The following is a 276,168-nucleotide window of genomic DNA, read 5'->3' as shown; positions in this document are numbered from 1 at the left end:
CTCACATACATGATGGTTGGGCTCCATTATAATACATTATTAAAAGGTTTATGATGTGTTACAAATATAGGAATATAATATGTGATCCCTGAAAAGAAAATGTCAGCGAGTGAGCAGATATTATACCGTAGCCTATTATGATTCTTGACCATATGTTATGTAGCATAAATAACATTTATGAGTGCCTTTAACTATCATTTCATATAATGTATAATGCATTTTGGGTATCATAGAAAGTGTTTGACCAGCTACAAGATGAAAGGCTGCTTTATGATGATGGATCAATAATGTTGGGTATTTTTGACTTATACATTTTGCTGATGATATTTCAGTACAGATTTTGAGTGCAGGGCTTATACTTGAAGTATTTCTGTAACTAGGGTCTGAGTACTTTTTCTACTAATGTAGTTATTTTTATGTAAAATCTGTCAAATAATGTGATGGATAGTATAATATTTCCCTCTTTTGTGTAGCGGAGTAGAAGAATGTAGCATGAAATGGAAATACAAGTAATTGAAAACCAATTCTGTGCTTTTTTTGTACAGCTCATCTCTGGAAAAAAATCTCTTTGTCAGAAAATAACAACATTCTACATATAGCATTACATTGCAAATAAAGACCTTTACCTCCTCTCCCAAAGCACTACAAATAAAGGCTGACACAAAAAAGGGTTTCTCCCTAAAACATTTTATTTAAATCATATGAAAATAAATCAAAATCTGAATGTATGTTGCCTTGAGTCCCACCGAATAAGAAAGTGTTTCCTACAGGGAGACAGGATAGAAATGATAGCTACTGCATATTTGAACATACAGTAATTGTGCACACAAAGATCTTTCACTCTGACTAGTAGCCCCTTAAGGTCTCTTTAAATAACTTGCATCAGGTCCATACTATTCATCATGCATGAATGTGTGCTACATTTACAGTGTATCAAAAGTTGTCTTGTGTGCAAATATAGCTATTTGTGCATTTTGTCATTATTTATTCATGGATTTATTTTTGTTTAGCCTATTGTTTCGCCTAGTTCTATTCATATCAATTTGCCTTTCTCCAATTAAAACTTCAAGACATCGGGATCTTCATTTATGCACTACATTGCAGACTGCCCTTGGTGTATTGTAATTCTGTTAAGAATGTATGCCACCTCACGATTAAAAACCGTATTTGTTATCTTCAGTTACAATTATACACAGGACAACCTCTGTGTTTAACCCGTCCTAGGTAGCAGTTCTCTGCTGTAAAGTATCCAGTGAGCAACTTTAGGTCCAATGACTCAAGCACCTGGACATGCAGACCCGGGGATCAAACCACAGATGAAAGGCCAACTTGCTCTATCGCCTGAGTCACAGCACAGCCGCCCACTTTAGACCGTACTGTATGTATGTATTTCTGTTGTTGTATATATTACAGACCACCTCTCAGTGCAACTGGTTACAAAATGTTGGAATAAATATGTTGTCCTGCAAGTATTGGAGGGTGGCAGACATTGTCTTTTCTTCTACCTGACTGCATTTTCTCCTTAATGTATTGACTGATCGGTGTCTCAGTCTTCAGCTGAACAGTTAGTGGACAATAGTGACTCCCCACTGAACTAAAGATGGGTTGGAAACGATGGATGTACTGTATTAATGTAAAACTGAGAGGTGTCCAGACGTAGCGGTGCATTAATTCTAATAACAACTGTGCACAAAATGTTTTCTCACGCTATTACTTGGAAGAAAAGCAAATCCAAAAATGCCAATATCGGAGAATTTCGCAAAACCCCAGATTTCGTTCAACGTCAATGTTCTTAAATGTCTAGTTTTCTTCAATATCTGTAGCAACTACAGAATGGTTGATGTTAGTGGAAGACGTTTTTTCTCATTACATTAAACAAAGGTATGGTTAGGATTAGGTAACTAAACCAGTTGGTTAAGGCATCACTTCCTGCGCTGCTTATGAACACTGGCATTGATAGAGTGAATCTAAGGGACCAGAGTCGCTTGGTGAAAGAGTTACGTAAATCTGGGTGTGGTCTGCGTGTGCTGACTTCCTCTTCATTCATCCACCTTTATATTATTACTCTCTCTTTATCTGAACCTATGTCTGTCAACAACTGAATTTCCCCCTGGGAATCAAGTTTTATCTTATCTTATAGTAAGCATTTTAACACGACATGTCAAAGACAACCTGTTGTCGTTTCTAATGTGTCAAATACAGTAACTTGGCCGGTGCTTCTCAGTGTCTGATGAATCCTCATGCAATGCACAGGGGCTTTCAAAAGTGATGCTAGAGTGTCATAGTTTGAAACTGACCAACCTTCTGTCTTCCACAAATTGCACTGAGAATTTGTTTCGTGTTGGTCAAAGAATACAATGCATTTAATGGTTATAACGTGTCGTGCAGAGACAGGAAAATAATGAGAATGTAGCACCAGAACAGACACCTCGGAGATTACACTTAATTGTCTGACATGCCTTTATGTAAATCCTGAAAAGAAAGCCATGAGCCTCATGCCTCACGTGTAAATATACTGCCGGAGTCACATCCCCATAATCAAACATGAAGCATGCGCTCACGCTCATTCAGCACATATGCCAAATGTGTTGTTGCTCCCTCAAAATTAAGTTATAGAATGATTAATTAAGGCGAGCAAGAGGGAGCTTTCCCATGACATTCTCCCCGTGAATCCGGAGATTATGTTTCCACATCTGTGCTTATAAACAACCCGCGTGTCTATGTCACATGGGTGCCACTGAGATGGCTGTAATTTATCATGCGGACAATTAATGGCCTGCATGTTAAATCAAGCAGGGGGGAAGGAAGTCTCTGTAGCACATTGTAGCGTTTTGTTATTCAAGCTGGGAGTTCATTTTGTGTGTGTGTGTGTGTGTGTCTATGTGTGTGTGTGTGTGTGTGTGTGTGTGTGTGTTTCTGTGTGATGTGTGCTGCCTGTCGTGTTTGAGAGTACAATAGTTTGTGGGTGTGTGCGTTGGTTTTGTAAGGTTGCACACAATGGAGTGGCAGTAAGTCCACTTCTGTGTGTGTGTTTGAATTCAGTTATTTGCATGTGTTAGAGCCTGTGAGCTTTTTTCTGTGTGTGTGTGTGTGTGCTTTTACACAAAAGAATGACAGCTAGAGTGTGTGTGCGCGCCGGTGTGTGGTGAAGACTGTAATAGATTGTGTCAAATTGTACGGGGAGCATCAGCAGGAGCGTGCGCACACAGATGTGACATGTGACCGGTTTCACTTCCCATTATCCACTAAACTTTGCGGCGTCGTGCGCGGCTCCAGATTGCGACGTCAACTCGATGTACATTCACCGCGACTGCTGCATTAGCGCCAAGCATACGGCTCCTACTCTCCGCTCTCGGGCCTCTACTCCAGCAGAGTGGCATTAGTTTGGATCCATCTTCCAGAGCCATGGTTTTCCATTTGACCTCTGTGAATTAATGCAGCAGTTGTGCTGAAGAATCACCCCTGCATGCACTCTCTGATAGCTACACCAAAAAAAGACTTTAAGAGCTCTGGTGGTAGATTGAGAGTTTCTCACATTTGATGAAAATTGTGGCTATGGTTGGATTGGAATGGAGAGTTTCTTGAGTCAGTGGTCTACAAAATGGTACAGTCGGACTTAACCATGTGAACTATCTACTGGTTTACTGCTACTGATACTGGTTATTAGCAAGCTAGCATGCTGATTAGCAGACGGAAGAAGTAAGACAAGCTACTATTCTATTCTATTTCGCTGGCCCTAGTGCATTAGCTAGTTACCAGTTAAAAAGCACACACACCATCATCGCCTTGTCACGTGATCAAATAGGGACTTAACATTGGATGATATCAACATATTACCTAGTAATCATCAACGAAAATAACATCATTCATTTTATTTAATTCAATTGGGGTTTTGGGCTCATTTTGTTATCTATTTTACAGATTTTTATAAAAAAGAAATTATAAAAAAAAGAATGAATGGAGATGGATCTGCCTTTTTGAGGGTATATGTAGTAGATGCCACCCCTGTTGATTTATTTTGAATACTTTACTACCTTTAACATAAGTTTATTTCCCGGAGAGCCATCTGAATCACTTGTAAGAGGCCTCCTCTCTCTGGGCCCCCACCTCACAGGCCCCAGTGCAACTGTTCGGCAGTGTGGCTATTTATGTCCCTGGAAAGGCTTTGCTTCTTCTTCTGGTAACCTGAATTCTTTTATGTTCTTGACATCTTGTCAGACTAAACAAGGAATTCTAAGGTGTTATCTTTGGCTCAGTAGTCAGGCATATTTCCTGACATATTATTATGACCATGTTCTGACTAACTTTGCACTTTGTCAAATAAAAGGCACCGTCCTCATTCATTTCAGTGACACCGCATTGACACAGCAAGGTTTCTGACTTTGCTGTGGAGGTGCTCTTCACACAAATTGTCCAAAATAGATTCATTTGCACGTTAAAGTCAACAGTATAATTCTATACCGTCTATAGTGACGCCACTGATCTCAAGGCTGAGAATAAAATGACACCATGATAACGTTCAAATGTTTTCGTCGTGATCTGATGAGCATCATTTCATCTTTTCACTGGTAGCGGCAACATGTATTTTTTAAACAAATCTTCATTTTCCTGCATGAATACCAAAGAGAGAGACCTTTTAGATGATTAATTGATGAATCAGAATAATTATTGAGCGATTGCTAAATACATCTTTAAACTGGCACATTAAATGTTTGTATATTTTAGAGCTTTTAGAAGAGGTTCAATCAGTTTCATCCGTCCGTATTGCCTGATATTTTCATACAGTCTCAATATAAAGTAGAGGAAGGTGCATTAGTGATAATGACATACATTGGAAATAAACTTGACAATATATAATACCTGGACACGTGTAATGTAGAGACTCACACAGTAAGAGTGGACGTTGTACATTCAGCTCTCTGTTTCGTGTGCTTGGATGCTGACGTGTTTCAGTGCTCACGACCGCTTTCAGCTCGAGGCATTTATGCACAAAGTGATACTTTGAAAAGTGAAAGTCTTTGCTGAGTCAGTCCTGATGGAATAGTCTGCTGGTACATTTCTAATGCAGCAGTCACGGTACTTTGAGTGAAAGCTTTTGTGTCTCACGGAGGTCGGAGTCCAAACATCTCTCTAATCAGGAGCTAGAAACTCAAACAGCCCTCCAAGGAGGGCACGCCACTGTGCTTCTTCCACGCTGCCTCCACTTTTATCAGGGGCCAGTGTCTGCTCCACTCAAATAATCACTCAGTCCAAAATTCATGGAAAAATGAATCCATGCTCATCAGACAGTAATTGAGTTGTTTGCTGTTGCATATTTTGGACATCCTAATGATTGCATAGACATTTGAAAGTGTTTCCTGAGCATCTCAGTGGCCACTACAGTAGCCAAACATTTCCCCCAGAGGACGCAGACCAAAAAGTGGATCACTGCTGATCAAAACTTGTTTTTGTCGATACTACAAGTGAGTGTTGTAGCCTTTTGAAGTGCTTCTTAGCCAAGCATTGTTTCCCAAAGGATGTGGAATGAAATCTGACTCAGCGGGAGGAAAAACATGAAACACTTCTTTGACATAAAGAAACACGGTCCAGATTTAAAGCAGGTCCAGGAATGAGATCACTGGCAGGATAAAAAAAAATGCAAGAAAACTTTGACAAACTTTGATTCCAATATTTCAATGCTGTTTTATCTCCTGGCGACACGACTTTACTGAAATAAGATCTTCACAATTATTTGTGGAAATGGTAAGATTTGCAGTGGAGCTGGACAAGAGTTATCTATAAATGGAAAGATAAAATAAAATAGTCACAGATTTGAATAATATACAGCAGGAGACACAAACATTTAAAGACATTTTCAGGCTAATATAATGCAATCTCATAGATCCCGCTAACATTTGGCATAATCACGTGTCCCTAGTGAGTGATGTTTGTTTGCACAGAGCAAAGACTATACATAAAGAATAGAAACCCATAAAACCCACAAGTAATTGCACCCACGATGCCACCCAAACAGCCTCAGAGAAAGCTCCAAATATTTTAAGGCAACAAAGTGGAAACACAGACTCTCTAAAATCAACACGTACAGCAGAAAATAAGAACTTAAATATGGATTTAAAATGATAGACGGTTGACAGTCGGTCCAGATTGTTGCATAATGGTCAGAAAGGAACCGTCAGAATGATTTAGGATCGTGAAACAAAGCAAGCTGTGAAATTTAACGGAAAGAATCGATTTATTATTTCAGGCGGTTTTAAATATGAGCAAAGGCAAAATCCCCTTCAGCGGTAATCAGTTCCCTGAGTGACATTTAAGGCCTTGAGATTACTTGTTAAAATCTGAACAATTTGAACAATCTGAACAAATGAAGCCCATTTCTGGGCTTCATTTGAGAATATCCTTTTATTTGACATCAGATTATCTTCATGATCGCAAAACTTGATTTTCATCACGTAATAGATCTGGATTTCCTTCGTGGCCAATAAACAATCCAATCCCACCTTTACACCCACATCTTTGATTTATATGCATGTCTGCATTCTGTCCACACTGTGATCAGATCTTATTATGCAGAGCAAGCGAACATGGCAGCTCTGGCTGTATAGTCTATGTACTTTTCCTTTTGCTGCAGAGGAGGTGGGGATTAGACGGAAGGCGGCAAGCAACAGAGGTGATGACGAGGCCTGTCCCGTTTGGGCGGGCTTGTTCTTGTGGGAGAGAAGCGAGCAGAGGTCATGATGATGATGTTCCTCGCTGTGATGAAGAATATATCTGATGACATATTTCATCTGGTTCTTCAAGACATAACTTCCACAGGTTTGACAGTACTGCTTCTAGAAATGTTTAGTTACACCAAGACTGCATCATTGGGTAGGTGGCAGGTAACTGAGTACATTTACTCATGTACTGTAGCTAGATACTTGTACTTTGCTTTTTACTTTTTATGCACAACATCTTCACTTTCACCAGCAGCAATATTAAAATGCATGAAACATATCGCTATTTACAACCATAATTTATCAGCCATCGGTGCCATTTTACTGCATGCAACATGTTTGTTTATATTTGAAATTATAAAACATTCATTTATCCGACTGTTTAAAGTTTCCCACGGTTCCTGAACACGTTTCTCGTGGACAAGTCCCGTGTTCGTTTGACCAACCCATCACACCTTTTGCTCTAAGCAGACTCTCCTTATACTATGATACATGCTGTTACCGTCCACTAATGCCATGGAGTGTTTACATTGGAGTGTCACATACAGCTGCTACACGGGGCCTTGATGTTGGTCATCAGGCAATGAGATTTTTAATTGGCATTTCTCTCCAAAAATGCGGACTTGCTCTTTTGATAAGACTTAATCCTGGCTGTCTATGGCCAGATTAACTTTATAGACTACCCATGGGCAAAAATGAGCTGCATTGCACCTATTAACCCTCAGTTCCTCCGCCTATATGTGCAGCGTGTGCAGTTTTCCATGCTGGAATACTACCTGGTCCCTGATTCAATTAATGCAACTTTTAAACTGTAAAAGGTCATACAACTCGATTTTCCTCTTAAGATATGTAAAGTCAGGTGATATCCTACTTAAGCATATCTCCATTCGTAAATTAATGTACAACTAAACAGCTGATGCACAGTAAACCTGGATCTTTCAGGACCCCTGACTTCTGGGAGATACTTGTTTTCCCTGGTCGGCATTCAAGACTTTTCTCTGAATAAGATCCAATGATTACTGGTGTTCGTCCAGTAAATCTAAATAAGGCACCAAGGAAACCAGAAATATCAAGAAAACATCTTTTTAAAAATGTTGTGGTATATATATATATATATTGTATATAATGTATATATATTTATTGATGAGAACTTTGATAACGTTCAACAGCCAATATATTATTCAATAGCCAACATATACCTTTTGATATTACTGATTTATTCATTTAACCTATAATTTGCCAACATAATCCCATTTTAATCTCTTTTACAAGGGGTTCTGGCCAAGATGGCAGCATAGACGTTTCACACATGCACCACATATAAACACATAACAATAGCATACTGTTAAAACAAACATAATGTTAAACACATCATAAAAACCTTTTTAAAAATGTGTATAAAAAGATGACTGACTTACATACCATATACTTACATATACAAACCAGCAAATTACATCAACCAAAGAATCGTCATTTAGTGTCAGGACAAGACATTCAGAGCTGTCCTGTTTTTGTAAAAATAATAAAATAGGCCAGTTTAAAATGTTCTACAACAAGATGAGTTTTCAAAAATGTTACCAAATGGTTGCAGGTTGATGACTAACATTATTTGTCCACATGATCAGCGGGTGCAGCTACTGATAAGTTGATGAAAAGAGAGCTCTAGATTTAAATTGCCTAGAAACCAGCTCATTGTAATGATCAACAGTGTTACATTCACTTCTAATTTTACACTAAAGGGGAACAATATTGTTCATCATCATGTGTATCATCATGTGTGGTTCATTATCTTGTGTCCAAGTTGGCTGATCTTACCACAAAAAGAAACTACTTAACAATGCATTTGAAACGTCTTGAGTTAATAACAGGAGACAGGCAGTTTATAAATAAATGGCAGCCTCGTAATGAACAACTTGAAGTGTGTCTAATAAAGTGGTGAGGGATCAGAATAAACTTGTACACCGGCGTGTTTGTCACGTTTTGGGATTTGGCTCTGGCTGAGTTTCTGTTAGGAGTTGAAATCTTAATATTAGTCTTATAATTCTTATTCTAAGTGTATCTAATATTGAAGTAGAAAAGTTATTATTTTTGATTATTAAAGGTTATATTGATAACATTTTTACGTAAACAGATATTAAAAAAAAAAAAAAAACATCCACAGAGCATTTAGAAAGGTGCAGAATCAAATGTATCACTTCTCGTGAAAACACATTTTGATTGTGAATTACATTTTTTAAAATGTTGATGAATTGATGAGTGCGACATCTAGTGGCGGGATGTTATCAATGTTGTCATTAGCACCTTTAAGTTGATCTAAAAAAAGATTAGTTTTATCATTCCTTTTCTCAGCGACTACAGCATAACATTTTTAAATAATGCTTGTTTTTTTTTTGTTTTTTTTTAATAAGCTGCTACAGTTACACTTGTCCGGCAGAATCTTTGTCATGTTTGTAAATAATTATTATTGTTGCCTGACAACAGCTGAATAATATTGTATTATCAAATACAATTAATAAAGAAATGCAGGATAATTAGCAGTGCTTTCATTTTACTGAGAATCAGCAGTTTTATTTGGTTGACTCAAACAGATGTTCACAGGAAAGCCTACTGAGATGTCCTCTGAGGAAAGATGATTGGTACGATTATACATTAATAAAGTGAGGGCGTTACTGCTGGAGTATCTGTGATGAATAATTCACTCCTTTTTCACCATGAAGTACAAAACCGCTGATAGAACATCTTCTGAATCAAATTATAACATAACACTTATCTTTGTACTTTGACGCTTGAATCAAGCATCACTTTGAATTAAGATACAATTGAATCTATCCAATGCACACCTTGCAGGGTTTTTCTATAGATTCCCTGAAAGAAGTCTTCATTGATTTTCTTGGGTGCACTGGGGCAGCTGGAGAAGCTTTAAATGCAAAATCGACTCATTATCAATGTAAGAAGTTGTTAAAGAGGATGTTACCAAACATTTAACACATCCAGCAAACACACAGCAACATCAGATATGCACTCCCCTTTTAGCTCCGTTGTTGGTCTCCACCAATTCCTGAGGGAAATATCTGCAGCTCAATGCTCCACAATGTGTCCAAACTAGTCGCTGCAGTACAGGGATGAGCAGGTGACATGGTGGTTTTTACATTCACTGAAAGAAAACCGTTTGAACCGAAACCGTAAAGACGGTAAAACCAAAACAATGAGCTGAAAGATGCTGAAATGTCAGGTGATAATCTATTGTTGGTTCATTCATTTAAACTGACTGTTTCACTTAACATCGAGTCATTTAAAAGGGGGCGATGTGTAAGATCTGGTCAGAATCAAAAATGGAACTATTTTAGTTTAAACATTCAAAAAATGAAACCAAGATTATGAACAGCATGTGAAGAGGTTACAGTGTTGACTGCCAACCAGTTAGGCCCGGACCGTCCTGTCTTGAAAGACCACTTGTACCTCTTCAACATGAGAAGATGAAGAAGTAGAGCTGCCACAAGGGCCTGTCAAGCTTCAGGCTACATGCACGTCACTACAAAGAAGGACGAGTGGCGGATCTGGGAGACTGAATTATGAATTATGAAGCTCCACAGTCCAAATGTGTTAATTTCGGTTGAGTGGTTTCAAACAATCCACATTTGTGTCTCAGCCAGTATCAATCCAGTGTCTCGGAGTCTGTGAATTCAGGACGCCTGAATCAACAAAGCTGATTTCTTTGTGATATCTGGCTGTAAATGTCAAACATCAGTCAGAATCCAGGGTGTTATCTTGTTACCGTTTCTGACTGTGAACAGAAAGTCAAATTAAATGTGAAATCTTTTTTTGTCAGTCGGAAAACCTTCAGATAAATCCTCTTTTTATCTTTTGCTTTGTTGCGCCTTGGGGCTACTACAACACTGTCTTTCCTGTATTTAACTTTATATGCTAAATGTCCTTATTCTCAGAAGAGTAAGAAGTAAGAACAATATGGTGACATTTCTCACTTTCAATGTCAACATTTTGACCTTTTTTTTTTTTTTTTTAAATGCATGTCCTCTCGTACGTACTGGAAATCTCTTTTACGTCTCAGTGCCTCCTTTACCACCGATATGCAAAATCACTCAGCTAACACATTTTAGTTTATCTGTGAACACACTTTAATTAAAGCAAGCTTCTTTTTTCCATCACATAATCATTACAAATTAAATGAGCTTCATCAACCAAGATTGTTGAAAACAACAACAAAAACAACAGATGAGGGACTGTGAATGTGAAAGCTGGCTTCCCCTGTTGAATCTGAAAATGCTGTGATCTCGTGTTTTCAAACAAATTAATCAGAAGAGTCAGGTGAGCAGAATAATAGACAGTGATGTGATTTTTTGGGGGGGCTTAATTAATCACAACTCCAGTGCCGTCAAAAAGGAACAGCTGCTGGCACTTCTGCTTCCCAACCCGTCTCCATCCTTAAACCCAAAGTCCCCGGCACAGATGTATCAATCCCGCTCTTCATTCTTCCCCAACTCCATTTTGATTGTTTCCTCACACCCATGAAAGTAAGACTTCAATAAGCACCTGCACAGACGCTGGTGATTCCCTGGGATTTTACTTCCAATCTCTCTCTAATCACAACTTCACCCCGCGGTGGAACCTCTCTTTGCAGCTCTCCCACCAGCCTATCACGTTATTGCTTCTCCGCGCTGATCTAAAGTCTTACTCCAGGCAAGCTACACGTTTATCCTACATCAGCCGCCGATGCCCTGGCCCCTCGTTTTCCTCCCATCTCTCGCCCCTCCAGTAAGCGCCCGACAACAATATCAGTTTCATAATCCACTTTTGGGCAAGCTGGTGGGAGATCTGAGACATTACACCCCTCAAAGCTTCACCATCTAATCCCTCTTTTTAGATCCCCTGACCCCGCCAGTACACAGGGTTTTGTTTTCAGAGCTGCCTCTTTCTCTACAGGCCACTGGATGTACGAGCACACTCCAATGCCCTGCATTTAGCCGGGCGCTTAGTATTTTACCTCCCATTAGTGATGTCTGCACCCTCGCCTCTTTGCATAATCTCTGCATTTACATCTATACGGTATGCTCTTGGAGAGAAAAGAAAAGGCACATGTGTATGGTCATCTGAACGGTGTTTCTGCACAGGGTGGGTGAAATGCAAAGAGCCTGAGCAGTTTCAGTTTTATCAAATGCTCATGGGGACATCTAGTGTTAGCTGAGGAAAGGAGAAGGAAATGTTTTTTATTATTTTCCCTGCAGGATGATCATGAAATCCTAGTTAGTGTGCTAAATCCTCAGCCAAAGGAAATGGTGCACAGATTTTCCAGTCAAGCTCACTTATTGTTATTAAAGAACATTCATGGTAAGATGTGTTTTGCTGCCACTTTATATTGCTTGTGTGAATGTGCAGGAGGTGGAAATCTAAATCAATTTATCCTCTACTGTATTTGTGCTGTTGTTTTGCATATGCAAAGAGATGTTATATAATGCCGCCCACACTCATTAATATTAATGGCTATTTGTCAATGAGTGGATCAAATAATAGAAACACCTCTCAGTATAATACAATAAGCACCACAAAGTGTAGCCCCCAAAATGATCCGTTTTATCAACACCTCTTTAGAATAGTTTTAAAAAACATATGGACATTACAACCTTCATGGGTGTAGGATTTATTGCAGGACTGTTGTATTAGACTGCATCACTTTGAGCTATGCACATAATATATTGGGAACTGAGGGTGTATCTCGGTGGTGGAACCATCCAGCTCCCTCTCTGTCTTGCTCCTATTATCTGTCTGCTTCCTCCCCGTCTGCCCCCTCCTTCCCACTGCTTTGATAAGCTCCCATTAGGAAACCACTCCAAGCCGCTCAACACATTTACAAGTCATAAAGCACTGCAATCAACAAACTCGCACCAGGAAGAAACTCTCCAAGCGACCGTTTTCAGAGACCGCCACAATGAAACGCAGAATTCAAATTGCAATAAAGTGGTGCTTGACACAGCTCGGGTATGAAGGGAAAAGCTGCCCGGGATTTATGTCTCAAAAGTATCAAAGTCCATGAGACAGACCGTGGGGAGGGGATGGAGCTGCAGCGTGTCCTCTGTCAGGATTCATTGGAATCAGTCCACACTGTTTGGCTAGGTGGCAAAAAACGACTTTTGCCAGTGATAACACTGGGACTGCGGATAACTGATTTCATAGAGGGGTTTTATCCAGAACTACAGGAAATGACAGGAAGCAAATGCAATAAATTGTATATCAAAAAGGTATTCACCCCATATGCAGTTGTCAGGTGCAGGAAATAGTTGATATTGAGTTATTTCAGAGCAGAAGGAGATCAATCCATCTCACTGAATACACTGAGTTGGAAAGGACTTCTGAGTAAAAAGAAACAAATATGGGACTAAGATGTTGTACATGCACTTGAAGTTCCTCATGTATCTACCAGCAGTGTGCAGCTCAATCAGGCGCCTCTCAGCTCGACAACAGAGGAAAGAAAGGACCGGAGGACAATGATTGATTTGTGGCTTTTAATTGTGCAAACACACCCCACAGTACAGAGTCTTCATCAGAGACAAAGAACACAAAGACTAAACGGCACACACACACACAAACACACACACACACACACACACGCAAAATCAACCCACAACAGATGGATAATTGGGTGAAAGTGATTTTAAATCCATTGGATGGTCGATCCAACTGTACTATCACACCTGCAACAAAATAACAGACACGACTTGATCTGTCGTCCTCTGTGTTCTGTTGTTCCTGGTGTGATGCTGCTGCATGGTGTGTGGCCCCACGCTTGCATCTAGCATCCAAAACATTTGAGATGCTGTTCAACCATTTTTCTCATTGTCCTCTTTTTCTCTGCTGAAGTCAATGGAGTGTTGAGACGTTTGGACAATTAAATGCAATGAACCTCTACCAATGTGTCCTTTCTTTCCCTTGGACATATACAGAATGCTGTGGAGAGAAAGAACAAGTTGGATTAAATATGAAAGATACACAGCAGGTAAGAAACAAATATGAATTGAGTTGTGAAACTAAAATGTTTTCATTTTTGTGGGGTACAGTTACTGCTTTACTTTGGCTCCACATGATTTCTTTACACTCGCTCCCACTGGATCAAATTCAGAATCTTTGAGCTCTGAATGGTCAGTAGCAGCCAGATAAGGTCCTCTGATTAGGGCATGTTGGCTGTTGCTTGATCCACTTCCAACTTATCAGATGCCGACGCTCCGTCAGTGTCTCTCTGCATCTGATACCGACTCACAGTGCTTTCAACTAACTCCAATATAAATCGACCCGCATCATTATTGGATGGTCAGAGCAACCACTCCACGGGACCTCATTTTGGACGAAATATGCACAGTAGTCTTATAATATTTTGATCCCATTTGAATTGTGCCATGAATTACATATGATGTTTGTCAAAATTAGCATTTTGTCATGTAACTGTTGAAGTACAAAACTGTGAAATTACGTCACTCATTGAAGCTACGACGCCTGTGTGTTGTGGAATGTAACCTTGAAACTGGGAATTTCTTGCAAAATGATTGTTTAAATTCACAAACATCATATATTTAATTCATGGCACAATTCAAATGTAATAAAAAAAAAAAATTCTTACTTGACGTTGACAATTGTACATATTGTTTTCCAAACTAAGGTCCCATGGGTGAGGGGGCGTGACTCTCTAGTGAGAGAGTCCACACAGGGCATGAGGGGAGATGTTTGGGTCAAACAAACAGGATTTCTGTCCAGGAGGCCGCTGTTCGTGTTCTGTGGGAAAATAAAAATGTATATTTGATAATGTCGTGATTTTTTTGTTAGTCATTAGTGCTGACTCGTTTATCAATCGATAGTCACGTGTGCCGTTAGTCACTCGGTAGTCTCGGGAGCTGTTAGTCAGTCCAGTTAACATGAATCATGGTCTATTCCTTAATCTAACCAAGTGGTTTTGTTGCCAATCTTCCTGTGAAGACGGAAGTTTATTTGGAAAAACACGAGTGGAAACTGACACATTCAACACTGCTGCTACAAGGCTAACGTAGAGCAGTTTGAAGCTTAGGTTCACTGACTGCGCGGAGTTCGAGTGTTGGACTTCAGACTTGAGACACATGTTGTTTTTTTTCTCTTTTAAATTGGTAACCATTTGTAATCTAAATCTTCCAGGCAGAATGATTTCTTTCCCGAAGCTCAGTCCCACAAAAGATAAAGGATCCAGTGTGAGAAACCACGACACATACTGGAACATTTGCTGACCTCTTTTGACTTTCACTAAGTGAGAGTGGAGATTATCAGGGGGGTGGAGACACCTTCCTCACCAGGGTGGCCCCTTGACTCACCTGCTGTTGTTGATGAACTGATTGACACTGAACGACTTCTGCATGTTGATGAAGTGTTGTTAAGCCTTTTATTCCTCTGTGCTGAACATCGACTCAAATGCATTGTATTGAAAGAGCGTCCTGCTGGATTTGGTTCTGCAAACTCTTTTTTTAAGCAAATCACATTTTAAAAGAAAGCACCTGCTGTTGTCAACAGAAACTCCAGCTCGGGTCTGCACTTTTGTTCTCAGCATTGTTTCTTTCTTTTGTGTCTAGCTGTGGAGTTTTCTTCAACCAAATGGACAGAAAGAACACAATGTTCTACATCAGAGTTTGTGTTTTCATTTGCAATGCAGCTATCCAACCTTTTACCTGCATTAGCACCATAGACGATTTATGTTTATCCTCGGTGGAGCAACATTTTTATGATTTAAAAAAAAAAAGCCTGAATGGTTTCACTCAAAGAAATGATAGCTTGACTTTTCCTTGTTGCTTGCAAAACAGTTTGAGGGAGAGCAATCTGATTTTCAGAACCACCACAGTCCTTGTAGTGTGTGGAGTCAAAGCATGAGATATAGTTCAGCGAGTAATGTATGCATTAAATGTATGAGTAATGGCTTTATTCATAAAGCTACAGAATTTATACACAGTATAAATCCGCTGTGAAGGCAACAGTCTGCTCAAACATGCAGTGAACACCTTTAAAAGAGATAACAACGCTCAATCACTTACAAACAGAACTGTGGTTATTTATTTTCATGGGTCATTTCGGAAACAAATACAGTGCTGCACGACCGAGATAAATGCACTTAATCAACACTGTGCGACAAAATAAAGAGGACAGCAGAGTAATGGCAAAGACGGTGAGGGTAAAAGAACACTCATCATGGTTACGGGTAAGGTGAGAAAGGTTACAGCAAGCCAGCGGAGTGGAATAATACTACAAAATGACATGGGCGGCTATTGTGTAAAATGAGTCTTCAGAAATATTTTAAAAACCCGGAGCTTTTTGGACAAGGTTGTCTCAGGTTTAGACTGGAGATTAGGCCTCCTCCATCATCAGTCTAACGTGCAGGTGTTCACTAGTCTCATGGGGGCAAAACCTGAGGTGGACCAGAGCTACATTTAGTGCGTGTGAACGTATCTATTCTATTTGCTCAGTCAATGACAATAATGGTCTGAGGCGCTGTCTGCAAACCCACTCCACCGAAATTCAGAGATAGAAAAAAAAAAAAAAAAAAACTGATTCAATTTTAAGCATTGTGGTATTTAAATGCAGTACATGACTAGGCTACTTGTATGTAAAAGGTGTCGCTTATAGTGATGAATCCTCAAAGATGCTGTCATGTCCCTGGGCTGAATTCAGCTTCAGAGCATCTCTAAGCTCATAGTTGTTGTTTTTTTACTGCCCTCAATTACTCTGTTTTGGTTTACTTTTACAGCTCTCACAGTGTTTTCAGCCACAGCAGGCAGCCGTTTTTTGGGAAACGCTCTGATAAACTAACATTATGGTACCAGTCCAGCATGAAGCAGCAGACAGACACAGCTAGAGACTGGCTGGTGAACATAATGGAACATTTAGCAGCTGAGCCAGATGTTTCCCTCAGGAGTTGGTGGAGACCAAAAATGGAGTTAAAGGAGAGTTGATGTCGGTATTACTTTTGTCAGGCGGACACAAACATACAATAGGCTATTTATTTTTGCTCATGTTGCTCCATATCATCTGGATGTGTAAAGAGACAAATAGCTGCTTTCAAGTTTGAAGTGAAATGTGTTAATAAGTAAAAGTTCGGTCCACAGCTTGTCTTTGCTGCGCCCAAATGGCCAATTCAGTTTCAGTTATGCTATCAGTTAATGCAGGTTTGAATGATTAATTTACATGCAGCATGTTGTTCCAAACTTTTTGCAAAGATTTGTTTATAAGATGTAATAATAATTGAGAGAGTTGGCACTCTTTATCAACTGCAGCAGTAGCATTCAGAAAAGACCACTTATTACTACTATTATTACTTATTAAATCTCTTCCTGGTCCTGTTTTTATATTTTTCTTTTCAGGTTTTTAAGCTGTTTTACCCATCTTAACAGGACATTTTCAGCACTGTTTCCCAACATTAAGCTAACGATGTGTCTACACACAGACACAAAGTTATGCAGGTGTTTATGGGTGTGCACCTAGACTCACCAGGAGGTGGCGCTACGCAGTAAGAAGTAAGGGTCCTCTTGTGGAAAAAATTATGAAAAAAATCAGGCACTGGTAATCTGGGAGAAAACATGTTTCCATAGAATTGCAATTGACAATGCAGTTTTGTTGTATGTGTACATTAAGACTGGTTTTATTAGCACATTGTGCCACCATACATGACACTTTATCCTGTTTTTATCAATCAAACGGTCATCTAAAAGGGCATTTAGTTTTTTTTTCAAACAGACTAGACTGCCTCCCTTGAACACCCCCTGCAGCAGTGGCCTTTCATAGCAATCTATCTAGTAATTGTTGAAATACTTCCGTTTCAACCAGAGTGGTGACCAAGACACACGAGGATCAGAACAGCATGTCCGCCTGTTGAGCGGTCCATGTGGTGATTAGTGCAGCTACACCTTGCTCAACAGCACCTCAGTAGCTGCGAGTGTTCTTTCATGCAACTCCCTTTGAAAACTTTACAAAGGAAAAAGCTGAAAGGTAACCATCACGACAGAAATCAATGAGGCCTTTCAGCTAGTGGGAAGAAGTTGGAAAGTTGCCATGGTAACCAACTTGGGAGCACCGACCCTGGGTTTTCCCAGCTCCTGATCCTGCTTTCCAACCAGCAACCTCTCAATCATCTCATCGCATGTCAACATCAGTGACCATCTCCACGTAAACCAGAACATCTACAATAGGCACTGCTGCTGTTATTGTGTCCTCTTCACGCCGCGAAATCCTCAGCTGCTGAGCTGCAGACAGAAACTCAACTTGGTACCGATTGCTACAGCGTACATACAATTTTGTGTTTGCCGACTGTCAAAAACCTGCAGGATGTTTCTCCCAGGTCTGAACCAGACAGCGGGACATAATTATGGTTCCTTGGTACGCCACCCAGCTCTCGAGGAGAAGCCAGCTTGGTCAGCCTCACTGACTCCCATCACCTATATGTCTCCCCATCGCACACTCTAAAAGAAAGGCGTGTGTGTGTGTGTGTGTGTGTGTGTGTGTGTGTGTGTGTGTGTGTGTGTGTGTGTATTTCATACCTTTTTATCCAGGAGCTAGGCAGACAGGCAGAAAGGGATGGCATAATACTTTTGTTTACAACACTGGAAAAAGTGCGAGTGTGTATCTGTGTCTCTCATGCTGGATGTGTGCGAGTGTGTGGATGTCAAACGAGACAAACCAAGCATTTATTCCCCGTAGCAGGAGTGTGTGTCGCATTCAGGTGAGTGTGACAGATCGGGGGCTTCACTACAGTGACAGGGGAGCCAAGGCCATCTCGCTGTATTATTCATGAGAGTCGGGGATGTCTTGTTGGTATGCTGCTTTGGAACACAGCACATATAGCACAGCAGTAAAATAATGGGACGCTGTGGCTCAGCGCTGTGTCGCCAGCATCACAGTCTTATAGCAGCACCTGCTGCTCACTTGATGAAACCTAAAGGGCTGGGAGAAGCACAGCCACACATTCATAGGTCTCATCTGAAATATGCTGAACTCTGTTCTCAAGGATAAACTTGAGAAGAAGAATATGGAATTGAATTCCAACAGCGCCTTTCTCGTGGCCCGACCACTCAAAGCGCTTCATATGCGTTTCACACATTCACACACTAATGGCAGAGGCTGCCACGCGAGCTAGCACCTGCTCACCCGGATGGAAACTAATGCTCGTTCACACACAATCACTTCTTCAGGAGCAATTTGGGGTTTGGTATCTTGCCCAAGGACATTTTCGACACCGACATCGATCTTCCGATTAGGGAGTGAGCTCCTGAACCACGGCGGCCCGCGCATATGTGTCACGATGATCGCTGCTACCGCCACTGAAGACGTTTTCCGTTCACTTTGTTTGTCTGTTTGTCAGCATGAGTATGCAGAACTACTGGCCCGATATTCATGAAACTTGGTGAAATGTGAAGTGTGGGCGAAGGAGGAACCATTACATTTTGGTGTAGATGTAAATCACGGCCTGGTCATGGCTTCTAGTTTTTATAGTAATACACACAATTAGATGATTTTCCCACTGTAACCAGTTGTTCACAAAGGAGCAAAACTTTAACATGAACTACTAAACACTGTTAATAAGCCTGTTAACTATGGTGTTGATAACTGTAGCTTGAGGTTAATGTCTCGGTCTGTAGCGGTGCAAGCTCAATTTCAATGTGCATGTTACCAAATCACTGATCCTAGGAGTCTGTTGTTGTTATTGAGATGCTGCTCACAGGCCTTTGTAAACTGATTTAGTAATATTGCATTCATGCATGCAGCCTCATAGCAACACAACCTCTTCAGCAATTAGTCACTGTTATTACATGTTCTGCCCAATCCTGGAGCCACTTTGGAAAAGGTGTTGTTAAACCCTTCGCCACCCCACGAGCTGCACTGTATCTTAATAAATCCAAATCTAACAGGTTACCAAAGTGCTGTACAATCAAAATATATTAACAATCACAAAAACAGTTTAAAATACAAAAACATATATATTAGTCATGATGAGTTAAAGGCCAGAGAATAAAATGTGTTTTCAGATGCAATTTAAAGACAGATAGTGTACAGGCCAGACTCATTTGCAGAGGCAACACGTTCCAGAGTTTGGGAGCTAAAACTGCAAATAATAAGTAATAATAAGTCTAAATCAACACATGATCTGGTATCCTTGAAGGGAATTAAAGACACGGAGCAATCTGACTTTCTGCCAGTGCAGACGGCTGCAACTGCAGCTCTCCGTCTCCACAAACAACCTACTTCTCCAGACTGACCCACATGTAAATAAACACAGAAAAGCTATGGGAGTAGCTGAACAGAGGCATATGTGGGTGCTGGGTCATTCCGTGCCAACTCAGCCACCCATGTACATGACACCTCTCAGATTTAGCTGAAAAGCGGTGAAAATATGCCTTATGTTACCAAACAAAGGAATCTGAAGTTTCAGGTCAATATCTCAAACGGTTTGCCCGTGGCGTCCATTTGAATTTCAAGTGCCACACCCCTTTTTGACACATTGGAATTTCGCATTTCATTTGTTGGCATTTTTGGAGGCCCATAACTTCTGTTCTAATAGTGATAGAATGCTGAAAATTGCTCCGTTAGTTCATTGTAATGTGTAGTTCACAATTCTACAGGCAGAATCAACATTCCTTACTGTTTGGGTGAGAGGTGGGTCACCAAAGTCCAATTTGTTTTTGACGGCCAAAATTATTTTTCACTTTTTGGGTGCTCCTAGCACCACGATGTATGATCACATTTATTCCAAACAGGATTATTTGTTATATGTGGGACCTTTGCTCTTGCCAAAATGAATTTGAAGGGTATGGTACCACTGGTGGGGGTTTTATGGGGGTCTAAAAACCCTCCCGGGCAGAGGTGACTCTTTTGGAACCCCATATTTGGACCCCCAAATGACCACGTGGGCACTTGATGATCCTAAGGGGATTTATACCAGATAAAGATACATATTTGTTCTTTCTTTTAATGAAATAAAACCTTTGACTGTGAAGCTCCTTAATGTGAATTTTATTCGTCAAAATGCACCATTTTGGACTTTTTTTTCCAGAAGTCTGGAATGTAGATCAGGGAGAATTTAGTGATGATAAAGCATGAAAATAGTGGAAATAACTTAGTATTATGCTCAGTGATGGCAAACAATTAAATATTTAGACTGCTGGCCATTCATTTCCTGAAAATCACAAATGAACCCCTTATCCCCGATGAAAGAGACCCGCCTGTGACAAGCGACTTGCAGCACGAGCAAGTCTGCAGGCCACTGATGCAAACCACATTCTGACACCAATGGAGATGTTTCAATGGGCAAAAGAAAACATTAAGAACATTACATTCTTCTTTGTTAGTGCAGAAAATATTAAAAAACACGAGGAAACATACAAATTAGAGAAGTTACGCCTCAGCCAAAACGATCAGTGGAACCCGATTGCTTCATTGCTTTATACCAATTTCCAAAGATAAGATACAGATGAAAAGAATATCACAGGATACAATATTCACAGATGTCGATGCAGGACAACAATCGGATTCAGAACACTTGGATACCCCTACAGCAGCCAGCCGATGAAACAGACGGACTGTTGAATCGCTGACACCTGTGAGGGAGAGGGTGTGGCACAGAGGAGGAGAGGGTGATAATGAATAATTGACACCTGGAGAGATAGATAGGCTTCGACAAACAGGAACAGGGAAGGAAGATATAGGGTGCAGTCGAATAGTCGAAAATAAGGTCCTAACTCCTATTCCTTGACCTTGGGGGAAAACATCACGGGGTTAAGGAAAGGCGATAGGAGGATTTAGGAAAAGACGGCCGCAGTGCTCAGAGAATCCCACCGGATTTTCACTAAGCTACGTCATTAAAATGGTGCTGATGATTGACAGCTGATGATTGACAGCTGATGATTGACACCGGCGATTGACGTGTGTCGTCCACTTCTCCACATGTTGGTTTTATAAACAGCTGGTTCACTGACCGGCTTCAGTTCCAGCAGCTCCTCCTTCCTGTTTGACCGTTTGCTGTATTTACATTTCATTTGAGGTTTTAGTTTTGTTTCTGTCAAACATTTGTAACATGATTTAAATAAAAACACCATTCAATTATTATCACTGTCCACACATTAATCAGCACAATTCCAATTACTCTATGTCTGTATGAAAGTAATTGTTAAATATGCAAATAAGCATATCGTTTGTTTTCATGAACGGCAGAGATGTGCGGCACTTTAAATGTTGCTCTCGCAAAGAATTGTGGGTCGGCGTGATCTTCTTTCCTTTCATATAGGAAGGTCTGTTGCATCCTATGCTAAAGGAGCTCTGAAAAGAAGCATTGGAGCTCCTTTCCTTTAGGAACCTTCCCAAGCAAAATACTCTATTCGACCGCAGCCATAGTTCCTGCTGAGGAGCTAAATGGAGGAGGAAGAGAAAATGGACATTGAGAATTTAAAATCCAGAGGCAGGGAAACTTGAGAGAAGAGAAATAAAATGAAAGTGAACTCACTGAGTCATAGTTTGAGTGAACAGGAGAAATAATCTCACGTGGTGGGAATGAAGATTCAGACTTTGAGAGGCGCACACTGTGGCAATACAGATTAAGAATAAAGTGGGAGAAGTTGAACTGGTCGATGTAAAACGTCCCAGCTTGATAGTCATGGAGTGCATGTCAAAGACACAAATAGAAACAGTCTTGAAAGTGGAGATTTAAAGAACGTGAAGGAGTAGCTGGAAAAGTTTGAGCCTAAATCTGTTATACTTCCCTTCCCCTGACTTGGAGTAGTTGCTGGACAAGGGTTAGAGCCAGACTTTAACAACATTCAGGGCTCATACCAAACCTATAGGGGAGACTTTTCCCACATTTATGGCAGCTATATGCACTATTTCCAACCCATTTGATAATAGAATGCTTAAAATCTGGACATTATTTGGGAAAAACATGATAGTTGCCAAAGTAATAAAACCATCCTGTAGAGCCTCCAGCCTATTTTGTATTCTGTAAACATGACAGACATGTGATGAGGATGACTTCACACGTGTCTGATGTTACTGTTTTTAAGTTATAGCAAAGGCCTAAACAGGTCGGTTAGGGATGTGCCATAATCAACATTACTATGTTGAAACCTCTTTGTGCTGGAGTTCACAGAATGAATGTTTCACTGACAAACCTGCTTCCTTTGAATGCCATGTAATAATAATCTGGGCTGCTCTGGTTATAAAATCAAGGAGCCCCAACAATGCCAAGTAAATAAGTCATTCAATACCCCAGCAGAAGAAAATTGACTATATTAAATTTCTTTCAGGAATAGCACAGTAATCACAGTAATAGAACATTGCAATGTTAGGGTGGATATAGATGGCGGTATTTCCCCAGAATAGAACTTTTGCTCCATTCATTTCAGACCAGTTCATCCAGTCCAATCAGTAAAACAGACACAAAGTTGAAGTTATTTTAAAAACCTAAAAGATTCTAGAGAAAACATTTGGGGCTGGACGGATAACGAGGCAGAGTCACCCTGCAAAGGGGATCATGCAGCATGGGAGACTCACTGTCCAAAGAGAGTAAGGGAGACCGAAATAATTAGGCTCTGTCTATGGAAAGTGTGAGAAAGTAGAAGACACCATATGGTGTGAGACAGGAGGTTATGGAGGACAAGCCAGTCAGGAAGCAGGAGAATCCTGCTTTTGTGAGGGCCAGGTGATATTTAAGATGATCAACTGAACTGCTGGAATAGAGTAAATCTGTTGTTTTGTTTGGATTTTCTAAAGGTGTGCAGCAGTAGATAAGAAAAACAATTAGGCTCTCTGAAACACCTGGAAAACAGAGAATTTATAGCAGAGTGGGAAATGTAATGTACATATTGTTTGATTTATTCAGTGGAGATTGTAATGTAAAACCAGTAACGCTCAGTTGGTGGTGATGCAACATTGTGGATGCCAGTCGCCATTAAAAACCAATGAAGAATGAAGCCGAGGACGTACACAGAGCAGGGAGAGAGTTGCACGTCTGATGCAAGTGTTTGAGCCAAATCTACAAGACAAGCAAGCTTAAATCCATTTTGATTCTCATCTATTTAAACTCAGTGGAGTGAAGAGTCTCTGAGCCGTATCTCTGAGGACGACCGTTGCCGGTGTTGTGTTGAATACCGTTTCCCTGTCGATATGCGTTTAACTCTAACCACTGAGGGGGACGCTATCATTTTACCAGGAGGGAAGCACTATTCCAGTTCGACATACCACCTGCAAACACCAAGAGCAGATTAGAATTTTCTTGCCTTATGGCTCCTGTGATGTTTGTTTGTTCTGCGTGTTGCCTAGGTGAATCATATTATTGGATCCTCTTATAGATTTGGAGACATTGACTTGGATTCTAATGTCTTCTTTTAAATCTCTCCACTGCCAACACAGAAATCGTTACATTGTTCCTCATTACTCCTCTATGAAGAAGATGAACCTTCGTTTGCTTTGGTTGGACATTGACTTTTCTCCCTTCATGTCAATACAACCACCAGTCTCATCAAACACTCGCTGACACACAAACCCTGAGCTACATCAACTATCTCTTGGAACATTAGGAACTTACGCATGTTTAAGAGAGGACTATGTCAGAATAAGTGATGGGACATTGTAATTCTTTGTTTTGATGAAATGTATTCTTTTGAAATGAAGTATGGATGTGGGTTTGATCATTCTGGTAAAAGATAAGTTTGATTTAGTTTGTCCTGAATTTCAGGTAAAAGCTTTGCACCCATCAAACTTTCTTCCAATAGTGTACGATTACAAAGAGGCCAACACAACTACAAAGTGATGCAAATTGGCTGCAAATAGTCACAAAGAGACTCATAGTGACAACAAAAAGGAGCAAAACAACCACAAAGAGATCCAAAATGACTATAAAGGGAGATAAAGCAACTACAATTAGACTCAAAATGAGAGAGGCAAAACAACTATAAATCTGCCTTTTGCTCCTTTGAAGGAAAGATAGTGGACCCTTTTTCATTTCTGTGCTCAGGGGCCAATTTTGTCATAATCTTCTCACGGTTCCTAGATGCTGCAGGCAGAAGATAAATCTATTGTTTTCTTCATGTCCATGCCAAACTGCAGACAGACACAGTTAGTGAACGAGCCAAATCCCGATTTTCTTCAGGAGTTGGAGCAGGAGACTCGATATAGAACTTTAACTCATTAGGTGCCTTGAACACACCTCTAAATGAATGATGATGTCTGCTGGTAGGTATGCAATTTATTGCTAACACACCTTAATGTGGTGATAATACGTCACAGCTGTGTTATGTGATTCCTCCAGAAGTTCAAAATACTAAATGTCAAAATATAACACTTTAACACACATATCCTTATACTTAATATTTGCACACTGTTGATGTGTCACTATTTTAGTCTTCCATGTATTAACATTGTACAGTTCTTATCCAGTTATCTTATTTTTTTTATCATAAACAAATATCATGCTGTATTGAAGAAGACTTGTAACTACCAATTGCGACCATAGACTCATATTTATAATGAGTAAATACCTCATCTGTGGCTCAAAGGGAGAGTGAACCCCCAATCGGAAGATCCTAGGTTTGACAGCTAGTCCAGTCCAGTCGCCCTCTGATGGCCAGTATGCAAGCTTAAGGCACTTCAGCTTTGGCTTCACTTCTCAGAAGCAGAGGTTGCTGCCTGGTGTAGCTTCTTCCTCAGGTCTGAGCCTAACTCCACCCCACGGCGATAGGCTGAGATAAAAAACATACCCACTTCCATATGAAGAAAGCCTCACCACAGCATCTGCGAATATGATAGTAACTTGGAAAATAGCGATAAGGAATGAGGCACTGAATTTGAAGGATTTACTGTTTATGACACAACAATTACACCCAGGGGCCTCTCCATCTCACTCACTGCTGCTGGGGGACTACTTCCCACGGAGGAGGGCGGTGGAATTAACAGGCTGCTGTGCTGTGACCAGGGTTGGAATTTCGTCATTTTAGGAGCAAGGCCATTTGGCCTACACTTTTTTTTAGGGGCACCAAGGCCACATGACAGGGCACAAAGGCCATTGAGTAAAATTAGATAGTTTTACCTTTCATATTAATACCATTCTAATTCATAACAAAACATGAATTTTGTATTTAAATATTTGTAATACCAATATCAAGTTAATGTTACATTGGATTTTTTTAAATAACATTTTACAAAGGAATTACTATTTGAAAGCAATAAAATATATTCTGTATGAAATCTTTATATATATGTATATATATATATATATATATATATATATGGCCGTCATGAAATTCCAACCCTGGCTGTGACTGTAATGCCACACGATGGTTAGTCGTAAAAGTAGGATAGACACGATAGACACGGTATTATTTTATGACATAGATTAGTCCCAAACAGTCAACTCTATCTGTAGATATTAATACCAGCATTGATGTATTTCATCAAAGGCATATTATTTGGTTTATAGCTTAAAAACACATCTAAGTGTGCAGTTACAATTTCAAGATTTCTAAATGTATGAAGAAAAAAGAGTCTTGGATGACAGTAGTGGGGACACTTGCTACTGCACGTACAGAATGTAGGTACTGTATTTGAGGATTTCCAGTTTCTGCTATTTCGGCCACCATGCATAAGGAACACTTTTAATTTTGGTACTTTCCTTATCCCATCCTCTGTGTACTTCTTCCATTAGTTTTTTTTTTGCCTTTTTTTTTTTACTTTAAATAATCATTTAAATACCTCATTTAGATTGAATTTAAATATAAGAACCTAAATAATAATTTACTCAGGTACATATTCTTGATTATACTTTACTTACTACTTTACTTTTACACATAAATAAGTAAATCCCCTTGGCTCTTTGTTAAGGGAACCAATCAATACTTCCGGGTTGGACATCAAAAACGTCATCGCTGCTTGCGCGCATGGTCCCCTTGTAGTGGTGGTGTTTCCGTTGGTCTTTGAAAGCAGCATTAGCTCGGCCGACTTGTTGCTCCGCCGGAGAAACGCCCCCTCCTGCCTCTCCGTCTCTTCTCCCAGCCGAAGCCCTACCTCGGATCTCTCACACTACTCACTGACTATCAGAGCGTAAACATGGCTGCGAACCGGGTGATCGTTTATGGAGGAAGAGGAGCTCTGGGCTCAAAGTGTGTCCAACATTTCAAATCCAAAGGATGGGTGAGTTTGCCACTTAATCCCAGCTTGATGCTAACGTTGTGCTAGATGTTGAGCTAACTGTGTTTCTCTGTCTGTGAAATGAACAGTGGGTTGCTTGCATCGACATGGCTGCAAACGAGGAGGCGAACGAGAACGTGATCGTGAAGTTGAGTGAATGTTTCACCGAGCAGGCTGGACAGGTGAGCTGCAGATGGCAGTTAGCATCATGCGTTATGTGTTTCTGATGTTTCTCTCTCGTGACTGTCATACTGATGAGCTGGAATAAGACCGCAGTAGAGCCGTTACTGCCGCCAGCTAAAGTCTAATTGCTGTTAAAAATGCATTAGCCTATAAATACATTCATTCATTTTTGCAGTGTTCAGTTTTGGTCATGTGTATCCTAATGCTGCGTTCACGTCCCATTGGAAAAGACGGAGAGGACAGGTTTTCCTGCTTTATTTTGTAGTGCTGGATCATTCAGAATCCAACAATTTTATATTTTTAAAAAAAATATAAGGTTATATATTTGCAGCATTGTGATAGATCCATCAGTTAATTTTCCATGCAGTTTATCCAGTTAGTGCCGAGTCCAACACAAGACATATACAATCTAAGACATGTAAAAACCTAAAATACAATAGTTGATGTAATTATTGGGCTTCATACATGTATGCATTTTTGTCTTATAGTTATCTATGTTACCTTACCGTAGGACATACTTGCGTTTTTCTTTTTTTGCAATAAAGGTTATCAATGAACTTCCTTTAATCATCACACATTCATCACCTACTCTGAATGGGTTTTTTCCTATTTGCTAATTTGTTATTTTTTAGCCTGAATGCAGCACAGAATGTGCCTTAAACATTTCCAGCTGGTGTGTGAGCTGAGAGGAAGTCAACGCGTTGATGGCATCTCCCCCGTGGCTTTATGAGAATGTGTTCACAGTTATCTCTGACTTTGTGCAGGTGACGGCAGCTGTGGCCCAGTTGCTAGGGGAACAGAAGGTGAATGCCATCTTGTGTGTAGCAGGAGGATGGGCGGGAGGAAGCAGTAGTTCCAAAGGTCAGAGTTCGACCGTTTTGTTTGCTGTAACATTAATCATCAGCCATTTGTTGCCTGCAGCTATTCATGCTTCAACTTAAACTCCAAACAAATGATAAATAAGCAGCAGTCGGTTAGCTTAGCTTAGCATAAAGACAGAACATAGGAAACGGCTAGCATGGCTCGGCCGAAGGGTAACATAATCCACCTAGCAGCACGTGTAAGCTGACTGACGCATCTCTTGTTTCTTTAATCTGTTTAAAAAACTAAATTGTAAAAGTCACAGTTCTTTTCAGAGGACATTGTTCCAGACTAATTCTCTGCAACCAGAGATGGGAGGACATTTCTGGTTCGAGCCAAGAAATAATCATATGCATATAAATGTGCTGCTATGTGGATTTTGTCCGAGTTGTGCAGAGCCAGGTTAGCTATATTGAACCCCCTGTTGTCAGTCTTATTGCTTTGAATCGTCTTGTGTAAATCTCATATTTCCACAAAATTTGAAACTTAATAAAAAAATTGGCACAACAATGGAAGCATCAGCGATACTCTAATGAGGCTTTCCTTTTATAATTATTTTCCACGTCTCTCTTAGATTTATACAAAAACACAGATCTGATGTGGAAACAGAGTGTGTGGACCTCCACTATCTCCAGCCACCTCGCCGCTCTGCACCTAAAACCAGGCGGTCTGTTGACTTTGGCCGGGGCCAAAGCAGCCCTGTCAGGCACTGGAGGTAAGGCACAGGGCTTTATGTTTACTGTTCTCATCATGACGGCCTGGTTCGGACACGTGTCACGTCGTGGCTGCAGGCAGACTTTGATAGACTGTATTGTGCGTATATAGCTGTTATTGCCCAACCTGCCAATTCAAATAATGTAGGTAGCAGAAAGAGCAGCGGGGCTTTGACCAGGGAATCGACAAACTGATCTGAGACACGGGGGATCTCACGCAGCTCACAACAGCGAGAGGTAAAAGTGTCAATAAAATGGATCCAAGACAGAAAACAAGAGGGAATAGAATAGCTGTTGAGCTCTGTGGAAGCAGCAGCCCTCTTCTCCTGTTGGCTTCCTTGAGGATTTGACTCAACCCTCACCTGCTCACTTTGTGGAAGAGCGGCTGAATAACTCAAATATAACTGATTTGGGTTCATAAAGCAGCTCAAGACCACAAAGGGAAGTAAATAAAAGACAACACATGAATAGAATAGTACTGGTTTATAATGCAAGTAAACTGGTAATAGTCTCATTGTGAAACAGAGAGGAGCCACTGCTGGAATACTTAACATGCCAAGTACACTTAAAACTGGTGGACTAACCAAATTATTTCGTTTTTCTAGTACTTATTTTTTTATTCAAACAATAGAGTTGAAACTATTAGTTGATAGACAAAATACGTCTGAATTTATTAGCTAGTTTAATTTAGTCGTTCATCCAGCAAACATTGATAGTCCCAGCTTCTCCAATGGTCATATTTATATTCAGATAATGGATAATAAAAATGATAATTGGTTGCAGCCTTTTTAAACCAAACTTGTAACACTGTAAGGCACACATTGGGCCTATACTTTCTACACAGGGAGGTGTTATTGTTTATTGTTGTTTATAACTGATGATGATTTGTTGATCTAACTTCCTGTTGGACAGCAGGTTTAAAAAAAGTACCTGTACCTCAAAAACTGTCAAAGTATAAAAGAAATCGGTCACGGTGTGCCGTTGAATTCTACTTTTGGTCCACCATTGTTGATGTGACACCAGCTGGCCTCGTGTCTGCCTGTGTGGCATCCAGACAGGCTTTGGTGGGGTGCCATGTGATGTCCAGTCTCCCCTGTATCCGAGCTAACCATGTGATGGGCTGAAGGCCAAATCCACAGCTATACAAAGCTGGGCAGTCAGCACAAAGCACCCGGGCTCATTGGCTGCTGGCTTATGAAGAGAATGACTCAGCAGTTGTGGCTCCACACTTATTATCTATGTGGACAGACTGTTTTAACTGCACTGATGCAGTTTGGGATTCCTGATATCTATTGTGCTCTTTTGACTGAGCTTGTGTTTAGGGTTTCTAAACACAAAAGAAATGTGGAAGTTGTCTTATTTTCCAAAAACCCATATCTGCGTTTAATTAGATGTGAGTCAACATTAAGAGCCACGCGTTAAGAAATATAAGAAACACTGTTCAGGGGAACTTCATCCTTTCTTTTCTGGGATTTGATCAAACAAAGTGAGGGAAAAGTGAAATGTTAACCAGCAAGATAGCCATACAAATGCAAGACAATTGATTGAGCGATTGATCAAAATGTTCTGAACAAAAACGTATTTCCTGTTCTAAGTAAATCATCAATTTCAATGTGAAATACAGAAGCGTGCTTAAAGAGAAGTGTTGTCAAACCTCGTGAAAGGCTTTTTATAAATCCTAACCTTTTGATTTAGGATTTAAATCAGAGGTTGAGCCCCAGACCGAGAGGGCTCTTTTATGTGCTCTCCATGTGACTTTTCTTTGTTTTGTTTTCATAATCTGATTATCCTCCTAGGTATGCAAAAGATAGCTTTTGGTGTTTGGATGCAAAGCCAACAATATTATACCTTCTATTCAGGCAGCTTGTTGCCTGGTAACTTCCACACTTGAGTCCAGGTTTTATTCTTGCACACAGTAGATGAAGATGTGAAATGTGAGTAATGCCAGAGTGGGAATAGTCGTGGATACGCCGACACTTGTCTATTGACTGGCGGGCAATCTCAGACTCTAAAGTATAGTTTGGCTGAATCAAGTCCTTTGTTCAGGTGATTTTTGCTTCTTCTGAGCTGCATCTTCCTCCTGTAGCTCGTTGCACCTGCTGTTCGTAAGTTGAAACTATTAACTACCAAGTATAATTGAAACTGAGTACAGTCATTAAAAAGCTTGTGAGGTAGAAAAACAGGTGTCTGACTCGTTTAGAGCGTAGATATAACAAGGCAATGGAGTAATAATGCAACAAATATAATAATGATGTAAACTGGGAAGACAATGACACCAAAATGATTCTATATAGGTTAGTGTCATTGATACTCACTGCATGAGTCCTGCTTACTGTGAAACATTTCTCCTGTTTTATATATACATTTAAAAAAAACTCAAAGCTACATTTACAAAGGACTCATTTACCTCTTGGCCCCGGTTATTTTTGGACGTTTTGTTACAGTTTATGTTGGTGATGGATGGATGGCCTGAGAGGTTTTTCTGAGCAACCAATTCACACATCACTCAAGTCTTTAACATCCTTCAAGTTTGAATGCTGCAGTTAAATAAATGACTACTTTGAAATGAGCCAGTAGTTAAAGAAGAACATACAGTAGGAAGCTTGTGCAACCCACTCGTTACCATGGATATGTTTGCAGTATTGCGCATATATTCATATCTGTGGCAACAGACCATTCCCATGTGTCTCAGTGTTCCTGACTAAAAAAATCAGAATAAACCGTGTTGTTGCATTGTTCTGTCTCTTGAACGTGGGAGCTGCATCCACACATAGACTGCAGCATTGCTTCAGCGAAGTATGGCTTCGTGCTCAAAGCCAAGACTCCATCTTTTTCAAACTGTTGCTCAAATTAAACTTGAATTAAAGACCATAATTGGTCTGAATTTCCCTTCGTAACATTTACATTGCTGTTGCTCCTAAAGGGCTTGCAGTCAGAGCAGAATGGGTTTCAAGGATGAATGAGATAACTAATTATTGCTGCTCATCGACATAATGTTGTAGAATAGCAAATCAGAGTGGTGTTGAATTCACTGTCCTGGGACTGTTGCATCTCTAACTTTTGATTATTCTCATGGTGGAAAAACAAAAGCTTGTGTTAAAGGCCTTTTTGTCACCACCCCGTGTTCTCATTGGTCATGAGACTGCTTTAGCGAGGAGGGCAGATGCTTAGCATTCTTCAGAACGCTTGTTTAGTCCTATGACTTTATCTGGTTAGGGATGTTTTATCTGCATGTTTGCATCGGCATCCTGTCTATCAGATCAACACAGAACACGCCTGGTTGCTAACTTCACTTTTAAAAGGCTCATGGTGTTCCTCCAATAGATTCTAGAATTTCTCTCCACTTGACCTCTCGCTACGCAATGCCATCTACTCTCTGGCACAGCGTGTGATGTGTTTGATGAAAAATAAATATTCTATCTGTACCCTCCAGGCATGGTGGGCTACGGCATGGCCAAAGCCGCCGTCCACCAGCTGTGTCAGAGTCTCGCAGCAAAAACCAGTGGGATGCCTTCAGGAGCCGCTGCTGTAGCTATACTACCGTAAGTACTGCGATGCACGTTCGTTGCTGTGGCGATGATTTCAGGAGAGTACAAGCACAGTATCGGATCCCCTCCACCTGTCGGCCAGGGAGGGGGCTCTAATTTAATTCATATTGTGATCTTAATATTTGTGTTTGATAGTAAACTGAATATCTTTTGGTTTGGGACTGTTTGATGTCACTTTGGGCTCTGTGACATGCATATTTCACACATTGAAAGATGAGTGCCATGATCATTCCCCATGACCAGCTGGGTCCAGGTGAATAGGACAACATTAAGGCCTATCACTTCACAAACAAGCTCTCAGCGTTTTGGACAGAAAACCTAAACTTTACCACCATTGCAACATCTTGGCCAAACATAACCTGCTCATGGGGAAATCTTTCAAAACACACTGATGCATGTCTACTTTTTAACCACCACTGCACTTTATTACAGCAGAAAAACCCTTAGCAGCAGAACCACAAGGTCTGTGGAGTCCCTCTTAGGTCCAGTTCCTTTGTTAAATTGTGTTTCTCTGTGAGGGCCTCTTAACTTTGGAACACAATACCAATACACATAAAAAATAGCACCTCGTATCATACATTCAACCATTATCTTAAGAACTGGCCTTTTTAACTGTATGATAGTGTCTGATTGCATGTTTGTCTGTTGCTATTTATTGTTTCCTGTCAAACCCATAGTGGTGTGTGAGAATGTTGTTGGTTTTATGTCTTATGGAGTCAGTCAATGGATGACTTGCTCTACTAATGTTGTCTGTTGCTGTGTGTATTTTGTACTTTTCTAGTTATTTTGTGGTCAGTATAACATCTTGCCAAAAGACTAAAGTTGGAAATTAGCCTGCTGGCTAACACTGGTATGGCACATTTGCAGAAATGTCGATCAATGCACACTGTCCTTTCAATAAAGAAATCAATGAAATGATATTTCAGAGACGAATAGACGTTTAGTAGCAGCCTCGATATTTATTGTCCTTGTAGTAGAACAATGGAGCTCTAAAATGAGGAATAACCGAACACAAGAGAAGGTGTAATACTTCACCTGCCAACCTTGTAAGTTGTCAGCTAAAGCAACAAAAGGAAACGACCGTAATATTGTTTTTTTTTTCTATATTTGATTCGTTTTTCTTGGCTATTGAGTCATATCCAGAAGCAGAATTGTATTACACCTTTACAGGTCTTAGTTTGTGCTGATGTGAATCTCTTTTCTGTTACAGCCTCGTTTTGTGCTTTAGGATGATAGAATTGCAGTATATTTAACATAAATATGTTGCCTAGTGCGTCTTTGAAATCACAGACACCGCCATCAGCCAGTAAAGCGCGTGAAGACAAAAGCTATCATGCTGTTATATCATCTGTGCCTCGCAATTCTCCGTTATGTTCCGTGGATAAGTGCTAAGTTGGAGATAAGCTGCAGAAATAAAAGACGGATATGACTTCCCGTTTCTCCCAGCAGATCTCTGCTTGTGTGCTTTATCTGTTTTAGGTGAATGACGCACGCAGCAGCTTGTGCATCAATGCTTCCTCTGTATGCTCATTGAATTTAAAATCTCTTTTTGTTTTTTGCTCCTTCTTTTTTGCAATGTCATCATGAAAAGGTAGAAATGGGTTTTCAGGGGTGTGTCGTGCTCCTGCTCTCTGTTTGGTTGTGTTTCCCACAAACATGAGGCTGGACTGACTCACCCTCCAGCAGCTGTCACATCTGTTCAGCATTAGCCCCATGACTTGCATTTCTGCTACAACCCCCTACTACTGCTGTACTATGAATGCAGCATGCATGTAGGAGTAGTAAAGTCCAGGACATGGCAGTGTTCCTGCGCTTAAGTGTATCCATGTTGCTTGTAGTCCTTGATGATTCCCCACCAAAAGGCTTCTCGCCACCTCAGTCGGGGTGTTTTGTTCTTTTATAAGCACAGGAACACTGCATGTTAATAACAGCATGGCTGCTGTAAAGGAAAGCACCCTCTGTGGAATTGCTAAGTGATATTTGAAGTCATGAATATGATAATAAAACGCTGTGTGTGTGTGTGTGTGTGTGTGTGTGTGTGTGTGTGTGTGTGTGTGTGTGTGTGTGTGTGTGTGTGTGTGTGTGTGTGTGTGTGTGTGTGTGTGTGTGTGTGTGTGTGTGTGTGTGTGTGTGTGTGTGTGTGTGTGTGTGTGTGTGTGTGTGTGTGTGTGTGTGTGTGTGTGTGTGTGCTCTCTCTCCCTTCTCTCTGCCGCTCACCCTCTTGATTGTCATCTGACTTAATTTGACAGGGTTACCCTGGATACGCCGATGAACAGGAAGTTCATGCCTGACGCAGATTTCAGCTCCTGGACACCGCTGGAGTACATCGCAGAGTGAGTGCTGAAGCCATTCATGATGTTTAGTCTCATTTATGGTCTGTAGAAAGCTCTGCAACATCAGTTTTCATCAGTATAACCTTGTTTGCTTTCTGCTGCTCGTTAATCACATGTTTAAAATGTTTGCGATCTAAACTGCTGTATTTAGTGTTCATATTAGCCATGATGGACATGGATCATAAAAACACCACTTTTTTATTTTTTATAGCATTAAGGAAAGTTGATTCTTCTTTTGAACCAGTCATATGCTGTGTTTCTATTGATCTCCTTTATTTCCCAAAATGCCGATTAGCTTGATGACTTAAATATCCCAACATCACAACTAAAACAGCGCATGATTGAAGAGACATATTAGGTCAAACAATGTCCCAAATGTTCCAGCAGCATGTATCACACTGAAACATTTGAACTAAGATCAATTAATTTATGCTCAAATGTTACTCAGATCCCACATGAGTGTGTTGTTCAGTCTCTGTATTGGGGCTGCGTACGACTACATGTGGTTGGATGACACCGAGACGTTTTCATGTGTCTGTTTTACAAGCCGTGCCACTGAGGCTGCTGTGTGCAGCTAAATTAAATTCCTCTGTTCAGTGTTGAGTCTCCAAAACGCTCTTTGATTCCGAGCGAATGTCTGACACCCTAAACATCACTAAGCTTTTTGTTCTTCAGATCAGAGAAACAGTTTGCAGCTATCAAACTACATTAAAGTTCTTGGAAATACCTGACGTAATATGAATCCAGTTGTGCTCGAACATGAATGGCAAAGGAGCACAGAATACAAGTACACTTGTTACTAGTTTTCCACCTTTTTAAAACCGCATATTACATATATTTACATTGCATTTTATAGCATCCTTCGTCAAACGAAATGGGTCTTCCTTCCGTGTGATGTAAAAACCCACGTTCATGTTTTCACATGTATTCATGTCAAATTAATTATGCAATACAAGGAGAGAGAGGGAATGGAAATGTAATACTTCACCATAAAAAGGCAAAACGGGTCTCCGCAGGTCTGTCGGTGCATTATGATGGATGGTACAGTCGTGAGTTTTTCCTGCTTGCTCGTCATTGCAGCTCATCCAATTTTCTGTCTGTGAAGCGCATTATTTATTACATCTCTTCTTTTACTGCCACACACATTACAGGAATGAAGTGATCCTACTCCACATTTCCTTGGCAAACACTTTACTTGACAATATAGTTGTTTATCATGTTATGGAAATATAGTAATTGACCACCACCACCACCACCACCACACTGGGACAGGGGATGTTCACGGGTAGATAAAAGGTCAGTAGATGCCACATAGAAGTGGTGCACATCATCTGGAAGCTGGCGACCTGAGGATGAATTTGAGATGCAGCTCAGCACTGTGTGTCAAGTCATAAATCAGAAATACTTATTTATTAATTAAGATAAATTGTAGAACATTTAGACCATTATGCTCACTTCTGTTGTTGCTGCAAATTTGAGGAACACCATAGAAAAATCCATGTTGCGTATCAGTTTAGGTCATTTTATACAGCAATGTCAAGCTAAGAAAAGCTCTCGGAACTAACATCATCACACATGAATACAATTGGGCTCCTTGGATCCACACTAAACTGCCATTCATATCCAATATATGCAATTCAAAGACTGTTAAGGGACCCCAGTATGCAGAAATATTCGCACCATAATAAAAATGATGAAAATAACACAAATATACTGCATGAAAGGCTGCATGGTTTTTGCCCAAAACTGCATGGGATTAGCATAAATACTCATTACACCCACAAAACCTGATTCATTCAGATTTCTTGGAGTGGGAGGTCACGAGGACCCCTTTGAAAATGGCCATGCCAGTTCTTCCCCTTGCGTTTAGCCTGACTTTGGTACGTTCTATGTTGCTGTCAAATCTACTGCCAATGTGATTAATATTTTTTGATTTATCAGTCTTTTCAACATTTCAAATCATTTTAAAACAGCAAAGTCAATGGGGGGAGATAATTTGATTGAAATCCACTGCAATTTGATTGAATTATCATTTAAATGAATTAAAGTGATAAGTACATTGGAAGTGTGTTTTGAGAGTACTGAAACCCTGAAGAAAGGCCTGGTGCATTGAGACAGAAGTTCGCCATGGGAGATTAAATGGGATTTGATCCAGTTAGATAATCCCTGAGGACGCAGATGAGGGTCTGAGGACAGGAATAGAAACCATCTGGACAGCGGGAAATGAAGGGAGGAGGCACCCAGTGCGTCATTGACCATTTTCCTATCCTCTGCTGTACTCACCTTTCTGGCTTTCACAGGACAAACTTCATTCAGAAAACCTGTAAAAGACTGTTCGTTCAAGCTCTCATCTTTCAGCATCATTACTTTTGAAACACATGTCAACAAACTCATTAGTCAACATCCAAAATATGTGGAGCAACCAGACTGTAAAAGAGTAACTTGTCTGTTAAAGTTACATTCTGTCCATAATGAAGTCGATAACTTTGGTTGCTCATTGCGGCTAGTTATTTTTCATTTCTAGTGTATATGATATCATGATTTTGGTACACCAAACACCAAAACAACACTTTTTTCTATATCTAGTTTGAAGGATAAAAATGTTTTTTTTTTAATCACAAAAGGAAGCCAGTTGGTGGTTGATGCTTAAATGTGCATCAATCAGTGATTTAGGAGAACCTGCCGTATTCAATTTCTCCTTTGTACAAACACAATTTGTACAAGTTGTAGTCGTGTGATAAGCTGCTGCACTGAAGCTGCATAAATAATAATAATTTGACCATTTAGATTTGCTGTGATGGTCTTCAATAGATGCATAGAAATGACAAGTAATATTTGTATTTTCTTCGCTTTTCTCCAGAACGTTCTTCAACTGGGCCACCGGAGTGAACCGGCCGGCTTCGGGAAGCCTGATGCAGCTGCTGACCTCCGGAGGCGAAACCCAGGCTGTGGCCACACCGTAGAGGAAAAGGTGGAGGTGTGGAGACGGTGATGGGGGTTTGGAGGGAGAGGGGGAGAGAGATGGATGGAGGCACAGAGAGAGGGGGAAGAGGAGAAGCCCACAGATAGAGAGGAAGGTTGTAGAGGTGAAGAAGAGAGATGGTGACAGGGACTGGATAAAATAAAGAGAGAGGAGACAACAAGATGGGTTTGTTTTGCAGGGTTGAGGAGGAGGAGGAGGGGGAGGAGCTGGAGCTCACTCTACAAATGCAGAGTCAGAGTGCCATCTAGCTGTAAACCCCTACAATGATCCCACTGTGTTATGTCTCCGGTGAGATTAAGTGAAGTGTGTTAAATGAGAAAGAATTCATCTTAACTTGTATGTAGCTCTTTAATTTAGGTCAGGATTGTGTGTGGAAGCGGTCACCGATTAAGATACATATATAATTGGTTACGCCACACCATTATAATTCTGTGTCACAGCAGTGTTATTATGATAATTATAATGGAGGAAGATTGCTGAAAATGGATGAGCTGTTTCAACTTCCCTCCTTCCCTCCAAAAGGTATTTCAGCAACTTCATACCTTCATTAGCTGCAGTCATTTGTCTTTAACATCTGTGAAGTCTGACACACAACGGTGTCAGTACTGTGTGACGTGAGTCGACCTTTTTAGTCTGTACCGACTATCGACGCTGAAGGTCCTCCGCGGAAAAATCTCCAAATCGAAGAAAGCCGCTGTCTACTTATCTCAAACGGACAATATGGTTTAAAGTGGAGTGGCCTTATTCCATGTATGCTATTGAGTGAAAGTGTCCTTGCTGTCCGCGGTGTGCAAATAAGGTGCTCTGTTCCTGTTGTTGTGTACTGTAGCTGTCAAATTCACAATAAAATGACTCAATGAAAAGAGTGGATTTGAGGTTCAAAGTTCATTCTTGACTTTGAAAACGGCAGTTTGTGAGCCCTTTGGGGCTTTTCCTCACTGCTTGCTTAAAGAAATAATTCAGCCACGAAATGACTGAGTATCTACGTGTTACATTTAAAAGTGTCTGTTCACAAACACTCACTCACACTGCTCCTATTTACTAGTTCTTATTTCTTTTTCTTTTTTCATTCTCTGTTCACCGTGTAAGAAAGCATGCGAGAAAAACGTTTTCTTACAAGGTAACACAGGGTGAGTAATTGATATACAAATGGTCATTTTTGTGGGTAAAGTGCACCTTTTCAAACATTTAAGGTTAAAGTTAATTCTTGATCTTGGTAACAGCAGTTGACAAACTAAACTTCACTTCAATGTTAATTTATTAGCTTTTCTGGAACTGATGAAGATCATTGACAGCTCCAGAACAGCTACTAAATGGATCTTGAGGTGAGAGTGTTTTGTCAATCAAAGGATCAATAGTCATAAAACCAACACTTGCAATGGTGGATAAAGAAACTCTACACATACCTTACATTTTGTAATTGTCAATAGAGCTCTATGGAGGAGTAAGCAATGGAAAATGCACTTTAGTATACAAACAACCACTAGATGGTGCTGTCTAACAGCAGGCCCACTGCTCTACCGCCAGTGTTTTTCAGTGAAAGTCATATTAATCAAATGGATGAGTTAACACTCACAGCTGAATGTGCACTGCCATGCACACACTCTATGAAAATAACATACAGAAGGGCCCTTTAGCATTCTCTCTGCTGCACTGAACCGATTGCCGAGCATCCGGGGCCTTTCACCTTGGCGAATGCAAATCTCTGCAGCGGCGACGTCTGGGACGACATCGATTTAAAAGTTGGTTTATGAGGAGGAGATTATTTCACAGCTCCGTTCCGCTTTGTGCAAAACTGTTGTTGTTCGACCAACTCATACATTATCACCTTCAGCGTGGACCGGGATGCACATAAATAGACTACACAGGGCAGCTGCTGGGACTTTAGTCCTAAACTCCACGATTTCTCCCGGGCCGGCCACAGCGGCAGGGGACTATATGGCCGTTGCACACTGCAATAAATCACCATGCTGAGGATTAATAGGAAAGAGCAAAGCCCCCGCTCACTGTAGCTGATATGTATTTATTCTAGGTGGCGTAGCAATTCATCTCACTGTGTGTGTGTGTGTGTGTGTGTGTGTGTGTGTGTGTGTGTGTGTGTGTGTGTGTGTGTGTGTGTGTGTGTGTGTGTGTGCCCGAGGTGAATTCAACACGTCTATGCATACATTACCTCCCATGATGCCAGCACTATAGAGTGATTGCCCATGGGGATCGAGTCAATGTTTATCACAGAAATCGCTTCAGCTGATCAAAGATTACCGCCGAGACAGAGCGTGTTGTTCCTGTTTGAGCCGGGGCAGATAAGCTGTCACCCGGTGCAACAGATGCTATTGTTTTGTGCAATGTAAATCCACGAGAAGCAAATTATTTGTGTGTCGCAGGTGCGGCGGTGTGCTAAAGAGGATTTGTCCGTTGGAACTCCTCTCCCGAGGTGAGGCGTTTTTCACATTAAGAGCGTGATGGTGAGTATGTAAATACAGCAGGACTGATGTGATTTAAAGATGCTCCCTCACTCACACTTGTGAACGAGCAGCAGAGTCACGTCAACAGTACTGGCTGGTGAGTAATAGGTTTGGGGAGTTGTATGGTAAATATTCAGGAAACTCAACAGAACATTTTTGAAATAACCAAATGACAGTGGTTAATTTCTCTTCTAAATAAAGCCATAAAATACCCAAACATGCCTAATAAAATACCCAAACATGCCTAAAAAAATCAGCTTTTTAAAGATCAGAAATGTTCTAATAGAAAAAGCTATTTGACACAACAATCCTGTGAATCCAAGATTGGAATTAAACAGACATGCTCAAGGATTTGCATTAGTACGTCATAGTACATCCATTTAATGTAAATGGGGCATTTAGCAGACGCTTTGTCCAAAGCGAATTACAATAAGTACATTTGCCAAAAGAAAGAAACCACAACATATCATTGCCGATAAAGTAAGAGCAAAAAAATAGAAACAAGTGTTAGGACCTCGTCTGAGAAAAGTAGTAGCTGTTCAGCAAACATACCTTAAAGTTGTAGTCTACAATTTTTTCACTTAAGCCAAAATTCATCCAATAGTACTATTGGCGAGCTAATGTGGCGAGCGATCGCCGAGCAGTTTGGGATCGGGGACGTTCTGCAGTCGGGGTGAGAGAGAAATCTGACCGGCACTCGCTGCATTTACGCCAATAATGTTTCATCATTCGTGGCCGTAATAAACACTATTACTGCTTTGTTCATGTTGTGGAAGTCCCGGACACACCGGGAAACTAAACGGCGTCCTGCCTGAGTTCATAGCGGAGGGAATGTTCCCAATCATTGTCTATGTAAGAAGCCGTGCAATGCTGTCGCGTCGCGGCGAGTTTCGAGAGACGGCGCCGCCGCCCGCAAGCTCTCGATAATCTTTCAAACTGACCGTTCTCTAAAATAAAGACAGATTCAGCAACTGCATAGCTTATTTCTCGCCTAAAATGTTTGCAGAAATCACATTTCAACTTCACCTGAGCCACATAGGTGAGCCATAGCAATAAATCCACATAAACATTGCTGCATGCTGCCGCGTAGCGTAAGCGGCGTCGTCTCCGTAGCTCTCCGAGTAGGCGATGACAGACGGATCTCATTAGCATTTAAAGGTGCAGCCACAGAAACAGCCTAATCTCAGGAGAGCTCAGCAGAGCTCATTTGAGCAACTTTTAGACAGCTGAAATTCAGGACCACGGATGGGTTTGGGGCAACGCATATCGAATACAGTGTTGTTGGACCTCTGACAGCTGTGTGGAATTGATGAAAAACAGTATAATATGGGACCTTTAAAGAGATGCCCAATAATGATAGGTTTGCTGTCATCTCTTGCTGTAGATTACCTGCTACTACACACCAGAGGGGAGGACTCCAGTCACATGACTTTGACTCAGTCACAAATTTGATGACTTTACACTCCATTTCACAAAATCAAAAAAGACTCGTCTTGGACTTAACACCATTGACCAAATAAGTATATCATTCAGAAAACCTGACAGAAATCAAGTGATTCCCTGAATCAACTAATGTTAAGGTCATTCATTCCCAGCAAGTCGACACTTGATTCCTCAGATCTTTAATTAATAATCAAATATAAGTTCAGTTGTCCTTGTTTTGACAAACATTTTAAGAAATAAAATCATTCATGATCTTTGTAAATGTAATATAACTGTAAAACAAATGCATTATATTTGACGAAGAGCATAACAGCAACAGCAAGTTAAGGGCTTGGGACACTTGACTTGGTCCCAGCTCTGCTACACACTATACATTACATTTAAGTTATAATATATGGTGTTTCCTAATAATTAGCTACCATTTAGCTTCCTTGTTTTACCCTACAAACTTTCACAACATGAAGTTGACTTCCAACTGACTGACGAAAGCGTTGCCACGTTTCGAGCCGTTTACGAACACACACTGTGTTGTCCTGTTCCCTCCCTCGGAGGATCATTGTCTTTCCCCTGACTGAAGCCGCTCAACTGTTGTGCTGTGTGGACCTCATGATTTGTGATTCATTTTTGGCCATGACACTCTTGGAAACGAATCCATCCATCCATTAAATCATCCTGGTTAAATAAAGGTCGGGTGATAGGAAAAAAATGTAATTTATGATCAGTTGTAATGACTTGAAGGACCCAAAGCAGCCATGGCTTGGAGCACCTCCTCCTCTTCTGATATTTACTTTCAGACTATGTGGTGCTGTTTATTGGATTATAATGAGGGAAGTTTTCATGTTTTATTCTTAATTTGAATTAAGCCCATCACAAGTGTCTCTACTGTTTTTATTTCACTGCTCAACTAATTATTATATTGGATATAGGAAGGAGCTTTGTTTCTGTTGATTATTTCTTTGACTAACACCAGACCTGAGTCTTTATTAGTGACACTTGCCTACAGTGGTGCTACACTCTGCACTTTTTAACCTTTTGGTGTTTGGAAACCACCAGGTTCACTATGAAATAAGAGGAAACTGGTGCTAATTTGAGGTCAAACCAGCTCATGACCTTCTTGCTCATCATGCTCTCCCCTCAGCGCTCTCTGTTGCTTCATACATTTTTCATTGGAGAGAAGCTGCTTCCAAAGAATTGTATTGCTTGCAGATGACTGCGGTGCACATTTTACCTTACATAACTTCCTCAGCTGATTACCTGCATGAAGACAATCATTTTTGGATTAAATTATAGAATAATATGTTTAAATATGCCAATCTTATTGAATATTTGCTCATTTGTACACATTTCCAAGACAGAAATCGCTTGACAAACCCAAATTCAAAATTTGGAGAATGTCATTGATTTGCTCCATAGATGAGAAAATACTGTCACCAGCCACACAGAATGTTTGTAGGTATAGCATGGTATATGTATCAAGCTGTGGAGGATACGTGAACAATGTCTGTGGCACCATGGTGTCTCTAAAAACAAGAGAGTGTTGGATTTTAGGGTGTTTGGTGGTTGCCTCCCCGCGTGCTGCATATAAAACCATATAATAGATTGCGCTGCACACGGGGAACCTGTGATAGCATTAGCTTTATTGACAGTGGACTGAGGCTTTCAAGCACCGGCTGTCTCGGTGATTCATTGTGTGAAGCAGGGAGAAGAGCAGCGTCCAGTCCTGCTTACATGGAACCCCTGGAGGTGAATTTCCTGATTAAACCCCCCCCCCCCCCCCTACTCCGTACCTTATGTTCATGTGTTGTGGGTACATACTTGCTTGTGTGTAATGCAGTCATTTATTTTATAGATTTTTGATGCCAAATTAGTGCATTTTAAAACATCGTTTTAATTATTTACTTCTATTTTTGCTTTTTCTTGATCTTACATTTTGTAATTTGTACACATTTTCATTAATTGTCTTGTCTATATTTCTATAAAGCTGTAACTCATCAACACATTTTTAATGAGTGCAATATAAACGGCTCTCTTTTCTCAGATGTTTATATATCATGTATAGTAGGTGTATGTTCCTGAGCTTTTGTGGGTGTATTTGTGTGTACCAGTTGTAGGAATGTGTATTTCCGTGTGTTTGTGTGTTGCAGAGTTTATGTCTGCGATGGCGCGACGCCATGTGGAAGCCATTGGGACCTGGAGCCGGAGTGAACGTGGAAGGTGAGGCCAGATGGTAGTGGTTAGCCCTTGGCTGCTCTGGGTAACTTGACCTGCGGGGAGGACCCCTCTGCCTCCCGAGGACCAGCCGCCACATGTGTTGCGTGAGAGTAAGTCACCCAAAACCCAGGAACCGCCTCTCCTTCCTGACCGCCTCTTCTCATGGCCCGCTCTGTTTTTTTAACCGAGGATCTAAAACAACAAACTAGAAAGGGAATCAGACAGGAACAGTTCAGAGACAGGATCATGGAGGATCCTGAGGTCTGGTGAAGGTGCATGTGTTTAGGCTGCTTTTTACTTCATTATAGATTAAATATTAATATTATATTATTCCCATCATGCAGCAGCTACTCCTATCTTTCACATCGTACTGCAAAGTCCAAAATGTACATTTAAGTACTGTACCTTACAATTACAAGATCGATCAAACCACCTATTAAAATGGGTTTCATATTGATACTCAATATTGTTTTATCAAAAATCTGCTTACAATTATCAGTAATAATGATCCAATATACTTGTGTTGTGTCTACACTACAGTATTAGCTCCTTGTGTGCTATGGATGTGCTGCTTCCATATTAATGTATTGGTAACAATAATCCAATTATATAATAAATGTACAATCACAGTGTTTGCCTGCCTACTTTTATTTTTGGTTCTTTTTATTTACATATTTGTTTGCATATTAAAAAAAGTTATTACAAAAGATATATGAACACAAGCACATTTAATAGTATATGTATACATACATGCTTACTGTATACTACTATATATACCCAATACATGGATTAAAAGTAAACAAACGCCTGTACAGGAAGCTAAAAGCATTCACAAAGGTATGATAAACAGGCATGCTGCTAATTCTATCCTTTACTTGAGTACGCCTTTGAATGCAGGACTTTTACTATGATTGAGTATTTTTACACTGTTTACTTGCTGCTTTTACTAAATGACATACTGCCATGTTTTAAAATATATAAAAAAAATACGTTGTTTGGAATACTCACATGTATCTAACAAAAACATAAAAAATTCTTTGAATTACATTTACACATTCCACCTCAAAATTCAAAAATTCAAGTTCATTATCATGCATTATATTAATATTCTGTATTTGCCCTTTTAACCATAAATCTCTTTCCTTTAAGTCATAAAGCAATTTACGGTCACCCGGTGTTTTCCAACAGTCATAATAAGCTACTTTGCACATAATGAAGACTAATGCTTCTTGTTAAATCTGTGTTTTCCAGTTGTACCCACCTTGGCCTCTAGATGGCACTAAGTCATAAGTGAACCTTAGGTCTGTGGGAGCATAATTAACATTACAGTGATAAGTTTTTGATTGAATTAAATGCCCCCTGTGCCAGTAACTCTCCGCTCAGGGTCGACGTGTATGGAGAATATTTTTGTAGAATAGACAACACCAGGTCCAGTGTCTCTTCAGATCAAGGCAGCTCGAGATGGTACTCAAGCATCTGCTCAGTGAGAGGTGAACCACTGTTTGAAAAATCCATGTCAATGAATAAATGATGGGTGGATGAAGGCCTGCTCCCAATATTCTCTCAATGCAGACGATGAAATTCCTTGAAATTTCTCAAGTGGAAATAAAAAACTGCAACCAAAAAAAAAAAAAGAAGTGAGGAGAGTTAGACGAATCCTGTTGCTGAAACACAGAATTTAATCTCTCTCGCACACACAGACGGGAACAACAGAGGCGTTGATGGAGTGTTTTGATTTGTGATTACACTGAAGTTATGTGGGAACATGTTTCCCCGGCCTGTCAGCCGAGTCACTGTGACAGTAAGGACAGGCTGACGACAACAGTACTGTCTGTCAAACCTCCCCTACATGTATTACTGGCCTCCGTCTGCGCTGGAGCAGATATCGGCAGTAGAGCACTCTGCAAGTCACATTTTGACATCATTCACCGTCCACTCAGAGGGACGCGGTGTGTGATGGAGGCTGTTGTAAGAGCGACCTGACTTGCACAGATTGACGATAATACTGTAAATGTGTCAGTGTGCTGTGTAACTTTTATGTAGCACTCTAAGAGTAGCAGCATTATTGCACATTTATCTAAATTATGTATATCCATCCTTATATAAATATAAATGCTGTCTATCTTATTTACCCAGCAACCTTTACAATGTGGCACACACACACACACACACACACACACACACACACACTGATGTGGCACCGAGTTGTCATGCACGCTGGCCTGGTTATCGGGAGTAATTCAGGGCTCAGTGTCTTGCTCAAGGACTCTTTGACAGGTGGACAAGAGACACCAGGCATCAAACCACCAACCCTGCAATGAATGAAAAGCCGCTCTCCCTCTGAGCTGCAGTCGCCCTACAGTACATCAAATATAGCATCTGAAATCTTTTTATTGCAAAATAAGACTCTGGTTCTACCTCTGTGTGGTATCATTTAAAATGTATTATCTTTGGGTTTTGGACTTTAGCTCGGTCAAAACAAACAATTTAAGGCATCACTTTGAACTCTGGAAACTTATAGAGAAAATATGGAATCATAAAATAGAGATGTTTGACAATGTTCTGATTTTTCTGACCTAAACCTTTTAGATCCACTGCTCCTCATATTTTCATTTTTGTTTTTAGATGGTATGTTATTCAATGCTATTCATTCTAAACAATAAGATAGAAAACCTTGTGAATAGTCTGTTTTTAGGCTTGTTTTTATTTAGTTATTACTACCATCACTTACAGTGGCAGAAGCAACCATTTCATTTGAGTTTGCTACATTTCCTCTTCAAGTACTCTCAGTTTCAGCAGGTTGTGTTCAGGTCAGTGGGAGACGTGTGGTGTACAATAGGTTTATTGTTGGTAATTTATTGACTATTGTGACAATAAATATGCTAAAACTCAGCCTCACACTCAGCTGACAAATCATAGTTTAATGGGACTTTTTAGCTCAGCAACATCCCCGCTAGCACCTGTGGGTGCAAGTAAACGACTACTCAATTAGGTAAAAAAAAAAATTACTTAACTGGTATGTTGGAAAAATCAGTTACTTATCAGTACTTCTGTCTCCTTCCTCCCCCTCACCGCTTCACCAGGGGAGGCGGTGATGGAGGAGGAGGTCTGGAGTCAGGGGCCCCCGGGGGCCTCGGGGTATAGGGGCCAACACTGACTCCTCTTCTCTGTGTTTTCTCCCTCAGCTCTTATTTCCAAACAAGCCTTTCTTTGTCACATGTTCCAGCCGCTCTGGTGTATTTGATACAAGCCATCCTGCATGTTTTTATTGTGGGTTTGCTTGTATCATCGCTGATCTATGATTTGAAATTTCTGTCGCTCTTAGTTAAAAATGTATATTTATTGTGAATGCCTCTGGCCAAACTAGCAATGACAACCTGCAACATCACAGAGATGAAGGCAGGCTGCCATTAAAGGTAATAGCCTCGTTATTAGGCCTGCAGCGAGGCGGTGGGGTGAGGAGGGTGAGGAGGGTGAGGAGGGCCGGCATCACATGTGACCCATCTAATCACATCTGTCACTTCTGGGACCAGAAATATCCAACAGGTTCTTGTTCCTGCTTTGTTTTTCCTTCTTCCTTTTTTACCTCGTAACAAATCATTTGTCTTCAAATTAGGGTTCGACACACTTCTTTGATGACGGGAGGAAATCGTTTGAAGACGGAAAAGTTGAAGTAGAGCAGATAATGTGGTGCTACATGATACATGTCGGTAATGTTTAAGGACATCCTCAATGCATGTTGGAGAGGGGAAACGGCTTTTTGATGTCTGCAACATTTCCCCTGAGAGGCTGGTGTCAACATGCAGCCCCCCCCCCACACACACACACACTGTACATATCGTTACACAGTGAAAAATCACCCAGTTGTGGATTTAGGGTTTAGAAACATTTTCAAACGGCTATTTATGCAGCATGAGTGAGGATTAAGGCATGTTTTATAACAGTGTACAGTAATCAAAAAAATGCATGCATGGCAATAAGCACCTTCCTCCCCAACGGTGATTCTAATCTGAAAACAGAGTAAAATGCAATATATGTAAAAACTATGCATGTATTCAAAATACTGCATTTGCATTTATCAGTTATGTATAAGCATACTGCAAATAATGGATAGATGGATGGATGGATGGATGGATGGATGGATGGATGGATGGATGTTTACTCATTAAAGCAAAAGTAAAACAATGATAGAATATGCAAAAGTAAGTAGATATAGCTGATTATACGTGTGTCTATGTTGTATGTAACAGTATATTTGACATTGTGGAATTTTTACTTTTTTTTGCCTCAGGTTAATAATGGAAGTTCTCATTCCACCATTGCTACTCCGTCAGTGTGCCAGTCTGCTGTTACTAATTGAAGGTAAGTATTTATTTGGTGATTGTAGATGTCTGGCTTACAGCTGGATGGAAAGTGAAAGTTTTTCCAGAAATAGGTCACACATAGCCTCATTCCCAGCAGCATTTCAATGATGCTGCTATATGAAGCAGATCCAAACTACATATTGAAATATAGTCATTAAAATCCAGTTGCAACAGCTGCCACCATTACCACCTCTCTCATCATTAATGTTATTTCTAACGTGATGTGTTACTGCACGTGCTACTTGTACTTCTACTTCTATTGCTTGTGATTTTAGTGGCTTATAATCCATTAAAACTGAATTTATAAAAAAAAAATATATTAGTCAAAACAAAACTGTTCTTTTTTTCCCTCAGCTGAGACAGCAAGCAGTCCCGGCGAAGTCGATGTGGGTGGATACCGCAGGCAGCAGCCAGTCAAATCCAGGTCAGTGTTGGTGGGGGTGGTGTGTGTGTGTGTGTGTGTGTGTGTGTGTGTGTGTGTGTGTGTGTGTGTGTGTGTGTGTGTGTGTGTGTGTGTGGGGGGGGGGGGGGGGGGGGGGGTGTATTATACAGTGGACCAACGATGTGACCGAATTCCATACAAGCAACAGGATCTGACCAAGATAAGCCTCTTGGGAGTCGTGCGGTCGTCTCTCTTAGGGCAGATTAAGCACACACACACACACACACACACACACACGCACACACATTTCTATCCACATGTCGGTCCGTCTGTCAGGTTCTCGGTCTCTGTTTATGCCTCTGTGGACTTCCCAGGATGGCGCCTCGTGTAGAGAGGCAGGACCAAAAGATCCAAGTTTGGGGATTTTCTAGTTCTTCTAAGCCCCCCCCCCCCCCCTCCCCCCGCATACACACACACATACACACACACACACACACAAACACACCCTCCTACACATCTGTTTCTCATTTACATCCTGGGTCTAAGTTCAGTAAAAGACGGGGGGAGGTTGGGTGGGTGCTGGAAAGCGGAGGGGGTCCCAAACATCTTAAGTCCTCCTCATGTTTCTCTTTCACTACAAATACTTTGTTTCCAATCTGTGACATTTTAAGACATGGATGGCCTTAATGATTAAAAAGCACAGATTTACAACAAATGAGTGTGGCTTTTAGAAGGTGACTGTTAATGTTACACTTTTGTTGACAAAATAATTACACGTCTGCAGTCTAGTGACCTTGATATTTTCATGTAATTATCGTATGATGAATATCAGTGTGTAGTAACTCAAAGATAATCATCGTTGAGATAAACAAAGCTATTTACAAGACAACTAATAGTTACTGTCAACTCCTAGTTCTGCCTGTCAGGTTTGTCCTACTGTCTCATACTGCACAGATGCAGTTTACTATGATGATGGCGACGAATAGGAAGTACTCAGGCCTGAAGTAAAGATAGAAATACAACAGTGTACAAATACGTTGTTACAATTATTATCTGACTAAGTAAAATATGTAAGTATATGTACTTAATGTACTTAAAGTCCCAAAAGTAAAAGTTCTAATTTTGTCCAGTTTTCAAATAATATTTGCTAGATCATATATTATCATAATTCATGTTGTATTAATGTGCTCATCTCTTTTATGTCGCAGCTGGTAAAGGTGGAGTTGATTTTTGTATTTTTCATATACAGCTTCCACAAATATGCCATTAATTATTAGTTAATTTATGTTTTGTATTAAATTAACTGCAACTAGAAATGCACGTCAAATATATGTAGCAGAGTAAAAGGTATGAAGTAAATCACAAATACCTCAAAATCATACTTAAATTCAGTAAATCACTAAATGTACTTAATTTATCGCTCAAAAATCGTAGTTTTTTTCAAACAATGAGTGTTGCTGGTAGTTTTCATTAGCTAGCTAATTAGTTAGCTCCGTGACGTGGTTGAAAACTCTGCATGACTTTTTAACATGTCTGACTGACAAAACCCATAAGACGGATATTAATTATGCACATGTTCTGCTTGGCTTTAATTGAAGTTATTGGAAGACACTGAACGAATTCCTTCAGTTGAGTTGAGATTATAACACATGTGCAATTACAATGAGTGAAAACATACATTTTTAATGTTTAAAAAAAGGAAAAAGTTTTTACCAAAAAAGAACATAACAACTGACATAGATTTGATCTACAGTGACGCCAGAAACATCTTCATTCAACTATTCATGAATAAGGAAAGGAGAAGTTTTCATTCTGTCATTGTCAGACATCTGACCCAAAATTTGGGCTAAAAGTCAGTGGTGTGTGACCTGATGCAAGGCTTTGCAATGGACTTAGTCTCTTCTCACGACAGACGTTTCAACATGTCAAAGTAGGAAAAAGCACAAGTGAAATATTAACGATGGCTCAGTTCCATTAAGTGTTCCGGTGAGCCAGCAAACACCACACCAGGACCTCCCCTGAGTGGAATGCAGCCTTCATTAATGCTATTAAATACACCTGCAATGTTCCTTCTACAAGTAAAACATGTCTGTTATTGGTTTTGGCTGCAGCTGCAGACTTTAAAAAGCCAACGAATGAATGCACATCATAGATGATTCAAGACAACTTGTAAGAATTGCATCATCTCCAGATACAGACGAGGAACTTCATATTTGCCGGTTTTAGGTTGAGCCGTCGACCACACCGCATGACTTTTACTGCCTTTGTCGCAATACAGACCACCAAGTCAGGCTGTTCTGAATAAAGAGGAAACAGCAGCATGTCTCTGTGTAATATGAATAGTGCATGTGCTTTTTTAATATATTTCAAATGCATTTTGATCAGTCAGAATGATCATTTAACTTAACAATGTGAATGCATTGTAACTTTAAAAGAGACAGATGGATGTTTCCCCAGCATAACATCGGTCTTGTAAAAACCCCTTTAAAGATACTCATAACTTTTTTTTTATAGATATTGTAAACGGGACTCAAAAGATAGGTCTACTTTGGTTTTAAACGCTCGTAACTCCAGTTCAAGATGACGTTTTCACAGCTGCAAATTAACGAGCAGTATCTTACTTTCAGATATCCAGTGGTTTGATTGATATATTGATGAATTGATGGCGTTTCATTTGAATAATATCAAAACTTAAATTAAGATTAAATCTAGTTTGGATTTAAATATAGATATCTGGAATCAACGTTTTACTAATCGCCAGTACACTAGAATATCATTCCAGAAATCTTAAATAAATGAAATGCAGATGTGGACTCATACATGTACAGTATGCACTCTGTATGTTACAGTATATTTAAGCCATAGCTACAGTAACTACTTGTAAACAATTCTGTTGTTAAGGACTCTGTGGCCTATTTGACCACACAAAGACATGTTTCTCTAATGAGGAATTTCTTTGAATCGCAGCTTTAAAGGCACACTCGTCCTTCATTATTCATGTTAATTTATGCAACAGAATACCCCACTAATACAATTTTGGAATATATAAATGTGTCTCGGTCCGGAGTAATGAGATATGCCAATAATAATATGTAAATCTGGTGAATTATTGAATAGGCATGACTGAGGATTTCTTATTAGTTTGCATGTTGATCTAAAAAAAATCCATCAATTTTTCAGACTGCTTCTTGTGCCTCATCCAATAGGTAAATCTAATCAAACACTGAAATCAATAATTCAGGTGTGTGTGAGCTGCTGTGTGTGTGTGTGTGTGTGTGTGTGTGTGTGTGTGTACAGTAGATTTAGTTTTGTCTGGTCTTCATTTACACCATACAGTGTCCAAACTTTGTGAGCGACGACCTTTTTGTTCACTTGGCACAGATTCTACTGTAATAAACTCTTGACTGATGTGAAATCAATACGGTTTATCAACCACTCACGGATGATTATTGCTAAGTGCTTATTTGAATCACTCTGTCCCGTCATCAGCTGTTGCAAGAATACTGCAAAACACTTAAAGCAAATAGTAGCGGCAGTAAATGCATATTGTATGTGATATATTACAGCCTGTGGCGATCTGGTGTAAAAAAAAAAAAAAAAGCTGTGCCAAATGCTTTTTTTCCCTTCTTCTTCTCCTTCTTCTTCTCCATTCCCCTGCCTCATTTGCAATGATTGTGTTATCAGGGCAGCCAGGCAAAAGGGTGGAGCAACCATAATTTCAGAGCGGGATTAGGCAGAAATAACGAGGTCACCAAGTTACAGTTGCCATGGCAACGACACATCCAAGAACACAGGATGCCATTGCTTAAAAAGAATACAGAAGAAACAGGACCCAGGATTTTTCCTCTCTCTCCCTTCTCTCTCTCTCTCTCTCTCTCTCTCTCTCTCTCTCTCTCTCTCTCTCTCTCTCTCTCTCTCTCTCTTTTTTTTTCTCTCTCTCTCTCTCTCTTTTTTCTCTCTCTCTCTCTCTCTCTCTCTCTCTCTCTCTCTCTCTCTCTCTCACTCTGCCTCTTTTTTTCATACCCCTCCCTCTCCATCTCTCTTTCCCCCATCCTCTCCTCTCCCTGTCTCCTTTTTAATTTATTTATTTATTTTTTTGAGGAGCGGAGGGGAGCAGTTCACTTTCACTCCCTCTGTTTTTTCCAGAGCCTTTTGTTTCTGAACATATTCAGAATTACAAATTCACATTTGCATCTTTCTGGGATTCATATTTGGTGGGAGGTCTGTTTCCTCTCATTTTAATGTGGCTATACCCCTTCTATAAAGCTCATTAGAGAACACCCTTCCTCAGCCCCCCCTCCCCCCGTTCCTTCACCACAACCCCCTCTTACCTCCCACAGTCTTTAAAAGACAAAACTCAGAGTTCTCCACTCGCTTTTCTTATTTCTTTTTTCCTTTTTTTGTGGGGGGGGAGTTGGGCTGCTTTTTGTTTTAGGGGAAAGTATGTGAGGTGATGGGAGTCAGGGAAATAAAATGGCTCCTTTTTTTGAGGAGAAACAATACATCTGGTGCCCTGGTCTGAGCATTGATTTAGATTGAAGTTGCCAGAAGCTTTGGGCTTCTATTCAAACAGATATCCATTCCCATGTTACACCTGGCTGCTGGTAAGACCAGAGCCCAGCAAACCGACTCAACACTATGCAAAGTCCAATAATCAGCAGGCCTGGAGACAGCACCCAGTCCAGAGCTGTAATTGTAAAGCATTATTGATCGTCTTTGGGATGATGCCAATTACACAAAGCCTTGAGAAAAAAAAAAGACATTGTAGATGATGCAAGGACACTGAACCTGGCAAGGTAAGCACTGGGGATAAATTAAGCCGTGAACTGTGTTCAGTTAAAAATTCAGAAATGTGGTGATGGTGAACCACAGTGGATGTAAGCGTAAGTTTGCCTACTATAGTGTATCATATTACATCTTATACATATAAAGACTTCATATACTGTCCAATATGTGCAGTGGAAGAAAAGGCTTTATTCTGATCATTAACTTAAGTGAGTTAATGAAGAGTGAAAGAGAGGTATTATAGGCATAATGTACTTTAAAATCTGTTCAAAGTGCAGCTTTCAATTCTAGTTTATGAATAGTAATGCATCATATTTGAAATATTATATTTTGGGAGTCAAATCTGTAGTAGTAACAATTCTCTGCTGAGGAAAATTCCAGCCCTACCTTTTTCTAAGAACTAGAAGTGAGCAGTGAGCAGTGAACAGTGGAGTAGCATATCTATTGTGTGCTTTTTGGGGCCTTTTGTAAGTTATTTTGTGGTACAGTGAGCTAGAATAGGAACGTAATTCAATATTTTTCATATCTAAATGTTAAAGAAATCTACAGCTGTTTGGGTCCATTTTAGCTGGAGCCCCCGGTGCTTTTTCTCACTGCGACTTGACTGTGTGATGCAACTTTGCCATGGCAGGTATTACCGAGGACCCAACTGAACATTCTGCCCATTCTGAACAGGTACGTTTCAAATGGGCGCTGTGTTAGAATTTAAAATGGGTGAAGTTAAATATTGTCCTACGTCATTATTATTGATTAATAATGAACACAAACCTGTGCCCAATTTAGAGTCATTTACACACTGAAGTTCATCTGACCTGTATGTTTTGGACTTTGGGGTGAATCCAAAGCACGTGGAGGAAACTCACACCAGCTCAGTAGCAAAAACATACAAACTGTACACGGAGAAGATATTTGTACACAGAACTCAGCAGTAGAAAGATGAACAACAAATATTTGATACAGCTGTTCGAATAAGGCAGTATTTCAAGAACTACTGATGTGCATGAACATTTAACATCATGAGAATGTATTTATTAATAACTGGCAGCATGCAAAATAAAATCACATTTACATTAACGGTAAGTGCAAAGCATGGGACGGCATGAAATTTCATGTCATGATTATCCATGCCAAAATAATTAGGATTCACCGTATTATCACTATATTATTATCATGATATTGCATGACAGAGAGGAAACATAACTAACAATAAATTGAATAAGGTTATCATAAATCAGACATTAAATGTACAAAAAATGATAAAGGAAAAAAAGAAGTTAAGACAATAATAACACTGTGTGCGTCTGTTCAGTCTCACATGATAATTCCTGTATTTTTCAATCTTTCCATTCTCTACCATCACCATTATCTCTATGATGGAAATTGACCAACTTATGTTTTGTGTGATTAAATCCTATGTTGTCCCAACCCTGGTGCAAAGTCCAGTCCACTAAACACACTGGCAACACCGAGCGCACACAGATCCTTATACTGAATCTGCCTCGTAACTTCATTATAGCTGCACGATTCAAGTGATTTCAAAAGCTTAAAACATCTTTAAAATTAAAAATCTCATCAAATCTCTAAGTAATAGCCTTGTGCAACCACACGGCCCCTTAGCTGCTGTGTGAGCTGAGGGTGCAGGACCACCACAGACCACCAAAGACCACCACAGACCACCACAGCCGCCTTCAGACACCGCTCCAGTCGGTCTCTTAAAACACTTAATTTATGCAGCACTGAAGCTATACCATACCCCCCCTGTGACTCTTTTTTCCTTCTCCTTCTCCAGCGGTTTAAAATTTATCCTTGAGACTTAGAAGCAGCAGCTTTAAATACATGTGTGGATTCAATTTGAATTAGTACTATTGCAGCGCAATATTCTGTTTTGTATGAATAGCAGAGCAAGATTCATTGTGTTTGGGTTCTGGAATATTCTCTCTGCCTCACATCAGGTAGCAGGCAGAGATGGGCTGTGTGTGTGTGTGTGTGTGTGTGTGTGTGTGTGTGTGTGTGTGTGTGTGTGTGTGTGTGTGTGTGTGTGTGTGTGTGTGCGTTTGCAGGCGCATGTGTGCGAGGCTGCTGCCATGCCTACGAGATGGGGGATGGTAGCAGCACAGCCAGCTATTTTTCTTTCTTTCTCTGCTGAACATCAAGTTTGGTCTCCCATCAGCCTCGTCCTCCACAGAAAATGGTTGTTGGTTAAAGATGTGGTGCAAACGCCTATTGGTGAAGCAGCATGTTGGACATGTGATGATTGATTAACTCGGTGTGGTGCAGATGTGTTTTGATCCATGAAAATATGATACATGTTGATTAAGCAAAACACGGTGAAGGAGAAACATCGACTTATTAAGTCACTGATACATGTATGAATCGTAGTGTTTGAAGGATGGATATGTTTCTGGACTAAAAGGTGATTGATACGGATTTTAATTGACACATTTTTGGATCGTCACACACATGAAACACACGGGTGTTACATTCTCAAAAGGCAGGATGTGTCACGAAGGAGTAAAATATCAGGTTTTTATTGGCCAAGATGATTGACACTAATTGCCTGTTTCACCTCTTCCACGTCGTTACCGGTTCTCATCCCTCTCACTCTGCCTGTTGTATGTTCTTAGTCTGCTGCAATGCAACTCAGTGATTCTCTCAAACTGCCGGCTTGTAAAAGAAAATGAAGGTAAACAGGTGACTTCACCTCTCGGGTTGAACTTTTTTGGTTTTATCTCACTCAAAAATACATTGTTCTAATTTGTTTGCTTGTTGTTGTTTTTTCATGGTTAGTTTGATGGATAGCAGATGGTGATTGGTTTTGTTGACTGAACTATTTTTGGAGAAATGAGTACTGATGTCAACGCTCTTTTAAATGCTGACTGGATTCTAACCATGCTGACACTGTTGAATCAATACATGAAAGTATATCATCGGTGATAACAACCGCCTGCAGCGGTTCTCCATCCGAGTTAATTTAACACTTACATACAGATTTGAACAGCCTCCAATGCTCTATAAGTGCATAATCAACACTCGGAATAATTGTCTCTGAACAATCACCACTGGGAGATGTGTTGTCTGGAAGGGGAAGACACTATTTTCCTCGTTTCTCATTTCGTTGCCTGGGAAAAGTTTTGCACCTGAAGTGTTGTGATGCCGTGTCACAGAGCAGGTGAGCTAATGATGCTGGTCGCCTGTGCAGCCAAAACCCAAACTGAACCTGAAATCCCTTCAGCAAATGTTTGCCACATTGTGGTGCAAAACCCACAAACACCGGAGCCCCGTGTGTCCAAACACAACCACTCGCCCGTTTATTCTCCTTCTGCTGCTCTTTCTAATCACTTTTATTCATAGAAATGATTCTCCTGACTTTAATGCTCGCAGGTTGGGTAATTAGGATCCTGCTGCACGTTGGCACATCGGGGCTAACCTCTGCACGACCTCTCTCGGTCTGAGGAATGTTGGCCGCCATTCACGCTCGCTCACCAACCGTTGGCCGGCACCGCCGCCGCACCAGCGGCTGCAGGAGACGGCCGAGGGGCATTTTAGTCGGCACTTGGCAGTTGGAGCGGCTTCCTCGCTAAGAAAACATATCCAAAACATCTGCAGCAGAGTGAGCAGAGAGGAGAGGGGAAGGAGGTTGATGGGGGGGGGGGGGGGGGTTGTGGTGGTTAGAGGGGATGGGGAGATGTGGTGGAGATGGGGAGTGGGGGGGGGGGGCAGAGATGTGGGGGCGGCAGGCAGCAGAAGTACGTCTGCGCTGCAAATGTGACGAGGACTTTTGAAAGGCTAAATCCCAAAGAGAGCGCGGCTGCCTCGGCTTGCTGCACTACAAACAGCCAGAGCTGAGACAGCCGGGGCTTTCTCACTGGAGGTGCTCCACCAGAGAGGAGAGAAAATAATTGTATTGATAACCTCTGTGTGCTATACCTGACAAATGTTGCAGATGGGGAATATTTACAATGCAGAAAGTGCAGGAATATTTGATATGTTAAGTGTCAGTGTTATTATTTGAAACATTTTCATGGTGTAAATGCGGCATTTCATGGCGAGGCGCTCATTGAAGGTTGCTGTGTGTGTGTGTGTGTGTGTGTGTGTGTGTGTGTGTTTCTCTTTATTTATTTATTTTTGCGCCACCACCACCATTTCCACAATTTTTCCATCACTGTCATGGTGTGTTTGAGGGTGGAGAATAACATTTAGTTTTGAAAAAATATTTACAATTTACAATTAGGGTGTGTGTTTACACACCACACCTCACATCACCTCCTGAATGAATGAATGAATGAATTTTTCTGGATTATAATTCCCGTTGAGTTGAGGCGGAGAGGTTAGAAAAGTAAGGATTGTCCTGTTTGTGATTAGGTCCAAACCATACCGAACACAGCCTATAATTGCTTCTTATTCATAGACGCCTGACAAGCCGAGCTCTCCCACGTTTACTTTGACAGCGAAGAAGCAGGACGGTGTCTTGTCTGTGAACAATTCAATCCTGCTGCAACAAACTGTGATTGCTAATCCCATTGGAACAGTGGTTGTAATCTACACATGAAAGCGGTGGGATCTCTCTGACTGGAGATGCCGTCCAGGCTCGGCACACAAACCACCACCACAGAAAACGGGATTGGGTCTTATCCCTTCCGTGCCTCGGCTAAATCTCATCAACAGGAGAAAAAAAACATAATCCCGAAGACTGAGCTCACACTCCACCTTCCCTAACGGTGATGAATGTATATGTTGAATTTGAAAAACACATCAGCAAAAAGCATATTTCCCTGCTCCGTCGGCATGTCGTGTACATGTGCTGGCTCGATGCAGTGAGTATTGTTTTTCCTGAGTAAATACAAGCTTGTTGGAAGCATGAATCATACTCAGCCTTGCTGGGCAAAATGATTCATCAGACCTCTGTCATTTTGTCCTGAAACTACGTCTCTAAAACCTAATGGGTCACATTTAGACACATTTTGAATCACAGAAAAACATGTAATTTACAAAAAACAAATTGATGGTTAAAGGTCAGTGCAGGAAGCCATTCATTCCTTCTTGCTGCTGTGCCATAATGCCTGCTTATTCTTACGACCACAAACATGTTGCCGCTCACTCGCTTCATCTATGGCAGAACTTGTTTGCGGCCACTCTCTTTAATTTACACGAAACATGAAATAGTTCCCCGCGTGCTGGAATGGTGATTACAGCATCTGACTGAATCCTTTCCTCACTCTCCGTTGCCTACAGACTTTAACCACGAGCGCAGGGACACCGATAGATGGAGCTGTGGGTTTGAGGAGGAATGAAAGAAGAGGAGGAGGAGGGGGAGGAGGAGGAGGAGGAGGAGGGGGTGACTTTCTTAAGACTTGAAGTTGAGACAGAAGTGTAGAAAAGCCACTGTTTCCAAATCTACGGGGCAACTCATTAGCGGGACTGTACCCACTGATGTCCCTGTGTTTGTAACTGTGTGTGTTTACATTTGTGTAATGCAGGCTTTTGTGCAACACACACCGTCGGCACGTGTCCCTGAAGATTGTGTCGCCATTAAGTTAATGATGGCTTCTTGATGATTCAGGGGGAAAATAAGTGTTTTTCTAAGGTAGTGGTCACTTTATTTAAAGGGAAGGGGCGATGTCTCAGGAAACACACTCTTGGGACCACTGTGCGTGTGCGTGTGTGTGTGTGTGTGTGTGTGTCTTAGTGTGTGTGTGTGTGTGTGTGTCTTAGTGTGTGTGTGTGTATTTGTTTGTGTGTGTCTTAGTGTGTGTGTGTGTGTGTGTGTCTTAGTGTGTGTGTGTGTGTGTGTGTGTTTGTTTGTGTGTGTGAGAGAGAGGATGTTTGTGTGCTGATTCGCAGCACGTGTTGGCGTGTATGCTCGTGTGTGTGTGTGAGTGTGTGTGTGTGTGTCTGTCAGGTTTCCTGCTGTGCGTTGCGGCTGGGAGCCCTAGCGAGGGTAAAATTCCATTCTCTCGGCGGAGCAGCATTCTGCATGAGCCAATTCCCAGGAGACACTGCTCTGCATGTCCTCCAGACAGCCAAGCTGAGGCACAGGCTCAGGCTCGCTTATTAACTGACCTGAAGGGGGGGCGGCGGTGGTGGAGGAGGGAGGGAGGAGGGGAGGGGGGAGGAAGGGGAGGGGGAAGAGATGGAGAATGGAGGAGGAGCGGGGGGGTGAGCCCAGGGAGGCAGGAGGAGGCGGTGGGTGAGGAGGGATAGGGGGAGGTGGTGCTGGGAATTATGGGTTTGTGTGTGTGTGCATGTGTGTGTGCGTGGGAGTGTGCGCGAGTCTGAGTGTGATCAGGGGTGATGGGTTGTGGGGATATGAGCGTGTGTGTGTGTGTGTGCACTTGCGTGTGTGTGCGGTGTGTGTGTGTGTGTGTGTGTGTGTGTGTGTCAGAGGCAGAACTGGTTGAAAATATTAACTCTTTCCTCGCTGAGCTGCAAAAATTCAGCATGAGAAAAGAAGCGTGTGGATGTCTAACAAGCCGCACTGTGAGTTTGTATCCTTGTATGCAGCACAAGGACGTGTTAGCACCTGGTTAAAAGGGCCGCCGCTTTCACAAAAGCCCGGTTAATCACTTCAAATATGTAGTTTGCCTTTTACTGAACTTGAAAGGATCTAATTTTTAACAGCTCCGTGTTGTCTGCAACATTTTCTTCAGCGTCTTTGTCCGTGTTTTTGGATGGCAACGCACACTTCTTGTCGTCTCGCCTCACCGCCAGAGTTCAGGATATTGGTGCAAATATGATTTTAAACTCCACCTTTGCACACACGGGCTCTTTGTGAAATAGAACTAAAAGCCTCCACTTGCTGTATTAATCTATTTACACTAATTCATCATCCCTGTGTGCAAATATTAGTTTGTAGTTTTGTGTGTCTTCCCATAATTGCTTGACACGACTGTAAGACTCATTTGTCACCGGTATGAGAAAATCGCATAATTGAAATGTGCTTTTCAATTACAATTTGTTTAACTTAAATAATGAAATAAAACGTGGTGCTTCAAAGTTTTACTTCTTTTTTTTTTATTATTATTATTCCATCCGGCAGTGAAGAGGAAAGAGAGAGGGGGGGGAATCACTCACGGCAAAATGCAAATGAGCCTGGAAGCTATTACGATGCTAATGAGATTCCACCATAGAAGTTGCTGCTCCAGCATCCGGGGTATATTTCATCCATATTTGGAAAACAATTGTGTGCTCAAAATAGGGGACACACTTCCTAGTGTTCACAGTCGAGTTCATCTTTTACTTCGTCCACAACACGCAGAGATCTGCCAGAGTTAGCTAGGGGAAGGCTTCACTTCCTGAGTTTTACTGAGTTGCAGTTGAACCAGCAGAGGTTTGTTTGCAGTCTTACTGCTCTATTATTAGCACTTCCTCCGTCTCATGATTGCTTGTCAATCGCCTGCAAGCTCCTTTTATTAATATCACAATCAAACTTTCCCCACTGCCTTCAAAATATCACAAACATGCAGCATGTTGGGGCATGTTGTCACTCAATAAAAAACAACACATGAGTGTGATTGTTTAGCAGCGACGTCCAACGCAGCTCCAACTTTATATTTTCACGCTCGGCTGTGAAACAGGAGAAACGTGTTCCGGGTTCTTCCGAACAGGAGCGGTGCGTTCAGGTGCAAAACCTGTAGCACGGCTGCTATGGGTGTGTGGTTTGTGCGCTAAAGGCAGGTAGGTAGGTAGGCAGGGAGATAGGGTATGTTACCATAGTAACAGCGAGAGGGAACCCAGCAGAAGCACAGTGTCTATATGTGTCCTGACCCATTTCCATTCTCATCCACAAGTGTTTTGAATCTCTCACCTTGCGGTTCCACAACTAAAAGCTCTTCTCCTTCAACCTTGATGCATTTTCTGCATTTAACAAATGAAACATTTAGCAAACACGTGCAGGATACAACGCTGCAAACTCTCAAGGTACATTTGGTTTCCTATTCAGTTCAGTTCAATTCAATTCCTTTCAACTTTGTTGTCCCTGAGGGTAAAAAAGCCCAGTGTGAGCGGGAGTGAAACATATAACGCAAAAGTATGTAAAACAAAGTCGAGGGTACTGAAGTCATAAATTAACAATATTTTCATCTATTGAACTGCGCTGGAGTAGGCACTCCTCCACAAAGACACCACAGTCTGGAGTTAATTAATGGCTGCAAAATAAAAGAGGTCCTCACAATCATTATTTTTTTCCATTTAGCGGACTAAATCTCCTGTAAAATAAAAAGAAACACAGATGTGGCGGTGAAGGTCAGAAAACAGTCAAAATGGTCATTCTATCAGCTCATTAAAACATTAGTGATTAAGATGTAAAACATGAACTTAAATGAACATGACCTCTAAGCAGCATTCTTAAGACATTGCACATTATATACCGTGATCTCTGATGGTTCAATCATAATCATAACAGAAATATTTCATTTCACACAGGTGAGTTCAAGATTGATCAGGTTCAAAACCATTGATGAAGTTGTTTGAGTTTGTTTGTGAGACCTTTGTTATAAAGTCATTATCTTTGTGACCTCTTAAAGCAAAGAGTGCTTTGTGCGGTTGATCCTAAAACCTTTAAAGGATAAGCTCAAGGTTTTTCTTTTTTTTCAGGGTCATGAACTAAACAATGTGTTAGTCTGTCTCTGAATACGCCACCAGTTAGTCCTTTCATTCCTCCTTTTCACATACAATACATCTTTAAAGTCAGGTCTATATATATTTTCATGTTTCATGTTTCATTTTTTTTAAATAGCCAAGCAGTATAGTTTAAGGATTTGTTATCACAACGGGAGGAAATAGTGCATTTGTGGGGGACTATTTTCAGCGGTGGAATAATCCACATTTGGTGCTCTAGTGAGTATTTAGGGCAGCAGGACGGTGTATGTGAAATTGAGTCAAAATAAACTACTGTGTGTGTGTGTGTGTGTGTGTGTGTGTGTGTGTGTGTTCGTGACACCCAGTGCAACAGTGTGGCTCATTGATGTGTTTTTAATCAACAACATTGGAGCTCTAGGGCACAGAGGAATAAGACATACCAGGCTTTGGCTACACAGTCAACACTTAGTTAGTAGGGCCAATCATTTTTTGATCACAAAAAGAAAACAACTCATCCTTTAATAAGTATGTCAAATGATCAACGAGTCTAAATTTAAAATCACGCCGTTGTTGTACGACTTTACTGTTGACATTCGTGAAGTGGTTCATCTGAACGTGTGTGCAAGTTTTTAAATGTAGTAGAACATCTGGGAGGAGAGCCACAGGGCTGGAAAAACCTCTGCGTCACTCCGGTCAGTCCGTTCACAGAGAGACACTCCGCTGCATAACCTCACATGTTTACGATCGTATGCACAATGCAACCGAGTCCATATTGAAATCTGTTAAATGAGCTGTTCACTTCAATGTACTGTATTGCAGCTACACTCGAGTGGTAAGCGCTTTAGGCGAGCAACCAAATCCTGTTAGAAATGTCAATTGAAAAGGTCTTGAGATATTAAAAATGTAGTTTTTAATTAAAGGTTTATTAATAGATTTTTCAAACTTTTTTTTAATTACCCGACCGGATGCCTGAGGCATTTGGATTACAACTTTTATCTCACTCGATTCAGCCTGCCTCTCCCCATTCAGCCATTTTGGATTAAAAGTCAGACTTCATATATGCTGTTCATTAATTTCCAGTGCGGGCAGTTAATGTGAGATTCGGTTGCAACGTTACGGCTGGTCTGAGTGTCTGTTTATTTTTAGATTCTTACGACTTTGCAGCCCGGGCCTAATCTGTCATGGAGGAAATCTTAATCGCTGTGCCAAAAAAAGATTTTCAATGCACGCTGGTGTGTCTGGTTTGGAAATCCAACATGTTAGTGACACATACTGTCACAGAAAATGATGTTATTGACACGTGCTGCATGACATAGTGTAAAATGTGTTGAAATAAATTAGAACCAGCCTGTTCGAATACCCAGTGTCATATTATACAAAATGCAATTTGAGGCAGCCTGTATGCAAACGACGCACACGCGTGTGTTCAAGAAGTTATTTTCTAATTAGCGAATGGATTCAAAATGTGTTCATTCTCATTCAATAACAAGAACTTAAGGAAGGTTTAAAAAAGAAAAAGGCAATTTGTGACGCATCTGATGTGACTTAAATTGTTTCAACCCAATTAAAAACACAGGTGTATACAAAGAGCTCAGGTATGTTCTCATCTGAAGGGTTACAGAGTAATTCTGGGAAATGTAGGAAGTCACAAACTGAAGTAGAAATATAATGATTCGTCAGAGGATAGCGATGGCTTATCTTCCAACACTGTAAACTATACATAGTGTATTGTCATTTAAATTGATTATCTATGAGCTTTGGTTTGAATACATCTGTATAGTTATGCCCTTTCCAGAGGTCACCTGTCAATCAAACTGCAGAAGACATCTTTGATGTTCTGAGTTTCTGTAGGTGGCGTTCTTTACTTTGTGTGAGCGGACATAGAGGCTCACTGCTAACCAGCCGTTTGTGGAAATGCTCCACTTAATGTGCAAAAGATACTTTATTTTCTGTAAAGACCCACTCAACAGTCGGTGACAAGAAACGCTGGATTACCCACTGATTCACTGCATGCACTCATTTGGTTTTGGTCATTTCATTAACTGCAAATTCAATTGAATATTTGTACCACCAAAGTACAATATCAACTCAGGCTGTGACTTCCTACAGTAACCGGTATTAGGAGGATTTTAATGCTGTGTAACGTTTTTAGCACCAGGCTCTTCCTCAGACTTCTTATAAATACAGAAAGTCACCTTCTGAAATACCCATAAATCATTTAAAAACCCCATGTGACATACCACCTCAAAATGTAGTAAGAAAATTACATTAAGCATACACAAATGACAAATGTATAAATCTAGACTACTATTACTCTGCAATACCTATTTATTATTATAAATTGTTATAGGGGACAAAAATAATATTAATTGTGCATGGTGGATATTCCTAATTCAGTTGTGTTAAGCAACACATTCACACCCAAAAAGTGTATTGCTCATATTTGGTTTGCACATTGTGGCTGTGCTGTAAGGATGTTTGTGATGCTCCTGTACCCCTGGAACAAAAACACAACCATCCATTATCGACCGACCACCGTGCAGACAATCCGCTGAGTTTTAAACACATGTTTTAGCTTGTTAACATTCAGAGTGACATTGTGGATGATGGACTCTCCACTGCAGCAGACAAAACAATGACTACCCCCCCCCCCCCCCCCCCCCCCCCCCCTTCCTTTAATCACAAATGATGACAGTTGGTGCATAACTAGCCAGGTACTAATATTCTGTAATTAGCAGCATTGACTGCAGGCAACACAATCAATACAATATTCATGCTACACATGAAATTTACGAGTCGTCAGATGTGTTGGTCGGCAGGCTCTCGTCACTTTCCCAGATTCTGTACACTACTTCAGATTATTGCTCAGCACGTGGAATATTGAACTTTGTTTTTTGAAGACCAGATCTTCATTGTTTTAGTTTAAAACAGTTCCTTTTTTTTTTTAAATAAACAATCTTTAGATTTAAAAAACAAAACATGTTTTCAAAAGTCCTGAAATCAACCTAAGTTTTCTTCTAATTGCTGACCTGATTGCTTCCTCTTTCCAAGAACGAGTCCGTTTGCTGCAAGAATACAAAGTTCTCTTCGTCCTGACGAAGACATTTGCCTCAGTGGACTCTCACATCTTCACATCTGTATTCAGGATTAAACTACCAAAGAGTCACAACATGACCATATCTGTGATCAATATTGGAAAGGCTGCTTAAATACCAAATAGTTCTTCTATTCTAGTAGATGTATTAGACCCGTACATTCATGCAGGCATTATAACTGATCTGAGTTTCTCATGCTTATGAACCCATTTGAATATTCTACTTTAGAGCGATCAGTTTAGGTGAGTTCATGTTTCAAACCTCTGATATGCTGAATATGATGTTGATTCTTCCGAGGAACTGAAATACACTAGAGTTTTCCACCACACAGTACCAAACACAGTGTGACTTTCTTCACAGTATAAACGCATGTGAACTAAAATAACGCATCCCTTTAGGATAGAAAACACACGCAAACACACGTGTACGTGCGCACAGAGATCTTACTTGAACTTTGCAAGAGTGCAAAACTGAGTGTAGGTCTTGAGGGAACAGGAAACGACTTCCCTCCTCCCCCTTCAATTCTGCCCCCCCTCCCCTGTCGCCCCCCTTCCTCCTCTCCTCCTCCTCCTCCCTCCTCCCTCCTCCTCCTCCTCTTCCAGCACCACGCTATAGCAGCGAACTAGGCAGGCCAACTTGCAGAGTGCAGCTCAGACTCGACAGCGGCTGCTTCCTACTGGGGGTCTTCGGAGAGCATCGCACTCCAATGTGCGCTGCTTTGCCCGCTGGATGTTGAAATCGCGCCGTGCGCCTCGACAGGAGCCACCATGTCCAACCCAACCCACGACCCGTTCTACTCGTCTCCGTTCGGACCCTTCTACAGGAGACACTCGCCCTACATGGTCCAGCCCGAGTATCGGATCTACGAGATGAACAAGCGGCTGCAGGCGCGCACAGAGGTGAGCCGACCGGGGAGAACTGCTGCACGGTCCCGTTTCGGCTGCGGTGCCGGTGGGGAGGGTGGCGGGCTGAGGAGGTCCGGTGCCCGGGGGGAGCAGGGGACGGGATGTCGGGGCTGGAGGGAGAGGGAGGCTTCGGGTCGCTATGCTGTCAATCAGGAGGTGTGGATGGGATGCAAAAAGTGCCAAACATTCCTGAGGTGAAAGTAAACCGTGGGGACAAAGATCATATGGAAGAGATGCGTTCACGTGGCCAATTAAGTTGCTTTGAAATTCAAATCCCCGACTGAAGTGTTGCCTGGTCGGATGAGAGTTGAGTGATTCACCTGAAGTGATAACAACCGTAAATATATGAAATTTAAAGATTTGATTCCATATTTAAAGACTCGTCACAAGGCTACACTAAGATTAAGAGTGGCACTTTTTTGCATTGTGACCTATTAATTCAGAAAGTTCTATACAAACAAACACAGAAAGACTATTCAAGTCTAACCACAAGTCATTTTTGCACGTACATTTAATTAATTTGCATAATTTTACATATCGCCTGATGTGTTTTTTTTCTTTTTGCATACTCCGTAAAAGATCAATACCAACAATAGAGTTTGAGTAAATGTAAGTAAAGTGTAAATGTAAGGCAAGATTCATGATTCATCACTCTGTTTTCTCAATGAAAGTGACCCCCATTGCAAAGTAAGATGATGATGATATAATTGCACGAGGGTGAATTAATTTCACGTCAGGTTCCTGATGCTCCAACTCGTGTGGCGCTCAGCGCACTGTGTCATTCAGACTAAACCTTTGGTGATCCCACTGTGAATTATATAGCAAGCATCTGTCTTCAGCATCTGTTCTGTGATCTCAAATGTGTAAATCTGCAGATAAAAAGTTCATCCAACATGTCAAGTTCTCCTCGAGAGGCATCTTTGGGGGAAGACAAAGCAGCGAAACAGAATTAAAAAAAAAAAAAAGCTTCTTTTAGCTGCCTTTCTGTTCACCTTTTCAACTGTAAATTATGGGGCTGCAGCCAAAGATTATTTTCATTATGCATGAGGGAACCAATTGTTTCTCAATTGATGAATTAATCATGTGGTCTATAGTAGTCAGTGAATAGAAAACTTACAGTGACCTTTGTCCAACCTACAGTCCAGAAAAAGATATTCACTTTACGATCACAGAAGAATAAAAACACAATAAAATATAAGCTTGAACCAGTACATTTCGCCATTTAAATTAAAAAGCATTTTTATGCCTATTAATCCTCTGTGAATCAACTAATTAATACTTGTTTTAGCTCCAAATATCTCATTCTTTAAATAAAGTGAGTTCTGCTGGATGCTTTAAGGCTGGAATTTGATTCCCACTGAGACGTAAAAAAAAACAAAAAAAAACTGGGGTGTTCTGTATAAATACATCTCTGAAATGATTTGATGTGAAATTGTTGCAGTCATTTTATGAAATGTTTAGAGCGCGGCTCCAGCTGAGCTGCTGCAGCAGCTCGCACAATGATGCTGACTTTCCTGAAGAGGAACTTGCAACTTTAAGCAGACCAAGGCGATGTTGCTGAGATGCAACGGCCCAGTCTGATGCATTATTCATGCGGAGTGGTCCAAGCCCCAGTGGACCTCAACACCCGCACCACACACACCCAGACACCGAGTGCAATCACTGTGCACACACGTGCACAAACTCACACGCGTGCACGTGTACGCACACGCACAAACACACACATGACAGAAGGCATGTGTTTTAATGTACCACCGTGTCCGGCGCCAACAACACATGGATGACTTCCATGTTGTGAGCACACGAACACACATCAGTTCAAACAATTAAACCACCATCTCAGGCTAAATTATATAAGTGCATAATAATGGAATTAGTTTTTTTCTCCGCGTTGATGTTCATAGCATCTTCATTCTCCTTCTCATCTTTTTTTCTGCCCTCGTTCTTCAGCAACAAGACATATTTCTCTTTAGCGACGTGCTCGTTGTTTGATTGAAATGCAGGTGGCGAATGTGATGAGGAAGAAGTAGCGTCTTATAGGGGGACATAAATGTGTCCAGCTTTCGTAATTTGTTTGCATCCAGCTGTGCCATACAGTTCAGGCTTTTAACCAAATTATATAGCAATTATCCTCGTGAATGCAAAACTGTAGCCACCAATTTACACAAACCTATTGCGTGGGGGAAAATATTTGATGAAAAGGTAAAAAAGATTGTAATAGTAATCTGCATTCACAGAGCTGCATATACAACATGTAATTGTCTCGTTCTAATGATAGAATCAAGGGTGGCTGAGATGGAAATTGTGTAAGAATATTGTGTACACTTCATGGCATTCACTTCCTGTGAAGCGAGGTTAGCTGCTGCTCCCCTAAAGGCGGTGCGTGCCTGAAGGGTCATTCTGCTGCTTCTTTTTTATCACCGAGCTGCTGCTCCGTCCGTCTCCTATAGGACGACTTTAATGGACACATTTAGAAACAAGACCATGTCAGTGTCAGTGCAGGCCGGGATGATGTTCTTCCACAACAGGAAGTTTGGGATGTTTCTTGGACAAAAAAGTGCATTCCTTTAGAAGAAAATAGCCGCATTGTCCTGCTGGAAAGTTTTTTTTTTAAATATTTCATCAAGGTTTTGCTGTGAGCAGCTGTTGCAGAAACATATATCCTTCTGGGTTTGATAAAAACAGCTGGCAGCGAACTGATCTTTCGTGGAAGTAGTTTGATTAACTCAATTTTGAAAAAACACATATGTCTATAAGTACAGTATTATATCTTAATGCTGGTGTTTTGAAGCCTTTGGCTTTGCTCGCTTGGAGACCGCTGCTATGTCTAAAAATAACAACAACAATTGCAAAGTCTTTCCAATGTTTTTCTTCTCTTTCTTTCTGATTTTATTAAAACCCTTCAGTTCACCACAAACTGGGCTTGTAAATTTGATAAATGTAACAAAATATGGAAATGGGCATAACACGTTGTTATTACACCTAATACGCAAAACATTTATGTATTTTATCTATTTATTTACATAGAAAAACCATGAAGAAATATATAACACATCAATTTTGTTTACAAAAAATGAATTCACAGAAAAATAAATGCATCTTACATAGTGATATTACTTGTGTATACAGAGAGGTTACACTTGTTAGACCTAGGATGGGCAAACAACTATACTAAAACCTACTTTTTTGGGCTTTCGAGGGACAATGCTGCATAAATCTACACCAACAACTATTCAAATCTATTGTATTTAACAATGTTTTACAGCTGACTCAGAAATAATGCATCATTTTCTGTAGTATGCATCTGAAAAATATAAGTGATTCTCATAAGCAGGGAAAATCATGCGGTATCATGGTGATAAAACAACATGTGTTTGTTGAGCTGAGTGCAGGGAATCATTTTAGACAAGTCATTGCGGGCAGGGCCGCTTCATGCATACAGCAGAAGACAGCAAGTATATGAAACAAATCCAAAGAACACATAATAGTGAATTCTTCTATTGGATTTTCGTGTGAATAAAGATATTAAAGACTTTCTTTGACTGGGTCTGTTGCCTTATTTTGTTGATCCAGTCAAAAATGATTTCAAGCTCTGCGAATAGCAGCCTTGTCAGAATTATCACCCAAGTAAAGATGCTTAACATCGTGAAAGGACTTCCATTGTTGGGGATAAGAATGGCTCCGAGCGTGCTTAACATCGTGCTTGCTGGCGGGCCGTCGAGGCAAAATGACTCACTGTAGTTTGTATTCCCACCGCTCTGAGTAGTTTTTAAACAGGAGGGGGCTGACTAAGCCGCTGTATGACACCACCTTTTGAAAAGTGTTGAAGGAGTTGACTGAAGTCACTCCTCTGTTAGAAATTCTTCCATTTGTCTTATTCATGAGTGTGCATTTGAATTTGCTTGGCTGGTGGTGCAGCCCAGGACTCAAGGACTCGACACTCGGAGGAGACTGTCTTATAGTCTGTACGAGTATAAGTGACATCTATAGCAGAGGCTTTTACGCAGTCAAACCTCTGGGTGTGAAATACCAACTTGTTAGAATTAGACAGAGAGACTTAGAGAGATGTGTTATTCCGTTTTTATTCTTGCTCATATCTGACAGAGTTTAGTTGGAGCTGGAACTTTGAGTGGACAGTGTTTGCAGCATCTGTTGATTTCTTTTCAAATCTGGAGAAAAGCAGCAGCTTTATAGTGAAGTAGGACCAGGATCCACCCTCAGATGCTCTTGAACTATTACAGACAGGTAAGAGTCAATTTTAGTGTTGCACGGTGCTTTAGAGAGGTTGTTTATGGTGTTTTGTAGTTTACTTTTCGGTGTAAACATTCTCTCATCTGTTTCCTGCATCCTCCAGACAGAAAACAACATGTTTGCTTTGAGCTATGAGGCGTTCGTGTACGTGGAGAGAGCTGCGGCGAAGCATAGGGCTGCAAATTATGATTATTCTCATTACGTATTCATCTGTTGATTGATCTACTCTCTCAAAGTACTTTCTCATATGATCAATTAATAAGTTGGCCAATAAAATGAGTGAAATATAAAAGAGTGAAAATGGTCCATCTCAGTTTCTGTGCATCCAAGGTGATGTCCTCAAATGTCTTCTGTTATCCGACCAGCAATCCCAAACTCATGTTGAATTCTATAATCATACACATGATGTAGAGAAAAATCACACAATCACAATCAAAGCAGCAACCAGAGAAGCGTGGAGTTCTTGCTCAAAGGCACAATGAGAAGGATTTTCCGAAAAGACAATTTATAGATTGATACAAAAATAATCCCTCTCAAACATCCCTTATGACCCGCTAAGTGGGTGTTTCTGCAGAGACCCTGCTGCCCTCCGCCATGTTCTTATTCACTGCACCTTTCTGGGCGTCGGCCTCCATAAAAATGTGGCGACCAGGTGACATATCGTAAGCGGGCATCAAAGAGGCAGATACGAAAATGTCGGACAAAGCACAGAAAAATGTTTATATATTGAGGTGAAACACCAAGGGTGCAAAGGTCGTTCCACAGCGACCGGGGGTTGGGGGTCGGGGGTCGGGGGTTGGCTGTCACCTGCTGGCCAGCACCGCACACCTTTGAATGATACGTTTACAAAACAAAACAAATCCTACTCATTGTGCCTTTAAAAAACTGACATAAATTCTGAATTTATTACCAAAGTAGTTGACTTATTGAATAATCAACTGATTATTTCTGCTGTATTGTAGTGATGATGATATTAAGGCTGCAGCTAGTGAGCATTTTCATTAAAGAATAATATGCAGATTATTTTCTCCATGGATCATTTTGTCTATAAAATGCCCATAAATACAGAATTCTGTTTCCTAGAACCCAAGGTGACATCTGGAATCACCTGTTTTGTCCCACAAACACTCCAGAACCCAAATATATTCAGTTTTCTTCGTAAATCAACTAATTTTTTCAGCTTTAATAGAGTTATGCTGATACACCATATAAATAAATGACAATGTCTCCCTTTGAGAGTTGTGGCTTGAATTCAAATTCCAGACTACAATGTTGTCTACTTTAGACTCCTTAACAACGCTAGCAGATTTATTTCAGGTGAAACTCTTCCTTCACTGAAGGGCTGTTTTCCGTTCCTTCCCAGTTACAACCTTTCACCTGCCCTGCACTCAGAAATAAGAAGGCATACAAAAAACATAACGACACAACAAGTACTGTGCTTGCCTGGGATCAGCGTTCACCTTTGAACTGATAACTGTGCCGCAACTTAAACAGACTTGCTCCAGTGATGACTCGGGGTCTGTTTCTCTCCCAACCTTATTACCTGCTCAATTCATACTTATTACCTGCCTGGCTGTATTTCTGCACCGGGCTGACTGCTATCCCATTACCTTCATTTTACACAACGTGAACCCGCTCTGACCTGGCAATCTAAACAGGCTTTGATGTGGATTTGATGCCATGCATACGGTGTGACCACATTGTTTCTGTGCTGTCGCTCCGGGGGCGCTGGCCCCGCCGCACGGAGGCAGCTGCGATGATTTGTGGGGGAATTTGACACTTAAGCGTATGCAAATGAGGCGGCGGATTAACATTCAGAGGAGGAGCTTGCTCGACCTCAGCCGCTGTAAGGCCATTAGCATAGAAGACATTAATATTCAGCAGAAGAGAGCAGGGACACAGAATAACACTGTAAGTAAAACTACAACACAGAGGGTGCAACAGAAGGAAAACAAAAGCATTTTAATGGAGGCGCCGTAATAATACCCACAGGGCCGTGTTCAGAGACCCCTCCGCTGCTGACGGTGGCTCTAATGGTCACACTCATCCTCCGTGGATAGACATGCAATCAGTAACAGTGATTGGCAGGCCATTCATTGGATTCTTGTGTCTATTGCACATAGTTAGTCTCATTCTCATTATTCAAATGGACCCACAGACCTGACTCATTGGCTCGACTGTGGAACTGGAGGAACTGGAGTGCTCATTATGGCAAAATCCCTTGTTCCTGTCAGCGGCAAAGTGGATCTGTTCCCATCAACATGACGTGTCAGATTGACATGAATAGGCTTATGATGTAGAGGTCAAGTTGGCACCGAGCTGTAAGGTTCACAGTGAGGGATTATAGATGAGGCACCTAGACACTCGAGGGGAGCTTCAAGTTCTCAAGACGGGAGAACTGCAAATAATGATTTTGCTCATTGATAAGTGTGATGATTACTTTCTCAGATGGTGTTTGATTCATAAAGTGTCAGAAAATTCAAAAGAAAAAAGTTGTCAGAGCCCAGAGCTAATGTCTTCAAATAGGTTGTTTTGTGTGACCAACAGATCAATTTACCATCATATAGGACAGAGAAAGCAGCAATCTTAATATTTGAGAGGAAAAATGATTGAATTAGCTACATTTTTGAGTATTAATTGATGATTGTCTTATTCAATAATTGACTAATTGTTTGAGCTCTACAAGACATCCATGTGAGCAACATATTCAGCGTTAAAGGATTTCATGTTAAATAGATATATTCACGGAGAATGCCAACTTGTTATTATTGTTTATTTTGGTGGATCCAGATTAGCCTCTGCCATAGAAGTAGCTAATCTTCCTGCCTGGGCCGGTGCATTTAAAGATGTCCTGATAAATATTACACAAGATAATTGTAATTCAACACAACCAAGTCAATTACAACTATTAATTATATCAATGATTGTTTCAATTAAACCCATATATAATATAAATAAATAAAGAAAAAGAGTTTGCCAAACAAATTAAAAGCTAATTACCAGCGTCTTTGATGTACACAACCTTTTATAATAAATACATTCAATTTAAGTTGTGTTTTTCCTTTTAGGAGTCATATCCAAACAGCTGAACTAGATTTGTTGATTAATCAATTAGTTAGTAATAATTAGAATGAATTCAAACAAAAATGCCGAACTTTGTGAGGAGTTTCTCATGATTTGTGTGAACAATTCAGAATTATTTTCCATTAAATGCGTAAACCTAAATGTTTACTTTTTTCGTTAAAGAATGCCACTTCCTAAAATGTTAAAATTCTTGCCAACACAGACATTTTTTACAGTGGATGTGAATCTGGCTGAGAGTAATTACCAGAAAGGTGTATCTCGGTGCCCTTATCTGAACCATTAGTGTTGGATTTATCTACCATCAGGGAAAACAAGCCACTATGTATCACTGAAAAGGCTTTTCGTGTGTCACAAGTGAGTTTTTAATGATGTAAAGCTGAATAAAAGGCTTAAAAATCAATTAATCAATTATTAAAAACGTGTTAACTATATTGTAGTTGAGGGCAGCGGGTCTTCTTGTGTTGTAGATGTTTGGTTAATCCTTGTTTTCTGATAAAAGCAGCCTCAGTGACACAGGGAATCTTCACAGCTAATTCATTAATTAGTGGATTAAGATATACGTATTGATTAGACAGTGTTGATTTTGAAAGTGTCCATTAAAATATCAAATACATTTAAATCAGAAAACATCTGCACGCTTCTTCCCACTCACCAAACAACAAAACAATGGAGTCCTAAATAAGAAGTCTCTATATTTGTTATTTACTCTGCCCAGACTGACTAAACAGCATTATTATTTCCATCTCTATCAACAGAGTCTCTGATATGTGTTGTTATTATGATTCATAGACATATTCACAATGAACAGACATCTGCTCATTTTGGACCCGTGAAACATCGCTCAGAGCTCTTACATTGAAAACAAAAACATTTTATATTTTCGTAATGCTGCCAGTCACTGAAAGGACTGAATCACATTAGAGTCTGCTTCCCTTATTTAACTCTCTGCCTGCATCCACCCTCGCCCAAATTAAAGAATAATGCTGCTAGAAGGTGAGCGGACAGACTGATAGTTCTGAAAAGAAGGGGAAAAGTCACCTTATCCTTAGATTACTGTGGTCATTACTGTAAACTCAGCTGAATGCCTTTTGTCTGTTTATTTTTTCCTTCACTATTTAGCTGATATTTGAGGTAAAATCACTGAATAGAGACAGAAAGGACAAAATCATCCATTTCTTGTTTTGCATTAAATTCACTGTAAAAAGCTGCACAGATTAACACAACATTTAACAGCACAGTTAAACACGATCCAGTTTTATTCTAAGTGATTGCTGACAGTAATTAATATCTCCTCATACAGACCACAGTGATGGATATTTCGATACATTTATTAATCACCAAAGGGGGAACAAGTCTGGCCCCCCATGCACCGTGTCAAATAACAAAAGAGACACAAGTCAGACACATGAAAGACGTGCTGTCACAGGAATAGCATACAAATTAATGTGACAAACTAACAAACGCATATTCCAAGAGGACACGAGTGTAGCCGAGGAGATGGCAAACCACTAAATTAAAAAACAATCTCTTTAAAGCGGCTATAATCGATATTTTTTTATCATAATAACATGTCAAATAACAATGTGGCAATGTGAAAGGGGTCGCTCATCGCAGGGATGAACGTGCATTAATATCTACATTTCTCAGCTCCTGTCGGCTTTATGAGGCTTTATAGTGAGAGGACCACAACCTTAGTGTTTTGGTTCACTCACACCGTGTTGTTTTCGGCTGCAGCAGGCAGAGAAAAAACAAGCTCTAAAACCCCACTGTACTCTACCTGCTCAGCACCAGACTGCAGACAGACTCAGTTGGTGACTATCTGGTGAACACAGTGGACCATTTAACAGCTAAAGGGCCAAATTTCTCCCTCAGGAGTTGGTAGAGACCAAAACAGAGCTAAACTAGAGACTATCTTGTGATGGGATCACACCAGCCGTGACACCAAATTGATCCAGGGGTGTGTGTGCGTGTGTGTGTGTGTGTGGTTGGGCTTTGTGAAAGTTCCTGCTAGTGTTTCCAGGTCTACATGTTCTATATCTAACCCAGATGCAGCCCACCAAACTTGTCTCTGCTGTGACTGGCCTCATAAATAACTTCACATGACTTTGTGTGCTATTTATTGTTTATGTTCTTTATATTATATCGTCCATTGATTGTTGTGTTCGTTCTGCTGGCTTCACTACAAATTCCCCTCGGGGATAATAAAGACACCTTGAATATTAAAAGAATGGGTCCTTTTCCCAGCAGCCATTTTGACATGTCATAGCAGGTTAAACATGTGTAATTGCTCAAAATTAATTATGCTCCCATTCTATTCAGTGTACCACAGTCATTCCAGTGAACCAGTGATCACGATACCTGGCCCACCTAAATGGAACAGGGCCATAATTAATGTTATTAATTACACCGTCTTTTACCCTGCAATGGCATGTCAAAATGGCTGCTGGGAAAAGGGCCTATTCCAGCGTCCTGCAAAACTAAAAGTGAAGTGAACATTTTGTTAGTCATTGGTAGCGTGAATCATTAGTGTCGGTAGTCACGTTAATCGTTTGTCACTCACTAGTCACAACACTTGATGTGTCATCTTTTCCTGAGCCTAACTAAGTGGTTTTGTTGCATAGACCTAACTTCCTCTGACAACAGACTTTTATTTTGAAAAGACACTATGCACGTAACAAACTTTATACAAACATTGTGTTGACACGCCGACACTGACACATACAAAAGTGACAGGGTATGTAGAAGCGTTGGAGCTTTGACCAGGCGGCATCATTTAACGCCTCGGAGTGAGAACGTGTTGGATATGTCAGTGTGTTGTCACACTTGTTTCTGCTGCCCCCAAGTGTCCAAAAAAAGATTGGATCCCATTGATCCATTAACTATAGTATTTAAAAGGCTTGTCTTAGTTTTCCAATTAAAAAAAAACATTCTGAAACTTAACTACTCCCATTTTTAACACAAAATGAAGAGACCCTCTAATGATGGGATCACACCAGATTTCTTCAATGTCCAACCCCCCACTTCCTGTAACCTTGCTCAGACCACGGCCATCTTTGAACTTGACCTCCATTTTGATCTCACCTGTTAAGTTACGTGATCTCTTTTTTACAAGGTTGCAACACTGCTGAGTTGACAAAACCTGTCCACATACAGAAATATAAAGATGCACGTTGCTGTCGTGGTAATAAAATAATAATAATCATAATTAAAGGATGGAAGATAAACACACCCACTATAGAGTAGAGACATTACAAATAGATACAAACAGGTTTGGATATGATCTCCTCCGATGTGTATATTTAATATGACACATTCACACAATGGTCTCATTTCACTTTGTTGCTCCAGTAATGTCACACTGTACACGGGATTCTCTGAGAAGATGTTCCCAGAAAATAATAGAGAAAAAAGAAACAAGGCCTTGTCAAACAATAAGCGTCACATCCAGCAGGATGCTCAGACAATAGACCCACCTTTTTCCTGGCCCTTTCCCGTGGTTCCTTCCAGGCTGCACTGTCGCTCAGATAACAGAGGAGACAGACGGGCCTGTGGTCCGTCGATGTCCTGTTGTTCTCTTCCCCGATGTGGTAAGAGAGTCCGTCCTGAAACAAAGAGGTCACGGGTTGATCTCTGCTGAAGTGTCTTTGATTAAGGAGCCGAAAGCAGCCTTAAGGATTGTTTGCACTTTTTAAAATTAGTTATGTAAAACACATTGAATAAAACTTTGTTTCTTTACTACTATTCCTACATTTTTCTCTGCAGGTTTTTGGACTAACTAACTACCAATGACTTGGTAAGATCAGGAAAAGATGGTGGTCACGATGTCATGATTAAAAGAAACCGATGTAGACTGTGAGAGGAAATCAGAATAGGGCTGTCCCATGTTAAATCCATTGTTTTATTGAACCATCCATCATCCACCTAGATGCAAACGTACAGTATAAACGCAGATTTGCTGAAGCAACTAATGCTTCCATGATTCTCTGGAGAACTTTACGATTGGTCTGCTTCTGGTCTATTTAGGCAGGTTTTGTTATTTTTTATTTTAATTTTAGTAAGGTTCTTTCCTGGGATGTTCCTCTTCATAATTTGCAATGTTTGTTTCTAACTGAAGTAATGACATACTGATGTGCAGATACATTTTTTTTTATCAGCAATATTATAATTTCTGGTTAAATTTTCACCTGTTTCCCGTTATTTATTCACTGTCCTAACTATCCATCATCCCATACTTTTTACTTTGCAGTTTTAATGGCCTTTTCTACTCTGTTTGAACTGGAAAGTTACACGATAAGCTGGTCGAAGTAAATTTACTTAAGTCTCTTATGATTGATTGGCCCTTTGCCACTTAGCTTGTAGAAAGAGTAACTCGTGCTGCACACTTAGCTGAAAAATATATTTCATCATGAAGCAGAAAAGACATTTCAGTGATATTCATACAGTGAACACGAGGGAGACGCGCTGCTCTTCAGGTCTCCAACACCAGGAGCCAGACTCTGCTCTGCTTGCTGGCTGTTTCGTCATTTTTGCTGATCAGCTGCTTGACTCTGATGTAGTTTACTGTTTTTCCTGTGAGATGAAATAAAGTCAACTCTTACGAATGAATAGGGAACGGACTACGGAATATTACCATCCTGGACTTATTCACAATTTATGTTGTCCGAAAACACTTGCTGAGCGCGCTTGCACTCCTTCAGTATCTTCCATATGAAATAACACTCCTCCAGTCAGTTCTCTGCCAAAAGACCCTGCAAGTAGCCAAACTTCTGCTCTGTTGAAGTGTCATTGAGCAAGACACCTCTCTGGGGCTGTTGTATCGCAATGAACCCTGACCTCTGGTCTCAACCAGGGAGGATCTGATTTTTATATCAAGGAATAATTATCATCATTCTCATTCCCCAAAATGCTGGTTTAAAATAATGATTACGGCTCATGCAACATCAGACGTATTCCTGTTCCAGTGGCTTCACATTCCCTGTCACTCTTGCATTATATATGACATGATGAGCTCAGCTTTATGCATAGGCTCTTTAGTTAGTAGATTGCATGCAGTGTCCAGGGTTTAACACAATAAGCAGCAGTAAAAACAGTTTATGGCAGACACATCAAAATGAAATGGTTTTGGTGGAGTTGAAATCGCACCTTATTAACCAAGATATTTAGCTATTGTGATAGATATAATAATTTTTATAATGAAAAAAAGACTAGACAAGATCAGTCAAAGATACATCATGACATTTCATTTGATATATTATAATAAAAATACAATATATACATATAAATAATGCTTTGTTCAGTACCGCCATCAATTGATCAAATGCATCTAAAAATCGTGTCTTCATTTTTTTATGTGTAGCTTGCTAATTTCACAGAATACAATTCATCCAACAGCACAGTCGTCTAAACTGAACCATATCTGAGGATGTGATGAATCCCGTATTGATTGAGTTTCTTGTTAGGCAGTAGGAGGAAGTGCGCCGCACGTTGATTGTTTACTGGTCTAAATTCTCAGCATCAGGGAATACAGGCTGGATGGATAGAGTGCTGTTATTGTGTCCAAGCCAGTGCCTGATCCTGACCTTCCTTTTGATATTAATTTCTCATGGGTGCTGTAAATTATTTGACTTCCCCGGTTTATCATTCATGCATTTTGTTGTTGTTTCATGATTTTCATCCTTATTGATGTTTGTTGTCACTTAACATGGTGCCCTAATCTCGTGTCTGTGCTGGTGCATATTGACTTATTTTTGCATTTTCTTTATTAAGGTGAGACACTTTTTAGGCAGCTTGGTTGTTTATCATCAGAACCTGTACACATTTCAGGCTCATTTATATGTAGAGAAGGAACTATTGATTTTGTGATTTTTTTATTTAGTTATTCATTTAAAGGAGACACATCATTCTCATTTCCAGGTTCATATTTGTATTTTGGGTCTCTGCCTGAACATTTCTCATACTGCCTTAATAAACCTGTATTCACCCTGAAACATTCTGTTTGAGGCAACGATCAGGCAACGACGTCATTGAGCTAAGTTAGCATTTGCACTTTAGCGAGCATTAGCCAGCAATATGTCCATGGTGACATGCTACTTTAATGGAAATAATCCTTGTGACGGTGTAAAAGAAACAAGCAGGGAGCTGGTGAGTGAAAGCAAATGTCACAGCCTCTCCAGCTTAATCGTTGTCATGACGATGATATCATATTCAAAGTATGTAAATCACTGAGGCAGACTGGAGGCATTGTAGCATATGGTCAAGTCTAGTTTGGCTTAAGGATATTTAAGCCAAACTAGAGTCATATCACTGAGTCCAGCCAGTTAATGTTGAGGGATAAAAGGTCAGACTAGCATGTATCATGATGTAGCTGTATTGGACAAACCAGGGGCTTGACTGGAGCTGTATGCTGCTAGCCAGGATCTATTTGGAGAGAAATAAACCTCAATGTTTTTATGTTGATAAAAAAACAAAACGTCAGTCAATCATGTAATGTGTTTTTGGAAGCATTTTTTTAAAATGAAAGATGAAAGAATACATATATGATGGGTTATAGAGTGCTGTAGGCAAAACATATTTTTTGTAGGGCAATACCTGAAGGTAGCATCACATTGGTTCCCTCCACAAAAAAAGAAAGGGATTTTTGCAGAAAATACGTCTTCACGAATAGACATCACTAAGAAAAAATGAGGCTGTAAGGCAGACTAGTCGACGTTTTTTCACATTATGCCACTTGTTAGCAACTGCCTTCATGTAAAAGGGTATTTACTGACATATTTTCATAGAACAAATTGTCAACCCATCCGGAAAAAACTCATTGACTTCAAGACAAGGGGAGTGGAAGTGCAAACATGCTAACTCATTTCCAGGGCTTATTCCTGCACCACTCTATAGTGGGACAAAACTCTATGCTGTCACATGACGTGTGACCCTTCCTTCTTTTATAGTTTCGTTGATGTTTGCTTCCTGAAGTCATTCATATACCCTGCAACTGGAAATAAAGTGAAAACTGTGTAACGGTCATTTCATTATATATAGTTTCGACATCACAGCCGTATAGACTGGCGACCTGTCCAGGGTAAAACCTGCCTTCGCCCAATGACAGCTGGGATCGGCTCCAGCCCCCCCGCGACCCTGAATACAGGATAAGCGGTAGACAATGGATGGATGGATGGACATCACAGCCATACAGAAATTCTGATTATGCGTTTAAAGGCACAGTTTCTGAATATGTATTTCTCCATGGATTGAGTGGATTTTGATACATTCAAAGTATTTATACAGCACTTAGACCTGATTTGTAATTAAAAAAAAAAAAAAATGTACAGTGTGGGCCCTTTTGTCATTTAATCAATGTGTAAAGTATTCAATATTCAAAGTGATGTCTTCAGATTCAGATACAGGCCAAAACCCAAAGATATTGAATTCACAATAGTATAAAAGACTGAAAAGCCTCAAATCCTTTAATCCAGTATTTTCCAAGTTCAAGGTCTGGACCCCCTCGATAGGTTCACAAGACAAATCTGAGGGGTCACCAGATGTTTAACGAGTTGGGTAAGACATTATTAGCTCCTTATTGGTAGTTTAATGAGGAAATGTTTGCTTTCATGAAATCATTTTGTATTTGCTTGAAGTGCTTGAACGCCTCATAGATGTAACCCTTGTCGATGTTAGCAGTCACTTTTCTAACGGGTCACAAAAAGGTTGTGCTGAAATCCATTTTTAAGAATTTAGCTGAAGCCTTCAGCAAGTCCCACTTGTCAGTCAGTGTGTGTGTATTGATCAAGGACACCAGGACAGTTATATTATTGCTGTTGTGAGGATCAATCCTTTGACCATCTGGGTGAAAGCCACTGAATACATCCTGCAGTCATGGCAGCAGCTCCTCTCGTGCATGTTTCCTGCATTAAAACAGCAGACAAACAACTTCTTAACCTTGAACCTAAACACATATTGTAACACAAACAGTGGTCTCTGACTGCTGCTTCTGGCTTCTGACAATAAAGAAAGAGGGAGAATGGGAACGATGCCTAAGTAAATTGGCAGGCATGCAATTAAACGTGGGAACTTCTTCACTGACTCCATTTATATTAGAAAGTTCATTCCTAGTGAATGTGCAGCGGCTGTTCAAGGGCAATGACTTTCCCCCGCTACTGCATTCATTTCTCCACATTTGCATAATGCCTGGCTGGTGGCTGTGAGGTGGCCAAATGCAGCAACATGTTAAGTTTGCATTATATAAAACACTTAAGACCCAAGAGGTTAACCTGTACTGAAACATTAGTGTGCACTGAGTGTGACATGATTAAAGCGATGTTGTCTGTGTAGTCTAAAGGAGTGGTTCTTGTACTCTGTCATTCGAAAGGACGCCTTAATAGAAACAGTACCTGTATGTGTGCTGAAGTTTTCTTTAAGGGCCACCATGTCTGGGGACTTATACTAAACATCTTGTTAATGTCTAAAGGGAATGAAAAAAAAAATCAAAGAACCCAATTTGGCATCATCAGACTGCCCTTTTTGTTCGACCAAATTCCAACGCTCAAAGAATTAAACTTACAATTATGTAAAACAGCAGTAAAAGTAGCAAAACAAATGTTATTTTTCGCTTCTTAAGGTGAAATACTACAGAAAAAAAAAACAATTTAGTTGTTTGTTTTACTACACTTTGTCTAAATTCACCAAAAGTTGTCATTAGATAATGCCTAATTTGCATATTTAAACATACATTTCAGAATATAGAATGATTTAAAAAAAGATTGTCTTAATGTAAGTAATCAACTCGGGCAGTTTCATGGTATATTAGATCATTTTCATCCTATTCAGCTGTAGTGTCAACCTGTATCTTCATATAAGAACTCTCAGTAGCCCTTAAATATATCACACTTTATCTCTATCTATATGTATATGCTGAAGGTTTTTACCGAGAGATTTGTTCACATATAATTCGTAGCCTGAATAAGAGATCATTTTAGTCCTAATAACATGGCGCAAATATTTTTTTATGGCTGACAGGCTTTCTTTATGGAGTTTAGGGAGTGATAAAAGGAGATTCACTCTGTATTAACCTTTGACTAATATGTCAACAAAAATAAACAATCATATATAGTATATATATATATATATATTTAAAAAGTTGACCTTCAACACTTCACCAGACAATCAAACAAATGCTACCTTGCTAAAGATCCTTTCGAATCATAGAGAGTCTTTGGTTCTGTTAAGTTGTTTTGCTCTGTAATAACTTGAAGCTGTTTGAATCTCAGGGAAACAGCGATACTTCCTTGGCCCACCAGTCAGTCGGGCTACATGCTATTCAGGAGCTGAATGGGGTTTCAGACATTGGTAATTCTCCAAGGTCAGGCCCCAGACACGCCTACACTCTTGGAGGCTTTTCTGCCTCAAGAGGCTGGAAGCAACAGCAGAAAAAACTACAGACTGAACAAAAGCTTGCTGGAAAAAAATGGATACTGTATAACATATAGACATCAGTGGTTTCAGGACTGTTAGAAAACTCTATTATGTGGCTGTGTGAATCGTGAATGCCCTCAATATCTCTGCAGTGCATACAGATGTATGTACTGAATATATAGCTTTAGTACATATGGGTGTATTTGTGTATGGATGCATGTGTACAGTACAAAGGCTTGTGCAAAGATAGATGTAGACAGTACATGTGCATTTTTATAGACAGTAAAACTTCTCTTTGTGTGTTCTGTTGCCACATTGTGTCATCTGCCTCTCCATCCTTCATGAACATTTCTATATGCGAGGACTTAACCCTCAGCTCTGTTGCTATTTATTGAGGATCCTCCCTATGCTGTCCCTCCAATCCTCTGGATTTCCTGTAAATCCCTGGGGCCTGGCCAGCACTGGTGATTTGTGGTTGGCTAGTGGGCAATTGACACATTGATAAATCCCCCTCAGATGGGGTGCGATCCGTTTGAATCAATAGAGCCTTATCGGCTGACGGCCGCCATGGCCGCGACCATGTCGGTTCACCTCGGGTCCCTCAGAGTCGGCCTGATTTGTAGCATTTGACAACAAACATCGTCACGCCACATGGTTCGTCAGAGAGTCCACGGGCGTAAATGAAGGCAGGATGTTGTCTGTCAGTGGTGAGCTGCAGAGAGGACGGCAGACACACACAGAGAGGGAGGTGGATCCAGAGACAGACAGGCAGAGATAAAACAAAAAAAAAAGGCTCACAGGATATTGGAAGGACTTTTCCCCCTAGTTGTCTCATTTACAATTTTATAACCTGCTACCAATGACAGAATAAAAAGTGGAGCTCCTAACATTTCCTGCAGTAGTCGAGGGATTGAAATTGAAGACCACATCCACAGCACCATGAGCCTTCAGTGTGGCTTGTTCAGCTTCAGCCAGAGGATTCATGTGGCTTGTGTCCACTGGCCAGGCTTTAGCTGTTCTCCGGCCCGACTGGCTCGGGTCCAGCTTCTCCTCTGTCTTTAGATCTGAGCCAAACCATGCCAGTCCACGGCTAAGCCAGCCACGTTTTACAACTTGGCAAGACTCTGGCCAAAAGCTGCCCAACGCTCCAGTTTGGGGGATTAATGGTCACTGATTCTAAATAGAGCATCCCCTGCATATAATGGAAAAGTTCTGAGCAACATTTAACTTTATTAGCTAGCGCTACTAAATGCATATTTAATTTACAAAATAAGTGATTAGGAGAAGAGCAATGAAACTGTCAAGTGCCTTTAGTTATATTGCTGTAAACTAAATGCTGTTCATGTCGCATTAAATGTGCTTGTTATTTTCAGATTTCTCTTTTGTCCAGGTGGAGTTTCAACAGAGACACAGACTAACTCATCACAAATGGTTGGACCCTGCTGTCAACTATGCTCTTTGTGAAATACATGCCCTCTTTTGGGAGGTTGTAGGCCCAAACCAAATGTCAGTAGACTGACAAAATGAACTACATTGTGTGAGAGTAGTATTATATATTATTTCGTAAAAAGGTGTAGTTTCAGGACAATGCTAAAAGACAGGGTAGGAAGGGCACGGAGGGAAAAAAATGAAAATAATAGTAACTGAGTCAAATAAAGACACCATATTTGTGAAATCTCTGTCAGTAAAACTGCTGAAATCCGAATGAGGGGGAGGTTAACTTACCCTCTTTGTAAAACTGAATGAGGGGGATTTGAAGGAGGACAGTGTTCTGTAAAAGAAGAGAAGTGGGAGCTTAAGTAAAACACTTTTCATTAGAACAGTAAGAGGAAGCTTAATGAAGAGCCTTTAAAACAGAGTGATGGGAGCCCTCAGGATGACAGCAGCAAAAAATTTATCTCCAACACTAAATCCAGGCAGTTTATGTCAAAATGGGGATCACACTCCTTCATGAAATCCTCTAACCTGTTTTTAGCAGCAGGGGAAGCGCAGGTGGTTTTGTGCTTGGCTCCAGAAGAAATGTAATGTGTGGATTTTAAGGATAAAACTTGTGATGTTGAATATTATTGTAAACAAATTGTGTATGTATCTAAAGCCTGATATAGCTTATTATTTGTGTGCCATGGTGGAGGAAGTATGATTAACTTCTTCTTAAGTAGTAATGCCCCACTATAGAAATAATCCATTACAAGTTCAAGCTCTACACTCAAAATGTAAACTAGTTTATGCTGTTGGATAGTTAAATCTGTGACAACACATTATTTTAGGAGCTGATTATATGTGTTGTATGTAAATCTCAAATTGCAAACTACACTCAACAAAAATATAAACGCAACACTTTTGTTTTTGCTCCCATTTTTCATGAGATGGACTTAAAGATCTAAAATTCATTCCAGATACACAATATTACCATTTCTCTCAAACATTGTTCACAAATCTGTCTAAATGTGTGATAGTGAGCACTTCTGCTTTGCTGAGATAATCCATCCCACCTCACAGGTGTGCCACATCAAGATGCTGATCTGACATCATGATTAGTGCACAGGTGTACCTTATACTGCCCACAATAAAAGGCCACTCTGAAATGTGCAGTTTTGTCTCACAGCAAAATGCCACAGATGCCACAAGCATTGAGGGAGCGTGCAATTGGCATGCTGACAGCAGGAATGTCAACCAGATCTGTTGCTCGTGCATTGAATGTTCATTTAAGCCGTCTCCAAAGGCGTTTCAGAGAATATGGCAGTACATCCAACCGGCCTCACAACCGCAGACCACGTGTAACCACACCAGCCCAGGACCTCCACATCCAGCAGGTTCACCTCCAAGATCGTCTGAGACCAGCCACTCAGACAGCTGCTGAAACAATTGGTTTGCATAACCAAACAATTTCTGCACAAACTGTAAGAAACCGTCTCAGGGAAGCTCAACTGCATGCTCGTCGTCCTCATCGGGGTCTTGACCTGACTCCAGCTCGTCGCCGTAACAGACTTGAGTGGGCAAATGCTCACATTCTTTGGCGTCTGGCACGTTGGAGAGGTGTTCTCTTCACGGATGAATCTCGGTTTACATTGTTCAGGGCAGATGGCAGACATGGCGTCGTGTGGGTGAGCGCTTTGCTGATGTCAATGTTGTGGATCGAGTGACCCATGGTGGTGGTGGCGTTATGGTATGGGCAGGCATCTGTTATGGACGAAGAACACAGGTGCATTTTATTGATGGCATTTTGAATGCACAGAGATACCGTGATGAGATCCTGAGGCCCATTGTTGTGCCATACATCCATGAACATCACCTCATGTTTCAGCAAGATAATGCACGGCCCCATGTTGCAAGGATCTGTACACAATTCTTGGAAGCTGAACATGTCCCAGTTCTTGCATGGCCAGCATACTCACCTGACATGTCACCCATTGAGCATGTTTGGGATGTGCTTGACCGGCGTATACGACAGCGTGTACCAGTTCCCACTAATATCCAGCAACTTCGCACAGCATTGAAGAGGAGTGGACCAACATTCCACAGGCCACAATTGACAATCTGATAAACTCTATGCGAAGAAGATGTGTTGCACTGCATGAGGCAAATGGTGGTCACACCAGATACTGACTGGTTCTGAGTCCCCAGACCCCCAATAAAGCAAAAAAAAAATGCACATTTCAGGGTGGCCTTTTATTGTGGACAGTCTAAGGCACACCTGTGCACTAATCATGATGTCAGATCAGCATCTTGATGTGGCACACCTGTGAGGTGGGATGGATTATCTCAGCAAAGCAGAAGTGCTCACTATCACACATTTAGACTGATTTGTGAACAATGTTTGAGAGAAATGGTAATATTGTGTATCTGGAATGAATTTTAGATCTTTAAGTCCATCTCATGAAAAATGGGAGCAAAAACAAAAGTGTTGCGTTTATATTTTTGTTGAGTGTATATAGAGAAATAATAAATGTAGTTGAGTACAATACATCCCTCTAAAATGTTGTATAATATTTTAGATGGAAATACAAAGTACTTAAGTGGTATAAATACAGGAAAAGTGCAGTAGGCTGCTTGTTTAAAATAATACATTAATTAAAATGTATGTCAATAACTTATAGATTGGAAAATGTTAAAGAGGTTACTTATTGTTTATTGTAATGTTATTATTTGTCTCCTTAGAAATTAAGGTTTATTTTGAAGACGTAATGTCGCTCACAGACATAAACGTATGCTGCCTTCAGGTGCTAGTTGAAAGATACTTCCCACCCATTTGTGAAGTGGGAATTACGAGAATGTCATGTTCAAGTGCTTTGTTATAGGACAAATTGAAAAAATGGTGGACGCAAAGTTTGCTATTAGCTGTGTATTGGAAAACTACTTTCTATTATTCAATTGATGTCTCAGAAGGAACGCAACTGTATGGACAAGGTAACGTCAACCAATGTAATAACTTTGCACCACGAGCAGACTATAGTCCATTTGTTTGGGATGGAATGATACATAGCAATGGTCTGTATCAAGTTAAATGTACATAGATTTCAGATTAAATTAAGGCACAAGCAATATATTATTTAAGTATTAGCTATAGCTAATAGCCTACTTAAATAATAATAAAAAAGAATACTGTTCAAAATAAAGAATTACGTACTATCCATGACCGAATATGTCCCTTTTGCCACCATGTTGAAACATTCTGTTCACGCCAACTCAGGAACTCTGCTTTCAGAATTATCTCCGAATTTTACACTCGTAATCACGATTTGAGGGGCGTTTATGTTCAATTTCCGAGTCTGCAGCTCGTATTTATCGTAATTCCGACAGCACTTACAGGCAGCAGTAGCCCGAAGTTCAGAGGACAAGAGACTGAAAAATAACGTATTCCTGTTTGAAAATGTCGTATTCCGTGTTTGTTTGGCATCTGGCTAATAACAGCACAAGGTCTGTCCGTGTTTCGTTTCACATTGTGTTTGATATTGAGTGACAATATAACGTTTTTCCATTGTTTGAAAGTTTGAAAGCTCACTATGTTTACGCTAACGTTAGCAAGACTGCTACATTAGCTCGTACCGCGATTTCAGTACGTTTGGTTGGCTTGTATAACAGTAGCTAAAGGGGTATTTTATGTGTGGTTTCAATTAGCGTTTTTGTAGTTGTAGTTAAAATGTTTAATTAATAAACAGCAACTCATCATCAGTCTGAGGTGTGTGACATGTATAGTATTTTATTAGGCTAAGCACCAGTTACAATGTTGGACAAATATCACAATAACGTTAATAAACAAGCCACTTTTGCACTGGGTGACATGTTGCTTTATTATGATGAACATGGCCCTTCTGGGTGATTATGTAGATTCTTATGAGTAACATTAAATCCCACCCATCCTGTTAATAATCAGTAGGGTACCGAATATGTTTAATCCATATGTTTTAAAGAGGTTTTTGGTTGAAGTCACAAACAGTAACCATTAAAAGATGGACCAGCGCTTTGTTGATAATCAGAAAAATGTAGAACAATGCAACCCTTATCATTTAATGCTAAATAGAGACAGTTTTTTGTATTTGTCACAACCGTTATTTTGATGCAGAGCACAGAAATCAACGGTACAGTGTGTGTGTGTGTGTGTGTGTGTGTGTGTGTGTGTGTGTGTGTGTGTGTGTGTGTGTGTGTGTGTGTGTCTCATAGTGTCTCATGGTGCTGGATTATGGGTTGAACTGAATCTGTATGCGGAGCAGCACCAAAGTTAGTGAGTTTCTGGTGTGTCACTCTTCTCTGTCAGTCTCTTCTGAAATAGCTGTATTCATATGAAACCATCACCACACACATGCTGGCTGTTCACACCAGCTGATTCTCACAGTATGACACAGGTAGTCAAACACACACAGACACACACGGCAGCTCATGCAGTCTGTTCCCGGAGGACAGCTGGCCAGTGATTCATTCACATACACAGAGACACCCTGGCATGTTTCCACATATTACACTAATTGACCTACTGGGGGTGCTGTAATTACTGGTCAACATTTCCATAACAATACATGATGATTTTGACAGAGCAGGTCCAGCTTTTGATGAAACTTGCACCATTAACAATTATAGGTATGTGTTATGGTGCTGAAGGTTTTAGAGTAGACTAAACTTGTTGAAAGAGGATGGTCAACTTTTTTTAACATTAAAAGGCCATAATTATTGTACAATGACTTAATACATTTTTTATTCAAATATTCTTTTTCAGCTTGATTTATTCAACAGCAGTTTTGTGATTCACACTTATAAGGTTTATTTATAAAACAATTATAAAACAAATGATTCCATGATTAATCAGGACAAGACAGTCACAAGATGAATAGATTATGAAAATAATCATTAGTTGCAGCCTGTCTAGGAAGAAGGATGTATCTTCTTACAGTTTCTGGCATCATTAATGGGGAATGATTTTTCTTTGGAAAATTGATTAATATAATAATTTCAGTAATAATAATAATAAATACATTTGGTTGAAAAACATATATTTGAAAACACATCTGCTTACCTATCTGCACATTTTTCTATAAGGGATAAATCTTTCACTCATATTTAATAAAATAATAGGCCTCCATACTAACTCCTGATCTCCTATTGATTGGCCGGCTGGATGAAGGTTTAGGTCCTCCTGACTAGATCTTGCTCTCTTTGCGTTGGACTCACTGCGTTTGAGGCACGTTGACCTGCGAGGAGCCCCGGGGCTGCTTATCGGGCTTGACACTGCTTGATGGTGACAACGCTAATTGTCAACATCTGGAAAGTGCTTGCCATCCCTCAGCCCTGCCCAGAATGAAACGCAGCGATCTGTCATAAGGCGTCAGAGGAAATTAGCCTCAGTTGAACGTCAGTAGTGGAGGGGTGGGGGAGTCCCATAACATTATCTGAGGTTTTGGGGAGGAGAGGAGGAGGGTTAATGGCTATTAGAGGAGTAATTTAAGGGCAAAGAGATTTACATGAATGTGTTTCCTCACAGAGTGTACTCTGATAACTTCTTCTGTTACTCTTTACATATACTAGCACTAGTACTACAACTAGTGTACTATTAACACTTATACCTACAATTACTACTACAAATTACTATTGTTACTACTCTTACTATCGGCTACCAAAACTACTAATAGCTGCTAGTATTATAACTACTACTCCGACTAATACTTACTAATGTTACTTTAATACAACTAGTGCTCCAAAAGTTTACTTTAACTGTCCATATTTTTACAAATACAAAATAATGTTACTACATCTACTACTCTGGGGTTATTGCTCTTTCTACTGATATAAGCGTCACTACTGCTGTTGCTACTACCACTACTGTGATAATACCTTTTATCTTCTCTGCCAAAATAAGAAAGGTCAAGTGTGCTTATTATTTATCACTTGCAACTATAAAGAAAATACCTATAAAAACATACAAATCCAACATTACCGCCAATTTGTAATGATGGCAATAATAATAATGATATATGATATAATACTGACTTATAATATAATATATATTATAATAAAATCTCTTTTGAAGGTTCAAGTTAAAGGTATTCTCACCTGCTGTAGGAAGTAGAAGTAGCGGTGAATTATGAAGCTATTGTACCTCAACTTGTAATTCAGACTTGTTGCAGCCTCAGGCAGGGCTCTCCACAAGTCCAGGCTTAAGACAAGTAAAGGGTATTGCCAGTCTTTGGCTTTGCATCGACCTGTATAGGCTTAGGCCAGTAGCCAGCATTGGGATTGCTTTTTGAACCTTATTCATAAACTCATTTCATATGCTTTTTTTTATTTATTTATTTCTCTATTTTTTTGTTAGCCTTTTATTCTTATCCTCCCATAATGTGATGTCTTTTCATGGCCCTATCCTAATTTGTTTCATGCATATAACGCAGTCATATTTGACTGTTTTATACTTCATACATGAACCCTTTCCTAAACTCAAATATAACAAGGTGATTTAAATAAAGCTCATGAAATTCATTTTAATGAAAAGCAACAAATGAACCATATAACAGAAAACAATGTTCTTATTTATCTTGTTTCATATAGCCTGCGTGGTCACAATATCTTTGTCTTATCAGAATGAATCGATATTGAATTTATGTAAAAAAAAAAAAGCAGCGCTAGAGCAACAACCTGGATAAATGAAATTCACTGGGTTATTAAATACGAGAAGACAATCATTTTTTTTTACCAAACTGAAACAACCTATGGACAAAGGGGTACCTGACGTGACGTGCTTTGACATACTGCAGATTGTGTATTTTCAAAGATTTTGATGAACTAAAGAGTTCTTTAGAAAAACATAGTGTTGATTAACACTGAGGGACTCCTGCTTATGACTAACTGTTGTATTGTCTTTGTCCTTGAACAGGAAAGTGACAGTTTGTGGTGGGACGCCTTCGCAACAGAGTTTTTTGAGGAGGACGCCACTCTTACACTCTCCTTCTGCCTCGAAGATGGACCAAAGAGATACAGTAAGAGTCCCTTAATCTTTCAAACCACCAATATTGCAATTATTACTTTTTTAAACCCTGATTAATTAAATCTATTTTGAGGGAATTCTGTTAGTTCAGTTTGAATCTGGTATTTTTTAAGGTGAGTTTCATTCTTTCACTTGCGCCCTTTTTTAATGTTTCAATCTCAATGGGAATCTTATTTTTTTCTCCACTTCTATTCAAGTCACCTGTCATCCAGTATTTCTTGTATTATGCGTATGTTTATTTGTTATAAGTTCTGGCACCCCATTTTCTAGAAAGGGTCTTGTATCATCAACCTCTTGGTAACATGCCCACGTCTATCACTTTTAGGTAGCTGGCGTCCCAATAAGACTCTGTCACAGAGCTTTAGTGTCTGAGAGGGACGAACCACCTTAATGTAGCGGTGCTAAATTTTAGAGAGCAATCCCTCATACTCAGATATCCCGGTCTGGGGTGTTAAGTCATTCCTCGATTTTGTGATGAAATGGGAAAAAACATGTTAGTCTGTATTTCCTCTTAATTTAAACCTGCTTTGCCAATTTCAATTTAAGTTATTGTTATACTACATTTCCCAAAATGCCTTTTAACATCCCTAAGAAAGGTGTGAGCCTCAAAATAGGCAAACATTTGCATGGTGCTCTAGTGTGTCTGTCAGTGACTGTCAATGAGAACAGTGTAACAATAGTTTTCTCACCATATGTGGTTGCCACTACTGGTAACCTCTTTCTGACAATTTCATCACAGGCCTCTGTTGTGGCTCCTGGTTTTTAAATAAAGATGTGAATGTAAACCACAGTCTTGACAATTGGCAAATTGTTGGGTATATCTGTATTGAAATGATTCACAAAACATTTTCTTTTGTGCACTTCATAAGGGTGCTGGTGCTTTAGGAAAGTGCATTGCCATCTTGGCACTTTTACCTAGAGTAGTGCAGTACAACCTGATACCATATCTGTGTTGTAAATGTTTTATTTTTTATAGAGTTGAGAAGTTGGAGGAGTCATGTCGGGTCTTCAAGGGTTTCAGATATAAAAGCTCTGTTCATTTTCTGCATAGAACATTTTAGACTGGTAGTGTGGGCACTAAAAGGCTTGGATCTCTCTTTGTTGCATCATAAGAACAAAAGCGTTACAATATATCGGGCTCTTTGACAAAAGGTCAGCTGTACAACACTGTATCCGTGAAAAACCTCAGGAGAGATTTCAGTGACTCCCAAGGAGCATTTTCAGTGACAGTGACAAACCAGGGATAATCCAATAATTAATTTTAAAATGCAGTGTTATACTAGGATAAAGATTTTTACTTCATGGATACATAATAAAAGATTCAACAGGATAAATCAATTCAGTTTTTAATTCTAGGTCATTCATTTGGCAAATATGCTGATTTCAACAAAAAAAAACTATTTGCAACAGCTGGTGTTGCACCTCTCACCGCTGTCTGAGGGTTATTGGTACTGTGTAGTATTTAGAGCCAACAACTATACGAAACGTGTTGGGCAGGCATAATTTTGCACCTTGATAGAACCGGGCCTGTCTCTTCCGCTCCCTCAGGGGACAGTCACGCAAGTGTCAGACTTGAAATCCACCTGAAAGTTGCATAAGTGCAAATATGCATACTGACCTGCCACATTTTCACATAGTCATAACATAGACTTGCCTGGCACAAAAAACAAGTTGCATTCTGGTAACGCAGTAATGCAATGTTACTCGCTATTGTATTCTCTAATGCAACTTGTTACTAGTGAATGTGATAATGTTGCAGTAATTACTTAATGAGAAAAGAAAAGATAAATAATTAAAACTGAACATATGAAAACACAAACCTATGGTATTATCCCGTTATCATTGATACTACCTTATTTCTATGTTAAAGAACATTGAGAATATCATTAAACAAATACTTTAAATTAACAGTGGGGGCAGATAATTTAGGAACCAGTGACCACTCTGCAACTTTATTCTCTTAGATAAGTTGTCGTGCTACAGGTTATTATTTGAGTATTATATTCATAAGACCTGATTGGGAAATCATGTCAGCTTTAAAAGAATAGTTTAACACTTTGGGGACATTTGCTTATTCACTCTCATGCTGAGAGTTAGATGGGAAGATGGGATTAGCCACTTTCATGTCTGTGAGTTAAGTATGAAGCCTGGGTCATGAGGTCATTAGCTTAGTTTGCATAAAGATTGGAAGTGGGGGGGAACAGCGAGCCGGCTCTGTGCAAAGTTAAAACACACCTCACGTCGACTCATATCCTCTTTGTTTAATACACTAAAAACAGTTCGTCAAGAAATCGTTACACTAACTGATACTATCGATGCTTAACTACTGAGCTCTAGAGATGTTGGTAGGAATTAGGACTGTACCCAAGGTTTAGGCTACACTAATCAGAATTTCCCCAATGCTCATTATGAAATGATTTTTAATCCATCACAATTAGGGGTGTGAATCTTTGGCTTAACGATACAGTAGTTGCCGATTCGATTCAAGGACGATTTTTTTTTTGTAACGATTCAATTCGATTCCATTCGATTCGATTCGATTCTGTAAACCACGATTCGATTCAGTAACTTGTAACCAAAATTCTTTATCCATTAAATAAACATGCAATAATGCAAGTGAGACTATCTGTATTCTTCTGAAAGGTGAAAAAATAACATATTTATTTTATAAAAATGTAGTCCTGCATAATATTTTATGCTGAATACAAAAATGTAATTAAACATTGCTCAGTTATGTTTAACAATATTCAATAGACTACATGCTGGCAGGGGAGAGAGTGTCTTAAACGTATTAAAACAATCATAATTAAGAATCACGATTCATCCAATTAAATGCATTTATATTGATTATTGGTGAATCCAAAACGATTCATTCTATTTATTTATTTTATCAGATCGATTAAGTTAAATCTAGGACTGACAATCGATTCATCGATTAATTGAATGAATCGTTACACCTCTAATCGAAATGCTATTAATATTTTTTATATAATCCATAGTTATTCTTTCAAAAACAGTTTGCTCTCCTGCTTGCCACACTCAAAGAGTGGCACTGACGAGTTATATTCATTAAAGAAGGTTGATTTAATTTGAATAAAACTAAGTCATTTAATATGATGGCAGACATTCAAAGCTTCTTTCGAAAAATATGATGTTTGGTACAAACTTGTAGGAATATTTGTTCACTTTAGAGAGAGCCTGGACACTTTCTCTTTTCTTTTCCATTTTTCCATTTTCGACTTGGCTCATAACTGCCAGGACTTCTGTGCGAAGCTGGCAACCTTGATGCAACTCCAAGGTAAACAACAGTGACTTCAATCCATGAAGTCACTGTTGTTTACCAAGAAAAAGTTCCAGCCCATAACTGGTAAAACCACATATTGTTGTTTTTACGTGTCAGTTTTGTTTAAACAAACAACATACAACATGTGAATTAGTTTGTTGAGGTGTTTTTTTTTAGTTTGGATTGGACCAAGCTTGTTAACTTTAGCTCAGCGTTTCCTCTAACTCTTGGAAATAAGCATTATAACACTATTGCTTTGAGGTTAGATTCCAGATAGGGAGATTTCTTCCTGTTCACTGTTTTATTTTTAAGCTTCAGAAAATGTTTTGAACGATTGAGTCTGTGTACTAGGACTGAAACTAGAAACACCAAGTCAGCAGCCACAGTATGTGGTCTTCAGTGGCGAACGACAGAGCAGACTGTATTGAGTTTGTGATATTGTCCCCTACATCTCATCTGCATAGGTTTGTGTTTTGATATCTGAAACATATTGAATATCACACAGCCATAGATAAGGAAGGGTGCTGTGAAATGAGCAGATGTGTGTAGTGTGTTTGTGTGTTTGTGTGTGTGATTCAACTCAGTCATGGAGGAGAAAGAGAGAGAGAGAGAGAGAGAGAGAGAGAGAGAGAGAGGGAGAGAGGGAGTGAGGGAGTGGAGGATTGTTGTGAGCCGGGCCCTGGTTTGCTTTTCAAATGTAAAAATAAAAATCCCCAGTGGTGGAGAGACAGTAAACCTGTTCCCCCGGGAACGGGAGGCTTAACCCCATGGCAATGATGACTCACCGTCAGTTGCAAGCCTTCCTCGATTCAGATTCAGGTGCACTAACTTACACACTCACAGACACATCATCCATGAAAAATCACTGAAAGTGATGATTATGTCTGATATTGTCATATATATATATATATATATATATATATATATATATTAATATTGAGCCAAACACCAAACTGGACCAATATCCCATACAGCGACAGGTGTCGCACTTGACTCTCCAGCAGTGCAGAGCACGGAGAGCGGATGAATCAGAGCGTAGCGACTCAGCGTAGCAACTCCAGTCCAGTTGTTGGCGGTATTTCACCTTGAAGCTGGTTAGCCAACCGATAATAAACATCAAATAATAATACGAAACAGTGGAGTGGCACCACAATACGCGTCGCCTCACCACAATTACGGCTCAGCGCTTTCGTTGGTTTCCAATCCGAAATGTATTCCTATATGCACACCTATTTAGTTTAAATTGAGACTAACTCTACCATGTCTCATCTCGTCATCTCCTTCATGTTGGCAGTAAATTGCGTGCAGCCTGTCAGACGCTAGTGGCTCCTTTTTGTGTATTTTCAAATAAAGACACATATACACATAATATAAAATGTATCACGTTGTTCTTATCACTCATTAGTAATGCAAAACAAGTTGGATGTAGCATTGTCGTAGAGAGTTAATTGGAGAAAATGTGTCATGATGTCAAATGCAAATTCAACCACTTTGCATAACGTCAAACTGGTTTAAGGTCGTCCGGACTAGCAAAACAGGAAGTCATCCCATTCTAGATAGCGTGGACACAGAATCATCCAGATTTCACTGCTGAACAAATATACAACACACATAATATTTATTACACCTGTACATAATTTTATTTAGTTTATAGATATCAAATCATGATTGAAAACCACTTTGGTTTACTGAATTTATTGTACTTTAAGTTACTCCAGGCTAAATTGCTTGGCAACTGCACTTAATTGGGTCCACAATCCATCCGCCAAGTGTGAAGTTCATCTGAGAATCTCAGCAGAGCAGCGCTCTGATCCACAGACACGGGACGAGCCTACTGTGTGCGCTAGGGGGGCTATAAGTCCATAAAAGCCCACCACGCGTCACTAGCGCTGTTTACACTGGAACTTTGACAGGCGTCGTGGCCATCATGAAATTCCCACCCTGTGTCAGGCGCAGAAAAAACAGTCTCGGGTAAAAAAAATATATAAATATGTGATCGGCTTTTCTGATTGGCACTTTGACCGATCACCGATCAACCTGTTTAGGGTCCATATCGGAGCATCCCAAATGTTACAACATGCCTATTTGTATGCAGCTTACTCTACTCTTATCTAATAGATCATTCAGGGCTGTAACAAAATTTATTTTCTCAATTGTTCAGTTGAACATTTGATCCAGAAAAAAAATATTCACATCACATTTTCCCAAATCTCAAGCTCATGTCTTGATGTGGCTTTTTGTTGTTGTTGTTACCCAGTCCAAAATCCAAAGATATACAGTTTACTCCCATCAAAGATTGTTTTTTTTTAAATATTGACTATAGAATGTGAACGCGGTGGTGACAAAATGCACTCATAGAAATGATGTATGTAAATGTCAATATGCTGGGTCAGAATTTGTTTTTATGAGAGTTGATGCCGAGCGGAGGACAGTTGAAGAACTGTACCTTTTCTCCATGAAGCTTTTTCCCTCACCTTTTCACCTTTTCTTACACAGAATTGTTCTTGTGGCACAGAAATGTTTGTTCTGTGTTATCAGGCGGCTTTGGACTCCTGCATCCTTTGTTTTATTTTACTGTTGGCAATCCAGAAATGTAAGCTCACTCTTTATTAGTCACTCTGTACAAGAGCATTAGCTAAATGCTACATGTGTGGGTGTGGGGAGGTATGCTGCAGTATGGATTCTGTATGTGAATCCTAAGGTTAAAGTGCCATAGTTTAAACAGGTTTGTGCCTAATTAAGGCTGATCTGAATGCTTTGAAGCTTCGAATCTCTGACCGTTGCCATGGTAATCGATGAGGACATGTGTTTAAAAATGTATTTTTATGTATTACCACAAAAATCCTAGATAGCCAATGAAATAAGGAATAGTAATACAGTCATTAAGCATCAGCATAATTAGTTATTTTCAGATGGATAGTGCAGTTTATTGTCTTTTGGTGTGTGTGTTTTTGTGGTGCTGTCCCTGGTACTGAAACACAGCGTAGGAGATCGATAGACAGTCTTAACAAAGGCAAGTCTTATGTTGGCATAAGCTACAGTCTATTTATTCAATGATTTTTTTATAGACCTAGCAGATCATTTTTTGTTCCAATTTTAAATAAAATTCTTAAAGTCCAATTTTTAATGTCATCTCTCATTAGACAATATTAGCAATGTCATTCACAATTTAATGACTGCAAGTTTGAGGAAAGTATGACAGCTTGTGTTGTCGTCCTTGTCGTCCCCTTCCAATGCCGTGCTAATGCACTTACTTGGAAATGAAATTCACAGGGAGAAAAAAATATATCATGCTTGACTTTGTGTAGTACGCCTGACTGAAAGGGAGCTGGACAGAGGGCTCTGCGCTGCTGGGCTCGCAACCAGATGGTCCATGCGTGAAGACACAATGGCAGCGTGGTTTTCACTCCAATAAAACCTGCCAGGAGAGAAATATATATATATCCGTGTATCAGACTGAGATCTTACTGACTGACTGACTGAGTGAAGGGTGACTGACGCTCATAAAGATAAGGAGGTTCTTCTTTGACACTTTCCCTCTTTCTGTCTTCCTCTGTGTGTGTGTGTGCGTGGAAGCGTGTAAACGCGTGCGTTATGTGCGAGAGAGATGGTCGCATTGGCCTGCAGTCACCCAGCCTGCACCTTTTGCTGACGCAATTCCTGGAACGCATGTAGTGCAGCAGCACCCCCCTGTTAAAGCTTCCAATATCCTGTAATATTCCTCACTGAAGCATTGAATCCCCAGAAATGTTTTTTTAGGACAGCCCCATGGTTAATATTCTATAATAAGCTTATTTTAGATCTACAGTGTCACACAATATTTGCCGTGGTATTTTAAAACTGGAGAGAGAATATTTTTATGTTTAAATATCAAACCTACACAGCTAATGAAAAGGGCAAGTTCATATTTGTGGTTTATCATACAGCTACAGCATGCGAAGAAGGGTATTTTGATTGAAATAATGCATGGAGGTATATGCATAAGAACTCCAATCCTTGTGAAACTGAATTATATTTTTTGAGTCATACAGTATCTTATATGATAATTAGAAGGAAATAATCATTTCACTCCAGCCTGAGGTGCTCTAATTTCATAATGTTCGGCGGAGGAAAAATAAGAAAAGGCAATTTACCTAATCTGTTTTTTTTTATTGCATGGACCTGTGTTGGGTGTTTTATAACTCTTCTCCAGCTGGTGTTTGCAGCCTCTCAGAGGAAATAGATCATATTGGAAATTACTTTGTGTTAATTGTAGAGAACGGACATTTAATGCATTCGTGTTCTCCGTGAGCCTCCAATTCTGTACGCTGGAATCAGTTTTGATCCTTAACGAGAGCTGATGCTGATAGACAGAAAGCTCATTGGCAACTTTGTCAGTTTTGATAATTAACGCATCATTTGAGTAATTAATCAAGCAAAATGCCACATATTTGTCTGCTTTTCAAAATGTTAGGATTTGCTGCTTTTCTGTCCTATGAGCTTGTAAATTTAATATATTGGCTTTTGGACTGGAATGGAGGATGATTTAAGTAATTTGAAGATTTCACCTCATTCCCAGAAATATTTGAATGGGTATTTTTCCCAGAATTTTTCAGACAGAACAACATACACAAATTACACGAACAACATAAACACTGGAGAAATCTTAACACTTGTCTTTGGTAGTTGCCGTGGTCTTCCACTGCTCATAAACCAAAGCTGTTTGTCGTCTTCACCACTACAGTTCACTTTTCCTAGTGATTGTGTGATTTAAACCAGCAACCTTATGGGCTCAAGCCTGTCTCTTAAACTCCCATTAGTACTACTTTTGCTTCAAACCATGATAAATCCACCTCATTGTGGCTTTAGACTGTATCTCATGTAGTGCTGAAACAATAAGAAGATAAAACAATTCATTTTCAACAGAAAATCAGTCATGGACTGGAGAACTGATTGTTTTAACTCGGGTAACAAGCAAACATGCTCATCATTCACTGATTCTGTGTTCTCAAACAGAAGGATTTTGCCTAAAAAAATCTCTGTTTTTTTAACTGATGGTCAACTTTCACTGTTTTCTGACATGGAAAAAATTTAAACGGATTAATTGACTGTCAAAACGATAATTAGTCGCTACCTTAATCTCAACTGCAGGGTATTTTTCATTGGCTGCTGTGGCGGTTATCACCAAATTGAATAGTGTTTTTCTGTTCTACCAGCCAACGAGAGACAAAAATAGAAAACCTTCAGATGCCAGCTTGGTGAAATAGCAGATATTTGACAGTCTTAAGAGCCAGAGCATGTGGCTGCTGTCTGAATAATTCCCCACCCTGTGTCACTAATAAAAAGCAAACTTCACCAGATCATCTGTTGTGTCTAATTATAATCTACATGTATCAGTAACAATAACCGTGTCAGAGGACGGCATAAGCAGCTTATCCAAACAGATTGCATTATTTCTTGCCTCGCCTTGTTCTTGCAAAGATTCAAAGAGCACTAAATGTGAGCAGTGAGAATTTTTAGTCTCCAGCATGTCATAATATTTTATAGCGTCTTTGGAAATAAAACTTATTAAAGCCTCGTATTGCTATGACAGTATATTGCTTTGATAAAAGTTAATATTTTTAATGTGTGAACTGTGTTTCATCTTCGGTGGGAGAGTGTTTTGGTGCATATTTGTGTACCCCCATATGTGTGTAAAACAATTCTCCTTCTGTGCAGGCCAATTATTGTATTCTAACTGAATATTCAGAAACTCTATCTAATTATACCCCCAATTGCCATGGCCTTAACATTCGCCCCGGTACCTTGTCTGGCTCTGCAATCTATGAGGCATCTGATGAAAGCTGCTCTCCATGATGCAATCAAAGAGCAAGGCTCATTTTAGAAGTAGCTAGTTCAAACAAGTAGGAGAGAAAACTCGGCATGTTTAGTAGGCTGATTCTGGGCAAACTGCAAAAGTGATTCTCAACAAATTTACAATTAATCTGGTTATCCTTGCATTGCAGCTCGCAATTATTGCAGCTCGCAATAATTGCAGCTCGCAAATAATTGCAGCGATAAAAATGACCACAGCTAATAATCTTTAAGCAAGCATGAGGACATAATGAGGAGGGAGAAAACACGGGGAAACAGCTTTAATACGTGTGAAGATATGAACCAAACTCCCTCTGCCGTGAGGTAAGCTTAACAAGGGACTCACTTGATGCGATGAACTTAAACCGGGATGTTTTTTATTCAATAAACACATTTTACATACTTTCTTAGTCCAGTGTTGCATATATACCACCAACATTGTAATTAGCAGTTTTAGCAAGTCATAGTTTCGTCTGATACAATCTGAAAACATCCTTCTTAGTGCATACAGTAAAACATTACTTCTTTACAGATTTTAGTCCAATGAAACACCCTCATTTTATCCTTTGCTTCAGTCCTACCAAAAGACATAATGTGCTGTTAAATATCAGGAGTATAGACTGCGGTAAAACAGAATTGACGCAATACATATGCCATGAAAGAGGAAAATGTGCACTAAAAGTAGCTAAAAAGCTGCATAGAGCTGCAGGTTTGCATGTGGTTGCGTCAGTAAAAATGACCCCTATCACATCACGTGTGGTCATTTGACTTCCTATTAATGAAGACATGATTAAAAGTCCCCAGTTCTGAAATAAGATACACCATATATCCCTCATATATCCGTGTCTTCAACACTTAAGCTCATTCCTACAGGCGTCGTAATGTTATTGATGTCCACAGTGTCCTTTGTATATTATTTTATAATGATGTTAGTCTGAGTCAAGACCCATACATATCTTAATGATATTACCAGCCATTCCAGCCCTGCATTAAACCGAGTATGCCTTGGCCCTGACCATAATCTCAATGATGTTTACATACAGATTTAATACAATATTTGTGTGAAAGAACCTGAATGGGGGTCTGAGATGGAAGGATAAGTCTAGTGCGGTGATCTGACTCCCTTTCTGTTGAATAAAAGATTGACAGCGGAGGGCTGGGAAGGGCTTGTTGGAGGGAGGCTGTGTTATTGAATTGGGTTGTGGAATGAAGAGAAGGAGAGGTGGAGTCCCAAATGAAGGTATGGGAGTGGTGCTGTGTCGGGCCTGCCTGTCTGTCCGTGTGTGTGTGTGTGTGTGTGTGTGTGTGTGTGTGTGTGTGTGTGTGTGTGCTTGTGTGTGTGTGCTTGTGTGTTCGTTCATTCGTGTATCTGTGCCTCCATATCTGTATCTTATTGTGAGTCTGCGTTCTCTGTTGGCAAATGTTTGTGTGTGAATGCGCATGTGTTAGTGTGTGCGTGTGTGTGTGTGTGTGTGTGTGTGTGTGTGTGTGTGTGTGTGTGTGTGTGTGTGTGTGTGCGTGTGTGCGTGTCGTGAGAGTTAAAGGGGGGCTGGCTGTGTGTGTGTGTGTGTGTGTGTGTGTGTGTGTGTGTGTGCGTGTCGTTGTGAGAGTTAAAGGGGGGCTGGCTGTGTGTGTGTGTGTGTGTGTGTGTGTGTGTGTGTGTGTGTGTGTGTGTGTGTGTGTGTGTGTGTGTGTGTGTGTGTGTGTGTGTGTGTGTGCGTGTCGTTGTGAGAGTTAAAGGGGGATGATTCTGTGGAGGGAGTTGTTTTGAAAAGAGGAAGGGGGGCTGGTGGTGTGCGAGGCTGCTTTACAGAGAGATGGATAGGATGGATTGAAGGTGTGGAGCGGTGATTGGCAGGCAGGATGATGCAGCCCTGGCTCAGCTGCAGCTCTGAGATGTAGGCTGCTGCTGATTGACAGTCGGGCCGAGCCTGGGAACCACAGCGCTGGATCGGCCACAAAGAGAGCAGAAATGATAGATTTAAACAAGAAATGTGTAGCCACAACATTTTGCTGCATGTTCTGTTCCTGGACAGTTCTACATTGCCATTTATCTTAAACTACGCTTGTGTGTTTTTTTTTTTAGGATATTTCTGACACTTGACAATGTGCTAATCAAGCTTCTATGCGTTAAACTGTTTTTTTGCAAAGGGAGAACGAGGAAGAGAAAAATACAGAGTAGGAAAAACGACAGAAAACCCTTCAGAGAAACAAAGAGTCACAAGGAAAGCACAGGGAGTTTGTAGAAATCTATTAAATGTAGGGGAGCAGGCAAATTATGTGTTATCTAACAAATATCTACTTTCATTCTTCATGATATTCCTAAGGACTGCAACTAATGTGTTATTTTCTTTATTTCTTAATATTTTTAAGATTATATTAGATTATTTTTGTTGATATAATCCGTGAAATATTTGTCATTTGCCATTTTGGCATTTTTCTTGAGAAATGACTTACAAGAAATTATAAAAATGTTTATTATTTTATGTCAGTCATGTCATCAAATAATCAAAACACTTTTGCGGCACTATTTCATTCTTTGGTAGATTATTTGTCTACCAAGTTTAGATTCTCAATGTGTGTTTTAAAATAAGGTGATTAGAGATGCTGATTGGTGAGGTTGTGTGAGGTGTTTCATAATATTGTCCCCAAGCTGTTTTTGAAATAACTGAATTACTTGTTCCCATTGCTTGGTGAACAAGGTTGTGTGTCTCTAAGGCAACGTTATGCAACTTTGTGCTTTGACTTGGGATCCAGGCTGTTTCTGAACGGGCACAGAGCTGTTAATACCAGTTTTGTGAAGCTCACAGCACTCAGGTTTTGATGAGGCTGTGTGAGAAGTCTGAGGTTTAATTCTCTGGTAACACAAAGGACTGGTCTGTCTCTGTCAGTAGGTCTTGACCTAGAGGTCCACAGGGCTTGGGTTTTCTAAACCACTGTCTGTCCGCTCCTGTGGGATTTGATTTACTGTTACTGATGATCCACTATCCTACTGCTATCTGAACATGTATATGAGATTAGTCCTCATAGATGTATTAAACAACTATTTAATAGGCCACCTTTTAAAGACACAAACAAAAAAGTATTCTGAGTAGCTGCAAAAAAAATCAGCATGTTGCTGATTTGAGTGAGTGATGATTTTTATAATGAAAGTTCAGTATTGATTTTTAAAGAAAATGTACAGTGAGCAACTACGGCACATCTAGAATGCAAGGGAAAATAAACTTCTATTAATTTGCTGTCATCCTATTAATAATGTCAATGATGGTCCAAGTCTGGATGGATTTACAGGATACTATAAATAAATATAAACCAGATCCACAATACAGCACATATTTAATTTGGTTACATGAATAGTCACATAATCAGATTTTTAGAACTTCACATCTACAACAGTATAGCTCACTAATTACTGAAAAATCATAACTGTAACCGCCCACAGAAGCTAAAGTAAAGGCTAATAAACCAGCCAACTTTAAGACAGGACTAAACAATAAATATTGAGGCAAGTAAAAAGCTACATCGGGGTAGTAAATCCAGCAAAATAGGAATTTAACTGATGATGGAAGTAGCTAAAGATTGAGCCATCTCATCTTTCTTCTCATCTTTGCTGAGAGTTGTGCATGCGCAGTCCCGATTGGGCATGGACGAGAATTTGACAACGACAAGTGTACGAGCTGAAGTACAAGCAATCATTTCACTTATCCTGGAAACAGGAGTTTTGTTGGGTGGTGTTAAAGAATATGAAACTCCAACTATGTAATGCACAGTTTGCCAGCAAGTTTGAGAGCAAGGGGGATAAAATGGGGTTGTTTTTCAAAGGCACGTCAAGTTGGCGGAAACCGTCTCCCAGGGTCTTGACGTATGAAACATAATCAAGAGGCAAGTCAGTTTTTGCACAACTGATTACCACAACTTATCATATTTCAAAAAACATGCATCCGTTCACTTCGTAATGCAGTGCGATTGTCCTTGCTCCTATTATTTTGCTTGAATAAAGATTACACATCAATTAACGTCTTTAGGACTCTGATGGAGATGCAGTAACCTCTCATTACATCATCATTGTTACAGGAGACATTCTCATATAAGTTGCTTTTATCTATCCTTCTTACACTCGGTTAAGAGTACAAATATCCTTCTATCGCCACATTGGTGTTGCAATCAGAAAATCCAATTCAATGTTGCAGTCTTGAAAGAAATTAAATGAAATGTTCAATTTCTTTGGAGGAAAATTAATCATTAAGATTAATTGGCCAATTGCTAAATAGTCAGTTGATGAATCGATAGATAATTAATTGTTAGTGGCAGCCCTACTTGAGATAAGTATTCCACTAAACTAAAGGAGCGTGGTTGTTTGCCATTTGTTTGCAGTTCTTGTGTCTCGGAACTTTGCCTAAATTGGCCTTTAAAACTCAAAAGGTACAGATTTAGCATTATTCAATCATTATAAATCCATTCTAATTGCTGGTTGTGTTTTTTTTATTTACATACTTTCTGACTCCAACGTCTGACTGATGGCAATTAAAACGTTGAGTTTGGCCATTTGATTGTTTAGTCAGTTGCAGAACATTAATAGTTTTACTATTTTTGTCTATTTCTCACACAGCGATAAGCCCATTATTGTTTCCTCTCTGCAACTGGCCTCCTCTTCTCTCTGTGTGCGGTTTGTGCCACCAGTCAGATCGGATGTAATGAGTCTGAGTTGAGTACGGTGAACGTGTTGGTGGCTACTTCACGTTACCAAGCAAATAGTAGAACAGGGTGTTGATTTCATTGCAGATGCTCGATAACTAACGTTGAAAATGATTCATTGATCTCCTACCGTGTCCTGGCAATTTGTGAGTGAGACAATAAAGGCGGCACCAACAATTATCAGGATCAATCGCTCGATTCCCATGACAAGAGGCAATAGCACCTTGTCTGTATGTAGCTGACTACAACCTATCAGGTCTTATTAACGTGTCAGCAAGACAAGAGAAAGGAGACATGTTCCTGCCATATGATTTCCCCCGTTGGTTTTTGTTTCTGTCCTCTTTTCCCCTCCTATTTGAATATCTATGAAAACTGTAGAAACATACTGCACTTGGGACTTAAACAGAATTATCTCAATCATATGTTTTAAGTGCATTCATCATCAATAATTAAATGTATTTTGGTGTGTAATTTGTTAGAGTATATTAAACATTTTATGATAATGAATATTTTAAATGAATCACTTCCCTTTAAGCATTCTGGCTCTGACTCACTGTGCTAAGTGGAAAACCATTTTTGAACATTATACCGTGATCTACTGTAACTTTCAGCCTCAAATTAGTGTAACTGAAAAGCCAATGCAATTAAAATGATTACAAATCACCATCAAAGGGAAATGAGTAAGCAAGAGACGAAGCCAGAATGATCCCGGAGTGAAACCCTCAACCTTATTATTCTGTTGTCTGAATCAACTTTTCTGCATTCATACCAATCAATAATAGAAGCTCAAATTGATGTGAATCCAGTTTTTATTTCTGTTATTCTCCCGGCGATCTTTTAATGCAGTATGTGTGAATCTGTGGGTGTAAGCACAGTGTGCGTTTTGTTGAGAGTCTGATGAAAATGTACAGCAGCAGGCGTGAGCTGTGGCTTTGTTGCTCTGTCTGACCAGAGAAGAAAGAGATGGGCCTTTTAAAGATATAATGGTTCTGCTGAGGCTGCCGGGAATCGAAGCCCTTTCGTTCTAAAACAATATCCGATATCTGAAATAATTGACGCCTACTGTTGCTCAAAAAGCATGCTGTTGGGAAAGTAAAGCACATTAGGAGCTACCCGTGATTCATTTTTAACAAAGCAAAACAGAGGACTCTCTATTTAATACTATTTTTTGTGTGTCATTACTATTTCCGCGTGTGCCATTACTTCACTTGCATCATGTCAAATGTATTTATTGAGTACCGTCAACAAACTTCTGACAACAAAGGACGTGGAGGATAAATAAAACATTAAAAGAACAGACTTCGCCATTTTTAAGTAATAGCACCTGAGTTTGATTCCGTTTACGTGGATTGGAATAAAGTTTTGGAATAAGAAGAAGTCTCATTTAGGAAAACAGCATGTTAAGTTTTTCAAGTTGTACATTTATCTGAAGGGGACCTTAACTCGCCCTACTTTTAAAGAGGTCCTTTGCTTATTGGGATGATGTGCATGACAGCGAAGCAGTGAGCTATGATATTTAGCCGTTGGAAGGAGGGTCCATAATTTACCATAAAAATGTGTGCTGGACTTTCTTTTAATATTACATGACTAATGGCTAAAAACTTTTTCTTTACAGTTAGTTTAGAATTTAAGACAAATTAGCTTCTCGGTTACAAAAAGATGGGACTTGGTACAAAAATCTCAAATTTCAACTTGGAGTGCATCATTAGGACTGACCTACTACACAAACAGCCAAGATGATCATATTTATCAATTTTCGCTTGGAATATTTCTAGTAGTTTCATGGGTTATTTAGTCCTAGATTTGGTGAGGTGGGTCTAAAGGTGCTTCACAAACCCACAGCTCCTACAGTTTGGTCTGTAATATAATCTGTATGTAGGCTATGTGAGTTGTCAATGGGGTTGGTTTCCAGGTGGTCTGGATCAGGGTGGGAACCATTGCATGTAGCTAACAGGAAGTAGGGAACAGCTATCGGAGGGCACCAGCTGTCCGTGAGGATGGGCAGGTCCCCTTGCTTCCTGTTTCTCAACACTCCGTGCGCCCCGGAGCAAAACAAAACCAGCTTCCCCTTCCAGTTTGAGAAACAATAGATGTTACAAACAGCCATCCTCTTCTCCCTCTATTCCTCCTTCCTCACTTTCACTCCATCTTTCTCTCTCCCACGTTCTCTCTGTTCTTGCTCTGCATTCTTAACTCTCGTCTTCTCTTTTTTTGCCCCCACATCATTCTTCCTTTTTTATCCTCATTAGTTGTCCTCCTTCATCCTTCCTATTCATTCTCCTCTCTATTCTCCTCCTCTGTCTCTCCCTCAGCCTCCTTCTTTCCTTCGTCATGTTCCTTCATCTAATGGTCGTATATGTACAGTATGAATGTGTATCTAAACATATAAAGTCTGTGTATATTATTGTATGTGTGTTGCCTGGCGGTTAGATGATAAAGGCAGTCAGTATGGTAGTTTGTCGTAGGCAGGAATTTTATTGACAGAAGAAAATGCTGCACATAGTTTTCTACTTTCAAAAGAATACACCTTGAGATCAATATTTTAAATTATGTGTAACACAATGTGTTTTTTAGGAAGGAATGCAATTTTTTACAGAGAGAAAAATACCACAGCATATTCAGAATTTGGAAATTGCAATATTCACTACTTGAATTTCATTTCCGAATCGTTGTGAACCTCCTTTTTGTAATAAATGAAATAAACAAATTAGACTTAGAGTATCCTGGGGAAGTGTTCCCATTGGGTCTTTTACAGGACCCATCTGCGATTTGTTCTGCTGAAATGGAATTTGTGATTGTTTGCTACAAGTCATGATGACAAACATGCAGTTCATGAAAAAATGAGTGAAGTGAAGTGCAACACAAGCTTTTAACCATAGAACATTCCAGAAAGGTCAACAAGATGAGATCAGAGAGGGGGGGGGGGGGGGGGGGTATTAATAATGAATAGCATTTTCATCCGCACACTGGAGAGCAGAAGAAGAACTCCACCTGGAAAACATGCAGTGTATGCATACCACGCACACACGCGCACACTGGCATGTGCACACATATACAGACAGTAAAAGAGAGTAAACTCATGCTGAGACACAACAGCCAAATACAGCTTGTAAGCACACACATACATGCATACGCATAAACATGCACAAACACACGCAAAATCACAGGGAAGGCACACCTGTTCTCAAATACAAATAGTGGAAAAAGTATTTGCATACATCCACAAACACACAGGAGAGCACATTCACACAGCAACGATATTGACACATGGAGAAATCCATATTTATATATAATACAGTGGTGGAGAAGCCTCAGTCTCCATAGTCTATGAAAGGGTCTGCACCGCTTTACTTAAGGTATTAAATGTTTATGTGGCGCTTTTTCATCCCTCAATAACCCTTCTTTCCAGACACATACTGTACACACACACACACACACACACACACACACACACACACTACTGTACACACACACACACACACACACATACACACACTCTCACAATGGCTATAACAGCTTCTGGAAATCAGATGCAAAATTAAAGTCAAAATTATATGAAAAATGATTTTCTCTTCATCACTCATTTAACCAAAAGATGACAATGAATAGCACAAAAATTACAAGATGTTTACTTTTATTACCAATTCTAGTGCCACGTCGTGCCATGGTCTACCTAAAATCTGTCCTGGCTCAGCAGGTGGAGTGAGTTGTAGGCGGTTTGATTCCCAGCTCTTCCTGTCAACATGTCCAAGTGTCCTTCAGCAAGACGCTGAACACCAAATAGCTCCTGAAGGTTAGACCAGCATCTTGCATTGTAGCTCGCTGCCGTGTGTTTGAAGAGGCGAAGGAGAAGCACATTTTAAATAGCCTTGAATAATAATAGCTATAACTGCAGTCAATTAACCATTGACCATATATTGATTAACACTAATAGTTAGCTCATTGTGTGCACTGGAAAAATGTTGCATGTTCTTATATGAGTAGTGGTTCCCAACCTTTTTGGCACTTAAAATGAGTCTACTTATGACCCCTCATCTCAGCTAACAGTCTGCCACTCAGACTCAGATTATTTCATTATATCACCTTACACATGTATATGTGCAGCGGGCCGTTTTCTAGCAGTTGGACGCCCTGATTCTATTTATTTGTTATCTATATACCTCTTAATGTCACTACAAAAAAACTAGATCCCCAGGGAATTGTTTGCTATATTGTATGTTATTTCCACGTATGTTGTTTGTTGGGACACAGTGTCACTCTCTCTGAGGCCAAGTTCTCTGCCGTCATTAAGGCTCTTGTGGAATTATTCATCCTTCGGCTTGACCTAACGTTACATTTCCTTTTCAATTAGTGAAAGTGACGTACATTCAGTATGTGCGAGGCAGACAGACGCAGTACTGTTGCTTTTTTTTTTCCACAAATCACAACATTCATAGTTCGAGTATTCACTGGTGGCCCTAACATGTTTAGTATGCATGTTTGTTTGGTGAAGTTGACAGAAAATGTAATCCTGTTTGCAATCCAGTTTTTTCTGACGTAAAAATTGTTTTAATAGGAACATGTTTTTAGAAGCAGCCCCCCATATGGCAACGTGGTACCCAGTTCATTTTTTTTAGACTGTAGCTCCATCCCGGTGTGTGGAATTGATTCATCTTAAGAAGCACAACCCCCCCACCCATAATCCGCCCCTCCCTCAGGTGAGCTGCTGAGAGCCTTGCAGGTATCGCTACCTCTTTTAGATCAGAGCGTGATTATCAGAGGCCAAACAGCGCAAAGCGATGCTCATTACCATTGATTCTGGCTCACCGGGAGTCTGAGTCACACTCAGACTGTATGTGTGCATTTGTGTGTCTGTGGATTTGTTTGTGTGAATTCACTCTACGAGGGTCCCGTGAAGTGTTTGGCGTCTGGTTGTGCACTCAACGTCATGCAGTGTGTGATGATATTTCACCTTCGCAATATGTGCAACTGGAGTTTGACTTAACTTATGGGGGAAATGATGCATCTCACCACGGAGTTCTGGCATTTTTTTTTCAGTGTTACCCCATTTGGCCCACTATTTGCGGTGTGCGGTGGTGTCTTTGTCTCTTCCTCCTCTGCCTGTTGTGTCCTCCCTGTGGAGCTGCGCCCTGGGGGTTGGTGCAGCTGGGGGTGGGGGGCGGCCCCTGCTGAATTATGGATGGAGGTGAAGAGGGGATGAGGGCTGGCCTCGAAGGGACATACCCCCCCTCAATCCCCAACACTTCCGACTCCCCCCCCCGCCCCTCCCCCATCCTCGCTTTCCCCTCTTGCTTCCCTCTCTGCCCAAACAGTCACCATCCACGCGTGGCGTGAGGTTTGATGAGGGTGACTGGATATGTGTCTCTCTCTCTCTCTCTCGTTCTGTATTTCTGCTTTGCTGTTTTTCCTTCTCTCTTGTTACACTTTCGTCCTTATCTCTCCCTTTCTCTCCCTCCCAGATTTCTGCTGGGAAAGTCAAAGTGATAGAGGTCTGTTCAGCCGAAACTGGTCGGCAGATGTTGAGAAAATGAGACAAAGACATACAGTATTTTGAGTTTCTTCCTCTGTGAATTACCAGCAGTATTCAGCTGGTGTTGAAAGCGCTTCTCTTGGCTTTTGTATGATTAAAACCTGGAAAGTGTGACGCAAGGTTTCAACCTCAACGGTCAAAATAAACATTTGAGTCTTTATTTTATTTTTTTAGATATTTTTGGGGGGATTTTATTCCTTTATTTTAATATTGACACCGAAGAGAGAGACAGGAAATGTGAAAGAGAGTAGGGGAATGACACTCAACAAACAATCTGACCGAGGGGAATAAAATCAGGGATTCGCTGCTCAGGGCTTTTGCACCCATACTTTACTTGCCAGTCGCCCAATTACAGTTTTTTTCCTGCTTGTTTCTAAGTTTGTCAAATGCACTTAACAACACAGCTAGTTTTGAAGAGCTGTGAAAGACATACGGTCCAACTTGGAAGTTGTGACTCTGGTGCCGAAGTCACGTAATGAATGTGACATTTTGCAGCATTGTCGTCTGCACATACTTTCTTGTTAACTATCTTTTTTCCCCCAGCAGTGCACTCAGCCGTTCGCTTGTTAGCTGTTTTAAGAGGGAGAAAAGGCTGGTCCAACTTGTTCCAGCTGTATGGTATTTCTTTGCATTTTAGCCATCTGTCCAACAGCATATGAACCTCTACACCAAGTATTGAAACAGCTGCATGTGAGTCGTATTCCTGCATAAAACATAGCTGCTGTTTTCTCACTCTTTGCATCCTCAGATCCTTAAGGATTTTTGAATCAAGCTGCAAAAAGAAACCTCAATACGAGCCTTTTCTTAACACATTCTGAAGAACCTGATGAGATGGATGGCTGTCATTCATAGCGATACATGAGAGAAAAAAAAGAGAGTACATGTACAAAGAAAGGACCCAATCATCATTAATAGGTTAACAAGCAAACAAACAAACAATAAGGTTTTTTTAACAACGTATTCAATATTTTTCATAAACATTTATGCTAAATGTCAACGCTCATTCTGAATAAATCTGTAAAATGTTCATCAGCAACATATTTCATTTTTACCTACAATATCCACAACTAATATGATGTCAAAGCACCTGGTTCAGGTTAAAGCTTATGGTCTTGGTTAAACATTTATAAGGCTTCTAACCTGAAGCACATGCCAGGACGTGTTTGCTTGTCCAAACCAAAACCACATTTTTCCTACCCTTTCACCATAGTGCTGCCAAAAATATAAAACTCAATTTCTTGAACAGATTTACCAAAGATAGAGATATAATCAAGTTAATTCAACAATTCACATAGAATCTGAATTAAATTATACCAGCTCTCTGAATGAATAAACAAACTCAACTATTATCACGTCTAGAAAATCAACTTTCCTCATGAGTTTTATGCCAACTTGAAGATTGGACTCTTGATCTTTATAGAGCTTTTTCATTAATGAATACCATACAGAAAAATAACCTCATTCAGTTTGTCAAGCATTATGTCAGTATATGTAACTGGCAATTTGGACACCAGAACATACAAAAAATATACTGTATGACTGGAAAGCATAGATAAGATACGTGTGCTAGGGTTATATCCTCATATGCGATCATTAAGGAACACAGAAATCATTTTGCCTGTGGTCGCACCTTTTAGTTATTTAAAGGTTTATTGGCTTGAAATTGGGCCTGAACACCTTGCACACATACAAGTATCCATGCAACTGAACTGAACTATAGTGAAGCATTGTATGATTATACTTTTCTTTCTTTTATTTTGAGTGACAATAACTTGGATAAGAGGGGACCTCTGAAACTCGGCATAACAGCATTAAACGCGGACCGCTCCTCTCTTTGCCACCCAGCAGCCCTCCTGTTTGAAATTAATTTTTGAACTACATGAAGAGTGGTCTCCTCCATCTGAAACATAGCACAGTCTTAATGATGTGCTTTGGCTCGTGCATTTGGACAATTGTGCAAAAGGTTTTTTAATGAAATGTATTATTGTTTTTTATTGCAGGGGCAGTGGGGGAAGTGTTTAGCCCACAAAATAGAATATAGCAGCCCCCAAAATGACAGGAAATACAGAGAGAGAGAGAGAGAGAGAGAGAGAGAGAGAGAGAGCGAGAGAGAGAGAGAGAGAGAGAGAGAGAGAAGAGAGAGAGAGAGATTGAATTAAAGTTTTATGACTGATGAATATTTCATGTTCTGGGCAGTGATTCCCACATTCTGCTGTGCGTTTGTATGTGTGTGTGCTTGCATGCCTGCAACGCGCGTGTGTGTGAATGTGTGTGTGTGTGTGTGTGTGTGTGTGTGTGTGTGTGTACACTTAAGTGCGTGGGCCCCAGTACGTGTATGTCTAAGTCTGTCTTTGGAATACATGCTGGGTTCTTTTTACACACTTTGTTGCCTTGTTGTCAATATGCAATATGTCACTTTGTCTTTGGTGTGATATCGTGAAGGGACAGATTTCAGGCAAATTAAAATACTGAATGTAGAATTTAACGAGTTGGTGGTTGCTGTAGCTGTATCGCCTCTCCATACGGTCAATGAAGAGATCTCTTCAGAGAGATGCAGCTTAAAAGATGGGCGTCAAAATCCACCGTCAAAACTGAATTCTTAAGCCAGCCAAAGCTAAAATGATGTGTTAGTTTATTGTTGGTGTTTTGTCCCGGCAACATGCCTGCATGTAAATGGCAGGGCGACAAAGCAAAGAGATCATTTTGTATTAAAACTACAACTCTGGAAGATTTCCAATTCATTGGGCTAAAGATGATTTTACACTTGGAGTGAAAGGTCGTCTCGCTGTCGATACCTACCTTGATTTATAGCTCAGAATAAGATTGCATCAGTTAATAATACCATGCAACACTCGATGGGTGCATTGTACATAATCCCCCAGACACAGTAGTTGTTGTGGCTTGGTTAATATTCAATTAATTGATTAGCTAATGGACAGAAAACGAATCTGTATAATAACTATCATGATACAGCGAATGTTATATCTCGATAATTTTATGAATAAAATAAAGTATATATTTTTAAAATAAATATATTGAATTATTACCAAGCCTATGACTAAATTAATCTGGGTAATAATCAATAATAATGAAACTGAATGATGATAGTGAAAATTATCATTAGTTGCGACCCTATAATCAGGGTATATTGTTCTGTAATTTCTCACAGTGATTTCTAACCCTTTTTGGCTTGTAACAACTTAAAACAAAGCTATGTTTATTTCATCACCTCATCACATTTTCTTTTGCATATTGTAGCCAGAAAGGGAATCTTCCTTTTCTGATTGGGTTGAATAGTTTTTGGAAACCAGAATAGGTAAAACAAATATATCAGGTAATTCACAAAAAAAGCATACATTTTGTAAAAAGCCTGAGAATTCAATGTTGGTACACCTTTGGTTTATTATATGATTCATTGCAGGGTCTGATCACTAGGTTGTGTTCTACTCATAGGGTAAAAAATGAAACAATATGAGACTATTGCCTACGATAGAGAAACATAAGCAGATTATTTGCAGTGGAGATGTTAGATGTGTGTTTCTGAAAAGGAGAGGATTACTGAGTTTTCATAAAGGATTGTATTAAAGTAGAGTTTACATGATCTTATCCTTTAAAAGTCATGACCATGTTGTCAGTTACATCTCTGCTTGTGTCCTCTGTGAAGCTCTTTGTGACAATCCTGTTTGTCGGAGGCTTGACAAACAGTTAAGTTGAGTTGACTTAATCAGTTTGCCGATGATCTAATGCCCCTCCCTGTTGACCCAGTAATGGTGGCCCATGATGGGTATTCAGATAGAGATATGAGTCGATGGAGACAGACATTTGTTTGCCAAGTAGTGTAGGCTCTCCTCAACCATCGATTAAGCTCACAGATCAATATTTCAGCTTGGTTTTTATCCATGCATCTCTCCTCTCACCGATCATCAACAGTAGCTTAGACCGTGGGGTAATCATTGATTTTTATCGTATTTTTAGCTTAGCTCATTGATTACAACACATACTGTATAAGGGAGCACTGGTTTGTACACACTCATAGGCTGAAAGAAAATCAATTTCACCTATCTGTGTCTGATGATCTACTCAGCATTCCAGGTCATATAATCTGTTTGCTTTACTCCAACCTTACTGTATGTATATGCTATGAGGTTACAGAGACCATTGAGTAACTGAAAGTCAGAGATTATCCTCTGAGAGTGAGAGAGACGAGAGAGAGAGATGCCAAATCCCTGCTCAGTCATTTTAACCACTTGAGACTGGGATCACTTGGAGAGAAAGCCAAATGACTTAAAACGTTCAAATGTAGAGCAGCAGTGTTACAAATCAAGACGTGCATCAAACAATCACTAGACTGTCACCACATTAGCTTCTGCCAGTGATGCCAAATGTCTGTTTATGTTCTTCATATAGTATGACGTGATGTGACATGACATAGTACATACACACCAGTACATCATAATAATGTGAAGAAAAGAAAGAACATAGCATAACACAAAGAAGAACCTAATATGAAAAAACCTACCCAAGCCTGACTTTCTGGATTTATGTTAACAAAAAAAAAAAAATCACTGGAGGCAGGTGTAAACAGATAATGCATGACAATGAAGTAAAACAGTTGTAATAATATAAAATATGTCTTAGAAATAATAAATGCTATTGCTATACATACTGCTGTTGTATTCATGTTACCCACTCCATAGTAGAAATTAAAAACATTGAGAAAAACGTTGTATTTGATAGTATATAATGAGGACTAATCTGTAGCGTTAACATGAGTTTTCTAGGAAGCCATAGAAGGAACTGAGCCTCTCAGTCTGTAAATGTTAGTAGAAAGGGGTTGCCACTAAACCTCAAAGGGAATTGAACCCCTAACCTTTAAATGCCGTGCATTATCTATTGACCTGCCCACTTAAAAAATGAGCCAGCGCCCAGCTATACTTGCAGGATGCAGACATTATGGATCATACACAATTTCTACTTGCACTGCCCCTTCTCGTTTCCATCCTTTTCTCTTCTGCACTGCGGAGAGCTGCATTTGCTGCATAATCGCCCACTGAGTATCTCCCTACTTTCTTGCCTGTCCCCCCCCCCCCCCCCCCCGCTCTTTAATTTGGGTGTACTCCGACAGTATGCGGTTTAATCATCAACTAGCTGGACAGGTTGTACGACAAGTGCTGACAAATCTTGAGTGGTCTGGGTTTGACTAGTCTCATTCCAAATTAAGATAATGCCATTCGGAGAGAAAAAAGGGAATGTTGGCACAACATTAGACTTCAATGATTGTACGTTTCAAAGGACAGAACTATCATTAATCTGTGACTGTCTAAGAAAATAATTATCCCTCAATACATTTGATTGTCTATACTTTGCAGATATTGGATAATGAACCTTAACCTCTAACACTCCTTTCATGCACCACCGCATGAAATTAGAATCCATTGGTACCAACCATGCCATTCTATCTTGGGGAGGAGGCTAAATAGGCAACATTTTGGTGAGGGAAAAACTGGCATAGCCATATTTACCGGGGTCCCTTGACCTCTCACCTCAGTATATGAATGAAAATGGGTTATTTGAGTCCCCACTAGTCTTCTCTTTATAGTCATGTCCATTTATTTCAAATCCCATGCAGTTTGGGGTAGAAAACATGCCGGTTTTGCATGCATTATAAATTTGTTATTTTTGCCTGTTCTAAAAATGTTTTCTGCATACTGGGGTCCGTAAACATTCTTGGATTTGTGTATTCCATACACAGGGTATGACTTGAAAGCTGCGATTCTTCAAGATCCAATGAACCCAATTATATTCATGTGTGATGATGTTAGTCCCCATAGTAGTTGTTTTTTTGACTTGACATCACTATAAATATGACCAATTGTGACCTCTATGATAATCACAGCCATGTGTAACTTTATAGTCACAAACTAGAGACCTAGAACATTCATAGAATGTATGGTTTTATTAGGTATTGACAATAAGGGGGTTTCCAGAGCAGTTTCCAAAACAGTGTTCGCGACTAGTTTCCCAATCCCAGTATTCATTATTCTGGTGTGTTCCTCATGGTGTCTAAATGTGGTATTTTTTTTAGAGGTTTTTTGGTGATTTTTATCAATGACACAAACATTTTTGTAATTTAGCATAAAAACAACTTATGAGACATGTGAGCATGGGAATGGCCATCATAAACTCCTATCATAATGTTCTAAGCCCTTATACATATCCACAATTTATCTTAATTAATTGGCTTTTATTCCTTTATGATATAGACAAGAACAACACAGTGCTGCACGGCATCTCAAATTAATCTTTAGATCCCAGCTTTCAGATGGTGTACACCACTTCTATGTAGCATATACGGTTGACCTGCTATCTCCTCCTACAGATCCCCGGTCCCCACTAAAAATACAAGAATGGGTCTACGGGGTGGAGTGGAGGAGGTTAAGTAATGACAGGTAATGACTTTCTTTAAGAGTAGAACTCCTCTTCTGTCCGCTTAGAAGGTGTTTAGTGACAGTCTGTCAGGCTCTCTTTTAAAATGAATACTATGTAAGCAAGTCATTGTTCGAGTCTCTTACTCTCAACTTCATTAAAATGGGATTGATATTTGGTGATTGATTCAGCATGAAACTGCGGGGCTGCTGGAAGAGGTGATGGTAGTTCACTTTCCTGCTGCATCGCTGCAGGTTTACATGTATTTATTTTTCTCCATGCATGTGGGTGTGCATATTGTTTACGTGGCTGCCTCTGTACTCCCTTGGTGCATCATTACTGTAAATGTATGTGCTATATGTGTGTGAGTGTCAGAGCGGACAACACAGATTCAGCCAGCTCACAATGTATAGCTCTTCTGCTCTTTTTTGCACCCTGGATGTCAACTTATACACAGATATGAAACAGTTACAAGCGCAGACAAAATCCCACTTACATACCGGAACGTGATGTACGCACACAAATACACACTGACAATCACAGAGGAATGTACAAGTACTGTACATATCGGCTACAGCATACACATACAAATGCCCTCCATGCAAATACACACAGTGCATACAAAATCCTTCACAAACATACGCATGCAAATGAGATAAAGATGCATACAATACAAGATAAAACTACAACCATGTTAGTGCATATACTGCAGTTGAGTTAATGTTATATAAAACCTTAATAATGTTGTTCTAGTGAAATCGGTCAATGCATTTAATATAGAAAAGTATCAAAAGTTTGCATGGCCAGATTTCTTGTCTTGTTTTCTCATTATTTGATAAAATCTTTACTGATTTCAATCATAATTTGGACATTTTTTAAACTTGTTTGTGTAGGCAACGTTCTTGTATAGCTGCTTCGGTTTTGTATTTAGTATTTCAGCAACATTTTACTGATATTGTTATATTAGATAATTATTATTTTTTTCTTTTTAGAATTGTATTTACTTTTTTTCCAGTGACAGCAATGTCTTGTTTTGTCATGGCTTACTGAAACTCCAGTATTGTACTGGCAATGATAATAAATAATTTCTTACCACATCCAGCCCTAACTTTTTGGAAGTATTTTTAAGAAAAAGTTTGATGTATTTTTAATGTCAGTAAGTCTCATAAAAAGACCAAAACCAACAATAAATTTACCAAGTAACAAGTATCGTCTGTGCACTTAATGCCTAAGTTGTTGCCCAAAATCTATTAAAATCACATTAGTGAGCTACACTGTTGCACTGGTTGGTATGTCACTTCATTATAATCAATATGGGCTCAATGCCACACATTGTGTTGCTGCTGTAAAGTCTCACTTGATCACTAAATGTGTATTCATGCGCAGCTGAAAAAAGTCCCCAACAAATGCATTATTTGCTGTTGTTTGAGTAACATTCACTAAAAACTAAAAACGCCCAGCTGTTTAAGATTTACTGTATGTTTCCAGTAGGAATGAATATGTCAAAGCACAGTCTATTCTTTTGGTCGTGGGAACAACAATGTATTTTAGAATATAATTTCTGCATGTTCTGCACCTCAAACATGCACACAAAAAAACACATCCATCTGGACACATTGTGATTGTTGGTTTGATGTGTGCATGTCTCCATAAGGAGGGGATGGATTTCATGAATATGGACATAAACTGTATATGCATAGTTGAATATGTCTGTGTGTGCAGTTGTGTGTATGTGTTGTGTGATTGCGTGCTTGTGTGCTACGATGTATCCACCAGCCAGCGGCCTTTCTTTCTTCTGACGCCCTGCTTTCGCTTCGGAGCAGAAGAACCGCTCTATCGCCGTCTCGCTGGCTGACGTTGCTGGCAGGAGTCCTGGGGACCGACGGGGGGAAACAATCCCAACAAAGTGGCATGAATTAATGTGACTAATTAACACCACGTTAATTATTTGTAAATTGCATGTTTGGGTACACGTTACTTGAGAGGCATATGCTGCCTGTCGTGTTCGCCCAAACAAGTGCCAGCTAATCTGTATCTCTGGAGTGCCCCGCGTCTGAAGACGGGCCAATCAGCACGGTGCAGGAAAAAAAACAAAACATGAAGAAGAAAAGAGATGGAAAGAGAGAGGGAGAGAGAAGTGGGTTTAGGTGAAGAGGAAGGGGGGGGAAATAAGATCGCCAACAAATACATTTCATCCCGTCTGGAGTCCATGGAAGTTTTTTTTGTTGTTCTGCAGTTCTTCGTCTGAAGTTTGCTTGGCTTTTGCGCTGTGGGTGAGTGTGTAATCGTACTGCCTATTAAAAGATAAATGATAGTGTGTTCAACATGGGGCTACAACATGGGGCTGATGAGGCACATTTTTTTGGCAGAGGTGAATGATTGTGTTGGTAATTTTGTCCTTCATGTTACTGTGGAGCTCTCCTTTTGTCCACAGTTGGTACATCTTCTGTGTTGACCTAATTGTGTTTTTGGTAATGCTTTTATGTGGAATTTACATTTTCCTCTCCCACTGGTAATGTTTTCTTCTTTTTGGATGGAAATCTTGCCTTTACCCACTGGAACTAGCACTGCAATGATTAGTTGATTAATCACTTAGTTGGTCAACAGAAAATCATTCAACAACAACAATTAATAATTTAAGTCATTCATCAAGTGAAAATCCAAACATTCAGCATCTCTCTCCCTGTCTGTACAAATCTAAATTGAATGTCTTTAAATGCGTTTGAACTGTGAATCTGAAGACATCACCTCTGACTCTTGTAGGTTAATCATAATAATATCATAATAGATTCATCTGACTATTGGTGAAGCATTTCCATCAGTAGATCTGAAAGCTCAAGATGACTCCTTTGAATGTCAATCAGCAGCCCAGAACTCAGAGATAAACAGTGTCTTATTATTTAATGCAGATAAAAGCAGAATACTTCATTTTTAAAGATGCTTATGCTCTTGTTAATGTATGTAAAGTGTAGAGAAGCAGTTAGAGACAGTAGAGTGGAATACAGGAGAGTAGCATATCAGTGGTTTGTACATGTTCCAGTCAAATGTCTTTTAAAAGTGCCCTTGAGCAAAACAATGAGGCCTGCTGACTTTTAGCACCTCAGCTAAAGCATCTGCCTATGCTAATGTAAATACTAAGTAAGGGAGACTCGGAAATATTTGAAGAGAAACACAAGACTACTGTGCTTGAAATGATCCAAAACTTGCCAGCATGGATCCCATTACATGCTTATCTATCAGTCTGTCACCCTGGGTTACGCACACTGGGTTTTATTAGGACAGTTTTGGTTGAGAAGACGCAACCAAAACTCCTGAATGGCTTGGCGAGGCGGGCAAGAAGCATATCTGCGTATCACCTGAGCATCCCCCCTCCTTCCCCCTGTCTCCCTCTCCCTCTCTCGCTGTCTCTCTCTCCTATTACTCCTCAGTGAGTCTTCTCTCCCTCATTGACAAGCCCTTATTTTTTCATCTTCCCTCCTAGTTTCTTCTCCCTCTCTCTCTTTCATCCCTCGCTCATTTTTTCCCTATCCCAATCCCTCTACACCCCCACCACCACCACCCACCACACGCACCTCCTCCCCCTCTCCCTCCCTTCCTCTCCCTCGTCTCCTCAGAGCTCCTCCGCATTAGCAGTCAGCTCCACTCCTAGACGTACTTTGTTTTTCAACCGTGGTGGAGACTGAGCGAGGGAGGGAGCGCGATACAGGAGAGAGAGAGGGAGAGAGAGAGAGAGAGCATCATTTACACAGTCATCCACGCCGAGCGGACCCTGCAGCTCACCCTCCCTCCCTCCTCTTCCCTCAGCCACTGCTCACGATGCCAAACATTTTATGTGTTATTTAGTCATGCCTGACTCTATCGAATTTGAAAAACATGCCAGTCACGGGTACCTCCTCCCAACCCCCACCCCACCACCACCAAATCCCCTGCACCCTCACCCAACCGCCAACATCATCTTCATCTCCCTCTTTCTCTTTCACTCTCTCTATTGAGACTCTACCATCCAGGTTTGACCTGAAGAGCCTCTCGAGCCACTGTCTTTGGGGACATTTCACTTCTCAATGAAGTTTTATTTCCAGGCTTTACTCACCCCCCCCCCCCTCCTCCTGCACACACACACACACCTCTTCCTGACCACCCACCTTGGGGGAAGCTGAGAGAGAGAGAGAGAGAGCATAATTCTAGTGTTGACTCTAAAATGGATTATTTCTGCTTGAAATCAGAGGCCATGTGCTCCTGGATAATATGGCTGTCCCGATTTATTTTTCCAGCAGTGTTCTAATGATGGAGATTTGACGGGCAGCAAAATGTAGAAGAACGGTTAGACCCGTTCCACTAGGCAAGGAACGAGAGGCTAAAGGAAATCCCAACGTGCTCGCCTTCATAATCCCAGAGTCAGGATTTATGGTTGTTTTGTTTTTGCTGTTATTTAATAGTCTGATGTAGCTCAGTGGGTAGACCGGGTCACTAACACTTAGAGGGATTAGAGGGCTGATTTCAAGTTGAACCAATGATGTGAAAAAGAAAACAAAAGGAAAAAAGTGTATCCACTTTGTTTCTCAGCATTTTTTACCTGACGTCCCCCCACAGCCTTGTAACATAAGCACAAGTACATTTTTCCTGATGCAAATGAGATGGATGTGCCAGTTGTTACTTCAAGTTTGTTCTCTGCTCACACAGTAACTAGTAATCATACTCTCAATAGCAGCACATGGTGCGAAGGTGTAAGGACTGACTTATCACTACTGCTAGTTTATTGGTAAATAAGATCAGGTTACATCCTATTCATTTGAAGTAGGATTTATTGACCTCACCTGATACGTGGATGTATTTCTATTGAAACCCAAAGTGATTTGTTCAAATTATCCAAGCTACTCCACAGTCTTTCCATATAGCCACGGGTAACTGCAAACTGCTCCCGCGGGTCCAAGTACCCCTGGTTGATGTTCAGACTGACATTAGCTCTGCACGAAAAAAAATGCACTCCCCTCATTCATTTTAATGAGGCCATTCTGATGATGCGCGATGCCAATGCAGAAACAACCACAAAAAAACAAACGCAGGTTTGTCCAGCAAAAACAGTTGAACAAGACTTAAATTTGCTCAAAAGAAATGTGGCAGATTTGTGGAGGATCTTTTTGTAAAGTGAGCGCCTTAGTTACCTTGCAGATGCTGTGACAAAACAGAAAACAATGATAACTTTCAAGAGTTATAAGATAGTAATATGTGCAGTGTTTGAGCATTTGAAAAAAAGGTTAAAGTCACGAATCGCTCATTCAAATTGGACCTGCTGGATTGTATTTTATTTCCTCCTTGCTACTGTCCCACCTGTCCCCACAAAGGCCCCATAGAGTGCCCTCTAAAACAACTGTACGATCAATAAAGCTCATTATATAAGAGGGGACATTGGTGTACTGGAAACATTAAAAGGCTTTTGCAGAGGTGTCTCGTAATACCATTCAATATGGGTAACTAAATGGCACTTAAGTCAAATTAAAAAATATTTAAATTTGACCTCAGATGGAATCTGAATAGTCAGAAGAGATGGATGTTAAGAGTTCACAGCCAGTGGTACAAATCAGAACAAACAGTTGCTGGTTCAGATCCCCCTTGCATTCCAGTGAAAATAAAGCACTTTGCCCTTCAGTAACTACGGGCCCTGCCCTTGAGCAAGTCGGGTTGCTCAAGCGGAACTGCCCAGTGATGTTTGGAAGAAGCTTGTGGTTGCAGTGCAGCTCTCAGGCGTGCAGCAGTGTGAAGCAGGGCAGTGCTGCAGAATGAGTATCTACAACAGAAGCCCTATAGCTTGGGAAATAAAGGCTGTTTAAGTAGCCATGTGCTGCTGAGATGTGTTGCTGGAGATGGTACGACCGTTCTGCAGATTACATATGCACAGCTGCTCAACAAGTAACAAAAAACGGCAATATTGAGCTCTGCAGTTGATGTGGCTGCTCTCTATTGGTGCTGTGCAGACTCCCTGATCTACATACCAAGTTGTGCTTTGAAGACTATCTTGCTTTATATTCTGAGTAAAACCTGTGCATTAACATTCATTTTTTACTTTCACCTCACATTATTCTTCGCAAGCTCTGAAATAATGCTCTTCCTACACTGGAGAATATCCATCTTAACTAGTCGTGTAATGAAGCAGTAACTATAAGCTGACTTTTCTTTAGTGCTGAAACAATTAGTTTAAAATGGTCTGTAGAATGAAAAAAATATGACATATTATTTTCATTCATATTTTTAACAAAAATGTCAGTTTCAATTTCAAACGATCCAGCTTCTCAAGTCTAAATGTTTGTTTGTTTTCCTTCTATAAAAGCAAAAAAACATTTTTTTTTTTTGTTTTTTTTTGTTTTGAACTATCGAATGGACAGCAATGTAGATGTCTTGTTTCACTGTTTTCTGACGGGATCAAATATCAAAGTATTGATAGATAAAACAATATGCAGATTAATTGAAAAACAATCTTGAGTTGCAGCCTTACTTTTCTTTAAAAATGTTCCGATATTTGGGGTTTTAGAAGTGGAGATTGTGGATTGTGGAGATTGGTTTCATGGTATATACTGTACCATGTTAGATATCATACAACTCAGTTGATTGAAGTAGCTCTAATAAAGAATTGAACTTGCTCTGGTCAGGTGTATAGAAGATGTGAAGAAGGATTTTAGCTTCTTAGTGGGATTTTCATTGACATTGCAGAGGCAAAGAAGCTCTGAGCCAAACGAACCCCTAAGCTGTTTAGGTGCGATGGTGTTGCTGTTAGAGACTGTTTTGTTAAGTATGAGATGGTTTCAAAACCTTTGGTGAGGAAACTGCCCTGTGAAATTTCCTTTTTATTTTAGCATAAAATGAACTAAGAGTAAGATATACTTTTTAATGTTTCGGAAGTTAAATACCGAGAAGGAAATCTATTTTAGGACATGATTTCATACTAGAAAAAATACATTCAAGTATTCAGGAATCTGTATCTTGCATTCCATCACAGTGCATCCATAATGTAATGGGAAGTGTAAGCCTCTTTCTGTGTATCATCCATTCTTCTCCTTGAAGCCAGCTAACACAGAGGAGATAGAAACCAGACGAAGCCTGAGGGCTATAAAACACTGAAGACACTTTCTCCCTCCCTGACTCCTCCTCCAGTTTTCATCATGCAGCCTGTTCATTGTCTCTTTAGGCTTAGGCAAAAAGTTTGCACTGCAGAAGTTGTCCATCTTAATAATTCAGTTTAATACTAAACTTAGTCATGAAAACATATTCTGAGAAATATGTGGAAAAAGCTTCGCGTGCAGTCTCCCTCATATGAGGAATATTCAAAAATACGAGTTACAATATATGAAGTGTCGTAGCTTGGAAAGAACTGGATCGCGGGGCCCAAATTCTTGATATTGTCAGTTGTTTCAAGACGAGCTTTAATCTTCAGATGCGTTTGAAAGAGTTGAATTTACCTCACTGCACTGGAAGATTTATTTGCCTCTGTCAGGGGAAAATCTGACTCCATCTAAGAATAAAGGATTTTGGTATTTCTTGGAGGGTGAACAGTTCCCCAAAGACTGCCCATGTTCGAAGGATTTCAGGAAATCCAATAGTTTCTGTAAATTTATAATATGGCTGTTGCATTGAGAATCTTGATTAAAAAAAATGACCACAATCAGCAGGGCGCTGCTACTGCCTGCTAGCATATATTTAGCTGCTGAGTTCATTCAGATTCCTCATAATAAAAAAAATAGGGTTTCTGCTGAATACCATATTTGAGGCTTCAAAGCTCTGGTAGGAAATATTCAACGAAATTCCCTCTGTCAGTCAGTTAGTAAGAGAAACAAATGTCACTCCGATACATTGCTGCTAGAAAAGTTCTTCTTGTGGCCGGTTGTATCTGAGTTAAGAAGAAAACCCGCTGTTGCATTTACACGTGGAGCATCCCATTGTGGCCGTCGGGCTTGAGCGCTGGCAAGCCCATGCGTGAAAACGATGTAGACGATGATGAACTGGCAGACCTTTCTCAAACCATAGCTCATTATATACACTCACACTCAGGACTGTCTGTCTGACAATAACTCATAATGATCAATGTTGATGCATATTGAATAATGTGAAATTAATATTCCTTGTTTTCTGTGCTATTTGTGATTTTTAGGTTTATGTATATGCTATATATTAAAACAGCACTCGGGTCAGCCTTCATAAAATGTAAATGCTCTGTGTTTATTGTTTTAGTCCCATCAGCAGGTTTTTCACCCGTTAACAAGACTGGGTAAACAAAGTCTATGACTCAATGAACACGTGCTCTAAAAAACTGACATTAGCAATATTACAAGCATCCAGCCGTAACAAGTAGAGAGGTTCAACACAAATCAGTAGACAGCAGACTCAACAGTGTGTCCCGTGCTGGACGGCTTTTGTATAGATTTTTTGTAAAGGGGTTGAAAAGGAAGAGCAGAGCATTTTTGTTCTCAAATATTTATTCAATATCATTAATTTGAGCATCTGATCAGTTTCTGCCTTCTGGGAGCTTTTGACAGTCAATAAAATATTTATCTTGATTAATGAATCTTCAGCGATGTCCTTATCAAGCACTTTCATTGCTATTATGATTCTTAGCACATAAACACTTCATTTTGGATTGTGTTCCCTTTAATCTTCCATTGTATTACCTTGAATTTCATTTTATATTATGTGTTTATGTTTGTTGAATGTCCAGTGTGATATCTATTATATAAGTGTAATAATACCAACTCAATTCATATTGATTCTTTGATTAGAGTGCATTCGAGAAGTCTGACTGCTTTTGTTAATTTTAAAATATTTACACATTATATCTCTTCTGTTGAATCCGCCCACAAACTGAAATGCGAAATCATAATTTTTGGTTTAAGGGAAAATAACCTTTTGGGAGTCAAGCTAGCTATGTTTGCCCCTGTTTTCAGTATTTATGCTAAGCAAATCCCCTAAATGTTAAGTGCCATTTTAAGGGTATTATGCAAATTTCTGCGATTATCAGGCTAATATTGTGAATTTTAATTATTTTGAACAGGATAATCAAGATAAAGTATTTTCATATCATCCCTATGCTGAAAGCAGTCGTTACAGTAGTATTGGACAACATTTTACAGTAACTTTCGTAGTAGTAAAAGTAATGGACCAAATACTATACTTGTAGTAGCATAGTAGCATTATTACAATTAGTGATACTGTGTTAGTGGCTAGATGTAATCACCCTCCTCTCTTTTATCCAAGCCCACTGTCTTCTGTCTCCCACCTCCACATACTCAGCATCTCTCCTTGTCTCCTCACAGCCATCGGCCGGACGTTGATCCCACGTTATTTCAGCACGGTGTTCGAGGGCGGCGTCACCGAGCTCCACTACATCCTCAAACACTCCAAGGAGTCCTTCCACAACTCCTGCATTACCCTGGACTGTGATCAGTGCACCATGGTCACCCAGCACGGGAAGCCAATGTTTACAAAGGTAACGTTTGACTCCTGAGCTTCTCCCACCATGAATAATTGATCACTAAGCTATGATAATGGACCAGGCGATGTGTTTAACTGGTTCAAGTTCAAATCCATTTACACCCTTTGATTCTTTCTCTGTCCCCGTTTCATTTTGTCCAAGTGTTTTTGAGTCATACCTGGTGGCCTCACCTTCAAATATTTTATTTATTTGATTTCTTGCCTACATTTTAAAATGATATAATATCTGCTGAGTTTCCATACATTTCAATTGTTTATCCCTGATTTCTGAAGGATTATCTAACTTTAAAGAGCAGTGGTGGAAGACGGATTTTTTAAATTTAATTTAAATACTCTGTTTCAAGTACTGTATTGTAAATCGTATTTAAGTAAAAGTACAAACGTATTGGCATCAAAACATACTTCCTATAAGTACTCACTATGCAATATACTGTATCCTATAATATTGGATTATAATTAAGGATTGCATTAATGGATACAGTACTTTAATGTTGGACTTGTCAAAGGTTGGGTTAATTTTAATTCTCTTATAATTGATTTGTTGATTTATATTTTCTATAAAGGATCCAACTATGCAAAGTAATGAGTATCTAAAGTTATCCAATAAATGTAGTGGAGTTGACATATAAAAGAGCATACCTAAAAGTACCTAAAAATTGTACTGTAGTATAGTATGTCCAGTATTTGAGTAAATGTACTTGGTTAGATTCCACTCTTGTCACTAAACACACCTTTTGAGTTAGTAAATTATATTTAATATACAATCAGTTGATTCTGTCATCATTGTATAGCATTTATTAGCACAGAAGTTATTTCCTGTTTTCCACAGAAAACTTATGAAGTTGGTGTGTTAAGGAGGTGTTTGGATTATCCATGAACTATGGATTACTAAATGATGAACCCTCTGAATTTATCAGCATTTTGGCCTTCTCCCAGACCCCAAAAGTCCACTGACATTCCTCAGGTTAACGATGTCAATAAGCCCTTAGGCACTCCGAAGGCAAAACTACGGCAACATAAATAAGAAGAGTGTAGTTTAGTTTGCAGTATAAGTGAAGCGCAGACAAAAGCTGGGGAAACAAATTGCGCAGGTGAGATAATCCAAACCTGACACCGAGGTCTTGTGAAAGCACTAAAGCTGAGCTCATCTGCTTTTGTCTTTGGGGAGAGAATCCCTTTGTGAGCCGGAGTGAATATCTGCTTCACCACAGTCTGATCCAGATGGCTAGCTGACTCTCAGTGTTCTTCTGCTGACTGTCTAAATGGATCTGAGGCCAGATACCTTGTCAGCGTCGAGCAGCCGAGCCAAAGGGATTCCATGTTCCCTGTACCATGAACCCTGAGCTGCAGCACCAGACCGGATTGTTCTGACATTAAAACGCTGTATGCGCTCTTGTTTTCAGGATTTGACAGTATGCACTCACTCTACTGTGTTTGTAAGTGTGTGTCTACTACTGAGTCTGAAATTAACCTTTTTGGCTGACCGGTCAATGGCCGTATGACAAAAAAAGTTAATTTAATAAACATAGCTGGAAAATAATCTCCATTACAAGTAATTTAGTCTTTTATTGAGATCTAAAATTGTATCTTCTAAAAAAGAAATTAGATTATTTAACTTTATGGCTATTTGCCAAATCTAGTCTTGTTTTTAAATTGTTGAACGGCTTTTTGAGCAAATTATTTATAACAGAATCAGGATGAAATTAATCTTGTCTCAACAAGTACATTTTTCTTTACAAGTTTTAAAGCTGGATTAGTCTTTATTTTATATTTTAATAATGGGTTAAAACTAGAGTCAGAACAATATAAGATATTTGGGATTGATTTATATTAGAGAGCTTGAAAAACGCCTCTGAATTTTTTTTATCTTAGATAAAATCCTACTGTATCCTAAACAAAGCTTAGAAGTTTCTTACTAATATATATATATATATGAAATAAACATTTGAGCATGTAAACATTTTTGACTAGTGCAGTGCTGGACCTTTATTTAGCATCCTGATGTCAAATCTTAAAAACATTTTGGATGAGACAGGTCAGTACCAGTGTCTGTGGGAGTGTATGTTAGTGTAACTTCACATGCATGTTCATCGTCAATCTTTCTTTAAATATCGTAGGAGAGATGATTGTGTATTCCTTGTGGTCATGTCGCGGTTGTGAATGTGTGTGTGTGTGTGTGTGTGTGTGTGGGGGGGGGGGGGCGTCTTTGTCTTGTCATATCAGCAAATGGTCATGAAACATCCCCAATAACATGCACAGGAAATGTCTCTTTATGTTGCTGATGTTTGGTTTTTGTAAAAGGAGCTCCAACAACAACAAGAACAACAAGAACAAAAAAAAAACCCTAATATATTACAAGTGTCCAATATTAACTGTACAGAACAGAAACAGAGCGACCGCGGCCTGGTCAACAAAAAGCTAAATTTGATGCTTGCAGCGCTGCTCTCTTTTTATCTTCACCTAAATTGGATGAGAAGAATTAATTCATTAGAAAAAAGAAAAAAGAATTCCAATAACTGAGCATGTTCTCCCTGAGCTCCCAGCAGCAGCAGCGAGCCTGCAGCTCTGGAGGCCCGAATCTCAATCAGCTCTGCCTCGCCTCGCTTTCCTCAACCACCACCACCACCCTCCTCCTCCTCCACCACCACCCTCCTCCTCCCCCACCACCCCCCCCCCCCTCCCACCTCTCCACCCCTCCTCCTCTCTCTCATCCTCCTGCCTGACTCACTCGCTCGCTCATTCTCTCCTCGCTCTCTCTACTCCACAGCTCTCTCTCATCCCCCCCCCCCTTCTCCCCCCACTCCCCCTCCTCAACGCACCCTCAACACACACTCTCTTACACACATGCATGCACACACACACACTCACTCACACACACACTCGCACACACACACTTGCATCCTTCATCCCTAGAGAAATCATCCCCAGCTCCCAGCTCTCTCTCTCTCTCTCTGCCTGTATCTCTTTTTCTTTGCTCGTCTCTCTCTCTCTCTCTCTCTCTCTCTCTCTCTCGATCTCTCTCTCTCTCTTTCCCTTCCTTTCACTTTCAAAATTTTTATTCAGATTTGGTTTTATTGGCATGGCTATATTTGAAGAATAAGTCTGGTTTAGTACAACTTTACAACACCGCAGTGACCGAGTTAATTGCTACGTTTTGGGATGCTAAAAAGACATCGCACAGGCAAAGAAACACCAGGAGCCAGCCGATGTAGGCTAGCACACGTTTATTTGACATCATTGAGAAGAAGGACATCAGATCACACACAGAAACATAAAGGTCAGAGAGACAATAAAGTCTGAATAATAACTAATACATAGTGATTTTGGTGTGAACATACAAACATGCAGGATTTCAGGTCAGGAACCGACATCTTGCTGCCATTCTGTCAGCCATTCAGTAATTTCACCTTTTTAGATTATGTTAATTGTGTCAGCAATTTTTTATTTAGTTTTCGTCTTAGCCCTTTGTCAAATGTCCTTGCTTTTTATCACGTTTAATCAGCTTCATTCTAGTTTTAGTTGACTTAAAGTCTGGACATTTTAGTCATAACTTTGACAAACAAAACCATAACCATTATAACATAATTTTGCCTCATTCATGCTTTTTTGTCAACAATATTGCATGTTGGTGTCGTCACAGTTAGTTGAATAGGGTCAATGTTTAATGAAACAGAGACAAAAAGCATATTGTCCTTTTTATTTTTTATATATATAAATGTAACAAAAGGTGTGAAATATTGAAAGAAAAACTGATCATTGAAATTAGAAAAGGTATATATATATATATATATATATATATATATATATATATAGTATGTATGAGATATAGGTTGTCAAGTCAATGTAATGGTTGAAAAGCGATGAAGTAAAGGAGTTAAGCACAGTCTCCTGTGTCGTGCTCGTGTACTTTCTCCCTACTCACCTGGCAGGATGCTGCCTAACGAATGGGCGGAGTTAGCAGGGTGCTAAGAGTGGGTGGCGCTGCTACCCGGGTGCTGGTGGACAATGTGTGTGGGTTTCGCAGGGCAGCGAGGTGTTGACAAGGTGACACAGGGTGCCAATTTGGCCAGAAGCCCCAACCTCCCAGTGGCCCCCGGCACCCCAGCACCTCTATTCACTACCCAGCAGGCTTTGCTTTCCCTGGCCAGTGTGTGTTAGCGCAGAGGGCACGGCCCTTGTTACCAGTGCCCAGTTGGGGGTTTCTTCATGCTGGGAGGCGAGCAAAGAGCAAAAGGCGAGTTCGTGACATGCTGATCTCAGCTCAAGTGAACTTAATTCAGCGAGTGGTGAAATTGACGAGTGGATGTGTTATCAACTGTGTCTCTCTCCGAGCTTTGCTTGGGTTATAGTGATTCAGGCATGTTTGAATTGTCTTCTATACTTTTGCTATAATTCTGGATAAATTATATTATGTTAAGGTTGTAGTAACCTACATTTTTATCACTTATAGTACTTTTTAAACTGCAAGTGAAAACTAAATATATAGTTAAGAGTTAGCTTGTGTCCTTAGTGTGTATTGTGTTACAATAGTCTAACACTCTTCGTCATCATTTCATTCTATTTACTATGCCTGTTATATTTGTTTAGATATGTATTCTGTTTGCATTTAGATGAATTAGTCTTTTTGTATTGATGACCATAATGCAGCTGCTTTTTCAATAAAAACATAAATATTTCAAAATACATTCTGTATAGATCATGTGCAGGAGTCCACTTTTTAATTTTATTTAATTTGCATGTTAATGTCATAGCTGTTTCGTTGTTTTTTTTCAGACAGTAGGGAAATTCAGGAAACACTGGGAGAGAGAGAGAGAGAGAGAGAGAGAGAGAGAGAGAGAGAGAGAGAGAGAGAGAGAGAGAGGTGAGGACTCACAACATATGTTGCAATCAAACCAGCGATGCTGCAATTACTGTATGTGGCATGCATCTTAATAGCAAGGCCACTGGGAAACTCTACTTGTTTAGTATGCATAAGTATAAAATGTATTCTGCTGTACACAAAAACATCACATTTATAAAAAAACAAAAACAAACAAACAACAAAATTCATATGAATTAAAAAGTTAATTTGAGCAGGGAAATGAAGTCCCCAGTTATAAATGACTAGCCTTGTTGAGGGAACATCTTGCAGTCACACTCAGCGTAATGTATTTAACTCAAAAAACGCTGCAGCTAATGGTCATTTTCAACATTCATGAATTGACTTATTGTTTGGTCTATGAAATATCAGAAAATAGAAAACTAAGAAATCCCACAAATATTCATATGACTGGTGAGTTATCGATTAATTGACTAATGTTACACACTGTAAATTCAACATATTGACAGTAACAAATGCATCAACCATAAATCAATATACAAAAACATATGTTACAATCTTAAACTCTATACTCTTACTGATATGGAGGGAGATGTTGAAGTATTATAAAGCCTGTCAGCAGCTAGTTGTTATAATTGAGTATATTTAGTCAACTTTCATCCTATTTATATTCATCAGAAGCAGTCATGAGTGCTCATAATAATCAATTTAATGACCTTCAGCTCCTCTGTTGTTAATTGATTGTCATGTTTGGATACAGTATTGAATAGTGTCTCAGCTGTAGGACACCGCTGTTATTCTTTCTTGCTCTTTTGAGCCGGAGATCCCCTGATCCTGTTGTGTGGAAGATTTATGACCCTGCTCTTAAATCAATGGGGACTCTCTGTGAGAGGCTGCACCATTAAATGGACCACTTTTTAATTCAAGAGGATTTTCCTCCTTTTAATTTTCATACAGGATCACTATTTAGCTAAGAAAGAATATTAGATTTTAACCTATTCTCTCTCAGTATGGAGAAATAATGAGCTTTGTATGATAGACTCTACAACAGAGTCTGTGGAAGGGCTGCCTTGGTTGCAGCCGTGGTTGATAAATCTCTGCACCACTGCCGCTAAAACAAGTTCCTGCACATTTATTGCACTTGGCAATTAAGGTGATTCTTATTTTTATTTTTATTTAGCTGGTTTGCCAATTTATTTAAGGGTTAGAGAGAAGAGGAGAGAAATAAGAGTGATAGTGGAGGCAGCGCTAAAGACACAGTTGGCACTATGGAAAAATAAATCAATAGTGCAGTGTTGTTTCACTGTAGGCTACAGCACCTGAAAGCATCACAAAACACTGGCTCACTACCAAACATAATTCAAGTTATTTCACTGCTGGTGGCTAAATACCATAAATTTACAAAAAGAACACTTTCAGAAATGATGTAAAGAAGTACTTATTTCCTCATACACGCCTAAGTATTTGGTCTTTTAATAGGTTTCCCAAAGGGCATGAAAAATCATCCACACACATAATGACCATGATGCATTTCATTTCAAAAGAGGAAAAGAAAAACACCAAAGTCACATTTTTTTCACCTTTCAACAGCAATTTGAGAACTAGTGGATTAATTATAACATCCCTTTTTATGATTCAACATTGGACTGAGAACCGGGGGGTTAAGTGTGTGATCATTTTGGAGTCAGAACTTCAATACTATGCATTTATAAGTTAATGGTACACAAATGTTTCTTATTTTTAATTCTCAGTGTACTTTATTTTGCAAAAAAGTAATGAATCAATGTGGTTTTCAGGAGATTTTCATTTGACAGTGATGGTTTTCTGTACACCTACACTTTCTTGGTAAGGTATGGTTTTATATTTTGGGGGTGTAACAAGTCATGTTGCACCAATTTTTCACTCTGAACTCAACTGTTGGACAAACTGCTGTTGGAATTTGACTAAATAAACAAAATAAGATAAAGACTATTTTCAGTGTCCATTAAACACCAAGGATTATTTCCAAACATTGCTTTAGTCTAATCCACACTTATCTAGCTCAGACAAGCCCATTATCCAAACCGTGCAGATCCCAGATGTGTTTGCACGGAAAACCAGCATTGAATTTTGTTAGTGGATGCAGTTCATTTCCAAAATGCTATATATCCTTTTAAAGAATACATTAAATAAGCATAACCCAATGTTCCTCGTTCAAGGCAAGACTTTATTCAACCCTGGGAGAAAAGTCACATGTTCCTGGAGCACACGCACACACACATATACATGCATACATATATATATATATAGAGAGAGCATATATGATATAAACATACAATAATAATAAAATAGTAATATATAAGTAGACGGGTAATATTAAAAGTGCAGCTGTTGTTTTCAAAGTTGTTCAAAGTCGTTCTATTTGTGGCATTTTTATAACAGGTGTCACACTATGGAACAAAACTCTCTAAATATGTACTTTATCGTAATCTCAGTCAAGAGATTAATAATTCTGGGTAGTGAGAAAATTACATAGTATTCACATTTTACAGTCTAGAGAAGCAGCCCAGCATTCTAAAGTGTTCTTTTTTCTTTCTTTCTATTTTTACTTTGTTTATGTGTGTGTGTGTGTGTGTGTGTGTGTGTGTGTAAGTTAGTGCTGGAACATGTGACTAGCAAGGTAGGTGAGTAGGTGGGAAGTGGGTGAATGGGGGGGGGGTCTGGTGGTGGTGATGTGGTGGGGGCGGGGGCGGGCAATATGGCCGCTAGCCTCTTTCTTGCTGATCCTCAGGAGACCATCTGCGCTGGGGGCATTGATTAGAGTGTGTCTGGTGGGATTACATCTTTGCCGTTGCCATGCCAACTAATCAGCTGATTTTTTCCCCCCTTCTCTCTGTCTGTCTCTCTCCTCTCTCTCCCTGGTTGTCACAGCAACGAAATATGGGAGAAGCACAAGGGCCCCGGCAAGCGCTGAATTCAGCTAAAGGGGCGAAAAAAAATGTGTTTTTCCCCCTCACTGTTTGTCTCTCTCTCTCTTTCTCTCTCTCTCTCCTCCTAATTGGCGACTCTCTCTGACCTGAAGTTCTTTTGTCTCTGGTGTAAACACACCCCTCACCAGATTACATTTATTTTCACATTTTAGAAATAGCTGGATGGTTGAGAGGCCCAAGGACAGATGCTCTGAATGAGGGAAGCGAGCAGAGTAAATATTGGGAGCATAATAGCTCGCTCCATTCTACAAAGTCCTTGAACAAATTCCAAAACGGAGACGAAACCCTTCCAGCGTTTTGTTTTTATCAGAAATCACGCCTGGCCAATAAACACTGATTTTTCTTTCTTTTTTTTCTCCGTCTAAATCAGTTGACGGGCGCCTGCCAACCGGTTAAAGATTACTGGCTGATGAGAAATGTAAAGTAACACTAACTATGTGATCTTTGTCCAGGTTTGTACAGAGGGTCGTTTGATACTGGAGTTTGCCTTTGATGATCTGATGAGGATCAAGACATGGCACTTTACCATCCGGCAGTACCGAGAGCTCATCCCCCGCAGCATCCTGGCCATGCACGTGAGTGTCACATCTTCAACATGGGACAATTCCCCCCCTCTTTTGTATAAGTGGGACTCTGCACTCTGTCACTTTTTAGTACCTATTCATGAGCATATGAAATTTAAACGCCAACAAAGCAGTTCGGAGGGATTTTTGCAAACCAATTTATTTGTAGACATCAAAGGCCACTGAGGATAAAAAAAATAAAAAGGGGGGGCTTGTCTAAAAAGGGAGAGAGAGAAAAAAAACAAGGTCGAATGAATAATCTGCTTAATTCCACTAAGTGTAACACACGTTTAGTCACTGGAGCCGTGGAGAGAAGCTTGCAGAAGGCCTTCAGTTTTCAAATGATTTTGAACTGAAACTGTACAGTGCAGCTGCTGAGGAAAAAAAATACAATTCTACATTGGCCTAAAGGAAGCCAAATTAGACATGGGGACAGATGTTTCTATTATTTTGTCCACCCATTCCTGTCATGAGGTTAGGCTACTGTAAATAACAGAAACGCCTCTCTATACAACACAATATAAACTAAGGGAGGATTTGTTGCATCACTGTTGAATTAGACTGCGTTATGGCTGACTGAGTCACTTTAAGGTTAAAGTCATGTCAGTAATCTTACTAGGTCGGACAAACAATCAACAATCAATCAATCTGCAACTTGGTGAAGGTTGTGAGCTAACGTTATGTCCCGCTGCCTTCTGTTTCACCACCATGTCATGGTACAGAAATACTCTTGAAATGTCGCTTCAGCTGGACTTTTAAGCTTCAAGCAAGAAGACTAGTTTTAAATTTCATAAGTGACGCAGCCTGTGAGAGAACAGTTAACACTTTGCCTCCTTCATATCATTAAACATCTCAAATTTCAATTATTTTACAGCAGTGATGATGCCTTCTCTCTCTCTGTAAATGTCCTGTTGATGTTTGAAAAAAGCCAGAGGGAGTATTTACACAAAAGTCACCAATGTTTGAAGACAAAATCCATTACTCTAACAGACTGATGAAGCCAGAAATGTTACATATTCCCTGTTGAAAGGACTTTAGTAAGAAAATGACCCCCCAAAAGAAATAATTTAAAGAGTGGTGCAGGGATGATTTAATTTTGTATGCCAACCCCGGAAGTTAGCATGGCACTTGGCCACAGGCAAGCCATTGGGATTTTTCCATTGGATTTGGGGATATTGCATAATAAACTCTGCAGTAAAATAAAGTTTATGATACTTACTTTACAAATGAACAAAAGTTGTATTGTTTTTGAAGTGTGTAAGCTATTAACTACACCACAGTCGCGTGAGTGACACAACGGGGCTGTAAAGGCGGACTAGTCGGCGGGATGAGGTTTTGTTGTCTCATTTAGCCGCTCGTTAGCAACCGCCTTTTTTAAGACATGTAAAAGCTTTAAAATTTACTATGAGTGGGGTATCAGCACTTGTATTTTGTTGAACAAAACATTAAAATCTCTGAAGCTTTTGTTAACCACAGAAATTATCTCAGGCATCTAACCAAAAACCCATTCAACAAAGCCATTGACTACGAGAGGGGAACCGGAAGTGAAGAAATGCTGACTCATTTCCAAGTTTTAGGGCTCGTTCCTGTCCCATTCTATAGTCCACTTACATGGGTTTTCCTTTCCAGCAGGGATATTTGTATGACAGCATGCAGTTCCTCCTATTTGATGAATAAAATTAGATTAATTCCCAGTATTTTCCACCTACCCCCATGGACCTAAAGGTGTCTATGAGAGGCAGCTTCGTCTGTACAGGCAGCTTCTTTTTTGGCCAAATCTTCATATGAATTTCACTCACCAATAAATTGGCCCCTCTGGGTATTCATACTAATTCCTGGAGAGTAGGATATGTGGGCTTTTGTGGGTCCTGGCCAGATCTTCAGTGAATTGTGTGCGAGTGTAAGTTCAGCCTTTTGATCGTTGCCTGGACTAATGAATCCAGACACATGGGAGTCAGAACAGGAAAGTTAAAACTGCAGATACCAGTAGAGATGGAGCTACAGTGGAAGGCCCAGATATTTGATCAGAGCTGAACAGCTGCTGTAAAGTTTGTTCTTATAGTCTGAGATAAAGTTTGCTCTTATTTTAGTTTTCAGAAGTTTAAAGGACTTTGCCTGTATTTGATATTAGTATGATAGATGTGTGTTCAGTGATGGAAGTCATATCAAACAATAAATTGAACTGAAATGGAATCATGTAAGCTTTAGTTAAATTCAGCATCGTAGTGAATAGTGAATATACCTACGTAATCTAAAAATATAACATATTGTGACTTGATTTAAAATGTACCCAATGTGGAAATTGCTGAGAGACATGAGATGCACCACATGTGATGAGAGGACAGAGCAGGTGTTTGTTTCTGCAGTTCCTGTAACAGCCACTAGATGCTGACTGCAGAAATACATCTGTATCCAAGTCAGAAACAAAATAGTTTTGTTCAATAAGACATCAGGGGGTGTCATTAGTTTACTATTTATTGGCTGATTTTTACTTGTGTATCGATGATTGCTTTAGTTGAGTTTGTTGGCAGCCAGCAGTAAACCTTTGCATTCAATGAATCCCTCCAAAAACCTCTTATCCGACTTTGTTTCAAGTTCCGGTTTAACTTAATTATCTATAAAAAGTCACTGGTGCAAGTATTCAGATCTTTTAATATAATAAAAGTAACGATACCACAACTTAGAATTACGCAATTATAAGTAGAAATCCTACATTCATAATCTCATTCAAGTGAAAGTACAGAAGAACATGCAGAAAAACAATACTTGCAGTATTAAAAGTAATACGACCCACTGTGCTCACTCATACCTGCGCTGTTATTAATGATCAAACAGCATTTTAATAATGTTTGCAGGTCGACACTCGGTTGAATCTCAGTTGAATTGTTGCATACACTATTGGGATGTTTCATAATAATCTACACAGAACTATTGTGTTTTATAATCATCATTTGTTAACTTTTTATTTTAGCTGTAAAATAAATACACTGGTAAAAGGTACACATTTCCCTTTGAAATAAAAATACACAAAGACAATAAAGAAATGCACGTAAAACACTATCCTTTCCCCTCCCTAACATCTGCTACACCCACCTCCCACCCACACATACATTCTGCATACTTTCGTTCACACATAAGCGAGAGCAGCAGAGTTGACTTCAATCCGTTACACATCAATACGTTCACATTGATGACAATAAAACATTTACAAATATTACAAATAATGCCGCACGGCAAAGATGCAACAGCTGTTAAACACGTTAATTAAAGCAGCAGTTCACCCTACAAAGAGAGAGACATTAACGCATAAACAGCATATGCACTGTGTTGTTTTTAATACGATATATTCAAATGGGTAGTAAACAGTAAGTGTGTTTGGAAGAAGTAGTCAAAAATATTATGGTATCGTATATAATAGTATTATCAGGACAATTTACTCAATGTATCAAAAGTAAGTGTTTGTTATGCTGACAGTCAGCCCAGTGATTGTTATATATACATTACTTCATTATTATTGCTGATGCATTAATGTGGAAGCGTCATTTTACCGGGTCGAGTTGAGGCTCATTTTAACTACGTTATATAAAGTTGGGTCCTTCCAGACATTGGGTTATATTTTATAAGATGATCAGAGTAATGAGAGCCGTATTTCCATTTGAGATGTAGTAGAGTAGCAGTATACAGTATCATAAAACTACCTCAAATTGTTGTTTCATGTATTAAGTCAAGCTGCACCACTGCTGGACAGCATGCAGACTTTTCTCACATTGGGTTTAATGTAGTGTCGAGCTCCTTCACTGTTAATACATCTTATTTGGACCATTGCCATGCATCTTAAATCCTGACTGTGTTTTCGTAGAGCGTGCACTTAGTTGTTTGTCTCGCTTGGCCTCTTGAACTGAGTGTCTGTCGTCCCTGGCCTGCACCATACGAGTGTTACGCCACACATTGTCGATACGCGGCTGCACCGGTGCCGCCGAGACGGGTTCTTTTACGCTGCATTTAGGCTAATTCTACGTGATGAGTGAAGTAATTCAGATTCTGATCCACCATCTGCCAAATAATGCACACTAATTCTATTCTCCCGTCACTCATGTTGGCCTGCTGACGGTACAGAAGAACTCTTTTTCGCTTCCCTCTTGACTTTCTCCACACAGAGATGCGACTGGAGATAGAATTATGCATTTTTCATGAGGCAGTGAATGCGAGCGTGCTCACTGCTTCTCCTCAGTCTGGGCTTTATTTTGCTCTGTCAATACCTACAGCTTTTTATGATTTGACTGCTTATTGTTGGAGCAGCAAACAAGCTTTGTGAAAGGTCTTTTTTTCAGTCATATGTCACCCTATAGTTACTTTCTCGGCATTGTTCTTATTTGAGATGTGTTCGTTACTCCTACGCATACTGTATCATCACAGGGTTTCCATGTGTTTTCTATCTTACAATCAATGTATTCGGTGCTGATTTTTTTCTTATGGATTTGAAGATTGTGGTCAGTTTTAATATTTTAGGTGATTGATGCAACTGTCAACTGGAACACATCAAGCTGCCACTATTTTAAGCTTCACAAAAATTAAAAAAGCACAATACGGGAAAAAAGAAATGATGGGTGCAGATTTTCTCCACTTTTTTCAACAACTGAACATTATCAAACAAATTGTTCCTGCTGCCTAGACCCTGCATACATACACGAGCAACATCATCAAATCCAGTGAAGATACTAAATTAAAAATGTGTGGAAAATGGAATGACAAAATAATATTGATTAATTAGCCTCACAGTTTGACAATAGTGTGAAATGAAGGCCTGAAATACTTCCATGCAGCTTCATGCCACGACCGCGATAACAATGTTAAGAGTTGCATTATGACTCCAGGGTGTGAATGTGTCGAATGTGCATTATCTGATGGATGCCAATTAGCGTAATTGCCTGTAGATAATTAGTTTATTCGTAGTCAGTTGAACATAACAAAATAAAGATGTACAAATAAGGCTTATATTTCTATTTCATTTTCATTTCTCCTCTGCTGACTTCAGGCACAAGACCCTCAGGTGCTGGAGCAACTGTCCAAAAACATCACTCGCATGGGCTTGACCAACTTCACCCTCAACTACCTCAGGGTAAGGACTCTCTGTGTGTATGTGTGTGTGTGTGTGTGTGTGTGTGTGTGTGTGTGTGTGTGTGTGTGTGTGTGTGTGTGTGTGTGTGCGTGTGTGTGTGTGTGTGTGTGTGTGTGTGTGACAATGTCAATGATTGTCATTCTGCTTTCGTTTTTGTTCTCATCTCCTCACACTTTAATGCACACGCAGGAACAATTCTTGTCCATTTTTAAATGGTGTAATTCATGTTGCTCATACCTTCCACTCCTTTGTACTTATGTGTCTAGACAGCACGATGATGTTGTTATAATGTCGAATATTCATATCTTTTCATATCTAATATGGTTCATGGTGTGATTATGTTACCTGCTCTGCAGTAAATCTGTATTGTTTATTTCAAATGTTGCATTAAATTTAAAGTATATTCAGTGTTTGATAATATATGCTTTTCTACATTCTCTTATTATTTCTTTAGATTATTTAAGGTCATATCGTGACTGTAAATGTAACTATTTTTCTCCATGCTGTTATTTATGTGCCGAACACTTTTTTATGACGCTCAAGTGTTTGAAACCTGAGTGTATGATTTCAAAAGTGCGTGGCATCAAAACAAAAAAATATAAGCACTTACTTTTTCTTCCCTGCATATACATCCTTCCCTACCTGGCCGCAGCAATATAATTTACGGAAATGGGAAGTATAAGCCGGCTGAATACATTAGTGATTATTTCACAGGGCTTTGTTTGTGTTTCTCGACGCCACAGTTGACTGACAGCTACGATTTCCAAATGGGAGAACAAGAGCGAGCGGGAGAGAGATGAGGAGAGAGAAGAATTAATTGGATACAGAAAATTAGCATAACATTAATGAACGCTCCCTGTTGAGACTCATAATTGTGAAATGGCGCGCGAATCAGGGAACAGCACCTCCATTGCTTATAATAACTGAGTGAAGAAAGACACAGAGAGGGAGAGGAAGCAGGGTAGCTGTTTTTGTTTTCCCGTAACAATGATTTTATATATAGAAAGCAACTGTAATGCAGCCGAAAGAGAAAACAAATAATTCAAGTATCTGTAATTACACACTGAAATATTTGGCTTCTGTTTAATTTTAGTGATTCCGATGGTCCAGTGCTTAGTAAACGGATAATGAAACAAGGATCATGCCTTGTCTTCAGTTTGCTGTCAACATTTTTGTTGTTTTATGGAAGTTGTTTGTGTCTAAATAGACCCGGCTTTGTTTTGAAGAATGGTTAGTTTGTTCAAATAACTGCCGTTGCCTCAGTGGTCCAAACGTGAAGTGTTTCACATAAATCCCCGGGCTTCTGCTAAATTAGGAACTTTCCCAGGGCACAATGCGGTTTTATTTTAAATGCTACGGAAAACATTCATCTTAACGAGGGATTTAACCTTCCAGGCTTTCTTTCATTTCAGTAGCAATGAAAACACTATAAACTACATAGATTATTTCATTAGTTTATGTGGATTGTTATTTAGTTTATTGAATTTGCATTTTAAGCATGTGAATTTACAAAGCTTCAAGAATTCTGACATAAGAGTCGAAGGCTTAGTTTCAGTGTTTCATTGAGACTTTATCGTAAAATGGTCGTTTCCAAGCTTTTGGCTTTTTGTGATCCTTAAAAGAATCCAATATCCACTTGTAACCCCTCAAATAATGTAGGCTGTTTTACTTGGATGCTATTTCGAATACTATATACATCCAACTTTACAACATTTTGTGTCTACAAGGCAAAGATTACAGCAGCCTGTGACAAACAAACATTTTTTTTAACCCCAAAAATCATCTCACTATTCCTTTAGATTGATCTTGTGACCCCTTGGACCCCTACTGCTGAGAAGCCACTGTTAATCTTCTTATCAAGCACTTTGCAAATGATATTTTCCCTACTGTTCGTCAAGGATGTCAAAGTAAAATACACCCTTTCCTCACATTAAACTGGCAATAATATGTCTCTGGCCTTTCCCAGCATTTATCAGTCCTTCCAAAAGAGACTGACAGTTTCCTGGCTGAGGGGTTACAACCGGCCTTTCTCTTACTCTCGCAAACACACACTCTCTCTCTCTCTCTCTCTCTCTCTCTCTCTCTCTCTCTCTCTCTCTCTCTCTCTCTCTCTCTCTCTTTTCATTTGGAGTATTTAAGCCTTTCCATGTATTGGAGCTGCCGGCTTCCTACTATTCAGCCTGAAAATAGCCCTTGTTTTCAGGCTGAGAGCCAGGGCTTGTTGGCTGAGCTGTGGAGGGATATTACTGTGTCAGGAGGGAACTATCAGAGGAGAACATGGGATTAGTCTGCTACAGGGATGTTCACTTTACCTCGAGCTGCATGGCATCAAAACACTGCCGTCCTAACACAGGGAAGCAACATTAGTACGTTTATGTGGGATAATTTGTAAGCAGCTACTGTTGTTAGAATGACTAGATGGAAACCCAGGCCTGGTGAACATCCCTAGTTTGAATATCCATCATGCTAAAACATTCCTGCAAGGATTTCTGCTGGTGTCAGGTGATTTTTTTTAAAAGCCTCAGAAGCAGTTTAACACATAGAAGTAGGTAACAGATACAGTACATGGTACCTGCCTTGCTTTTTCTTTTCTTTTCTTTTTTTTTTACCTCTGTACAGTACGCCAGAGACATGATGAGCATGTTGATTAGAATTGTCATCAGAAATGTAGGGGTGGTGGGATGCTGAAGGTCAGATGAGATCATTTGAGCATGCAGTGAATGATTAACAGTCTCCTTTCTCTCAGTAACGACTGTCAAAGTGCCCTTGTGCAAGTTAGTAAACCCACGGCTTCTTTCACAGTAATGTTTGACCTTAGATCACACTCGTTTGAAAACACTAACAGCAACTATACGTCGACTGCTTGCCTATAGCCATATAGTGCTGTAGGACTTCCAGTGTTTCAAAGTCAATGGGTTTTTGGTTAAAACAAGCTTTTTTTTTATCTTAAAAATGGCAAAACGTACTAATAAGCCAGGAGACTGCTGTCAGTGAGAAACCAAGTCAGTGTTGACTTATTTAACTAATGTTCTTAAGTTATGTAACCCCATTATCTTTTCTTAAATCTAACCCAATAGTTGTGTTTGAATTTACAATGTGAACTATGTGTCGAAGTCCCTGCAGTACCCTGCATTTTAAAACTGATACTCAATTGGCACCCAGGGCATAAAACAGTGACGCCAAATCGTCCTGACCAAGCATCTGTGTGTGACCAATTTGGAGCGAGAGCATGTTGATAATTAATCCAAGAAAATTATCAAGAACCAAAACACGTGTAAAAAATGATATGCTACAAATAGATTATTATTATTATTATTTTTATTTTTTATCAGCTGACATAAACACGTACCACAATATCTTCAGTTTGCTACGATCAGCTCTAATAGCCTCCTTAAAACATGATGTCAAACAATATGATAATGTATAGGCATAGAGTGCTCATGAAAAATTTTAATTAAACCTAAACCTTAACTTTTTTAATGCAGCTTTTAATTGAGAATTGCGTTTGAACATTAGTGAATCAGGTTAAAACCAGAACAGATCAATACAGACAAACTCAGTCTCACAAGCTTGTGCTGCTCATGATCATTTTAAAAACAAAAGATGCGGGTGGCAGCGACTGGGAGAGGAGGATTTACTGGTCAAATGTTCAAAGATGCAGAAAAGTCAGGAAGAGAAAGAAAACAGTTCAGCATCAAGTTGGAAGAAAAAGTTGCCTGGAGTTTGATCCCAGTGCTGCTCTGTGATTGATCCAGCAATAAGACGGCACTATAACTGTCCAATCACTGTCCTCTGACTGCACCAACAAGCATTTGGATGGTCTCTGCTATTAAAGTGGGAGGGGGCTGACCAGTAATATTATCCAGATGTTAACTGGATACACTAAGTCTGATGTATTTAAGATGACAGGCTGACCTCTGGTTCCTCTCACTGCTGATCACCAGAGATTTACAGTTTTCTCCAGAATGAATATTGTTCTAAAAGTCTATTAACTGGAGAATATTGTGCAGAGTTCAGTGTGGGAGCAAGAGGCTGCTCTGTGTTTTCCAAGTGGGTGTGTATTGACGCATGTTGTTGTGAGTTGCAAACAGCCTTGCTCATATTAAAGTGTATCGTCCTGCCCATCTTTCTCCCTCTGTCTTCTCTGTGAAGCTCTTGACAATAAACCTGTTTCTTTAAAGGTATTTTATTAATAGCATCATGAATCACTCAAAGTCAGTCTGCGGGTGATTAATTGAGCAACTATCTCAGTTTTCATGGACGTTAGGCCTATTTTGCTTTACCTTGATAAGAGCAGTGGACAGGATGTTGTTCTCTCATCAAATGTGAAATAAATCCGCTTTAATTGAGCTTGTTGTTTGTCTCGTTGTGTCAGCAGTTGTGTGTCATCCTGGAGCCCATGCAGGAGCTCATGTCAAGGCACAAGACCTACAACCTCAGCCCCCGGGATTGTCTCAAGACATGCCTATTCCAAAAATGGCAGAGAATGGTTGCCCCACCAGGTAACTATACCTACTGTTACATACAAATTTACTCTCCATACGCCTGTTCAAAGAAGTCTGGATAGCTTTTTCTTTTTTTATTCATTCAAATCCACAAAACTGGAAGAATAGGAAAAGAGCTTTTCAGCAATGATTTTCAGATAACTCCAGATAAAGCTGCTTCTCTGAACAAGCCCCAGAAATAAGGAGTTATTGTCCAAAAGAGCATCAACTGATGACAGAAAATCATTTAGTGTTAAGTGTTAATCCTTAGGTTCAATTGACTTCTTTTCCTTAAAAAAAAAAAACAGCTTTATTTCTGTACCATCACTCACTTTGCAGGAATAGGAATATATTTCCTCAGACTGTGTTTTTATTGCATCATTTATGTTTCCAAATTTGCCATTATATGTCTTAATCCCTTAAATATGTTTTGCCTGTCAGGTATGTGAAATTAATCAGAATTCAGGGCTGCCTCTTGAATCTCAACTTCGCCAATCCAAACGGGCCTCTCAGCTCTCTATGATTGATGTTTTAAGGGCGGTTTCTGAAAAGTACCAGACTTAAATTGGCTGTGCGGTCTTAAGCTGGAGAGAAAGAGTAAGCCGAGTTTTTTTGGACACATCGGAGTGGCTGCAAATTACAGCAATGCTTAGCGAGGCGTGACGAGATGTCTTTAAAAACCAACACCAGTCAAAAAGCCTTTGACTCAGACCTGTGTAACTTTAATTAAGAGTGCCGGGTGTAATCAGACTTGTAGATCCAGCTCCCCGGCCAGCGGCTCCCTAGTGTCGACTTCGTCTTCAAAGAAAAGGGGTAAAAAAAGAGAAAAAACATATGCATTTTATGAATATAAAGTCTGAGGAGAAAGAAAGCTCTTGTATTGATGATTAATTGTGCCCATGGAAAAGGAGCTTGATATGAAATCCTATATGGGTGATGCAGTTTATCATACATGTGTGATTTATGAGAAACAACTTAAAGGCATAGTTTGGATATTTTGAAGTGGGGTTGTGTGAGGTACTTACCTATAGTCAGTGTATTTTCTAGAGGAGATGAAAAAAACCAGACAGGAGTACAAGTACAGGAACAAAGCAATGTACTGCAGTGGACAGGGCCAGCAGTGAAACACATTTTAGCTACCAAATAGAAAGGCTCAAAAATAGTCAAGGTCAGTTTAATTGTATGCTACAATATTTTCAAAGCTTTACCTTGCCTTTCTGACGGGGAACTGAAGCCATTCTTTGCTCTCTTCAAAACCACAAGACTCCATTGACAAAAACTGTAATTTTACCATGCAGAACGCGGGAATTGCTGGTCTAGTGCTGCCTTGATCAGGTCAAAACTAAACCCTTAAAACACAATAACAGAAACAAACTAACTGATCGAGGAAGCGCTAGACCAGCAACTTCTGTGTTCTGCATGGCAACATTTTTTTTTTTTTTTTTCAAAGGAGAACGTTTGAAAAGAACATAGATAACGGGTTCAGTTCCCCGTCAGGGAGGGCTGGTTCAGCGGTGAAAGTATTTTAAATATAGCATACATTTAAACTCATTTTGATTATTTTAGGTGTCTAAATATGTTTTGCTGCTGTCCCTGTCCGCAGCCTATTGCTCCTGTCTGCTTCTCTAAACTGGGGAAATGTCATCTACGATAGTAATACATTAACTATTGATAAGTACCTCATACAGCCCCACTTGCTTTGCGTGTTGTTTCATGGTAACTTTTTAAATATGAGATGTAGTAAGTATAATGCTGTCTTCTTTTTCACGACCATTTCATTCCATCTGTCTAAAGATTCATATCAAGTTTGCCTGAACTTCGCAGTTTAGCTTGAATTGCGGTTTTCCCTTATTGGCTGCGTGTTATTCCTCCTTCCTGCAATTCTTCTCCAGCTTGGAAACTGGTTGGGATTTTGCCAGGAAGGAAGCCACAGGCACATTTATGCTCTGATAAGTCCTTTTGGTGGAAATGGAAGTGATTTTAGTGCGTCACCAGTTCAGCATCGAAGGAAACCGGTTGGATAACAGAAATGATTGCCTCTGACAATAGGGATACTTTTTTTTTTTGCACACACGTCTGTCAAAGTCAGGAATCAAGAAAGAAACAATCCTGACAAAATGCCCTTTATTGTTTTTCCTCCGGTTGATAGTTTCAGCTTTGTTATTATCATGAGTTGCTGGTTATTGTAACCACATATGAAAGCATCTCCCTTGGTGTGATTAGTAAGAACCTGGAAAAAAATGTATTTCATTTTCAGACATCTGTTTGAAGATCACAGCCGTGTTTTCTTGTCTCCCTTGAGATTAAAAGAAATGATTTTCTAACAAACGTTGGCAGAATTTGCTAAATCATGTATTCATAAATTATGTACTACATTGATTATTTTGTAAATACTAGAAACACCGAGATCTCTATTTAACCTGTGTTCTGTTTCTTTTTGATAATAATGATTTCACTTGTGATTTAATTGTACCTTAAGGAATTATGTATAACTCATAATTGGAAAAACATCTTTCATCTAAGCATAAGTTCCCCAGTGGTGTTAAGTAGCATTTGCATGGCAATGAACGTAAAATTATTTCTCCTCTTTCTCTTCTTTTTATCTGTTGTCATCGCTGGTCTCATTCTGTCTTAAATTGTTTAAGAGATTATTCAACCTGAATTAAATCAAACTGATTTTGGCTCCGGTTTCAGCTGGACACCCACAGAACTTCAAAACGGAAATATTTCCAACAAATCACAAAAAAGGTATCTTCTCTCTTACACTGTCTGTAGTCTCGTAAGAGAGCAGCGTTTTGATTGCTCACTAGAATGCCATGAAGTATTATTTTAGTGCAAGTTCATCTGCATGTTTCAAAACAGCACTAATAATAACTGTAATATAACAAATACAGGTTGCATACGCCTGATTATTGCATGTAAGAATATAAACATCAAGCACCGGCTGAAATGCAGTGATTAGAACAAAAACACACTCATGCTCGGCAAATCAAATCTATAGTATAATTACATGTTCAGAAAGACTAACAGGAATGTGCTTTCTGCCTGAGTAAAGCAGTTTTAATCTGCCTCATGCCATTGAGAAACATTGCAAGGAAATCATTAAGGAATTTACATTACGTTGAGCATTAGCGTCTATTGTCAAGCACTTATGCTAATAAAACGGGTTCTTTCTTACTAGTGCATGTCTTGGGAGATGTCAACACTCGTGTGGTTTCACCTCTAAAGAAACAAAGCATGGATCTGTGTAGACTCTTGTCTCTGGAACGTGTCTTTTGTGTGTGTACGTGTGTGTGAACGTGTGTGTGTGCATGCATGCATGTACGTTTACAATTTTATCTGCATGCCTTTGTGTCTCCACATATAATGCTGTCTGTCTGAGCCGCTCTACCTTGTGACCTCAAACACAGCACACACCCCTACACCTTGTCTCCGTCTGTATGCGTTATGTTCTTGGCATTGCCTCTTTTTCTCTTTGCTGGCCGCGCCAAAGCTGAGCCCGCCCGACAGACGACCACGAAGAGGAGGAAACGGAAGAACTCGGCTAGCAGCGCCAACAGCGCGGGCACCACCGCCAGCAAGAAACGCAGCCCCGCCACCAACTTCAGCCTCTCCAGTCAGGTACCTGTAAGCATCAGCTCCACTCGGTTTGCCTCCCTTTTTTTCTTTTTTTCTATGACTCTACATGCATGCTTGCAGGGTTACACACAGGCAAGAGGTATTCCTAATGGTATTGCAGCTATTAGGTTTAATTTATTTGCACAAAAGGAAAGAAAAAAAAAAAAACACCAGGAGGAGAGGGTAGAAAAGAAACTCAAATCTGTGCAGGGAGACAAAGAAACCTCAAGGGATGTGTGAAAACATGTCGCCAGGAAAAACAAAGAGAAAAGACATCAAATATCATAAAGAGTGACACAAACGACATTAAAAACCATCAGAAAAGAGTACAAGAACAGCTAATTTCATGAACAGCAAGTAAAGGTGAATTTAGTGTCCCTTTGCTGCAGGTAGTATCGTATCACTAACTCCAGCTTCTGCCTTCATTTTCTACCAGCTTCTTTCCAAGTACTCTACATGTACTTCAGAATATGTATGTTTAAAAAGACCCAGCTGCTAAACCAAGTGCTCGTAGCCCAGAGTTTTTTTTTAATAAATAAAGGTTTCTTCGAATCAGGACCAAATGGGAAAATGTGGGTGGAGAAAGTGACACTCTGGCCTTTCTCAGCCACCACTGTTGAAAATGCCCTTGACCAAGACACTGAACTCACAACTGCCCAGAGGACTGATACTGTAGCGCAGTTAACTTGTACTCATAACATTGGATTCATAATACAGGCTTCAAAACTGGACATTTGCAACACGGAAAAGAGCTTCACGTGGAGTTCAACGACGGCCACTTCCTTGGACATTTAGCACCTGGTGAAGAGTGTTTGGAGATCTCATCTTAAAATCTTTGTATTTAAGGCATTATTGGTCTACAATGTGTGCACAAGACTGTAAATTTAGGTCTTTTATTTTGTGCCAATTGGTGGTGTGAGTATTTGTTTTTTTCCATCAAATGTTATGATGGAAACATTTCTGAAACATACTGCAGATGAGGGAGAGTGAAACCAGAATAGTTTGAGATCATCTAACCAGCTTTTCGTCATAGGATGTACTGATATGTCATAATTCAGAAATACCTTTACTTTTGGAAGTCTTACACAAATGACTTCATAAAAATGTAACTTTACATCCTTACTATGTGACCCGCTAATATCCGAGAAACAAAACAAGTAATCAAGGATAATAACACTTTTATATTGATGTACTGATCAGAAAAGTAAGCTGCATAAAGATGAGCTTCAATATAACTGCATACTGCGGTTCAGTCTTGATTTTGCTACGTGTTTCTATAACAGACCACTTGACACAGTTCGAGGTTAAAGAGCCTCTTAAACAGCGTGTGTTACTCCACATGTCTGCCGCTTCCCCGGAGGATTTGATGCCGTTGCGAGTGTGTTGTCTGCACACTACCCATACACTGCTCATTATACACATTCTGTATTATATTTACACTACTGCATCCAATTGACTATTCTGTAGTCATGCTGGTGCTACGGTGTTTTTTTTAATACAGGTCATTGCAGTTCAGCTGAAGTGTGCTGATACCAAACAGCCTTAAATGGCTGCAGGTTATTCATCTTGTGCCCTGGATTAATTTAGCTTAATGGGATATTTAGGGGTACTGATGCTTTTCTATACTCACAGTGTTTGCAGTATAGCAACCCTGTCCCCCAGAAGAGTCGTTATGTACTACCAGTTTGTTTTCCCTATGACATTTAGAGGCAAATAAGTAAAGTGATACAGTAAACACCTTGAGTGTAGTGCTGAAAGTCACTTTTTAAATATTTAAAAACAACCACAATATCTCCTTAACTTAAACCAAGTACTTTGAGTGCATATACCTATTTTTTAGTTTATTTAGGCAGATAGAGAGGGGGTTCAATATAGGGACAATGAAGAACTATGCTTTCCATTTGGGTGAATCATTTAATTCTGGGTAGACTTGTTCCAACCAGGTTGGGGTTTTTCATCGGCTTGGCACGTAATGGGAGGGAACTTTATTTTTCTTGGCATTTTTACAGTATTTCTGTCTCTCACCTACACACACACATACTGTACTGTCCCTCTATGGTTGGCTGTCTCACCATCTTTCCAGATTGGTTGTCCTCACCCTCCTCTCTTACCACCTCCTCCCCGTCTCACACATACATAATGTACATCACACACACACACACACACACACACACACACACACACACACACACACACACACACACACACACACACACACACACACACAGCATGTGCAATTGTTTTCTCTCTAGAAGGCAGTTTGGCTCTGTGCCAGCTCTCATTATCACCGATATCTGTATACAACCCTCTACCCCCTCCTCCGTCACATGCACATACTCTACTCCATCACTGACCCCCCCCTCCCTCCAACACCACCTAGACACGCACCCACACACACACTCACGACCCGTACCAGTCATAGCGTGCATTCACACGCCTCTTAAAGACTGGCAGCGTGGCTGGTAACATGCTGGTTACATATGTTGCGCGCCTGCTGTCTTTGTCTGAGAAGTTGTTCGTTTGTGGCTGAGCACAAGCCTACGTGAGCCCAATGACAATAAGGAGTGGACCCTCGCAAAGGGAAGGGGGGGTTACCAGCGGCTGGAGGAGAGAAGGTGGGGGGAAGGAAGGTGGGGAGTGTGTGTGTGTGTATGTGTGTGTGTGTGTGTGTGTGTGTGTGTGTGTGTGTGTGTGCGTGTGCGTGTGTTGTGAAGTTGTTGGTCGGGGGCTCATGGAATAAGCAACACTGACCTCTAGTGGTCTGGATTTAAATCTCGTGCGCTTCAGCAGCAGGCTTTTAATGCTTTCAGTGCATTCTAAACACTGACCGTCATTAACTGTCCTCCTGCTGTTAATTAAACTGGTAGACTGAAGATCATTTGAGGATTACCTTTACAAGTTTCTGCATTGAACTAGGAAAAAAAATGTAACTCATTTCAAATTATATCAAATTATTATTATAATTATTATAATTAATTCACAATTTAAAGTCACATACAACCTGTTTACATCCTAGTTTTATTTACTGTCCTGCTGTTCTCAACAGAGCACCAAATATGTATTAATCCACCACTGACAACGGTCCACAGCGAATGCACTATTAACTCTATTGTGTGAGTAACATTAGTTAAACTTAACATAAGCCATGTAATGTTGAGACTTTGTTTTAGATTTACATCTTCAGTTGGAGAAAAATACTTGGAGCTGGGAGCCACAGTCACTGAGACACACTGTTTTCTCCTTTAAATTTATATTCTGATTTTTTGATGTAAAGTAAAACAACTAATTATCAAACTAACATAAAAAATATAACAATATAACTAATGTAAAAAAAAACTATTAAAACTGTTGGTCTAACTTTCTCTAAATCTGAATACAGAAGGGATGGAGATTTGACAAAATCATTCAAAACTTTTTATCGTCTAATTTCTTTGCTGTTTTAAAGGGCAATTCTGTTCTCCCACCATGTGTTGTCGTCACAATCCCGCCATGTCTTCTTTAAATTCCCACTTGTTGTGTTGGAGGTATGAGGGGAAATATGTCCTCCAAGCTATTCACAGCTAATCCCTGGAAGAAAATATGCAAATGACACTGTTCAGTAAATGAAGGGAGCAGGGAGGTGTTCAACGCCGCGACGCCCCATTCAAAGCGTCGCCGCTTAGCTCGCACTAAAGCTAACTCTTAACGAGATGAGTAGACAAGTTGACAGTATTAATTAGCTCACAATTAGCGCTCCCCAGTCTCAGACTAGCCACCAGCTGTTATCGTCTGAGGGATTTGCTTTTTTTTGGGGGGGGGGGGGGCAAAATTGGCCAGAGGTAGGTTGACAGGCCTCCTCACAGGAACAGATGGTGAATGCATGGCTTGTTAGCAATCAGCACGTTTTTAGCTAATGACTTAATTAGCTATGCAAATTGACAAATCAGTGTGGATATTGTCATTTAGTTGGAAAGCTCACCTAAATTAATTAGCCTGATTAAGGCATAGTGGGGTGTAGAAGTGGTCGCTGGGGGGTTTTTGGGGATGGCTTCGATAAATAAAGTGCCTCTCGTACTCGTCATCGAAGTGTCTGTTTTGAGGTTTGGGTGGGGGGTGCGGTCTTAAGTGTGCCTAGTTGTCTAGTTATGTTTGTTTGTTTGTTTACACCAGTGCTTGCTGGAAGTGACCGTGTGTGTTTGTCTCCGTGTTAAATGTTAGTGAACGTGCTCCGTTGTGCATGAAACATCGGGTTAATCCGAGTTTGCATTCAAGTGCTTTTGTCTTCGTTTGTGTCTCGGTGTGTGATCGTACAGTAATCTGGGTTTGTGTGCCAGGGTATGTGTTGTATGTGTGTGTGTGTGTGTGTGAGTGTGTGTGTTGCGGAGGAGATGGCTGAGAAGAGCGAGATCTCCCAAGCCAGGCAGCGTTGACACACTTGGCCAGTGAAGCGTGCGCTCCATTTAACTGTACAGCTTCTTCCCAGGTTACGGTGGGTGGTGCTGAGGCCCCGCCAGCAGGGAGATGCTTAGTCAGTCAAAGGCAGATGAGATTCAAAGGCTCAGCATACACACAAAGAAAACGCAGTCATGATTCAGAGCGTATTGATCAACGTTTGAATCCACAAATTACACTCCAGTGATTATTTGTCGACTGAACTTCTCTTTGTTCGTGAAGTGCAGAAGAATTTGGAATAAAAACAAGCAGGGTCTCCTTCTAAAGACCCATCACCAGAGTCACAGATGGCGCTGGATAATGGCTAAATATCTCTCCATCCCTTCCTTGACCTGATGTGAGAGGGTCATCTCAGTGAAATATGTCTTACATGATGAGTATTGATTGGGGAGGGTGCAGAGTGTGGAGGACTCTGCCTTCTGTACAGGAAGGTTTCATTTGCACCGAGCGCTCGGAGAGTGTTCGACTGAAGGGATGGGTTCACTGGATACACCGACGTCCGAACACTCACACAAACACACGGGGGTCGGTGTTGTGGCAGGCATGTTCTTACCACCCAACGGGTGTGTGCTGCTCGCTCAGTTTGAAACAGAAAACGTGGTAAACAAATAGAAAAAGGTCAGCAAATGTAGAGACATCTGCCCCTGAATGAAAGCCTAGTAGAGTAAATGTCTGTATGACCTTGTTGTATTTTAACACTCAGCTTTAAAAGGCAATTGATTAAAAAAAAAAAATGTGCAAAAACTATATGAGACACAGAACATGCATATTCATTTATTTGAAGTGATGCAAATGGAATAAGGTTTTTTTTTTTTTTGTGTGTGCAGTCGCTTGATATTCAAATGATGATTTGGTCTCAGAATTAGATGAAACAGATATGCATTAATTTCTTCTCTGGTGATATTAAATGTGAAACTCCCCGAGGCTAGATATGGACAGTGCTGCACAAAACCAAAAACACGTCACGGCATGCCTGTGTAAAAATGGATTATATTTGTGAGACAGTTTTAAAATGAAGTAAAAAAAATATTTAAAACTGAAGCGCAGGCAAATTCAACAAGAAATAAAAAGTGGTAAATATGTTTGTATTCAGTAATCGGATGATACGTTAATGGAAACAGTCAAATAACAAAAAGTTGCTGTTAAATATCATAGATGTGAATGTTTTTACTTTTACTTTTAGAAAAAGTAATTTCCTTCCTTTCCTTTCTCTTCAGTTTGTAAATTTGCCTCTCCGTGTCTCTTGCCTTTCTCCAGGATGTGATGGTGGTTGGCGAGCCGACCCTGATGGGTGGCGAGTTCGGGGACGAGGATGAGCGTCTGATCACTCGTCTGGAGAACACGCAGTACGACGCCACCAACGGCCTGGACGACGAGGACGACTTCAACGGCTCCCCGGCTCTGGGCAATAACGCTCCCTGGAGCAGCAAACCCCCCGCCGCCCAGGACGGCAAGCCTGAGAGCACAGCGCCCCAGCCCTCGCAGTAAAACAAAAGAAGAACACAACAACAGATCCTTGACTCCATGTGGACTGGACTTTTTAACCTCACCCTTCCCGCTGAGGGCAGTGCTTCTACGCCTCATAACATTGTACTGAATCCAAATCTGCAAACTCACCACTGGCATGTCCAGCCAAAAATATTCTGGATATTTTCTTCTTCTCTGAATCACTGTAACATCTTGGGAGAACACTGAGAACTGGCAGCATTGCACAGCAATATCCACGTCAAAGACAACAACTGCATATCAGTCGTATGCAACTGTAATGTAAAAATACCAAGGCGGAGGCACTTTTTTTTCTAAGAATGCAGTGGAAAATTGCGGATCAAATTCTCCCTCAGATACAAACCTCTCGCCTATTGGAATACTACAGCTGTGATTGGTTGACCTTCAGGTCACAAGTCATCATGCTGAGAGTAGACAGAGGGGAGAAAAGAAGAAGAAAAACAACAAACAAGATGTCTCAAAAAATGGCAAGCTCAACGGTGAGGAGGCAAGGTGTTTTTTTAACAGAGCCAATGGAAGCGTCTAACCACATTGGAGACAAATGAAACATTGTTTGAGGCAATTGCATTTTTATTGGAAATTCAGTCGGCTGTTGGTTTGTTTCTGCTGTTGCTGTTTATTTCCATTTCCAATTAAGAAGAAATAAAAGTTCTCTACCGCTATGGACTCCTTTCAAATGAGGGGAAATTTAGTCCTAGGATTGTTTTTCCACATTACTGCAGTCATCACAGATTGTGATTTCATGCAAACCAGTTTGATTGTGTTCGTAGTCTATTGGTATTTTGCTTCTCTCAGAATCCTTTGCAGTCACGTAGTAATTTTGCCGATCAGTATGTGAACTTTGCCGACACGCATCGATGCATTAATGTTGATTTTTTTTTCCTCCTCTAAAATTGGACTTCTTTCCCTTTAACGACCTACTCCCAAACTGATACTAAAGCCTTTTCCTGCATGATTTTATAGGAATTTTATTTTGTTTGATATATGTACTTTTTAAAAAAAAACACACACATCAGTCGGTTTTTCCTTTTGGGTTCATCAGTTTGGGAACACTGTTACAAGGTTTGTAGCTCTGTAAATAGAAGTGGAATCTATTTTGTCCACTGTAAATCAGCCACTGAAACCAGTATGGATATGGCAGCTGTTTTGTTTTGTACAGGATGTTCAGATTTCTGTAGGGTGGTTTGGATGGATGCTGGTTTTGCTTTGGTCAAAAACCAAACTCTAATGTTTCCCATCCTCTTTAGCTAGTGCAGAACCAAAGCCACAGAGTTAACGGTCATAAGGAGAAAAAAAAAAACATTTTGAAAACAACGCTCAGATGAAATCCCATCGACCCTACAGAAATAGTTTGACTGCCCTGTATTTTGTGCTCACAATTGTTCTTTAATTGAATTGATAATATATCCCTGATCTCTTTTGTTGGACTTTTGTTTGAAAATGGGCAAGATTACAGCGACATATGTCTTTATACAATTGGATCTTATGGGTATTTATTTGTGCATTTGTAAGGAAGCTAACACATTTCTAAATATGTTTGAGCCTAGTATTATTAGACACCATTTGTACATTATATAGCAGAGGTGTTCAGTGTCATATCTGATGTCTGGTATGTATGCTTTACCATTATGTGTGCCAATAAACCGTGCTTAAAAAGGAGTTGAATTTGGTTTGGTTACATACACCATGTGTCTCTATCTGTTTTTTTATGTATTTACTCTATTAAACCATTGGATTGATATTTAATCACAATATGGGAAGAAATCTATTGCAAAAGAAATAAAAGGAAGAGAGGAGTTAGAGATGTTTACACCGAAAGAACACTCACCAGAATGCAATGCAGCCCCTAAAACAGGTTGTGTTCATAAACATGAACCATTATTCAAACACTAATTCAGTACTTGGTTTTTATTTACATCCTCATTAATTAACTTTTGATTCAAAGTCTGGTTTCTGAGGATTGTCGGAAATCCCTAAAAACTAAAATAACTTCTGTAATGTGATGAATATTTCGTTTATCTATATATCTATAAATTGGGCATGAATCATCTGCCCCCCTATCATCTGTACATTTACAAATTTATGGATATTAAACCTCAAAACAATTAGGATGCAGATAATAGCCTACGTTAAGTAAGATTTAACCTAGAATTGATGTATCTTCCCTGTAGTCATCCCTCCTCTGTCTATCTGACCAGACTAACCTGATTTATTCTGCAAAGTGGAATTCAAACAAATGTATGAACTACTAGCAAAGTTCTCCAGATAACTCAGTGGGAAGGAACAGACCTCCGTACTGTTGTTGGGTAGACTTTTAATCCAGGACACTTTGATGGAGGTTTGGCGACACCATGTGGTTAATAGTGGGTACTGCAACAACATTGAATCATTCTGCAATTCTAATGTCATTATTTTCTCAGCATGCTGCAAAGAAGCACTATAAGATACGATCTAAGTACAAGTTAACCATTAATAAATGCACACATTATATTAACATTAATTCATTCATTTATCTTGACCGTTAAATACAAATTACTTTGTGACCGAGTCTTTGTAATTTTCATAGCCTTTGGGTTTACAGGGAAATCAGTCTAATCATTTCAGCCCTCCCTTGTGTATACCATACCTATTTACCTGTAAATTTGGCTTCATGAATACGAAATTTAACCCAAAAAGTAAAGTAAACTCAGTGTTTTTGTTACATATCATGAGGGCGTAATTCAGTTATTCCAAGTTATTGTCAGGGGATCAATTATATGTCCTGTTTTTTAAATTTATATCAATAAGATGATAAAATGTGTTGAATGTGCTTCGTAACGTCCACCGCTGTGACGTCATTTGTTTTCAGGGTTTTACCCACAATGCAGTGACGTTGCACAGGGCGACGCCGCGGCCACAGTAAAGATGGCGGACTTGTTGGGCAGCGAGCTGTCAGAGGAGAAAGAAGCCGAAATTGAGCTAAAGAAGAGACAGAAACGGCCGTGGGATGATTTACGCAAGTCGGGTAAAATCGGTATAACCCCAGAACTGCCAGAGACGTTGGGATTTTACGACATAAGCGCTGTCAGGCGGCAGCAACGGGAGCAAACGGCAGGTAATGGTCGGAGCCACCGACGTTACTGACGCTGAGGAACGTCAGTTGTTTTAGTTTGCTGACTGTTAGCAGTGTTTCTGTGGTGACCCATACATGTAGTAATAGTTGTTTTTAATTACGTTACACGAGCTTCAGGAGGAGCGTTGTGTTGTCAAAGCTGAGTTGAGCTGTCAGTGTGTTTGTATGTAGTTAGCCTTTCAGTCAGAGCGACACATCTACTGGCTCAGCAACCGCTCAGTAACCGAGACAGTAAACACTATTTCTGGGTCTCTGTCACTGTCTAGCGACTCTACTCACGCCTGGAGGTAATCTGCAGGTCTGCTTGAAGTTCAGTGAGCAGCACGTTAAGTAATATAGTCAAGTTACTCTGTCTGACAGCAGTTTTCACTACGGAGACGACACAAATCATGCTTAACAGGTGTTACGCCAAATTCTGTCACCAGTAACATTATGTGACCTGATTAATTTGACCTCTACTGCCCCGGCAAACTTTTTGACCAACTATTATCACAAACCGCGATAGGTGTAAAGAAAATAAACACAGAGGGTAATTACATGTTAGGGCTACTCATGTTCAATATATGATGGTTAAATGATTTGTTTTATACGAAACACCTGTGTCGTGACAGGAATGTTTCACTATTTTCTATAATTTTATGTACAAGTGAGTTAACCAATGAATCGAATAAATAATAGGCAGATATTGAAAATCATTAGTTGCAGACCTACTGTAGTCACACATCAGCTGTCATTATTTGGTCTGAGAGAAAACTGATGGGTCACAGTTTCATGTTAACAAAAATCTCAAAATGTTTACTCTGTTTTTAAATACTAGAGTGGCACCATGTTTAGTAACAGCTATTAAAAAAAGGGTACCGTACTGTTCTGCTCATCCCATGATCTCATACTTGTTTGCTTTCTGCTCACTGTCCTTATTATGTAAAAATGTTCATAAATAATAAGTCAGATAAAAGCCTTTAAGAGTGGAAAGCTATGCCTGAAACTCTTCATTGAGTCACAGATTTACATGTCACACATGTTACCATTGATCCCCATTTAACCCGGCACATTGACAATTTATCTAATCAAGTAAAGGGCACATCTGATGTTAAGTAAACACTACTGAATAAATATTGGGCGGTGTAAAGTACAAATACTAACTGTCACTGAGCAAATTCACAAAAGAGGGAACATTAAAATATAATTAATTATGCAACAAGGTTCTTGGGCCCTTGTTTATGTGACCATTAACTGTATTTGTAATCCATGCATGCTTGTTGTGCTGAATGTACCTTACAATATGAGACTTTTTTGATTTCTTTAAATTCCATTGAACTCCAACATGAACAGCTTTGTGCGCAACTTTAACAGCAAAACTGTTGCCTGTTGAATCAACATTATACTGTTAGGTCACGTGATGTTTAAGCTTGCCTTGTTTGACAGGATCTCACAGGTTCAAGTCAAGTGGAAGTAATTTCAACACAGTGGACATGTATTGAATTAAATGTATTTCATTTGAAGAGCCTCTAATCGTTCTTTAAAGAGTTTCTAATACATTAATGGAGTCACTTTTTCAGTTTTTATGTCTAAATATGTAGAATGCTTCTCTTGATGTAAACAGGCAGTATTTTACAAGGCAAATTTATTTGTCATTACCACTTTACTTACACTGCTACATGTTAGCATGACAAAACCAACTGTATATCACAAAGAAGTTAATTTTGCATGTTCAGCCTTTATAAAGATGTAATGATGGTGCATTAAATAAAACGTTGAGCTAAGAATGTTTTTAAACCTCCAGTTTTAAGAGTTTCCTTCTTCTCTATCATTTGCAGTGTGTCACTAGAAACTCTGGCGCTCTTATTGTGTTGATAGCTGTGGTTGTAATTGTTGCATACAATGGCCTTGTGGTAACACTGGTTCCCTGATGTTTTTCCAGATCCATCGTTGACTCGCTTCATTAGCGCAGAGCTCACCAGAGGCTACTTCCTGGAACACAATGAGGCAAAGTACACCGAGCGCAGAGAGAGAGTTTACACATGCATGCGTATTCCCAAAGAGCTGGAGAAGGTACTTTATATTGCAAGTATATTTATAATACAAGTCCTGAACTCAGCTGCCCTCTTTCTCTTCATTTACCTCCATCTGTCTGCTCCTGCAATTTGACTCAGTTTACAGCTCTCAGTCAGCCCTTAACTCTCAGTCCGAGACATGCTGAAGTCAATTAATTGTTTTTGTCATTTATGAAGTCAAAAAAAAAAAATACCAAAGGTTTGTTGGAAAAGCTTCACAAATGAAAATATAACCAGCTTGCCTTCTCCAATTAATATCATTATAAATTATTATCAATCTTTAGAACTTAATGTTTTTTATTAGCATTTTATTCAATTTCACGCTAGACTGTTGTATGTGATGTTGTATTCGTCATTGTGTATGTTTGACACGCTGACTAAAAAAAAACAAATACCCAAAAGGTTAATCAGTAATGAAAATAATCATTAGTTTCAATATCGAGGACCCACACACATGTGCATACATACATATTTTGAACAATTTTGTACAAATTATTGATTTATTCATAACAATATAACAGAAAAACATTTTATTATTTTGCCATGTTCTCACTGACCCCAGTTTATTTATGTTGCTCTCCTGATGAGCCACCAGGTGGCAGTGTTGAAACATGAAATGTGGATTAATCTGAACTGTGCTGCCTCTCTCTAGGAATGTTTGGAAGACATACTTTGCAATTATTATCGAAAATGACCAGTAAAAACACTGACCCAAGTAAAAAAAAAAAAAGAACTCAATTTAGTAAATAATAATTATCAAAAAAAAAAAAAACGTACAACTATTCCTTTGTTTATTGTTCCTAGAGTTGAGACCCCCTCTCTGCAAAGATTTATCCGAACAAGCGAGCCCAGACTAGCTCTTACTAGCTTGGTTTTTCCTTTGGGGGCAAGAGAGGAATGTGTGTAAACATAAAGCACCTCAGTGGCTTTACTGTGTTGCAGACAAACCTGAGTCACATAGAATCCACCAATGAGAGACAAACCCTCCCACCAGCTTCTACCAACACTTACCTCAGTGACTTCATCTTTCTCCCTTCACAAGAGTTAGTAAGAAGACTTAGCTGGCTTAAGCTTACGTCTTTGAAAAATGAAAAGGCAATGGCTATTTGTTTGTGGGGAACTGTGAAGGTATGTGCCTGCTGCATAATCTGGTCTTTTTTTATTTTGGTGTCACATGAGGTGGTTATAAGTTTTCACCTCTCTTTTCCTCCCTTGGAAAGAAGATGTGACCTTCTTAGATGTGATCCCATGACCTCAATTTAATTTTATTATTTGTCACAGAGAAATACTGAAAGATGATGACTAAATTTGTCTGCAGGCTGTACAGTCTTTCCCACTGATGGTGATTGTTTAACTTGATTTTGTCTCCATGCTGATAATCATTCTTTGACTTGGAGGTATTTCCTTGTGACTTTTCCAGCTGATGACCTTTGGCTTCTTCTTGTGTGTGGACGCATTCCTGTACGTCTTCACCCTGCTGCCCCTCAGGGTGCTGCTGGCCATTCTCCGCCTCCTCACCCTGCCATGTTGTGGCTTCAGGTCAGAGCCTGATCACACACTCTCCTAGCCGTAAACATCACCAAAGAAAACTTCATGCATGCATTGCACCTGCATATGAAGAGAAACACTCAACATGAACCAACATTCAAAGTATAATAAAATAACACAATTACACACAAGCCTCAGGTATAAATCTGTATCATTCAGGGGTGAAAAAATGTCTACAACCTTCTGAATAAATTATTGAACTTTAATTGCTCACACACTGCTGTCAAGCTGCTCTTCCACATGGAGCAAACATTCTGGTAAATGTCTTTCTGTCCATCACTTGTTGCTGTCAAGGTTTGTCTAACTACGGTTCCTACCTCTTACCATCCAGTCGAAGGGCTATATATAGATTTGACTCTGCAGGTGTGGAAATTGATTTGATGGAGTTTCCAGGTCTTGATACGTTTTTTGGCTTTGTACAAAAGATGTGGAAAATGAGGGGAAAATACAATAACATTTCAATACACAATGTAGCTTTTAGACAATTGTCATCCTCCGCGAAGTATGTTTTCATTAACAGCCGTTTCACTTTGAACACACATTCACCAAAATGCCAATGCAAAGTATACATTCATTTGACAGCTTTAGTTACTTTGCAGATAGAGATTATAAATACAAAATCTAAATCAACTAATACATTGTATATTAATAAATTAGCTCCACCCTTGTCAGCTGCAACATTCAAGTGATGACCAAATGCATGCACCACTAATTTGATAACAATAATATAATATCTGTAGTTCTGAAATTATGCAACCATTATGCAAAGTGAGTACTTTTTACTTTTGGTACTACTTTTGATTTGAATAGTTTTGTACAGCGACTTGATTTTGAATACAGGAGTTTTACCTGCAACAGAATACATTCACACTGTAGTATTGTTACTTCAAAGGCCTATATATATATATATATATATATATATATATATATACACACACACACACACACACACACACACACACAGATACACACACACACACACCCACACGCACACACACATACAGAAACCTTCCTGATGGACACTACCCGTCCATCTGCCTACCTCTCCTTCTCTCTGATTCTTCCCCTCACCTTCCTCCCCCCTGCAGGGCACGCACATGCCCCTACTGCAGAAGAAGCAGGTATGCTCCCTAAAGCTTATCAAGGCTTTATAGATGTTATCTCTGTCCTGAACTGGCCTCAACATCCATTCACTAGTACCTCTTCATCTCTACGGTGTCTGTTAGCTTGGCTTCTCACATCATTCTTTTCCATTCTCTGAGCCACAACAGCCATGTTGGTTCCACATAAGTCTGGGTTGTGTTTGTTTTCAAACTCATCCCGGGAAGGTTTGCTGAGAGTGCATGCTCATTCTCATCACCAAGCCGCTTATCATACAGCAGCTGCACATGCTTAAACTGGAGGGCATGCTTATTGTACAGCTCCTCTGGAGCAGTATGGGGCTCATTTATCTTTAAGTCAGTTGCTGCACAGATACCCCCAGCTGCTCTGCAGGTCGCAGGTTGGCTTCTCTAACAAGTTTTGCATCAGAAATCAAGCTTTCTCTTCTTTTTCTGGTGCAGTCTTAGTTCCTATCAGGCTAATACATAATGTCACATAGCGATGGCTACTTGGGATGCAGCACATCGCCGACTGCACTGAAACATACATAATATTCCCGTGTGTTATGGAGATAATGCTTGTAGGATAGAGATAGTGAAGACTGCTTTGTAGGCTACACTACCAGCAGCTTGTCCCCGGAGAGCCGCGTGCGTCTCACATGTCGGGGATAAGATGCATCAGCACCTTGACCACCTGAATACAAAAGCAACTGCTTGCCGTTGCATGTTTTTAAGAGGAGAGTAATGCTGTTAATCCATTATAGGAAAAGATAATTGACAGAAAATTAACCAGCAACAATTTTGCAGATTGGATTGATTAATCTAAATTCCAACTTCCTAAATTTGAGGATTTGCCTTTATTTTTATATGAAAAAAATATATAATCCCTTGGTTTTCAAACTAAATAAGACATCACCTAAGGCTTTTGGAATTTGGGTACGTTTTTTTCTTCTATCTTTTATAGACTAAACAATTATATTATACATTAACTCATAGACATAATGGTAAGGTACAGCCCAACTATTTTACTAACTTTACTTCATATCCCCCCCTACCCCCAGCAGTTATCCTGTTTTATCATATATTTAATTCTATCCCTTTATGTCTTACCTCTCTCTTCTATCTCGTACCTCTCTTTTATCTTCTTCTACAGCTCACTTTGTCGTTGTGCACTAAATCTTTACTCATTTATTGTAAATTATTGAACATTGAACACTGAACAACAACACTTTACATCTTGTGGGGAAAAACAAAATTCATAAATGGATCATTCACGGCAGCCCTCACGCTTTAGTTATTATTTTTGAGCCATGCCTGTTTTCCATGAATGAGGATACAGATGGGACCACTGGATGGAGCTGTAGCTTCAGGAAAACAAACCACCAGAAATCTTCAATGTCATGGAGAAGCCTTCCTGATATCTAATCCGAATCATGAATTGAATGAAAATTGAATATGTAAGACAAAACAATAAGGTTAATGCCTTTTATGTTAGTTCACCTCACAAGTGGTACTCGATGTAAATTCAGTGTATTCAAACAAAACCCAATAATAATCTTTGGTTATGAAGGCAATCATTGTCGTTTATGATTTAGACAAAGGTTCTTCTCGTCCCGTTCTCTTCACAGCTGCTCACAATTCAGAAGACACTTGATTAAGCTCATTTACACATCTACCCAAACTCAGGCCATTTCTCATCACTCTGTTTTAAATCGGCTCCTAAAATAGCTGCACACCCTCAGCCCCCCTTTTCTTCCGTCACAAACATGACTTATTTTCCTCTCTCATCAAAGTGTAACAAGCTGAGGAGCAGTAGCCCTGTTGTTGTGATGCAAGACTAATCAACAGCTACTAAAGTAAGGTAACGGTGGCTGTTAGAGTAGCTCATTGTTGTCCTGCCATGTCTTGTGCTCTAGTGAGTTACTCAAGTAAGAGTCTGTGTGGTTTAAAGTGATTTAATGGGGAACCTGTACACTGTAGTCTTTGTGGCAATGCAGTAAAATAAACAGCCAGCTGTATGGCCATATCATCAGGTAGAAGGTCCCTGTTCTGTATGAGAACCATAATGTTTGTAATTATAGCCAGTAACAGAAGCCTCTGTTGTGAGTGGATGAAACATATTCTTCTTGCTGTGGTTAGTGGTAGTTTCATGTATTCCAGTTACCCAGCTGACATGTAAATATGCAGGATGTCTTAATAGTTAAGCTCTCTCTCTGGCCCTTCCTGGTTATCCCTGCCATGGTAAATACGAAATAACCGCTCCTATGGATTTGCCCTCCTCCTAATTTGCTCTACCCATTAAAAGACACGCTTTTCCTTTTTTGCGGTATGTGACTGCTTAGCCTATGTGTTTCATACCACTTAATTTGCTCACCCAACACCATTTTAACATTTCTGTCCAAAATGCTGCACCCCGGGGCGACCTCTAGTTCACTCTGTAGAGCGTGACAACCATGTAGGCTGAGTCCTTGGCCGAGTTCAATGCCGACGCATCTCCCCCTTTGCTGACATTCTCCAGCTGCTCTACTCAAAAGGCAATAAAGCCCCAAAAAAATAATCTTTAAAAAAAGCACCCATTTTGGTAAAAAAAAATCAATATTTCCACATAGATAGATGCTCAAACACATAGGAGTTTTTGTTGGTTACCTGCTGTCTATTTGTTAGATAAGAACAACAAAGGATGGATCTTTATAAGACCAGAAGCACATAACAAAAATATATTAAAAGGAGATAAATCTCATATGAATGAGATAACGATTTGTATAAAGCGGATACAATTTTAATATTTCATATTGTGTTATCACTACCCAAATAGTTTTGCTGTATGTGGGATATGTCATTTTGAACAGAAATGTATTATTATTCCCGTATGTGTTGACCTTCTGTGTCATAGCATGGTATGAATAGCAGGGACCGTTTAGAGCCTCAATAGCCAGCAGTAGTCAGTAATGCTGAATGCACTTATTGTCATCTATGTGTTTTCAAGCAGTAACGTGCACGTTCAATCTGGGTCAAATACATCTTATTATTCATGCAGGGAATATAACCCTTTTTGTGTGCACAACTTAAGCATATACACTATGGATATACACTGCACTATCAGCATGCAACTATATGTTCTAGTACACAAGAATGTTAGTAAATGTGTTTCTATATTCAATGCAGATAATAAATTTGGTGTGTGTGTGTGTGTGTTGTGTGTGTGTGTGGTCAGCGGGTCTCGACTGCTGCAACCAGCGCAGGTATGTGACGTGCTGAAGGGTCTGATCATGGTGCTGTGCTTCTCCATGATGCATTATGTCGATTACTCCATGATGTACCACCTGATCCGAGGACAGTCTGTCATCAAACTCTACATCATCTACAACATGTTGGAGGTACCTCACTTTTTATACGCACACTCCTGACATTTACTGGTACAAGAACGGTGTGTAATTCAACATGGCTGACCCTAGCAGGTTTAGAACATTCATGTTCATTCACAGTTTTCTATTAGTGTTTTTAATGATTCTCTGAATGTCCATTTTGCAGTGTGCAGTACATAGTTCTAGCCACTAGAATGAAAACTTGTTTCTGATCAGTTTTTAAATAAGAAAACACGTTTGTGTTAGCGCCTGCTTGTAGTGAGCTGAATAGGTTAAAGGTTGAGTATTCTATTCAGAAACACTTTCTGTTATATTACTTGAAATCCTCGTAACATACAGATAGCAATGAATTAATTAAATGCTGTGCCATAATTAAAAAATGTTATCTGTGCCTATGGCAGGACTGTAAAAACCTTGTCCAATCAAAAACTTGGGCCGGAGAAAATAAATGGACGGCCTGCCAGTCAATGCTTACTCCCTGATTGCGTGCACTCAGGCGATCTCGAGTGCTTGTTTGTCGTTCTGGGGGAGCAGCTTGAACAGAAGTCTCTGTGATTTTTCCAAATGACCTACTCTGCTTTTAAGTGCAATGCTCATTGGTTTATTTAAAATGTTGTTACAAAGTTACAAAATGATCACCCATAGTACTGCATTAATGTCAGGCCTTCAAAGTGAAAAAGTATTGTTTAAAACCTGGAGATCACCCAGAATTGTAGAATATTCCTCATGTTGTGGCAAAAGGTGCAGATGTCAGACTGTACATTTATTGTCATTGGAAGACACTTTTATTTGTGATGGACCACCAAGAGATAATCACATGCAGTTCAATGAAAGGGTGTGATATTGTCTCAAAAAAGAACAAAGCAAACAGCTACCAAAACACAAGATGCATTCATGTAGATAGGAGGAAATAAATCTATCTTCTGGTTGAAAAACATTCCATGATCAATAAGTTTGGATCTTATCTGTCATTCCTCGTAAGGTGGCTGACCGCCTCTTCTCCTCCTTTGGTCAAGACATCCTGGACGCTCTCTACTGGACGGCCACAGAACCCAAAGAACGCAAAAGAGACAGTATAGGAGTCATTCCTCACTTCTTGATGGCCGTCTTTTATGTCTGTATCCTTCTTGTTCAAATTTACAGCCGAAATGTGGGTTTAATGTTTCACAGATGGCATTCAGTCACAGGCTCATTACATTTTTGTGAATACTGAAAAAGATAAATGAGTCCTTTAAGTGCTGCATCACTTGGCTGACAGACACCAGTATGACATTTGTTTTGATTTTCTTCCAATGAGACAGACGGACCAGAACTAATAGACACAAATTTAGACAAAGGGACCTGAACCCGCTCAGTACAGTAGTATATTTGTATGGTTTTCTTGAGCTTGCATAATGTACTTCAAGTTATGCGTTTGATGTTTGATCTTTTTATATTGATTATGGATAAATGACTTATTGTACGAAACAGAGTGAACGTCAGTGAATGAGCAGGGATGAGGGCTGTGATAAAGGATATGTTGTTGGAAGATTGTCTCTCTGACTATTACGATGCATACTTTTAATTACATGTTGATGACGTGACATTCAGTGCTGAAATGTTTTTTAAATCAGTCGTTTTCCTGAGTGGCTTTTCCTCAGTCCTCCATGCCATCCTCATCATGGTCCAAGCTTCCACCCTAAACGTCGCCTTCAACTCACACAACAAGTCGCTGCTCACCATCATGATGTCCAACAACGTCAGTACAGACACACACACACACACACACACACACACACACACACACACACACAAACATAAACACTTGCAGATAATATTGCAGTACACAGCAAATGCCTGATTAAGGATAATTTGTTATTTTGTGGATCATATATGCTTCTAACTGCATTTCTTTCTATGTTCTTCTGTTCTCTCAATCACAGTTTGTGGAGATCAAAGGAAGTGTGTTCAAAAAATTTGAGAAGAACAACTTATTCCAGATGTCCAACAGTGGTGAGATATTGATAAATCACACATTTAATACATTATTTCAAGTATTGAAAAGAGCAAGAGACCCAAAGACATACTTCTGTGCTTAAATTGAAAAAATATCTCACTTTTTTTTTCAGAATTTGTAAAATCATTACATAATGTATTATTTCAACTCTGGTGTGATGTTGTTAGTCTATAATTCACAGTTGGACAACTAAATACTTATTAATATATAATAGAATATAAAACTCATAGAGACTGAGGGGCATACTCATAAATAATTGCAGCAGCTGATAGCACCATGAATAACGCATCAAGGGTCCATCTCGAGGGCCGTTTCAGAAAGATATCGTGCTTATAATACTACAGCACAAACATGCCCATAAAAGTTAACCACTGAGTTTTTGTAATGTATTTTCAAAAATGACATGTAGAGCTTTATTAATTTATTTTCCAGGACACAATTCTCAGTGCATCCCCAAATAAATTAGTTTGAGCAGATGGTCCTTATAAATGTGTTTCAGTTTACCACCAATTCCCAATGGGACGTTTTTGCCAGTGAGGCTCATTTGCATAAAAGAGGCCACTTTTATATGTACATGTATGTACATATACTTATGATGTACTGTGTATCACAAATTGAATAACCTGTATTTGGGTTTTGTACTGTTGTTTGACAAAACAAGCTAAATTAGGACCTGGTGCTGAATGTTAAATAAGTGACACTTTCTCTTTTTTAAAAAGCTTATTTTGAGCTAGTCATGAAGATGAATCATGTGCTTTTTGGCAGTTTATTTTTGGATGGATATATGACTGACATGTATTCAACACATTTGATTGATTTTTGTTAAGCAAGCAGTAAAAGTACTCAAAACAAGGAATAACACAAGTAAAACAGTTAATTTGCATACATTTTATGAATCTGTCCATTTGCCTTTAATGTTCAAACAATACAGATATATTAAATGTACTTCCCTTTTGATTCCCAGAGGCAGCATGTATTAATTTATTTTTTATCTCAGTCATTACTGTCTACAGTAGAAGAAAATGGGCCCTAAATCAGCTGCTGTTTCCCTCTTGCAGTTTACTCACATTATGTAAGATTTCCTGTTTATGCAGCTGAGCGTTGTGCTAACGAGCATGATGGCATGCTAAACATTTACATCTGTGTTTTTATACATTACATGATAGTAGATGGATGTTTAAAGAATGCAATACAGTGATCAGACTACAAGCCTTGTGACTGTGCTGCTTATATCATAGCACCTTTTTTAGCAAAGCATAGTAAAACTGACAGATCTCATTTAACCTTTTTAACACAACCTGCTTCAACGGATTAATTCAGTAAGACAATACCGAATGTGGGTGAATGCAACGTGAATGCAACACAGTTAAGAGATCGTAATTGCATGTGTGTATTTGATCCTGCAGATATCAAGGAGCGGTTCACCGGCTACGTTCTCCTGCTCATCGTTTGTCTCAGGAACATGGAGCAGTTCTCATGGAATCCAGGTTTACCAACTTGTTTTTTTACTAGAACTGCACTTTAATGGATTACTTTTTATATTCTAGTATATTTAACAGTGACAGTGTGCTGCCCATGGTTTGTTCACTGTAGTTTGTCTATTTCAAAAGCTGATTATTTGAAAAACTCTTCAGTGTTGAAAGTCATATTTCCCGTCAGTACTTGACAAGTACTACTTGTTATGGTAAAAAAATTCAGAAAAATATGCTGAGCATCTCCTTTTGTTTGACCCACTGTAAACCACCTTGGGGATCGTTGTCTCTTCCAGTAAAGCGTGAATGAGGCGGAGCAGAGTGAAGGATGAGAGCTGGGTGTTTCTGGGTGACAGCCGTCTGAAAACACTCAGCTCCTCCTGTCAGTCTCAAAGCCAGAACACACAGTAGATGACAGACATGGCCTGTCAGCTGGAATCATAACACTGATGTGCTAATACTAGCAGAGCTACAAGGTGAACAAATCAGTTCCCAGTAATGTACATTGGTGGTTCCTGCACTTCTTTGTTTACATTATACAGAATCAAAGCATCTGATTTTAGCTAATTACCTGCTAAACCCTTGTTGATGAAATGAGAGTCAAATCTGTATAGTAAATTTCATTTGTTTGTTTGTTTATTTTTTCAATCATTGCATTAGAAAACTCATGCACTGAATAGAAATGCTATTACTCAAAAGTTAGTCTTAGAGATCTCTTTGGTGTCACACATGGTGATAAATGGTAATTGCAGGTGTGTTTTTGGATCTCACTTCCCAGAAATCACTGCTTGGGTTTTTGTTTTCCTGGGAATGTTACAACCGCCACTCAGTTCGTAATGCAGCAAATGCTAGGGCTTTCACTGGTGGGCCTTAGGATCCATCACTATTGTGTTACCTCATTCACCTTTAGATAGTGACTTAAAAGACATTTTAAAAAATTGAAATCTTTAAGATTATTACATTTGAACTGCACAAATGAATGTATTTGTGTTGGATCAAATTTGACATGTGTGATGGCTCGTAGTGGCAAACTGACAAAGATCTGACTCAGCAGTTCTCCTCAGCTCTATGAAGCGTTTTCCAGTCTTCTTCCAGCTATTTCTTGTCCAGTCTCACAGCCATGAATTAGCTACAGCAGTTGTTAGGGAGCTAAAGGGAGGTTGAAGTGGACATGTGTTGCTAACATGGTACAACCTTTAAAACTGTTAATGTCAGTGATGGTTTTTCTGCTTGTTCCCTTGTCCCCAAGTGTCCAAAAAATATATAGAGTTTGAAATATTTTAACCCCTGTGACTCTTCTTTCTCCAATTGGCTAATATAAGCAAAACTAGCAAAACTATTGTAACTTAAGTGTCACCATATTAAATATCTTAGATCAGAATATGTCAAAAGTGGGCAGTCCACACAACTAACTGCGATTGTCAACATCGGCCAACAAAAGTAATCTGTATCTACTCCCTGGTTTGTTGTAAGGCAATTTACAATTTAAGTGCAATAGAAATACAGACAAGAAGTCCACAAGATTAAAAAAGACAGGCCCTGCAGGGGATGAGAACAAAAAAGAATACATAAAAATGCTAAGAAAATATGAACAGATAAATAGCAGAGTAAAATTGAGTGTTTCCCTCGCTTCCTTAAAAAGCCTTGTCAAACAGAAATGGTTTAAGACCAGACATTGCAATGTGATGTTGTGGACAGGATGTAGACAATGCCCAGCAGGGACTAGGGGTGTAAATCTTTGGCTTCACTTCGATTCGATTAACGATACAGTAGTTGGAGATTCGATTCAAGGACGATTTTTTTTGTTGTTGTAACGATTCGATTCGATTCTGTAAACCACGATTTGATTCAGTAACTTGTAACCAAAATTCTATATCCATGAAATAAACATGCAATAATGCAAGTGAGACTATCTGTATTCTTCTGAAAGGTGAAAAATAACATATTTATTCTATAAAAAAGTAGTCCTGCATAATATTTTATTCTGAATACAAAAATGTAATGAAACATTGCTCAGTTATTTTGAACATTATTCAGTAGACTACATGCTGGCAGGGGAGAGAGTGTCTTAAACGTATTAAAACATTAATCATAAGTAAGAATCACGATTCATACGATTAAATACATTTATATCGATTATTGGTGAAGCCAAAACGATTCATTCTATTTATTTATTTTAGCAGATCGATTTAGTAGAATCTATAGGACTGACAATCGATTCATCGATTAATCGAATGAATCGTTACACCTCTACCAGGGACCGATGATCATGGTCACTCTCTCACAAGTTAGATTTAAAATGATTTACGTATAACACAAAGTTTCTTGTGCCATTTTCCTTCCCTCAGACCACCTGTGGGTGTTGTTCCCTGATGTCTTCATGGTCGTCACCTCTGAAGTTGCTGTTGACATCATTAAACATGCTTTCATCACCAAATTCAACGATATCACTGCAGAAGTAAGTTTCTAGATTTTTAGAATAGCCTCATTCACCAACTAATGACTTGTCACACACAATATTTGTATTTTAAATAAATAAATGTGATCTGTTTCCTATTTAAGACGTGTTTCCTCCCCTATCCATTACTGTTCTCGTCTCTATCCCAGGTGTACAGTGAATACAGAGCTAGTTTGGCTTTTGATCTCGTCAGCAGCAGACAGAAGAATGTAAGCAGCTGTCTCATTATACTAACATAGAAAGCATTGAGCCTACGCAGCTAATCAATGCGGTTTTTGAGGAGTTCTGTAATGTGTGCTTGTCTTGTCTGTAGGCTTGTACAGACTACAGTGACTCAGTCGCCCGGAGGATGGGCTTCATCCCTCTGCCTTTGGCTGTTCTGGTAAGAAAGGCTGCACTCTGTTATTCAGACACTAAATACCAGAAAAGAGTTAGTCATGGGCACATAAACATTAACCAGAACTTCCTAGAAACTTGTACTAGCTGCCTGATGGATTAATTTTTTTTGGTTTATATTTTATCAACTACGTATTTATTTGGATTTTAATGTTTTTAACAGCTTATTCGGGTGGTAATGAGTTCGGTGAAGGTGCAAGGAGCTCTTTCATACACGTGTGTGTTCCTCTGCTATCTCGGGTAAGACTATTTGAGTTATACTGTTGAAAATGTATTACTTATTACATGAGTTTATTGTGGATCATCCTGTACAGCATTTAAAATAGAGCAAGCTTTTCAGCTTTTATGTTGCTGTACTTGGCCTTTTCATTTCCCATATGCTGCATATATGTTCATTTAACTGTAAAAATCTAGCTCAAAAGGAGATTTAAATGCTGAAAATAATTTTGGTTGTTCATGCTCATTACTTTGAGTTATGTTGTTATTCCCTCTCTCTTCTTATCGAAGTTCAACATGAAGCATCGAGAGTATATATTATCTCCACTTCTTTTATCTTAACACTGGAATAATGTAGTCATATATAAATTTAAATGTTCCATTTTTTTCGTACAGTGTGTTGAATATATACATAGACTGTCACGGGCTGTATACATACAGCACACTAAGGGATGCAGGCATTGTAATAAACACACACAGAGAATCAGAGACACACACAGTTATATAAGTATTAACACTGTGCCCTCACGTTCTCCCTGTGCTGAGCTGCTGATTGCCTTGCTCACTCACATTTGCTGGATCTCATTGAGCTCATTCCATTGAAGAGTTTACCTCAGGGTGAAGAATACAATGCTGTCATCTCTAGTGCCATCTCTGGCCTCCCCCACCCCCTGATTTATAAATAACTCTGGCCCAACAGACCGCTCTGCCTTGGCAAAGACTCAGTCGCGCTGACACACGCTCAGTTGAAACGCCCTGTCACAGCGAGCAGTGGTCCACAGACCCAAATGTGTCTGTCTCTCTTCTAGCACAGTGTCAGAGCCTCATAGCGAAGCCCTGAACAGAGTAGGATGGTACACATCAACATCCCGATGTCAGTGGTGGGATGGGAACCGTGGCGATCGTAACCAGATGGTAGAAGAGATTCATTGTAACTGAGGCTCAAGACCACAATCACGCTGCTACATGCTAGCACTGAATAACCACAAGAAAGATGGAATAGGCTGTTCAGTTATGACAAGAACTACAATACTCATTATATATATTTATTTATGTGTGTGTATATGTATATATATATATAACATAACAACATCTATATCTCATGCTGAATCCATTAACCAAACTGGTAAAAAAAAAAAAAGTGTGATTGCGATTTTAATATCATGACTGCAATAGCAGGCAATGCAAATTTTAAATGTTACAATATTCTGTCATTGTTTTATTTTGCCAATTAAAGCTTCCATCAACAAATAGACAGAACTAAGTCTACATTAGAGCTGTGAATGCTTTGTCATGTTTTCATTGTTTTTAATCATTCAATAATTTCAACTGTAGAAGAAGTGGAATTGTGTGAGTGTTTCATCTACTAAATACTTCTTCCGGGCAGAAATGCAACGCTCTAATTAGCAGCCTTCTCCTTCTTTAGGCTGGTTACACTTAAAGTGTTGAACAGTATTGTGCTGTTGGGGAAGTCGTGTGTTTACGTCAAGAGGGCCAACATGGAGGACAAACTGTTTGAGACGCCCTCCACTGCTCCATCCTCCTCTGGGAAAACCCCCAGCAAAGCTGACCAGGCCAGATGTCCCACACCCTCAGGTAAGCCACGGACCATTTTACTTATTATCTTGTGAAGTCAACATCAACCCATTCAGTACCTTCAAATGACCGAATACTTAAAGGGGAACACCATTAAATTAAGAATTCCAAGATGGAATTTCCATGACCTGGGAAAGGTTGAGGACTTCATCTGGGTGAGTGTATAGCGTAGTCGTGTCTCTCCGAGCTCCCACTGCACAGTTCTTAAATTGCAAGATTTGGACAACACTGCCGTTCGACCTCTTTGACACGAATATATAGAAGGACTACAGGAACAAATTGTGCCCACCAAGACGACTTCTAAATCCGCAAAATCCTCCGGAAAACCCGAACATGTTGATGCTTCTTCAGCTAGCATTGACAATACCACTTTGGCTAACATGCTAACGAAGCTGCGGGCAGATTTACTGACTGGTCCAAACTTGCATTCTGTCCGGTTTGAAAACAAGCTGGCAACAATCGACTCGAAATTAGAAATGTACACATATACTCAGATCAAACTCCTGGGTGCTCTGTCAACTCAGCACCAGATAGCAAGCAGACACAGGAAGCGACTAGCGTGGAGCGTTACCAGCTAAAGAGACAGATATGTCCCCCATGATTTGGTGGAGACCAAAAACAGAGCAAAATGAGAGAGAATATTCCACTTCCATTCATCAAGTGGATACAACACAGATGCAAATAGATGATAATGGTGCTGTCTACGAGCTGAATGTGTAAATACGCGTAAACTAAGTGTTAACTCACAAATTGCCATCTTAACCTAAAAGGTGATATGTTAATGTTGTTTTTCCTCTGCCCCAAATGGCCAAACAAGTTCTCGCCTGTTTAAAATAACATGTAATATGCCATATGTCAACATATTTAGAATTGGAAGTTTAAAGGAAACAGCTTGATGCAGTTATTCCCAATCACTTTACTTGATTATTAAAACAGCTCAGCTTGATAACTTCACTAGTTATACCATGTGGATAGGTACTAGGGTTCGAAGGATACCAGAATAAGTCCTGAAATATTTAAGTTTCTTTGTATTTGTCATGAGATTAATACCTTCTTATTGTTCTCATCAGTAGATACAATAATAAACTAAGTAAAATATGATAATGAACAAAAACCAATATCCAAAAAGAAATGCTGGCACATTGAGATGTTATTGTGCACTCATACCTTCAGCATGAAATATTCAGAGCTCCAGTTGAGGTCATCTGCAGTGTGAACATGACACTTTGATTTTGGATCTAAATACAGAAAATGCAGCATAGACATGTTAAAAATGTATTTGATTTTGCAGCTGCTGCACATGCCATGACAGAAAATATATCAAATCTATTTATTGTGAATGACGCAAAATCTGTTGATCACAGAACATTGGCTTGAAATATTGGACAGATTTTGGAAGTTGCATCTTAGTTTGCACATATGAAAAGTGTGGAGAGCATCCTGGTGGTTCCCAGGAATAGATATGCAGTAAATGAGACGTCTCGGGATTTTATCTTTCTTGAATAATGTGGATTCTGCTCCCTCGCCTTGCACTCAATCATTCTGCACTTTGACATGCTGTATGTAATAAAACAGTAATGTCTTCCAGTGATACTTAGAAAACAAACACAAGACTCAAATTGAATGTTAATGAGTATTTTCCACCAACAGTGTTTTGTTTTTTATGTGTTTGTCTGCTGCATGGAGCACAGTTTACCAAACTCACTTTGCCTTAGAGAAGAATCATGTTTATATTAACATTTTATGCATTTAGCTGACATTTTAATTTACATTTTAGGCATTTAGTGGACATTCGCATCCAGACGAATGTGTCAGCTGGTAGAAGCTCAGTGTTGAGCTTCAGTCAGCTGATGGAGAAATGATGACCTTTTAGTCATTCATTGATTGATTGAAGTCTGCCTGAGTATCAGGGCTGTAACTTGTTAATGTTGAGACAAATTCCATAATGTGTCCAGAGAATAATAAAATTATTCCTTTCTGAGTATTCAAAATGGTTAACCCACTTAATACTTAATACTAGTGCACAATTATTAACGATTGTTTTTATAATTGATCTGCCACATATTTTGTCTATGGCAAAAACCCAAAGATATTCAATTCACAATCATATTAGACAAGGAATAGACTCAAATCTTGTTGAGGAGCTGAAATGATCAAACCTTCGTTATTTTGACTAATTGATCAATCTACTGTTTTTGCTCTACTTGCTCGATCAGTAATGTGACATTTCGTTATAGTGATGTAGCAGGTACGGCATTTGATGTTTTGATTTGGTTCTCAATGTGAGGATTCACAGCTCTTCTCTGTCTTACTGTATGTGATAGTAAACTGAATATTTTTGGAATATTGCTAGTCAAGATATTTGAAGACGTCACTTTGGACTTTCAGAAAATGCACAATGCATTCTTTCAAATTCATTTTGTGACATTTTACAGGCCGAAGGATTAATCAAGACAATAATAATTTTCATCAATAATGAAAGCAATTGTTAGCTGTCACCATAGTGGACTTTAGAGGCAGGGATGTGCTCAAAATCAACCTATATGACAGACATCAACAACTAAACAAAACCTTACTCCAGTATTCAAATGTTTACTAATGAAGCTCCTCATTACCATTCATGTAAATATCTTGACAAACCTCAGACACACACACACACATGTGATCAGACTCACAGATTTGGAGGTGGCAGTGTCTCCCTGTCATCCACAGCCAAATCCCTGCAGATCTTTTCTCCTATGTGCCTCAGACCCGCCTGCTGCTCTGAGCCAGGAGCTTTAAAATGACAAAGATCCTGATGGTGCATCATGTCATATCAAACATCAAAGCTCCTGCATGAATCTGGTTTCTCAGAAAGCAGCAGCTACAAGGCTTAAGGCGGCACACTCCAACATATAGCCTGTGTAGAGTATAGGAAGTAAATGAGACTCTGCTTCTGCTTTCACACATTTAGCCGCTGGGATTTGAACCAGCTACCTCACAGCACATGTTCACTTTTCTAACATTAAGCTACTTTGGTCCGTGCCTCCAGCTTCACCTGCTGCTCCAGTGGATTCACTGCACCATTATGTTCATCTGCATGTGTTTGTCTTTACAATGATCTGGATTCACATAAAATTAGATATGCCATCTGTCTATACTGCATGTTTTTGTCCAGAGGGCAGGAATGGGTAATGAGTGGATACACATCAGCCATTTCAAGCCCCATATGGTAGATAACTTTTATTAAAGCTCACATATCTTCAAGAAAACAAGTTGAGAACTCTTCTGCAGTATGTGATTTGAATAACACTTCTTCTCAGTCTTTTATAATGTGCACCCTCAAGGACTCCACATCAGTTCATTTACAGATGTTAATGCTAAATCCCAGACAGAAAGGGATGTAATTAAAATAAAACATGCATGTTTTTTTTTATGTGGCAGCCTTTATGTCCAAAATAAATTTCCAAATGGACAAATAAAGCAATCTTGAATCTTAAACTAAATAAAAAACCTAATTAAATAATCAAATAAAAAAATAACTTCTGCTGACAAACCTGCATTGACTTTAGTGAAAACACCACAGTGGCATATTGTTACCTTATAAAATGTATATGGTTAACAGTTGCCTTTTTACACTTCCAGCTATATACATGCGTGTTTAGATCGTGTCATAGCAATATAAACCTTTTTCTCTCTATTCAGATCTCCACTAACTCCTGAGAGTTATATCTGGTTCTTTACGTTCGCTACGTGCTCCTAACTTTCTGCTAACTTGCCTTGTCTGCCTGTTCTTTGATGCTTGACAGATCTTGTACAGTGGGTTAATGAAAGATTTGAGCTGAGTTGCAGAAGCAAATACTAAATAAGTAAAAACAATGAGCTCGGAGAAGTTAAAACCCCCTTCAGGGAAGGGAAGAAGTGCACAATTGGGTGATTATGAGTTTATCACTACTGGTAACTGCTTTCATTTTACACATACCATGGAAACATTGTTGATATTTGATCAGCTTTACATACAATACAATGTGAAGATGAGACTACAATTCATGAGCCAATAAATGGTCCTACACTACAAAACAGATCGATTGCTTATTTTATCCCGTGTTGTATGTCATTTTAAGCTTATGCTTCATCCTACTCCTTTTCGGACATGCTGGGTTCACTTTATTGTTAGTGGCTTGATTATTGAGATGGTTGTTTTGTTTGTACCCATGCATGTTTGAAATAAATCAAATCAAATCATAGCCAAACAAACGATGCAGCTTGTGGGATGCTTCACAAAATATCTTGAGTTCCAGATTTTTCTTGCTTTCCTTGGCTAGTTTAAAACGTATGCAATGTTTTCCGTAATGTTGTTAAAATATTGTTTCTTACTACGGTAATTACCTGTAAGTGTTTTGTAAAACCTTGTTATAATTGTTAGACCGATCTCTCAATCATCAAGTCAGAAGACAAGTATTGTGTTGTCTGATCCTGGCATTAGCAACTTAATCTAAGTTGACCTGAAACAAAGAGACATCTGAGAGATGTGTGGACTTCTTCAACTTTCAGTTGCCCTGTCATGTCTGTGTTCATGGCCTCAATCATACTGATTATTCTATTAATGCCTTACTCAAACACTATATATGCTCAGTAGGTTGTTTGTTCAACGCTGTCTGCAGTAAGATTTGGAGGTTTGTGTAGCCAGATAGCCAGCAGCTGGGCTGGTTGTCTCTGTAGCTATAGACTTGTTAATATCCAATGCTGCTTTGCTTTAGTCTCTTTAATATGATGAATTATTCTGTTTGGTTGTTTTTTTAATTCACTCCGTGCTCAAAGTGAAAAAGTCTTTGCAGTGTTTCGTCTTAATATTGTGCAGTAGCTTTCTTTTCTGGCTACATTTCATTATTCTTGCTCTGCACTGTTTTGAAACTCAGGTGGGTGTATGTCAGCAGGTTGAATCACTTCCTGTCACTCAAGCCAGAGCACCTTCACTTCTTCTGTTACAGGCAGAGGATTGCTGCTTGTAGGTTGCTTATTGCCCTGGGACTCCCCCATACTGCATGTTCTTCCTCTTCTTATCTCTAATAAACCTCTCGTTTTTCTACAGCTTAATTGATTTTCTGTGTCCACATAGCTCATGACCACACCCGTTTGTGGACTATATCCTTCCATCAATGTGCTGCTGCTTTGCCTAAGTTTCATGTTTTATGCTTTTAAGTAGAGCATCTGGTAATCATGTTAAAGGAAGAGTTTGACATTTTGGAATAAAAAGGGTTTTTTAATTAATTAACACGTGGTATCTTTTTTATTTTGTGTGCAAACAGATGACAATGGTATGAGCTGGAAGTAAACGTGGACCAAAGCTTTTGCCTAGCACTGCAATTCGATTTGAAACGGTCCATATTTCATTAAAGTCCCAGTTGGCAAGTCCGACAAATCGAAGTCAGATTTTGAATGTTTACAACTCTCACGCTCCTCCCACTTCCACCAAGCTCCTTCCCTTCAACTTCGTGCCCTTTGAAATCCCTTAGATCACGCCACCTTTGAAAGGCAATTAGTTTTTGACTTTCAAAAGCAGAATCTGTGATTCTCCCAGTGTGTTTTGTCTCCATCACCACCTACTCGCACTTCAAAGACGCCACAGCGTAGCTTTTATCGTTAGCCTACAGCTGCACTTTATGCATCATGGCTACCACTGTCGTCAGAGATTACTAAGAAACAATCCTCCTGCTTCCCTGAAGCCACTGGCGTGGTAACATTTGCCTTGCCTTGCCCCTTGACCTATGTAAACAATGATCGTTGACAGAAACTGTGTCCACGTTGCTTTGTACTGTAAAGCAAGTGGCCGCTCACAGGGGCTTCATGGTGCATTCAGGTGTACCTCGTACAGTAGTAGAGCCATAAAAAAACTACTTCAGTTTATCATAAACAATCCTGTTTTGACACTGATGAGGACTGAAGCTGCTGCTTTAACGTGCTGCTTGTGTTAAAGCCCACAAGCCGTTTAGAAGCTGAGCAACCTAACTCATCCGTATGCTATTCCTTTTTTGTCATAGCATTACATTTTTGCCCAATATTCTTCACAGGTGAATCCAAGATGGAGCAGAATCCCGTCACGCCATGCAGCCCACCTCCATCGTCCTCCCTCTCTGTGACAACCCAGCCGACTCCAAGGACTGAGATGTTTCCTCCCGCAGCCACTGATCCCTCTACTGCTGCTCCAGCTAGCCGTCCCCCAACTCCACCACCTGAACAACCTGCACCTTCGCTCTCCAAAGAAGAGGAGGGCGAGGCACAAGGAGCCTCAGAACTGAAGCCCAGGACTCCCAAGAAAGATCTGCTGGAGATCGATCGTTTCACAATCTGTGGTAACCGCATCGACTGACCAGCAGCAGCTGTCGATGTAGCGATGAACCACTCAGGAAAGACTGAGCGCATAGGGCACTTCAGGCCGGCTCTCTTGGCGAACAGCAGCAGAAAGCTGAGTATTTATTGAAGTCAGCAGCAATACAGTAAGTTATTGTGAACATAGCCAATTCTGCTGTTGTTGAAGCCTGAAGTCAAAAAGTTTGACAGATAAATGAAAAACTTGTGGAAGTCATGAGGATGAGCTGCCACCTTAGTTAGTGTGTGTGAGTGAATGTGTGTGTGAGTTAGAATGTGTGAAGCAGCGTGGATGTGAGTGTGAAAGCACACAGCACTTCCTGTTTGAGCAGCACTGGGGCCAGAAAGAGAAACTTCTCAGTTCGCTCAGCACTCTTTAAAAAAAAGGTCACACCTGAATCATTCTACATGCTTCAAGTGTTTCCTTTGCTACCTAATTAAAAGAGTATGAGGGTTTTTCTGTTTTTTTGTAAAATATTTGGTGTCATCCAACATATCAACACAATTTGCAAGAAAAACCTGCCTCTTTTTCTTTCTTTTTTTTTACCTGATGGCTAATCCTTTATAATCAGAAACTAAGCTTACTTCAACAATTCAGCTAAGAAAGAAGAAATTGGCTATAAAGGGGGTAAATGTGTCTTAAAGCTTCCTTCAATGATGGATTGAAGTCGGTCGTTCCCAACCTGAGGGTCATCACCTGCAAGGTGCCTCAGTGCAGCATTATTTTACTTTCCAGCATCATTCGATGGAGTCATTTTAATTCAAGCCTTTCGTTTACACAGCCAACACGGACCCCGTCAGTGCACGACATTAACAAAAGATGCCGGTAGGTGGAGAAAGGAGAAACAAAGAAAACTTGTAGTTGGTTAATAATATGCTGAAAAATTAAACATAATCTTAATTTTGTTATTGCTTGGGGAGCATTTTTCAACATCTTTTAATTATCAATTAATTATCCAAAACCCTCTTTATAAAGGATCTTCATGATCCCAAGGATTAACATCAACACCAATTAGCCTGTCATTGTATTAGAAACATGTTTTTTTAATTTTCTTTCAGTCAGAAGAATGTTTGCACTGATGGACTGTATTTTCTTAAACACGATGGGTGATGTTTCTCATTCATCCCTAATGTTCTAATGTTTACATCTTAGAAAATAGAAGCAATATTTCCGCAACAAAATGCCTTTTCTGCATGTGTTTCACATTTTGTTGACTGACCTTGTAAAATTGTTTGCTATGATTGAAACTTTTCTTATTTGCAATGAAAAATCTATAAAAATAATATGTAATAGATCAGTTATATCATCTAGCTTCCATTCAAATGCAATTGAGTGCAACATATAATATATTGTTTTTAATATATTCGTTTTACAATTGCATGTCAGGCCATAAACTTCCAGCAGCCAAATATTTAATTTGTGTCAGCACTTGATGGCTTTTGTTATCTGATCCAAGTAGCTCAAATCGATTATGGTACCTTGTGTAGCATTTTATACTTTGTGCCGTCTTTACAAAGTTACTCTTACATAGTTTTGTTCAGCAAGCTGAGTGGTTTTAGCTGAATTAAATACTTGTACGAGATATAATTATTGGGCACCCAGCTAAATGCTGGTCAGTTTGAAGAAAATCAAAAACAAGTGTTTTCTGTAGGTGATTATTTTAACTCTGATTTTGTTTGATTCTCTGCCCTGTTTAATTATACAATCCACATTCTGACACATATTTAACGTTGCTTTGGAAGAAGCTGTCATAGTGTTAAGTGGAAGGAAGAAGAAGGAATATATATATATACATACATATATACATACATACACACGCATACATCTAGAGTTGTTTGATTCTGTTTTGGAGAAAAGAAATGTTGTTTATAATGTGAATTACCATTGTAATAAGGAAGAGTGTTCTATTTTTGAAGCTGCCAGTTGTGATATGATAATATTTTACATGCATGAAATCTGAATCTCCTCAGCACTTCATGTGGTTTTGGGAAATGTCTCGTCTCCACTGGCCTGAGCTCGGACCTGTAGTGGTCTGTCAGCCCGAGGGTCAGAGTGTCCCACTGAACCACAACCGGACCAATGGCTGGGCCAATGGAGACCAGGCAAAAGTATTCTTATATGAGCTGTGATGGTCCAGTACACTGCCTGCTTTGTTTCTGTTTGGTTTGGTTCCTTATTTAATTCCTACCTCGATATTGAATGGAAATGCCCCTTTTGGATTAATAAAAGATTGTTTCTTAAGTGTGTTGTTTGAATGTAACAAGTACAATAGTTAGAAGATAATTGTCTGTCGCCCCTGATGTAGCTTTGTTTTGTGGTTTAGGATCTATTTGGAAACAGGATCAGACGTTATGCTGTTTTGAGCCAGGTTCCTGATTTGGAGTCACGATGAGACAAACTTCCTACAGATGTGAAACTGTGACTAAGATTTCACTTACTAAATACAGCATCAGTGTGTTTAATTCACTTCCCCAGGTGCAGTTTCTGGGATTAGTCATCTGTCTGGATCCTCAACATACAGTCTTGAAGATAAAATAGGTCTCATATAAAATACAATTTGGCAACTAATATATAGAAACTTAAAAATGTTGTTTAGTCCGGCTGCACACAAACATATTCGTAGTTCGTTGTACATTTCCTGCTTTTTGACGATTTCCAAATACAGGATTACAGCTTCTGTCAACAATTTGTATTCCTTCTTTTAAATCACAGCCAGTAAGTGGAGGTTTACACCATTGGTGAGCTCACCTGTCCTGAGGCTGAGGACTACACTGTCTGCTGAGGAGCTGAGGTCTGGGAGAGTAAATCTGCAGCAGACATTCTTAAAGGGGGTTAATCTCCTTATAACTGCTGAAGACTGAGATGAGCTTCAGCTCTGTCACTGCTAACAGGAAGTTCTATTAAGACAGGACTGCAGTAGTATTAGTAGTAGAACTAGTAGATGTACTTGGAGAGACTCCAGTACATCAGACAGACTTAGGCGACAATACAATGGCAATACTTAAAAAAGATTAAATAAACAGTGCGGTATCAGCAGTATACAGAAGACTCAAGCAAAAATAATTGAATGACGAATGCAGTATGAGGAGGGAGAACATTTGTATTATTACATACAATTATATCAGTTGTGTTGTTGAACCGACAGAGGAAGTCCTGGTAACGCTTTAGAACGCAGCCCGCAATTAAATGATTGTAGTGGATGAATTATCTTCCAATAAGATACCTGCTGGTTTGTAAATGTAGGTACAGAAGAAGAAAAACAGACTAAGAAAGTAGACTCTATTTATTAATATTTTTTGTAAATACTAGGTATCTTTGGGTTACAGTATTGCACATAATCGCTTAAAAGTGAATATAAAATATACATTTTGTTCACACAATATTCCCCAAATTGCAGTTTTGTTTTCCAGTAAGTAACTTATAATGTATTCTTTCTTTCCTCCAAAATGCCCAATTGTTGCACGCTTGTCCCCATAGTCTCATTTTAAGAACTCTATTTGTACCCGATTCATACGACGACATCACACTGTAAACCGTGGGCTGCATTATAAAGTGTTACCAAAGGCTTCAACCGATCCCATTATTTCCTCCTTCAGTATATTCCTTACGTGTCCCATCTGCAGGTCTACTGAGTGTATGTGATCAGACAAGAAAGGCGCACACTAACACTGATCAAAGGCTCACGAACAGGAGTCCCCTTGTCCCCAGGAGCCGGGGGCCCCAATGCGCTCCACAGAGAACACAAGGATGTTATTGTGCAAAGAGACAGAAGCAAAGCCCACCTGATCGCTGCTCCACCAATCACATCTCCCCTCTGTGCTGCACCTCAGGTATCCTCTGTCTGCCCTCTGGGTGGAAAAGGGGTCAAAGGTCAGGAAGACAGAGAGCACCTGTTGGCAGGACAGATGGAAAGTTAGCCGAGGGACGTGCTTCATCAAGTGAAGTACAGTGAAGCGTGAGAAGAACTGCGTAGTTTTACAATGTACTGAGTACATTATTTCCCTCTGAGATGAAGTGAAGTGGAGGTACCTGTGTAAAGTGCAAGTACAACAGCAAAGCACATTTACACAAAATGTGGATCCCCACCGTGACCTTGCTGATCACATGTCGATGCATCAGTGATTTGTATACAATATATTATTATACAACATTCTGTCTGATGAATATTTACTTTTGATACTTTAACAATACGTTCATACTTTTACTTGAGTGACATTTTGAATGTGTTCTGTAGTATTTTGCCAGGGTAGTATTATGACTGAAGTACTGGATCTGAATGCTTCTTTCACTATTATGTACATCACAAGCGTAGCCCTGCGAAGTACTGTCGCGATGTATCGTAGCAGCTACATCCCACCGCTGGCTGTTTCTATGGCATACTGAAACAAGATGTTCCTGTCGTCGGAGCTCCTCCCTCCTCTCCCCGGCAGGAGGAGCGCTTCCCTCTGGACCGGTCCTCCCTAGATGTGACGGAGGCGCGCACCCCCCCGCCCGCTCCCGTGACGCACAGATGCTGGAGTGGAAGCGACAGGCGCGCTCATGTCGGCGTTAGTGAACGCATCGAAGACCGGAGACGGGGAGAAGATCTGCCGCTTTGCGTCCGCTCGGAGCCTGAGACCGCGGGGAACGATGCTCAGAACGAGTCCCTCCGCGGGCAGCAGCACTTAGAAAGCTGCGGTCCATCCATCTGGACACTTTCCACTCCTTCCCCTTTGAGAAGAACCCAGCCAGTCACCTCCCAGCTCTTTGGCTGTCTAACCCTAGTTTGACGGCCAACCAAGGTTTAATTTGAGCAGGATGTGGAAGACCGGGATCCTCCTGCTACTCTGGGTGCTTTTGGCGTCCGGTGAACTCCAGCACGAGACGGAGCCGCGGAGACTCCCGCCCCCGGGAAAGTTGGATTTCGGCTATGTGCCCGCGGGAGTTTACGAGACTCTGGCCCATTATGAACCGGGACCGATAGGGATCCTGTTCCACATGGCGCACGCTTTCCTGTATGTCGTGCAACCCAACGCGTTCCCACAAGGTAAGCGCTCCCACCCAGTCTCACGGTGCCACAGAGAGAAATCCCTTGGGGGGTCCGGCAGAGGCTGGCAGCAGAAACACTGTACCGTTTCTAAGAATTGCGATAGTGAACTTTTAGAAACTGCATTCACATCTGACATCTCGTCATGTAGGATCCACTGAGATCTGGATCATAGTGGATCTCGTTGGTTTCCCTGGTTGGGACTGATGGGTTTTGTAACCCGTATTTGTCCATCCCTGCCGCGCGCCTTTTGATTTGCGCGCACAGCTGACAGCTTTCTCGAAGGTGGTGTTTCTGCCCGCGGGGCACTTTATGTCAGGATAATTACAATTAATGAGCCATCACGTGCTCAGTGGCCGGTTCACACACCTTTTTTTTTTTTTTTTTGCCTGAGTGAATCTTTGTCCCAGACACCCAGAGAAGCCACAGTGCGCGTGGCCCCACACACACGGGTCTTCTTGGATGCTCAGAAGATGCGGCTCCGCTCCATGCGTCACAAGCCTGTGTCCATACTCCGTCGGAACATTTTGCAGATTAGCAGCTCACTGAGTCACCTTGTTAATTGAGTAATCCCATAAGCCCCTGCTCCATATGTTGTTGGCCTTTTCGTTTCCAGTTTGTCACCAGCACCCGGGGGCTCGTGGCCTAATCCTATAGAGCAGACCACTGCTTGGTGGAGTGAATTCATTCATGGCTGCACCCGCCACATGATGCACGGAGGAGAACGGAAATCATGTGGAAACTGTGGGTTTGAAGTCAACAGTTCAGCAGAGGAACGCTTCTGCACGTCTGCAGTTTTGTCCTTGGGGAATTCATTATTAGTTTGAGGTTTATCAGAATCTAATGGCGCGATTAAAGGCCATCTGCTTATTAATAGCTGCAGTGCATGCTGGATATTTAGCACAGTGCATCCAGATCTGTCAGGTTTGTCCTGATGAACACAAGCTGGTTTGAAGCAAACCGCTGGAAGTTGAAGTCCGTACCTTTTGTTTGGGAAACACAACTTGGAGTTACATTAACGTCTTTAAGACAAGTGAAGAAAATAATCTGCCAATAGTTTCCACTCCAGTGGTTTGTGACTGGAGGTGATGCAGATGTCAGAGCTCTGTGTATGCTGAGTGGATGGGGGTGTCTCTGTGGTGAACCACAGCAGCAGCCCTCTTCCAGCAAACATTTCAAGAATGAATCAATCTTCAGGAAAAAAAACTGTTCTTCCTCACCAGTGCTATTCATCTTCTAGTCAGTTGTTCTTCAGAGGGACGCTCAGCGTCTCTGGGGGACGTAAAAGCACAGATCTCACTGCGCACATCCTCTTTTTGTGCAGACAGGCGGTTGACAGCCAGTCACAATTACGTCTGCATTATTGTGAAATTAGGGCTACAGCGAATTATTCATCGTTCAGTCAATAACACCACATAAATTCAAAAAATAGGGAAAATTTGCATGAAAACGTCCCACAGGGGAGGGTGACAAATCTCCAGTTAGATTGTTTTATAATGCACAAAAAATAAATTTACAATGATAAAACAAAATCACTCTTCATTTAAGAAAGCTACAATCAGCCAATCTTTAATCAATTACCTGAACAATAAATCAGTTATCTTAAAGCTCCAAAACTAGAACAAACTCAACAACACCATCTCCATACAAATAAAATGGGGTATCATTTAATACCTACTCAAAGTCCACTTACCTAAAAAAAAAGCTTCAAACATACTTGTAAACCTTGAGTTTGGATCAGTGAGTCAAACTACCACCACGGTAGTTCAAGCAGCTCGGACCTTTGTTTCCTGTCATCTCGCGGCTGTAATAATACTTTAAAACAGAAGAAACAGGCTTCAACAGATCTGACAGTTGAGCAAATAATTCTGTTAAAGTTTAAAAACAATACAACACGTCAAGTTTTGTAGGTCTCAAACAACATTTCCATGGACCTCCGTGTTTAGCACCAGCTGCTGGATGGATAACACTCGAGGTAAAAGGAAAACGTCATTTGCTTATTTAGTCAGTAACTAATGAACAGACAATCTCAGCCTGATGTATCGGTGTCGGCGTAGAAACCACTTGGTTGCTGTGTAATTAGCGACACCCCGTCACCACGTCTTCCACGATCACTGCGTGACATTTTACATTGTACAACGTCTTTATAATCTCATGAATGTTTGATGCGGTCGACTGACGCGTTCATTCTCTGCATCAAACTGGCTCCCGGCTCGTAGGAGGTGTTATTAGCAAAGAAGCATCAAATGTCGATCAACGACACCCACACGAAGCAAATGAACAGTGACATGTTCTCTTTTACAGTTTCCAATGGCTGTCCGCTGCAGTGTGGAAGTCTCACCTCTCTCCCCCCTCTCTCCCTCCCTCACACCCACCCACACTCTCACCAACACACAGCTGCTACATGCATTAATACACAGGCTGATGTTCAGGATCATTAGCCCCCCTCAGACGTGCAACACACGACTGTGCGGGCTTCGTCAAGCTGTTACAGTGGCTTTTCTTCATCGAGACACAGGTGGTTATTACGTAAATCTTCATTACAGCTTCATTCAAACACGACCCGACATTTCGGGAACGAGCCACAATGCTCGAGAGACAGTCAACACCTTTCACGTGAGAGGAAGCAACGTGACGGTTGGGAAAGAGTTGAGAAGTTCAATGATATGAAGGAACACAAGTGTTTTCTGTTCTCTCTCAGACTCCGCCGCTGAAAAAAGAAGAAGGTATTTTTCTGTCCAAGCCTTAATTAATAACGACCATTATGTCCTTCTTGTGAATCTCTCAGGTAGAGAATTCTGCTGCCTAAATTAAAAAGACCAAGAACAGAATGGAGTTGTTTGTCCCGATCACACAACGAGGAAAATTACTTTTAGAGACAGATTAAAGACTCAACAATAGAAATACCTTAATGGGGTTTTTACTCCAGTTTCCGATTTATCAATATTTACCAATGTGGAAGTGCCAAAAACTGCAGTTCTTCTGGTAGCCACTTGAAGCTGGCTCCAAAAGTGAGTCAATCTCCATGGAAACCTTTGTTAGAGTTGAGTTGAAATGTCCATCCGTAGCTATCTAGCTATCTATCTAGCTATGTAGCATTTCTGAGTGAAACAGGAAAGGCAGACGGGACATAACGTAGGGAGGAATTCAATTTCATCATTTAAAAGATCAGCTTTTGCTTGATCTTAAATGTTTAAAGGGGCATTCTTCATTTCAGCTTAAATGTCCAACTTTACAAACAGAAATAAACATGATTACAGCCTGTTAGAAGAACGGTCTTGGTCTCTGTAACTAATTTCCCCTTTAACTGATAACTGTATGGGGAGTGAATTTGTATATTACCTACCCATTTTAATTATATTAAGGCATTGCCCATTATCAGAGTTAGGCTGTATTGTCACTGCCATGGCTGAATGGCCACTTTGAGCACTTCAGAAACCTACGGTTGTCTCCATGGAAACTACGTCCATATTACAAACAGTCTATGGTGGACAGCCACCTTTAGCTACAAGGGATTTTAATTATTCATCCACGACTCTAATAAAACCAATACATTTAACTTTCAGTTTTCCAAGTAAGTCCTTTAATTAATCTTGGTGTAAGTCAGCCGTTGTTTGCAGAGATGCATTAAGAGCCTTCTGCAGTTTGAATAGTATCATTTGACGCCTGTGGGTGAGCGCGGGAGCTGATGCCAGCCACTGTCATGCAGCAGATCCCTGTTGGAAATCTTTCCTCATTAGAGTCTATTCCCTCTCCTCGAGAAACCACACCTACAGATAACAGAGGCTGAGTCAAAGTCTGGCATAAATTCAAGACAAGTAGCAGTTGCCAGGGAAAACCCATCACCAGCCATGGTGTGTTTTAATATGTCTCACTGCACCAGTGTGGTGGGAGGTAAAATAGCTCAGGTTATACAATCTCAGGCCATGTTTGTTATTGAACACGCATCAGAAGGGAGTCCAGAGTGGGGTTTTTCACAGCTCAGAAGCATGAAACGACTGTGGTGTTCAGTGAAGGACAGGAGCAGCGCTTCAAAAGATTTCTAACCAAGGACAAAGCAGAGATCGAAGCTCTCCGTGATGTGCATCAAAGATTTACTGGAATTGTAAAGTAGAAGACATTTTAGGTGTAATGTCTTTCATGTTCCGAGGAAGAAGTCTCTGCCTTTTTACCGTTTAATGCTGAGATATATCAAGTATAATGGTAACCAAGGGTTATTTCGTTTTTATTAAAATTAAAATAATAAAATAAAATGTCCTCTCTCTTCTTTGATGGTTGTATACCAGCATAAGGTTTGCTGACATTTAACATATTACAAGCCGGTAGTTAAATATAATTATAAACATTTACGGTTGACTAGAAATATGTAGTCTAAAAACGAATAAACGGCTATTCCAGATATTTAGATGGGATGTTTAAAGAGACACATTGAAAGGTGCAGATGAAAACTTATGCCTCTCACTTTTAGTGGATTGAGGGTTAGAGGAGGTGAGGAAAGCAGCACCAGTAGCTCCAGTGGAGCTGCTCAGTGGCCAGAAGATCTGACTGTGGTTGAACTGGGCTGCTTTTGGGTGTGAATGTATGTAACTGTTCAAGCCGAAGACAGGTCGGCCCTCAATAGTGTAAATAAAAGTTAAATAAATAAAGATCGGCAGTGCCTTTGCTAAGGGAAGTTCAACGAAACCACCGTCTGGAGAATGGAAGGTTGTTTTATTTTTGCTTTAACTTATTATGAAGTAACGTTACTTAGTGGCTGCCTTGGTTCTAACTCGGGAGAAACAGGCTGCACACGGCACAAGAGTAGGAGGAGAGACTCCGTGCTGATGGTAGAAAAGACGTGGACTGTGATTACTCTGAGCAGCATTGGGAATAAAATGCAATATGATATACTTGACTATTTTCCTAGCTTTTTCCCTGATGGTCTGATTTAGTCTTATTCAGGGAGGCTGTTGTCTGCTGTCACTTTACCATCATGTGGCTCTAGAATGACTAATTTGACCTAAAACCAAGGTTTATTAAAGAATACTAAACAATTACACTAATTGTTGTTTACACCCACACACTTAAGTTCTCCAAATTAGAACATGATAGCAACGTTTTTGCTTAGAATACAAATTACAAGCATAGCTAATCAGTGTTAGTGGATTAGACTGCACACAGCATCTTTGGGCACTGTACAGCTGAAGTGGAAATGTCAAGAACTGACAGCTGACTGTGAAGAAAAACTGCATTAAAATAAATCTGTTTGTAGAATCTGGTCCTCTTTAATTTAGCCAACAAAGCTGGTTTTACCAGCATTGCATACTTGGTTAATTTTGGTGCCAAATAAGATTAACTTCCATGTAGATGAGGGGAAGGTTTGGTGTTGTTTTAACCTTGAACACAGCAGAGGCCATTAACTCTCCAGTGCTCAATTTGACTGCACAAACGTACCTGGTGATAGAAATAAATGAAGTGAGCCCACACGGGTCAGTAATAGCACCCTGTCTGGCTCGTGCTGCAGGCGCTACAGTATGGTAGTACAGTGAGTAAAGAGTGTCCTTCCACTGGAAGGTCGGAGCTCTAGCCCCATGACAGCAAGCATCTGCTTGGCTGAAGTGTCCTTGAGCAACATACTGAGTTTCACTGTGTTGCTGACCCTGCACTTAAGCATCTCTGTGGAGGTTGGGGAAATATTTACGTGTCAGAAAAGGCAAATTAAGTTATGACTATGATTTTTCAGCATTTTTGCAGACAGTTATAAACATGTTCCTAATTAGAGATTCTTTCAGCATCTGTGGAGATTTCCATTAGATCCTGTGGTGATTCCCCAAAAGGGCTTAAATTTGCAATCATAATATTTGGCAGATCTGAATCATTTCTCTATTTATAGTATCAAAAACAAGTGAGTACCAATGACTTGCAGAACCACATGTGCTGAAATGATGAGCTGGTGTCTGTGTTTTCTAATTTTGTCATTACCACATGTTATTATTAGAGGGAGGAATCTGGCCTACAATTTACCTGTTTTTCATTGTTGAAAAATCAATCCATTTTATGATCATGGTTTGGGTTTTAATTACTTTTTCAATAAGGTTACATAATACAAGATTGGAAGCACATCTACTGTCTCTAAACATGGCGACAGCTGAGCCACATGCTTGCAGCTAACAGTGCTAACAGCACTAACGTACCGTACTACGTACACGTGCTGAGAAGGTTTGAACAGTGTTTACTTGAGGGGAGACTGGAGGGTGGGTGCTATGCTTCCTGAATTACACCGTCCTGGCTGTAACTGCCTAATGGAGAGCAGTGCAGAGCGGTAGCCATGAGTTAGCCAGTGAGGTGCACTCACATGCACGGTCATACACCAAACCCACACAACGCCGGCCCGGTTATGAATACAAAGAGTGGAAAAGCTCCGACTTCAACACACACACACACACACACACAAACACACAGAGGGAGAGGCTTAATTCTCAGCTCAGGTAGACATTGCTCCACTATATCATTACATAGCAAAGGTTTTTTGCTGCTATATTAATGCTCTGAATGTCGTATACTGCACCTTTGAGGTTAGGGGACATTAGTTGTCATGGTTACAATAACAACCATGTGGTTAGAGAACAATTGCGGTCTTGGTCAAAATAAACAAACATTGACTCTCAGTTGGAAACGGGAAATGAACAGCTTGCTAAAACTATTTTTTTCTTGGGAGGACAGTCTCGCTATTAAACTATTAAAATATTATCAATGCATATTTCATATTCATGTTGTTGTCTTCAGGCAGGCTGAAATATGGCCAACATTTGCTGACACACATAAGGATGTTCACTTGCCCATTAATGATCAAACCCTGAAGGATTTTCTTTGACATTTCAGCCAGTATCATGTCTCAAATGTTTGCTGGTGGAAACATGACTAATGTTTGCTTCAGCCTATTGGATGTCCACAAATCCCGACACTCGAGAAAATGGGATCATGTTGCTGCTTTCCATTAATCTGTAGGACTGAATAGCTGCTCTGTGGCAAACATGTCTGGATGTGTGGAAGGAGTTCAATATTTTAAACTTTTCTTTGCATCCATCTGTTACTAGACAAGATCAAATGTCATTGTGAGAAGATTCACTGAGGCACAACATGCAATTATCTAACCAAACAGACATGATTGTGATCTTTTACAGATCCTAACTGTAGCGTACAAACATATGACACGCATTTACAATATATGACATTTGAATTTTAGAAAACCATCCTTCTATAAATAAACAGATTGAGGATGTTGCATCTGCTCCTGTACCTGACCCAGTCATACTGTAGTAGCATCTGCACAACAGAAAGTGATGTATATGGCTCCTCTGCAGTGTTTTTGTGCCGTCACATAGAGTCATGTCATTGCACTGACAGTGATGGCCCTTGGCACCATTAACAGGCACAGCCTTACTGGCCTACAACACAATGCCAGCTGATTACCAGAGGCACCGTGTCACTGCAGCACAGAGATAAGGAGGCCATCGCAGGTTAATGACAAACATTTCGGAAATATCCTAATATCTCTCTGCCGATATTTACAGATGTTTTATTTAGTGGTACACTTTGTTTTAAAAAAGAGAAGAAAAATAGCTTTCTCCAAGAAATACTGTCTGAATTCTCTGTTTATCATTCAAACAACACACATTCACTACTGTTAAATCATAAACTGCTGACCTCTGATAGTATTTCCGAATCTTCAACTAGAACCTGTCTCTGCATTTGGCATCAGGATTATCTCATGAAATGTCATGAAACTCGACTGCAGATAAAGTACCCCATGCACTGAAAGTCACATTTCTGCACCTCAGGAGGATTACATGGTGCAGACAAAACTGATACCTAAAAGGTAAAAAATAATAAAATGTAGCTTGTTTTTGCTGTTTTTTCTTCTTTTTTTGTAGTGTGCATTGGCTTAAACTCACCAGGAATAAAAGCATTGTTTTTGGTTATTTTCCTACACTCTCTCTCTTTTCCTATTCTCTGTATATAGAATCATAAAGCCTCACTAAAGCAATCAGTTAGTCCATCAGCAGAAAATGAATCAACAGCTATTTTGATAATTGATTAATTGTTCAATTTAACAAGCAAAATTGCAAAGAATTCCAGCATTGCAAATGTGAGGAACTGGTACTTTTCTCTGTTTTAAATAATCGTGAATTTAATATCGCTATATTTTGGACCAACAGTAAATGTAATATGAAGTCCTTGGGTTCTGGGAAAATTGTGATGAGCTGTATTTCACCATTTTCTGGTATTATGTAGTCTAACCAATTTGATTAAAAAAAAAGGCAGATTAATAAAAAACAACATTTGTAGCCAGAATATTCATTGTCCGCTGGCCTTTTTATGTGCCAAACATTGGCATGCAACTTTATGTTATTGTCACATAAATATTTTATGGTGAAGGAACATAATCTTCCCATTATCTATATTATTGTGTTTTAGAATTAATCTGTCACTGTGTTGCATTTGGCGGTTAGTTGTTAATCGTGTGCTTCTTTTCCACCAAAGAGGTTTTCTAGCAGGTTAAAAGATATAAACTGGTAACGCTCTCGTCACACACCGTCTTCTTTTGCATTTAATCTGCTGCTGCCCCAGCTTTGTCAGAGAAGATCACGCTGCATAATCAGAATACAAAAAGAAACATTGTACATCACTTTAATTCTTCGCCTGCAGTTCCAATACTGTGAAAAGATATCAAAATAGCCTTTAGCTACATGTTGTTACTCCTGAAATGGATCCACAAATCTGGGATTAGTCATTTTGAAGGCTCAGCCAGCCAGATGAGGTGGCTGGTTGTAAATGAAGCGCTTCAATCCAAAATGATTATTCAGTCATTTAAATACAAAACACTGACAATTCCAACACTAACACTAATTCCGAGACCTGATTTATGCCCTAAATCCTCCTAAAATGGACACGATGTTACCAAGTTAAAAATGGTGCATGTGCTTAGAGAATTGATTATTTGTAAGAGACAGGCAGCGGCTGAACATAAAAAAAGATAATTGAAAAGTTAAGACAGTTAACTTCTGACAACCAGAAGCTCAACCCCAATTCAAGTGGAAAGGTTTCCCCCTCACCTTCAAAGAACTTCTGAACATACCATGTTTACCTGGAAGAATTAAAGATGGAGGAGGAGACGACAACAATGTTGTCTCATCCTTAATCATGGCTCTGTTAAACTTGTAGTTCCATTGGGTCTATTACTTTAATTCGTCTACTCGTGTATCCCTATGCGACTTGTAATGCTTTATAGGATCATGAAACATTTATTTATGACTGACAAGCCACTGAGGGTGTGCTTTCTTAGTAATAAAACAATCAAAGAGTCAGCGGTTAGATTCCTGTCACAACAGCTCATGTGTCAAGAACCGAGAATCCTTAGCGTAGGCTGCATTCAGACAGAAAACATTCCTCATTCATTTGAACTGCGTCTGACATTAATGCGGCCTTTCTACCTATGTATTACCTAAATTAACTCCTCAATCGATGCAACAAAAGATAAAATGACGGCCACCATGATGAGTTGTAAAATCCTTTCATTGGTAGCCAAAAAAACACTTTCTCAACAAGGCAGCCTCTTGCATTTTACAACTGTTGATGATGATGACATTAGCCATTTAAAAGGAATTCATGTGCTGTAATTATCAAGTCAGTTATTCTCAGCTTTGTGCCACCCTGCCAACTCATGTATTGTGATTTAACCCCCAAGTGGTTTTGTCCCGCTTGGATGGCACTTATCTGTGCCTGACTGTGAGAGAAATCACTGTTCACCTTAAAATAGTGTTTAGCATTTAGGGGGATCTATTGACAGATATGGAATATTACTAAGTATATTTTCTTATAATCACCTTGAAATAAGAATAGTTGGGTTTTCTTTACCTTAGAATTGTTTATTTATATCTACATATAGAGCAGGTCCTCTTTCTGCAGCCTGTTGCCCCACCAGGTTTCAACAGTAGCCCAGAACTGACTTGAAGTCGGTGAAGCCTCACTGTTTGATGGCACCAAATACTACACACTGGCAGTTTAAGGGAACCAGTGCAGAAGAAGAGAAATTTAAGTGAGGAAAGCAAATAAACAGCTTTAGTCAAGAGGGCACTCACTCTTCTCATTTTTCGTGTTCATGTTATCTGATCATTTCAAAAAACAAATTATTTCATAACTCATCTGGAAAGAAGCCAATAAGTGAACACGATTGGTGTGAAAATGCTAGGCTAATCCTGCTTTGTATCGCATATGTATCATAACAATGGCTTGGATATTCCTACTTTCGCTATTTGAATGATGAATATAGACCACTGCCACCTGCTGGTGAGGAGGATCAATTATTCTCATTCAGGTGCAGAATGTACGTGCTAGCTGACCGTTGGCTGTTGTTTATGCGGCATGTTCAAGCGCAACTTTGTGGCTAAGACACAGGCAACATGATGCAACGCAATAGTCAGCCTTCGTTGCCACTATTTCTTTGATGTTAGTTTGGTGTGACTGGGCCTTTAATTCTTCTACACTACCATTTCCCATTTTTTCCTTGAACAGAGGGCCCAAGATGAGTTTTGTTACAGAATCAAAGACCCCCCCATTGTGACTTAATTTGCTTTCAAATATCCCCAACAAAAACAGTGTATTAATCTCAGCACAATGGTTATGAAGTGTAAGGGTTAGTTGTGAAGGAATTGAAAATGACTAGTGCTTCAAAGAAACACTTTTGTAATTGGATGTGCTTCTTACATTGATCAAGCTTTGTTTTAAGTTGTATTAAGACAAAACAAATGGTTGAATTCAAGCAGCACTGCATGACTCCATCACAACGTGTTGCGTGGCACATTTCAGAGCAAGAGGCCATTCACGGTGTCATGGAGTCCCAGTGTTAAAGTGTGTTCTTACAATATCAATGGGAAGAAGCAGATAGACTGAACAAGCAGCTCCTGGAATCTGGAAGGAAAGTGATGCATCTCATGTACTACACAGTCTGCTTCACCAGGGGCTGGCATATCAGCAGACTAAGTAAGGGCAGATAAGAGCTATGGCATTAAGATTGTTGAAAGTTTGTGACATTTCAAGGTAATATTATAATGCCACCATTAGCTTAAGCTCCTAGCTATCTGACAGAGCAGGTGAGAAATGTGGCAAAGCCAGAGGGAGTGAAAGCACAGGTAGAGGCGAAGATCAAAAGATCACTGGAGCAAGTAAGGCTGCAAAGAGATCAGCTTATTTAAAGAAGCAGGAAAGCAAAAAAGGGAAAAGAAATACAGGCAGCGCGTTGGAGTAAGAGCTGCCACTTCCCTGGGTGCTGCTAAAGCCGTGTCTCATTTGGGAACGTCATATTTGGGTCAGGCCTGGTTAGCCAAGCAGGAGAGGCGAGGGCAAGGCGAAGCGAGCGGCTCAGTCCTGCTGAATGGATGGCAAGTCATGCATTCTTTGTTCCCTTGTTCCGCTTCATTGGTGAGTACAGTGGTGCCCGCTAAGAGTGGACTCTGGGGACATGCCGGGTTGTAATTGCAGATGTGTGGCGGTAAGGGGTCAGCCTGCCAACGCTGGAGATGACTACTCTAAACGGCCATCTTCCTCCAACATGGTTGGGACCGTTCAGCCTCAGTGCCACTCGTCAAACCTCTTCACAAGATGCTTGTCGCCTTCACTCAGCGGTGCAAAGACCCAGAGTTGGATAGGTCACAAGAACACGGCTGCGTCACTTTTTGGGCCTGTATTGTAGCTCTAAATGCAAAGCTGCATGTCAAGCATGCTCAATCTAGAAAAGCAGCACTGATTTTAAGTGGTTTAGGGTCATTACCAACCAGCCCTTGTTTACTTTTTCGTCTAGTTAACACATAGCTGGTACAAGAAAAACAAGAAAGCTTCTCTGTGCACAATGCACACAGTTTTTATTAGCAGAATAACATAAATGGCTAAAATGAGCATGGATAAGTTTTTTGTGCAGTCCTCCTGAGGAAGTTATGGCTTTACTCATGTTACCTGCTGACAGGTAGATGTAAAGATTGTCTCCTTGGATTGGTCTGCAGGTCACAGTTCCTGTCTGTCATCGTCACCTTTGTAGCCCGGCTTCAGCCTCGATTATCTGATGGTAATCTGGGACGTTGTCTACCTGGGACAAACTGCAGAGCAAATCCTATTGGCTGTCTGTCCAACAGTCAACATGTTGACCAGACTGCTTGGCCTTTTGTCCTTGAACCTTTAAATAGCCTCTTACACTAGTAAAGGGTAGAGTAGAAAGCTCATAGATACATAGATGTATAGCAATGCAAATTAAAAATGATGTGAACTGCAAAGCTCCACGACTAGTCAATACTCTTAAATAGAGTAAATAGAGGTGTGTACAATGCTTGCAAAATAAAACAAATATCATCATTATTGCTCTCTTTCTGTCAAGACGTCATGTGGCATCCCAGACACTGCGTTGTTTGTCGTCCACTATGTGTAGTGTGTCTACGCCGGATAAAACAAATGTACTAACCCATTGTTCGATCTATGCAAACACCCAACGACGGGCCGGTCAGGCTTTAATCAAGTCTATATCATCCATGGAAGTCCATGGAATGTCTAAGCATAGTGCTGAGCTGAAAGATATACTACGGTATGTTATGGTAAGATACAGAGCACAGAACAGTGTGTAATACCACATAAATAATTTACCAGATAAACCTGGATGCCGTTCGTCTCGATGTTCACTAGATGTAACAGGTTGTCCAGTCAAGTTAAATCAGCACAGAGTAGCCTGAAGCCTGAAACAGAATATTAAAAAAATGTCAATGTAGACAAATTTTCCCAAGATCAGATAATCACTTTTTAATTTGCCTTATTAGATTGACCTGATTAGGTATTTAACAATATTGTTATGGACAGCCATCTGCAGAATGTTAATCAGCTTATTGACTGCTGAGAGATACCCAGTATGATACATAGTAGACGGCACTGTATGCATCTCTGCAGACAGTATCACTCTACTTTATGTATATCATTCAGAGCCCCGCTTCACAGGATTCATATTGCCATTTCTCAAAGTCAGTGGACAATATTGCAGATTGAACTCCCTCTGCCATATAACATTCTTTATTATTGTCTGTTGCCATGTCGCCCAGATTTATTTTTATCTGTGTGCGCCTCCCTCTCCTTCTGTCATGCAATTCTACCCACCAATGTGATTTCCACTTGAGTGGAGACTGTCAAGTTTATTTACATACTAAATCTGCAGACTGGATCGTATTTACAGTACAACAACATGCATGTATTGGTGCATGCGAGCAGATAAGAGATGTGGATGTTAGTTTGTTTTCTATGAATGTTGCTCATGTGCTCATCAGGCTCCAGAGTTAAGTGGAGTGTGGGTCTCTACAGCTGTACATATAGCCAAGAGACTCAGTTGTTTACAAAGTGCTCATAATACACATATGCATTTACTATATGTACACGGATGGAAAACCTCAATATCTAACAAAAGGCTGAGAACAAACTGGCAGAAATGTAAGGGATAACCTTCTCACAGCAGGTTAAGACCATCTAATACTTTTCTTATTAGTTACACCATTGTGGATACAAAAGAAGGAGGCACACTCACTCTCTTAACCTCTCAGTTTAATCCTGCAAATGTCATTGGTGGGACCATTGTTACCAAGTCATCAAGGTAAAGATTAACAGTTTTAAATTAAATGCCTCCACATTGTAGTTTTGTAAGTGTGTGTGTGTGTGTCTTCTCCTGTCTGTTGGTTGTGTAAAGCTGAGCCAGATTCTCTCCCCATAGTTACAGATTCTATGGTAACAGTGTTTACCTTGTGGAGTTGTTTTTACACCAAGCTCATGGGAAGATAGCTCTGATGAGAACAGTCAGGACACACACACGCGCACACACACGCGCACACACACACATACACACACACACACACACACGCCTGTTGTCCTTTATCAGAAACCTTTCAGTTAAATGCCAAGTCGCTAACGTGCTTCACTGGAAGACATTTACAAAAACAGGATCTGATGCGACCATGAATTTAGTGAAGGAAAACCCCACAAAATCAGAGTTTACAACATCTGTTTATCGGCATATGTTACTGTTTATAACACATAATTAGTAGACAACACCACAGGTCATATCAGATTGATATGATTTTAATGTCTGGGATACTGCAACATTATGGTGTTGTTATTAAGTACCAGTAGTAATAGAATCTTTGCATCATTAGGGCTGCACAATGAATCAATTTGAATTGCTATATGCCCAGCAATATTTTTCGAAGGGTAAATGTGTGTCACAATACTATTTTGCTGAAGAGATGTGCCAGCCTGCACATCATATTCTACAGACTTGATAAAGCTTTGTTTTGTACAGCAATATTCACACAATCATATTTTTAGTATGTTATTCAATGAAAATGAAAATAATGATGTAAAAAGCATTATTCCCTTTAATATCAGAAATTGTATTGCAATATTAGTCAAAATAATCACAATTAGATGAGGATTGGTTTTTGAAACCTTAGATTTTAGCAAAGCCCACTTGTGGTCATCGATGAATTGGAGTGGATCAAACAAAGCATGATTTCTCTTCTCGGGTTGTTTAATTTTTCTATTCTTCAAGGCCTAAAGAAGTAAAACAATTCAGTGTCTTACAACGAAAGAGCAAATGCTAAAAATGTTTCAGAAGAGATGAGACATGTGGGAGAACTATGCTTTTTCATATCCTGTTAAATCTCTCAGGACCTGGATGTGTGAAAACGGTAAAATAGGAAGAAGATGGCTGCTCTCAGTCAGTTATTTTCCACATCTCCCCCAGAGTGTGAACCTTGTGTTTTGGAGGTAATGCATTTGGTGAGAAGGACCCAGCTGTAATGAATGGTAACTTCATGTGTGCTGCACATGAAACGCACAACATTTGAAAAATGATCTGACTCCATTTACACTTAGGCCGTGGTTACACTTGTCTTTCTGATGTGGCTTTTGACATCCGATCATGTCAGGACACATTCCCTGTCGGGTCTGTACACTCCGAGATCGTATCTTAGTCACATTGATCTGATCAGTCAGACCACATGCTGACGTGGCCGGGCTCATGTTGAGGTCAGATCTGAGGTAAGGACAGGGGACAATTCAGACAATTTATCAAAGGTAGTCTCCATCATGGGATAGGTTAGTTGATGACTTTAAAGAGTGGCGACCTGTCCAGGGTGTACTTCGCCTTCGCCCTGCATTCAGGATAAGCGGTTGATGATGTATGGATGGATGGATGGATGGATGGATGGATGGATGGATGGATGATGGAGGTGTTTAAATAATAAAAGAAAGACAGCTTTATAGGAAAACTAATGAACAGAGCTTTGTTTGCAGCTATTCTTCAATAAAACAAGTCTAGTTATACTGCATGAAGGAAGAATAAACAACAAAAAATAATGGGGGACTTTTATTGTGAAGAATTTATAGGCAATTAAATGTGTTTCTCACCGTATTAGCATAGGTTAATTAGCAGTTATTTCCAATAAAACAAGTCTATACTGCAGGTAGGAAGAAGTAAACCACAAAAATAACAGGATATTTTCATTTATTTTATTCATATCATTTACAGTTTAACAGCCTCTTGTTTGAAAATATATCCAATCAATATCCAATCAGGCAGGTCACATTAAAGCAGTGTTACTCATTGCACGGCTCGCAAGCCTCACATGTGGACACGCTTATGATGTCCTGTTGAAAATGTGTAACCACGACCGTAGTCAATGTCCTCACACAGCCAGAAAAAAACAGATCCAAATAAATACAGCATAGGTGAAGATATCCTGACATTTGGTCTCTTGTAATGCTTTTTGTTGTTTGTAAACTAAAAATCTTTCAAAATCAACACGCCAGTTTGTAACAGAGGCTTTCTGTTCAAATATGTAGTCTTTAAACTTACACAGACCTTCAAAGGGGTTATTTGGTCAGACTTACCAAAGCTTATAAAGAACGGCAGAAGACTTGCAATTTTGGGTAAAATCAGTGGAGTCCCCCCTTCAGGTGGAGAAGTGTCTCAGTTTGTATTGCTGGTATACCATGTAGAGTTATTGAATATGAATCAGGCGAAAAACATTTTCCTTCTTTCTCCTGTCTTGTCTGTCTCCAATTGTTGCACTGTAAATACTTCCAATAAACACAAAAAGTCATTATCTAACAATACTGAAAACTTTTAGTTGCATAGCAACAAGGATGAAGAAATGTTCCTCACATGCTTTCAGCTCCTTCTGTTACATTCACAGCGGCTTTCAGAAAGGCCTCGTGTCTGATCACAGCCTGGGGAACTCCAGAAGGTGTAATAAGAAAAAACAGCAAAACATACTGGCGTGACATATGGAGTAATTCAAATGGAAATCTTCTGTTTAATTACACCTCCATTGTGGTTGCTGGGCTCTAATTGCTGTATGGATTTTGTACTGCTTTACCACTCAAACAGCATAGGTTGCCTGATTTATTAAAATCCACAATAATTCATAATGTTTATTCCAAGCAAACCAATGTTGCTTCATGTGTTTTCGAAAAGAAGCACAAGATGTATATAAATATATAAAATCTATGCTTCGCTATAGGCACACTCACGACAGTGTTAGTATCAGTCAGCAACATAAATCATTTTAAACCTGCATTTATTAAACCTGCATTTATACTGGAGACTTAGGGCCTGCAGAAAGATGCTATAACACAATAGTCAAGTTGATATGACACACTTGTTTGTCATATCAACACACATACATATCCAGCAGATGATAAATGAATGCCAATCTTGCTCCATCAAGATTAGCATTCATTTAGGGTGATTTTTCTTGCCACCCAAAGAATGTAAGTTCATATGCACTCTCCTTAGTTCTCTTTTTGCTCACACAAACTCCTGTGGAAATATCTGTCTACTTAGCTGCTAAATGTTCCACTGCGTTCACCACTATCTAGTCGATACTGTCAAGGTTCTGTCAGGCGTGGACTCAGAAACAGGAGGTGAGGACCCAAATGCAGTTAAAAGAAAGATTTATTTCACTAATAAACTAAATACAAAACAAAACCTAAGACAAAAACAAAGTATCAAACAAAGAAACCACAAAGGCAAAAACGACCATTAAAGAAACACTTACAAACAAAACCAAGACATGAAGGGACACGGGAGGCAGGACGCAGAGACGAATAAACCAGACGTGGGACGAACAAACCAGACGTGGTGCAACATGCAGGGGGTGACAGCGACAGCAACATCGACAGCGACACTCAACAATGATCCGACAAGAGACAGTGGAAACACACAGACTATATACACACAGGGAGGCAGGGAGCTGACGAGGGACAGGTGAAACACATCAGGGCAGGCATGGTAATCAACACGAGAGGGAGGGGGAGTCAAGACAGCGGAAACAACAAGGACCAGGAAGTACGAGACAGGGAATCACACCAAGGGCAAAATTACAAAATAAACCAGAGAATCAAAATCAAGACAACACAGATCAAAACAAACACAGATCATGACAGTACCCCCCCCTCAAGGGACGGATCCCAGACGTCCCCAAGGTTCATGATACGTAGGGCGGGTGGAGGGGGCCAGGAGGAGGGGTTCAGGATACGTAGGGTGGGTGGAGGGGGTCTGGGGGCAGGGCTCAGGAGGCCGGGCATGAGGGCGACCTAGCGGGCGGGACCGCTCAGGAGGCCGGGCATGAGGGCGACCTAGCGGGCGGGACCGCTCAGGAGGCCGGGCATGAGGGCGACCTAGCGGGCGGGGCCGCTCAGGAGGCCGGGCATGAGGGCGACCTAGCGGGCGGGGCCGCTCAGGAGGCCGGGCATGAGGGCGACCTAGCGGGCGGGGCCGCTCAGGAGGCCAGGCATGAGGGCGACCTAGCGGGCGGGGCCGCTCAGGAGGCCGGGCATGAGGACGACCTAGCCGACGGGGCTGCTCAGGAAGGCGACGTGGGGCAGGCGTAGGACGACCACCGGTCGGAACAGGAACGAGTGACGAGCGGACCTCCCGAAGGCTGCGTGGAGCAGGCGTAGGACGGCCCCCCGTCGAAACAGGAACGGGTGACGAGCGGACCTCTCGAAGGCTGCGTGGAGCAGGCGTAGGACGGCCCCCCGTCGAAACAGGAACGGGTGACGAGCGGACCTCCCGAAGGCTGCGTGGAGCAGGCGTAGGACGGCCCCCCGTCGAAACAGGAACGGGTGACGAGCGGACCTCCCGAAGGCTGCGTGGAGCAGGCGTAGGACGGCCCCCCGTCGGAACAGGAACGGGTGACGAGCGGACCTCCCGAAGGCTGCGTGGAGCAGGCGTAGGACGGCCCCCCGTCGGAACAGGAACTGGTGACGAGCGGACCTCCCGAAGGCTGCGTGGAGCAGGCGTAGGACGGCCCCCCGTCGGAACAGGAACGGGTGACGAGCGGACCTCCCGAAGGCTGCGTGGAGCAGGCGTAGGACGGCCCCCCGTCGGAACAGGAACTGGTGACGAGCGGACCTCCCGAAGGCTGCGTGGAGCAGGCGTGGGACGGCCCCCCGTCGGAACAGGAACGGGTGACGAGCGGACCTCCCGAAGGCTGCGTGGAGCAGGCGTGGGACGGCCCCCCGTCGGAAAAGGAACGGGTGACGAGCGGACCTCCCGAAGGCTGCGTGGCGCAGGCGTGGGACGGCCCCCCGTCGGAACAGGAACTGGTGACGAGCGGACCTCCCGAAGGCTGCGTGGAGCAGGCGTGGGACGGCCCCCCGTCGGAACAGGAACTGGTGACGAGCGGACCTCCCGAAAGCTGCGTGGAGCAGGCGTGGGACGGCCCCCCGTCGGAACAGGAACGGGTGACGAGCGGACCTCCCGAAGGCTGCGTGGAGCAGGCGTGGGACGGCCCCCCGTCTGGACAGGAACGGGTGACGAGCGGACCTCCCGAAGGCTGCGTGGAGCAGGCGTCGGACGGACCCCCGTCTGGACAGGAAGGGGTGACGAGCGGACCTCCCGAAGGCTGCGTGGAGCAGGCGTAGGACGGTCCCCCGTCTGGACAGGAACGGGTGACGAGCGGACCTCCCGAAGGCTGTGCGGAGCAGGCGTAGGACGGCCCCCCGTCTGGACAGGAACGGGTGACGAGCGGACCTCCCGAAGGCTGCGCGGAGCAGGCGTAGGACGGTCCCCCGTCTGGACAGGAACGGGTGACAGGCGAACCCCCAATAGGCTGCGAGGAGCAGGTGTGGGACGGTCCCCTGTAGGAACAGGAACTGGTGACGAGCGGACCTCCCGAAGGCTGCGTGGAGCAGGCGTCGGACGGCCCCCCGTCGGAACAGGAACTGGTGACGAGCGGACCTCCCGAAGGCTGCGTGGAGCAGGCGCGGGACGGTCCCCCGTCGGAACAGGAACTGGTGACAGGCGAACCCCCAATAGGCTGCGAGGAGCAGGTGTGGGACGGTCCCCTGTCTGGGCTGGTGCCGGACGATCCTCCGCCGGGACTGGTGACGGACGGGCCGCCGACTGAAGACCACTGGAGAGTGTCGACCGGATCGCCGACTGAAGACCACTGGCAGGTGTCGACCGGACCGCCGACTGAAGACCACTGGCAGGTGTCGACCGGACCGCTGACTGAAGACCACTGGCAGGTGTCGGCCGAGCCGCCGACTGAAGACCACAGGCCGAGACAAGGGCTGTGACCGAGGCGTGGGCTGGATGCTTGGCTGTGGCTAAGGCCTGAACTGGATGATTGGCTGTGGCTAAGGCCTGGGCTGGATGCTTGGCTGTGGCTAAGGCCTGGGCTGGATGCTTGGCTGTGGCTAAGGCCTGGGCTGGATGCTTGGCTGTGGCTAAGGCCTGGGCTGGAGGCTTGGCTGTGGCTAAGGCCTGGGCTGGAGGCTTGGCTGTGGCTAAGGCCTGGGCTGGAGGCTTGGCTGTGGCTAAGGCCTGGGCTGGAGGCTTGGCTGTGGCCAAGGCCTGGGCTGGAGGCTTGGCTGTGGCCAAGGCCTGGGCTGGATGCTGGGCTGTGGCTAAGGCCTGGGCTGGATGCTTGGCTGTGGCTGAGGCCTGGACTGGATGCATGGCTGTGGCTGAGGCCTGGACTGAATGCTTGGCTGTGGCTAAGGCCTGGACCGTTGGCTTGGACGGGCGGGCCTCCGCTGGAACTGGTGACGGACGAACCCCCGTCAGAACCGATGAGCGCAGGATCGGGGAGGCTCGCTTCCTCGTGCCGCCCCTCCTCGAGGTCGGCAACCGACGAGCCAACTGCCGGTTAGCCAGCTGGACGCTCCTTGGCCCTCCCCGGGCCAGGCGAGTACCCCAAAACGGGTCGGGGCCGGAGCCGGGAAGCCGTGCTGTGGCCGAGACGTGATCCGGTGGCCTGGCTGTGACTGTTGCCTGGGCCGCTAACATGGCTGTAGCCGAGACATGGACTGGTGGCTTAGCTGCGGCTCCAAAAAGAAGTCCACTGGCAGCAATTTGGCGAGCCCTGCTAGCAGGGTTCGTCATGTAGTCCACATACCATTCCATGGTTTTCAGTCCATCAACTGCTGGATCCTTTTGAGGTCGGATCATTCTGTCAAGGTTCTGTCAGGCGTGGACTCAGAAACAGGAGGTGAGGACCCAAATGCAGTTAAAAGAAAGATTTATTTCACTAATAAACTAAATACAAAACAAAACCTAAGACAAAAACAAAGTATCAAACAAAGAAACCACAAAGGCAAAAACGACCATTAAAGAAACACTTACAAACAAAACCAAGACATGAAGGGACACGGGAGGCAGGACGCAGAGACGAATAAACCAGACGTGGGACGAACAAACCAGACGTGGTGCAACATGCAGGGGGTGACAGCGACAGCAACATCGACAGCGACACTCAACAATGATCCGACAAGAGACAGTGGAAACACACAGACTATATACACAGGGAGGCAGGGAGCTGACGAGGGACAGGTGAAACACATCAGGGCAGGCATGGTAATCAACACGAGAGGGAGGGGGAGTCAAGACAGCGGAAACAACAAGGACCAGGAAGTACGAGACAGGGAATCACACCAAGGGCAAAATTACAAAATAAACCAGAGAATCAAAATCAAGACAACACAGATCAAAACAAACACAGATCATGACAGATACCTTTGTCTGCTGAAAACATGTTTTTCTCTGCTGTCTGGAAACAACTCTGATAAGAGAAGTGAGACTGAACTAACCACTAAAGTCAGGCTGAAAAACCCAAACAATGGGCCAAAAGATGCTCAATCGCTCAGTAAAGCTGAGGGAAGTGTGTGAGATCAGTACGAGTGACTTTGCATACCTGTTTTAATTTGACTCATTTTTTATATAAACATATAGTCTATAGCACGTTTAAATATATGCATTATTATGAAGGAACGTAACTAATGAGGGCATCAGCCAAAAACTCTGGTCTATGTCACTCAAGCGACGGAGCGGCCCAACAGAGTTTTCTGTCTGCATTAGTGTAACTCCTGCTGAATTTAATTCTTCACACAAAGCTCTCTCCCGTTTGTGTGTGTGTCCTCAGATAACTTTGTGAGGGAGAATCAACGTAGTTGCCAACAGCATCCCTTCTGTTTAGGAAAAAATCCCCAACTGGCTGTCTGCTTTGTTGCGCCTTACAAGCAGAGCATGGCTGAATGAAGTTTTGTGGTGTGGAAGGGTATCTCATGGCCAGGCTTACTTACTTACTTACTTATTTATTTTTATAATAAGCCTGTTAGCAACGGAGTCACAGGCAACTGCTGGGGCTTAGGAAACGGAATATTAGAGTTTTGTTGATTCGGCTGGAGGCTTTTGGAGCAACTTGATTGGAATCCCCCCCCTTTTCCCGAGCAGTTCCAACTGCACTGGCACCAGTAAATACTGCACAGCCAGTCACAACAGCATGGATTTTTTCCCCATGACTTCAATTTCATCTCTTTCGTGCAATCTTTCCACCTAAAAATCATATATGTATCTGTTTACATATCAATGTATTGATCCGTCTATCTATCTTTCCACATCTCCCTTAGAGTCCTTGGGAGGTTCAATAAGACAGTGTGTGAATAATTTCTGTCTGTAGTTTGTCTGCAACGTGATCTCACAGGAAGAGACTAAATACATATTTGTCACTAAATCACTTTTTTTCCTTGTTGCTTTTACACTTTGAAAAAGTTTGATTAAACTTATCTTTAAGCATTTCAGAGGTCATATAATTAAGTTACATACGCAAGTTAGGTTGTAAACGTTAATCAGTCAACAGTTGACGCAAAGGGTGGTCTCAATGGGGAAAGTCCTGTTTGTTTGACCCACATATCCACCCCCATCTCCTACAGTCATCTGACTTCTCCATCTTTTACGCTGAGTATCTTATATTATAACAGTGTGAAATGATGCATGATAAGCAAAAGATGTGTAGGCCTAGTGATAACGTATGAAATGACTTCCAAAAACAAGAATCGCCATCTGTCTCAGTCTTTCCTTCCTCTTTTACACGTTCTGTGTTTCCATTGCAGCTGTTCCTTATAAGCTTATGAATGTTCTTATGCAGAGCAACTTAAAATAAGCGAGGATGTAAAATAAGCTTCAGTTCTGACACCAGCAGCATTAATAGAGTCTAGCAGCAAGCAGTGTACGTCTGGAAGTCACATCAGCATGTCTTTAATTTATTTTCTCTCTTCTGTCGAGGTTGGCTCTACTCCCATTCCAGTTTCAGCTGTGCAACTGTTTTAACTATTACAATGACTGAAAAGCAGAAATTATTGCATGCTGTATTAACCACTGTGAACTATAGCTTGACCAACAGTGTTGGTAATAACGGCGTTAAATAACGGCGTTAGAGTATAACGGCGTTACTAATGGTGTTATTTTTTTCAGTAAAGAGTAATCTAATTAATGACTTTTCCCATTGTTGCAACCGTTGCTGTTACTGAGAATGTAAAGTGGCGTGATACGACAATTTGGTTGAATGAAGCGCAAGGTGTTGGCTTTGGCCAGTGCCACACATCAGCTGCTGGAGGGAGGGAAGGGGGGGATGATGACACCATTGCAAATGCGATGCTGATTGGCTGGGTGGGCGGATCATGCCCTGCTCACGCTGTCTCACTGCACGCTCTGACTACCAGACACAACAAGACAGCGACAATGGCGACGAGCCAGGGAAATGCAAAGGTAGCGTTCTCAAACTGGAAGTACCGGCACTACTTCTCACTCATTGAACTTAAAGGCAAGAATGTTTGTGTAACTAACACGCTCTGCCCAGGAAAAAATACTTTATCCACGTCTGCCTCAAGCAACTTCAATCTTATGAAGCACCTCACATCAACACATGCAAAGTATGCTTGAATGTTATTTTATATTATATAATATTATTTCATTTTAAATATTTAATGGCCTTTAATGGCCAGATTTCCCTTTGTTTCTTTTTACCCAAGTTTACATTTGTGTGTCTTAAATTTGCACTTGAATTTCATTTTCAATATTTATTTTTTATATATTTTTATTTCTATGCATATCATATGGCAGGCTGCAAACTATTGAGTTCAAATAAATACCAAATGTTCTAAAATACTGTATATAGTATTTTTATTCTTCAATCAGTTAATATAAACATCTTTGACGTTAAAGATGTTATAGAACATAATAGCGTTATAGAACATATAAAATAACATCAGTTACTTTGCTGAGTAATTAATTACTTTTACAATGTGCTAACTGAGTTACTAACTCAATTGCTTTTTAGGAGAAATAAAACTATAATTAATTACTTTTTTAAAGTAAGATGACCAACACTGTTGACCAATAACTCCAGGTTTTGACAAGGAAGACGTGCCCATCACAAATCTGACAGAGACAGAGAGAAGTGCAATGCTAAACTGATGGAGCATGTTTGTTTTATGTGTTATATTGGTTTCCAAACTGTATTAAACAGCATTAGTAAACTGCTTGACATTGACTTGAAATCCAATATATTATAGACAACTCGATGCTCCATTCAGCTTGCAAAGTGGATTTCATTTGTTCAGTCACCAAATGAAATGTTTACAAGACTTACTAAAATATAACAGCACTATATCTTCACAGTGCAGGTATTATGTTGTGCAATCTTTATACAGCAGCTTTGATAGTTTATCAAGATGAAGATACCATCTGAAGGAAGATACATTTTTGCAGGCTCTCTTTTCAAATTGATTCTGAACGAGTAAAACAGCAACAGATAAGATTTAGATTCTAAGGTTTACAACATTACAGGCAAGAATCGTGAAATGTGTCAAAGTCACTATATTGTCGATATAACCAGAAGAGACAGAAAAAGTGCTTGTCCTTATGGTGACTGGCAGACAAATGAAAGGGTAAAACTTCAGTTCAAATTATTATTATTTTTCGTTAGAAAGTGCCTTGTGTGCACTTTAACATTCGTCACTTGTCTCACCCCCCTCCAGGCAGCTTCATTGTCAATTGGACCCATTTTGTGTGACATTTATTTGAAAAAGGCTTTAATCTCCCACAGGGACAAGGTTATTGGCTTCTCATAGATGGCATGTTACGTGATATTCCTGAATAGTTTATGCAGTATGAGCCTCAGCACAGCATTTACAAAGGTCAGTCATTTCAACAGCTCTGCTTCAATAACAACCACAGGATGTGTTAGTGGTTACACAGATTTGTGTAAAACGACTGTCATGAGACAACTGAGAAACGGACTGCTGAGTTGAAAAAGAATTCCATCGAATAATTGAAAGATTCAAAAAAAAAATCTCTGAATAATAAAAGATCACATCCTTCCAGAACATCTATTTTTTATAGAAAGCATTATGACAGCAAATATCAGTTAAATATCAGTCCAAATGATTTAATAACTAGGAAAACAGACAAGAGTGTTAAAGTGTGTCTCGGAACAATGACATGTAAAAGACACTGAAACCCACCTGAATCCAAATCAACTGAAATCGGACAAGTATGTAGACACACTAAAGAGTAGTTGACTATGGGTCTCAGTCACAGGAGCACACAAAAATACAGTAAATATAAACTTACACAAAGATAAGATGAACACACAAGAGAAGCAAACAAATCCATTATGTACAGGCACATTGCAAATAATGATGTGGTGTAGTTCATCTGATCAAGCTTCATGCACTCTAATGGTGGATATGGTAGTGTAGCTAAATGCCATTGTGTTTCAGCTGCAAGACCTTGTAGGCAATCAATACACGGATGGACGTGTGTTTATTGTATTCAGTCAGTAAAGGCGTAGGCTTGAGCACTTGTGTCAATTTAATCCATGGCACTAATCGCCTTTTTCTCCATGGACACCCAGGGGGGCTGCTGGGAGGATTACCAGTCACACAGTTTGTTTGCTTTGAGGGTTATGCTCTTGTATCACTTTAATTAACAAATTAAATATATAAGGTCTTAAGCTACATTATACTGTCACTATGGATGTTGTATTGAAAGCAAATACAGGATGATTGTTGTGGTCCTGCAAATAATTATTATTATGAATTATTAATTATTATTTTCATTACATAATCAGGAAAATAAAAAGACTAATTAATCACTTAACTTTTTTGTCTAGAAAAATGTCAGGAAATAGTGAAAAAAAGCCAATCATAATGTCCCAAAGCCATGGTGAGGTCTTCAGAATTCGTGTTTTGGCCATATACTGAACATAAGATGTCACCATCACGTTACCCATTTGGTTGGTGCCATTTTCAAGCCTCGAGTTCACCATTTTGGCTACCATCTATGTTTTTTGCATCCAGAAGTTACAAAAGATGGTGGAGCTAAGTACAGCTGAAAAATATTTTTTTTTACTTTTATGAATTTAAACACATCATGAAATGGTTCAAATTGTAAAATGACAACACAGAAAACTCTGTGGTAGCGACCTGTCAATTACAAGTTACCCACGCCCTCAAGCATACCCTGCTTTATAATCTATTTTCACTCTAAATGGGACCATCATTTACTGAATGGACACCATGCTGTATTGAAGAAGACTTGAAAACAGTGATTGAGACCACAAACTCATGTTAACAATGTTTACTGAGGTAATAAAGCAAGTGAGAAGTAAGATCATTTTGTCATAAACTTCTTTACAATCCGACTTCTCTTTGCATCCAGAGGAGTTGCCCCCTGATGGCCATTAGAAAGAATGCAACTTTATGGCACTTCTGCATTGGCTTCAATTTTTAATATGTGATAGTTACCTAAAAGTCAATGTAAAAGAATGTGAAAGATGAAATGCAAGCAGTGTATTTAGCCACATTTTGGTGATAAAACGACTGGAGCATGCAGACTGACAGTACATTAAGAAGTTTCTACTGACGTTTTCATTATGTTTTTGCCAAGGTTAAAACTGGTTTCAATTGAAATGAATTACAAGCTGAAATGAATTGGATTTTGAATTTACACTAGCATTGGGGCTTATAGAATGTATAATTTTGTTTCTATCTCTGCAGAACAGAAAGCTCACACATTCAGCCAGGCAAAACCAGATCTAGCAGTACAAACAGTAGCCATGATGTGGTCTGCTTTGTCCTTTTTGCTAAACCCGAGTTGATGCTGTTGGCTGAATGCAGGTGTGATTCCTCTTCTATGTGAGCTGTGTGTTTGCAGATTTTGAACCAACTACAGGCAAAAAAGCACTTTATTAGTACAAAGAAAGTTATGTTGTTTTCAGGCAGACAGCAGGCATAATTCAAAATCAATAATGGGGCAAAATGCAGTCTGGGGCCTGGGCTGATCGTATTAAGCTATTTCTTTATGTAGTCTTAGGTGGGGTGAACATCATAAATGATACATTAAGGGAAAGAGTGCAGACTAATCCATGCAAAGCTAAGGTATGGTTACATGGAATGAGTCTGTTTTTACAACAAAACCTCATGGTGTCACAGATTCACAATTGGGCAGAATGAACAACTCAACCATCTTCAAAACAATGCAATAAATATTCCACTGCAGCGAAACTCTAATTGCATGCTTATGAAGCAACCTTGGTGAGAATAAAGTTCTGGTTCAGGTGTTCAGCACACTGGGAAACCCCACTGTTCATGGCAATCAAAATAGCTCCTTCCTCTGCTATTTTGAAACCCAGCAGCCAAACTAAGATAGAGAACGGCTGGATTCCTCTGGGTGGGTGACTCCCTTCTAGTGAAACTGATGAAAAATTCATCTTGCCAGGTCCTGCTTTATCTTGAGCTGCCTGCAAAGCTTCATTAAATCTGGGCTGTTAAACCTTTAGACGCTCAGACGCTGCTGGAGCTGGTCTCTGCTATGCATTTACATTAATTCACATCATTTGCATTAACATTTCTATTACTGTACACACATTTTGTTGAAAGTGCACTTTACAATCCGGGGAGAATCAGTGGAAACCTCTGAAACTAAGATAGTGTCAACATGACTAAATAACATGTTTTTTTGGAGGGGTTAAAGGCCAGAGCATCCTGACAAATCCATTTAATGTGGCTTTAAAATGACGCGTGCCAGCAGAGAGCATGAGGACAGAGTAAATGTGGGTGGAAACCAGCAGCAAGTGAGCTTTTCCTTCATGGAGAGGGATTAGACGCATCTCACTAGAAACGGAGGTTGGATTCAATCCAGCCCTCTCGCCTTGCTGCTTTTCTCTCTTTCACCTCTCGTCTCTTTCTCCTCTCGTCTTCCTCTGTCCTTGATCTTCCTCTGTCCTTTCTCTCTCTCTTATTTCCCTCCATCCTCTACTGCTTCTGTCATTCTTTCTCTCTCTCTTATTTCCCTCCACTCTCTACTGCTTCTGTCCTTTCCTTCTCTCTATCTTATTTCCCTCCATCCTCTACTGCTTCTGTTCTTTCCTTCTCTCTATCTTATTTCTCTCCATCCTCTACTGCTTCTGTCCTTTCCTTCTTCTTCTCCTCTCTTATTTCCCTCCACCCTCTCCTGCTTCTGTCCTTTCCTTCTTCTCCTCTCATTTCCCTCCATCCTCTACTACTTCTTCTCTTCCTTATGTTTACAGCAGTGAGAGGCTCATTTATTGATTTTTCACACATTTGAGTTTTGATCCTACAAATATTTCTCAAGAGGCAAATCAAACAGTCTTCTGCTGATGTTTTTCAGTTCCTTTTCGTCAGAGCAGAAACTGCCATCATTTATTCATTCTCTGTCGTAACACACACACACTGATCGTAGCAGCCTCCTCTCTCACTCTGATTTGGTTAACTGGTTTGCAACAGTGTCTCCTATCAATTTGGTTTATGTTTAATTAATTTGCATTGATGAAAGTGTTTTGTAGAAAATACACTTCCGCTTGGATTATGCATTTTTTGCTTCTGGCAACTAGCCCTTAGTTGAATTTTGGAAAAGGTTAGGTTCTGATTATACATCAAAGATTCAAAGCTGACTTGAATAAGACCCGTGACCACAGGGGTTTTTAAGCAATAAGGTGAAATATTGGTAACATTTTCTATGAAGGTCAAGTTTATAATGCATCATAAGTGCATAACACATTTTGATGCCATTTATAAGGCTTTATAAAAGTTGTTATTAATGTTTATAATCATGCATGACATCTTATAACAAGGTTTATAAAGTATTATAAGTGGTGGACATAATGTATCATAAGTTCAGCATTCATAACACTTTATACCTCTATACCCAAGTGACCCCAGTGTTTGAAAAAGGAATCTGAGTCCTGGATGTTACACAGCACAAAGTGTTATGAATGCTGAACGTATAATACATTATGTCCACAGCTTATAATACTTTATAAAGCTTATTATAAAGGTGTCATGCATGATTATAAACATTTATAAATACTTTTATAAAGCCTTATAAATGCATTAGAATGTGCTATAAATGTGCTTATGATGAATTATATACATGACCTTCACAGCAATATTTAAAAGTTCCAGCTTCTCCAATGTTAGGGTTTGGTCATTTTCATTTGACGACAAAATAATCAGCACTTGCGTTATGTAATTAATTTAGCGGAAACCAGGTTCAGGCTCAGAGTTTTTTGAAATGGCACCAGAATACTTGATCCACTGTTTCCAATTGCTGGGATATAAGTATAAGTTTTAAACAGTAATATTCTATATAAATGTCTCTCTGTGTGTCAATCCTCCTCTTTCTGAGCTTATATCTACAGTATATCTAAACCTCTTTGAGTGAGGTCAACACAGTCTGAAGCAGCATTTCTCATATTTTGACATTCTACTACCTCCTAATGTTTAGACCTGAAGGCTGATTGTGTGGTTGTTGAGATCTTGTTTACCATCGATACAGTTTATATCCTGTGGGGACAAAAGAAATTTAACAACGTCTTCACTACAAGGTCAGGGGCTTCTGTGAAACGCACACAAAGGGCCACTACAGCAAGCAAAGATGATAGCTGGGCTCGCCTTGCTGTACGTTTTCAGAAGCTTGGATCATTTTACAGCTGAATCCCAAAACGCACAATAGTGTCTGATGAAAGCCATTCTGGGGTGGAGGAACTAACCTCGAAGCAGGTTGACCCATAAAGTTTATTTTTGTTTCCCCAAGTTGGTGGGAAAATGCTGGCAGGAAAAGTGTACCACAACCTTCAGCTGTTCGCTCACTGTAACAACTACCAAATTGCCCTGAAGCAAGCCACCTGAGCTGCACCTGCTCTAGCTCTGTAATAACCAGTACACGCCTGAAGTTGTGCCAGACAGGTCAAACGTGAAACTTTACAAGTGTGAGGAAGACTGACTAAGAAATACAATGTCCTCTTATTCAAGTAATCCTGCCTTAATAAATGTTTAAAGAAAGGCAATTAGACACGACTGCTTTAAAAAATAAGCTCCTCTCTTCCTAAACAGCCTTAATAACTAGGTGAAGTGTAAGCCTGGAGCGCCCAACTAATAATACAAATCTCGTGCTTTGAATAATAGGCAGGGATCACCAGTGTGTTTGCAATGAATTAAAACAATTATTGTCAACAATTTATATGCAGGATATGTTCTTCCTTCAGAAGAAAGAAACACTGCATTGCAGAAGGAGAAAAAAACCCGCCCTTGTGTCTTCTGTCTTATTTTTGGAATCCAATTGCCTCTGAGAAGACTTGCTGTCTCTGTCATCATTATATGATGAGTCACAGTCGGCGCTGCTCCAGGTGTCGATATGAAAGAGAACAGTAGGCTATATGATAGGAAATGGATTACTTTGGGTTGTTTTGGATCTCAATGATTTTACTTATAATGTTTTACTAGTGAAAAATCCAAACATGTTGTAATTTCCTTTATGAACAACTATCATTCAGTGTTTCCCCTGTCATTATATTGCAGAGGCAGCCAGCCACGCCTCACGCCTTGAATACAAGATAAAATACATTTTAATAATTAATAATGTATACATTTCAGTAATTCCTATTAATTATAATAGAAATAGAATATAACTGTGAGTTCTTCTGAGATCCACAAGAAACCAGGATATCAACAACACCTACAGGATGTTAAATAGATCGAATGAGATTTCCTCAGCCAGTCACACTCGATGGGGATGAGGGGACACTGCAGTGTCAGAGTTTGGCTCTAGATTTCCTGACACCATCTTGTCAAAGATGACAACTTCCTGCTTCAGCTTGACAGCAATAATTTCTCACATTAACTATATTCAGCACATTCCTGCAGAAACTTTCCCTACGAAGGCCATCTAATAGAAAAGGAAGGAGTCTGTCTGTCTTTGGATTTTCTCAACAACAGTTCATCTTATCAACTTCACACTTGGTGACTCTATTGTTGACGACCTACAGAAGTGCAGTGTTGAGTGCGAGCTCTTGAGATCCACAGGGATATATTCATTGATTAATCATTGCAGCTCAAACACGGCGTCTAGTGTATTGAGAGAGGACCCCTATTAACTGCTATGACGGCATGCTGGGTACGGCTCACTCTCAGTCACTGGCTAATTTAAACTATAAATAAAGAGATAGGTGTAGAGACTGGAGATCTATGGGACATATTTATTAGTAATTAACAACCATTCATCCGATTAACTTTGCTCAGCTCGTTGCTCAGGACCGATAAAAGCACAGCATTGAGATTATAGTTGTTTGGATGAGCGGTTGATAGTAATATCAAAGCTGAAAGTGACCATAAATTAATTAGCTTTGTGCACAACAGAAATGACCTAATCAGGATTGTATTGAATGCAGATAGGGTCACATATATATATATATATATATATATATATATATATATATATATATATATATATATATATATATATATAAACAAACATATCTCTTCATGTTGTGTTTATTTTGTCTGTGTTGTTACAGATCTTATTGTCAAACTGGCAAAGGACAAGTTTGGAGCCATTCAGACAGAATACCAAAAGGTAAAGTCTACATGTGTGTTAAAATGATTGTTTTGCTGTGCCTGTTCTTTTTTCTTCATTTTTCATTTACCTTATTACATTATGTTTTTCTGAATGGATGCATTAATTGATACGTTACTGAAGAAATACACCCTTGAGATACTCTGTAGTCCCTGACTGCTTCGGCATTACTTTAACATGCCAAGGCAAGGCGATCTTTTTACTAGCACCCCAGGAAAAATGGTAATTGCTTCTGGCACAACCTGTGAATTTAAATAGAGGTAGATCATTTTAGTTTTCATACAAAGATGCTTTTTATTCTCAGTACATGAGATCAAAAAGTTCACTCTGTACTTTGCTTTCAATTATGGAAGAATTTGCAGTCTGTGTGCAGCATTACAATATGCAGCTATGTGGATATGCATGCCAGTTTTGAATCCTTTGATTTCTCTTTTTTGTTGTTTTATTTCATCCACGTTTTTGTTTTGTGGCTTTGCTCTTTTTGATGCTGCATTGCCTTTGTCTTCTGCATGCCCTCTTCATCTGATCTGCTCTGATCTGGCCTTCCTCAGCCAGAGAACATAGTGCTGACCCTTCAGGTAAAGTCTGCACACTGGACTTGCAGTGCAACCCATCCCCTGTTTTATCATGCTCCGCTGTCCCAAGTCAACAGGGCTGCACAATTCCAGCTAAATTACATTAAATTACATTCAATTATTATTATTTTTTTTTTGTTAATTTCAACATCTTTATCATTTGAATATTGGTTATTAGTTGTGCAGCCCCATGACTCTCATCCAGCCATCCTATCCTCTAACACCAAGTTAGCTTTGCCAAAATGTAGCTCCTGTGTTCAATAAGTCCTGATGTAGATCTGTTCAGCTTCATAGAGAAGCAACAATGCTGACTGGATCGCAGGGAAAGAGTTTTTGTGCTATAGAATGAAATGTATGTATGTTTGCACATAATTTGTAATATTCTTTCACACTAATGTCATGGTGTGAAAGAATGACTCTCATACGGTATGGTTATCGTAAAATAGTAAACTTTGTTTTCCTACGTGGCAGTTGAGGACAGAAGGAGAAAATCCATTTTCTGGACCCTCCTGAAATGTATGGTTTACGATCACAGTTCCTAAAAAGTATCCTCAAAGAGCAAACGTTTGTCTTATACACTCAAAGGTCAACATCCACGGTTTGATTCTGTAGTGTAGCTTTTTAAATCAATTGAATTAATCAATGTGGCTGGTTTATCAAGAAAATACATGTTCTTTTCGAGGGCAAAAAGGGATGGTGTCCCAGTATAATGTTAAACAATGTCAACATAGACCAAAAAAGAAATGGTATCCAATGTCATACTAGAGCTACTAACTTGATTTTTTTTTATATAAATTACCAAACGTCTTATCAATTCATATCAAAGCTAAAGTGTTTATTGGTTTGTGGAATTTGCATTGACCTCAACTATGTCACCAGCCAATAAAGGCAAAGCAGACCAATTATCCCTTGAAAATCAACCAAAAGTACAGCAGATGATTTCCCTGTTTGGAAAAGGTTAATCAGTTAAATATCCTTTGTTTGTATTAAAGCCATACAGTGGATTTAAATAGTCCAGATGTGATCAAAGGCTTGCTGATGTTTGTTGCAGTTTTCACTTTTCCGACCTAACTCATAAGGATATCATCTAGACTATAGCCTAATGCTTTCCTTGTGGTTCCACAATCCAATACACTATCAAGCAACATGATCCGAACTACAATAATGAATCAAAACACAAAGAACCATGACATTAATTCATCCACAGTTTCATCTATAACTTGAGCAATTAGCTGACAGCAGTTTAGGGTAATGGCATCTTGCTCAAGGACACTTCAACAGACCTTGTTGTTGCTTTGACTTAAAGTAACAATCTCTATTGTCGAAGGAGGTAACAAAATGGTAACTGGGCATATGACCCACTTATGAAGGTATTGCAGTATTTGTACTATAACAACCTGGGTGTTTGTACTGACAATCCCGGGGGGAAATGTATTACAGTTTTTCTCCGCTGTATACACACACAAAAATAACTAAACACTCAATGATGAAAACATGAAGCTCCTATATCAACAAGCCTCACACTGCAAGTGAAATAAACCCAGACTGAAATCTTAAGAATTAGCACTTTAAATCTTATTAAAGTCACAGAATTGACTGCCGTCACTACCCAGACATGATGTCTCCTCATCATCCAGTTTGATCTTATTGGAAAGTCACCTTCTTCTTTTGGGCACTTGCCAAGACAAAGCTATAGTCCAAAAATAGTCAGAGCTGCAGGCCCTTGAAGAGTGGTTGTGGAAAAAAATATAAAATGTTGACCTTTTTTTGTGAAGATTCACCCAATAACAAGCAGAGCCCAGAAGCAGAATGACAATGCAGGCGTTCAGTTTGCAAAATGTCCCCAATAACTGGGTTGACATTGGTGCTGTTAGATGACAGACTACACACAATTGCCCAGTGTCTCTCTCTCTCTCTCTCTCTCTCTCTCTCTGTTTCCCCTTTGCCTCTCTGTATCTTCAAAACACTATGGTTCCCTCTTTTTCTCCCCATGCCCACTGACCCTGAAATGATCCGTGTTTTACTCTGTATGGTCAGAAAGAAAGTGACTGACAGTGTTTTTCTTCCTAAATTTTGTCAACTACGCTTATGGCTCAGCCAAAAACTTCACTCAAACTACTGGAGGTTGGATTATGCTCACCGCATGAGACTCTGCACAGAGATTTCCGTAAGAACCAGAGACGAATACTACGAGTGATGAGTTTAGAAGCCATTTCCTTTCACCCTGTATGTTAAAAAGCAAAAAGCCGCAGGTCCCTAGAGACGGCAGGGTCATTGACTTATGAAGGCGATTAAGATTAGAGTGAATCAGCCGAGAGAGCGGTTCGTCCATTCACGAGTGGTGATAGCAGCCCTTGCTTTGATCCTTTCATAACAAGAAGCTATTGAACATCATTGTGACAAGTTACATGCGGTGTGGGAATTGCCAATCCCCTATTCAATTTTGCCAATTTCCAAAGGCTGTGCTGAGTGTGGTTTAGATAGGGGCAAATTAAGTAGGAGCACTGTGGTACATGATAAGGGGAGATGGAAGCTCCACTGAGAACCTGCCAAAAACAGCAATTTAACTCTCACTATGTCATGGAGAATTTGTAAGAAATTGTCACCTTGAATATTTCTAATGTTCAATCAAGGTCCAGGATTATTGAGGCTTTGTGATGAAGGATGTGCAGATTTTACAGCTGACTATTCAGAGGCACATCTCAATGAACTAAAATACATCTAGAGTTTTCATATAACTATTCAACAGTCAGCATTCCTGTGCTTACTCCTGTGTTAGCAGGCTCAGACCAAGCATCTTCATCTTACTGGTCCTCGCCACTGATCTCACTACTAGCTGTTTAACCACTGCCCCTTATTCTCAACAATCTAACGATTCCCTGCAGATATTGCATTTGCATTTCACAAGTACTTGTCAACTATTGTTTCACGGGAGAAAACCACATTTCTTAAACAAAAACAAAACTATGTTAGACCTTAACCTAGACAACTTTCCATTCCTAAGGCTCTCTGTCAAGTGATAAATTCTCCACCTTCTTCCAGATGGCATACTTACTCTTTTTACTTTTAGAAACTGGCTGCCTTTACAAAGTATGAACTGTTCTATATGGTAGGCTGATACATTCAATTGGGATGTACTACTTCATTATTGCATCTTGAACTTTGACCCTCTTGCTGCGTAGAGGGTTGTCGCTCAGAACAACAACAACAAATGCTGGCTAGCATAATGCAACCCTATGCAGTAGGACATTCTGGTTTATTTGGCATACCGCATTCGTCATATTGGGATTACTTAATCTATTTTCTGGTAGTACTGAATAGGAATTGGAATGCACAGCTCCTCTCATAACTAGTATTTAGGATGTGTCCAACTCCATTTTGTCTAGTTAAATGGCGTATAATCTGGGCTCAAGAAAGATCTGGAGTTATACCATTTTCTCCTAACAATATATCACTAAAATCCTACCTTGAACTAAGTGCAGAAATCTGCCTGATATCATTTCACCTGTGTTTTGCGATTTCTTTATATCCTCAACTGGTAATACATTTGAACTGCCTGAGTAGTGAAAAAGTACACGCAAAAGTAAAAACATTATTAAAAATGGATGAACTGCACTCAAAAAAGGTGATTGTCGCACCCAATGGGCAGATTTGTTTCAAGAAAAATCTGGATTTTATGGCTCAATTCAAGTTTAAAGTACTTCAGTACAGCAGTTTACTTTCATTAGAAATACCTTCTATCACATTCATTAGAGTGGGAACAGCATGGTCTACATGGAGGGCTCCTGCTACTTTGAGTATTTCCCCATCATCCTTCATGTGTTGCTATCCTCTCAGTACATATGGCAGTTTGCTGCAAATGTATGTTAAGAAATTAAATTAAGAAAGAGAGTCTTGGCATTTCTGTTGTGTAACAATGCAGTTAGGGAATCGGTCATTTAATTGACTCATAGTATTTAAAACATTTAAAAAAAAGATTCTCCAGCAGTGAGTAGTGTTACGCAAGGTGTAGGTTCAAAAGTGATTTGTAGGGGAACAACAAAGAGTAGCGGGAATCTCCAGCGGTGGGATCCTACCAGACTTTAGAGTCGTTGCTCATTTTATCCTCTGCCTCCTTGTGCATTTCCTCCCCTTTTCTCCTTAACACCATTATTAATATATCCTTTCTTCTCTCCCTCATTCTCCAACTCATCTACTCACCTCTCCTGGTCCAATTCTGTTTTCGCTCAACAACCCCCCCATCCCATTTCCTCCTCTTGTTGTTTGATATCCTCCTTTTCTCTGTTTCCGAAATAAATTGCCCCTCATCTTCATCTCATCCCCCCCGACCACAGGCCATCTACTACGAGATAGGCTTCATAGTATGTGCAGCAGTCGGCCTGCTGTTCGCAGTTCTGGTGCCGATAGTCGGCCTCTTCTTCTGCATGTGCCGCTGCTGTGACAACTGTGGCGGCGAGATGCACCAACGGCAACGGAAGAACGCTGACTGCCGGCGTGGCCTGCTGGGAACACTCCTCTTCTCCACCTCACTGGTTATCACGTGAGTATGACGCACACACATACACGACACACATGGGGATATCAGCTTGCAGGCAGGCGTATATTTTCTGTGAGCACACTCTTGTATGCATGCACACACACTTAAATGAAATGCAAGCTTCACCTCTGTCTTTTATAGTGTTGTGCTCATGCACACACATTGTGGCAAAAACACAATGTGCACACATATACTTCTTGTCAACTGAGTCTGTTTCACACACAAACATACAGGGTCATCAGCTTCCCCATCCCCCATGCGGTTTGCTAAATTTCTACTGTAGATCCTATGTGGCGGTAACCTTGATACTTGCATTCAGTCTAAGCACTGGTCATTATAATCTGCAGGGGATTCACACTGTGCTTTAATTTACTATGGGGGGGATTTGTCAATGCACAACCAAAATACTAATACATTTAAAAAAATGACTCACACCCACAACAAACCTCTACATCTTACTGTTCTTCATGGCTTTCTTGTTTAATATTTATAATACTAACTGCATCTGCCTTCAGGGTTTATTAATATTATTGCTCCAGCTGTAATTTTCCTAGTTAACATGGACATGTTAAACATTTGGCTGATGATTTTGGAAATGCAGTGAATCTAGCACTAGAAGTAATTCCTAAATTTCCAATGTTGCAAACTGTAGTACTGTAAATGTGACCATTTTTTGTAGGTGAAAATGCTGGAAGGTCGTGACTTAAGATACTTATCTTTTTCCACTCACATTTATCCTAGTTAAACATGTTTCAGTGTTCATATATATGCCTAACTAGTTCAATAAGACAGTATTGGAAGAATTGTAAAGTGAGCGATGAGATTCCGGCTCAAATTGCACATGGTGATTGATGGGTTTAAAATATTTGAGAGAAAAGCTTTAAGTTTACCTTGTGTTTCTTCTATATAAACATATAAAAAAAAATGCTGTCCTACATCTTGCTGAAAATAATATTTCAGAAAAAGGACGATGGGAAACGCTGTTATATAGTCTCAGTGGTAGAAGAAGCAGTAGCCGCTGGGGATGAAGCCACAGTACAAAAGGCTTGGGAGAGCTGCATTTGCCTCTTGTGTTAGGACTGAAGGAATGCAGGAGTGTGCTGAGTGTGATATTCTTTGACTTTTTGTCTTCGTTGGAACGAAGTCTGGCTATTAGAAATTCCAGGGCAATATCCTAGAAGCCCAGACGCTGAGTCTGAGAGCATCCTCAGGGCTCTTATTAAATCTCCCCAGCTACCAGACAGAGACACTGCAGAGGCTCTAATGAAGCAATTACAGGTAGGAGAGGGATGAGTACCAAGCCCAGGCCCAGACTACTTTTTACCAACACTAGAAAGCTTATAGCAAGGCAGAGAAGAGTGGCAGGGGTGATCTTTATATTCCAAGAAGTGTTAAAATCAGATTAAGAGGTATTAAAGACACCCAGGTCTGTTTCTCACCCTATTGCTCTTGACACCCAATAAAAACATTGTATCTAATTACACTACCACCAGTTAGGGCTGGGCAATATATCAATATTATATATCAATATTATATCGATATTGTTGAATGAGATTAGACAGAGTCTTAAGTTTTAGATAATGTAGTAATAAATAATAAAGGCTACATTACAATAAAGTGATGAAATGTTCTGAACTTAGACTGTTCAAGCTGGAACACTGGAACATTTTCTTATGGTATTCATACCTAAAAGGTGTCTCGGTAGGAACAGTGTAATGGTTTTATGATTATTACATTTGACATGGGATTAATGTGACACAATCAGAGCACAGAGTGAGAAGAAAATCCTGCATCACCCTTTACTCTGAAAGTGGCAGGGTCAAATCCCAGAGGAGCTGCCAAAAAGCTGTGGTTGTAAACGTGAATGAGTAATATTTACTGGGTTAGAGTAGTGCTGTAGGGATTCGATTCACTCGGATGTCAGTCATGCTGAGACGCACACGCTCCTGCTACAAATGTGCTACCTAGTAACACAGAGGCCTTGTTGTCAGAATGTGTGATGAAATTTACCAAAACACACAGCAGACGTGAAGTTCAGGACACAGTTAACCTGAATGTGGTGTGCTCAAGGCAGAACATTTGGTTTGTTGGAATACATTTCCAAAAACAATCATAATTTAATCAGAACCAGATCAAAGTAATACCCGGATTAGTGCAGCTGTTTATTGTTAACACGTTCAGCAGGTGTAATCAGGTGAATGAATGTTGAAATCTTAATAAACAATTTTATTAACAGGCCTGCATTAATTGTAAATCCTCAAATTACGGAGCCATGTAATTACATTAGACTGATTTACTTTACAGCTGTTAATCTTGGCACATGCCAGAAAGGCTGATTAAGAAACATAAGTGTTTTATACACAATCAGAAGCATGTTAGCAGGAGTGGAAAATCAAAGTGTTTACACATCACAGATTACATCTCACTCTGCAAACTGCCATTTAGACACGAATTTAGGGTGAGATGAATTGTAATTGTTAGTTGTTGGCCAGAATTACAGAACCTTACCCAAAGCATTCTATGTGTTGTCTTTGATTTCTATTTGGTGAATATTAATGAACATCATTCAGCATCCATATGAATACATTTACATTTACATTTAGGTCATTTAGCAGACGCTTTTGTCCAAAGCGACTTACAATAAGTACATTTGTCAAAAGAATGAAACAAAGAAACCACAACGTATCATTGGACAAAATTTTAGTTAAGTAGCTTGAAGGTGAAAAAGTACTTCTTATTCCAAACTATTGGAATGTCAAAGTCTTGATCTTTTGTGTGTTATGGCTTAAGTGCGCTCCACTAAATTTTTAATATTCTTCCTGTCTTGTGCATCAATTACACACATTTATAGACTAGTGCAGTGTCCATTATGCCTACGGTATCAAAAATTGTCTTGGCATATTTGGTATCTTGGGGAGAACTTCGGCTCCAATATTTCAAAACAACTACTTATTTAAAATGAATGTCCGTATGTTTGAACAATGCTTGGCTGCACAGTGAGCTTGTAATGGCTGGTCCAAGATTTATAGTATTTCCAGAAGAACTGTGCACAGCCTTGGGAGATGATCCATTTACTTTCTATAAGATCAGATCTGAATTTGCTCATGTGATGTGGCAGTTTTAATGACAGCTTCTCAACACCTCTCAATGGTTATAGAGTAGCGAAGTCCCGCCTTTCATTTTCCGGTACATGGGACCACAAAATTAATTGTGCCATGAATTTCACATAATGTTGTTTGTGGTTTTTAAAGATATTTTAGCTTTTGCAGTCTTTACTTACCAGCGCTGATTCCACATGCATAGATTCATAATGATAAAATTACGGATAGAAGATCCTTCCCTCTGTTCCGGCCAAGTGGAAGACCCTTGCCTCATGTTGTTACCCAGCATGCATTTCAGCAGTCTATTTCAGTCACTGGGTGTCCAAAACTATTAACACAAAACACCCAACATTATGGGCTTAGTAATTCATGTTAATCATATGAGGTCTAATAAATGATAATGTATGTGGCAGTAAACTGAATATTTAGCACAGTACACTTTGAATCTTAGTCAGTTTTGATATGAGGTATTCAGATTATGTTATATCTGAGAGATCGACAAGGGAGTGTGGTGTAACGCCTGGACAACAAAGCATTCGTGAGCAGTGTGTGTGGGGGTTGCAGAACCTCTTGCTTTTTATTTCGAAGCCCATGTTAACTGGTTGGAGCAGCCACACAGCCAGCATGTGCAGCACAGCTCAGAAGCAATTCGGCTGCGTGTCAGCTGTGTTTTTTTTAAAGATTCAAGGTCCCGCCTATTTTTTATTTGTATTGTGGAGTTCACAGCAACAGTGGACAGTGAAAATGGTAATTTGACAGCATTATGAAATCAAACTCGCAACATTACTACAGTGTCTATATCTGTAGAACATGTCACAGACATAAAATAGTACACTTTATTATTTATTATTAACTTTTCATTCCTATGTCCATTTCAGGATAAAAGCCAGTGACTTGTACTAGCTTTTAATTGTGAATTATTATTTTTATTTACCAATGACCTCAAGCTTCTGAAGATTGTTCTGTCTAGCTATAACAAATAGCAATGACATTTATAAGGAAATTAACTGTAAAATTCTGGCCATTATGAAAGACAAACCAAATCAGGAATTGCACCCTAAATGCCAGTCCTCTTATTAACTTGAATGTAAGTTGTTCATCTAGGCTGTGGCAGTGTGGACCACTGATGGAGAGAATGGCATGAGGCAAAAAATGTAAATAGAATACATTTTTTTGGAGAAAAAAAATCAAACTGGTGGGCAATCACTTAACTGGCAATCAGACAGAAAGACGTCCATGAGAAGAAGAACCATGTAGCATCGTAGCATTCTGCTGTTTACTGAGCAACTATGAAGACAGGAGAGAGACTCATGACCTTTCCAGAACTGTACAGCCCTGTGATAAGGGAGTTAATCGCCGTGCAGTTGCTTGGTGTTGTACTGCTCTTCGAGTTGGGTTAAAGTTCACAACATGACATCACATTAATGGGCCATTTAAGTGACACTCTGACTCAAGTCGGGTTAAAGTTCACAACATGACATCACATAAATGGGCCATTTAAGTGACACTCTCCCACACCGCAGGCATTTGCCAGTGTGGAAAAATGAAAACAAAGAAAACATTGCCAGAATACAGACGAGCTGTTTCACAATCAGCTCTTAGTTTTTCGAGGATTTGTTTTTGTTGTAAACCTCCTGGTGGTGCAGCTTCACTATTTTAGATGTGGTAGAGTTGCGAGTGGTATCATGTCATGTAAATACATAACCAAAGAGCAAAACCAGAGTGAATCAGAGAGTGTTGCAACAAAAACATAAAGATAGGAACCCAAAGATTGATCATATAGGGTTTAGTTCACTTCTGCCAAGGGCCAAGTCTTGTGAAATCATAACCTCTTTGGTGGCCAAGACCTTTGTCAGACAGTGTTTTTGCGTTTAGTAGCATTTTATGGGCTTTCAGGGCAAAAAAGAAAAAAAGGCTCACAGTACTTCCACTGTTATTTAAGTGACATGAAATATTAGCACAGAATTCTGCTGAATTATTAATAAAGTGACCCAATTAATGAGTAGAAACACAATTTCAGTACTGGTCCACTCTTTATTACACTAAGGCACCCTGGTAAGGGTGAGATACCAGTGTTTGTCTGTAGGAGCCTACAGTATTACAGACAAATTAATCTAATGTCTGTGCACACAATCCTCAAAAATATATAGTTGGAAACTCTGAAGAGCACTGGAATCACTGCCAGCATTGTACTTACATTTAAACGTTTTGTAGTGTTACACTTCAAATAGTGCTAAATAACTTTGAATAACTGATATTTGATACTTCACTAAACATAGTTTTTTTTATTGCAGCTCTGAAGAGACTAACTAATAATTGCAGTGAGACACCTCATAGCTACCTACTGAATGACATAAATACATGACAACAATCTCTGTGTCTCCCAGTCATACAACCAAATACACATCATCTGCATCTCCTGTTACCCACACATCTCCATCGGGAGTCATCACATGCCAAGCTATTTCTGGGGATTAATTAATAGTGAGCCCAACTTCACTCCATCATAAAAGGAAGCCACAACGACTCTGAAGTTGCTGACTAAATGTCAAACTACTCGGATGTCCTCACGTGGAATTAATTTCTGGTCCCAGAGCCAAGTTTTGAAGCAGTTAAGGCAAGACAAGACATTAAAGGACACTTTACGTAGCAAATGACAAGATTCAGCCGGTTCATTTAAAATGTTTTATGTACATCTACAGAAGTTACACAAGATACACAAGATCTGTAACAAGTAACTGAAGCAGAGTAATGCACTGATCTCACTTCTTGTCTATGTTCATAAATCATTATGTCCATGTACACGCATGATCCCTGCCAAGCGCATAGGCACCACACAATGACAGCTTTACACAAACCACTGCCAGGCTAATTAACTAGAGAGGTTCCTGTCAGTAATTCCTGTGCATCCTATAATTCATCACATCTCCTGGAGAGACCTCACTCTTACTAATCATTCCGAAATCCATTTTATTTTTTACTAATTGCATTTTCCCCTCATCCTGGGTTCTTTTATGGTCTGAAGGTTCTTCTAGTGTGCACGCTACAAATCAATACCGTCTAACAGGAATTCTACAGAGTGAAACTAATGGATGTTCACAGCTTGGTCAGGCTTTCTTTTGAATTTATAGGGGACATTTGTGTTACAATAGTGACGATATGGCACATCGTTTCATAGGAGAGAGAAAAGCTATGAGAAGGCAAGGCTGCAAGGCTCGGTGATGGCTAAGGAGGATTTATAATCCAGAAATAGCAGCATTTCCAATGTCGATAGAGTTGTGTTTAATTTCTTTCTGTCACTGTGTTTTAACTTGATGGTCAGAAGGGTGAGAGAATGACCAGATTGAACAAAAAACATAATTTACATACTTTCCTGGCCTGGTGGTCGTCTGCACTGTTTCTGTACTAGTAGTTCTGTTCACTCCATAGTAGAGGTCTCCCCAACTAAGAACTTACATAGTGGAATCTGAAGCTTTATACAGAAAAATAGAAAACCAAGTACATTATTGGCTGCAATACATGTTACTATTGATGAGCCGTTGTTTCAGAATAATGGATGCTGTTTGTTGTGTAGGGTGTGTATGTGTGCAGTTGCAGCAATGCTTGTATTACTGACACAGAACAGAGATCGATAGAGACAAAGTTTCTTATCCTGCTTGCTTTTGTGGTTGTGAATTGAACTTTCGATCCCAATTCCATTCCCCCCCTTGTAGTAATCAACAAATAGAAGGGAAACGATGGGAAAAGCAAAGGGACAGTTAACAGGAGAGGAAGGTGCAAGCCGTAACCAGCTGTGATGTGAACAGCAAACAGCTGTTTTATGAGCCTCCCACAGCTGATTTCAAAGAATTGTTCATCAATTCAGATCTAGATCTCACAATCTGATAATCCTGTTTTTATTTGATAACCAAATTTTCCCCATCACTGCAACAACGCAAAATACAATGAAATGAAAGACAACAAAAGGTCAATAGCACAGGATGCAGTAACACAACAGAGTTAATTTGATCCAAACTGTATGGGAGAGATGTGCACAAACTTGCACACAGTGGAGTGACATTTACAAACCAAGAATTGAAATCAAGTCACATGGACATAGCTTGTTTGTTGCAAAAATGAAAGTTGAACTTTTCAGGCCTCTTGCTGTAATTTAAAATGCATGATGAATGTACAATGGTTCGGTGCGGCATCAGCAGTGATGCGAGCATTGTACTGGATCGTTATCGTGAAGAGGGAGGCAAAGCTCTCGATTTACCAGGCCATGTCCGTTCCGACTCTCAACTATGGTCATGATCTTTGGATAGTGACTGAAAGAATGAGACTGCGGATACAAGCAGCAGAATTCAGCTTCCTTCATAGATTTTTTTGGAGTTAAGATTACATTGCTAATCCATAAAAAACACACTGCAGTTCACATCAAAGCAGACAAACACAATTTTGTTTGACAAGACACTGAATTACCTTGTTCTCATTAGAGGTGGGCGATGTAATTTGTGGTTGTGTTTCTGGGCATAAGTGTTCTGTCATCCAATCCACAGACTCAGTCTACTGTAAGCATCTCTGGCTGTCTGTCAGCGGCTCACAAAGCTGATTGACGGCATATATTTACAGAACCAAAATACACTGCCTGGCCAATAAAAAAGTCAACACCTGTAATCAAATAACTATTACAGTGATTAATATGTTTGAGTTAGCAACAAGTAATTTACCCTTACTGATGCAGTAATCATTTCTTAAACAACCATGTCAGAAGACATCCTCTGATCGTGCAAAAGATGTTACTCTGTTTCAGAAGGGTCAAATTATTGGCCTGCTTAAGCAAAGACAACTACCAAGGCATTTACTGTAACTATTGAAATTGGGTTAAAAAAGGTCCAATAAATTATGAAAACCTGGAAGGATAGTAGTGAATCATCATCTTCGAGGAAGAAATGTGGTCAAAAAAAATCTTGAATTGTGTTTAGTGAAATCAAATTGTAAAAATTCACAACAGTAGAACTCACGGCTAATTATAATAGCGAAAGTAAGAGCGTATCCACGTGCGCAATGCAAAGAGAACTCAAAGGATTGGGACTAAACAACTGTGTAGCCTTAAGAAAAACATTAATCAGTGAGGATAACTGGAATTTTGCTAGGGAGCAACATTGGACTCTGAAGCAATGGAAAAAGCTCATGTGGTCTGATGACTCCAGTCCAGTGTTAATGGTATCAATGAAGCTCTCTAGCTTCTAATTGTTTGATACAGCTCTGTTTATTAGTTATACGTCATATTTACAACCAGAATAAGGGTGTGGGTCCACACGCCTGTGTGATACACAAAGCCGGTTATATGCAGAGCATGTCGCTGTGAAACTATGATGGGACAAATTTAATTCAGCCTATTAATGTTAGAATAATCATTGTATACATTAATGGGAAAACAAACTGAATATTGGCATCGGCTATTGACGAGCTTAGACTATCGTTGATCCCCAAGATCATCGTCTGTCAGCACAACCCTAGTCCTCATCTTCCCAAATGAACTGATCTGTAAAACCAAGTGGTTGTGTGTGTACAGGTGTGTGTACGTGTCTGTGTAAATTTTTCCAAAGGGACTGGATACCTGGATCACAAGGATTCCAATCACCATGCGCATAGATGTGGGAAACAAATTAGATGAACCGGATGTATAAATGAGGTGCATGCACAAAAAAAAATATATACACCATTTCCTCACACATGGAAATGGTATATTCTAATTTTTTAAACATTTAATTATTCATGAGTGATGAATTTTATCATTCTTTTTGTTTGCATTTCAGCCTTGATTTTGGTGTCCTTGTATGTGCACAGAGTTTAAGTCGTGAATCCACACAGGGTTTTATGCATGTGGCTCTGGGGCAATGTTTGCTCCATGCTGAGCCTACTTAATGGAAAAAGAGCACACTATTAAAATCACTGGGATTCAGCATGCCTCTTGACTTTACAAAACTCGAGGTTTCCTGGAAAACAGACTTTGAGTACTGACACCAAAGAAAGCTTTACACTTCAGGTCCTTGTAGCTTCCTTGTAGTCAGAGACTGAGAGCTAAATAATTACATGCAAACCATTGCTGATTCAACAGAAAGGGTAAGTTTGATTGCTCAAGGCTTAATAGAGTGCAGAAGTTGTTACTGTTTACAGAGTGACTTACCTGCCTTTTGAATTTCTCCTACAGTCATTTCTTGAAACGGGTTGTTTGGTTTTGGACAGCTGACATTTATTATTCAATAATATTTGCTTGGAAGGTTAATTATTTGTATAACCTTAATCTATCCAGAGATGGTTTACTGAGCAGAACAAATGTGTCACCTTCTGATTTTGGTATCCCCATGAAAAAAAGTTGCATCTGCCTCGCTTCTTCACAACTCAAGAAACAAGTTGAAATCAGTGATCTCCTTACAAACACAGATTACTGTGACATACATTTGTGGAGATTGTATTTGAATAATGGACTCCTAATTCCTAAACTTTTCCTCTGCTGTAATTAATGAATTTCATTACTTTCAGAACCCACATTTATACAGTAATATAAGACAAGTGCCTTGCTCAGGTACTCAGAATGATCCTACAATACCATTTTTATTTCATTTTATTTTATTATTTCATGGAAAACAGTGATTTTACAGTTCTTCCTATGATACTCAACTGTAATGTATCAGTATGCGTGCAGCTGTTCAATTGTTGCACTGCTTTATTTGCCTGGATTTTTTGAGATTTAATAATAAAATTAGATATTCTATTGGTCCCTGTAATATTAATAAAATACTCCTGAATTCTAGCCCAACAGGCTCTTTGGCTCATATTTTAGTATTCATATCATCCCTGGACTGTTTACAATGGGATTAATGGCCTGTTGTCTCCCATCAAACCACCACAGCCATTTTTTAGATTAAATTACACAGCCTCCTTATGAGGAGGAAACAGCTAAATACGGTCTTTACTGGGTTGTCAAGCCTTGAGCAAAGGCCCCAGAGTCAGAAGTAGTCAGTGTCTGGTTAAATTCTTTATAGGACACAATGCTGCATTGGTGAGCCGGGTTGAATCTGTGGCCTGACAAGCTTTGAGAAAATATATAGAACAGTCTATACAGTGTTGTTATAAAGGGATATAACAATAGCTAGTTGAGGGGGAGAAATCAATGAAATAGAATACAAACAAGCTAGCCAGAGGCTTAAATTAATATAAGGGGATTAATTGACTATATTAGGAGTGTGTGCTGGTGAATAAAAAGTGGCTAGATGAAAGACTGTTCAAATATAATACAATTTTGGCCTCATGAAATTAATTAATGAATAAAAATGGTGGCTACTAGCTCCCATTGTGACCTCTTTACATTACAAGATGTGTGCAATTACCACTGGTAATGTCACTGACTGCTGAGAAAATGTAGTATGTGCAGTATGTTTACATTGGTTTGGCCCTGCATTCTGCATGTAGAATTGATCCCGTAATGAGCTGATTTATTGTCCCACATACATACAAAATGGACTGGTATGTTATCTGTCTCTCAAAAGCTTTGAAAACAAGTCACTGAGGCCAGGCTGGTGCGTTAGACTTCCTCATTGTCGGTCATTTTGACGGAGAAGGTTGTAAACATTTCCGACAATCTATAACTGCATGTCATTTTAAATTCGTTTTTTCTTTTTATGTTTTATTATAAGTCATAGCCTGAAGTGTGTGGAAATTATTACATTTTAGAGTTTTGTTTGGACTGAGGACTGAGACAGCAGCACACACAGCAGCGGCTGCAGCGAACACTGTCCTGAGTTTGTGTGTGTTTTGCACCAGTCGTGCGGTAACCTTTCATTGTCGTATTGTCCGCAAACAACTTCTCATGTCCGTTTTAATTCTGTTCTGATTTCTGAACCTGCACTCTGCAAACTGGAGACTGAACTTTCTTGACTTGTGGGATTTCCCGACCCTGAAAGCACTCACTTCACCGGGAGGAAATCCCATAGGATGCACTCCTTCTGCAGCAGTGGAGCAGATGCACCGGCACTGCTCTGTGACCCGTGGTCGTCACAGACAAGCTCAAGGTCTCCAGTCCATCAAAATGATGGAAAATCGTCTTCTTTCATTTTTAAAGAAAATCAGTAAAAGTCAGAAAATATTCGGTTAATGCAGCCTCTGCCTTAAATATCACATAATTTCCTTGATCAAAGATCTTTTAAATAAGGCCATGGTCAATATTTTGTGTAGGTCTACAACAAAATGCCTGTCAACAAAAGCATTTCCTGCACAGCACTATTTAGCAATTTTGCTAACAATTTAAAAACTGTTAAATTGTTAGTGATAATATTTATTTTATTTATTAATATAATGACTACAATTATCATTTTCTTATTGAGTGATAGGATAATAGGGGTACAGTTCCAGCAGTGTGAAAGCAGGGAGGGGCTGAAGGGCGACTGTGTGAGCCTCACAACTACAATCCTGCTGAATGCAGGCCATTGTTGGAGTTTGTAAAAGCTATGGAGCCACCAGACCATGTAACACTCACTACTCAGCCCCCAGTAGTGGCCTAGATACTGGGGCACTGCATGCACTAGTTTGATGCTCTTCTTCATCTGCTGCTGTGGGGTTTCCACCCTGAGGAAACGTTTCATGTGTCATTTGGCTTTCGCTCAAACAGAAATTACAGCTCTTTTTATAAAGTTGCTAGAGGTAAATCTTCCTGCTGTGTTTGAATTGTCCCCTGTGGTCCATAAGAAACACACTAACAACAAGCAGCCATATGGCCATGGAGCCGTTGGCCACAGTTGGTGCTCGTGGGTCAATTTGGGAGTTAGTGATAAAAGAGAAATGTGACGATGGTGCACAGAAGCAGCTCATTTACACAATGTGAACTGCTGAAATTCGAAATGATTTTTTAAAGGGCAACTGCTACCTGAAAATGATTATTATCATCCAATATTTTGTATAAAAAGTACTTGTATACTGAATTTTCAGTATTTTTGCCTGAGTCATCACTCTACTTTTGTGCCACTAATCAGTTTGGGGAAAAAAATACATTTTGGAAGGAAACTCCTTAGTTTGTCAGCATGTCTAAGTTACTGAAGTTACTCTAAGTTACTATTTTATGCATTTTAATCCTGAACTTTCTGAATCTTCTTTTCGCTGCTGTGCAAAATCCATTTTTTTTCTTGTTTAAGTGAGTTTTATGGCATTACTTATAAAAGGTTATTCAGCTGAATGGATTGTAATATTCCCAATATATGTGATATAAAATACTTTATTTATTTATTTATTAAATTAAAGTGTAACTGCACACGTAAACATATTTTTAGGGCTTTAAAAATAAATATGAATGTATTTGATGGAACACATCAATGGTTGTAATTAATAAGTCCTCCTAAATTGATTTCATGGTCGACCGTTTAGGACAAATACTAGCCATAAAATAAAAGAAGCTCTCCTCCTGGCAAAGTATTGTCCCAGAGGCGAAGAGAGAGGCAGAGGTTAAGTCTTGTCTCATTGATGCTCTGATAAACAGTTAATCCATCAAACTCAGTGCCTCATGCCATATGTCTTTTTTCCAAGCCACTAAGACGTCATGTTTGTTGATACTGCATCAAGGCTTGGTTGCATCTCTCAGCCCACTTTCTTGCATTGTTCAACATCATGCAGTAGGTGGACTGAAGGTAATTTCACACCAAAAGCAAAGCAATTTTTTTGCCTTCAGGTGTACACTGTGAATCGTAATCCACACGTCAGCTGGTTTACTAGAGCAGTATGAATCCAAAATAAACAATTTTGTTGTGATTTAATTACAATAAACTGGATGCTTAAGTAACTACAGTATAGCGACAATTTGTGAAATGTCCGAAGTCATGGTTTGTTCGATCTGTCTGTCTACAACTTTTAAAATGCTTGTTTTCTGAATGGAGTTCAGATCAATCGGAGGCTCACACAGTAGTTTCTCCATAAACACTTGATAAAACACGTATAAGGTCATCTAGGCAAAAATATAACAGAGACCTTGTGGTCTATTGACCATCTGTGGTTTATACGTACATGAGCTAAGTTTTCGTTCAGTCTCTTTACAAATGAGGTACGATCGTAGAGCTCTGGGAGACCACAGACCGCTACAATATGTAAAAATGTGCCTCATTCGTGCCACCTGGCGCATTGGCTTTGTAAAATGTGCTTTTGGTGTGAACGTACCTTTAGGCTCAGACCTGGGGGGAAGTTACACTTTAAAGTTAATATGAAAGTGTAATTATGGGGGGAACTCATTCAGAAATAAGGGTTTTCTCTCATAAGTTTCCTCAACAGCAGCGATCAACTATTTTCTATTATTCAGCTCTGACATGACACATCATGTTTGATCATTTTGTTTTCCAACAAATGTATTTTTCGTCCTCTTCTTTCTGTTTTATCTCCCAATTTAATTTCACAACTTCTAGAATAATAACTCTAAACTACAACCAAACAAGACCAAACTAAACCAAAATTGATTCTGCTGTTGTGTACTACATATCTCATCGGAAAGCATTTGGCGTTGTTCTCAAAGAGTCTTTGTTTGGCTGCAGATTCCACTGACCTTGCCGGACACCGGCAGGGAGAGGGAGTGAGCGAGAGACAGAAAAAGAGAGGGAGGTGGATGTAGGGAGGGAGGGAGAGAGAGAGAGAGAAAGCGAGAGGGGGGGCGGGGGGACTGAGGGCAAAAGAGGAAACAAGAAGAGGGAGTGTGTTAGAGGAACATTTTAATAAAGCATGAGAGATGAGAAACAATAAAAAAGTCTAAGCAAGAGAGACTGAGAAGCAGAGGTGTAGTCAATGAGACGTAGATGAAAACAGACGAGCCAAAGCAGAAAGACAAATGAGAGAGGGCTGGAGAGAGAGAAGAGAGGAGAGTACGGGCATTTGGGCAATAAAGTCACAGACAACCAGAGTACGAGAGAGAGGAAGGCTTGAGTCAGTGTGAATGTGAGAGAAAGGCATATGTATGAAACTGTGGTCTTGTGTGTGTGCGAGAGAGACAGAGAGGGCAGATAAGTGTTTGACAAAAGGCTTTTGTTGTGGCCATTTTGAATCTTCCCCTAGTTCTGGATGGCTCCACTTCACTGTGTCCCAGCCTAGTTGCTTAGCCTAGTTTCTCATTATGTCTCCACTTAAATGATGACGACATTTGATCTGTGTCAGCCTACACTATTTATGGCAAACATCATTACAATTCACAGCTAAACGCCACATAGTGCTATAACATATTTGTTATTTGTGCTTATATGTTTAAACAAATCACAAACACTTGATATGTGCCAACCATTTCCCAACAAGGACTCGAATGAAAGAGAAGAAGTTAATTCACCTTATTTTTTTTATTGATTGTGATTGGTCAATTGTGGCATTATATGGTCTGTGAAAGAGTGCTGCAGTGATGATGTATTTTTGGAGGCAAACCCTGGGAGTTAGCACTCTGATTCCCTCAAATAATTGTCAACTGGATTCTTCCATTGGATTTTGGATTTGCAGAAAATAAGCTCTGTCGCAAAACATGTTTTTGAACAGCATGATAATCTTAAAAAATGAACACCGGTTTTGTGATATTTAAAAAATGAATGCAACCTGCAGAAGTAAAACACTTTAGTTAGGATATAAACACACTACGCCATGGAGTAAAAATACAAAGAGGCTTTTAAGGCGGAGTGGTTTTCTCATTGAGTTACTTGTTAGCAGCAGTGTTTTTTAAAGACTTTTAAAAGCTTCAAAAATCCTGAGAGGGGTATTTGCTGGCTATTTTATATCACAGACAGTATGCAATAGACAATAAACGCTGAAGTTATATAAAGCACAAATGCCAACAAATGTAATGGGTACAGCCATTTTACATCATTGTGATTAAATATCTTTGACTGCAGGACAACACTAGCTGGATAAAAGATAGAAATCAAAGACGTCACGTTGGGATTTCACTATTTGAGATGGTCATTTCCCCCTATATCATTCATTTAATTATTCATTGAAACAATAATGGACTGAATTATTAGCCCTAATACTGCATATTTACACTGCTACACATTTAAGTCTGAAACTGTAAGAAACATTGACTCTTCTCTGTTTCCACTTCATCAGTGTACTTAATAAAAAGAGAAAATGTGTAAATCATTGTGTGAAGACCTGTACAATCTCTAATGTGACAAAATGTCTGCAGTATAATACAGGTTAGATTAGATTAGATTAGATCAACAGGCTTCTATCCACAAGGGAGACTTCTACCTTTAACAATACGACTGTGAATGGGGCATGACCTCACTTTGCATAAAGGCACACACAGACACACAAGCTGCAGTGCATACCTACACAGAAACATGGATAAACAGGCCCACGTGCAGAGACCTCTGCCTTATTATACAGTGAGTCACAGCACCCTGATTCATCTCCACTGATCTAAACCTTCTCACTAGCCTCCTAGTCAGTCCTTTTGTAATTCCTTTCTGCGAGTCATCTTACATCATTCACAAAGCTGCTTATTCCACTGAAGCGTTCCTATAAATGAGATTCACCATGTTATACAACTGAAGTGTCAGAATTTTGATCCATCATACAGTTGTTTCTTTGACAATCTGTTCTGAAGTTAATCACTCCACCACTTGCACACATCCATGCAGCAATACATACTAACTTAGATCCATAGTGCTTGCTCTGAGATACTGAGCTGAAAATTCAGCTGGGATGAGTGTGAGTCATGGAAACGGCTTAATTTTATGGGCTGTCTTTCCCTTGATGTTGCTCAAGCTAATTAAGCCTTGTAGCGAGCTACTCAGGTCTGTTTGAAGTATGCAAGAGACTCACTTTAATGGTCTTCTTTATGCAATTCTGTGTTTTTGCATTTAATTTGAACATGTTTACAACCCCGGCACCTCAGATTATACAGATCAGACCTTAATGTAGATACACCTACATTTCCTGCTACGAGTTGATTTGCAAATTGCCTGTGGAAAAACATTGTCTTGAAATTCATACATTATCTTGAAAAGCAGAAAATACAACCAACTGCCTGCAGAACAATATCAATAATATGAATAATCATTATTTTGTGCTCGCAGTTATTTTGTATGGTTTCTGTATGCGTGATTTCTTTCCATTGATGTATGATTTTCTAATAAGACGTTTATATGAGGTTAATAGATTGGCGATTTAGTTTGCATTTTATTAAAATATGCTTGAATATCAGTAAATGAACATTTTCATGCCATCAACAATTTAAATTGGATTCATTTTGAAGGGGACAAATTGTATCCATGTGTTGATAATCACACTTAAATGTGACAACAAGAACAGTAATGCTGGCTGCCAAGGACATTAAGCTCATTCTACAGGTGCACTTGAGGAAGTTGAGAAAATAAACTGTAAAAGTAAATGTGATGGAGCACACTGACCCCTACTGTTGAGGACATGCTATCACCCCGTTCTGTAAAACACACCCCTGGGCTACTGTGATAACTGATGTGGCACATGGAGACAGAAAGGTCACAGTTTTTTGTGCTTGTCCTTTATTTAGGATCGGAGTACTGTGTGCATATGCTGCCAACCAGAACCTGAGCTCTCAGGTGAAGAACATACGGAGATTGGTCAACAGCAACATGAGGGACCTGCACACCTTTGCTAATGACACGCCAATGGTGAGAAAAGAGTTGTTCTAAAGAATGTGATGTATCATCTCTCTGCTTTGTGTCCAACATGAAAGCAGAAATGGAGAAAATTCAGATTTGGTGCATCTCATGTAAGAATCCTACAAATTAAATTATTTAACAAAAACATCAAGTGGATAGCAATTACTTCACTCAATATGGGAAAGGTCAGCTGCTAGTTACGGAAATGACGATCAAGACCAATCTTGATATCTGAGAATGTTAGAGACGTGTCAGACTGCTACCGTTTGTAACCATGACTCGTTCAGGCAATAGTTTCAAGGTGAGAAAAGCGAATTTTCTCACTTTTTTGTGAAACTTACTTCACTTGTAGGTGTTTAATTAGCAATGTTTTGAGGACAGGTTGTTTGTGAAGACCTCTTTTATGTTTTGTCCTTTTTGTTTCATTTTGACAAAGACTTGTGCTGTACTTCAGAGTGCTTGTTGGTGTCTATGACGAGACTAATAACCTGATTTTCATCTACTTCTATTTGTAAGACTCTGCTCTGCTCTGTTGTTTCCTGTTTGCAGCAAATTGATTACCTAATATCCCAATACGCCACAGCCAAGAACAAAGTCATCTATGACCTAGATAGTAAGTAGACCTCCTCTGTGCTTCTGATAGTGAAGTAGGTGGACAGAAACGATTCACTGTGTTTTTGCTCTTGGTCATATATCATGCTTATTACCTGAATTTGCTGTGTCTTCTTTCCTTGACTTGTTTTCTAAACAGATTTGTGACATAAATAGGTCTAGACATCTACAGCGGTGACTGTTATAAATTCCCTTGAGTATTCATCATTGTGAAAGCACTGCAGGCAGCTCTTTCATTAAAGTTAACACCTGAAAACATAATCAAGAAAGGGGCTGCTTTTCTTCTGTTGATCTGATGCTGTGCTCTCTCAGATATAGGTCCATTATTGGGTGGAAGGATACACGATGAGCTGGATAAGGACGTCCATCCTGCCTTGGACAGGGTGCTCAATATGGCTGGAGGTAAAAAAAAAATGTAATTTCCTCTTTAGTTACGATATGATCAGGTTATTGTTAGCTGAAAGCTACTGAATGCAGGCAACAGCTGCACTACAAAATATTATGCAAGTCATTAAGTGACATTTACAATCCTGCCTTACCTACATATCATCAGGTATTTAAAGAATAAAATATTTTGGCGTAAAAATAAGTGTGATTATAACCCCATTATCAGATTTCCCCCAATACAAGTATGCTGTTATAGTTAAAACTATATTAAATATTAAAGCTCTGACATATTCTGCCGTGAATATAATTTACAGTATTATATTTTAGAATCAATCAAGTCAATAAAATATGTAACTTGTAATACTCATTCAGACTTTTCTTAACCTACACATTCTATGCTTTTTTATAAAGTGAAAATCGAGAGAGCCATCAAAGGTAACTGTAACTCAGTAACTGGACAATGACCTTGAATCTTTGACCCCTGACCTTGTGAACTTTGACGCTGGTGTTGCTCCCCTGATTTGTTCCCCTGTGATCTTCCTTGAGCACTTGGACCTATCTGAGCATCTTCAATTTATATATTAAAACTGCACTACGCAACATCTGATTTGTCTGGCAACAAATGGCAGATAACTGATAATGTGAAGTGATCAGTTAAGTGCCACTTCTTGAATATGAAGATCATCCTCACATAGACTCTTGGGGAAGGATGTCATGAAAAAAAATCACAACAGATTATGTCTGTCTGCTGGCTTGCTTTGTATCCAGTGTTTACTTGCTAATTTTGATGAGAAATGTTTACTGGAGGACTCCTGCAGAATGCACAGATGGTTTTCCTCTAGTGCTGTCACTATTGTTTGTATGGATAAACAGAATGAATCTGTGAGTACCATTTACATATTAACATATCATAAAAAATCTTGCCTAGTGCAGTTTTAAGTTAATGGCATCACCAGATGTTGCCGAAACCCAATGTAGCATCAACCTGCACCTGGACATCACCCTTTTTCCCTTATTGTGTTCCCCCACTGTGAAGTGAACATAAACATGTGTATGTGTGACCAGTCCTATTTATTTAACGGATTTGAGCGGACATTACAGTACATTGCCATGTACATTATAAAGCATTTGAATATTTCACTATGAAGGTATTATTTTATTTAGTTACTTACTTTATATATTACAACAAGCGGCTGTATATGGCTGTTCAACTACATGGAATATACAGGCTTGTTGTAACACAATAGAAACACAGATGCCACAGCAGTCAGCAAGCATGCCAGTGGTTCAGGTGGTAAAATGCTTGATGGCGGATGACTCTGAATACAGTTTGTGTTTTTAATGTTTGTGTACTATTGTGTTTCTACTGGGGCTGAGCCGAGCAGTTAGAGGATCTTAGTATCCGGTAAAAATACCGTTTTTCAGATGTAAAAAAAAAACTGAATGCGAGGGATTGGAAAAAACAGTGTGCATTTAGCACAGAGCATCCATCTTTGTTTTCACTCCCTCCAGTACGACGAAGAGTTTAGTTATGTGACAGTAAATACACCGTTTCCTCTCCTACACTCTTGCATCTTTTATATGCCAGTGTTTTTGCTTTCTTTATCCTGTTTAATTATAAAATTCTGCTGCAGGCTACTCTGTGACTGTTAACCAACACTTGTGTTGTGATGCATTCAGTTGCTGTTGTAAGAGTTATGTACTAAAAGCAACCATTTGTGAAGATGCAAACAAATTCACATTATTTATAGCATTCATCTTCTGTTAGTGTTCGGCAAGAAGAGGCTTGATCTGAATCTCTGTGGTGTACTCGGCTCAGGCCTAGTTACAATGAGTGTATACTTTGTGTCCTGTAAGAGTCAGTGCTATTGTGTAACATGAGCCAATACACGGACTGTCCTTCTGCTGTGTATGTTGATCAGATAGAAATATATTTTAAAAGTTTATATGCCACAGAAATATTGACAAAAAAGTAATTTTACTGCTCTGAATATAAGAGTGCATTTTTATACCCAGGACAGAACTAAAATATTTAAATAAAATATTCATTATTCATTTTGCAGCCCAGCCACACCGTCTGGTGCTCATGGAAAAAAGCCTTCCTGAAAATTAATTCAATTAAATTATTTACCTCAAAAAAAAGGTTAGCCAATAGAAAAATGTATTCATATTCAATGTTTTGGACTCAGAAAGACATATCCCCGCTGTATCAACAACTGCTAGACTCTTTAACTTTTTAATTGACAAGTTTGCAATGGAAAGAAGAACAATTCTCTCACTCCATTGGTCTACTTTTTACTCTTTGTAGAAGGAATTATGTAAAGAGAGTTATTTGTTTTGATGGGCCTTGACATTCTGGTTTTCCCCTCATAGCAGCAACACAATCCACGTTCAGTCTCATCTCTCTTTCAATTCAGCCATGCGAGAAACCAAGGAGGCCCTGGAGAACGTCAGTGTGGGTCTGGAGGTCCTCCAGGAAGGAACAGGGAAGCTCAACTTCAACCTGAGCCTGGTCCGGACCAGTATCAACCGCACCCTCAACGACCCGGGCTGTCACGACGAGGAGTCGGATGCCACCTCTGCCCAGCTGTGCCGCAACATCCGCCAGTCACTGTCCCAGCTGCAGATCGGTGCCAACTTCACACGGGTACAAAACTGAATGAAAATGGGACTTTCTTCTTACTTAAGTTCTCTTGCACATGTCCCACGTTTTTACTGAAGTACCGTAGTGACTGCTGAACTATTGCTTCTCAGCCATTTATCTACTTAGTAATAAGTACTGAATCCTTCATGGTATCCCAATGCACTGTTTTACATTGTTTTTGGCCCATTAGGAAATGGACAGTGATCACTGAATGTTGATCAAGGATTATGTGTATGTGTATACAAGTGTTTCATTGTCTGTTTACATTTTAGCTACCCAAGGTGAACACTCAGCTGGAAAAGGTGAACGATGTATTGAGAACGGACCTCAGTGCTATCGTCCAGAGGGTGAGACAGGGACATAAATCTCTATATAAATATCGTATCTAACATGAATTATCTAGTGTGCTAGTGTCACCAGTTTCCCTTTGGTTGCTTTGTCTACTTGTGCTTTAATTAGTGCCATTAAACATTTAACAGATTGCCTTTGAATTGTCATTTAAATAAATGAAAGAAAATGATTCTTGAACAAAAATATGGACCAAAAACCTCTATGTTCCATCACGTTGTCCATTTCCTCCCACAGGGCTACGCCTCTTTAAACGACACGCCACATATGGTGATTGAACAGACCAGAAGTGTTGTGGAGAGTAAGTAACATTTTACAATACAAAAAAGCTTCAGCAACATTAAGTAGATTTTAATCCACACTTAGATTGAAGTGTAAAATCATATCCAACTTAAATTAACGTTTGCCATCTTACATTCATGTAGTGAAGTTTTTCCTGGTGCAGTCTTATTTATTTATCCAGTTTTTTACCCTGGCCAGTTATTGAAACTGATGGATTTATTGATTGATCCGTCTCTCAGGTGTACAGAGTTTGGTGGATGGCATTGGCAATAATATCAGCAGCTTTTCCAAGGTGTTCCCTGTGCAGAACTGCCTATCCAACTTCACTATCTTCATTAGCCATGCTCATGCCAAGATTGAGGACCACTACCCTGAGATTGATAAAATGGACTTTTACAGGTACGGGGTTACTGTTTTTTTTTTTTTTTTTTTTTTTGCTATGCTATTATCTTGATTCCTGACATTTAGTTTCTGGCTATCTGACTTGACCTAACTCTTTCTACAAGCTACTGTAAAAATAATTTGTGCTGTACAAGATGGCACTAATATTTTGCATTTAGTAAATATTCATATCAATTCTACATTAATTATGTTTCTGAACATAAGTGGAGTAATAATTCCCATAATTATGTGGAGGGAACATAAGATTAGATTCATCACTTGTTTAAATAGTATTTACATTATGTGATGTTATATAATAATGAATAAGCAGGTCGGGCTTCACTGTCGTGCTCAAGGATACTTAAGCAGGATGGATGCTCATATATACCTTAGTGTTGGAGGATAATATTGTAACTATTTGTGTAATTGTACTGTATAAATGTGCTCCTAACAGGTGGATTGGCTGTATTGCTCTTTGCTGCATGGTGGTCCTTGTCCTGGCGTTCAACTACCTAGGCCTGCTGTGTGGCACCCTAGGATACGACAAGCACGCCTCGCCTACGACACGAGGCTGCATCTCCAACACAGGAGGAACGATGCTCATGGCGTGAGTCAACTGTCCACATGACAGACTGTCAGTTTCAAGATTTAAAACTGAAAAAAGGTTGCCATAAAAAAGGTTTTGAAGTCAATTTGATGATGCTGGCATTTTGTTCTTATGTCAGTAGTCCTACAATAAGAACTTGTACTTTTACTACAACTGCTATAACTACTGCAACTTCACTATTTAATGTACGTGCTACAGTAGTTCTAAAAAGGTGAGCATTGAAGAGCAAAGATGACCTGGAGATTTTTCTGACACAACATACAGAAGATGTTTCTATAAGAAGAACTTGTTTGCAAAATGTAACATCGTGATAGCAAAAGAAAGGAATTTATTCACACTTTATCGGTTTCTTACAAGATTAAATAATACCATATTTAGGTTTTGAGGGGCCTGATACAAAGAAAACAGCTGTTCTTGAGTTATGATGGTTTGAAAAAAGTTTTGTGACTTTCACCAAATGGGTTTTAAATGTCTTGATTTTTTTTTATGTCTAATTTGAGATGTTGATCCAGATCCAATGTAAACTGCTACTTCTCATTGTAATTCACCTCCTCCTCCACCTTCAGTTCACCATTCCACTACTGCTATGCCTCCATCTTTTTGTTCTATACGTTTTCTGTACCTGAGGGCCTGTCTGTCCTTCTCCACAGCGGTGTTGGATTCAGCATCATCTTTTCCTGGGTGCTGATGGGAGTGGTGACCACCATCTTCCTGGCTGGAGGAAACATGGAGAAACTTGTTTGTGAACCCTTCAACACCAAAGAAGTTTTTAAGGCAAGTCATGAAAAAAATATTTAAAGTACAAACAGGCCTTCACTGGTCAATAAGAAGATTTGCAGTATGTCTCAGGTAATATGACTTAATTTTCATACAGACAAGAATCGTCATAAACTGTTGAAATGTGGTTGCCAGGCTGGCCAGGCAGGGTTGCCATTTTTAGTGCCCCTAAATTTTTTGTATTTAAGATACTATGCAGTTATGCATCAGATAAAAAATGAATGTGACGTGTGAATGTCGTGTGTGTTGTACATGCTTTGCAGCATAATTTTATGTCTAGTTCAATGATGGTTGGATACTTCGCCCCCAAGTCAAATATTCTGTTTGTTCATCTAGTTTTACATCAGTTGAATTCATTTGCACGTTTTTGATGTTGACGTGTTAGACGTTGAAGTGTTTACCCCAAAGCTAAACAACTTAATTTGCTTCGCATTGTCTCCTAAACAGATGCATGCATGCACACTCACCAAACCACATGCAGCGTTCTCACATACAGTGTTGTCTGCTTCCAGCTCTAACTATAACAGCTATATTTAAATATCATGAATGCAACATATATTAAAATGCATTTATTTTGGGATGAACATTTTGTTATCTGCTGTGTGTATTCTTGAATGTTATACAAGTGGTTTCCACTGATGGCAACCAAAAGGCAAAGAATGAGTTGAGTGTTTCTCAAACTGGTTGTCGGTGGCAACCTGGCAACCCTTACTGTTGAGCCCTGTACAGAAAATATGACTTTATGTTTGATTGTGGCTTGGACTGTATGTACATCAGTCCACAAAATTATTATACCTGAACCCCTAAATGAGCATCTCTGTCAGACAATTTAAGTCAAGACGCTGTTCATCCTCTGTATTATTTACTGTGACAGTGTCCCTTATTTCAATAGATCATGATATAATTTCGTGAGCATGTATGTTTCACTCAGCTAAACCCTAGTTCACTGGTTCACAGAATGCTGCTTTGTTTGGGTCTGTGTGTTGGTCTTTAATTGTAGTCAAGTTTATTTTGTTTATTGATTGATGCCATTTGATTCCCATGATAATGATTCATCACACAACCTGTTTCTGGCTTTCTGATCCACTAGGTATTGGACACTCCACATCTGGTCAACCCGGAGTGGAAGAACTTCATTCCTGGCTACATGTACAACGACTCTGACCTGGAGCTAACAGCAGAGAGCTTGTACAGGCAAAGAAAACTCATTCTTATGTATTTCAGGAGTACTGCATATCTGTCTTTTCTACATTTTATATTTACATTTGGTTATAAATCTGAATGGATTTGCAGCAAGACAAGACATTTAATCAATAATAGACTGTAGAATTAGAATCATTTTTTGTTTTGGCGCAGGCGCTGGGTCGGGCATCTTGCATGCCACTGAATATTTTATTTAATTTGCAAATGAGAGAGTTTCAATTGACCTTGAGAATCTAATTAGCATCATTTTTATACAATATCTGTGCTGCTTTCTTCAGCCTCTTTCTCAGTGGTTACATCAGCTTTCATCATCTCCTTCCAGTGAGAAGCTACATACTCTCAGTAACTGGGATGGCAGCTCTGCATTTATTATTTTTCCAAATAGTGCAATGTTGCCTCAACAGGTCTTTGCTCATTAAAAGGCAAGCAGCACTAATGCTGTGTACAGAATGTGAGTCTATATGATATGCAGCTACCTAAATGTTATCATAGAACATCTGTCTTTGACAAATTAGCAAATATTCCAGACTTTTGAGGAACATTACATTGTTTTATATCAGGGTATGTCAGTGTGACGTGTACTTCCAGTTAATTTCACTTGATGGCAGCAAATATGTTTCACTCTGAAACATTTAGGTTTACATTTCCACTCTCTCCCTTCCTTTTTCTCTCCAACTGAATGTGTTTTATTGTGTATGTGTGTTTTTCTTAGTACCTGCAAAGAGAACAAAGGCATCTACTCAGCCATGCGTCTGGACAAAGTCTTCAACATCTCCTCATTCCTGAACACTACAGTGGTCAGTAACCTCAAGACACACCATCAGTAGTCTTGTTTTGGGACTATCTGGGTGTCATTGAAATAATACATTTCTTTATGCAGGATAGATTAGACTTGTGCTATTGTCTCAATACAATTATGTGTAAGCACTTAGTATGGGAGCTTTTTGTGGTACTGGTAGCTATTTCTAGGAATGTATGCTAATTTTCTACTGTTAACTACTCTGTAGTCATCTTCATAAAAAATATTATTATGGCAACTTAAAATATACAGTAAAGTATTGCCCTTTACTTAATTCTAAAACCAGGGTTAGAATTAACTTAGTATGCAAGTTGTACATGTAGGCTCTGTACTCTACCAGTGATAGAGTGTCCACAAATCTACATCCTTGGCTGCATCGTCTTATTAGCATTACCGAATGATTTCTTGCTGCCAAAACTAAGTCTGTGCTGACAGCCGATACCTCAGTGTATGCCTGAGAGATTACACTGATACCGTATAAGTCTGTATTTCTTCTTGGCTCTGAGCCAGTCACTTCTGCCTGCCTAAGACATTCAGTACTTTCATGCCAGTTGGCCATATTGTCTTGGCTCCTTTAAGCCAACAGCTGATATGTCCAATGTGTATGTTTAGTTTATCTTCATTTAATTCCTGAACATTTTAAGTTTCCAAAAGTGTGATACTCTACCTGGCAACAAGAAAGACTGTGTAGAAATAAATCTTATGAATAAAGACACAAATCTTATGAAATTATGAGTCTACCATAAAACATTAAATAAAATGGTTTGTTTTGTTGAATTTTTGATGCATGGATATTTTTTGAATTATAAATACTTGTCTATTCAACATCTAAATTAGTAACAACATGCATGTCATCCCGATCTATCCTGAAATGTGGTTCTCTATCAGCTCCCTGTGAAAATAAAGATAAAGGCCTAATTATCAGATTTCAAATTCCCTGTGATTTCATACAATATCAAGTTGGTCACTTTCACTCAATGGTGCATCAACTTGAGTGGTGTCATCTTTTGCGACACAACAATAAAACACTTAAGACTCAGATCATATTATCTTGGTCCTTGAAGTAAAAATATCAAAAATACCTAAAATTATCCTGACCTGTTCTTGTGTGTTGCTGCATTTTCTGTTCCATAATAAGAAAACTGTGAAAACAGCATATCTAACAGAACTTACCAGGAATTCAGAAATGTCAAATATCTTGGTAGGGTTCATCCACCATGAATAATTCATTTGGCCATTTCTGTTATATTTCGGTTGTATTTTCCCTCAGTGGTTTAAGACATTTGACAGGTTTGTCTTGTCTGTAGAAGTCACAGCACACGTCATCTACAAAGACAATGCCGTAATAGGTTGATACTCTCACTGGTGTCATTTAACCACATACATTTACTCAAGTACTGTTCTTAAGTTTACTTGTACTTTCATTGAGTATTCCTGTTTCATGCTAATTTATACTTCTATTACACTACACTTCAAAGGGAAATGTTATACTACATATTGTGTATTATTGTTACTATTTACGCTTTACATATACAAACATATGATGTAGTAGTATGCTACTATCTACCCAGTAGCATAGTGTTTCTAAAATCGGCTCACCATTGACAAACTAGCATTACATTACAATGTTAGCTAAATCCGTTGAGCTGCGTTAGCTTACGGCTAATGTTATGCTAACGCTACCGTCTATGAGCTAGCGGGGCTTTACGACATTGACGCCAAACAACGCCCCCTGCTAAAGCAGGTAGTTACTATTCATTTACAAACGTTTTAAGCTATCGTTGTATGACTACATTTCACATGACTGATGTGAAAGATGAATACGTATTTTGACAGTTTTACTTAACAACAAGCACTTACTATAACATTGAGCGAACAAAGTTACAAAGTAACGTCCTCTCGCTTTAGATGGCACAGCGGCAAGGTCATTGGTTAGAATTTATCCAATCAGAATCCTTGGAGGCATGTCATCGCCACCTTGTGGCCTAGATCCTTAAACGATTCCAATATTCACTGTTAAGTAGAATAGCTTCATTATCTACGTTCACTTACGTGTACATTTTTTTTAAAATGAAGTATTATTGTATATTATAACAATATACAAAGAAAGCATTATGCTTCAAAAACTGCCATCAAATTCAAGATAGTTTTTGAAACGTATCTGTAAACTGGAGTTCATCAATTTCATCACTTGAAAAACTATTTGTATACACCACGTTTCTGTTGGACATTTTTTAGTGTTGATTGAAATCCATCCCTTCGGCATACAGTGTCAGTGTGTCAGTATATAAAGGTACATACAACTTCATTGCAAACATGTTTTGGTCTGTTCTCTTCGTAGTGCCATAAAGAGTGGATGTTTGTTCTCTCTTGATTTAAGTAGTTGGTTGAGACGTGAGTTTTCAACATGTGACGTGAATTTTCAACAAGGCAATACAAAGTGGTTTGAATAAGGCATACAATCCATTAAGACAAAAAATATGAGGGGAAAAATGACAAAAGGAAAGGATTGTAGACTGCTTCAAACTTCATTCCTGTGTATGTTAACTCCCATCCAAGCCACATTCGTGCCAAAATGTGTCTTGCATTTTTGTTGGCCTTTCATTATGTTTATGATGTCTGTGTTCTTACCGTAATTCTATGTTATAATGTACACACACTTAAACTGTGATTTATAATCAAGCTTTTACAGGCATACATAGAAGTAGAAACCTTGGTGACTGACGGTTGATGTTAAGCCTATATGTGAATCAACACAAAGCATAAAAACACACATTTCTCCTACCTTTAAAGCTTTAATATTGAGATGAACAAACAAGACATAAGGTTTTACCTCCGGGCCTTATCAAACCTACTTCTGTACCCTGTTGTGTTTACAGTTTACTAAGGATGTGGTGAGTCAGCTGGACAGTGTAAAGATCGACCTGAGGGGAATAATCCTGTTAGAGGCAGAGGGGAAGCAGAACCTCCTGGACTTCTCTGAAGCAGGGCTGTCAGAAATCAACTATGCAGACTACCTGGAGGAGGTAAGACACAAATTACATTAGATTACTGCTTACTTTTGACCATCTCCCATCTCTGGGGAAAATTATGAAATGATGCACGACCATTCAAAAATACTACCGAGTTTCTAACGATACAAAGCTTAATGCAAATGGGTTAAGTATCCCTTTAACCTGTTTACGATCAAACTAACTATCTATTTGTTTGATCATCAACTCTTTCCTACTTTGGACTGCAACTGCTGTACAACAATTCCCTTCAAGATAAATACAGTTCCATCTTCACAACTCAGAAACAAAAACATGCATCTGAATGAGCAGACCCAGAAGTTTGAAGGGGCACACAGCCAGGACACAATAAAAATACGCATGAATGAAGTGATTTAAAGGGACACACACACACACACACACACACACTCAGAAACCAAACGAATGAGCAGGAAACACATGAAACACAAGGACAGACTCATGGTCCCTGAATATGGTATATCATTTGAAGTGAACCAGTCAGATTGTGGTATGTGGATATATGCAGTGGTGGAAGAAGTATTCAGATCCTTTACTTACATCAGTAAAAGTAGCAGTATTACACTGTGAGAATGCTGCATTACAAGTAAAAGTCCTGCATTGAAAGTATTATCAGCAACATGTACTAAAAACTCATTCAAGAAATAAACCCACAAGTGTTTTGCTTTTATATAATGCACAATTGTATTATTCCTGATGCAATTAGCAAAGTAAAATTGATTTGTTTTTATTTTATGGTGTAAAAGTATCAAGTAGTAAAAGATAGAAATACTCAAGTACAATACATCACATTTGTACCTACAGTACTCCTTACATAAATGTAAATGTGGGTGTCAATGGCTATATGACATCAATTCATTAGCATTAGCTCTTAAGTCAGTGTAAACATTGATAAGAAAGTGTCCTGTACTAATATTATTGTATTTATGTACTGTTTTGGTATGTTACCAACGATAGCTTAGTTAAAAACACTCCTCCTGGGCTGTCAGTGAACATACAGCAGGCAGCCATGCGCTACCTAATAGGAGCTGCGACGTCACACAGTACACTGCATTCTGTTGAGGATCACTGAAGCCAGATTATCTAAAAGTATTCCTGCCAAGACAAAGTGTGTAAGAACAAGCCAAGACTTGACAATCCCCGTCTTCTCCAACACTACCTGTCGGGTTCGCTTAAATGCATTTCCTGAGGGAGAAATCAAATGCTTTAAGGACTCCAGTCAAGTGCACCACCTGTCCTGATACACAACTCACTCTCCAAAAGACAGCATGAGAGATGTTGTGTCCAACAAATGTTAGATAATAGTACGTGTTAGCTAATAGTACAAATGTTAGGTCAATTCTGATTAAAACATTTTTTTAATTACAAGTATCCGGGTTTGCAACCATTTAATTCGCTTTCAATAAAGCTCTGCAGCTAAAAACACTGATTATATTTTGGGCATACATTACGTTACTTGCACTTAACAGCTCCACAGGGAATATGAAAGGGGTGGATTACACACTTGTGATCTGTTTTCTAATAGAGCAGCTCAGTCTTATTCATTATTCTTTAACTTAACGGTTATTCCATGCAGTTGCATTGCTTTCTAATTATGTAGCTAATAATGGATGATGATCATGAAAAAAATTACACATAATCCGAGTGCTTTCCCCATAATTTACCAGTGAGAGAAGAATGTTTACATTATTTAATTTTTCTCTTTATACATTCTTATCTTCAGGTCAACAAAGGAGTCACTCTGATAGACCTGATCTCATTTGCCAGAGAGCTGGAGGCCCAGACAGACCTCATGGTAAGAACATCTTGGTGCCATTCTGGCTGACACACAAACATCCACTCCCCGTACACTTCACAGTTTTAGTTATAGTTTATGGGCACATGATTTGATTTAATTATTTATTTACAATGTTATGGGACATGTGGATGGATTTTGTTGTCTTCAGTCTCCCAGCTTGGTATCTTAGTCCAAAACAGCACTGCCTAAACAGTCTGGGAGAGCTGTCGTACTGCTCTTCCATGCACTCAGGGGGTTTCACGATGGTAACACAACACATTTATTTACCCCTAAATGGGGAGTTCTACAGGATCCTCAGAAGGACATAGATGAAGGGACTACACACATTTAGAATACTTGTTGAACACACAGTTTTCCATTATGGATAATTCTGAGCACCCTCTGTAAAGACAGCGGAGACATATTCAGCTTTGCAACTACCTATACAGGAAAACTTTCCTCCTCCTCCTCCTCCTCCCCCCCGCCTCGTGATAATGCTGAACTTTCTTCTGACAATTGTAAGTCACTTTGGATGATGGAAATGCCATAAATGTCTCAGCTGTATATTTTTTTCTACTCTTCTATAACCTGCACATGGCGAATCTGCATGTTATATTACCACACCTGCTAATTATTTTAAAAAAAAACAGCAGCAAATCTGTGTCCAATGTACACCGCTCAAAAAAATTAAGGGAACACTTGAATCACACATCAGATCTTGATTAATAAATTATTCCATTTTGTTGAGAACAAAATGACGTGACAAAGTTCAATGGAAACCAAACCAATCATCCACCCATTGAGGGCTGGATTCAAAATGACACCAAAAATCTAGTAACATATTGAAATCAAAGGCTGATCTCCAACTTGCATGAATTTAATCACAGCAGCTCGTAATGTGACTTAGTAGTGTGTTTGGCCCCTGAGTGCCTATATGAACTCCTATCAACGTCCATCGATCCATCCATCAGCAAGGGAAACTATAAATAACGTTTCTGACATGACTTGTATTGTAGCTCGTGGGCAAACATTTTCATCAGCACTTTGATAAATGACATTTTAACAAAATAGCTTGTTTCTGTGCCTGTGTGTGTTCCAGCCCAGAGGCGCTCTGCAGACTGCTCTGAAAGGCCACGCCGGCACTCTGAGGCAGATCCACAGTCAACAGGTCATCTCTATGGAGCAGGCCATGGTAATGTCCCATTGTGCTTCTCTCTTTTCAGTCCAGATATTCATACATGGCTTGTGGCTATCTCGTTTTTTGGTTTAATCTTCAATCTAGTACCTTAAGAGGAAACATCCACCCTCGACCACTTCAAAACTATGTAAAAACTGCAAATTATGTACTTTGTGTTCATTTGGTTGACCTCTTTTTTGATTGGGAAACAAGGTTACTTCATTGTTGACAGGACATTGGGATAATAACATTCACAGCAAAAGCTAGAATTGTGCATTTTACTTTACAATATTTGTTCTACATAATATTTGATTGAGTCGATGAGCATAGAAGTAGAATGTATCAAATTTCTCACCCACAGTGGCCTCAAAATACCAATGTGCAATGCAGCTGCAAGGCATGTTGAGAAACAGTTAAAGGTGTTGTTATAGTTTGCTGCAAGTGCAAGTAAATGCAGTACATCCTCACCTATTCTTGGCTAGGGGGGTTGCTTAAAAGGCCACCTGGGAAATGTAGGGAAAAAAATAAATTCAGATGAAGCAGGTTGAGGAAAAGGACATGACAGAATGGTGCAAAAAGTGGAATTCTTTATATCAATACATCCATCCATACAAACAGTAGATATACTTTAAACTTACGTTAAAGCTACTCTCTAATCTACTTCAAATGTGTACTTCAATCTATGCATAGAGGAAAGGTTGTGATGTGGTAATTTGGTGTGTGATCCTTGTGCCAATGCTTATTTAGGAGAATGGTATCATCTTTAACAGAGAAAACAATTTCAGTGTTTCATTTCTAATCATCAAAAGCAGGGTTTTTGACACTGTGAAGAACAGGTTGAATATTCAGTTTAATTTTCTCTATCAAAGGTAATGCCATTCTTTTGAATAACATCAACGATGTACAGCTTCTAGCAATTCAGACAGGTGGTGATGCTTCAGCACGTCTTTTAATGTTTTTCTTTTTCCACTTTCAACTTCAAGAAATATGTTAGAGCAAGGGTAAGCTGAAGTGTGTCCATCATGTGTATTTAGTGTCCCCATTCATTATTTGGAAAACGTATAGAGATATTGTATCCCACAGATGACACATTAATCTGAGAAAATATATCTCATTTTGGGTTGTATTGTAGGATATCATGTATGTGTGTTCTTGTATTGACATTTATATAAAGATCATATACTCTGTGGTATCAAACATGAAGCGTTTTGTTCCAAAATATTACAAAATATCTACTTTAAGAAAAGAAATGTTTATCCAAGTCAGTTATTCTTCAAAATCAAATTATATTTGAATAACTTCTTTCTTTGCATGGTGGATATTTCATTTTGGAACAAAATTCTTCGGCATGCCTGTACTCAAAGCTGAATATTGTTAAACAAGTGTTGTTGTTGCCTGGTCTCCCTTTGTGTTTCACTGGTGTAAAATTCCCCCGACTGCATCACCCAACGTTTGTGCTTCCTGTTGTTAATTTGTACTCATAATTTCACTTTTAAAGAGTGCATTGAACCAGAGTATGAGGTTCCTGGAGAGAACAGCCACAGACCTGCCTGTAAGTAAACCAGCCCTTCAGTCGGAATCAATCTTAGATTTAAGCTAAAACTGATCAAAATCTCTCAATTCTTCTCTGCAGAACAAAGTTTTAGCAGTTCTTGATGCTATTGATGCTGCCCAGTTCCTCATCTCACAGAATGCTTCAAATTTAATCAATCGGGTAAGTGAAGGACAACTTGCTTTGTTTATATTCTCAATTTATAGACCGTTGCAACAGAATTGCATTCCTAGGCAACAGCTTGGGTCCATGTCTATTTCCTGTCATCTGAGATTATTGGCATACACTGCAACAGGAAATAAACTGGTAGCCAATTAGAATGTTTACAACCATGAAATGGTCTATAAAATAATCGGTTACTCACAATTTGTCTTTATCTTCCACAGGAAACAGGAAAATACACAGCGACCATTGTTGGCTATTTCCATCAATACATTGAATGGGTCAAAACATCCGTAAGTGTTTGTTAGCTTGTTGAAGATTATGTGGTTCTCATTTCTAACTTGCACTGCAGTTCTGAAAAGGTACAATGTGTAAAACCTGGCCACATGCTCCAACAAATAGGGGGCATCATTCCACCTGGTTCTATAATGTCTGCGAGATCACTTAACTTACGGCTGCAGCTGTTACACAGGTTAGACCCAGCGCCAGCCGGCTGTGGCCCCGCTGCTGGGGTTTGCACTGGTTGAATGTGATTTGCTACAGCTAACGTTTAACCGAAGGTTCGTCCCTCTGAGCCGCCGCCCGCACACCTCCTGGCAAAGTAGTCTCCTGGTGGCGAGAGGAAGAAAATAACCTATAAGTAGTTTTCTCTTAGTGTGTAATGTTAGTTACATTTTTTAATGTTTTAAATGAAGAATCTGGCCATATCTTACACATTGCACCTTTAAGTGTTCACTTATGTTCAGTCCAAAGTTCATTTAAGTCCAAACTAAATACTGATACTATGTCCTGGTAAAAATACCATTGCATGTCACATAAGAGTTTGGAGAAAACATAAGGACAAACATAGCAATTACAACCTTTATAAATTTGAGGAATTGCTTTGTAGATCTGTGTTTTTGTTACTGCTGTAGTTAACTTAAAGAATTCAAAACAAAGGTTAAAAAAACATGTTTGAAGCCTCAAGCCATTTTGTCCATCTAAGAGCTGTCAATACAGCATTTTTAATTCAATCATGTTTTTGTTGAAATTAAAAGGATCTATCGTGCAATGTAACACAGTGACACCATCAGGAAATACTGTAGCGTGGTAACACAAGGCTTTCATGTTATACAGCAAACTGAATTAAACAGAAATAGAGTTTGATGTATTCTTGAATCTGTTGTGCTGATGTTTACCATTTATATCTCATTCTCTGCAGTTGGCTATGGAGGTCGCACCATGCAAGCCCTTCAGCAACATGTTGGACACTGCGGAGATCATTGCTTGCAGTTTCTTGGTCGACTCCATGGTAATTATATCAGGGATTAGAGTGAAACAACCCCCATTTAAACATGAGTAGAACATTGTTAAAAGGCTAGGGTGGTTAGCTGTAGCTCACTGGGCTGGGTGTATCACAACAGATTTACTGTAGATAATTTGGGTCATATATCTCTATGACAACAGTATCTCACAATATGCCACGTCTGTTTGTCACAATTGATGATTTGGTCTATAAAACAGTGCCAAATAGTGGCATCTTTCAGATTGCTTGTGTCATCTTAAAAACTGTTTCAAACCAAAAAAATACCATCACAAAAGGACAAAAAATTGCAGTGAATCCTCACAATTAAAAATTTGAACTTGAACCAAGAGAATATTTGGCTTATTGCACGGAAAATTAACAGATTATCAAAATACTTGTGTATCAATATTCAGTTGATTGACTAATTGATTAATAATATGTTGTTTTTGTTCCACAGAACACATTCTGGATGGGCCTGGGCTGCAGCACTCTCTTTCTGCTCCCCAGCATCATCCTTGCTGTGAAACTTGCCAAGTACTACCGCAGGATGGACACCGAGGATGTTTATGATGAGTGAGTAGTTGTACTTGTTATTCTACTACTTCTTTACAAATGCATATATACAATTAGAATATAGTTTATTTTTTATGGAATGAGATAGGATTATTATTTAGATAGTCTGTAGTCATTACAATAGATCATTTATCCTTTTTCTCTTCAGCTTCTTATTTTCTATCTGCTGTCTGAAGTTATATCCAGCTACAAATCATAAGGAGAAATTTCATTTTTCAGTTTGTAATTTGCTAATTCACTTACTCAATAGGTTGAATTGTATTTGATAATATTGATCATCTTTTACTTTTTCTTAGAAACATCTTAGTCTTAGATTAGATACAAAATAAATGACGATACTAGGGGGTCTTTTTAAGTCACAGTAGCTCTACTGGTTTTATTCTGGATTCGTTTTCATCTTCCCTTTTCTCTTCCTTGTAGTTCCTCTGTTTCTGGGACTTGGCATTTTACTTTGTGATAACCATTTCTACTATTTCCATCTTCCATATCTTTATTTTTTTGTTACATTCCGCCCTGTCAAGCACTTGGCACTTTACAAAGAAACATTGACACTTTGTCAATTTATATTTCTTCTTCATAGACCTTTTGTTCACTCCTTCAATCACGCTTTACACAAATACAACATCTCGGTCATCACCGTCTCTCGTCGTTAGAACTTCATGGTGCATTTCTATCGCTGAACATGTCAATAACATTTTTATGTTTTTTTGTGTATCTTTATAGCTTTGAGACAATTCCTATGAAAACGTAAGACAATTAAAATCCCTGCCCTCTGTCCTTTCCAACTTCTATCACTCTGTGCATTTTTCTGGATCTTGTACATAGACTTGTTTACTAAATTATTTGGTGCTGGTTTACGTTTTTAAGCTTGGAATTGCTCTTTTGGGTGGATGGTGTGGCTTCTTGTCATGTGCTACCTTTGAAAAGTGCCCCTTACCTTTCATTAAGGGCTCTTGCAATCATTACCTTACTAGTCCACCTATTTTTTGTAAGTTATGGTGTAAATAAAACACTATGGTTTATACAAAAATAACGTAACGTTCTTGAAAAGTTTGACTACTCAAAAAGAAAGCATTTTTACTCTAAAACTTTAATCAGCATGTCTCTCACATTACATGTTTCATCCCTTTGTTTGTATACAATATTTTAATTTCAGTATGGAAATTGGTAATAATGGTTATCATAGGGAGAGCTCACAAGGTATCCCAAATCCTATGATGACAAGGTAAACATTGTTATAATCATGTTTCTGCATGTTATGGGAGGCGGAGGCATGCCTGGGGCCATGGGCTTTTTCACTAGTGAAATGATGTGGCTGGACAGTGCATGCCTTTGAGGGAGTTGATTCATTGCACAATCAGGCACACACACACACACAAACATATGCAGGCACACACACGCACACACACACACACACACACACACACTAGGGAGGTCAGCGAATTGAACAATAACAAGAAAGCCAATAAGTAATGTGAAGATGTCCAATATGGCTGTGAATTTGAGTTCATAATTACTTAATTCTGGAGACCTGAATGTCTAGATTAACATAGGAAATGGGTGCTTTTCACCAGAGTCCGCCATGTTTCTACAGTAGCCAGTAATGGAAAAACCAAACACTGGTGAGCGAGGGCCTTTTTTCATGTTTTTGAAGCTTGAAAACCAACGTAGGTTCTCTGACACGCTTGGAAAGGGAGGTTGAGCGGAGGAGTTTTCAGTTGGATGCAATCTGCAACCTCACTCTAAGATACCACTAAATCCTAAACACTGGTCCTTTAACACACAAAAAATTACATTTTATGGTTTGCTATTACAAATTCTTTACTCAGTCAGTCGTTAATATTTTTGCTACCATTACTTCTCTCTGTCTTATTGCTGCATGTTCTGCTGTGTGGTGTTTGGGGAATCTACTATATTACTAACCTCCTGCATGCTGTGTGTGCACACTGTGATGTCCACTAAATGAAAAATCGCCCTGTTTCCTTTCATTTAGAGTCAGCCAAAGTCCGATGAATGTACACCTGATCATTTTGTACAGAGAGAGGCAAGCATGTAAAGCTTTGGTGTGATGCTGCAAATGCTTCTCCTTTCATTTTCTGATTAATCTAATATCATGTAACTGCATGTTATGTCATTTTAAGTTGCAACTGGGCGAGGATGCATTTGGACATACAACCTACTGTAACAGAAGCCAAAGGAAGAGAGCAAAACAGTTAGACCAGACATTTGCTTCCAAACTTGTCTTTTACTTGCGTTTCATTCCAAAAGCAGCTTTCCAGGTTTGAGCAAATGCTGGCAAGTAAAGCAAGTATTGACTAATTAACTTCTATATTTTCTTGAAATTGATACAAGATGTTGGAATGAAAAGTACAACATCACTGTTGCAAAATCCAACATGCTTTTAAAGGGGCAATGACAAATCTATGACCAATACTGACCTTTATCAATGTACAGTAGACACTGGGACACTGACACTTCACCCTCCAGTCTCTCTTTAAATCACGTTAACCTGTACAGGAAACAGATCAATTTAAATTGTGAAGGCCAGAAATCTTTGAACCTTGTGAATTAATCCTTACATCATTCATATTGATAAAGAAACCCATCAACCCCGGACTAATATGAACATTATCTTGTGCTTTCAGACAGGAAACGTATTGCCTCTTTAAGTGACCATACAGTTTATTCATCTTGAGAGATTACTGATGAAGCTGTTTTGCTCTCTGCCTTGTGAACCACTCGTCGTACTCTACAAAGTAAAAGAGGAACAGGCGGTGGTTTCGCAAAATGGTGATGCTTGAATTGTGCTGTTAATCTTTATCCCTGTGTGTGTATGTTCCTGTGCTGGTAGCATCCCTACCTTCGACACTATGAACAGGTTTCCGCGGGCCTCAGCTCCTCCGAGGCACATCGACTGGTGACAGAGAGCCAGGCTCTTGTTCTGGCTCCTGAAAGGTACTGGAAACCTTTTCGTCAGACCTCTACGTCTCTCACACCTTTTCATTTAATTTCTTCCTGCCAATTTTTCTGCCAGTCTTCCTTTTGCAGAGCGGTCATCTTGTCCTGCTGTTCGTCTGCCATCACCAAACCATCCATCTCTGTCCTCTGTTTTTAATCTTATTTCTTCCACTAACTGCACCTTTTAACACTTATTTACAGCTTGGTTTAGTGCTTTTCTGCTCACAGTGACTTTGCAGGAAAACCATCATAGTGAGAATTGCTAATTTTGGAATCATTAACGAACCATAAATGTCTGCACGGTAGTTATGTCTGATCGCTTGTGACTGTGTAGTCAGCTTACTGTAGGGGAGAGTAGCTGAATGTGCTAACGTGATACTTCCCCCCCCCCCCCCCCCCCCCCCCTTTGTTTGATGCTTATCGAGAACAACATAATTTGCTTCAAAATCTGCCTCATTTACAAAATAGTCTTTGTTATTATTATTATTACATTATTTGTATTTATTACAAACAGGCAGTATTTAAGGACATGCATACAAACAAAGATTTTATTAATAAACTGAATGTCAAATAACATGATGTAAGAGTTTAAGAATATAGCTTTTAATGTCTGCGGTATTATTCCCAGATGTATAACACTACTATATACTAACAATAGTTACATTTTCCCAGTTGCAAAGAGCCCCATGCAGTGTCTGAAAACCCTCCATGGAGCTTCACGTTTGACGTAACTGACTGCACTCTTGTCTGTTATTTCACAGCCCAGCCAGAGCTTCATTAATCTCCTGAGCCATTCAAAAGGATAGAAACAAAGCAATATATGAAATCTTCACTAAAACTAAAAAAAAATTCTCTCCAACGTTTGTCTTTGCAGTGCCCTCGAAAACTGGAACTAAAATACAGAAGAGTAGGTAAGTTTGCCTTCTTACATTTTAGATTAAAGCCATTTAGTTTAATTTGTTGCAATTAATCCAATTGCGAAATGAGTTTCCAGATCAATATTTAGGAATACAATTGTTCAGAACCATTTTTGTTAAAGGCAGAATGAACAGGATTTTCATACAAAACAATGTCTAGTAAATACAAAATACAATACATAATAAATACAAAATGAATTCCTTTGTACAAAAGTGGAGCCATGTCCATGCATTCACTATGTCTTAGGTTTACTAATCATAACCTTTCTGTCTATTTTAAAGCTGTTTCTTTCGTGAGCCCTCGGACCAGAAGAAGTTCAATAAAGCTGGTTTCTTCTCACGGAAGAACAACACACAAAGTCCTTTGGGTGTTTTTCATCTGTAGCGATCAACTCAACCTCCTCAAAACGGGCGGATCACAGCCCGACATTACAGCTACTTACTCCCCATCCAAAAAACTCTGCCTGTAGGACATCAAGCTCTCCTCCTTCAGCATCAATCTGAGCCAGGCTTGTCCTGCATTTTTTCAAAGGACTGCTGTGTCTGCGTTTACATTTATTCAGACACAAAACCAAGCTGAAAAAATACATTCAGTAAGAGGATGTGATTATAATTGTGATGCCTGTTCATATTAATGTTTGTTTGTGCTTAAGAAGACAGTGGCTGAAAGGTCACCTAGAGGCCATGGTAAGCTGCTAGAGGAAACTTTTTCTTCTGCACTTAGAATGGATACATTAGACACATGCTAATAATAAAGTTAGAGTCTGTCAATGCATCTGCAAGGAAACGAGCAAGTTAACATGAAATCCAATGTGAAAATTGCAATTCTTATTTTACAGAATTTGCCTCCACACTGAATAGGACCGTTTGGTTGGGAATGGCAAATCCTTTTTAACTGCAGTATGTGTGAATTGGTGGGTCTGTATGTGTTGCTTCACAGCCGAGAACAGGATGTTTCAAACAAGTAGTAAAAATACAGAAAAAGGTTGGTCCCAGGTGGATGTTTGTGATTTATATGAAGAAATTCAGCATGATCTTTTTAAAAACATGTTTACAATATTACAAAACACCCAGATGTCTTTGCTGGTTTTGGGGTGAATTGCAAATGACTGGTTGCCTTTCAGTAGTATGTTTTCAGATTTTTTTTGACAGATATTTTCATTCTTTAAAAAAAAAGGGAAAATCCACTCACGGATCCACTGTTAAAAATCACCAATCTGAGATGTTGTACAATGTACTCTACCTTTTACCCAACAGTTTGAGCATTTTCCCCTAACTTGTGTCATCAATTTTTGTGCCAGATCCTCATTTCTAAATGTCCCAGAATGTGTTTAAACAATACTGAAATTATTATGAAAAAGTTGAGCTGAACTTGCTGTTACTCTTTCAAATTAAGCAATTTACAGAGTGGTAAGAAATTTACCAAAGAGTGATTTCCCCTCCATAGATTAATTTATACGATTGGCTATTGACACCTGACACCTTAAAAGTCAGATAAAAACAATATTTTATTTATATAGAACAGAAATAAAGTTTTACTTATCTTTCCTGTCACTTTAATCATCTTTGGAGCCTTCAGATTTATCTTGGGACCACCAATACACCACCAAACCAAAAAATCTATAAAATAAATTTTTAAATACAATTTTACCAACAGTGTAAGTATTTGAGGTAGATTTTCCCTTTAATTCATATGAAGTAGAAGCATAACTTCTTAATATATCTCACACTGACAACAGTACCAGGCTTATAGATTATTCCCTAGCTCACAACACAAGCCATCATGTTTCATTTACTTACATAATCGTTCTTGCTTTCATAGTGATGATATGTTTAAACGTGGAGAAATACTTTCTCAAGCCAAATTGTTTATTTTTTACTGTAGGTCTCAGGTCTTCAGTGGTCTGTCAATGATGTGCTTATTTTGTTTCTGCTTCTTAAACCCCCACAGTAGCTATGGATACATAAAAAACATATATATATGGAGTGAATGTATTCAAGAACTATTTTTTATTTTTGATGATGTGGGCTGATAAATATGCTGAAATCGTATCACTAACGCAATGGGCAAGCCAATCGAGTTATCCCACTCCCCTCCCCTCCATGTTTACAGGTTAGATGTAGACAATCCATTCATGGAACAATTCAAAAAGTAGAAAACCAAGACAATGCTTGATGCTTTACACAGTGATGGTGTTGTTGGTGCAATGTGAAAAAATAATGTCCATCTTAACATTGAATGAACATTTAACAGCTGAATTTTAACTAATTGTCTTTGAATAAGTAACTGCTTTTCAGTACCAAATGTAACTTTATTGTACTAAAAATATGATATGAATACTGTCAACAAGTTGAAATAAATAAAAAGTGCATTTCAGTGTAGATTTTTTTTATTTGTGTTTTTTTTTTTTTCTGAAAAAGCTGACAGGATTTTGAGGAAATGTTGGTACTAGCTTCTTGATCCCATACCATTAACATCAAAGTTGTGCCACTTGAACCATCAAAATCAACTAATTAGCCTGAAAACTACTGCCTACTACTACTGCTACTGTTTTACACTTTCATCACATTGACAAACAAATTTTAAGAATCAAAAGGAATCATAATTTTAGATAGTTTTTTACTTGTTCCTTGTTAAGATGGACATTTTTTATCTGTGCGCTCACTTCGAAAGTCCTTTCATTCTTGTCTGCAAGCATCTGGATGTGACTCATCTTAGAAGAAAAATGGTCTGATTTTACTTTAAGTGCTTAAAATAAATATTGTGTATCCGAACCTTCAGGACAGATACAACAGTAACTGGTTTGACATGCAATGCTCCGAAGTTGGGGACTGATGGAACCATAGGAACTTCCTATGTGGTGGTTGAAAGAGTGTGTATACATTGTGAATAAACTTTGAAATTCAATTTATTGTGACATTTTTCAGTTTTGTGAGGCATTGCATTTTTGGTTAACATGATTTTAATTCCATTTGCTAGACAAGATACTGTAAAGCTACACATAATGATTATATGATAGTTGTTAATGCATTTTGTGACGCCAAAACCATGTAACACATTGTGGTGGAAGAAGTACTCAGATCTGCAGTTGACAGTGCAGAAACAATTTGGTAGAAGTAAATGCATTTAAAATGTTACTTCAGTAAAAGTACTAGCATCCAAATATACTTGAAGTACCAAAAGCAAAAGTGCTAATTTTGCAGGATGGTCCCATTTAGAATATTGTGTATTATTTAATTGTAGTAACTTAAGTTACTAAATATAAAAAATACAATATTCCTAGTTAGCTAATAGTAGTGGATTGGAAGTATAAATTAGCAGGAAATGGAAAAGCTTAAGTAAAGTGCAAGTTCCTCCAAATTGTTCTTAAGTACAATATTTGAGGAAATATAGTTAGTTACATTCCACCACTGGTAACAAGACATCTTGCTCATAGAGTATTTTAATTCTTTAACACAAGACTGCACATTCTTACGTTGTGGTGATTCCACTGCTGGCCAGAGCCCACTGGTTGCGTTATTGGTCAGCTATTTTCAATGGGAGATGATTATCTACTTCCATAAGCTTTATTCTGAGGTTCTCAGGCATCAGACAGTATGTAAATAAACACCACCAGCAAAACCACATGCAGTCTCATTCCTACGTCTATATAGTCGTATAAAAGTCAAATCAGAACAAAAAGAAAAACATAAAAAAACAGAAGCCGTGGTTCAGAAGAAAAATGTTTTTATTGTGTTTACTTGCACATCTAAGACTGTGTTTGAATGGTTATTTTCGAGATTTTGCACAAGTTGTACATTACTGTGTGTATAATCCATCTTTATCCTGAGTAAAGCTAAACACTAACACTTGCAGCAGGACCTACAATGCTATAATAGTATTCACTTTAAGGGGCTCTGGAGAGAAAAATTCACAAGTGAAAATGCATAATACTTTATAGTGTCATTAGGAAGATTCACTGTCACACATCACACTAAATTCTAGACGTTTTAATTCTAATAGCTTTGGTGTAAGACTAGAGGTAAGATCGGGCCTAAAAAATCCAGCCCGACCCGACCCAGGCCCGCGGGATTAAAGCCCGACCCGGCCCGAACCCGAGCAATTAACTTGATTTGCAGGCCCGAGCCCGAACCAAACCCGAAATTTCATATTTTATTTGTGAGGACTCAGAGTACGTCCTTAAGAATCTAGCGCGGCACTTTAAGAGAGAGAGATAGAGAGAGAGAGAGAGAGAGAGAGAGAGAGAGAGAGAGAGAGAGAGAGAGAGAGAGAGAGAGAGAGAGAGAGCGCAGAGAGAGAGACGGGGAGAGGGAGAGAGAGAGAGCGCGCAGAGAGAGAGAGCGCGCAGAGAGACAAAGAAGAGCAATAGGTGCGTTTCCATCAGCTGTTTAGATGCGCATCTAGATGTATCGCTTCGGAAAATGATGATGGAAACGCCGTGATTCGCATTAAAATCCCCTGATTCGCACAAAATGAAATACGCTCGCTATGGCCGGGTTTTGGTTGATTCGAATGGGATGGAAACAGCTGTATGCGAATCAAGTGTGACGTAGCGCACTTTCACCCCGACTGCTTCCGGTGTTTGACATTTAAATAGAGACCTCAACCACGCCGAACTGTCGGGACTCTCACCGTCAGAGCTTGCTGAAAAGCCCTCGGACATCGGTCAAACACCGGCCCGCCCAGCCCCACGCGAGTCCACACAGGCGGACTCTCCGTCGAACGCGAAACGCCAAGACGCGCAGCACGCAAACCAGCCGGGAGACAGACAGCTGAACACGGCCGAACTCGGGCCACTTGTGCCCACAAGGCTGTGTGAAAAGCCCATGCACCTCACCCAAGCACCGGCCGGTCCAGCCGGTGTCACCGGCAGGAAGACGACGGAATGTTTACAGGCTGGTTGCCATGCCAACCCGCGGAAAATCTCCCGTGACTTAGAAAACTCGCGCGAATTTGTAGTTTTCACCAAAGTCCGTTCTTTTGATGGAAACACACATGATTCGAATTTCTTTTAATGCGCATTTCCCAGTAATTCGAATCACTTTGGATGGAAACATGGCTAGTGACGGGGTGGATGTCTGTGCTGCGGCTCCTGTCCCGTTTAGTTAAATAGCAATTACAGCGCCCTCTCTGTTTTTTTCCCCCTAATTATTTATTTTATAACAAGTATTCCTCAGTTTAGTATCTTATTCTCCACACATCGTTTATACATTTCTATAAACATATATTAAAAATAAATAAATAAAAAAAATAAAAAAAAAATAAAAAGTCAGCGAGAGAGAAGCCCGGCCCGACCCGACCCGAACGTAATGATTGACATTTTATACCCGACCCGGGTCGGGTCGGGCTCGGGCTCGGGCTCGGGCTTAAGATCTTACCTCTATGTAAGACTAAGAATTAAGAATGGAGCCAGGCCCAGAGGTGAGGGCACGTCAGAGAGCGTCTGGTGGCTTGGCTTGCCACAGAGCCCAGTCGGGCACAGCCCGAAGAAGCTACATGGCAAGGAACCGCTATGGTCGGGTAGCTGCCATACGGGTGGCAGTGAAGGCCTGGGACCTCGACGGACCAGACCTGGGCAGCAGAGGCTGTCTCTGGGCACGTGGAACGTCACCTCTCTGTGGGGGAAGGAGCCAGAGCATGTGCGGGAGGTGGAGCGCTACCAGTTAGATCTGGTGGGGCTTACCTCTACGCACAGCCTTGGTTCTGGAACCGTACTCCTGGATAGGGGTTGGACTCCCTTCTTCTCTGGAGTTGACCAAGGTGTGAGGCACCGGGCGGGTGTTAGGATACTCACAAATCCCTGGCTGAGTGCTGCTGTGTTGGAGTCGACGAGAGGGTCTCCTCCCTACGCCTTCGGGTTATGGGGGGGGGGGGGGGGATCTGACTGTTGTTTGTGCATATGCCCCAAACAGCAGTTCAGAGTATTCTGCCTTTTTGGAGACCCTGAATGAAGTAGGGGACGCCATAGTTCTGCTGGGAGACTCCAACACGCACGTGGGTAACGATAGAGATACCTGGAGCAGCGTGATTGGGAGGAACGGCCTCCCTGATCTAAATCCGAGTGGTCATTTGTTATTGGACTTCAGTGCTAGTCATGGACTGTCCATAACGAACACCATGTTGGAACATAAGGATGCTCATAAGTGTACGTGGTACCCTAGGCCAAAGGTCGATGATCGATTTTGTGATTGTTTCGTCTGATATGAGGCCGCATGTTTTGGACACTCGGGTGAAGAGAGGGGCGGAGATGTCAATGTCATGCTTTGTGTTCTATTAAACTCCATTCATCTGTCATTCTCCAGGGATTAACATTTTACAAACAAAATATATGATCAACTTATAAAATATAATACTGTGCAATAGATTAAACTATTCAACAGTCGATAAACGCTCCGCCTCCACCAGCTGTAATAATATTAATGATATGATATGCTATACATACATGTACTGATCTGCTTTTAAAAAAAAACTGCTTTTATAGAAATTCATTATTTGTGTTTAGATGTACTGTAACCCTATGAACAGTACGTGAGGCAATGCAACTACACTTCCTTTCACTCCTCACATTACTCACAATGACCTGTTTTTCTCCAGATGGGCCTGAAAATAAAGCCACTTTCCTTTAAACCATACTAACCCCCAGACAGACATTTATTCTTCTATCTTAATTGGCACAATTACTTACTCCGCTCAACACTGAACTTGGTTCGTCATGTGTAAGTGACTTCTACCAACATTTCTTTGTGGTTTTGCAGTATGATTGTGTTTATATTTGGGAAGGAAAATGATAGGCTATGCTGCGTGGTTGTGAGTTCGAACAGCCTTTAAAACAAGCAAGAACTTGAGGGATTCAGGAAGCTCATATATATATGAGTATATTCCCAGACAGATGATTGCATAAATTGCAAGGAATTGTTCAATAAGATGCAATTGGCTTAATTGAGTTCTTCTTTATGTGTGACGGTTCACTCATTGCATAACATCTGGATAAACATGAGCATCGATGTAAACATCTCATGTGGCCCTTTGTCTGCTCCAGACAACTCTAACCGTAGTCACTGCTCTCCTCCCTCCCTACGTTTCGTTTAGTCACATTTTTTTGGTACACTCAAAAAAAGAACTTTTTGGTGTTGTACAATATACTAGATTAGTTGGCATATATTCTACAGTATAATAAGACGTTTCACTTTGTACTAGAATTCCTTACGTAAAAATGTAAATGTTTACATATTTTAATCATACAGTAAATTAACTATGTGGGAAAAGTAAATTTTACTACACAATTTCTCATACTGTTTACGTGTTTTATAATGACTGAACATAAATCGAAAAATGGTAAGTAAATTTTAATTCATCTAAACATGTATCCCGTTTGAAACAAACGACGCAGTTCAGAGCGACAGCGAGACGAGACGTTGACTGAGAGGAGAGGTGCTTCATGGCCGAACAAGTAAGTTATTGTCTGTCTACATTTGTGAAAATATATCGATATGTGTGTCAGAGAGAAGGACGGAGCCGTTTGCATAGCGCAATATGCGCGATTTACCAAGCCAACAGTGCTGCTGCCAGCTTTATGTTTGTGGCTAAACTTGAACATACTGAAATGAGTTTGAAACATGCTAAAGCTATATTAGCCGTCTGGTTGTTACGATACGGGACTCCCGGTAGCGAAGCGGGGTCCGGCACTTAATTCCTCCATGTCGCTGCTACAGTGCAAGTTCTCTACCGTCCCCTCACTCGTTCCACTTCTTCCCGTGGTAACCTGCCCCCCCCCCTTTTCTCCCTCTTTCCCTCTCGAGTTCGTCACGTCTTTTACGTATGCTTTTACGTATTGTCATCTGTGGAGGTTTTTTTTTTTTTTAAGTAACGAGTCTGTTTTTACGATGTAAGGAGTAGATGTTAATGTTTAGTATATTGTGGGTGTATAGGCCTACTAGGCCTTTAGTGGTGAAGTCCGCCTATGTCATGATCAATTAGCTGTAACTCACACAAGAAAAAGTGTATTTGCACAAAAATGTAGCTTCAAAACACCTAAGTACACCTTTTCACATTTGGCACTTTATTGTATATAGTTATTGTAATAGTTGGTATTGTACAGTAAACTAACCTTTAAAAAACACTCTACCTTCCACAGGATAATGTTTTGTTTTTTAATTTAATCCAGAGGAATGCTCAACTTTTTTATTACAAATGTAACGTATGAATTTGTACTTTACATTTCTTTCACAGGAATCAAACAATAAAGCAGGGAATTCTATCATCACATGTGGAGGGTTACATAGGAAGAGTGACTGTTCATCGCAGACATATTAGTCTCACAGGCAAGTATAAATCTAAATATGCATGCTCTTATACTGCTGTTGTTATTTTACCCTACTCTTCACTATATAATCAAATATAAATATGGGACTAAATGTTTTCAATTTTGATTTAATAACACAAATTCTGTTTGTTCATTTACAGGTTGACCTTATTCATAAAGGGAGCCAGTGGACAGTTGAGGTAGGGAGGAGGTCTAGAGAGGACAACAGGTTGACAGGTTTCAACTTTGTGTCAACAGGGAGAAACAGCAGGGCTGTTATGAGATGGGCATGCAAAAAGTGCAACTTTAGGACACCAAAACGTTTAGAGCTCTTAACGCATTATAGATTGAAACATCTACACACCAGTCAAGGCCAGTCGCTACCTTGTTTATACTCAGATTGTCCTTGCTCATTTAGAGGTTGTGTTCTAAGTTAAAATTAAAAGCCAAATCGAGCCTTCATTTTTGTTCATCATTATTACAGTGCTACCTTGTGTATTGCACCATTGGGCTCAGTTCCTATTGTTGATTTTTGTCCATTCAGATCAAGGCAGAATTCAGAAGAATCACGACGATTCCCCTTGAGCAGACGTTCATGTACAAGTTCGACTACTACACACCAAAACTTATCAGCTTGATGAAAGCCAGGGGTGGTGGCCTTGGGATCAAGCTGAGGCCGTTTTTGGACAGACTGAGTCAGGTGTGTTTGTTCTAAATTGTGCTTATTCACACTGTATACTGCTCCATGCAATTAGAGCACCAACTCCTACACTTTGTTGCTTCCATGTTCTTCCACACTCCATGATTCCACAAATGGGTCTTGCTTTGGACTCAAGTCACTGTTTGTTGCAGATTTATGCAGTTCATTGTGCATGAATAAGAGGTTCAGTACTGACAATATATTCATCTGTTTACAGAACCAAAACATTGAAATGAGACGTGAAGCTATTATCCGCAGCCTTATCCTTTACCTTGGTGAAAAAGGGGAGGCTCTTTTTGAAGACTGCCCGGTAAGCATGTTTTTGTTGTTTTTTATTGTAAAGTTTGTGTAATATTTCATTAGCTGTTGGTTAACAAGATTAAACAGTTCAACTGATTCACTTTGCCTTTTCTTAGTAATAAGGTTCCAAATTTTAACTCAAAAGTAAGAGAAATGAAAAAAAGATGGTGTGATGGACCAAATAGTACACTGAAATAACCACAGGAAAGAAGAGACTGTTAGGAACTGGTACAAACCTATTGTTATGACCCACCCAAATTATCTGACACACCTGTCAAAGGGAACACAACATGATTTACTCTACCTGGCGAGCAGAAGGGGGGCATGTAACATTCTTCTGGGGTTACAAAGTCACTGGGTTTCTAGGCACAGCAAATTTGTGGAATGTAGCCATCTTGTGCCATCAGGTTTCACACAATTTAATTTACTCAGTTTAATGTAAACTGAGCAGTTCTTTTATCATGGAAGTTAACATGCAATTCTTTCTCCTCTCTTCAAACAATTAAAGTAATTCTATTTTTTTAAATGCATGTATATGTAAGTAGCATTATCTAAACTCTTTTTGTACATTGTATACAGGAGGACAGCCGCAGTGATGCAACTCAACACACTATGAAGATCATGGTTGTCCATGGCACTGATGGAGAAGATCCTGTTGATGTATCCATCCTCCTTGAAGGCAAGGAGATGTTGGCGGGATGCGGCAGCACTGCCAAAGCTTGCACACTGCTTATGGGGCTTATTTACGCCCTGAACCTTGCATACCCTCCAGCATTGCGCTACACATTTGAGGTTTTTCATTTAAGTTGCTGTCTTAAATGCACACAGACTGGCAATGTTCACCAGCCTGTTTTCACATGGACGTTCTGCTTGCCTTATACACTGTACAAGAATTGCTGCAACTTTGTTCAGTGTTGACCAAAAAACTTACACTTGACAAAAATAGGAATGTTTATCCTGCTTGTACCCTCTTTGCTCTTTGCCTCTGAGTTCAATTTAATCCAGGCTGTTTTGTATCACGTAAGGCACCTGTTCTGTCAGTTGATTGCAGATTATTGATTAAAAAAAAGTAATGTTTTATTCTTTAAAATGCAGTGATTTAGTTTAATTTAGTGAAGTGTGATTTTCTTCACACTGAATTTTTAGTTAAGAAAAACTGCTACAGCTCCAATCATACATCATGAAGATGTCACCCTGAGGTTCAGCACCCAAAGTTGATGTGACAGTTTTGTCTGGTAGCTTGAAAATGTGTGTCTTTTGACAGTGATATGTTGTCACTAATGATACCTACCTGTGTGTTGACAAAATAAATAGGTTGAATTGCATTGTGGCTGTGATTTGTGATCTATGAAGATTAATTAACATTTAATAGAAGATTAACAAAATGTACATAATTATAATAAGTAATAATAACATACAATTAAGTAATTGAAAATGAAAAATGTCTAATAAAATCTACTTAGTTATTTCATTCAGATTTACTTAATAATTTCATAACATTGACGTTATTGTCTGTTCAAAAGTTAATTAGACTTTACTTAATTAGTTTAGATAAATATTATTTATGCATAAACATAATTAAGTAACATTTACTTAATATTTCCATGGATATTAAGTCTAGAATTAAGTACATTATACTTGATACTTGATAGTGAGATTTACTTAATCATGCGACAGTAAAAGTTACTTAGTTAGTGTTAGTGCAAATTGTTACGAGGATTTTATTAAGTAAATTCAACAAGTTATTTTTTTGAGTGTAACATGAATACCTTCTTTGTCTTCTCAGCCAATAAATAGCTGGAGGGACCATCAGCTTGAGCAGTCCCACTCTCCTCCTCTTGCAGTCAGCACAGCATCCTCTGACACCATGTGGACCCAGCATAGCGCTCTGCTGCTACTGCTTGCCTGCTGCCTTTGGTCAGCCGAGGCTCAGAACGAGAGAAGACAGAGCATCTGGGAAGATCCCATCACATTCAAGACCCAGGCCAAGGACCTGTGCACGATGATAATCACCGGCCACAGGGAATATACCAGGCTGAGGCTGTCGTGCCAGAGCAGAGAGCTCTCCTACTGGTGTGAATACGTGGGCAAGCCTTACACCTGCCGCTCCTACAATAAAACCCCCCGTCACTACTTCATCCAGATGACCTGGGGCCTCCGAAAACTCCACAATGCCTGCCAGGCACCAAAGCAGATCAAACCTCAAATGTGCAGGAGGGCAACCAATGAATCTCAAATGGTCTTCTCCTCCGCTTCCTTTTCCCAGACAGAGCCAGAGGCTTTATCTAAGACCAGACCAGCAGCACAGCCTGCCAAACCTCAAACTCGTCCTGCACCCACAAGGCCTGAAACTACAAGGAAAATCAATCGAGCCCCACCACATGTAAAGACCACAAGAAGAGCCAGTCCACGGCCAGCGACAACTCCTGTAGAGAACGATGCCAAGAGGATGGCTCGGCAGTACTGCTGGAGGTCACTTCAAGGCATCTGCTCCAGCTTCATCGGTTTGTTTTGGAAATAACGAGGAAGGTGAGCAGCAGAACTGGGCCTCTTCATGAACACAACTTTTATTATGTAATTTAAGGACTAACCTGTACTGAATGACAAGTGTGTGTAAATCAAGTAAGCCTCCAGCATTTCCTCATTTTCTGATGCACATCATTTACAACTGAATATGCATTTCTGCCTGTTATATTCACAGGTTTACAATTCGGATGATGATAACTCGTTTGATGTCTGATTAAAGCTGCCCTTGGAGGGAAATTCCAGACCAGCACAGCTCTGTTCATCGTCTAGAAGAACTGTAGCACTCTCTTCAGGGGAACGGATGCTACTGCTGTGACCATCCAAAGCATTGTAAATGTCACACCTTGGAAAAACACTACCCATATTAATTGTGGATTAAACAAACAAAATGGTTCACAGAGCACGCTATTAAACATGTATGAAAAGTACTACTTTTAACTGCTAAGAATGTTTCTGCAGCTGCACAACCACAATATATGGGTGTGAGGAAAATGAGACAGACAACTTATTGGTGTCACTTTCATATTCATTATCATATTCATATCTATGTTTGTTTACGTGTAAAAATCTTTAGTAGTAAATTTTTTGGACACACCAAATTGTTTGTTTTTTTTTGGGGGGGGGGGGGGGGGGGGATGAAATAGGCAGTGATTTCTGTACTGATGCATTTGTCAGAAAGATGTAATAAATAAATAAAAATAAACATCCAATGAAATCAAGTTTTGTAATACGGAAGAACTGATTCTTCCGTATTACAAAACTTGATTTCATTGTCGATGAAAACGACACAAATCATGCAACAAAAAATAGGATTGAGTTTAGTGAAATCTGATAGCAAAAGAGCAGCAATATTGTAAACGACTGCTATACAATATTATTATGTGATGTATAATAATAATCAACATCGTAGCGATCATGAATTAGTGGAATTACCTGCTATATCGCATTTCACCATTGGGTGTCACTGTTGCTTAATTTACACAGAATATCAAGTTCAATCAGTGATTTTCTCCTACATGGATATCTGGCTTGTTTCAAGATATTTTCAGTCATTTTATCTTTGGTACTCTGTAACAGATGGCGCAGTGAAGGTTTTAAAGGATTAAGAGTTGTTTTACATTTATGTTTGAAAAGTGATGTTATCATAAGCAGTAGCTGTTGGGACTTCTTGGGCACACATAATCAGGGGCGGTCCTAGACCATTTGGTGCCCTAGGCGAGCTTTACTGATAGCGCCCCATCCCCACGAAAAAAGACCTCATGTTCAAAGGATTGCACATTTATTTAAACAATGATTATCCAAACTATATAACAATGTTCTGGACTATTTTCATGGCTGGTCAAAGCAGCACTTGCATTTTTCCAATCAGTCCGTCCTCCTTGTGTTAAATGCATTTGTTTTGCAGAGAAAAGTTTGCAACAAAAACAAAAAAGACTGTTATTCTTTTTTGAGTACGTCACCCAGCTTCTTTTGATCCTTTCACCGTTGACTAAGGTGTACTGGTGGTGGCAGCTTCTTCCATCATCCCTCCCAGGAAAAATGAAATCAGGTGGTACGTGATACGGCCCTCTCCGAACCAACTCTGGTCTCATTACGTCTGTTACTGGAAGAGGGCACATGAAGCACACTTTCTCAACTTTCAAGATCACACACACACACACACACACACACACACACACACACACACACACACACACACACACACACACACACACACATTATGGCCTACTTCAGAAATGTCTGTTTTTTAATGGACTTTCCAAAAATCCTTAACACCACTGATATAAAGAACCTCATATATATATATATATATATATATATATTAGGAAATAATTGGAAAGTTTAAATTTATGCATGTATTCATCAGATAAGGAAATCCAGTATTAACTGCATTTGGCTGTTGATAGCGATCCACTTATTTAAAGGCGGTAAACCAGCCTCCTGCCCGAGTGGAGGCATTATAATGCTCTCAGATTGGACACATTTCAGTTACTCTTTATTAAGGGAGTTAATCAGGACCATATGGGGTCAGTTCAGTCTCATTAATAATGAATGCACAGAGACGGATTCACAAATGTATTTTGTGATTTATATATAAATGACTCTCTTCTCACAAATACATTTCGTTTTAAATAAATGTAATATAAATCCATAAATATATGAATTAAAAAAAATATTTGCAATTTTCATCAAAAATGTATTTGTATGTTGTTACATTTATATACAAACTGTTATACTTGAATTTAAAAGACGCTTTTCATTTGTGAACTTGTTTGCATTCGTTCGTGAACTGGTCTGTATTTATTTGTGGATTTTTGAGACTCTCCTGACGTGGTTGGATTCACAAATGCGTTTTTTTCAACAAGGAACTCTCTGTAGCCAATCAGATGCCTCCCTCGTTTTCAGCCAATCACATGACTGCATTCCTGCGAGGGGTACCTCACCATGGCCAGAGCACAGCTTTTTCTCTGCGCATATTGCGCATTTGCGTTAGCTAACTAGTTAGCCATATAATGCTTTGAGACAACGGATCATAAGCTAACTTAGCTAACATAATATGATCCTACTAACATCAGAAAACATAACCGTATCGGTCATTTGCTTGCTAAAGCTTACCTGTTGTTAATGGCTGCAAAAATAAGTTACAAGCAAACCATAATAACTAATAGGTAAATTGCTTACTTCATTGGTTTCAAAGTGCTGACTATAAGAGCTAACGTTAGCTAGCTAATGGATTTATCATTTCACAAATGAAAAGCGTCTTTTAAATTCAAGTTTAACAGTTTGTATATAAATGTAACAACATACAAATACATTTTTGATGAAAATTGCAAATATTTTTTTAATTAATATATTTATGGATTTATATTACATTTATTTAAAACGAAATGTATTTGTGAGAAGAGAGTCATTTATATATAAATAACAAAATACATTTGTGAATCCGTCTCCGTGCATTCATTATTAATGAGAATGAACTGACCCCATAGGACCAAGTTTAGTTTATGAAGTTTTTATTGAAACCACAATACCCTAACAGTTAAACTCAGAATACAAATAACAACAAACCCTAAACAATTTTATTCCTCCATTAATTTGCTTTTTAAACAGGTGCAATCACTAAGTCCTCAACTGTTTTGTGATATAATAAATATGTCTACAGTTTGGGTGACTGATATAATTGTTAATAAGTGTGACTCAGCATTTATGTGGCCAGCAGCTACAAGTTCTGACTCATAAATCATGTGCTCTGTGCTGGATGCTCATTTCCGCAGGGAAATGCTGTAAACCAGCCTCCACCATCACATTTCATTCTCCAGTAATAAAGATTTTATTTATTTATTCATTTATTTATTTCGGGCATGTCAGTTAAATCATCATCATCACACATCTTTGTTCAAATAATACAATACACATGGTCGAAAGGGCCAAGGCTTATCTAGTCCCGCCCCCATTACCCACAGGATAAAATCGTCATCATAATATTATCTTATCTTTTGCATTTTTCATTTGACATAACATTTTCTTTTACTTGTGACATTTGACATAACATGTTACAGTAAGATGAAGCATCACAGTTGAGGATGGTTGTATAAGTTAAGATTTCAGGTGAATTCAGTTGCTCACTCATCTGTTTTCAAAATGTGACTCAGTTATAGGCCATTTTATCTTGATTACTTGTGGAGGCTGGTTTCTTGGTTGCTTGGTCCAGACCTGCAGCCATACACACTTATCAGTCTCATTTCACGCAATGAACAATGTAATATTTGTGGTGTTTCATTAATTCCCTTCAGTTCTTTTTAATCTTGGCGCCACTGTGCAGAAACGTCTTTATAAAGCAAATGCCAAGGCATTCATAGGAGTGTGTAAGCCTAATTGTACACGCACAAATCTCCTTAGAGTTGCTAGTACCGGGCGTTTTCTCTACTTTCAGTTTGACCATAGAAAGGCCTACATTTCTTAGCCAATCAGGAGCCACAGATAGTCAGGCCACCTGTAAGTCCACATCATCCACAGCTCACTCAGGATGGATGTTTGGTTTCAGCCTGTAATAGGATATGAAGAGATTTAAAGCAGTATGAAGTACCAAACCTGAAAGAATAGCGAATAACAATGCAGAGTGAGTGACGCTTAGTCAGCAGATACATTTTCAACACAAATAACTATTTTCACCAACTGGAGTTTCACAGTTGGGAGAAGGATTACCATTGACAGTCTTGTTTTTCAGAGGATTTAAATAGCTAGATGAATCACAATGCTGCAAACATAATAATGCTGTCATTCCATAAACTGGTTGCATTTATCCGAGTGTGCTCCGGTATCACAGTGCATACAAGTGGAGAACAGCCCCGCCTGCTGGCAGCACATAAAAGTCTGGTTTTATTGGCAGTGAGTAACTTTAATTAATAAATACATCACATTTTAACACTTTAAGTTCAGTGTCTGATATAATAGTTGGTTCAGGAGACTGCTACCTCAACGTCAAGTGGCCTTGTGTGGGGAAACATCACTGCGCATGCCCAAAGGTGATTGTCCAGTGTCCCGTTGCAATCTTGTTGGCCGTTTACCAAGTACGGTGTCGTCTTCGGTGTAGTGCTAGCTATGCTGCACTAACATGGCTAACTTAACCCAGACTGGCGGCAGCGTACAAACGTTACGTAATAACGGCACGTCGAGGAGAACGGGTATGTGCTCAGTTGCAATATTACCTGGTGTTTCAAAATAGAGCTTGACGGGAAAACGAATCCCTAAATATAACGATATTCATTGCATCCCTGCAGTTATTTCTTTTCACTGCCCTCTACTTTAACTTTAATTCTTGCCCTTTCCTATATGGTCCAGAATGTTACCTGCTGAGAGTCTGTGAATTTAATGGATTTCAACTCCGGGTAACGCTTTATGTTACAGCAGGAGATGAAGCTGAAATCATCTAGAAAAATTAGACTCATTTGCCTTTGTCAAATCCCAGCATGCCTCTAGGCTGCTCTGTTATGGTCTGATGGAGCTGCTGTGGGTGCAGAAAGTTGTCTGCCTCTTATGTGAAAAGCTCTTCATGATTGCTGAATGTTGGTACTGACACTTAATGTTTGTCAAGTCTTGACGTTATATCGCCTCACATTATCAACCATTTGTCCTGTTAACTTCAGGAAGAAGATGACACATATACTAAACAACACATTTACATTCTGTAAGAGAGGATTGACAAATTGCAACTGTTTTTAGCTGTGAGGAACTTTATTCTTTTACCTTTGCTGCCTCAATTTTCTCAACTAAGGATTTGAATTGGCAAAATATGACTTTATATATATATATATATATATATATATATATATATATATATATATATA

At 39.8% G+C, this 276,168-nt stretch overlaps 6 protein-coding genes across 15 annotated transcripts; all 6 read left to right on the top strand.

The window, feature by feature from the left end:
• The first annotated feature begins 26,735 nt into the window (after window positions 1–26,735).
• Window positions 26,736–38,379, top strand: qdpra (quinoid dihydropteridine reductase a). The gene is made up of 7 exons (XM_084010381.1): window positions 26,736–26,897; window positions 26,984–27,076; window positions 27,842–27,938; window positions 28,513–28,653; window positions 32,085–32,193; window positions 34,449–34,532; window positions 37,393–38,379. The coding sequence occupies exons 1-7, from the start codon at window positions 26,814–26,816 to the stop codon at window positions 37,493–37,495; spliced, it is 711 nt and encodes a 236-aa protein (XP_083866507.1). The 5' UTR covers window positions 26,736–26,813; the 3' UTR covers window positions 37,496–38,379.
• A 27,057-nt stretch (window positions 38,380–65,436) lies between these two features.
• Window positions 65,437–153,687, top strand: ldb2a (LIM domain binding 2a). Of its 7 annotated transcripts, none has more exons than XM_084009740.1 (9): window positions 65,437–65,733; window positions 90,836–90,938; window positions 126,012–126,184; window positions 134,430–134,552; window positions 139,576–139,659; window positions 144,035–144,161; window positions 146,838–146,891; window positions 147,637–147,764; window positions 153,450–153,687. In XM_084009740.1, exons 1-9 carry the CDS (start codon window positions 65,602–65,604, stop codon window positions 153,678–153,680), a joined length of 1,155 nt encoding a protein of 384 aa, XP_083865866.1. In that variant the 5' UTR covers window positions 65,437–65,601; the 3' UTR covers window positions 153,681–153,687. The 7 variants fall into 7 exon arrangements, with proteins under 7 accessions (XP_083865866.1, XP_083865864.1, XP_083865863.1 ...); XM_084009738.1 differs by having other exon boundaries at window positions 147,637–147,770; XM_084009737.1 differs by having other exon boundaries at window positions 146,838–146,892; window positions 147,626–147,764.
• Window positions 153,688–156,589: 2,902 nt separating this feature from the next.
• On the top strand, window positions 156,590–181,603 carry tapt1a (transmembrane anterior posterior transformation 1a). Of its 2 annotated transcripts, XM_084009285.1 has the most exons (15): window positions 156,590–156,792; window positions 158,732–158,862; window positions 160,285–160,403; window positions 161,501–161,533; window positions 164,727–164,889; window positions 165,860–165,995; window positions 166,518–166,615; window positions 166,800–166,869; window positions 168,280–168,360; window positions 170,694–170,803; window positions 170,953–171,012; window positions 171,117–171,185; window positions 171,363–171,439; window positions 172,842–173,011; window positions 179,062–181,603. In XM_084009285.1, the coding sequence occupies exons 1-15, from the start codon at window positions 156,603–156,605 to the stop codon at window positions 179,358–179,360; spliced, it is 1,806 nt and encodes a 601-aa protein (XP_083865411.1). In that variant the 5' UTR covers window positions 156,590–156,602; the 3' UTR covers window positions 179,361–181,603. The 2 variants fall into 2 exon arrangements, with proteins under 2 accessions (XP_083865411.1, XP_083865412.1); XM_084009286.1 differs by lacking the exon at window positions 161,501–161,533.
• Window positions 181,604–183,791: 2,188 nt separating this feature from the next.
• On the top strand, window positions 183,792–261,891 carry LOC311013083 (prominin-1-A-like; the record flags this gene model as incomplete). Of its 3 annotated transcripts, XM_084008988.1 has the most annotated exons (28): window positions 183,792–184,386; window positions 215,613–215,671; window positions 216,223–216,249; window positions 220,581–220,786; window positions 237,410–237,530; window positions 238,071–238,134; window positions 238,446–238,535; window positions 240,938–241,167; window positions 241,437–241,511; window positions 241,750–241,813; window positions 242,034–242,193; window positions 242,630–242,782; window positions 243,433–243,556; window positions 244,650–244,753; window positions 245,475–245,559; window positions 248,441–248,587; window positions 250,314–250,385; window positions 251,467–251,559; window positions 252,528–252,545; window positions 253,043–253,096; window positions 253,178–253,258; window positions 253,483–253,551; window positions 254,460–254,549; window positions 255,001–255,116; window positions 255,840–255,863; window positions 257,968–258,071; window positions 258,949–258,981; window positions 259,274–261,891. In XM_084008988.1, the coding sequence occupies exons 1-26, from the start codon at window positions 184,158–184,160 to the stop codon at window positions 258,035–258,037; spliced, it is 2,625 nt and encodes an 874-aa protein (XP_083865114.1). In that variant the 5' UTR covers window positions 183,792–184,157. The 3 variants fall into 3 exon arrangements, with proteins under 3 accessions (XP_083865114.1, XP_083865115.1, XP_083865116.1); XM_084008989.1 differs by lacking the exons at window positions 257,968–258,071; window positions 258,949–258,981; window positions 259,274–261,891 and having other exon boundaries at window positions 255,840–256,202; XM_084008990.1 differs by lacking the exons at window positions 216,223–216,249; window positions 255,840–255,863; window positions 257,968–258,071; window positions 258,949–258,981; window positions 259,274–261,891 and having other exon boundaries at window positions 183,795–184,386; window positions 255,001–255,120.
• A 4,440-nt stretch (window positions 261,892–266,331) lies between these two features.
• On the top strand, window positions 266,332–269,212 carry LOC311013367 (uncharacterized protein; the record flags this gene model as incomplete). The annotated part of the gene is made up of 7 exons (XM_084009390.1): window positions 266,332–266,442; window positions 267,222–267,313; window positions 267,456–267,494; window positions 267,839–267,994; window positions 268,212–268,304; window positions 268,874–269,086; window positions 269,207–269,212. Exons 4-7 carry the CDS (start codon window positions 267,890–267,892, stop codon window positions 269,210–269,212), a joined length of 417 nt encoding a protein of 138 aa, XP_083865516.1. The 5' UTR covers window positions 266,332–266,442; window positions 267,222–267,313; window positions 267,456–267,494; window positions 267,839–267,889.
• A 946-nt stretch (window positions 269,213–270,158) lies between these two features.
• fgfbp2a (fibroblast growth factor binding protein 2a) lies at window positions 270,159–270,848 on the top strand. The gene has a single exon (XM_084009636.1). The coding sequence runs from the start codon at window positions 270,162–270,164 to the stop codon at window positions 270,813–270,815; it is 654 nt and encodes a 217-aa protein (XP_083865762.1). The 5' UTR covers window positions 270,159–270,161; the 3' UTR covers window positions 270,816–270,848.
• Window positions 270,849–276,168: the final 5,320 nt, after the last annotated feature.

Source organism: Eutrigla gurnardus (assembly GCF_963514095.1).
Source record: "Eutrigla gurnardus genome assembly, chromosome: 5".
Classification (NCBI taxonomy): Eukaryota; Metazoa; Chordata; class Actinopteri; order Perciformes; family Triglidae; genus Eutrigla; species Eutrigla gurnardus.
The sequence above is the reverse complement of the archived record's forward strand: the minus strand, read 5'-3'. Positions and strand labels throughout refer to the sequence as shown.

Coding starts and splice junctions, on each gene's coding strand:
- qdpra (XM_084010381.1), top strand. CDS start 26,814: ATGGCTGCGAACCGGGTGATCGTTTATGGAGGAAGAGGAGCTCTGGGC. Junction 27,939..28,512: donor AGGAAGCAGTAGTTCCAAAG/GTCAGAGTTCGA, acceptor CGTCTCTCTTAG/ATTTATACAAAAACACAGAT. Junction 32,194..34,448: donor GCTGCTGTAGCTATACTACC/GTAAGTACTGCG, acceptor TTAATTTGACAG/GGTTACCCTGGATACGCCGA.
- tapt1a (XM_084009285.1), top strand. CDS start 156,603: ATGGCGGACTTGTTGGGCAGCGAGCTGTCAGAGGAGAAAGAAGCCGAA. Junction 161,534..164,726: donor CCCTACTGCAGAAGAAGCAG/GTATGCTCCCTA, acceptor GTGTGTGGTCAG/CGGGTCTCGACTGCTGCAAC. Junction 170,804..170,952: donor TCAACGATATCACTGCAGAA/GTAAGTTTCTAG, acceptor TCTCTATCCCAG/GTGTACAGTGAATACAGAGC.
- fgfbp2a (XM_084009636.1), top strand. CDS start 270,162: ATGTGGACCCAGCATAGCGCTCTGCTGCTACTGCTTGCCTGCTGCCTT.
- ldb2a (XM_084009735.1), top strand. CDS start 65,602: ATGTCCAACCCAACCCACGACCCGTTCTACTCGTCTCCGTTCGGACCC. Junction 90,939..126,011: donor AGATGGACCAAAGAGATACA/GTAAGAGTCCCT, acceptor GTCTCCTCACAG/CCATCGGCCGGACGTTGATC. Junction 146,893..147,625: donor CCAACAAATCACAAAAAAGG/TATCTTCTCTCT, acceptor TCTCTTTGCTGG/CCGCGCCAAAGCTGAGCCCG.